The sequence below is a fragment of the Corvus moneduloides genome, chromosome 15 (assembly GCF_009650955.1).
Source record: "Corvus moneduloides isolate bCorMon1 chromosome 15, bCorMon1.pri, whole genome shotgun sequence".
Taxonomy (NCBI): domain Eukaryota; kingdom Metazoa; phylum Chordata; class Aves; order Passeriformes; family Corvidae; genus Corvus; species Corvus moneduloides.
The window spans coordinates 16,980,025-17,258,156 of record NC_045490.1 but is presented as its reverse complement, the minus strand read 5'-3'; the positions used below and the strand labels follow the sequence as shown (position 1 = coordinate 17,258,156).

Below are 278,132 nucleotides of genomic sequence, written 5' to 3'. Positions count from 1 at the left end.
CGCGCCCTGCCCTGGTGCCCTGCTGTGCCCTGCTCCCCTCCCTGTGCCGGCTCTGTGGCTCTGGGGTGGTCCCGTGGCTGGGGGATGCCTCGAGCTGTCCTGGATGGGTTCTGGGAAGGAGCAGTCCCCCTTGGGAACCCGGTACTGGGGCTCAGCAGAGGGAGCCAAGGGAATGGAGCCCCAAAGCTGGGAATGAGGTGACTGTGGAGGGAGAAGGGAGCAGTGGAGAAGGTTTTCTGCACCAAACTGCCCTGTCAGCAGCCGTCAGAATGCGGGTTGTGGGAGCTAGACCATGTCCTTGGTCACATCAAGCCTGCCAGGACGGTGACTTATCACCATGAGGATGGCCCAGGGACAACATTTCCCTCCCCTGCAGCCCATCCCTGCCCTCCTGGCAGCAGGGAGGAGCATTGCTCCCAGCAGCAAGTCCTGAGGGGTCTCAAAAGCACTGCCAGCAGGTCAGGAAGGGATCCTGCCCCTGTGCCCAGCCCTGGGGGCACCTCTGGGGTGCCGTGCCCAGCTCTGGCTCCTCAGCCCAGCAGGGCCAGGGAGCTCCTGGAGCGGGGCTGGCGGAGGCTGCGCAGCTGAGGAAGGGCCTGGAGCAGCTCCGTGCCCAGCACAGGCTGAGGGAGCCGGGGCTGCTCAGCCTCGAGAGGAGCCCCAGCTGAGAGGGGCCCTCAGCCCTGGGTGTCCCTGGCTGCAGGGAGGGCTCAGGGCAGGGCCCGGGCTCTGCTCCGGGGCCCGGCAGCGGCCCCAGAGCACCGGGCAGGGCCTGAGCGCAGCAATTCCCCCGCCCAGGAGGCAGAACTGCTGCCCTGGGCAGGGCCCGGCCCCGAGCAGATTGTGCAGAGAGGCTGCGCAGTGTCCCTCGCTGGGGATGTTCCAGAAGCCTCTGGACACAATCCTGTGCCCCATGCTCTGTCTGAGCAGGGAGTTTGGACCAGAGGAGCCACTGTGGATCCTTCCAGCCTGGCCCTGCCTGGGATTGTGTCTGTGGAGATGCTGCAGGGCGCTCGACTGCGCTTCGCTGTGCAACACCTGCAGCGCAGCAGGACGGAGGTGGTGACACATCATTTGTGCTCTGTCACCACAGACCTCAGCAGCCTTCCCAGGAAGAGCAGTGCCAAACAGCTTCCTCTAAGAGGCAGAGCGATGGCACGGTCTGCCCTGCAGGGCCACAGGGTCCCTGCACACCCTGAGGATCCCTGTGCACCCTGTCTCCACACCCCACCCACAAGGGGGTCCATGGGGCCACCCATGCTGTTCCCAGCCTGGGGGATGTGTCACTCCCCACTAGAGCAGCTGGTGGGGAAAGGGGAAGAAGGTAAAACCTTGCCAGACACGTGCTGAATTCTGCTTCTGCTTTGCAGGAGCAGCCTGTGGTGAGGAGAACCTGCCTTATCCCACTGAACCCCACACAGAGCTTTGTACAGGTTGGCCCCCCCACAGCACCCCCACGATGGCACTGTTGGGGTGGGGAAGGACCTGCCTGGGTTGGAGCAAGGGTGTCCTCAGCTCTGGGCAGGGAGAGGTTATCGGCCACAGCATCAGGAGCGAGATATCAGCCTTTGGCACCCTCGAGGTTGAGTAACAGCTGAGCCGGGCCAACCACCAGCCCTGCTGGGGCTCTTGCAAGAAGTGTTGCGCTAAAAGCAGCTGGGGCAGTCCGTGGGGAAAGCTCAGGCTCCTTGCAGGAGAGAATCCTTCTGGATGTCCCCTTTCCACCCCAGCCCCTGCTGTCATCCTGCCCCTCAGCTCCCTCCACATCCCGCTGCCCATGGGGCACCAGAATTGGGATGAAGCGCTGCATTCCCACATCCCCGCAGCACAAAGGTTTTGGTGTCCCCAAAATTTCACCCATCCGACCCCAGTGCCAGCCCTCCCAAGCCCCCTCAGCAGCATGAATATTTCAGCCTGTTTTCCCCAACTCAGCCCCTGCTCCTGCACCCCGACCAGTCCCGTGCCATGGTGGATACTGGGAATGTCTCCTTTTGCCTCCAGCCAGTGGAGACACCCACAGGAACCCTTCAAACATCTCCCTCAGCAGAAGATCCTCGGAGCGTGGGTCTCGGGGAAGCCTGGTCCCCAGCGGCAGTGAGGGTCCGAGCTCACGGTGGGGAGCTGGGAAGGCGGGAGAAGGAGGGTGAGGGGTGAGGGGGAGGAAGGCAGAGCCTGGCTGAGGGACAGGACACAGCACAGCCGGGACAGCGTCACGCCTGGGAAGGAACAGGACAGAGGGTGGGACAGGGATGGGGACCAGAGGGTTGGCCTGGAGGAGGGACCGGCAGTGGGAGGCGCAGGCTGGATGCTGCGGGGCCCGCAGCAGTTCCTGCACGGGACTGCCTTGGCATCACCCTGGAGCCCAGAGCGGGGTGGCCCCGGAGCCCACGCGGCGCTGCCACCGTGCTGCTCTGCCGGAGCCGGCCCCGGGGGGCTGCGGACCGCCAGAGGTGAGGGAACACCGCGAGGGTGGCACGGGATGGACGGGACAGGTTTGGGGACGGTGGGAAACGGGCAGGAGTGGGACAGTCCATGGTCACTGTGCCAGCTGGGCATGGGTTTGTAGGCACAGAGATGATGCCCGTGAAGTGCCACTGCCCATGGGCACGGCTGGACCGCCCCACGGTGCCACACCACAACACGGTGCTCGGCACGACCTCAGAGCCACCCGCCCAGGAATGGGGAGGTCTCAGGAGCCTTCTCCTCACTGGAGAAGCCCCAGGCGGGGCAGGCAGAGGGCGAAGCCGGCCGCAGATCCCTCAGGGTGACACAGGCGTGAGAAAGGGGGAAATTGCCCCATTTTGGCGCCAGCTGCTGGGCAGAAGTGGGCACAGCCCTTTAACCCTGGAGCCCGAACACCCAGCCCACAGTGCTGTGGGGCACCGCTGCCCTGCCCTGCCCTGCCCTGCCCTGCCCTGCCCTTTGAGTGGGTCCTACATCAGCCTGGCAGCCGCCCTGTCCCTCTGCCCTGCTCCCCATGTCCCAGCCCCTGCCGTGACTGTCCCTCCTCCTCGCTGACAGCGTCCCCCACGTGCTCGCGGGGACACCGCAGCCTCCCAGGGCACTCCCCACGGCACCCACGCACCCCTCGCCTGGGCAGGCGGGGCTGGGGAAACACGGACATGCCCGTGCTGGGCATGGGGACTCAGTCCCGCTGTCCCCGGCCGGGTTTGGGACGCGGCTCCTGCGGGAGGGGGCAGGGGATGCGTGGGAGCGTGCAGGCAGCAGGAAGGAAGCCTGCGCCGAACAATAGAGGGAAATGGAGGAACTGGAAAAAGAGCCGGTGGCAGCAGAGTCAGCACAGATGGTTTAGTGCGGAGCTGCGTGATTCATGGGAAAAAGGCCCTCAGCAGGCTCTGCCCCGCGGCTGCGCTGGCCTGAGGGTCCCTGGTGGCCCACGAGCCTGGCCGTGCCCCTGTGCCCATGTGCGGTGCTGGCAGTGGGGGGTCCGGCCCGGCCGGGGCTGGCTGGCTGGCTGGCTGGGTGGGAGGCTGTCCCCCCTCTGCCTGCCCGTGAGTCATGCTGACCTCTCCCATGCCCTCACCAGCAGTGAGAGAGAGAGATTATGGTCTGGCCCTTCCGGCCGCTGAGCCCTCCCCGAGCTGGCCGGCACGGGAGCTCATCCCCTGGGAGGGGCCCCGCTGCTCCCCCCGTTATCTGCCCGGGACACCCCCGCGGCTGCGCCGCCTCTGGCCCGCCCGGCCGGCCCCGCGGAGCCCGGCATGTCCCAGCGCTCGGCATCTGCCCGGCCGCCCGCTCCCCCGTGAGCCCCCGCACGCTCAGTTCCTGCCCGGGCTCGGCTCACGGCCCCGCCGACAAAGCCGGGCCAGGATCCGGCTGCGGCAGCCCCGGGGAGCAGCGGAGAGGCTGAGGCTGAGGAACAACAGGATGCCGGCTCCTGGAGCTGGGAGGTGAGCGGCTGTGGGGACAACAGCGAGACGAGGGCACCTCTGGGACATCCCGCGCTCCCACCCGCGGGATCCGTGCACTTCAGGGCAGCTGAACCCACCCCGTTTCCCTTCCTGCCGCCTCCTCAGCCCCTCTCTCCCCTCCTCGCACAGATGATGGGCTGAGCATCCGTCGCAGAGGCACCGCAGGGCCATGAGCTCCCCGTGCGGCCCTGACTCGGATATTGCAGACTGGCTGGCCACCATCCACCTGGAGAGGTACCGGGATGTCTTCAAGCAGCACGGCTACCACGTGGCCGGAGATGCCACCTCGCTGGACAGCCACCACCTGCAGCAGATCGGCATCACCGCCACCGGGCACCGCAAGAGGATCCTCAACCTGGCGCAGCAGACACGGATGCTGAGCCAATCCCGGGGGAGACCTGCAGCAGGAGACACCCATTCCCGACGCACGGAGGCCCTGGATGCCCCCCAGGAGGGCAAGGATGCCATGAGAGCAGAGCCGGGAGGGACTAGTGACGCCTTTGGGACGCAGCCGCGTGTCACCGTGCCCAGCCAGGCACCGCCTGGAGAGAAGGACCCCGCTCCTCCCGCCGTGAAGCCGGTTCCCAAGCCGAGGACGGTTTTCCCTCGCTCAAAGCCAGAGCAGGGATCAGTGCCCGTGCCCCCGGCACGCTCCACGGTGCCAGCACACTGCCCGGGCAGCGACAGGGCACCAGCAGCCTTTGTGGTACTAGAAGGGTTCGTGCCAGGGGAGAGCTCCACGGATTCGGAGAGCCCGGAGCCCGGAGCCCAGGCTAATCCAGGGGCAGCCGCGGCCATGGGTGCGATAGCGTCCCGGCTGAGAGGGCGGGACAGCGCTCGGGAGGAGACGCGGCCGTCCCCGAGTCGTGGACAAACCCTGGAGGCATCGGAGAAGTGCCCCCCGTCCGTCCCGTGTGTCCCCCCTCGGCACAGGCACAGGGGCCCGGCAGCTGAGCCCAGCCCTGGCAGTGCCCCGGAGGGTCCCGCTGCGCCCAGCCCTGCCCTGCCCGCCCCAGCCCGGAGAGGGCCCTCGCCGTGCCCCCGGGCAGCCGCGCAGCCGGGCTCGGGGCAGGCCCGCCTGGAGATGGTGTCCAACGTCATCTACGAAGGACTCGAGTGCCCGCCAGCCCCCGCGGAGGAGCCGGCAGGGGAGGATGGGCCCCGGGGCGAGGGTGTCCCCCAGCCCCCGGCTCTGTCCCCGCAGGAGCAGAGCCAGCCGCAGGACAAGCCTGAGTAAGCCGATGCTTTCCCTCACTCCTGGGAGCGAAGTGGGGGCAGAGCAGGCACAGATGAGGATCCAGAGAGCCCCCCCAGCCCCGGGACCTACCCCAGAGCCTGGCCCTGGCTGCCTCCAGGTGCTGACGAGCCCCTTTCACCGCCCTCCCCGTGCCTTCCCCGAGCTCTGGATACGGCAGCTGGGATCCCTCTGAGATGACGGGATGGCCCTGGGCCCCCCGGTGGCTCCTTCTGGATGCAGGGAGAGGCTGCTGCCCTTTCTGTGCCCCTCTGGCAGCAGGGCTGGGGGTCCCCAGCATGATTAGGGGTGGCTGAGTGAGGGTTCTGGGGCTGGCTCCTGCTGGGAACGAGGTGGGAGATGGCAGAGTGGAGGAAAAGCTGGGATGGGAAATGCTCCGCAGCCCCAAAAACACAGCCCGGCAGTCCCAGGGTTGGGAAGAGAAGAGAGCGAGGAGGCCGCTGGGAGCAGGGAGGGGATGCTGCACATTCCAGGGGACAAAGCCGGGCTCGGGAGCAGCGTCCAGCAGTCCCTGCCCAGCCAGCTGGGACACCACAGACCCCCAGTCCAGCCTCAGTAACCCCTCTCGTGTTTTCCCGCAGTCCCGGCTGGCCCGGCGGGGCCCTGCCCCCCATCCCGCAGAGACCCACCGGCAAGCCAGGTGAGAGCCCCCGGGGCACATCAGGGACCTCCAGTGTCCTCGAGGAAGGGGGAGAGGGGCTCACCCACACACCCTGCCTTTCCTCCGCTCCTGCCCCTGCTCCTGCCTCGCCCACGGACCGAGCTGGCCCCTTCCAGGCAGAGCCCAAGCCCACAGGTGTCACTGTGTCGGGTGCCCTGCGTGTTGGGGTGAACTGTGGTGGCCTCGGGGGGCCCTGGCCGCTCTCTCCCTCCCCGCAGGCACCACTGATGCCTTTCCCTCCCCCGTCTCTACTCACAGAGGTGAATGACCCGCCCGTCAGCCCCTACAGCGAGACCATCTTCAGCCATGTGGCCCCACCCCGGGAGCCAAAGGTGAGGGGACACTCTGGGGGTGGTGGCTGTCCCCTGCTGTCACTCTGCATCCCAGCGGCTGCAAAGCCGAGAGCTGCAGAGAGTGAGGTCACGGTGCCCAGCAGTGCCTGGGGAAGGCTCTTCCCCCAGAGGGTGCCGGGCACTGCCCAGGCTCCCCAGGGAATGGGCACGGCCCCGAGGCTGCCAGAGCTCCAGGAGCGTTTGGACAGCGCTGCCAGGGATGCCCAGGGGGGGATTGTTGGGGTGTCTGTGCAGGGCCTGGACTCGATGTGTCCCTTCCAGCTCAGGAGATTCTGTGATTCTGTGCTGGGTTGAGGGTCACAGGCTGCGCCCCTGCGCCATGGGCCAGGCAGGCTGAGGGGGTCTGGGATGGGACAGGGCCCAGGGGACAGGAGATGTGACCCTTCTCTCTTCCCAGGGTGTTGGCATCTCCTCCGAGCAGAGCTACGAGGCCGTGTCCGAGCTGGAGCTGGAGAGAGAAGGCTGCAGGTAGGGGTCAGCTCCTCTGGGTCACAGGGGCTGGGCTGGGCGTCAGGGGACAGGGGACACCCCTGGGGACAGCCTGAGAGGGGATGGGGTTTATTCCTCACTGCCGAGCTGATCAGGAGTGTCTGGGATGGGGTCAGCAGTCTCTAGAAGAGCTGGTGGGTTCAGAGATGAGACGGGGCTGTGCTGCTGGGTGGCCCTAGGGGGGACAGTGCTTGGCAAGAGATGTCCTGGGTGCACAGCTGGGGCAGCACCAGCGGCACTGGGCACCTGTACACCCAGAGGAGCCTGGATTTCGCCTCTGGGACCAGGGAAACACCAAGGGGGATGGGGATTACTCAGAAATTCGATGGCTCCAAGCTCCAGATGAGCGGTTGTGCAATCCCTGAAGGCTCCAGCGGCATCAGATCAGCATCTGCTGCTCAGTCCCTCTGTACTGGACAGTGAAATGGTGAGGAGCACCTTTAAAACGCTTTTGAAATGTACTTTCCATAACTCCTGATAGCATCTCAGAAAGAGGAAGGAAAGCTGCTCTTCCCATTTCGGATGGGGAGGGTTCCTTTTCCTGTGTTGCTTAGAGAGGAGGAGGTGAGCTGCAGCTCTGTGGCCTTCAGCTCTGGCCGTGGCCTTGCTGGCCAGTGCATGCCCAGCCTTTCTGGCCTCACCTTTCTGCCCCAGTGTGGGTCCAGTCCCCGTCCTGCTCCGGGTGTGTGGCACCTGATCCAGTGGCACAGGTCACAGCCACGGCTGGGGAGCTGCAGATCCCTGGGAACAGGAGTTCTGTAAACAGAAATGCTGCGATCTCCTGCGGAGCCTCCGAATCAGCTCAGAGAGGAGCTGGGCGCTGACCTGTGGGTCACAGCCTGCATCCAGAGGCTTCCAGGGAGCTGGAATCCTGAGCATCCCAAGGGAATTGGCCAGGCACTTGCAGCTGTGGGATTTTGCAGCCTGGCCTTGCTGAGAAGAGCAGGATGTGACCATCAGCAGTGCCAGGGGCAGCAGCTCCCTGGTTTTTCCTCCCAGCACAAGCACTAACGTGTTCAGGCTGTGGAGAGTGGAACAGGAGACAGAAAAGCCTTCAAAGACCTTTTGCACTGTGCTCACAGACTCCATGCAGCTGCTCCAGCGCTTTCCTCCCACACCCAGCCCCACTGGTCCCACCACGATTCCCTGGAGCAGAGCTGCGGGATCCTGCTCAGCTGCTGAGGGGCTGCAGGCCAGCCCTGGCCCCAGCCTTGCTCCCTCTGTGTGACCTCCTGATCCTCCCCTGCAGCGCTGATGTTTCTCCAGCTCAGCCAGTCCTCATCCTTGTGGCACTGGGAATGAGCAGGCGTCCTCTGCAGCCCACCAATTCCCAGTCCCAAACTTCAGAGAGGCCCTTCTGCCCCTTTTCCTACCTGTGGGAGCTCCTCTTGCCCTGCTCTGGGGGAGCTCTGTCTGCCCCACGCCGCTCCCTGGCTTGGGGTGTGGGCAGTGTCAGTGTGAGGGGTGGGCAGAGCCACCTCACCAGCAAGAAAATATCCTCACAAAGAGGAAGAGGAATGCAAAATTCCCTGAGAACTGGGAGCTGGGTCTCTGAGGGTGCAGCAGGAGCGTAGGGTGGGATTGACCTGCTCTGAGTCTGAGCACCTTCCTCCACGCTGGTGATGCTCAGCCCCCTGAAGCGCTGGTGCCCTGCTCCAGCCATGGGTCTCAGCAGGACAGGGAGGGGGCACAGCGGTGGCCGTGCCACCCACAGAGCTCAGGGGACTGGGTCAGACTCACCAGGCACTGTGGCCTTTGCTTGTCCCTGTCAGATGCTCCAGTTCTTTGTGCTTTCATTGACCATAAGTCACGGCTCAGGAAGGGGCTGTCATGGATTTTTTCCCGTTTTCCTCTTGCCCTGACCCATTCCGTGGGTCTGCCTCCCACTCAGCCGTGGCACTCAGGGCCGCTGTCTGCCTGTGACTCACAGAGTCCTCCAGCCACACCATTCCCTGTCCAGTCCCTCCTGAAGCATCTGGAGACCAGGCTGGGACTCCAGCCAGATGAGTCACCCTGCCAAGGCTCTGCTGTGTGAATTCAACAGCAATTTTCCTTGTGCTCTGAGCCTCGCAGCCACCCAAGGCCATTTCTGGTCTTTCCTGGAGCCAACCAGGTCTTTTCCCTCTCCATCCCCTCCTCAGCCCCATCCACCACCCCATTTCTCAGGAGCAGACCCCAAGCTGGGATGGCTCCAGCCCAGCATCTTCCCAGGCAGATTTAGGGCTTGCTCCTGTCCCACGGGGTCCCATGGGGACCACGGACATCTGATGTCCGATGGCCTCAGAAGGTGCCTGTCCAGGGCCTGTCCTAGGATGAGGCAGTGCCCAAAAACAGGTGTTGGGAGAATTTATCAGGGGAGGTGTTTGGGGTCCCCCTCCTGGTCCTGAAGCTTCTCATGGACTTGCACTGGGGGCAGTTCCTCACATTCTGTGGGTTTCTTCTCCAAAAATGTCTCCATCTCCAAGGAGGATCCCCGCAGCGCTGCCGCTCCTTTCCCACGTGGTTCTGCACCTTGCTCCTGCTGGCTTTGCCTGATGTCACCCAGCTCCTGCGGCTGCAGCAGGGGTGGCCAGGAGATTCCTCATGACCCTGCGCCCATCACTCACCCTGTGCCCTGGAGGTGCCTGGTTTGCTCAGGTGCTCCTCAGACAGAAGCTGGGGCAGGTCTTGGATCATCCCTGTCGCCTTTCTTGGAGCTTTCTCTTCCCCCTGGCACTGGATTCCGCTGTGGAATGTGGTGTGGAAGCTCTCCCGTGGGTGCTGGGTTGTCCCAGCTGCCACCACTGTCTTCCTGCCCATCACCGCTGCACCTGGGCAGGTCCCCTGTGAGCTCCTGGGCCTGTCAGACATTTTCCAGCACATTTCCTTTCCAGGGAAAAAAAAAACGCCTGGCTGAGAGGGCTGATGGGAAGGGGCAGGCAGTTTATTTTTATAATTTCCTTTTATTGTTGTGGGTGGAGAGCCTCAGCAGGCCCGGCTGGGGGTTTAGCATCACTTCCCAAGGAAAGGAGATGGATGCAGGAGCCCCGCCAGCCCCACATTTTGGCTGGACATGAGAGCAGGCACAAAGGTGTCGTGGTAGAAGGAGCTGCACGGTGCCGGGAATGCTGGAGGGGCAAAGGGAGAGGTCAGGCTGAGAGCCCTGATGAGGGGCAGATGCGTGGGTGTGGAGCAGGGAGCGGGACATGGGAGTGGGAAGCTGCCTGGCTTCCTTTTGCTGCCTGTGAAGAGGGGAAGGAGGTGATGCCAGGCATTTGGACACGTGTGGTGGTGACATTCCCTAAAGCAAGGAAGCCCCAGCATTTGGGCCATCACGTAGGACTGGCTGAGCCTTGGGCTGCTGGTGGCCAGGGGGCTCCTGAGCACTGAGCCCGCCCTGCTCACGGAGATGCAAACCCCCACATCCTTGGGTGCCCCAAGCAGGTCAGGATGGGACCAGGAGCTGTCCCCAGATGGGGTGGGATTGACCAGGACCCTGCTGCGCTGCCCAGCTCCCTCACAGCCCCTTTTGCCACAGGACGAGCAGCGAGTGCAGCAGCGAGGGCCGGAGCGAGGACGAGGAGAGCCGGAGCCGGCTGATCGAGCGCATCGCCCACAACGACACCGAGGGATATTCCACCGTGGAGGCCCCGCGCGCCGAGGGCGCCCCGTTCAGCCTGCCAGCCCACCTGTACCCCGACGAGGTCCTGGATGACCTCACCATCTCCCCGTACGCCAGCTTCACGTCGCTGTCCGAGCCCCGGCCCACCATGCTCAGCGGTTGGCTGGACAAGCTGTCCCCACAGGGGTACGTGGGGCAGGCGTGGAATCACAGCAGGCTGAGGGGTGGGAGGGACCTTAAAGTCATCTCATTCCACCCCTTTCCACTATCCCAGATTGCTCCAAGCCCCGTGCAGCTGGCCTGGAGCACTTCCAAGCATGGGGCAGCCCCCATAGGCAGAGCCCCCTTGGGCGAGGCTGGTGAGGTGGCTGCACTGGTCACTGTGCTCCCCTCGGAGGAGGAACGCCTTGGGTACCCCAGCTGTGCTGCAAGGCTCTCTGTGCAGCCATGCCTGGGCCGAGGAGGGATCTGTGAGGGGAAATCATCCCCTTCCCAACTGTTTTTCTGCCATCCCAACAGGAACTATGTCTTCCAGAGGCGCTACGTCCGTTTCGACGGGAAGAACCTGATGTACTTCAGCAGTGAGAAGGTACCAAGGGGCAGGGCGGGGCAGGGTGGGGAGGCTGCGCCTCGACACCACCTGGGGAGCTGCCACATCCCCTTTGCCTCCCCTTGGCCTTCTGGAAGGAGCCAGCAGTGCTGGAGTGGAGCAGCTGTGGCCCTGGAAGGCTCCCACCACAGCCTCAGCCATAGGGAGCCCAGGATAGCAAGGGTCCCTCTGCCAACAGGGAGCAGGAAAGGGGGGGTCCTGCTGGAAATGGGGTCCCAGCCATGGATCCACCCCTTCCTGAATCCCCAGCTCCCACCTGGCTGCCGGTGCCCGCAGGCTGTGCTGTGAGGCAGCACCCGGGGGATGTGGAGGATGGGCCAGGTTGTGGAGGTGCCCTGTGGGAAGGGCAAAGGGGGTAACCCTGCCTGGGGCTCGTTCCAGGAGCCCTATCCCAAGGGAGTGATCCCGCTGTCTGTGATCGAGATGGCTCGTTCCACCAAGGACAACAAGTTCCAGGTCATCACCAGCCATCGGATCTTTGTCTTCCGCGCCGAGAACGAGGGTGAGTGAAAACCTGGGCCAGGGCCCACCAGCCCCGAGGAACCCAGCCCTGCCTCCATTCTCCAGCCACAGACTGCGCTCACCCCAGCCCCAAAACATCCCCTGCCTGCCTTCTGGGTGCTCTGCTCCATGCCAGGGCTGTTGGGAAGGGCTCAGCCCCACTCCCTCCTGCCTGGTCCCCAGCCCAGAGGAATGAGTGGTGCTCCACGCTGCAGAAGAAGGTGATGGAGCAGCGCCTGGTGGGGTCCCGGCCCCGGCCTGCCAACACCGCCCACTGCCAGAAGTCAGGAACCCTGGAGCTGAAGGGCCAGAAGTCCAAGGTTTTCGCAGCCCTGAGCCTGCCTGAGATGTGGCTGTACAAGAGTGAGCAGGTTCGTGGCCAGAGCAGGGCCCGGATGGGATGAGAGGGATGGAGGGAGCTGAACCAGAGCTGGTGCCAAAGGGAGAGCAGGGAGGAAAAGGGTGGGCAGGAAAAAGGGAATGGCAGAGCAGGAAGCTGGAGATCCTTCCCAGGGCAGCAGTGATGGGTGCCAGGAGTGGACACCCCTCCCAATCTCTTCACTGTCACCAAATTATCACCGTGTCCACCAGGCATTTTGCTCTTGGTCACACCAAACATGCCAATCCATCCCAGGGCAGCTGGATCAATGGCCACGGAATCAGCAGCAAACACAGCCTGCTGTGAGGGGGACTCGCGGTGACAGCAGGGCACTGCCACCTCCCCCGCTGCTGCTGCTCCACTCCCTTCCTGCTGAATACTCTTAGCACCCCTGTTTTCATTTCCATCACCTCATTTCCAGGTTGCCTGCTGGGCACCACGCAGCATCAGCTCTGAGGTGTTGGCTCAGGTTGATATTTGTTTTCTGAGTGTCCCTGACTCAGATCCCCAAAAGAAAGGGACCTGGATAGCCACATTTCGGGAGTTGCGGGCAGAACTTACCTTTCATTTGAAGGCATAATTTAATTGCAGAGTGCTTTATGTCAGATGAGAGGTGGCTGAGAGAGTGGCAGGGGTGGGGTGCTGGGGGTGGCTGCAGCCCCACCACCACAGGCATGCGCGGGGTGCTGTGTTCAGAGCAGCAGAACCGACCCCGCTGTCACTCTGAACTGCAGTTCTTCAAAATGGGCATCGCCGTGTGCTTCATCGAGATGCGCGGCTCCACCATCCGCGAGGCCAAGAGCCGCAGCTTCGAGCTCATCACCCCCTCCAAAACGTTCAGGTACCCCGGCGCCCGGGGGGGATGAGGAGGGAGGAGCGGCCGGGACCTGGGCCTGGGGGCTGGTTGCTGCCGTCCTCTGAGGTGCGGCTGTGCTGGTGCTCCCAGCTTCGTGGCGGAGTCGGAGCGGGAGAAGCGGGAATGGATGGAAGCGCTGCAGGAGGCCGTCGCTGAGATGCTCTATGACTACGAGGTGGCAGAGAAGATCTGGTCCAACAAAGCCAACAAATACTGCGCCGACTGCTGGGCTCTGAGTCCCGACTGGGCATCCATCAACCTGTGCGTGGTCATCTGCAAGCAGTGTGCAGGTGGGACAACTCCCAGCAGGCACAAGGGTATCCTGGGGGGAGTGGGCTGGGCCGGCCTGGGCAGGCAGGGTGCTGGCTGGGGTGTGGGCACACCTTGGGTGCCAGTTCCCCAGCAGGATCGGGGGGTGCTGACTCTCCTGCTCCCTGCAGGGCAGCACCGCAGCCTGGGCTCCAACATTTCCAAGGTGCAAAGCCTGAAGCTGGACACCAGTGTTTGGTCCAATGAAATTGTGCAGGTGAGGCACTCGGGGGTGCAGTGAAATCATGCAGGTGAGGCACTCGGGGGCAGGCCATGGTGTGCTCGGGGGCCAGGCTGCTCCTCTACCAGGGCAGCAGCCCCACGGCCTCTCTTGGGATGCAGGAACACCGGGAATCCTGCTCCTCCCGCTGGCCCTGGGGCTCACCATGACCATGGGACTCTCCCACAGCTCTTCATCATGCTGGGAAATGACCGAGCCAACCGGTTCTGGGCCGCTCGGCTCCCCGCCACCGAGGCCATCACCCCAGACAGCAGCGCCGAGCAGAGACGGGACTTCATCGCCCGCAAGTACCGAGAGGGACGGTACCGCCTGCCCCACCCCCACTACGCCACTCAGGAGGAGGTGCTCCAGGTAGGGGACACCTCGAGGTGCTGGGAGCCACCCCAGAGCTCGTGGTCTGAGGTGCCAGCACCTCCTGCCTGGCTGTGTGTGCTCACTCCCTTGTGCCAGGCACATTTTGGGAGGTTGTGCCCTGGTTTGGCTGCCTCAGAGCAGCCCCAGGAGCAAGCTGGGGTCTCCACGAGCCAGGACGTGGTCCCTAAAGGCGCCTGTTGCACCCCAGACGCTGTGCACCGCGGTGGCAGGACCAGCTCTGCTCAAGACCATCCTGCAGTTCTTCTCGTCCTCGGAGGCTGCTCTGGCTGCTGATCCTGCTGCCAGCGAGGTGGCCCCAGGGGCCGACCTTTGGTGGGGACCAGAGAGCAAAAGGCCCAGGAACCTTTCAGGTAACAAGGACCCTTGAGCCCCACCTGGCTGTGGTGGAGGAACTTCCTCTTTGCCCTGCCCCTCCTAGCGTGCCCCAAGGCTGGCGACAGTCAGGGTCTCAGGTCTCATGGCTCCCTGGGGGACCCGCCCTGTTTTAGGAGGGGGCAAGGCATGGGGTTCCTCTGGAGTCCCTTTTCGGGGAACCCCGTGCCTGCACACCCCAGTGCCCACACCTGCATGGGTGGGATCTCCCTCTGGTACCCACAGTTTGGTGGGTGCCTGATCCCACCCCCTCTCAGTGCCGTGTCCCACAGGGAGCCCCCGCACGCGGGACCCGGGTCCAGAGGGCGTCTACAACGAGATCACGCAGCCAGTGACACACAGCGGGTACCTGTACCGGGCCACGGCCCCCACGAAGCTCCCAGGGGCCAGGAAGAGCAAAGAGGGTGAGTGTGGGCAGTGCAGGAGGGCAGCCAGTGGGTTGCCCACCCCAGTGCCACTGAGCCCCCATCCCCGCAGACTTCCAGCGCACGTGGTGCTCCCTGGAGAAAGCCCTGCTCTTCTTCGAGACCGAGAAATGCACTGAGCCCCTGGGCCACATTGACAGCGGGGATCTCATCTCCCTGGGGGTCAGCAGAGCCCACCAGGCGCTCACCAGCCCCGGCCCCACTGAAAGGTACCCCCAGCCGTGCCCGCAGCCATGCCCAGAGGGCCTGGGGCACACAGACAGCAGGGCCGGGCTCCCTGCTTGGTGCAGTGGCTGCTCTGGCTCTGGGGGCAGGGGCAGGGTCACCCTCACGGGCTGGTTCGTTCTCTGCAGGTTTCGCTTCACCCTCGAGCTCTTCCTCACTGGGGAAAAAGTGCAGCAGCTGGGAACGGATGGGCCCGAAACTCTGCAAGCCTGGGCCAGCGCCATCGGCAAGGTGAGCCAGCCCCAGCGCTGGACACATGGTGTGTCCCCAGGCTCTGTCCCTGTGTGATCCCTCCCAGCTCCCCGTGCTCTTCACCTTCCTCCCTTTCCAGGGGCTCCGATGCTTCCTGGTGACCTGCCCCCATCCTCGTGGGGGCCAGCCCTCGGGGGTGGAGCCCTGTCTTCACCCCGCTCGTCTCCTGTTCCATCCCACAGTGGTTCACCCCCGTGAGCTGCCACTGTCTGCTGGGCTACGAGTTCCAGCGCGCGGGCCAGCTGCGCTACAAGTGCATGCTGAACCCTGAACGCTGGCAGCAGGCCTTCTTCATCCTGCAGAAGGGCCACCTCTTCATCTGCCCTGCCGAGGAGGACGGGGCCGAGGACAGCATCAACCTGCGGCGGCTGCAGGAGCTCAGTGAGTGCCGTGTCACAGCCCGGGACAGGCACCGGGGGGTGGCCGTGCGTGCCTCTGACCCCTCAGCTTCTCGCCCCAATGCAGGTCTGGTTCCTGCCACGGACACCCCGGAGAAGAAGGAGCTGCTGGTCCTGGTGGAGATGGGGAGGTGAGTCCTGGCCATGGGGATGATGGGGAATGAGCCGAGCAACCTCGGCATGCTGCCCAGGGCAAAGGCGCATGTGGACGGGCCGATGCTGATCCCAAATCCATGGTGGGGATGTCACTGGGACAGCAGGGCTGTGACTGAGGGGCTTGCAGAGGTGTTTTGATGGGGCAGGGTGTCCCTCAGCTCAGCCTGGCTGGTCCTCGCCCCCTGTCACAGGCAGGAGGGGATAACCTGGACCTGTGACCACCCTCATTCCCTCTTTTCTGCCCTTGTTGTTCTCAGGACGTTTTACCTGCAGGGCTTGTCGCGGGCGGACTCGGCAGCATGGTACGGTGACATCCAGGCGTCGGCGGGGGGCCGGGGCAATGCTCTGAGGGACCAGCAGCTGAGCCGGGGGGACATCCCCATCATCGTGGACTCCTGCATCGCCTTCATCACCCAGTACGGTGAGCCCAGCACGCCCCAGCACTCTCCGACACCTCGGGATGGCCGATGGATCCCGGCAGGAGGCACCACTCCGGGGCCACCAGCTCCATGAGGGATTCTCTGAGCAGGACCGGGCCCCTGTGACCCCATGTCCCTGTCCCAGGGCTGCGGCACGAGGGGATTTACCGCAAGAACGGCGCCAAGTCCCGGATCAAGGTACTGATGGAGGAGTTCCGGCGGGATGCCCGCAACGTCAAGCTGCGCATCAGCGACAACTTCATCGAGGACGTCACTGATGTGCTGAAAAGGTTCTTCCGGGAGCTGGAAGATCCCATCTTCACCCTGGAGCTGCACCCGCAGTGGAAGGAGGCCGCAGGTACCTCCTTCACCCAGCCCTGCTCCACACTGGGTTCACTGGGGCCAGTGTCCCTCCGGATGGGATCCTGGTGCCAGCCTTGGTGCCGTGTCACCTCTGGATCTGCTGGGTTCAGGCAGATCTGGGATCTGGTTTTCCTCTCTCCAGAAATCCCCTCGAAGCCGCAGCGCTTGGAGCGGTACAAGGAGCTCATCCATCGCCTGCCTCGCCTCAACCACAAGACTCTGGCTGCGCTCATCGGGCACCTCTACCGGTCAGTGGGGACCTCCCCGCAGGGTCCCCTGGTCCAGCCAGCATTGTGGGGTCTCCCCGCTGCCCAGGGAATGCTGGCTCCTATCCCTAAGAGACAGGGAGGGCCCCATGCCTGTGCCCTCCTCCCCCAGCCCCACAGCTGGTGCTGGAACATGTCTGGGATGCCTTGAACATTCCCAAAGTCATCCTGCAGCAAGGGGGAGTGGCAGGAGGTTTGGGACTAGGGGACACCACCCTGTAGGATGTAAATGTCACCCAGTGCCCCAAAAAGACGGAAAACACTCGATTCCCATCCCTGAGTCGGAGTTTGAGGTAGCGCTGTTGTCTGGTTTGATGGCAGCGGGAAGTTCTCAAAACAGGAGCTGCCCAGTTTGAAGTTCTCACTGCTGGGGGGCTGGGGACCTCCGGGCTGTTTCTCAGGGGAGTTTGTATGAGGCAGAGGAGGGCAGCTGGGGCTGAAACCCCACCCTGAGGGGGACCAGCCCCTCACCTCTGTGCTCCTCGTGCCAGGGTGCAGAAATGCGCAGACCTCAACCAGATGAGCACCAAGAACCTGTCGCTGCTCTTCGCGCCCAGCCTCTTCCAGACCGACGGCAAAGGGGAGCACGAGGTCAAGGTGATGGAAGATCTCATCGACAACTACGTCAGCATCTTCAATGTGAGCAGGGGCCTGCAGCCCCCTCCACGCTGGGTCTGATCCAGACCCTCTTGGATGCCCCCACGCTGCCCCCCTCTGCCTCCCCCTGCATCCCTCCATCCCAGCCCTGTGTCCTCAAGCCGTATCCCGCTCCCCGCTGACCCTGTACACCCTTCCTCTGGCAGATTGATGAGGATCAGGTATCCCAGATGGATCTGGAGAACAGCCTGATCACCACCTGGAAGGACACCCAGGTACTGGGGCTGTGCTTGCTGGCCCCCACCACATCAGGGACCCCTGGGCTGGGGGGACTGGCTGGAGGATGAGGACACTCCCAGCTGCCCACCCCGAGTCCTCACTGTCCCATGTCCACATTTGGGAAAGGACCTTCCCCCTCTTATCTCCCCTGTGCCCATCACCTTGAGGCTCCTGCCCAGGGGAGAAGCAGCCCCAGCTTCCCGGGACACCACTTCCAGCCCCTGGGAAGATGGGATGTGCTCAGCACCCACACCAGCATCGCACCAACGCCACCCACTGTCCCCGCAGCTCTCCCAGGCAGGGGACCTCATCATCGAGGTTTACCTGGAGCAGAAGGTGCCCGACTGCTGCGTCACCCTGAAGGTGAGTCCCAAAGCAGGGCTGTGCCAGCAGGAGTGAGGAGGGACGCAGGCTGCCGGCGTCCCTGGGACCCATCCCGCACCACCCACCGCAGCTCCCCGTGTGTCCGGCCCCAGGTGTCCCCCTCGATGACAGCAGAGGAACTGACCAACCAGGTGCTGGAGATGCGCAACGTGGCCGCCAGCCTGGACATCTGGCTGACCTTCGAGGCGCTGGAGAATGGGGAGCTGGGTGAGCACGGCGGGATGGCCCGGGGGGATGCTCCTGGCACAGCCAGGCTGCTGAGGGGGAGGTGTGGGGTACGGGGGGGTGGCTTTCTGGTGGTGGCAGGGGGGACAGGAACTGGCACAGGGAAGGGGACACAGTGGTGAGTGTCCCTGTGTCCCCAGAGCGGCCCCTGCACCCCAAGGAGAAGGTGCTGGAGCAGGCTTTGCAGTGGTGCAAGCTCCCGGAGCCCAGCGCCGCATACCTGCTGGTGAGGAAGGTGCCCATTGGTGAGGGCAGCTGTCTCTTCACGGGTAAGGCGAGCACAAAGGGACCCAGCCCCTCGGGATGTCCCCAGAGGGGGACAGCTCTGCCTGAACTTCCCCTTGCCCTGTTCACCGCCCTGCGGCCATCAGGGGCACAGCCCCAGGACCCAGAGTGGGATCCCCCTGCGATCCCACCCTGCCAGCCCCGCTGACCCTCATCTCCCCACACTGGGCAGGTGCCAAGCGTGAGACCCCCAAGTGTGGGCTGCTGAAATGCCGCGAGGAGCCCCCCAAGCTGCTGGGGAACAAGTTCCAGGAGCGTTACTTCGTCATCCGGGACCAGAGGCTGCTGCTGCTCAAGGAGAAGAGGGTACCTGGGGGATGCTATGGGATGGACCCGAACCCTGAGGGTGGGAGGAGAGGCAGGGAGGAGGAGCCTGGGGACAGCAGTGGCACAGTCCTGGCTGTCCTCCTGGCAGGGAGGCTGGCACCAAGCCGGGCTGACCCGCTGGATCTCCTTTCCCAGAGTGCCAAGCCGGAGCGTGAGTGGCCCCTGGACGCAGCCAAGGTTTACATGGGAATTAGGAAGAAGCTGAAGCCACCAGCTCAGTAAGTGGGACCTTCCCAGCTGTGACACTGGGGCAGGAATCCCTCAGTCCCTGCTCCTGGCACCCAAACCCGGCTGCTGCAGCGCACCAGGCTCCACCTGGACCCAAAGCCTGTGCCCACGGGGCGAGCTCAGCCCCTGCCCCACTGCCCCACAGTCCCCAGGCTGTGTCTGAGCTTGGCAGCGCTGCCCCACAGCCTTGTGTTCCTTTCCAGGTGGGGTTTCACACTGACCCTGGACAAGCAGCAGCTGTGAGTACCTTCCCCCTGCTGTCCTGGGGCTGCGGGAGGTCGAGATCTGTCCCAAATCTCAGCGGGACTGGGACAGGGGCAGTGCTACAGGGCCCGGGGGTCAGGGCAGAGCTGGGACACTTGAGAGGCAGAGGGGTGGGGCCACACTGTCCCTGGCACAAGGTGGCAGCCGGGCTCCAGGGGCCACCCGTGTCCCTGGCACACAGCCTCCCTGCCTCCCTCCCCACCCACACCAGCCCCCCTGGGTGATACTGGGTGCCTAAAAAGCTCTCACCTTGCCCTAAAGCAGCAATTTGGGCATGCAGGGATTTCCAGAGGTGCAGCCCCATGGGGTGTAGATGAACCTGAGAGCCCCAGGCTCACAGGCAAGGTGACAAGGGGACATGGCCCCCACTGTCCCCACTCCCTGGCAGCTTCTCTGCTGTTTCCTCTGCAGGTACCTGGTGTGCTCGGGGCAGGCTGAGCTGTGGGACTGGACCACCAGCATCCTCAAGGCTCAGGTGGGTGCAGGCTGGTTGTGCCACCTAGCCGGGCAGGGCTGGGGCAAGGCTGGCAGGGCATGACCCCCGTCCCCACCCTGTCCCTGTGCACAGCACGACGACCTGCGCCCCGTGGTGCTGCGCCGACGCTCCTCCTCCGACCTCGCCAAGCAGAAATTCGGGACGATGCCGCTGGTGCCCCTGCACGGGGACAGCACTGATGCCACCATGCTCTCTGCCAACCAGACCCTGGTAAAGCCCCTGCCGCTCCCCCAGCCCACAGGTGCTCCTTGTACCCATCCCAAGACCCTGTGCCCACCCCAGGGCTGGAGAGGCTGGTGCATTGATGTGTGTGCTGTGTGTGCTGTGTGTGCTGTGTGCCATGCTCGTGCCCATGTCCGTGCCCATGTCCATGTCCAGCTCTCTGTGCCTGCTGGCTCCTGCACCCCCCTGCCTCTCCCCTGCCTGCCCAGGCCCCCATGGCCCTGCTCCACGCTCTCCGTGCTCACCCCTGTCCGTCTCCTCTGTTTCTAGCGCCGCCTGCACACGCGAAGGACTTTGTCCATGTTCTTTGTAAGTACCTGCACGCGTGGAGCATCCGCTGCTGGCTTTGCGCTGTGCCAGGGCTCACTGCGGCACCCCACGGGCACTCGGAGATGTGCCCACGTTGTGTGGCCGACGAGGGGGTGCCTGCGGCTCTGCGTGTTCTCTACCTGGGGATGTGGGTCCCTGCACGGTCCCAGTGTGGGCAAACAGGACCACACCAGTCCAGCCCAGTTCCCAGAGCCTCTCCCGCTGGGCACATGGTGCCCGTAGGGGATCAGTGGATGAAATGTGAGGGAACGGGTTCAAGTGTGCCTTGTCACCAGGTTATTTCCACAAAGTCCTGGCTGGACCTCATCTCACCTGGCTTTGTGTTCTGCATGGCACCCACCTGCCCGTGCCACCCCAGAACCCTCTGCCAGGGGGTGCTGGGCTGGTGGCATGGACCATGCCCAGGCAGGGACCAAAACACTCCCCCTTCCTCAGCAATGGGGAAGAAAGGTCAGCAGTGCCTGAGCCCAGGCACCTGGTGGAGGGTGGGTCCCCTGCAGGTATCGGCGCCACAGTGAGGGACAAGGACCCCCGGGCAGCACAGGGAGGGCTGGGTGAGGGGGGATGGAGGGGTATAGCTGAGCTGCGTGGACAGTATCCCTCACCCTGACCCCCTGCCCTCCCCAGCCCATGAAGATCCACCAGGATTCCCTGGAGGAGCAGCAGGAGAAGGAGGCAGACGCTGATCCTGTCTACGAGGAGGTGGGGAACTTCCCCGAGCTGGCGGCGCTGGACCTGGGGCAGGGGCTGCTGGCAGAGCTGGTCGCCGTGCCCCCCGTGGACAGGTCCAAGAAGCCATCCCCGTTCCCCGAGCAGCCCCCAGCCACCGCCCTGCGCTCCTCGCTGCCCGCCAGCCCGGCCCACAGGGTGACGGGTCCCTCTGTCACCAAAGCCATGTCCCTCGAAAGGGGCTTGAACCTGGAGAGCAACAAAGCTCCAAGCCCGGGGCTCAGACCCACCAAAACGTCCTCTCTGGAGAGGAACATGGAGCCTTCCCTGGTGCTGGGCAGGGACTGGGAGCAGGCAGCCACACCGGGGAGCAGTCCCACGGCAGAGACCTCCCTGGAGCTGCCCAGGAAGAGGAGCTTGCAGCCTCCCTCACCCATCAGTGACAAACTCATCCAGGAGCTCAGTAGCGTCATCCTCAGGAAGAGCGATGGCCAACCCCCGGGGCCAGGCGAGCCGGTGACGTGACCCGCTGTGCCAAAGGGGTGGCCACCGACCTGGGGGTCAAGTCGTGCCCGGTGGCAGTGATGATGGGTACCCCACACTCCCACATCATGGAACCCTCACCCTCCTCCTCCTCATCCCGGAGCCAGGCTGGGATTGGGAACCAAAGGGACAAGTGGGGACCAGGATGTTGGGCCGGGGTACCCCCTCGTGGGAGGGCTGGGGCTGTTGCCACATGTGCTCTTGCTCGTGGGTGGCACATCTGCCATCGAGCCCAGCACAGAGGGACGCAAGAAAAGCAAGAATGTGGTGCCTGCGTGCTTGGGCAGCATGGCGCCATGCCAGGCAGGGGGCATGGGGTGCCCACCAGCACGGGGGAACACAGCGTGTCCCCTCTCCAGCACCGGGCCCGCAGGGCAAGGACACCTGAGCCATCCCCCCTTCCCTTCTCGCATCCACCATGGCATATTTTGGGGGGAAAGGGGGAGCAGCAGGAGCAGGGCTGGCCGTGTGTGCCTGGAGCGTGGTCCTGGCGATGGAGGGCGGCCCCTCCTCGGTGAGGATGTTTGTACATACTCCTGCCACCAGCAGGGAGAAATAAAGGTTTATTTGTACCCTGGAGGGCTTGGCCACTGCAGGAGGGGTGGCGAGGGGTGCCAGGCTCTGGCAGGTGGGGGAATCAGGGTGCCAGGCAGCCAGCTGGGGGACACAAGGGATTGGAGCGCACTGGTGTCATCAGAGGAGCAAAACTGAGGCAAAATCCTCGTGAACCTCAGATCCAGGTGGGATTTTCTGCCCAAGTCTATTGCCAGCCCTTCATGGTGGGCACGCTTCAGGCTCTCCCCTCCCCGGGGGAGGGGGACACAGCCTGGCAGTCCTGGCTCTGCCCGCTGGACCTCAGGGGCAGGGCCGTCTTCTCCGTGGACCTCCCCGACGAGGCCTCAAGCCCCCGCAGGCAGCGGCCTCCAGCATCCTGGACCCAGCCCCGAAAATCCCGGGAGACATAGAAGTAGATGAAGGGATCGAAGCAGTTGTTGCAGGCGCTGAGCACCAGGGCCAGGGCGTAGGAGACGTAGGTGCCGTTGTTGCACCCTGTGGGCTCCAGCAGGTGGTGGATGAAGAGCAGCACATTGCTGGGCGTGAAGCAGAGGATGAAGACCAGGAGGACCAGGGCCAGGAGACGCACCACCTGCCCGTGGCTCCCTCCCTTGGCCAGCAGCCGCGCCAGGATGCAGCTGTAGGAGATGGCCATGAGCACGAAGGGCAGCCCAAAGCCCAGCCCCACCAGGGACAGGAAATAGTAGCCAAAGAACTTTTGGGTTTCCTTTCCCAGCACGTCATGGCACGTCGTGATGTTCAGGCTCGAGATATCGTGTGTGTGCGAGCGCAGAAGCAGAGGGCTCATGCCCAGCCCCACCAGCAGCCAGATGCCCACACAGATGCCCACCTTGCCGCTTGTCCAGCTGGAGCCCTTCCACAGGAACGGGTGTGCCACGGAGATGTAGCGCTCCAGGCCGATGCAGGTGAGGAAGAGGATGGAGCTGTACATGTTCCCGTAGAAGAAGGCCACCATGGTGCGGCACAGGTAGTCCCCAAAGAGCCAGTGGTTGCCCAGGAGGTGGTAGGAGATCTTGAAGGGCAGCAGGAGGACAAAGAGCAGGTCAGCCGCGGCCAGGTTGAGCAGGAAGAGGGCGCAGGAGCATCTCCTGAAGTTGGTGGCCAGGACCCAGCAGGCCAGAGCGTTGGCTGGCAGCCCCACGAGCAGGACCACGGAGTAGAGGGCAGGGAGCAGGCGGGTGCTGAGGGTGCCGTTGAGGAAATCTTCCTCGGAGGCCTCGGAGCACTGGTTCTTCTCCTGGGGCGTGAGGCGGAGCAGGGCTCGCCCTCGGACAGGCACTGCGGGGACACGAGGCACAGGGCTCAGCCCAGAGCCCGCTCCCGCTGACCCTGCCCACTCGGGACCGCTGAGCTGTCACCCCTCCCTGCAGAGCCACCAGCAAACACAGGAGGTGGCATCTCCCTGTCCCACGGCAGGGGAGCCCCTGACACCCTGCTGCCCTCGCCCTGCCGAGCCGTGCCACATCCTGTGCCAGCCACCACCGCAGCGGTGCCAGCCCAGCTGGGTGCCCTGCTCTGAGCCCAGACGGGCTCTGCTCCCGCATCCCTGGCGCTGCTGACGTTCCTTGTCCTACCCAGCCCAGCACAACGGGGTCAGGAGGGCAGCCGGGAAACCCGCAGCAGCACGGGGCTGGGATAGTCCCAGCTGTCCCCCCAGCTCAGCCAGGAGACATCTCCTCATCTTCCTGCGGTCGGGGACTTTCTGCTGCGTGTGAAGAACAAAAACGAAGAACAGGAAGGTCCCCGGACACCAGATAAACAACTCAGGATCAAATCCCTTTTCTGTCTTGCTCAAAAAAAAAAGCCAGACAGGCTCTACATGTCAGCCCCAGCTCCGGAATTTCTATTCCGATGGTCCCCAGAACACCCTACCCCGGGGTGCTTCGGTTACATCCCACAGGTTTCCCACAACCTCTGCCCCCTCTCCCCATGCAGAGGATGGAAAATTCAGGTTACACGAGCAGTAATCTGAATTTTGCTGCCAAAAGGGGAAATGCTGGCTGGGTTTCAGGTCTTCACTCGGATTCTCAATGTAGACACTGAGGGAAGGCAGCAGAGCAGGGCCCCGAACTCTCCCCGTGACACGCACCCATCGCCTCCAGGTGTCACGGGACGTGATATTGGGGTGTCCCAGCGAAGTGCCCCTGCCCTACCCCATCACCCCCAGACCCACCAAGGCACTTACCTGGGGAAGGTTGGGTGGCAGAGCCGAAGCAGGCACAGCCGAGCAGGAGGGTGACACAGGCAGCAGCAGAACCAGGTGACAGCAGCAGCCGGAACATCTCTGCGGAGTGGCCGCTGTGCCAGCCGGGTCTGCACAAACGGCACGGGGCTGGTGACACGCCGGGAGCGTCACCGGTGCCTTCCCTGCTGGCACCCTCCTTCTGTCTCCACCACGTCACACCAGCGTCCTGCCCACAGTCCTGCGGTGTCAGACTGGAGCACGAAGCGACCGCCAGTTGTCACCGCCGCCGAGCATCCTGGGCACACCATCGAGGCGGGGAGAGATTTCCAGCCGCAGCCACACCATGGGCAGGAGGAAGCAGGCAAGAGGCAGCTGGAGGCAGACGGGTGAGAAGCACGGCGGGAAGATGGAGCTGTTTGTGCCCCATATATGGGACAGGAAGGTGGCAGCTGGCTCCCAGCCCGGTGACACGTGGCCAGGACCAGGCGTCCCCAGGATCCATCGCCGGGGTCAGGCTGACAAGCCGGTGTCACACAGCTTGATGTAGATGGGGCCACCCTGCTCTGTCCCCTTCTTGTCACCAAAGTGGGTGCTGGGTGACCTCCGGTCCATTTTCCTGGCTAAGAGGAGGAATAACAGAGCCGGTGACACATCCCCAGCCCAGCCTTGTGCATCGTCACACACCACGGGGACCAGGACACGTGCAGCCAACCCCAGAAATGTCATGGGAAGAGAAAGAAGGGGACGAATGGAGCAGTGGGGAGAGCCACGAGCTCTGCAGGAACCACAGAGCAAAACCAGATCAGAACGAGAAGTGAGAGATGAAGGGGATGGGAGAGGGTTGGGAGGGGGACAAAGGGACAGGGGGACAGGCAGGGGCTGGTTGGGGACCCCTCACGATTCCAGGTGGCCCCGCTGAATGCCACTGCTCAGCTTTGTGCCCATGTCCCCGTGTCAGGGTCCTGCCAAGCCAGGGGCTCTGTGTCCTCCACGTGATGTGGTACCCCACATGTCCCTGTGCTGGGGGCTGTCCCCTCAGTGTCCCACATGTCCCCGCACCCCAGGACCAGTGCCCCAGCACCCCATGTGTCACCACATCCCGGGACAAGTACCCTGTGTGTCCTCATGCACAAGGACTCAGCCCCCAGTGATCCCAGTGCTGTGTGTCCCAGAACTCCCCATGTCCCCATGTCCCCATGTCCCCCTGCCCAAGGACAGTGCTCCCCATCACCCCATATTCCTGTGACCCTGTGTCCCCACATCCCCATCTCTCATTTCCCTCTGTCCCAGCATTACCCATGTCCCTGTCCCCCTGCCTCCTTGTGTCCACATGTCCCCGTGTCCCTGTGTCCCATATCCCTGCATCCTTATACTCCTGTCTTCCCCCATCCCCATTTCCCTGTCTCCTGTACTCCTGTGTCCTCATGTCCCTGTCTCCCTATCTCCTCATGTTCCCACGTCCCTGTTTCCCCATATCCCCATGTCCCTGTCCTCCTGCTTCTCCGTGTCCTCCTATCCCCACCTCCCCATGTCCCAATGTCCCTGTCTCCCATACCCTTGTGTCTCCATGCCCCCATGTCCCTGTCTCCCCATGTCCCTGTGTCCCCATGTCCCCACATCCCTGTCTTCCTGTCTCCCTCTGTCCCTGTGTCCCCATCTCCCCGTGTCCCCACATCCCTGTCTCCCTGTGTCCCCATGTCCCCGTGTCCCTGTCTCCCCGTGTTCCTGTCTCCCCATGTCCCTGTGTCCCCACGTCCCTGTCTCCCCACCTCCCTGTCTCCCAATGTCCCCGTGTCCCCATGTCCCCGTGCTCCTGTGCCCCATAACTCCGTGTCCCTGTCTCCCCATGTCCCTATGTCCCCGTGTCCCCATGTCCCCGTGTCCCCATGTCCCCGTGTCCCCGTGTCCCCATGTCCCTGTGTCCCCGTGCTCCTGTGTCCCATATCCCCATGTCCCTGTCCCCTCATGTCCCCGTATCCCCATATCCCCATGTCCCCGTTTCCCCATTTCCCCCTTTCCCCGTTTCCCCGTGTTCCCATGTCCCCCTGTCCCCGTGTCCCCGTATCCCTATGTCCCCGTGTCCCCATGTCCCTGTATCCCCATGTCCCCGTTTCCCCATTTCCCCCTTTCCCCGTTTCCCCGTGTTCCCATGTCCCCCTGTCCCCATGTCCCCGTGTCCCCATGTCCCCCTGTCCCCGTGTCCCCATGTCCCCGTGTCCCCATGTCTCCGTGTCCCCGTGTCCACGTGTCCCCGTGTCCCCGTGTCCCCATGTCCCCATGTCCCTGTGTCTCCGTGTCCTCATGTCCCTGTGTCCCCGTGTCCCCATGTCCCCGTGTCCCCATGTCCCCGTATCCCCGTGTCCCCATGTCCCCGTGTCCCCCTGTTTCCGTGCCCCCATGTCCCATGTCCCTGTGTCCCCGTGTCCCCGTGTCCCTGTGTCCCCCTGTTTCCGTGCCCCCATGTCCCAGTGTCCCCGTGTCCCCGTGTCCCCCTGTCTCCGTGTCCCCGTGTCCCCGTGTCCCCGTGTCCCCGTGTCCCCATATCTCCGTGTCCCCATGTCTCCGTGTCCCCGTATCCCCATGTCTCCGTGTCCCCCTGTCCCCATGTCTCTGTGTCCCCATGTCCCCATGTCCCCGTATCCCCGTGTCCCCATGTCCCCCTGTCCCCATGTCCCCGCGCCCCCGTCCACGCGTGCAGCACCGACCACCAGGCGGCGCTGGAGCCCCCGAGGGGCGGGGCTTGCTGGGCGCGGTTTCCCCGCCCTTGCGGGCAGAGGGGCGGGGCCGGGGGCGAGTCCATCGGGGGCCGGGCCGGGGGCGTGGCCGCTCTGGGGGCGCGTCCGAGTGGGGGTGATGGGCGGGGCCCGTCGGGGGCGGGGCCCGTCGGGGGCGGGGCGAGGCCGGCCCGGCAGTTCCGGGCTCCGCACACGCGGATCGGGACGGCGGCGAGCGGGGACCGGCCCCGGCATTGGGATCGGGACCGTGGCACCGGCACCGGGGCAGCGCAGCGATGCAGCCGCCGCCGCGCAAGGTGAGCGCCGGCTCGGGCCGGGCCACGGGCGGTCACCGGGGCCGGGTTCTCCCTCGCTGCCGTGTCCTGCAGCCGTGACCGAGACTCGCCCCCGGCGCAGCCTCACGGGGCTGGGGAAGCGAGGCCGCGTTTGGGAGGCACCCGGGGGGCGGTGGGGATCGGTGCGCGGGCGGGGGGGGCAGCGCATCCCCGCACCCCATCCCGGCCGGGGCCGCGGGGCTGAGCGGGGCCGTCCGGCAGGTGAAGCTCACCCAGGAGCTGCGGGTCCATCTCCTGGAGCAGCTGTCGGGCCTGCAGAGCAAGCAGCAGCGGGACGCCGAGCTGCTGGAGGACATCAGGTAGGGCCCACATATGTGTCACCCGGGTCGAGCCGAGACCGGGCAGCTCATCCCACATGTGTGTGTGTGTGTGTGTGTGTGTGTGTGTCTCCAGGCTGAGACCGGGCAGCTCATCCCACCAGTGTGTGTGTCCCCAGGCTGAGATCAGACAGCTCATCCCACTGGTGTGTGTGTGTCCCTGAGCTGAGACCGGGCAGCTCATTGCACGGGTGGGCCAGGGACCGGGCACGGCTCACCTTGAGCCTGTCACGTCGAGGTCATGGGCTCCGTCACCCACTGGGGTGGCCCGATGGGGACAGGATGGTGGCAGGGGGTGGTGGTACCGGGGTGGTGGCAGGGGGATGGTGGCGGGGAGGGATGGCCCATCCCTGCCCCTCTCTGTGTGTCCTCTCTGTGCCCCCTCTCCCCCCAGGTCCTACAGCAAGCAGAGGGCCACCATTGACAGGGAGTATGGGCAGGTAAGGAGATGCCACGGGACTCAGGATCAGCGCCCTGGGGAGGCCCAGGCCCCATCCTGCCTGTGGGGCAGGAGCTGGGCACGGCCCCACGCAGGCAATGGGCAGCCTCGGAAATTATCCGAGCGTGGCAGCTCCCGGAGGGTGGTGGCGGATGGTTCATCCTTCCAGGAGGACCCTGACCACGTTCAGCACCCGCTGGGGGCTCTGCTGAGCACGGCATGGCCCCAGCCTTGGGTGTTTTGGGAGCCAGGAGGGAAATCCTTGTGGGGGGAGGAAACTGCTGGGCTCTGCTGTCTGCTGGGTCATTGCAGGGCGCTGCTCTGAAATGTCAGAGCTTGGTTTTGCTGGGAGATGTCCCTGCAGCATCCCTTGGGGACACAGTGCAGCAGAATTGTGTCCCCCCTTCCTGCAGCTGGTCACCGTGCCACCCCCTCCCTCACAGCCCCCAGGCTGGGGCTGAGGGTTGGGGTCTTGCTGTGCTTGGCTTTGCTGGGAGCTCCTCTACTCTGTAGCCAGTGTCCCTCACTGGTGTCCCCTTGCAGGTGCTCTGTCCCAAAAGCCACACTGGGGGGGGGTCTTTTCGTTGTGGTGGCTGCTCCCCAAAAAGGTTTTCTCATGGGGAGCACGGTGGGATTGCTGCTGACACTGAGCCATGGGGATGTGTGTGTCTGTGTTCGGGGGGGACACGTGTGTGTCCTCAGGCCCATGGGGTGGACAGCCGGGGTGGGGAGCCCAGTTTGGGGCCCTGAGCAGGGTGGGGGGTGCTGGGGTGCTCGGCAGGGTCAGGGAATGCTGCTGATGCTGGGTCTGTCCGCAGGCACTGCAGAGGCTGGCGAGCCAGTTCGTAAAGAGAGACTGGCAGCGGGGCCGTGGCGAGGCCGGCGACTCCAGGTGGGCTGGGGACAGGGACAGGGCTGGGGACAACCAGCTGGGGCTGGCTGTGCCCATCCATGGCCCTCCCAGCTTGGAGATGCTTAATGCCAACCAGGATTTGGGTGTCACCGGGATGCAGCTGTGGGTGGGATGTCCCCAGCTCTAGGGCCCTGCTGGGACTGGGGGTGCTGGCGGTCCTGCTGGGCATCCCCTAAAGCTGGCAAGGGGCAGGGAGTACCCAGCCCTGCATTAACCCCATGCCCACAGGAGCGTGGCCGCTGTCTGGAAGGGCGTCATCGAGGGGACAGCACACGCCGGGCAGGTCCGTGTCACCGCCTCCGAGAGCTACCGCGCCCTGGCCGCCGAGGCCGCCCGCAGCGCCCGCCTGTCCAAGGAGAGGACCCTCAAGAAGGTACCAGGGCAAGGACATGTCCCCTGTGCCCGGGCGGTGGGGACAGCTGTCCCCTCCTGCTGACACTCCCTGCAGGGCATCGAGCGGCTGCAGAAGGCGCAGGCGGAGCTGCTGGAGACGGTGAAGGAGCTGGACAAGGCGAAGAAGCAGTTCAGCCACCTCCAGCGCAGCAGCGAGGTGGCCAAGGACAAGGCGGCCGATGTGGAGGCGCGGTGAGTAGGGGGCACGGGGCCGGGGGGCTGCTGTGGCTGCAGGGTGGCCTCACACCCCCCCTCCCATCCTCCCCAGCCTCCGGAAGAGCGACCGGCGGATATTTCACACCAAAGCCAGTCTGCAAAAGCTCAGTGCCAAGGTCAGTGGTGCAGGGGTTGGCAGGGTACCCAAGTGGGTGGATGCAGGGGGACACGGGGCACGACCACCAAGCCGTGCTGTCCCCATCCCCACAGTTCTCAGCGCGACTGGCCGAGCACTCGAGGCAGCTGGCAGGGGTGCAGAATGAGTACAGCTTCGCCCTGGTGTCTGCTGCTGCCCACCTGCAGCACTACCAGCGCGTGGAGCTGCCCGCAGCCATGCAGGTAGGAGCTGCCCGGACCCTCCGTGCCCCATCCCCAGGGTCCCGCAAGGAGCATCCCCCCAGTGCCACTGCGAGGGGGGCAGCAGGGAGGGTCCCGCTGGTGCAGGGTCAGGGCTGGCTGTCCTGAGGGCATCAGGGATGCTCCAGTGGGGGGATGTGGCAGTGCTGGGGGTGGTTCCCACCCGCTTTCCCCCAGGCACTGGATGGGGACCTCTACGAGCGGCTCCGGGAGCAGTTGTCGGCTGCCAGCCGGACGGAGGTGGAGACCTGCCGGGCCACTCGGGACTGGTTCCAGGGCGTTGTGGAGGCGTCTGCGCGGGTAACGGCACCGTCCCGCGAGCTGGGTGGGACAGGAGGGCACAGGGGAGTCCCCCGGCCCCACGCCGCTCTCTGCTGCAGGTGTGCCGGGAGCAGGATCTCCTCCTCTTCCTGCAGGACCACCCCGCCTTCTCCCTGGCACCCGAGCAGCGCTTCCAGCTCGCCGGGCTGGAGGAGGTGAGTGGAGGGGGAGCGTTAGAGCAAGGTGGGGTCTGCACAGCCCTTGTCACCCCCGTGTCCTTGCCCAGGTGTGCCTGCTGCCACCGGCAGACGACGGGGCCAGCCTGGAGAAGGAGGCGCGGCGCTGGGCCACGCGGGTGGCCCGGGACCACAAGAACAGGGCACACAGCGAGGAGGTGGGTGTTGTCCTGCCCCACGGAGCGCTGGGGGGCTCAGGGAGGGGTTTTTCCAGCCCCTCACCAGCTGCTACCACCCTCTGAGCCGCGGGTGCCCGCCCAGGTGCTGCAGCGGCTGGAGGCCAGGCGGCAGCAGGGGCCGGAGGCGGAAGCAGCGGCTGTGGAGCGGCAGATGGAAGAAGCCAGGGAGAACATCCGGAAGGCGGAGGTGGGTCCCCCCAGTCAGGGGGTCTGGGGTGGCCTCGAGGTCCGTCACTCCCAGGGTGGGGCATGCAGAGACAGGGACGAGTGGTGGCCGGGATGCTGCACTTGGGGTGTGGCGCTGGGGGTGCCACCACTTTGGGGGTGGGGTCTGTCGGGTTGGGATGCCCCTGGAGGTGTCCCGTGGACAGTGACAATGTGTGGTGTCCCCAGGTGAGCCGAGTGAAGGCCGAGGCACGGCTGGCACTGCTGCGGGCGGCAGGGCTGGATGTGGATGCCTGGCTGGCCGGGGCCATGGTGGGGACAGGCGAGGAGACCCCCACAGGGCTGGACCCGGCCGAGTTCGATGACTACGAGGACAGCGATGAGCCGGACGAGGACGATGAGCCGGGGCCTGCTGCTCGCACCTACCCCTACACCTGCCGGGTGATCTTTGGCTACCAGGTATGGACGGCCCTGCCTGCCTGGCCCTCACCCTGCCCGCCCAGGGATGGCACCTCAGCCTCTCTGCCACTTTGTCCCCGTCTCCTGCAGGGCTGCCAGGCAGATGAGCTGTCCATCAGCCAGGGCGAGGAGCTGGAGATCATCGAGGACGGTGACGCAGAGGAGTGGGTGAAGGTGGGAGCGGGCTGAACCCCCCTCCATGCTGGGGGACACCTTTTGGAGGTCCCCAGGCTGTGCCCACTGTGGAACCTGAGATGTTCACATGCTTTCTGCCTCCTCAGGCTCGGAACAAGGCAGGGCAGGTCGGCTACGTCCCCGAAAAGTACCTGCTGTCCCTGGGGTGTGACTCGGGGGCTGGGCTCGGCCCCCCGGGCCCCTCTGCCTTGCACCGCCAGCTCTCCAGCATCATGGCTGCAGAGCTGGTGCTGGAGCCTGGAGGTGGGTGCTGGGCATCACCCCCACCCCAGGGAGGGGGACGGGACCCAGAGGGTGCTGAGCCCCATTCCCACCCTCCCCCCAGCCTGGCTGGTGCGAGCCCTGTACGACTACGAGGGGCAGAGCCCCGAGGAGCTGAGTTTCCCCGAGGGGGCCATCATCCGCGTGCTGCCCCGCGCCGCCGGCGAGGTGGATGACGGCTTCTGGACCGGCGACTTCGACGGCCGCGTCGGCGTCTTCCCCTCCTTGGTGGTGGAGGAGCTCACCGGGGCCCGGGAGGCGGCCGGGCAGGTTGGTGGCAGGAGGGTCATTGTGTCACCTTGGCATGGGCACCCCCCCATCTTCCATGACTGCTGGGGTGAGCACCCCCTTCCCACCGTTCCCATCCCTGCTGGCTGTGTCTTCCCAGGAGCTGCCATCACCATCCCCTCCGCCCTTCTCCCCTCCTGGCCTCGCGCCCGGGGCCAGCCTGGTCCCCAGCCCTGCTCCTGAGACAGCGCTGGGAGGTGAGTGCTGGGCGGTGACTGGGGAGGGACTGGGGGAGCCTGGAAAGCCAGGCTGAGCTGCCAGGCCCTCCCAGGTTGCTGGCAGGATGGCACGGGCAGCGGGCAGAGCTCTCCGGACCTGGCAGCCAACCGCCTGCGGCCGGTAAGCCACATCACCGGGATGCTGGTACCCCAAAACCTGCCCCAGCCCTTCTGTAATGGAGCCACCCATTTGTTTTGGGGGGGTCTGAAGGGGGATGAGCGGCCTCAGCACGTTGGCACCACTTCTCTCCCTCTCCCCTTCCCTCTCCTCTCTCTCTCCGCAGCTCCGTGCGCCGCCCCCTCCGCCCAGCAGAGCCCCCGAGCCCGACCCCGAGCTTCACTTCAGCTGACCCTGTGGGTCCCCCCAGCTCCCTGTCCCCCAAAAAGCTTTGCCCAAGCAAACCCCCACGGGCTGCTGTCCCAGCAGCAGGGGCTGCTGCTGCCCCGTGCCCCGAGCTGGTCTCTCCAGGGGCTGCATCCTACCCAGTGCTGCTTGCAGAGTGGTCCTGCATCCCAGTACAGCACCCAGAACCCCTTTTTTGGGGTGCCCAGTGCCACAGCCAGGCCCCATTTCACCCTCCCTCTTGCCTCTGCCCTTCCCGCCTGGCATCGCCCGTGCACCCCCAGCACAGCCCCGGTTCCTGGGGGGCTCATCCCTGGACCCTGCCGGCCCCCACAGCACCTCCCCACAGGCAGGAGTGGCCTGGGGGGCTGTTCCAAATAAATCCAGCTGTCCCTGGCGAGGGGTTCAGCAGCTTTAATGGTTGTAGCTCGTCTATGTACAGGGCGTTACACACCGAAGCTCTCGCACGGCCCCGGGGCTGCCCGCTGGCCTGGCCGGGGCCATCCCTCCCCCAGGGCCCGGCTCCGGCCCCTCCTGTGCCGGGATGGGGCTGGAAGCTCCTCTCTCCGCCAGCATCTCCCAGGGACCTGCAGGGTCCCCCGCCGGTGCAGGATTTGTGCCTGTGCCCGCTCTGCGTGGCAGGGGTGCCCGGGGGGGGCTGTGCTCTGTGCTGAACGTGCCGGGTGGGCGCGGGGGTGCTCCCCACCGCCCCGGGGGGGTGGCTCGAGCCGCTGCCTCCATCCCTGCCCCTCGCCGCGACCCCCTCCGATCCCTGCCCCGGAGCTGGGGGGCCGCGGGGGCCGGGGGTGGGGGAGACAGCGGGCTCTGGGTGCTGTGCTGCCCCTGCCAGGCCCGAGGGTCCCCCGGGGGGGGGGGTCTCCGGGGCGGGTGCGGTGGGTGGGACTCGGGTACCTATTGCCGATGGGATGAAGGCTGGCGCCGAGCGCGGCTGTCGGTGGCGCCGGCGCGTCGCTCCGGCCATGCCAAGCGCGTAGCTGCCCACCCGGGGCCGGCTGGCCCGCGGCTGCCCCACGGCAGAGCCCCCAGCCCCGAGGGGTGCGGGGGCTGCGCGCCTCCCGTGCACGCTCCAGCCGGGAGCGGAGAGGAGCTGCGGGGAGAGCGGCGGGATAGGGCTCGTCCCCCACAGCCACGGCACCTCCCCGCCACCCGCGAATGGGATTTCCCGGCGTCACCGCCTGTGAAATCCCCGGTCACTTCCCGACCCCCTGGAGAAGGGGTTCGCCCTCTTTCCATCTCCAGGGCAGGGAAACTGCCGCGGCCCTCCCGCATCCCCCCCCGGCCCTTGTCCCAGGGACAGGGGACACTCACGTCACACGCGGTCCTGCTCCGAGGCGCTGGGCTCCTGTGGGATGGAGGAGGGATGTCAGTGCTCCCTTGGCCACAGCAGTGACCCGAGGGCCAGCGGGCAGAACCCCACTGAGTCTCCAGGGGCGACTACAGCCCAGGCCCCATCTCTGCCCATCCCCGATGAGAAGCAGCCAACAACCCTCGTGCTGGCTCTGACTGCGACTGAGGGGATGGGGGAGGGTTTAGGTGGCACCAGGGCTTGGTGACAAACATCCCAGGGAGGTCCCATCACCGTTCTCCTGGGACCCCGCGTCCTGGAGCACCCCAGCACCACGTGCAAGAGCCTGGCACTGCAGAGGGGACAGATGTCACTGGGCTTGGCCTGCACAAAACTGCTTCCCCAGGGATCAGAGGGATCGCCCAAGGTTCAGTGGGACATGGGAGGACCTGTCACCACCTCCCCAGGTCTCTGGGGAAGGGCTGCAGCCCATCAGCTCTGTCCTGCCTGGCTGCCACGGGCTGCCCTTCTCCGTGAAACAGCTCAAACCTCCCAGCCTGGTCACTGGAAAGCAAAGAGGGAAACAGTGGGATCCTGCTTTGTCCTTATCCAGCATCCAGCCAGGCACCTTTCCTGGGGTTCTCCCATGATGATCCTGTCCTGCCCCATCCCAGCCCCTGCCAAGGGCTGCTGGCATGTGCATGGGCCGTGTCCAGCCCGTGGAGCTCCAGCAGAACCAGCCCCAGGGGATCTCCCTGGCTTTGAAGCGTGCCAGGAATTTTACCCAGGCATTTCGCTTCCTTTTCCTTCCACGGGCTTTGCCCTGGTGCTGGTTTTGTGAGGCAAGTCAAGGCCAGCTCTTGGGGCTGCTGACATCACACAGGGGGTGTTTCCCAACCCCCTTCCATGAAAATCACCTTTCCCCAGCTGCAGAACCGTGAATGAGTGCGTGAGCCTGTGAGCGAAACGCTGGGTGTCTGAACCACCAGCAGCGGCCTCCTTTGCTCACTGGTAACAGCACAGAGGCAATTCCAGGGAGCAAATCCCCCAGAGCTCTCTAACCCCTCCAGCAGAGTGGTTGGGTGGGATATACCAGGGTGCTGGGAGCTCCGGGCAGGGTGGGCTGTCCTCCTCTCTGAGCACAGCTCCTCAGCAGCAGGGAAAAACAGCCAAGAAATGACCACTTGGCTTCACCATTTCCTGGCCTTCAAGGTGAGAAAGGCTCCTGGAGAAATCTGTCCCTGCCTGTTCCTTGCTGGCCACGTTGGGCCCCGTTGAGGCTACAGGGTTTTGGGGGCACCACGGGCACCAGTGGAGCTCTCCCAGGCCAGAATCCCAATGGATGTTCCCAAAGAGCTCAACCACAATGGAGAAGGAGTCCTTTGCCAAGGGGCACTGGCAGCAGGCCTGCAGCACCTCGCCCTGCCCCTGAAGGGGACTGGGACCTGTCACGGTCACTCCACCGCCTCAGACATTGGAAAATGGGTGGGAAAAAGCAATCCCCCTCCAGGCCAGGGGACCACCTGGAGACCAGGAAGAGGAGGAACATACCTGCTGCCTCCCGTCCTCCCCTCCGGGCTGTCTCCTGCTGCTGTCGTCTCTCCCCAGCTCCTCGGCCTGTTCCTGCAGACTCAGGCTCCCGTGGATATCTGACACTTCATCTGCCGACTCCAGTCCGATCTCCTCCAGGCAGATGCCGCCTCCTTCCCTTGCCAGCTCTCCTGGGATGCTGGGACTCGACCCTCCCAGCGCCGGCAGGCTCAGGAGCCTCTGCTGGCGGCTCGAGCTCCCGGGAGCAGCGCCAGCATCCTGCAGGGACCCCGCCGGGCCGGACCCCGCGCCCCCCCGCCGGCTGTCACGGCTGCCGGAGCTGGCTGGTGTGTTCGCGGCTGGGCTGGCGGAGAGGCTCTGCTCCGCGCCTTTGCCGCTCTGGGTGCCCGTCTGGATGGCTCCGTTCTGCAGGCCAGCCGTGGGGACAGTCCCGTTGGGAGCCCGCTCCCGCTGGAGCCGCTCGCTGCTGCGCTCCAGCTCCTCCGTGCTCGGCTGCCGGCTGCCGGCGCGCAGGGCACCGTCCTGCTGCTCCTGGACCGGGGGTTTCTTCCCGATGTGCGTGACACGGAACCTGGAATGGGGGTAGGACAGAGCTGAGTCTTTTCCCTGCTGTCCCACATCTGCCTGTACCTCCAGCCCCGCATCTCCTCTCTTCGCCGTCATCTCCAACCTTTCAGACCCGTTCACCCCCACGCAAGCCATGACCCCAAATTCATTTTTCCCTTCATTTTGTGCAAAACAAACAGAAAGAGAAGGAGGGAAAGCTCAATCCAGGTCTTGGCTGGGGCAGAGCTTGTCCTCCCAGCAGCAGGATGGGTCAGAGCTCTTGGAAATGCTCCGAGACACAACCTGGATGACAGCGTGCCCTAAGGGAGGGCAGGGACAGGGTTTTGGCAGTGATTTGGGTACAGGGATCAAAGGCTGAAGGAGTTGTTTGGCTAAAATCTGCCAGAGTACATTTTGCACCGTCCCCTGGAGGGACAGATGGTGCCTGAGTGGTTCTCCAAGGTCCCACCATGAACAGGTAACAGCTCAGAGCTCCTGGGTGGGCCGGAGAAAAGCTGCAGAAGGGTGGGTTAATAGCCAGAGGTGATGCAATATTGCACGTGGGGAGAAGAGAGGAGTTAGGGATCACGGACTCATGGAGTGGCTTGGGTTGGAAGGAGGTCCTAAAAGATCACCCAGTGCCACCCCCTGCCATGGGCAGGGACACCTTCCCCTCAACCAGGCTGCTCCAAGCCCCATCCAACCTGGCCTTGGACACTCCCAGGGATGGGGCAGGCACAGCTGCTCTGGGAAACCTGTGCCAGGGCCTCACCACCTATTTCTTCCCAGCATCCCATCCAGCCCTGCCCTCTGGCACTGGGGAAGCCATTCCCTGTGTCCTGTCACTCTGTGCCCTTGTCCCCAGCCCCTCTCCAGCTCTCCTGGAGCCCCTTTGGTGCATCAGCAAAGCCTGAAAGTCTGAATTGTGATGGTGCTGACTGTGACACACCGTGACTCCTCCTCAGCAGCACTGCCAGCCACTGCTGGACCAGCAGCCAGGAAATCTCTTCCCCAGTGAGCTGGTGTCCACCAGCCAGAGCACTCCGATCCCACCTCTGAGTCCTCGTGCAGCCCATGGCTCACCCACGCCCGCTCTGCCTGCACTCGGATCGCACATGGAAAAGCTGCCGATGGACCTGGCTCTGCTGAGGTTCAGCCCTGTCAGTGTCAGGGCAAAGCACAATTTCAGAAAGTTCGAGTACCGCTGGTGTGGAAAGAAGAGCAAGAGCCAAAGGCCAAGCACGTGGCAGCACTGCTGTTCCAAAGGAAGGAGCAGAGAGGTCCAAAAGATAAGAGCAGGCACCAGGTGAGTTGGCAGAGATGAAGGAGACCATTTCCAGGCTGGAACCCAGCCTGTGGGCAGCACCAACCCCTCAGCACCACGGTCAGAAAGCTGCTCAGGATTGGGAGGGTCGTGAGGAGAAACGCTCCAGCTCCAGAGGAGGCTCCCACTGCACTGCTCAGGGCAGGCCAAGCAGCAGCAAATGTGACCTTTCAGGTCTCTCCAGATATTTGGAGATAAGACACCAGTGCTGCGATTTGGGAAGACCACAGAATGTTCTGGTCCTGAAGAGGGACAGGGAGGTGACACGAGTGACAGGATCGTTTCTTGGTAATGCCGCTGAGCAAAGTCAGCCTGGAAGACTCGGGAGTGGATTCAGAGAGCAGGAAGGGTTCAGACTGGAGAGGGCACAACGTAGCCAACTTCTGGCTGGGGAGGGAAAGCAGCAGAGCCCTGGCGTTGGGTTCGGTGGGACGCTGTGGCTGCTGGGGCCGAGGACAGAGGGTCACACACGGGTGTTTTATGGACAAGCACTGCCACTGCCTTTGAGTGGCTTGAGGAAAACACTGAGTGGTAAATCATCCTATAACCCTGATTGCCACAGAAGTTTGGAACAATTGAGGTGCAAAAAGCCCTCAGGAGGTCTCCACCCCAGTCCCCTGCTCATGCCTGGGCCCCCTCCTACCCTCAAGCAATTTGCCCAGAGCCCTGTCCGGTCAGGTTTTGGAAATCTTCAAGGATGGAGATTCCTCCACTCTTCGGGGCCCTGTCGAACAGTTTTTCCTTGCATCTTTTCTGGATTTCTCTTGTTGTAACCTATGGCCATTGCCTCTTGCCCTTCCCAGTGCATCTGTGAGGAGAGTCTGGTTCCATCTTCGTTTAAACCCCATCCACCCTTTGGGAAGTGTTAGAGGATAATTAGATCATCCCTTTCTAATTCTCCAGGCTAAAAAAGCCTCCTCAGGTGCCCCCACACTCCAGCCCTGGATGATCTTGGTGGACCTCCACAGCTCCCATCCTTTCTGCTCCTCAGGGATGAGCCTGTGCCTGCTCATTCCGTGGAGGAGGGGGCTGGACTCTCAAGCACTGCGTCAAAGGCAAAAACAGTACCAAAAATAAAGGAGAACAAGACCTGAGGGTGTGTCCTTAACTCCAGAGGTGGGTGAAAGAAGCCCTGTTTTGTAGGGTCAGCGCTGAGTCAAAGTACTCCGAGATATTTGCCATAAATAAGACACGGGAAGGGCAGTCCTGGAAAAGGATCACCCAGGATCTGGAAGAGCAAAGGGGCCAGCTTGGAAATAAGAAGGAGAATCTGGAGGTGGGATGGTAGCTCAGGGGCACATAGGTTCCTGAGCAGTTGGACCTTGTACCAAAGAGATTCAGGATTGCAAATGAAGCCTTGGAGAATTGGGATGAGGGCCCTGCAGAGAAGGCTGCTGTGGCGGGGGATATTAACAGGGATAAAGAGAAAAAAACAGGATTTGAGGGAAGGTGCCTTTGGGAAAGGAGACCATCTTCTCCTGCACTCCGGGGTGAGTGAGAGGAGACCGGGAAGAGCACGGACAAAGGATACGGAGGAGTGGATGGAGCTGGGCACCAGCCAGGGAGTGAATTAGCGGTGAGTGCACAGCTGTGCAGAGCCCTGGCTTACCGGGCACCACCTCCAAGGACAGCAACGGGCACGGAGGGAACCAGGAGCTGGCAGTGCCCACAGGATGTGATCTGAACTCCCTGCTCCTCCAGCACCCCGTAAAGCCCCAGCTCACCTCCTTGCTGAGGCTCCTGCCCCTGACGGTGAAAAAATCCACATGACAGGACACAGGGAATGGCTTCCCAGTGCCAGAGGGCAGGGATGGATGGGATCTTGGGAAGGAATTGCTCCCTGGGAGGGTGGGCAGGCCCTGGCACAGGGTGCCCAGAGCAGCTGGGGCTGCCCCTGGATCCCTGGCAGTGCCCAAGGCCAGGCTGGACATTGGGGCTTGGAGCAACCTGGGACAGTGGGAGGTGTCCCTGCCCATGGCAGGGGGTAGAACAAGATGAACTTTGAGGTCCCTTCTGACCCAAACCATTCCATGATTCCATGCCCACTCTGGCTCAGCATTCCCATGAAAGGACTGTCTCTCTGGACCACAATGTGAAGCTTCACCAAGGCTCAGGCCCTGAATGAAGGCTCTGCAGGATTTGAGCATGACAGAGCTTCGTGACTCACCAGGGTGGCCATCCAGGGACCAGCAGTTGCTGTCACCCTGCCCCAGTCACCACAGCCAGAGGGAGCCAAGCCCTGGAAGACTTTCCTAACCCTTTCTGCTGCGGAATGGGGCAACCTGGGCAAGCCTCCAGACTGTTCTGCAGGTTAGTGACTACACAGAGACCACAGGAAGCTCAGGAAGTCCCTTGAGGTGAAACCAGGTGGGCGCTGGAGAGCATTTGTGGGAAGTATCAGGAACACTCCCCTATTCTTACACTGCTGCCGTGTCATCTAATTGCAGACATCGCTGGAGGCAGCCACCTGGAGCAGCACGGCCACGCTGGCATTCTGAGGAGGTGGTGACTTGCACCTGGGACATGCTGTCCCCTCTGCCCCCCCTAAGGAGGTCCCTAAAGCCCCCAGTTGGGCAGCAAGGGCCCTGCTTGCACCGAGCTGGGACAGCGGGCCCTGAAAGGACACGGCCCTGGGGCTGTGCCTAGCACTGACTCAGCCGGAAAACCCAGCTTGAGTCACCTTCCCGGAGAAGGAGGGAAGCCACCGGTGCATCACAGCCTGCCACACACCACAGGCATTTCCAGCTGCGGGAGCCACCTGGGCCCTCGGGAGCTCCAGCTGCAGATGCTGAGGCATCTCCACGGGGAACAGCAAGAGGGAGCCTGGCCTGGGGCGAGCGGGGGAGGAACAGGAGGACTGGGGAAGAGCCCGTGGTGCTCGTTGCAGCAGGGAAACGTCTGGCAAAGCTCATTTGCGTACCTGCCCACTGAGAAGACGGTGGTCTCTCCAGGATGCATCCGGCTTTTGCCCTCCTTGGACCGCCCCTGGCGCTGCAGCGGGTGCCTCTTCCTCTTGCTGCAGTGGATGCAGGGGGCCTGCGTGGAGCCCAGGTGCACCGTGTGGTGATGTGGGGGCCCCCCGTCCTGGCTGCTGCTGTGGGGACAAAGGCTGCAACGGAAGGACATGACAGGTTCTGTCACCTGGGAGAGACGTCCCAACCCCGGTGCAGCCCCACTGCAGCAAGCCCTGGGAGCAGCAGCTCTGGGGGGGATGCTCTGCTGAGGACAGCAATGAGGAAGAGCTGTTCTGCTTGGCAGGGGGGGGAAGCACTCCTCAAAACCCTCGGGAGAGCAGGACTCCTCGTTGGGAAGATGCTTGGTAACAGCTGGAAAGGGGCTGCTCGTCCCTCACTCTGCAGCAGCCACAAGCTGCTCTGCCCTTCCCTCACCTGGGCACTGGCACTGCCACGTCCCCTTCAGTTTCCCCCAGCATCTCCTTGAGGGCCTCCACGTTTGCTGAAGAGAGAGGGGAAAAACAGGAATGAGTCAGCCAAAGTGGTCAGCACGGCTCCGGGCTGGCCCGTGGACGTGCTCACCTTGGTTTTGGATGATGCATTTCACGATCTTCTCCACGGTGTCATCGTTCTTCTCTTCATCTGAAAAGAGACAACGTGGCACTGAGGGCGGGGATTCGGGGACTCTGCTCGCTCATCCCTTCCCAGGAGCAGCTGCATCAGCAGAGACGCTGGAGAAGCCTCGTGTCCCCTGTCACACTGGGAAGCCACTGGGGAACACCGGATCCCTCATCCTGGAAAAGAAATGGCTGAGCCAGCAGCTGCGTGTGCAGGGAAAGGGGCTTGTGTTGCTCCTTCAGAACTGGGGAGCATCTGGGGGAACAAGCGGGAAGCAGGTTCCAAAAAGCCAAAAGAGGAGGGTCCTTGTCCAGCCCTGGAGCCCCTGGCTGCAGGATGCTGCAAGGGTAAACAGAAAATAAACCCACTGGGACCCATTAAACACAGAAACGGGGAAGACACAATGATGGAGAGAGCCCCAGAGCTGCACGCTGTTCAAAGCCTAAAAGACTGTTCTGAGGAATCCTGGCTGGTGCCTGTGGAATTCATCCACGGCGTTCCTCTCCACCTGCTTCACACCACTGTTGGAGGCAGGAGGCCTGGATGGATGGACCTCCAGCCCCGTCAGCAGTGTGAGAGGTTCCTGTAAGCAGGTTGGAGCTGCGGCCTGGCAGGCAGCTGCCTCCAAGGCTCCAGGGCTGCTACCGTGCTCTTGGAAACCCATGGAGATGTTTGCCTGGGCTGGGGTATCTCCAGAAGGCAAAGCCAGTCCTGGAAGGTTCAGACACTGTCTCCATGTCATGTACAGCCAGGGCATTAAAGCCACATCCATGGGCACCTGGAAGCTCTGGCTGCATCCGTGGGTGAGCCGGAGGAGCCGCGTTCCCCTCCTGTGCACAGGCAATGGCAGCAGGAGGTGCCGATCCTCCCAAGCGCTGCCGATGGCACGCGGGAGCTGGAGGAGTTCTGTAGCACCATGTGGCTGTTCTTAGCCTGGGAGGCAGCCGGGGGAATGTGTGCTCCCCACTTCAGCAGAGACTCAGGAAACCACCAAACGACAGAGCTTGCTCGGGCCAGGCACCCACGCTCGATGCGGCAGTGACTTCCCAATCCAACCACCCCAGAGCGACTGACAGTGGCCTGAAGCGATGGAAAAAATTCCCTAAAGGTGCCCTTCTAGCATGGGGATCACGGAAACACCCCCATTTCTCTGGTCTGCACGAACACAGCAGGGACTAGAGGAAGACGTGCCCGGTAGCAAACACCAGCTGGGCTCCGTGCCAGACATCCTAATGCCAGAGGGGCAGAGGGACAGCTTGTGCTCCAGCTGGGAGAGGTTTTCCTTGAGGGAACAGGGATTGGGATCGAGACGGTGAGGATTCAGCAAGTGCTGGATGTTCATCAGAATTACCTTTGGGTGATAATGCTCCTTTGGGAAGCGCCAGGCACTGGTTCCCACCTCCCTGTCACCACCAGCCTTTGTCAGCTCGTGGATCAGAGGGATCCCTGGCCCTCACACTCCCTATCCCCAGGGAACACCGCGCTGCTCTCACCGCCCCAGCCTTTTTTCCCAAAGCCAGCCACACGTGACGGGCAACCCTCGCAGCCCCATCCCACATCCCAGGTGTCAGAGGAGCACCAGCCACAGCAGGCGAAAGGCCGAGCCCCCGCCGAGCCCCATCACCCCAGCACTCACCATCCTCGAGCTCCTCCACCCCTTCTTTGTCATCTGGGTCAAGCTCGTCCCGGAACGTCCGGCACCGGTAACCCTTCTTCTTCAGGACATGGCAGATCAGGAAACCCACCAGCCCCATGATGAAGAAGACAAGGACAAGGAGGAAGACCACAATGATGCTGTGCTGGGGATCCGACTCCCCATGGCTGGGGTGGTGATGGTCTGACATGCGGATCTAGGAGAAGGGGGAAGGCCGGTCAGAGCCGCGGCGCTCACCCCCACCCTGTGCCCATCCTCCCCCTCCTCTTGCGAGGCAAGAGGCAGCTCCCGGCTGCGGGTGGGCTGCCCAGGGCTCAGCCCTCGCCGTGCGGGGCCGCACGGAGGACAGGACCGGCCGGAGGTGGCTCCTCGCGGTCTCCCAAGGACACTGCTGCCCCGCACGGCCCCGGCAAGAGGCGTCCCAAGGGCAGCGGTGGCGGCAGCGTTCCCGCAGGCCCGCCGGCCCCGGGCTGCGGCGCTCCCCCGTCCCTTGCAGGCGGCTTCCCAAGGGCACCGGTGCCCCGGCCTGCCCGGGGCTCTGCGGCGGGCGGCATCACCCGGCTCGCCCTTGCCGGAGGATGGCTGAGCATCCTCCCGCGCCGCGCCGCTCCCCCGCAGCCCTCGCTACTCACGGCCGAGGGCCTCCGCCGGCAGCGGTACCGGCAGCGGTACCGGCAGGGAGCCGCGGCAGCCGGGCTGGCGGAAGGGCCGAGCCGCCGGCTGCTCCCGCATCGTCCTCCCGCAGAACCGAGCCGGCTCCCTCCGGCCCGGCTCCCCTGGGCGCTCCCGGCTCCCTTCCCAAGGGCTCAGCGCTCGCATTCCCGCTCGCCGGCTCCTCTTCCCGGCACGGAAAGGGTCCCCCCAGCCTGTCCCCCGGCCCCGCTGCGGCGGTACCTGGGCCTGCGGTCCTCCGCAGCGCTCTCCTCTTCACCTTCACCTTCACCTGCCTCCTAGCAACCCCGCATCCCCGCGGCTGGGCACGGCGGCGAGCATCCTCCGGCCCCCGGCCGCCGGCTGCCTGCCCGCCTTCCCCGGGAAGGAGCCAGCTGCTTCTGCCTGCCGCTCTCTGCCGCTCTCTGCCACAAGAGCACCCGCCTGTCCCGATCCCAGAAAAAAAAAAAAAAACCTCTCCGGAGCTGTTTCGGCGGAGGAAGGTGCAGAGAGGAGCTCGGGGAGATGCCGGAGGCTGCAGCAGGACACGCAGGAGCGCTGCTCAGGGAAGCTGCCGGGCTGCTGCCCGCCCCGGGGTGAATAACCTCACCCGCACACGTGCCAGCTCCGAGCTCCCCTGGCACCCTCCTTTCCCTGATTTTTTAGGGCAGTGAGCCCTGGCGATGGGAGGGAGAAGGGTGGAAGTGGGGCTCAGCGAGACCAGGACTGATCACACACCAGTGGGGGAGGGGAGAGGGGTGCAGACACCCAGACTGGGATCCCAGCACCGAGGAGAGGGTGGAAAACGAGCCCCGGGAGACTCCCGTGTCTCCCTCCCTCCTACAAAAGGAGTGGCTAAGCCATTTGAAATCTCAACCTGCGGTGGTCCCACGACCTCCTTCTCCATGTCCACCACATCATCCTCACTCTGGGAGGCTTCACCCACCACTCCTTCGCTACTGGAGGTAAGACCTGCTCCTCTCCATCCTTCTCCCACCTGCCAGTTCTCACCCAAACCTTGAGGAACGCAACCCCTGAAATCCCTCCCACCCCATCTCTGCTGAACCGAGCACCGATCCGTACACACATTATCCCACCACACTCTGTCTTGCTGTGAGAGAACCCGGGACTCCCCCAGGCTGTCAGCCGTGCCCTGCTGAGGGCTCCTGTCCCTCTGCACAGGTGACCAAGTCAGCTCTCAGGAGCCTCCATCACCAGCGTGACTTCAGGAGGTCACCACATCATAGGTGGCACCCATCTATGTGCTGTCCTGGCAGGGAGACAGGCCCCATCATGGAACATCTGTGGCAAGAACAAGACTTTTCCTCTTGCCATGGATTGCTGGGCCACGGGAGAGGAGAGATCTCCAAACCCAGGAGCAACAAGCTGCTCCATCATGCAAGTCTCTGCTGGTGAAGAACCTCACGAAGCGAACCCCAAAGGCAGTTTGCTCCTTGCCCTTGTTTCTGTGGAGAGGGGGAACCGGCAGGTCTGGGTTTCTGCGGAGCCCTGAGGGGGTGCAGTCATGGGGAGCGCATTCCCCTTCTCCTCGTGCCCACACACGCTGTCCTGCACAATACATCGCTCTTTCTCCTCCTGGGCGTTCCCGCCCACCCAGCGACCTGCTGCGCCCTACCCCCTTCCAGCTCCCCACCCCCTTCCAGCATCCCAGCCCTTTCCCGACTCCAGCCATGCCTGGCTGATCAGAACTCCCCACTTCGAGCGGAGATTCCCATTTTCCCGCAGCCTCTGGTGTCAAGGCGTTTCCTCGAGCTGGGGGACACAGGGTGGCACAGCAGCCTGGCCCTGCCTGAGGACAAATCCTGGCCTTTGTGGGGTGAACCAGGGTGAGGAGGGGCCTCTGTTGCTGCCAAGCTGCTCCCTCCTGGCTCTGCAGCTGGGTTATCCCAGATAATGCTGTTTCTCTTCCTAATTCCCCCAACCAGGGATCGCCTGCTCCCGGTCTCCATCCTGCTTCCACCACCTCAGCCTCAGCGTCCCTCCAGGTGCTCAGTCCTTGTCCCACTGCAGGAGCCTGTTGGCACTTTAATGGCCAGGCCATGAGCCCTGTCCCACACAGCACCTCGCAGGTGACCCAGAAGCGACACCCTGGCTCCTCTCTGCCCCAAAAGCAGCCAGCATTTGAGGCATGAACCCACACGACGGAGCTCCCCCTTCCGAGCAGGCTGGCCGTGTCCATCCTGGCCTGTGGGGACAGCACCCACACGGGCTAAAGCCCCACGCCAAGACGTGGCTGCGGGCTGGATGCTCGTGGCATGTCCACAGTCTGGGCTCTGCATCCTCTGTCCCCCTTGACCCCATCCCGGCTCCTGTCCCTGCCGGTGTGACCCCACCAGCCAAGGCAGTGGGGTCTGAGACCCAGGACAGTCCTGCTGGAGCTCTGGGATAGGCAGCGGCTGCTTCCTGCCTGCTCCCTGCCTGCCTGCCGCATCCAGCACCACCATTCCCTGCCCTTCCTTCCCGGGCCACCCCCTTGGAGCACCCCTGAATCCTGGAAGTGCCTGGAAACCCTGACATTTTAAGCTTCCACGTCAAAAGGTGGCTTGGGAGGGAGGGGACTGAGTGACCGAGGAGAGGCTGGTGGGGCAGTACTGTCACTTGTCACCCTGTCCCTCGGCTGGCTCCGGTCCCAGCAAAATTCCACGTTACCTCTTGTCCGCTCTTTTCCCGCACCTCTTCTGCAGCCAGCGGAGCAAACGTCACCCCACAAACAATGTGAACACGTCCTTTTGGGGGATCAGCCACCCCGGCCCCGCTGTTTGCCCACGTGGCAGCTAAACGGGCTGGACTGCCCCGGTCCAGGCTCCTCTTGGGATCTTCGCTTCGATGCTCAGCCCAGAAACTGCCGTCATGTCTGCAGAGCTGCTCCATCCCATCGTGCCAAACGTGAATGCTGAGCCCTATTTCAGCTCTTCAAACATGCCCAGCAGCTAATGGCCTTAAACCACAGCCTGGTTTTGCTCTCTGAGCACAAAGAGCATCTAAAAATATCCCTCTCCGATGCTTCCCTTGCTCTGCTCCAAGACCCGTGAAGATGCCCGGAGCACCGACCGGCTTCCAGAAAGACAGCTCAGCCAGCAAAGTGATCCCAGCTGGAAGCAGGGATGTGTTTCTCCTCTCCTCACCCCGTTCCCCCAGCTGGGAACGTGCTCCCTGGGCAGCTCCATGTCCCCAGCCGGGCGTTATCTGGTGGCAGCAGCTGGTGGAGCAGGGACTGAACAATCGTCACGGGGAAGCACCCACGCCGAGACGTCAGCGCTCCGTGAGTTCCCGGTACAGCCGTGCCGCTCAGCACGTGGAAACCTCGGTTATCTCCCGTGGTGGGCGCTGGGCTCGGTGCCAGGTGACCTCTCTGAGTGTCCCCAGCCACAGCTGTGCCCTGCAGGGTCACGGCGAGAAGGTCCCGGGTCTCCTCTGAAGGTGTCCCTGCCCCTGGCCAGGGGTTGGAATGAAACGATCTCTTCCAACCTAAACCACCCCACGATCCCTGCTCCATTCCCTAAAGGGAAACCCACACAAGGAGCGGTGTGGAGGGAGCGGTGTCCCCACAGGAGGGGACAGAGACAGCCAGGAGTATCATTTAATAACCCCACCATTTAATCACACCTTGACATGTTGTCTCTTGCACCTGCAGCCGGCGCAGCCCCCACAATTCCCTGCCATCCCTCCGTGCCCCATCCCATACAGGCGGGAAGCCCCCCTTGCTGCTTCCAAGGGGTTTCCATCCCACACCTTTATTGCCTGGCGTCCGCTGGGAAGCCGAGGAACATCCCAGTGCCCGTCTGCCCTGGCCCCCATCCTCAGCCGGCTCTTGGGGGTCCTGCCCCTCTCCGAGCCCCCGGTAGGTTGAGCAGCCTGTGTCCCGCACAGCTTCCTCCACCCCAAGCTCCTGTCTGCAGGAAGCCATCAAGCAGGAGACTGGCAGGACCGAGCATCGATTTTGGCTTCGTTTTCCGAGCCTTTGGGCAAGTTTCCCTGCTCTGTCCGTCCTTCCTTCTTTCCAGCCCAGGGGGAGCAGATCTTTGCTGCCGTTCCCAGTCAGCACTGCTCATGGCATGGTCCCATCCCCGTCACTCCCCAGCTCCAGCCGAGGTCCAGGTTTTCCCCCACTCCGCTGCCTCCTCACACCCGAAAATTTTCCACCCGGCTTTTGTCCTCCCCCTGCCTGGTGGTACCTCCAATGGGTTCTTTCCAAAGGTCTGGAGGACCTGCACCCTCCCAGGGTGGTCCTGGACAGGTGGCAGCTGGTGGTGGCAGATCCCCATCCCTCAGGGACTGGAGGCGGCTCCCCAGAATGGGATGAGTCCCATCAAGGTGTGGGTGTCCCATGGAAACCCCACTGCCCCTGTGCAGCTGGGGGTAACGGGGGGAGGCTGGGAGTGACTGGGAGACAAGTGGGAGTAACTGGTGAGTAACTGGGGGTGACTGGGAGCCAGCTGTGGGCCTAGAGAAGAGAATCCAGTGGCCAGCTGGGGTCAGCTGGGAGTAACTGGAGCAGCTGGGAGTGACTGGGAGCAGGAGAGGAGGAGTGAGGGGTGACTGATGGCAGCTGAGGGAGCGGATGTAGAATTATGGGAGAGAATCCAGCAGGCATCTGGAAGTAACTGGGAATGACTGGGAGGCAGCTGTAGGCCCACAGAAGAGAATCCAGTGGACAACTGGGAGCACCTGACAGTAACTGGGGGCAGCTGGGGGGTAACTGGGAGTAGGTGAGGGACAGCGAGGGGTAACGGGGGGAGCTGAGGATGACTGAGGAGAAGACATAGGGTTACGGGAAAGAGTCCAGCCGGCAACTGGGAAGAAGTGGGTGCAGCTGGGAGCAGGTACAGGGCAAGCAGGTGAGACCGTGGTGGTGCAACTCGATGCGAGTGCAGGTAACTGTGGGCAGCTGGGGGCCGGTGTGTGGGCACCAGGGAGCAGCTGGGCGAGCCTGGGGGCAGCTGTGGAGCGCTGGTGGCAACTGGGACCAGCCTGGAGGAACTGGGGGGTGTCGGGGGGGGGCACTGGGAGCGCGGGGCGATGGCCACGCCCCCTGTCCGAAGCCACGCCCCCTGCCCGAAGCCACGCCCCTTTATGGCCACGCCCCCTGCCCGGCCGCAGGCGGGTGTCGCGGAGTGATGACGTAAGCGGGAGCGCGGCGCGCGGCGCGGCCTGTCCGCCATGGCGAAGACCGTGGCCTATTTCTACGACCCGGACGTGGGGAACTTCCACTACGGTGCGAGCTGGGCCGGGCATGGTCGGGGCGGCACCGGGGCTGCGCGGCGGAGCGGCCGCGATGGGGCTGGGGGCGGCTCGGCGCGGGGGTGTGGCTCAGCCCGTCCTCCCGTGTCCCCGTCCCAGCCATTCTCCCCCTTCCCCTCTCCCTCCCTGTTCCCCCGTCTCGTCCTCTCCCCGTCCCTCCTCGCCCCCGGCCTCGGTCAGACCTGCTCGGGAGCGCGGTGCCGGGCGGCGGCAGCGGCCGTTGTTCCCGGCCGCAGCCCCGTTAATCCCCGCGCGGTTGCGGTTCCGTTCCAGGCGCGGGGCACCCCATGAAGCCGCATCGCCTGGCGCTCACACACAGCCTGGTGCTGCACTACGGCCTCTACAAGAAGATGATCGTAAGCCACGCGTGTGCGGGGGCCGCAGCCCCACGCGGGCCGGGGGCGGGGGACAGGAGGGCTCCGCAGTGAGCTGAGGGCTCAGCCAGTGGGACCCGATGCAGAGCTGAGCCCCGCGGACCGGGCGGGGCTGCTTGGAAGGGCTCCCTTGTTGGTTGATGGTGTCCTGGTCACATCTGTGGGGCTGTGACAGTGCCCGTGGGGCATCTCTGTGTCTGCAGCACCTGCTGGGAGGGACCGGGGGCCTCTGCGAATGGGGGTGCTCAGCTGGAGAGGAGAAGGCTCCAGGGAGAGCTCAGAGCCCCTTGCAGGGCCTAAAGGGGCTCCAGAAGAGCTGGAGAGGGACTGGGGACAAGGCATGGAGGGACAGGACACAGGGAATGGCTTCCCAGTGCCAGAGGGCAGGGCTGGATGGGAGATTGGGCAGGAATTCCTCCCTGGGAGGGTGGGCAGGCCCTGGCACAGGGTGCCCAGAGCAGCTGTGGCTGCCCCTGGATCCCTGGCAGTGCCCAAGGCCAGGCTGGACATTGGGGCTTGGAGCAGCCTGGGACAGTGGGAGGTGTCCCTGCCCATGGCAGGGGTGGCACTGGATGGGATTTAAGATCCTTTCCATCCCAAACCATTCCATGAGTCTGTGATTCCTTGTCCCTCTGCACACCAGGCACTTCTTCTGTTGCCCCTGAGCCCAAAGGGGCTCACACTGGGAGTTGCACTGGGCTGTGGGCTCTGGGAGTGGCTGTCGGGCTCAGCCCTGGGCTGCTGCTGCAGCTGTGGCGGCTTCCAGGGAACTGGTGAGCTCAGGGCTCTTTAGAGGCCGTAGAGATGCAGTTTATGAAAAGAATTTTAGATGTTTAGACTTGAGAAAAGTTGTCCTAATTAATAAAATTCCCGAATAAAATCACATCCCGGGCAGTGACTGTGGGGAGATGCAGCACTGGGGGGTCTTTGCAGAATTTCTCTTCCAGATTTTTTCTGCCACAAACAGCTTCCCTGGAGTTGGGCTTTTCCTTGCAGGGACAACCAAACCACCGTGTTCTGACCTCACACTTTCAAAGGGCCAATCCCTGCCTGAAGGAGGCAGTGGGCAGAGCTCCACATCTTCAGGCTCGAAATCCTTTTCCTGGGGTTTGCATTTTCCACAAGATGCCACTGGGAAGCTGAGAACCTCAGAGAGAACTTCATGCCAAGCAGGCAGGGACTGGCAAAGTTAGGAGCAAATCAAAGCAGGGATTCGGGGCAGTTGGGACTATAACAAGTCCTGCTGCCTTTGTGCTGTGGTTGTGTTGTTTCTGCCTCCTTGAAATGAAAGGCTGTGATCCTGTCAGGCTGGGCTTGCCTCTTCCCACCTTTCCCAGCTCAGGAATGTGGCTGGGATTGCTGGCAAAGGTGGAAGGAGCCAGGTTTCTCCTGCCAGCAGCCAAGTGAAGATTTCAGTCTTCTTTTTCCCTGCCTTTCTGTTTGATTCCCACATCCCTGTTTTGAGAGCCTCTGGCTGTCCAGTGAGAGCCATTTCTTGTCTCTTTGCCATCAGCTTTGGTCTGGTTTGGTTTAGGGGACCATTGGGATTCCTGGGGGATCCAGAGCCCTCCTGGGAGCAGCTCCTGCTTCCCCCTCAGCAGCTGCTCTAAGGAGTTGCCTCCTTCCCCTCTTTGAGTTGTCAGAAACCCCACATTCCACAAATCCATGTGGGAAACACCAGGAGAGGAAGAGATGGGCTTGTGTGGGGATCTTGTGGCTCTGAAAATGAGCGGGTTTCCTGCTCAGCCCAGAAAACAGGAACGTGGTGCAGCTGTCCTGAGGAATTTCCCTTTGGAGAACGGCTTTGTGCATCTTCCTGTTAATGTTCATGTTCCACTTTTTTTTTTATAAAGGGGTTGCTTTAAATGAGAGAAATTGGGAATCACAACAACAACAAAAAATCTCTTCTCAGTTGAATTTCCTCTCCCAGGTGCGTGGTGTTAATTTTTAACTCCCCCTCTACTGAGGTATGTGCCCTAAGAGCCAAACTGGCAAACCTGGGTGTCACAAGATCCTGAATTGGAGTCCATCCACCTCCCTGGCCATTTCCCCCCATTTTCCTTTCCAAAGGAAACAAAACTTGCACAACTCTTCCATCTGCCTGGCAGCTTTCTCCAAGCAGTTTCGGCAAATCTGACAGAGGGACCAGAACCACCCCTAGATCAAGGTCTTAAAATTGTGGCAAGCTGGTGACTGAGGAGGGAATGATCCCCCCGGTGAAGGAAAAGCTGTGGTTTGGATTTGGCTGGCTTTTTTGCTGCCCAAGGAGTGGGGGAGGAAGGCTTGGGAGACCTTGTGGCAAGAGCTGCAGTCAGGAGACGCAGGAGATGGGTTTATGAAGGGGAAAAATGAAAGGAGAGCAGGTTTTGTGGGGCAGCTGTTGAATTGAAATGAACTCGAATGCCGCTGTTTGCACGTTTTTGGTGTACCTCGTGCAGGTCGCTTGTCAGTGAGCTCAATGAGCTTTCTTACAGCCCAAGGGAGTGGAGTTGGGCTGGGGAATAACTCCTGCTTTTGTCCCTGCAAGGTGTTCAAGCCGTACCAGGCGTCCCAGCACGACATGTGCCGGTTCCACTCCGAGGATTACATCGACTTCCTGCAGAGGGTGAGCCCCAACAACATGCAGGGCTTCACCAAGAGCCTCAACGCCTTCAACGTGGGCGACGACTGGTGAGTGCCCCCCTGCCCTCAGGAGCTGCTCCTGTGCCAGCTGCTCTTTTGGAACATCCCGTTCCTCCCTTGTTTCTGACCACAGTGAGGAGCGTGTCCCTCCTCAGGGTGTGGAGCCTCCGTGATTCCTTTCTCTTCTCTGTAGATGTTGCTCCTCTCTAGAGCTCAGTTTGGCCTTGTTGGGTTGCACACTCTGGCTCTGCTGGTTGTGGAAGAGGTTCCAGTTCTTTTGGAATGTGCCAGCTGTCTTTGTTAAGAATTTGAGTGTTGCATCCAGCTCTGGGGGCCAAAGAACATCAACCTGGTGGAGCAAGTCCAGAGGAGGCTCCAGGATGAGCAGAGGGATGGAGCAGCTCTGCTGGGAGGGAAGGCTGGGAGAGCTGGCATTGTTCAGCTGGAGGGGAGAAGGGGTGACCTAATTGTGGCCTTCCAGTTTCTGAATGAACTGACAGAGCTGGAGAGGGACTGGGGACAAGGCATGGAGGGACAGGACACAGGGAATGGCTTCCCAGTGCCAGAGGGCAGGGCTGGGTGGGATCTTGGGAAGGAATTGCTCCCTGGGAGGGTGGGCAGGCCCTGGCACAGGGTGCCCAGAGCAGCTGGGGCTGCCCCTGGATCCCTGGCAGTGCCCAAGGCCAGGCTGGGATAGGGGAAGGTGTCCCTGCCCATGGCAGGGAGTGGAACAGGATGAACTTTTAAGTTCCTTTCTAATCCGAACCCTTCTGGATTCCATGATCCTCCAGCCAGAGGGGAACTGTCACAGTCCTCCCCTCTCCCAAGGCAGTGTCTCATCCACTGTGGGCTGGACAGACTCCCATGTGCTTTGAGAACAGTGAAACCTTTTCAAGACTGGTTTGGAAGCTTTGGGAATCATTATCAAATTCCCTGTGTTTCCCACTGTGTTTGCAGCCAGCTCATTCCCCTGCCAGGCCTCAGTGAGTTCCAAGGGTCAGAGTGATCCTGATCCCAAATTAACCCTTTCACAGAGAACTGAGTTTTCTTCTTGCTGGGCAGTTTGTTTCCTGGCTGTGCTCTGGAGAAAAGGGGAGGAACGACACGTTTTGGGTTTGAACAAGATGTTCTGGGTTTCAGTGTGGTTTCTTTTCCAGCCCAGTGTTTCCAGGCCTCTTTGAATTCTGCTCTCGTTACACTGGGGCCTCCCTGCAGGGAGCAACACAGCTGAACAACAAGGTAAGGGGGTGAGGGGCTGATCTTGTGGAGCACAGCCAGAGCTTTGGAGGAGGAGGAAAAGCCAGAAAGGTGTTTGTGGACCCCAGGCTGGGCAGGTGGAAGCAGGGAGGAGGGTACAGAGTTGTTGTCACCATATTGTCACCTTAAACTCACTTCTCTTTCCTCTCTTAGATCTGTGACATTGCCATAAACTGGGCAGGGGGCCTCCATCATGCCAAAAAGTTTGAGGTAATGAGGCAGATCTGTGTATTCCCGTGTCTTTGGGGCCTGGGCTCTGTGTTGATCCCATCCTAAAGCTGTTGGGGTTTCTCTCTCTTCCAGGCTTCAGGCTTTTGTTATGTCAATGACATCGTTATCGGCATCCTGGAGCTGCTCAAGTAAGGACAGGGGCAGGGGCTGAACTCTCCTGGCTGCTTTGTGCTTTCCCTCTGCTTTCTCTCTGTTTCCCTGCCTCATTTGCCTTTCTGGAATCCAGGAAGCCCGAAAACTTCATTTTTGTCCTGGTCTCATCTTTAAGACCCAAGAAAGGGTTTGAGCACTGCAATGTCTGACTGCAGTTTTGGTGCATGGAGCTTGAGGGGTACAGAAGAGTTCTTCAATCCCATTCCTCATCCATCTGTAAAACATTCATGTCAGGGGCTCCTGAGTCTCAGCCTTTTTGCCACAGGGAGCCTTTTGTTTTGGGTCACTGGAGACACAAAAATGACTCAAATCTTTCTGGAGTTGCTTGAGTGGCTTCAGAACAGGGCTTGGGCTGCACGTGGATGATCAAAGGACGCTTGGTCTCGGCAGAAAAGAGTCATTTCATTTTCTAAAATGAAAAAGAAGTTCAGAATGAGAGGAAAAGTTACAGAAATACCTTCAGTTTCTTGAATTGATCTGAGATTTTGGTTTTTGGTAAATTTTTTTTTGTACTTCAAAGTGCCCTCCTTGTCACTGAACCTCAGATGAGTCATCACAGAAGTAGAAAGGATTTGGAGTTGATTGAACAATAGTTACATGACTGCTGGCAAGTTCTCTTGCTCTCAAAGTCAGATTTCTGGGATGTACTGGGATTTCTTGTTCCTCTTCCCTCTCTTTGTGGAGCCTCAGGATTTCCCTGGCTACCCCTGCACTCCCATTTTCTAATCCCATCCACCAGAGGCCTCCAATACAGCTCAGTCATCCCTCCTGGGATATTATTTATGTCCCTGTTCTTTTGGTCTCTGTTTCCCAGGAGCCATTTCTGCAGCAGGTGACTGCATTCAGAGTTTGTTTCTGTCTCTGACTGCTTCTCAGTCAATTTAGGAATTTTTGGTGCTCCCCAGCTGGGACACAGCGCGCCAGCACCGTGGCATGTGGAGGGAATGAGTGTTCCCACCTCCTGCATGGCAGCTTGCCTTTCATTTCCTGATGTGATTAAAATCACTGGAGCTCTTAAAGATTAACTAGGAGCACGTTGGAAACCAGAGTCTGCACCTTTTGAACACCCAGCTGGTTAAACAAGTCCTTTTGCAAGACATTTCTGGCCCCATCTAAAACCCTTTTTGTTCTAATATCCATTTCCCACCAGCTCAGAAGAAAATGTTTTAAATGCCGGTTTCCAAGCCTGTCAGAAGAGATGTTTTAAAGTGTTTGAGTGTGTACAAATGCCTGGTACCCAAACTCTGATATTCCACAGGTATCACCCCCGTGTGCTGTACATCGACATCGATATCCATCACGGGGATGGGGTGCAGGAGGCTTTCTACCTGACAGACCGTGTCATGACAGTGTCATTCCACAAATATGGCAACTATTTCTTTCCTGGCACAGGTAGGTGTTGGACTTCCTAGCAGGAACCTGCTTCAGAACCCTTTGGGAGCTCTGCTGGAGTAGAAAAGTGTAAAATTTCCCAAAATTCGAGCTGTAGGGGGAAACGCTGGGAGAAAGCGATTAGAGAGGAATAGAACTGTGGGTGCTTGTAAGAAAGGAGTCCTGAGCAGGTGGAAAGACTCAGCCCAGGCTGGATCTTGCCTTCCCAGAGCTCTGAAGTCTCAGGGCTGTTGTGACCGTGCTGTTTTGCAGGTGACATGTACGAGGTTGGCGCGGAGAGCGGCCGGTACTATTGTCTCAACGTGCCACTACGAGATGGCATCGACGACCAAAGTAGGTGTTCCCCACCCTTTCCCCTGGCCCCAGGGCTTTCCTGGTGCTTCTGCTCCAGAGCTGTGACAAATCCACCTCTCTCTCTCCAAAGGTTATAAGCACCTCTTCCAGCCAGTCATTAACCAGGTGGTAGATTACTATCAGCCCACCTGCATAGTGCTGCAGGTAAGGAAGCAAAGCTGGGCACACATCCACGCCTTTCAGAGGCTGCAGAGGGCTGTCCCTGTGTTACCTTCAGTCCCTGGGGCAGGGGGCTTGGTGTGGGTCTGGAAAGCAATGCTGAAATTCCCTTGTTTTTCTGTTCCCCAGTGCGGTGCTGATTCTCTGGGTTGCGACCGGTTGGGATGTTTTAACCTCAGTATAAGAGGCCATGGGTAAGTACAGCAGGGCTGGGCACAGGAAAACCTCCTGAGGGGCTCTGAGGAGTCTCTGCTGCGAGGTTGGAGCTTTGGCTTTGGCCTGCCAGCAGTTTTTGGGGGTTTTTTAACATTTCTGTGGCCGGAGGGGGTCTGAGAATGAAGCTTTGGACAAGGTGGGTGGTGGAGGAGGAGGCCATGGAGATGTTTCAAGGGCTAGAGCCAGGCTGGGAGAGCTGGGGGGGTTCACCTGGATGAGAGAAGGCTCCAGGGAGACCTCAGAGCCTAGAGGGGCTCCAGGAGAGCTGGAGAGGGACTTGGGACAAGGGATGGAGGGACAGGACACAGGGAATGGCTTCCCACTGCCAGAGGACAGGGCTGGATGGGATCTTGGGAAGGAATTGTTCCCTGGGAGGGTGAGCAGGCCCTGAGAAGCTGTGGCTGCCCCTGGATCCCTGGCAGTGCCCAAGGCCAGGCTGGACATTGGGGCTTGGAGCAGCCTGGGATAGGGAAAGGTGTCCCTGCCATGGCAGGGGTGGGATGGGATGAGCTTTAAGGTCCTTTCCATCCCAAGCCCTGTGCTGGGGATTCAGTGGTTCAAGCTCCCTAGCTGGAAGCTCCAGGTGTATCCCACCAGCCACGGTGGGGTTGGAGTTCAGGGGGGCATTTCTGACCAGTGAACCTGTGCTGCAGCTTGCAGCTCTGGCATTTTCCTGTTTGGGGTTTGTAGGGAATGTGTGGAGTACGTGAAGAGCTTCAACATCCCCTTGCTGGTGCTGGGAGGAGGAGGTTACACAGTCCGGAACGTGGCGCGGTGCTGGTGAGTCCCCTCCGCCTGCTGAGGGGCACTGCTGGGGCAGTGGCTGTGGGATTTATCCCTGCATTTCCCACATCCCTTTCAATGCACTGAGCTCCTCTTTTTCCATGTTTCCAGGACCTATGAAACGTCCTTGCTCGTAGATGAACCAATTAGTGACGAGCTCCCATACAGTGGTGAGTTGCAGTTGCCTTTTTTCCTTATTCGGTGCAATTCTTGTGATCTTCTCTTCTGCATTGACCAGGGCCAAAGCGTCAGCACTTCCTGACCTTGGAGATGGCGTTAGTCATGTCTGGAAGTGTCCAAGGCCAGATTGGATAGGGCTTGGTTTAGTGGGAGGTGTCCCTACCCGTGGCAGGGGTTGGAATGGAATGAGATTTAAGGTCCCTTCCAACCCAAACCATTCTGTGATCTCCCACCACCCACTTCTCTGGGCAGACACAGCCTTTTGTGTCAGTATGATTTCATTTGGGCCGTTTCCTGCTGTTCTTCCTGTTGTTTTAGCTAATCCCTTGCACTCAGAGTGGAATATCGCTGTGCTTTTTAAGTTCTGCTCGCTCCCAGGCAGGTGGGAGGCTGAGCTCTGCTCTCTGCACAGCTCCTGGCCCTCTGTGCTCTAACTCTGCCCCCTTCCACCTCAGAGTACTTCGAATACTTCGCTCCAGACTTCACCCTTCACCCTGATGTCAGCACGAGGATTGAGAATCAGAACTCCAGGCAGGTGAGTGCTTGCAGCCACGCTGCCATGTCAGCTTTGAATTTCCAAAACCCTGTGGCTGATGCTCTGTCCTGTGAAACCAGGTGGAGCCCAGGGCAAAAAAACCCAATGAAAAACAACAACTGGGTTGTCTCAGTGTCTCCTGTGTGCTTGAGTGTCAATGACTGAATTCACTCTGCTGCCCTCTCTGCTCTCATAAATGGCTTTTTGCCCCAATTTGTTGCTCTTGGCTAGCACACAGGTGATGGTGACAGAGCTGTGGCTCAGTGCAGACACATCCCACTGTGGTGATCCCTGTGTTTTGTCCCTGCAGTACTTGGATCAGATCAGGCAGACGATATTCGAGAACCTGAAGATGCTGAACCACGCTCCCAGCGTGCAGATCCACGATGTCCCCTCGGACCTGCTCAGCTACGACCGCACGGATGAGCCCGATCCAGAGGAGAGGGGCTCTGAGGAAAACTACAGCAGGTACCAGAGCTTGTTCCGGAGCAATGGGCTTCCCTTTCTGTCCCTGGCAGGGGATACAGGGGGATCCATCTGTGTCCTAGAACAGATACAAGTCAGAGAATCCCAGATTTTGGGGTTGGAAGGGACTTTAAAGCCCGTCTCATTCTCGTGGGCAGGGAAGTCACTTCTGAGCCTCTGGTTTTACCCAAGGAGCGTGTGTTCTCCTAATACGACATTCCCTCAGGCCCCCAGGTCTGTCTCTCTCTCCTCCCTGACAAGGATTTCTCTTCCCCCAGACCTGAAGCTGCCAACGAGTTCTACGACGGTGACCACGACAACGACAAAGAGAGCGACGTGGAGATCTGAGCCTGCGCTCGGGACTGCGGGGCCTCCCGCCTTGGACACGGATGCTTGGAGCACATAACTGGGCCCTGTAGGAGCTGGTTTGGCCCTCCCTTCATCTTAGATTGCGTGTGGTGGCAGCAGAGACAGCCCCACTGCAGGCTCCTGCCGCCTGGAGAGGCACAGAGGTGGCGTGTGTTCCTTCCTTGTCACCACGTCACCGCTCTGGGAATGGAACCCGTGCCGAGTGCTGGCTGGCAGCTGTGTGACTGCCCTCAGAGCCTGAGCCACACTCCAGGACTCCCATGCAGGCTCCTGCCAGCCAGGTGGGAGCTGGAGCAGCTGTGCCTACGATCTCTGCCTCTCTCCAGCAGCTCCGGATCCATCCTGCTGTCCCTGAGCTCCACTCAGGTACCACCCCGCTGTCCCCTGCAGCTTGCACTGAGAGCTGCTTCTGATGTCCCTTCCAACCAGCTGATGCTCCGCAGCTCCAGGAACTACTGGAGAAGACCACGCCAGTTGTGGGGTAGGGGTCAGGATGTCCCTGGAGCAGGGAGCAGCTCGATGGAGCAGGATGTGTGCAGAGCGTGGGCTCGTTCCTTCCCCCCCACACCCAGATCTGCATTCACAAACGAGTTCTGCAGCGCTTTGCTGAGATGGACACAACCTCCCTGTTGTGTTTATTCCTTCAGAGGCTTAAATCCCCATGGAACAGAGATTTGGCTGCCCAGGTCAGTACTTGGTGTGTCCTGCACCTTTAGTGTAGCTTCCAGCTGTCTTTGGTCCTCCTGTGTGTCAGCGAGAGATCTGGTGGATCTGCTCCCAGTGGAAACCATTCCTTTGGCTCTACCAGCAGCTGTGGCTCTGCTGCTGGGTGAGGGAAGCTGCCTCCTCCAGGTGCTCTGTTCTTGCCCTCATGCAGCAGAGCTTTCTCTTGGCCATCCCTCCAATCCCAGACTCGGCTGCTCCTTCTCCCGAGCCCTCAGCTGGTACCTGTGGTGGTTTGGAACGTGCTGGTTGGGGAGGTGGGGGGGGTTCAGCCTCTGTCTGTACGGTTCTGTTTGTTTACTGATGTCTTTAAACATTAAAGAAGAGGCAGTATTTTTCTTACCTGACCTGTTGTTCGTCTCTTTAATCCCCACACCTTTTTGGCTCCTGTTCTCCCAAGGGTCCAGCACATCCCTGGCAGGGTAGTGTCATCCAGTGTCCGAAGGAATGGAGGGAATTCTTCTCCTCAGAGTAGATGTGGGTGAGTTTTTGGCATCACTGCACATGAGGAGAGCACCCTGAACTCCCTTTCAGGAGGCCAGGTGGGGTGGACACTCCTGTTATGCTGCTCAGTCCAGCAAAAGCTTTGCAGGAAGCTGCAGAGCTGATGCAGGAAATCTTTCCTGCAGTTATTTTAAATGCCATGATTTCTCTGAGTCGCAGTGTCCACAACAGCCCCTGCACTTCGTACTCTCACTGTCCCACAGCCCTTTTGGGGACTGTTCTGTAGTTCTTGTCACTAAAACATGAAGCAGGCAGTAAGTCAGGATTGCTCCCAGTGAGTGCCCAGAGAAATCCCACAGAAATAAACTCTGATAGAATCAGGCTGGGTGTGGAGAAGGAGGATCAAAGGTCTAACACAGCTCCTGTGTGAGGAAGGATTTGGTGAATCAGGATCCTTCAGCTGAGGAGGGAGAACTGAGCTGGGAAAGGCATCATAATGTCACAACCATGAGTGTCAGAGAGGGTTTCTCCAAGTACCAGATATTAGAGGAGCAGGGACTACAAAAGCTGGGATTTCACCAGGGCCTGGGGTGCCAGGACACAGGGAATGGCTTCCCAGTGCCAGAGGGCAGGGCTGGATGGGAGATTGGGCAGGAATTGTTCCCTGGGAGGGTGGGCAGGCCCTGGCACAGGGTGCCCAGAGCAGCTGGGGCTGCCCCTGGATCCCTGGCAGTGCCCAAGGCCAGGCTGGGATAGGGGAAGGTGTCCCTGCCCATGGCAGGGGTGGAACAGGATGGGGTTTAAGGTTGTTCAACCCAAACCATTCAGTGATTTTACCAAATGAAACTACTGAGCACCAGCTCAAAGATGGCTTTGAACGCACAGAGTTGAGCCACACCTCAAAGGTTTTGTCACCTGGGACTGGGAATTTGGTTTCAAAAAGGGTCTGGGGGGAAAGAAGAATTGATGTTAATGCAGGGACACTTCTGGGTACAAACTGTGGGTGAGTTCTCTGGAGAGAAGCCTGGGCTTGTGCTGTTCCTGCATTTATTTGGCCACGGGGCTCCGTGGACCTTGCTGTGCCCCCTGTTTGATCAGCTGTGTTTGTTCCTGGTGTTCTGCAGCTGGGAGAATGTTCTTGCCAAATCAGGAGTCACAAAATGCTGCTCCAGTGACTGGCCAGACTCTGGGGGGATAAAAGGAATCCTGGTGTCCCAACAGATAATTAATTGGTTTGTGCCAGGTTGCCCCCTCACCTGCTGTCACTGAGCATTCCCTCTGCTGCTGGCACACGCCTGTAGCAAAACTGATTTACAGAAGAAATCCAGGCTTTGGAATAAAAAAGGAATTCCCCCTTGGGATTCTCTCTTACCTGAGAAGGTGAGAATGGACTTTACCCTGCAAACACCCAGCCAACTCTTCCCCCAGCACTGCCCAGGCTTTCTCTTTCCAGAGTGCCGCTGTCTCCTGCGTTTTGAGACAGGGCTGGGATTTTTGGAATATCCTCTCACCTGCGTTTCCAGAGCTGGATTTGTTTTCCTCGCTCTGAGAAATGGCTGGGGTACAAGTTTGGTCTGCAGAGGTATCACCGAGCTGCTGGAGCCACATTTATCCCTGGCATCACCCTGGCGTGGACTCCTGGTGCCAGGGTAATTCCGGGGTGAGCCTCACAGCTGCACGTTCCTGGATATCCCAGGTAAGGTGGCACAGCTGCACCTCTGCATCCCTGGCACCAAGCAGCTACTTGGCTGCTCCCTGGAGCACAGGCTGGGCTGGCAGCGACATGAGGACAGATTTAATCAGCTGTAGGGAGCACTGAGGGCACAACTTGCAGAGCTCAGCACAGCAAGGGTGGTTCCTGAGCCCAGGGCTGTGCAGAGCTGCAGGGAGGGCTGGGCCCTCCTGGCTGCCAGGGCGCTGCTGACTTATTTCCAATTTGCCCTCACCCAGGGCCCCCAGGTCCCTTCCTGCAGCTGCTCTCCAGCCTCCCATTCCCAGCCTGTGCATCCAGGGTTGTCCCATGCAGAGGGAGAATCCAGCACTTTGTTAAACTTCACAGCTCAGCTGGAAGCTGTCCTGTCAGATCCTGGTTCCCCCAGCCCTGCACTCACCTCCCAGAGCTTCTGGCTTTTCCTCTCTCCAGGTATTTCCCTTGAGCTGTGCAGTCTTCTGGTGCGTTTCCAGCATTTGGGATGGGAATTGAGACCATTCCTCACGCCTTCCCTTGGGACAGGCCTGCTGTTGCTTGGGGCACAGCAATTCCATCCTTAGGAAATCCCGAACGCTGCTGGAATTCAGAGGTTCGTACTGGCAGCAGCATAAATAAATAAGAATAAACCAGCAGAATAAACCATTTAGGTTGGAAACAACCATCAAGATCACATCCAGCTATTATCCTGTGGTGCCCTCCCTGAGAGAAGGGAACGTCGGGCTCCTTGCAGAGGTTCTGCAGGGATTGTGGGGTTTGTCCAGCAAGGGCAGAGCACAGCCCTGAGTGGTTGGTCTGGGACATTGTGAGGCTTGTGGGATGAATTGGAGAAGGAAAAGGTGTTTTATATGGTATTTCCCTTTTCTCTTTAGATAACTCAGTCGGTACGAGCAAGGTGGAGACAACAACAGAGCGGTGGAACTGGAGACAAAGGTGTTGTGGGGATGTGCTGGGTAACAGAGGGCTCAGCAGGGATCAGACTAAAGCCTGGCCTACCTGATCCTGGACTACAAGTGCTCCTCTCAGTGCTGCTTAATTGATTGCTCCTGTACCTGGAGCACGGGCTCACATCTTAATTTAAATTAAAACATCCCAGGTTGCAGCAGCCACAGTGAGGGAAAACTGCAGTGAATCCCTCCCAACAAGAAAGGTGCTGCTGGCTGTGTTCCAGTGGGAATCTGCACCTTGGGAAACCTGGGGCTGACGCTGCTGCACTGGGCATGGATGTTAGGAGGGGTTTTGCCTTTTGGGTCAGGCAGAGGGGTGGATCCTCACCTCTGACTGTGATTGGGGTGCTGCAGGAAGGGTGGGTGCTCGGGATTTTTGGGGAAAACAAGCCCACTCATCCCTCTGTGTTCTCATTCTCCCTGCTCAGCCCTGTTCCCTCTGCAGCTGGATTTGGAGCTGACCCCGTGGAAGAGCTGCAGGTTGAAGTGAAGAGGATGGAAAGGAACTTGGAGGAGAAATTACCCGATGCACGTGGTGGGAAGGAGATGCTGGATGTGGAGAAGGAGCAGATGATGGTGGAGAAGCAGGAGCTGGCAGGCTCAGATGGGAGAGGGTGAGGGGGATCCATCCTGGGTTGGGGAAGGGGTCCAGCAGGTCTGAGACTGTTCCCTGCCCCTCTCTGGGGAGAGGTGACACTGGAGGGAGCAGAAACAAGAATGAGAAGCTGCACTGGTCAGAGATTTAGGGAATGCCCTCAGGAGGAAGAGAGAGGCTGAATGACCCTGCTGCTGCTTCTGGCTGCTCCCTGCTTGCTTTTTCTCTTGGCGGTGTCCCTAACTCTGGAACCAGCAGGGTCAGCCCACAGATGATTTTAATTCCTCCTTAGCCCAAAATTAATCCCTGGGTCAGCTTTCCATGAGCTGGTTCTCACCCTGCTCCTGTCCACAGGCAGCTTTGCTGGTGTGGGCTCTCAGGAGGTTTGAGGCACAGATTTAACACAGTGATCTGCCTGTTCTTTGTCCAGTGTTCCCCTGTCAGATTCTTGCAGCTCAGCATCCCCCAAAGGTGCCCTGCAGAGCCCTGGATTGAGAGGGGCTGACACTGGAGGGCCTTGGCTTTTCCCTGGACACAGAAACACACAGTGCACCTCGAGCCCCCTGTCCAGCCTTCATGGACAGAGGTCACTGGGACACTGAAATATTCCCCAGCCTCCCAACCCTTGAGATGGATCTGATAACCCACCACAGGTCTCTGAGGCTGGTTTCAACCACTGAGTTTTGGGGTTGGGAGCAGATTCCGCTTCACTGGGCTGTAGTTTGCTCCCCAGACCCCATCCCTCTGTCACCTCACAGGAGCAGGACCTGGTACAGGTGAGGAGGAGGGTGAGGGTTTGGGATAGGCCTGAGCCTCTGGGATGTGCTCCAGGGTGGCTCCTGTTTGCTGTGGGCAGTGAGCACGAGCTGACCGCTGCATGTTCCTGTTTCTGCTGCACAGGGAGAGAGAGGCTGGAGGAAAATCTGGCAGGAACCGAGAGAGAAAAGGCTTCAGGTCCCTGATTGTGGCTTCACTTCTATCCACCACCAGCAGCTGCTTCTGGAGGCTTCCCAGCAGCTCCTGCACGCCTCAGTTGTTCCAGAATGAGGAGTGCTCTCCGTGAGGACGTTCCCCCTCCTGCCTTTGGCTTCGGATTTCAGGAGCCTGTGCCCCTCCTCTGCCCTCCTCCTCCACTCCGCAGGAGATTCTCAGCCAGTGCAACTGAAGGTAGGACCCACCTTTTGAAGGCCACCTCACCCCTTGTTCTGTCAGCCCAGCAAGCTCCTGTCTCATGGCACACCTGAGGGCTGGCAAGGCCCTGCTTTCTGTAGGAAAATAACCAAGTTCTGTCGAAGGAGGTGATTCCCTCTTTGCCTCAGGGCGCAGAGAGGACAGGGCAGAGCACCCAGGGGCCTGGAGCCCTCCAGGATCCACGAGGGAGGCCCAGGTTGCTGCAGGGGGAGTTTGCCACCTTTGAAGGCTCTGTGGGATGGTTCAGGCTGAGGAATTTGGGGCCGTTCGGCCTGGAGAAGAGAATTTTAGGTGGAGCCCTCACAGAAGCCTTGCCCTATCTGGAAGGGGCTGCAAGGAAGGCAGAGAGGGGCTCTGCATCAGGAACTGGAGTGCCAGGACAAGGGGGGAACGGTTCACAGGGATAGATGGGATATTGGGAAGGAATTCTTGGCTCCGAGGGTGGGGATGCCCTGGCACAGGGTGCCCGGAGAAGTTGAGGCTGCCCCAAGCCCGGCAACATCCCTGATGGGGATTATTCCCACCTGAACCAGGCGGAATTCCCTGTCCTGGTGCACGGAGGGTCGCTGGGCAGAGCTGTGCTCGACACCAGGGGTGGCTCCTGGATCGCCGGAGGCTCCGTGGCGCTGCTGCAGCCCCTGTGTGCAGAGCTGCCAGGGCAAACTGCACCCCTGGGGCAGGAGCAGGGTCCTGGCTGTGCTCTCAGGGAGGTCTGGGCGTTCTGGGGCACTGTCAGAGGCCTGGCTGTCCCCGGGTTCGCTCCTGCTGCCCACGCGTGGATTCCCTGTGTGAGCTTCCACACCGGCCCAGCAAATCCCCCCTGGCACCAGGAGTGTGGCTGGGCTGGCACTGCCCTTTCTCCCCAGAATCTCCCAGAGGTTCCCTCCTGGGGAGCAGTGAATTTTCTGTCTTCATTGCTCATAAAGAATCACATAAAATACAATTTTTTTCCCTGCTTTCCCTGGCTCTGTCCTGGTGGCATTGGCCCAGGTTGCTCAGCCTCAGGTGGCTGCTCCAAACACCTCCCTCAGGAGCCTGACAGCGTTGTCTGTGCGGGGTTGTTTTCCACGTGGAGCAGCCTGTGGAAAAGGTCCTTCTGCACTGATCACTTCCATTTTCTGGCAGGTATAAATCTGGAGAGGCAGCAGGGAGAGGCAGTGAGTGATTATGGAATGGGTTGGGTTAGAAGGGACCTTCAAAGATCACCCACACCACAAGGGCAGGGACACCTCCCACTGTCCCAGGCTGCTCCAAGCCCCAATGTCCAACCTGGCCTTGGGCACTGCCAGGGATCCAGGGGCAGCCCCAGCTGCTCTGGGCACCCTGTGCCAGGGCCTGCCCACCCTCCCAGGGAACAATTCCTTCCCAATCTCCCATCCAGCCCTGCCCTCTGGCACTGGGAAGCCATTCCCTGGCCCCTTGTCCTGTTGCCTTCCCTATAATCCCTGCCTTAGCCCCATCCCTGGCTTCCCTCACTGCTGGGGCCTCTTTCATTTCATAAAACCTCCCTTCATTTCCCAGCTCAGCTTTAATTAACTGGGCTGAGCCTGCCCACCCAGAGCCAGCTGGGGAGGGCACAGGAAGGTGGTGGGGTGGCCTTGTGCCCCCTCTGGGAGCTGTGCCAGGCCCTGGGCCCCTTCTCAGCCCCAAAACACAGCAACCCCAAGTCAATGAACTCACTGCAACACCTCCTGGAGCTCAGGCTGTTCCACAAGTGTGAGGTGAGCTGAGAGGTTTGTGCATCCCTGTGCCAGGGTAGGAAACTGGGATAAGAAAATCCTTGGTTTGGGTGCTCTCCAGGCTCTGGTTTTCCTGTGGAAAGACACCCAGCACAGGCTGGCACTGACAGCAGCTGATTTTGGGACGTGCTGCCCAGCCAGGTCTGGCTTTCAGCCCCTTAAACCCTGTTCCTCACCTCCCTCATCCCAGGAGGCCCAAGGAATCAGGAGGATTCCCTGCTGCCCCTCCAGGCGCTGCCACAGCCCAGGATGGGTGTCCCATTCCCGGGATAAGGCGCAGCTCAGCCATGGGGGTGTCGTCTCCTTCCCTTCCCTGATCTTTTAGGGACCGAGAGTTTGGGGACAGAGAAGTAATTCAAAGTCATCTCCCTCCCTCTGTGCTGAGCAAAGGGGGAACCTGGCAGGTACTGACCCACCTGAGTGTCCTGATGATCTTCTGTTACCAAATTTCATCGCCTGAGATGTCCGTGGGACTTGGGAGGGTGGACTTGGCTCCTCCTGGGGCAGAATTAACCTGGGTGGAGGAAAACCCAGAGGTGTTTCCTGCAGCTCTGTGCTGCTGAGCTGGGCCCTGGCTCTGTGGGACACTCAGTGACTCTCAGGGTCCTGCAGCAGAGCAGGGAGGGCTTGGCTGGGGGTGCCAGGGCACTGCCGAGCCCGGCAGGGGCAGCTTTGTGGCTTGGCTGGGGGTGCCAGGGCACTGCAGAGCCCGGCACGGGCAGCTTTGTGGCCTGGCTGTCGGCAGGAGCAGAGTTTGCTCCTGCTGCACATCTGTGGCTTCCCTGTGTGAACTTCTGGCCCAACGAATCCTCTGCCACCCCTCCCCACTGCTCCCATTCCAGCTGAAATCCCTCACTCCTTGTCCTGTCACCACAGGCCCTGCTCCAAAGCCTCTCTCCACCTTCCCTCTAAGCTCTGCCTCAGCCCCATCCCTGCTCCATCAGCCTTCATTCGTTAATTAATCTCAGCATTACCCCACCACACTCACTGTGCATTTCTTCTGTCCAGTCTAAACCTTCCTTTTGAAGTTTCAAGCTCTTGTTCCTCCTCCTGTCGTGGCAGGCCTCGATAAAAAGTCTCCCCACCTCTTTTATCAGCCCCAGATAAGGTGTCCCCACACAGTGCCACCAGTCTGCTGTCACTGGGGAAGGCATTGAACACTGAAGGTCCCAGTATGGACCCACACGTTACTGGTTCCCATTTGGGCCTCGGGATATCATCTGTCACTCCTGGGATGCAGCCCCACTCCAGGCCATTCCTTACCCATAATCCAGAGCATTTCTGGAAGTCACTGACCCCTGAGGTCCCCAAGGCCAGATCCACAAAGGATTTAGCTCCTGACACGTGGATCTGGGGACGCCCTGAAGGGACAGTGGGGTTTTATTCACCCTCTCGGCGCCCTGAGCACCTCGTGTGCCCCCAAATCAAAGTTTCTCTTGAGAGCAAAGCTTTGGGGTTCCCTGGCAGCGCTGCCCAGTGCTGGGGACCAGTCACCAAATCCCTATTCCTGATCCTCTGCACATCTTCCCAGCATCCCTGTGAGCTCTTCCCGTGCCCTCAGATTCCCAGGATGTTCTGGCATCGTTTCCTCTTGCTCACAGATGTCTGCAGGCATCAGAATCTTCTCTGAACCTCCCTCCCCTTCCTTGTGCATCCCAGTGTCCCCAGCTCTGTCCCCTCTCTCTGGTGACGCAGAGGCCTTTGGGATTCTGCAGCCGTGGCTCCTCTCTTCCTCCACCTGTTCCTGGTGTGCCAACCTCGGGTGAGATGTGGCAGCAAAGAGGCACAGAAACTTTTCTCTTCCTCTGGAATATTCTCAGGAAAAATGGAGAAATCTGTCCCCAAACCAGGAGCTGGTAAATCCGAAAGTTTCTGCTGAGGAGAACGAACAGGGGGAGCTCACCAGGGTCCTTCCAGCATCACAGGGTGATTCAGGTTCAAAGGGTCCTCTGGAGGTCTCGGGCCTGTTCCTCCTGCTCCAAGTAAGGCCAGCCCGAACGTCAGGGATTGTTTTGCAGTCAAGTTGGAGTCTCTTCAAGGCCAGACATTGCTCCAGCTCCTCTCTCAGCATAACTGAGCTCCCTTCTCTGGTGTTCAACCACCCTTGTGAAAATATTCTCCTTACATAAGTCAGGATTTCCCTGACTGGAGCTGGTGGCTCTCATCCCTTCACCTTCTCCCTGCTCTTGCTTCCTCATTTCTCCTGGAGTGGTGTTGGGGAACTCACACTGACAGCATCAGGGTGCTCTGGCAGGGCTCTGGGTGAGCAGCACTGGTGGGAAAGTGAATGTTCCTTTGCTTTCTGGAGGAGTCTGGAGAACTTTCTCCCCGGACTCTGCAAGTGAGAATTATTCCTGCAGGACGTGTGGGGTACCCCGTGAGCTCTAGGAGAGGGGCTTGAGGCTGTTCCCTGGAATTGCTGGGAACTGAAATCATTCCTAATCTCCCACACGCAGTCTGTAAGCACAGGTAGGGTGTTGGCTGCTCTGAGAGGTGTTTGTACACTCCCTGATTCCCACCTGGGTATATCAGAGCCTGGGGAGAGCCTCCCACCTCACAGACTCTCTGTAGCACAGCTGAGAGTTTCGGCAGATGTTTTACACCTCACAACAGGCCCTGGTGTTGCCTGCGTGGCTTGGACTGCCCTTTCCCGCTGTTTTGGGGCAAGCAGCTCCTTTCCTGCCATTTCAGCACCATCCCTGGGGCACCTGGCCTGCTCCAGCTGCCGCAGCTGTGCTGGCCCAGGTGTGTCCCTGGGTGCAAGTGGTGCTTTTAGCAGAGGCCACGTGGAAAAGCCGAGTGGGAGCGAGGTCAGGCTGTGTCTCAGGGCAGAATCTTTGGGAGTGAGGAGCTGCCGCTGTCCCCATCCCTGCTGCCACTGCAGTGGCTTCACCTGGTGCCAGTCCCCTGCCACCCCTCGCTTTTGGGGGAGCTGCAGGTGGCACCTGCACCCAGCCCTGGGGTGCAGCTCCTGCCTGTCCCAGGGTGCAAGGAGCACTCGGGCTGTTACTGGTGGGCTGCGTGCTGGTGCCTGGGGCTTACTGGGAGTCACTGGGAGCCACTGGGAGCCAGGCTGTGCCTGTAGCACCCACCACACTCCCCCATGGCGTTTGCACTGGGGCAGCCGTGATTTTTATGGGCAAATCGAGCTTGGAGAAGCCCCTGCCTGAACCCCGAGTTAGGCCAAGGGGTTCTCTCGAGGATTCTGGCTTTCCGCGGGTGTCGGGAGCGCTCTGTCCGTGGAACGGGAGGGGTTTCCCCGCGCCCCCCTCTCGCGTGGCCCTGGCGCTGCAGTACCGATTTCATCCGCCAGGTGCGCGCAGTTGAGCCGCGCTGGCGCCGTTCCCGGGATGAGCTCAGCGCGCCGGGATTGGGAGCCGGGATCAGCTGCTGCCCTGACGTGGCGCTGACGCGGCCCCGCATCCTCCCCTGCATCCCCCCCGCATCCCCCCCGCACCCCCCGGCTCCCCCCGTGACCTCCTTTCGCAGACAAAGAAGGGAAGTGCTGCCTGCGTGCGCATCCCGCCCCTCCATCCCCCCCTCCTCCTGCTCCCCCCCTCCCTCCGGCCCGGCTCTGAACCTGGAAAAAACAGCTCAGCTCCTATTTCAAGGAGCTTTTGTCCTCCCAAATAGCTTTCTTTGGGACATTTGTCTTCCTTTCTTCTGCCTGGGACGGGAACATAATTGGGAGTGGGTCTCCATCTGCTGCCGGGGGAAAGGGGGGGGTCCCGGGGAGCAATCCCGTGGCCTGGCACACAAAGGCAGCATCCCCAGCCTTTAGGGTGCTTCGTCATGGGGCATTTGGGGAGCAGGAGCAGGGATTTGTGGTGTTTTGTGGCATTAAATGAATCGGGGATCTCTGGGGCATCGCACGATCCCTCTGCTGGGCGGCTCCCCCATCTCTCCAGTGCCCCCCACACCGCGGGCTCTGGGGCCCAGCAGTGCCAGGCTATCCCAAATCCCGGCTTCCCACACATCCTGCCCAGGCTGGGAGCACCCTGATATGTCACTCGTGCTTTCCCAGCACTGCCAGGCTGAGTCACTGGGCTGTGCTGGGAATACACCCGGCTTTAGGAGCCCCGGAGCCAGGTTTTGCAATTTTTGCAGTGCCCCGTTGCCCTGGCACCTCCTCTCTCGATGCCCCTTTTTATGCAGCAACGCTGCCAAAAATTCCCTCTCCTCAAATCCCACTTCCCTGCCCAGCTCCCGGTGTCCCAGTGCCACCCTCGCTTGTCCCCTGCCATGCAGGGGGACGTGCCCCTACTATTTTTATATCAATATAAAATCAAACCTCCCTGGCTGTCCCATGCTGGGTGTCCCCGCTCCATCCACTCCCAGGGATCACCTCAGAGCTCCACCTGATCCCACAAAAATTGGGCTGCTCTCTCCAGGAGAGGCCCCTGGAGGTATTTTTGTGGTTATATAATTTGTAGAAGTTATATAAGCCCTTTTCCTGTGCACTTTGGGGGGGCAGTGAGAGCTGGTACCCCACACCCAGCCCTGCCAGGCTCTGTCCTCACAGCCCGTGTGGGGTCACGGGGCTCAGGTGGGTGCTGGGCATCCCATTCCTGGCTGAATTCCATCCCATTTTACCTCCCATCACCTCCAGCAGTGCTTTATCTGGCTCTTCAATATTTTAAAGCTCCTTGCTTTTCTTCCTCATCCCCTCAGCATTTAAATTCTCACCCAAAAAAAAACCCAACCAAATTGGGACCCTGGATTTTTTCACGTTTTTCACCTCCTTCCTGAGTGATGCCTTCTGGCCCTTTTTGAACTGAACTTGGGAACATTTTTTTTGCAAGATTTCCTTGGAAATTTCAGCCTCAGATCCAGCAGGATTTGGCCCTACCCTGACACGCTCCTGCCTTGAAATATCCAGGGAGCAGCTTGAAGGGTTTTTCTTGTACCTTTTCATCCCTAAACCTTTCCTAGGGACCACACCTGCTCACCCCATTCCAGATGGGTGCTGGTTCTCCCCTCACATCCATCTGCAACCCTTTTTCCCATCCCACGAGAGAAAACACCAAGTTTTGGGTGCTCATCCTGACGTGGAACTTCAAATAAATGAAATTTCATGGGTTTTTTTCAAAGCTGGGAAATTCTCTAATTGTGTGGGGCACTGGCATTAATTTGTGGGAGCTGTGGGTGTGGAATGTGTTGATTTTAATACAAATTTCTGTCCTTTTCCTGAGAATTTGGAATGTTAACACAGCCAGGAAAACAGAAATGTTAAAAAGGGAGGGAGAGGCAACCAGGAGAGCTCAGGGGGTAACAAGGCTGCTGAAACCTTTCAAGTTTCTAATTTTAAAGTTGATTTTCTAACTTTAAGGTAAAGTCAATTTTTCTGAGTTAATTTGCTAATTTTAAATAGAATTTTAGCCTCAGGTCCAGCTGGATTTGGCCCTAAATGGGGTCACCCCATTCCTTTATATCCATCTTCAAATCTTTTTCCCATCCCACACGAGAAAACACCAAGTTTCGGGTGTTTGGGTGCTCATCCTGATGCAGAACTTAAAACAAAAGAAATTTAAAGGTTTTTTTCAAAGCTTGAAAATTCTATAATTGTGTGGGGCACTGGCATTAATTTTTAGGAGCTGTGGGTGTGAAATGTGTTGGATTTAATACAAAATATTCTCCTTTTCCTGAGGATTTTGGTTGTTAACACAGCAAGAAAAATATGAATATAAAGGAGGAAGGAGAGGCAACCAGGGGAGCTCAGGGGCTGAAAAGGCTGCTGAAACTTTTTAAGAAAATAGAATTTGGGCAGGATTTGGCCCTCCACTGACACAGCCCTGGCTTAAAAGCTGAATACTCAGGGAGCAGCTTGAAGGGTTTTTCTTGTACCTTTTCATCCCTAAACCTTTCCTAGGGACCACACCTGCTCACCCCATTCCAGATGGGTGCTGGTTCTCCCCTCACATCCATCTGCAACCCTTTTTCCCATCCCACGAGAGAAAACACCAAGTTTTGGGTGCTCATCCTGACGTGGAACTTCAAATAAATGAAATTTCATGGGTTTTTTTCAAAGCTGGGAAATTCTCTAATTGTGTGGGGCACTGGCATTAATTTGTGGGAGCTGTGGGTGTGAAATATTTGGGGTTTAATCCAAAATATTGTTCTTTTTTCGAGAATTTTGAACGTAACACAGCCAGGAAAAATAGAAGTGTAAAAGAAGTGGCAGGGAGAGGCCACGAGAACAACTCGGGGGCTCACAGAGCTGCCGGAGCTTTTTTAATCAAATATTTTGGCTATCACAAGAATTTTAATCACCCACTTAGGACAATTTTGGGGGGTTTTTTGTTGCCTGGAGCCTGTGGGGCTGGAGCAGGACTGGCGAGCTCCTTGCCCCCCCCAGGCTCGTCCAGCAGCAGAGGGTGCTCATGCACTGCTGTGCAAATCCTCCCTCTCCCTCAGCCATCTTAGGGAAATGTTTCCCTTCCCTGCAGTCTCCATTTTATGTTCCTGACGCAGAAAATAAAAAGGTCAGCGCGGGGGGGAGGGAGGATGGGCTGCGGGGGTGCGGGGGGTGCGAGGGCACAGCTTGGCTGGGGTTTTCTGGGGGGCCAGGGTAGGATGTGGGGCTGGAGAGGGGAGGCAGTGAGGGGCTGGTACCCAGGGGGATGCAGGGAGAGGGGCTGCAGGGCAGGATTGGGGAGGGGGGAGCTGAATTCCAGGGGAATTCCAGCTGAAATGCTGCTTGGAGCCTCCCCTGGCAGCCCCCAGGGCTGGGTGGTGCCCCCCTGCACCCTCCCTGCCACAGGATGCTCCAGCTGCAGTGTTGCTTTTTTTAACCCCTGTCTCCACAGGAGGCTGAGCACATCCCCCAGACTGCCTGGAAGCAGGATGGGAGCTCAGGGTGGGAATTCGGGATCCAGATCAGGATGGGAGCACAGGATGGGAGCTCAGGGTGGGAATTCGGGATCGAGATCAGGACGGGAGCACAGGATGGGAACTTGGGATCGAGATCAGGATGGGAGCTCGGGATGGGAGCACAGGATGAAGCTGGGGATAGAGCTCAGGATGGAGCACAGGATGGAGCTGGGGATAGAGCTCAGGATGGGAGCTCAGGATGGGAGCTCAGGATGGAGCTCAGGATGGAGCTGGGGATAGAGCTCAGGATGTGGGAGCTCAGGATGGGAGCTCAGGATGGGAGCTCAGGAGGGAGCTCAGGATGGAGCTGGGGATAGAGCTCAGGATGGGAGCTCAGGATGGGAGCTCAGGATGGGAGCTCAGGATGGAGCTGGGGATAGAGCTCAGGATGGGAGCTCAGGATGGGAGCTCAGGATGGAGCTCAGCTTCCAGCCCCTTGCCAGGCTCCCCAGCCCAGAGGGATTTTCCTGTTTCCATTGTTCAGGACACCGAGATCTGTCCTTGTTCTTTCTTTCCTTCCTGCCTGTGCACGTTCAGGAGGAGGGAGGGGGTTGCCCCAGGTCCATGACCAACAAATGCTGGCAGCAGCACCTTTCCCAGCTGCGTGGAGAGTCCCAGGAGAGCTGCCAGCATTGAGCAACTGTTGTCATCATCCCTGTTTGTGGGAGCCTTTTTTGGGTTACTCATCCCTGATCCTTTGTGCTGTGCAGTGCTGGCGGGTGAGCAGGCACTTCCCAATCCGGGATATGAAACAATCCAGGGATCCAAACTGCTCCAGCTTCACTGATCCAACCAGCCAAGGATGCTCAGAGATGGACTCAGGTGTCTGTGGTCCCCTCCTGGTCCCTGCCTCTCTGTGCCCTGGGATGAGCACAGCACATCTCTCCCTTCCGTGAGGGGTCTGTGAACTTCCAAAGGCTTCCTGGGGTTGTCTGTGTGGTTTTCCAGGCTAAGGAGTGCAGGTTTGGGGTTTGGGGAGGGGTTTTTTGGTGGCATCTCATAGCTGAGAACCGAAGTGCTGGGCCCTCACCGTTGCAGGGATGTGCACAGAGATAATCGGTGGTGTCAGTGCATCCAACAAACTTCCAACCAGCTGGAGCTGCCAGCTCCAAAACCTGCCCGAGGTGTGGGTTAAATACTTCCAAACTGGGGCCAAGTCCGTCAGCAAATTTGAACCAAAAGTCCCTGGGAGAGCTGGTTTTCTCCGGTCTGTGCCGCTCATCCATCAGAGCCAGGGAGGGGGGAGATCCCTGTGGGACCCTTCCCACTAATCTGTTCCTTCCACAGAGCGAGTCCTGGTCGCCCTTGTGCCCATCCTACATCCAGTTTTATTCCCAAACTCTTTTATTCCATTCTTAAAACCCCGATTTTGCAGCTCAGTGCAGCTTTTTGGTCAGTTTTCACCCAGCCGCTCCATCCCCTACCCGCAGCCGCGCACGAGGATGCTCACACAAACATCACGAGAGCCGCTGCGGTTTCTGGGGACACTCACATCACTCACAGCCACTTTTCCTTTAAATATCCCGAGCTCAATCTCCCTTTGTCTGCGATCTTGCGCCTGCCTGGATGAAAATAGGTCAGTGATTCCGTGCCGGAGCAGCCGGGCTGGCGGAGCGAGCGCTGGCCCCAGGCGCCAGCCCGGCTGCAAGGGAGGCACGGAGAGGCAGCGCAGCCATAGGCCGGCTCCGAGGGAGCGCTGCTCGTCCTTTCCTGCCTTGTTACCGGGCAGCAGCCGGCTCCGAGGCTGGGGAGGGGCAGCAGCAGCCCCGTTGGGGTTTCCGGGACGCTTTTCCCCCTTCCCGTGGTCAGGGTGTGAGGGTCTTGGCGTTCGTGGGCATCCGGGATAGGCACAGCCCCGACTCCGGCTGGCTCCAGCCCGGGGTGAGGCACCAAGCCGGGGATGCCCCGCTCAGCCCTCCTGTGGTGTGGAGCTGAGGGAGACGCAGGGAGGGTGGGAATCCTTTCCATGTGAGGGTGCCGGGAATGCTGGTGGGACCGTCCTTGCTCGCAGGGAAGGGGTGTCTGTGCCAGCCTGACTCCTCTGTGACACAGAGGAGGGGCACTAACCAGGGCTGGGGACGTTTAGGGGCTGGGGTGATGTTGGGCATCTCTCGGCCGCTCTTCCAGCAGCAAACCTGCAAACGCTTTCCTGCAGCACTTCCCCCCGTGCCATCCCGTAAATCCCTTGGTTTTCAGTGCCTCACGCCGAGCTTGGGTGCGCGGGTGGATTTGGTGGCTGTGTCAGGGTGGGTGTTGTGGGTGTCACCGGTGCATTGATTTCTGGCAGCGGGTCTCTTTAATGAGCTTCTCTCGCTAAAGACATCCATGGATGGAGCCCCTCTCCTATGAGGGAAGGCTCAGAGATTTGGGATTGTTCAGCCTGGGAAAGAGAAGACTCCAGGGAGACCTCAGAGCCCTTCCAGTGCCTAAAGAGGCTCCAGGAGAGCTGGAGAGGGCCTGCAGTGACAGGACAAGGGCTCACGGTTTTAAAAGAGGGGACATTCAGAGCAGATATTGGGAAGAAATCCTTCCCTGTGAGGGTGGGGAGGCCCTGAGCTTGCTCAGAGCAGCTCTGGCTGCCTCTGGATCCCTGGCAGTGCCCAAGGCCAGGCTGGACACTGGGGCTTGGAGCAGCCTGGGACAGTGGGAGGTGTCCCTGCCATGGCATTGGAATGGGATGATCCTTTAAGGCCCTTTCCATCCCAAACCATTGTGGGATTCTGTGACTTTTCCTCTGCATTTCCCTTGTCTAGAGTGACACAAAAGGTGACCAGCCTGGCTCACACACCTCAGAGTCTAGTGCTTGTGCTAAACATCAACTACAGCAGGAAAAGTTCCTTTTTTGGGGTGTGGGGAAGGGGATAAATCGGGGAAAAGAGAAAAAAGGCTAAGGGAAAACTCCCCAGTGGCCACCTGGCAGGAGTCTCCATCGATAATCCCTTTCTCCAGAGCAGCAAGGACTCCCCCAGGTACTTCTCCTACTCTTTGAACTTCCCCATTGTCAATCCCTGGAAGTGTTGATTGGAGCAGGCTCTGATGAGGAGCAGATGCTGCGGCGCTAATTACCCGCTAAGCTCCACGCTGCTCAGCCCCGGGTGATGTTTAGTGCTTGTTTTAATGACCCTCGTCCCTCATTGTTGTCGTCCGAGGGTCCTGGTGCGAGGTCAGAGCACAAAGAAAGGGCAGGAAAAGGGAGAGGAGCGCTGCCAGCAGTTGTAATTAACTCCTCTAATCGCTTCCCACCGCCACGCACAGCACGAGAGCGCTGGGCTGATTTGAGATAAGGTTTAGAGACCTCCAGGTTAGGGCACTGCGAGGGCTCAGGGTTAGTCTTAGGCCTGGATTTGTCAGCTCTCACCAGGAAAAAGATACTGGAAAATCTCTTCTGCCTGGTCTGCCTGCCCCACACCCTGTCTGGCAGCAGGGCCTTGATTTCCACCGTCTCCTTTTCTTCCTCATCCCGGGAATGGATTTTAGTTCTCACCAGCCAGGGATGGATTTAAAGTCTGTCCAAAAAAAAGGAAAGAAAAAAGAAATTAAGAAAAAAGAAGGCTACCAGTGTCTTTCCATTTCCCCTTGGGCGGCTGAACTCCAGCTTTGTTCCCTAAATTTCCAGATAAACGGATTCTACTCCTGTCGGGAAGGCAGCTTTATCATCACACTTTGATGTGGGGAGCATCTAGATGAGGGAATTTTGGACTTGATGGATTTTGAAGAGCCAAGCAATATTTGTCTTTATATAGATCTCTGTGTTCTAGAAAATCTCCGTTCCCTGCCCTTGTTCCCATTCAGAAGTGTGGTTGCTTGGCTTCACACCTCCATCCTGCTTTTTTTAAAGGCAGGAAAAAAGAAGAGCTAAGAGCTCCCTCTTTGTCTTCCCAAAATATCCTGAGAGGGTCTCAGTTGTCCTGGCTTTTTAACAGAAATCCTGGCTTGTCCACATTGGAGAAATCTGATGTTTGAAATGCTTTTGGGAAAAAATCCAGTGGAAAAAGTCATTTTCTCCGGACACATTTAATTCAAAATAAAAAAATAAAATGTTGGCTGTGCAAAGCCAGTAGGAAAATCTCCTCGTGATTTTTCCTTCCCCTTCTGCAGTGCAAGAAGTCAAATATAATTTGTCCGGTCTAAAAAGTCTCCTGCAGGAGAATTTAAGTTCTCCTGGTCCTGTTTAGCCTTGCTGGGGGATGATGAGGGAGAAGGGGGTGAGGTGGGAATGGGGAGAGCTGAGTCCTGACCCAGGGAATGGGCTCCCTCAAACCAAGACCTCACAGGAGAACCAGGGGAGTGAAAAATAAATCCAGTGTTGTTGCTAACACTGGGACAAGCCTTGAGAAGCACAGCCAGGATGGAATACCTTGGAAATGGCTGTTCCTGCAATTTTCTTTCCTTTAATTGATCCGAGCACTATTTTTACACGGCTCAGATGCACTCAGGGCTTAGAGGCTGCTCTCTGGAAGGAAGGATGATAATTGTGTCCTTGCTGATTCATTCGGCCCCGGCTGAGGATCTTTCTGGAAGCATCTCCTGTGCCCAGGTGAGTGAAACCTGTCCAGAGCTCGCAGCCTGAGATTCTCCTTCCCCCTCCTCAACTCCTGCATATGCTTAGAAATCCATTTCTGGCCCTGATAATGTACACTGAGGCCGAGGTCTTCTAAAGAGGGCAGGGTTAGGTTAGATTTTAGGAAGGAATTGTTCCCTGGGAGGGTGGGCAGGCCCTGGCACAGGGTGCCCAGAGCAGCTGGGGCTGCCCCTGGATCCCTGGCAGTGCCCAAGCTGGACATTGGGGCTTGGAGCAGCCTGGGATGGTGGGAGGTGTCCCTGCCATGGCAGGGGGTAGAATGGGATGGGTTTTGAGGTCCTTTTCAACCCAAGCCATTCCATGATTCTGTGATTCTCCTTCCTAAAACCGGGCCCAAGGATGGGGTGTGAGTGTAAAACTGCTCTGAAGACAGAACGTGCCCATTCAGAACATGCTCCTGTGGCTGTAACGAGCTGGGAAGCAGCACAAGAGCAGCTGTTTCTCACTAAGTGCCTGCTCCAGTCCCTTGGCACTCCAGAAAGCAGAAGGTCTCTCTCAGCAAGCTGCTGCAGGACCTGAGGCACAGCCGTGCTCCGTGAGGCTCAGCTCGGGAAGCGTCTCTTGATCTCTGCTCCGACACGTCCTCGTCCTCCTGCTGATTTCTGTGCTTGTCACCGTGCTGGGCTCTGCCTCAGGTCAGCAGGAGACAAATGGCTGATAGGTCTGGAGCCTGCGGGGCTGCAGGAGTCGTTTAATGCTTTCTGCATCTGATCCTACGGGCGGGAGCTGAGGATGGCAAGGAGAAGATCGGTGCCTGCCAGTGCTGGGGCCTGCACAGCCCCTGCGCCTGCCACAGAGGGGCACAGAGGGTTTGGGCTGGAAGGGACCTTTAAAGGCCTCTAGTCCCACCCCTGTCATGGGCAGGGACACCTTCCCCTATCCCAGCCTGGCCTTGGGCACTGCCAGGGATCCAGGGGCAGCCAGAGCTGCTCTGGGCACCCTGTGCCAGGGCCTGCCCACCCTCCCAGGGAACAATTCCTTCCCAATATCCCATCTAACCCTGCCTCTGGCAGTGGGAAGCCATTCCCTGTGTCCTGTCCCTCCATGCCTTGTCCCCAGTCCCTCTCCAGCTCTCCTGGAGCCCCTTTAGGCCCTGGAAGGGACTCTGAGCTCTCCCTGGATCCTTCCCTTCTCCAGGTGAGCACCCGCAGCTCTCCCAGCCTGGCTCCAGAGCAGAGGGGCTCCAGCCCTTGGAGCATCCCCATGGCCTCCTCCGGGCTTTTTCCAGTAGCTCCAGGTCCTTCCTGCGCTGGGAGCCCCAGGGCTGGATGCAGGACTCCAGGTGGGGTCGCAGGAAGAACACCCAGAGGATTTCCAGCACCTGCTGGCGAGGCTCCCAATACCTCCTGCACGCTCCTGTTTTCCTGGTCCCATTTTTTTCCTGACCAGATTTCCTCGTGTCCATCTCCAAAAAGCACAGTCCTGGGATCAGAGGTGATCCCGGGAAAGGCGAGGTGTTGGCTGTGGATGGGGAGCAGGGAGCTGGGTCTGGCCAGCTCCAAGCAAGGATGATTTTAGCTCCTTGCTGAGTCTGCAAAGCCCGAGGCTGCATCCCAAAGATGCTTTGCTTGAGTGGCTGCAGTGGAAGCTTTTTCCTGTTAAAGCTGTGGCTGTGCTGGACTGCACAGGGAGCGAATTACTGATGGGATAAGCGGATGCGATGCCTGGGAGGAAGGATACCTATTGTTCTGTCCCGGGATAAAAGGCTGCTGCTGCTGCTGAGTCAGTGGCCAGGGAGGAAGGAAGGCAGGAGGGAGGATGTGGAATGCAGATGCATCCGTCCCTGAGGGGGTGAAATCCCTGCTGGACCCCTGACTGGGCTCCCAGTGCTCTGCTCTGCCTCACCTGCTCTAATACTGACATTCAGCTCGAAATCTCCTCCCAACACGTGGTAACCCCCCAGTAAATCCCAGTCCCCTCCCCTCTCCCAGGCTGGGCATTCACTTCTCAGAGTGTTTTCCCTGTTCAAGCTCTCAGTCTTGAAACACCTTTAAGCAAATCCAAAGAAATCCCCTTTTTTGCTCACTTTGGAGACTGTTAAAGCATTCAGATCTTCCCTGGTGTGCGCATCCCAGACCACAACACTGCAAAAAAAAAAGCGTGGGGAGAGCCTTGGTGCTGCCTTGGTGCTGCCTTGGTGCTGCCTTGGTGTGTATTCATGCTGCAGAGAGCCCAAATCTGCCTGGGAAGCGCACAGGAGCATCAGTGTGATGAGCTTTGCCCGTGCTCTGAGCACACATACCCCACCCAGGGGCAGGAAGGACCACATTTCCCGGGAGATCTGCGATCTGCTGCTGAGGAATTACCTGGAACAGTTCATTATTTTGGGGGGGGGTTGTTTGCCCGGATCTAAAGAGGGGGGATGAGCCACACTCCTGGCAGGGAGGTCAGAGGGGTTCTCAGAGGGTACATCTGGAGTGCTGGTGACTCCAGGGTAGAAGCTGCTCCTGCTTAGAGCAAATATTTTAGGAATGTCCTTCTTCTATTTTTATGTCGTTTTGTTTTTCTTTCAGTGTCTGCTGAGAACTTGAAGAAAAGCTTAACCAGGACAAGAGGATGGATTTTGAATGTGCAGTGGAATAGTCTGAACTTCCCGGATGACAGAGATAAGGTAAGAGTGACAAATTCGTGGGGGAAAATTGACAATATCCTTTTGCTTTTAAGGGGAAAAATGTTTCAAAGTGGATGTGAGCTGTGACAAAGGGAGGCCATTTCCCCTTGCCCACCCTTCACACAGGAGGTGCAAGTGTCACCCCAGCACTGAGCAGATGAGGCTGGGCTCACCTTTGAGTCCCCTTGAGCTTCTCAGGGCCTCACCACCCTCCCAGGGAAGAGTTTCTTCCCAATATCCACTTCCAACTGCCCTGCCATGAGCAAGGACATCTTGAACTAGAGCAGATTTCTCAGGGCCCCACTGCTCAGCTCTGCCATGCTCCTCCCTCCCCCTTCCTAAGGGGATTTAACCCCTTTTGTGTGGTTTTCCCCCTCCCACCCATCACAGCAGCTGCTTCTCCTGTCCTGCAGAAGCCACCATGGACAGTCAGGGAACACGATCTGCCCTGCAAAGCTGGTGAGGGAGGAGGCAGAGGAGAAGCACCGGCAGTGAGAGCAGCAGGGAGCAGCTGGTGGACATGGATGGGATGCAACTGGGAGTTTGGGGCAGCAGGAGCTCTGGGCTGGATGCAGAGAGAGCTACAGATCGAGAGAGAGATGCTCTGGAGCTGGATTCCCAGGGATGGAGCCTTAGGCCAGCACGAGGGGCATTATGTTGCTCTTTACTGGGAGAAAAAGCAGCAATTACTGTTGAAAGCAGCAATTTCAGGTTTGCCTGCAGAGCTCCACCTTTCTCTGAGGGACCCCTCGCAGTAACCCGGGGATGTGCAAACCCTACTGAGCTACAGAGAAACCTCTCAAACCCCAGAGCCTCTCAAACCCTACTGAGCTACAGAGAAACCTCTCAAACCCCAGAGCCTCTCAAACCCTACTGAGCTACAGAGAAACCTCTCAAACCCCAGAGCCTCTCAAACCCTACTGAGCTACAGAGAAGCCTCTCAAACCCCAGAGCCTCTCAAACCCTACTGAGCTACAGAGAAACCTCTCAAACCCCAGAGCCTCTCAAACCCTACTGAGCTACAGAGAAACCTCTCAAACCGCAGAGCCTCTCAAACCCTACTGAGCTACAGAGAAACCTCTCAAATCCCAGAGCCTCTCAAACCCTACTGAGCTACAGAGAAACCTCTCAAACCCCAGAGCCTCTCAAACCCTACTGAGCTACAGAGAAGCCTCTCAAACCCCAGAGCCTCTCAAACCCTACTGAGCTACAGAGAAGCCTCTCAAACCCCAGAAGCCTCTCAAGCCCGCAGCGATTTGCATCCCACCCCAAAGCCTGTGCACCCCTTCAGTGCTGCATTCCTGCCCTCCATCTCCTCCTGGATTTCCCGGGAAGCTCGGTGGCTGTCGGCAGCAGAGCTCTCCTCTCCCTTCCCAGGCCGTGATGCTGTGCCAGAATCCTCTGTTCCAACCACACACGTTCCACATCGATCTCAAATGTGCTTTAGAAGGGAGGAGGGGGAGAGGCCATCAATATTCTTAGGAGCTTTCCCAGTGCTGTTGCCTGAGCCTGGGAATGCCTGAAGGAGTGGAATGGCCTTGTGGGGTTGGCCTTGTGGGATAATCCTGTGATGAGTGTGCAACCCCAGGCGGCTCTTTCATCACCCCAACTGTGCCTTTACCTGTGGGTGAGTAAATCCTCCCCTGGCACGTACTCCTGCCCCGAAGCTTTTGGGGAGCAGAGAGGCCCTGGCCTCCCTCCTGGCACATTTCCACTTTCCTCCCTGGCTCCAGGCACGCTCAGGGGCACGGATGTAGGAGGAACCCTGTCGCTTTGTAACGGAGCAGCCATTTCCATCCCCTTTTTGCAGCATTACCCATGAGGTCAGGATGTTACTGAGCGTAGTTTGGAAGCCTCCTGAGCCTGCAGCCACCGCAGGCACAGACCTGCACCGCTGACCCCTCCCAGCAGTTGTGGTTGGTCTGAATTCAGCCTTCTGCTCGGCCCAGGGGGTTAATGTGACTCTGCACGTCCCCTGCTGTCCCCACAGCGTGGGCCTTCTCCCTCTGCCTGCTCCCTGCTACCAGATGCATTCTTTGCTTCCAACATATGGCCTCAATTACTGTCCCTCTCCCTTGATTTCCTGCCTCTCTGGGTTTCCTGAAACTCATCCCCTCCTCCTGGCAGCTTCAACTCCTGCAGTGAGATGCTTTGCAAGCTCTCACATTCCTCCCACCCTCCCTCCTGCTGCTTTGCTGCCTCTAACGAGGGGGTCCTGACCCAGAGCGGGCACTGATGAGGCTCAGACCCCCCCGGTGCTGTCACCGAGCCCAGGAGCCCCAAGGGCCTGGCTCGCCACAGCAAAACTGCCCAGCCCAGGGTCCAGCGGGGCTTTGTCCCAGCTCCTCTGGACAGAGGTCCCCACCCTCCCTCAGCATCCATCCCACATCACCCTGTCGTTTTCAGCCGACTGCTTCATTTGCAAGGCTCAGGCTTCTTTTTATTCCCACCCCCTCCTGAGGCTGGGGGCTTTCCAAGCCTCTGCCCTTTGAAAGGGGCATCAAACAGCTCTGGCTTTCCCCTGGGTGCTGTTTGGCCTCTTTCCCGGGCATTTACCCCTGCAGCAAAGCCGTGTACCCAAGGCTCCTGCCTCTCCAAGCTTCGGAGGAGGGGAAAGGGCCCCTTCCCACTGCTGGGGGGAGCCCCAGGCCCTGCAGCATCGGGGTGCTGGAAATCCTAAGGAATCTGAGCTTATTCAGGGCGCAGGGGGAGGTGGAAACGGTTAAATCCCACAAACGAAGCAGTTAATGATTCCCAGCCCCTCGATGGCATGTTCCAGGTTTTGGAAGGGGGTCTGGCCAGCAGCTGTGCCAGCAGTTGTAGCTCCAAAAGAGCATTTTCTTTCTGTGTCAGCTTTCATCCCCGGCCCCTCTGCATTCCCCTGGTGCCTGCTGATGCCAGAGTTTCCAGGGCTCCCGCTGCTACAATTCCTGCTCCTTTTCCCTCCCATCCCAGCCCTGGAGTTGTGTGATGGGGAGAGGGGTGAGGGAGGCGCTGCTCGCTCCGTGTTCGTTTCCTGTCCCATCCATCCCGAAGCACAGGAGAGGCTTTTTCCCAGGACAAAAATGGCTCGGCAGCGTTTGGGAACGGCAGGAAAAGCTGAGGAGCTGCCCCTCTGAAAGCAGGAGTGCAGCGGAGCAATTTGGGATGCAACTGGGGATAACAACATCTACAGCTGAGCAGTACCACAGCCACGTTCAGCTGCAGCAGCCCTACCGTACAGTAGGGTTTATATATTGTGTATATATGACTTTTATAGATATTAAATATTAAATATTGTGCAAAAAGCTGTGTTCTAATAAGGCTGGGCACTGATTTCTGATTTTCCTACCCACAGCAGGGACACACTGGTCGAGCGATGCCATCAGGAGCATCCCTGGTGGAGTCACCATCCCTGGAAGTGTTCAAAAAGTGTGGATGTGGCACCTGAGGACGTGGTTTAGAGGTGAACACAGTGGGGCTGTGAATTTGATGATATTTAAGGTCTTTTCCAGCCTTAACGGTTCTGTGATCCCCTGAAACGTGTGGCACCTCCCTAAATTCCTCCTCACCTTCTCCCGATGCCTCTTCCTGTTGCAGGCAGCGGTGGAAGCACAGAGAAGGAAAACCCCAAATTTCTGAAATCAAGTGTAAAGGGTGATTAGAAATCCTTGAGTGCACGAAAGCTGGAGGGGAGTGGGTGAAGCACAGAGGTGAGGATGCAGGCCACAACATCCTTCCTCACCCTTCCACACTCCTTGAGTGGTTTGGGAAGAGCTCGTTCCGAAGTTTCCATAGGGCCACTCCCCTCTCTCATCCTCAGGGACCCTTCAGAGTCCCCCAGACACCCCAAGCAGCTGGATCAGTGTAAGACCTTCAAAAGCCCTAAGAGGTGCCAGTCTCTCCAACGTGCCCTCAGAACTCTGAGCCCCGGCCCCAGGGCTGAATTCGGACTGGTTTGCTCCGAGAGGAGCGTCCCTGCCAGCCCAAACCCCAGCACCGGGTGCTGCGTCCCTCCCAGGACACCCCAAGGCTCCGGGGGCTCGGGGGTGCAAACCGGCACCCTCAGCCCTTCCAGCCCCCCTTCGCTAGCCCCAAAGCCGGCTCTGGTAGCCAGGCTCGTGTCCCCATGCCGGTGCTGCCCTGCGCTGTGTTTTTGGGGTGCCGGCTCGGGGCCGTGGGGCCGGGCCGGGGGTGCCGGCAGGTGGCAGCCTGGGCAGGCGGCACGGGCAGCCTCTCGCAGATGTTTAATGGGATTTCAGAGCTCTGGGATTCATCGGGAGCTGTTGTCACGGAAACGGAGATCTGCGAGAGCCCGGGCGCTCGGCGTTAACCCCCTCGGTGCCGGGGAGGATGTGCCGGGAGGGAGCGATCCGTGCCTGGAGCTGCCAGCCTCCACCTGCTTTGCAGGGTCAGCTGTTTTATTTAGGATTGGGGTTCTCATTGCCTCTTAACATCCGCCTCTGTGCTGCTGCAGCACAAGGCTGAGCCCCGGTGCTCCAGGACGGGTGTCCTGACTGCTGCCTGGGCGTCCTGGTCCTCTCCTTTTCAAGTTTGGGAGGTTCCCACACAAAAGAGCTGGACCAGCAGGTGAGGTTTGCGGGGGGAAGTATCCTACTAATGCCTGCTCCCAGCACATCCCCCCCACTCGGCACCTCCTCTGAGGCTGGGGCTGGACAGGAGAGGGCACCAGAGCTGCGCTGCCACTGGGGTGGTGGCCGTGCATGTGTCACCCCCGCACGTGGCTCCCCCCGGGGTGACACCCCTGGCCCTGGGGAGGACGAGCAGCTGCGGCCGGGGCTAATCTCCTTAGGGCCTGAGCGGCAGCACGGCAGTGAAAGGGAGATTAGGGGGCAGGGGGGGCTTTGGCAGCCCGGGATGCTCGTTGGAGAAGCAAAAGGAGACAACTGGGCCAAGCAGAGACCCTGGGGGGGATGAGAGGAGCAGCCGGAGAGGCCTCAGTGGGCAGCAAATAACCCAACAGAGCTGGGGGCTCGGAGGAAGGGAAGGGCTTTAGGAACATGCCCAAAACTCCTTGTGGAGCATCCCCCACCTCCTTCTCCCCAGGAGGAAGGTGTTGCCAGCCAGTCTGGGCCCTGATCCTTTCCCTCCCATCCAGAGGGGGGAGTTGGATGCCTTCCCCTCCCCCCCATCTTACCCAAGGGCATGAAAACATTCCTGGAAGCATATCCAGAATGGAAACCCACTGAACTTTACCCCATGCCTGACACATGGAGGAGCAGGACGCGGAATATTTGCTGGACAAATGATATGAATGATATCAATGGAATATTTGCTGTCCTTTCCCATGGTTCGATAGGGAAAAGATGCCGTTTCCTGGAGCAGAGCAGGGCGTGAGGCTGCTGCTCACAAAGGCTCCGTGAGGGAGTCCAGAGCCTGGGCTCCATTCCTTCCTCCTACCCCGCTGGTGTCGCTGCTCCTGTGTTTTCCTCACCCGTGGCTAACGGGGCTGGAGCAATGGATTTTTGGCAGGAAGTTTTGCGGTCCTGCCAGGGCAGGGGAGGGTGGCAGGGTAGGAGGTGCTCACTGAGCTGTGCCTCCGCTCTCCTTCTTCCCACCTGGGAGCTCCAGGGCTGGAAGGGATGGAAAAACGCGGTACCTGCTCCTACTACTTGGTGTTTGTTCCTTCCTCTCAGCTGTCAAGGAAACCATGGCATGGGCCACATAGCCGGCTGGGATTGCTGCGGTTGCTGACGTGTTCTGTCCTTTTAATCCGGATCCAAAATAGCTTCTCCACCCCTCCATTTGTGCTGGCTTACAGAGCACCTTCCCCGGTGCCATCGTCTGTTCTCCCGCCTGGGAATGAGGCCCAGAATGCCGAAGTTTTTCTTAGAATCATAGAATCATGGAATAGTTTGGATTGAAAGGGACATTTAAAGGTCGTCTGGTTCCAGCCCTTGCCATGGGCAGGGACACCTTCCGCTAGACCAGGATAGAAGAGTGGGGGAGGAAGATCTCTCAACCAGGCATTTGGAAAGAGAAATCCAGAGCAGAGATGTAGAAATGGTGAAGCTACAACTTTTCTCTCTCAAATGTGGGAGGAGGAGGAAGGTCAGGAGAAGCATGGAGAGAAGTCTCCAAAGTTTCCACAGCCTGTGCTGGCAGTGGGATTTTCACTCATCTTTTACATGCAGAAAAGAGCAGGGATTTAAAGGAACATTGAGGGGCTGGAGTGTGTCCAGGGAAGGGAACGGAGCTGGGAAGGGGCTGGAGCCCCAGGAGCGGCTGAGGGAGCTGGGAAAGGGGCTCAGGCTGGAGCAAAGGAGGCTCAGGGGGGACCTTGTGGCTCTGCACAAGTCCCTGACAGGAGGGGGCAGCCGGGGGGGTCGGGCTCTGCTGGCAGGGAACAGGGACAGGAGAGAGGGAACGGCCTCAGGCTGGGCCAGGGGAGGCTCAGGGTGGATATTGGGAAAATTTCTTCACTGGAAGGGTGGCCAAGCCCTGGAACAGACTGCCCAGGGCAGGGGTGAAGTCACCATCCCTGGCAGCGTCCAAAAGCCGCGTGGATGTGGCACTGGGCACACAGTGCAGTGGTGAACACAGCAGGGCCGGGGCAATGGTTGGACTCCATGATCTCAGAGGCTTTTCCAACCTAAACAATTCCATGATTGTAACAGGCTGGTCTGCGTTTCGGCCTCAGTGGGTTGCAAGGTTAATCTGTGGTTGGCACAGCCTCGCTGACCCATCAGACCCTCAGGAGTCCCTGTGTGGCCGATGTGTCCTGGTGCTGTGACATGTGGGGTGTCCATGTCCCTCCTCTCTACGGGATCAGCAGCAGCCCGAGAGCTGTAGGTTCATATGGCCCCAGCACCACGTGTGTGCCCAAATGCCACCTCCTCAGCTGGTGGTGACAGCGTTCCCTGTGTCCCACTGACCTCTCCCTGAGTGGTTTCACACTCCAGCTCTTTCCCAGAGGATCACTGTGCGCTGGGATCACAGGAGATCAAAACTCCGAGGGGACACTGATGGCTGTCACAGCCGCTCCAGACCCGACTTCCCTTGGAGGGGGAGGATTTCCCCTTCCACAGCTGCAACAACAAGGGGCCCTGACTCACTGTCTGCAGGGTGCAGGGGACACGAGGGCTCCACTTACTCCTCACAGGGTGTAGGAGCCAGGGCAGGGAGTCCCAGACCCACGAGTCTGAGCTCTGCCTGTCCCCACGGGATTTTCTTCTCCTGACCCTTGGGTTTTCCCTTTTCCTGCTCTTTTCAGAGGGTGATTTCAGGGCAGGGTGGCATCTGTGTGGTCTTGTCGTGGCTGAACCCCGGTGAGCAGCTAAACACCACCAGCTGCTCAGTGCCCAAACACCTGCCAAGGGGAAGTGAGGAATGAATTCCTTATTTCGCTTTGTTTGCAGGCTCAGCTCCTGTTACCTATTAAACCACCTTTATCTCAGCCCTCACCCTTCCAGTTCTGCCCCCATCCTGCTGTGTGGGCCCACCAGGGTTAACCCACCCCAGCTCCCAGGCCTGTGCTGGTTCTGGCCTTGCTCTGAGTGTTTGCAGAGGATCCTGCTGGAGCCAGTGCTTCCCTGAGGCCTCCTCCCTGTGGACCTCCTGTCTGATGCTTTGTGGAGCTCTCCCGGTGGGATTCTCCTGCAGTTGTCAGGACATTTCTCCATCCCCTGTCACGGCTGCCAAGGCAGGCAGGAGGGGCTCAGCGGGTGAGCCTTGTCAGCTCTGATCTCAGATTCCCTTCCTGCCCAGGCAGCTGAGCCCATTCAGCCACCAGCAGCTCCATCCCCAGACCGGGAAGGAACGGGAAAAGCCTCAGGGCTGCTGCTTGAAGGAGCCGTTGTGGGGGAGTGAGGTCAGGGAGGGGGGAAAGCTGCAGCACCATGGAGGGAGGAGCACGGCAGGGCACTCACACAAGGGCTCAGTGTCCTCAGTGCTTGTCCTCCCCCCAGAGCTGCACCGGATGATTCGGGACTGGGTTGTGGTTGAAGTGACTCAGCCGGTGTCCTTTGCTGTCACCTCGACGTCACAGCTCTGCCATCTGCTCCCCAGCACACGGGGAAGTGAAGGCAGAAAATTGATCCCAAATCCATCAGTACCGGTCCAGGCAGTGCAGGGAGAGAGAAGGGGCTGAGCCGGGCTGGATGTGGGGGGACTCTGCTTTCTCGAACCAGAAACGGGTGCAGAGATCAGACAGGTTCCCCCTCATCCCGATGCCCAAGCCCTTCCCTGCTTCGTGGAACAGGAGATGGTGATGTTCATCTCTAACCTCAAACGGAGCCAGGAGAGCAGGGCAGGTTGGAGCTTTGCCAGTCACAAAATCATGCTGGGACAAAAACCTGTGTGTTGTAGGTAGAGGCAGCAATTTCTGAGTCTTCCTGAAATGTTTTGTCGGTCCTGTCCAAAGCCACTGTGATCTTAGAGCAGATCTGCTGGGGATGAGAAAAAATAGGTTCTTTGGGCAGGGGGTTCCAGCCCATAATGGTCTAGCCATAAATACTCTTTGCCTAAAATAAATATTCAGCTCTTCAGCGTCTCCGGTGTTTTCCTGTCCCGCTGATCTCCCCCCTGGGAGACCCTCCAAAGGGGTCTCTTGCAGTCTCCTAAAGAAGCTGACTTCCCGTGGGAAGAGAGGGGAGGTTCCTGCATGGCTTCAAGCTGCTGTTTAACCAGATAAAAGGCCGGAAACAAAGGACATCAGGCAGGCTGTGAGGAGTAGGAATATTTCTGACAATATTTCAGTAGGGAAAAAACAAAAGATTGGCCATGAAGGGATGCAGAGGGACCTCACCTGGCTGCCTGGGGGCTTAGAGGGCCACAACGATGCTCCAAGGGCTGGGAGTGCTGAGGAAGAGAAGGGTCCGGGGAGACTTTAGAGCCCCTTCCAGGGACTAAAGGGGCTCCAGGAGAGCTGGAGAGGGATTGGGGACAAGGCATGGAGGGACAGGACACAGGGAATGGCTTCCCAGTGCCAGAGGACAGGGCTGGATGGGATACTGGGAAGGAATTCCTCCCTGGGAGGGTGGGCAGGCCCTGGCACAGGGTGCCCAGAGCAGCTGGGGCTGCCCCTGGATCCCTGGCAGTGCCCAAAGCCAGGCTGGATGGGGCTTGGAGCAGCCTGGGATAGTGGGAGGTGTCCCTGCCCATGGCAGGGGGTGGAACGAGATGATTTTTAAGGTCCCTTTCACCATTCTGTCATTTTATGATCTCAAGAGGATTTTCCTGCCCTGGATGCTTTTCCCTTTTAACTCCACGGACAGAGGGATGCTCCAAGCTGACAATTTCCAGCTGGAGCAAAACATGGGTGTGGGGAGTGTCCGGGTCATGTCTGCAGTAGTTAAAACCTCAAAGCCCCCTCTGAGATCTAGAAACCCCTGGGAAAATAGAGAAGAGGAAGGAAAAGCAAGCACAGCAGCGGCTTTTTTTCCTTTGTTTTAATTGAGCTGTGCTGCCTGCAGCTCTGGCTCTGCTGCCTGAGGAGGGACCCCATGAGCCGGATCAGGTGCAGAGGGAGGCAGTGAAGGGAATGGGGTAGCCCCGGAGCTGCTTAATTCGGGAAAGGGACTCGGAGGAGGCGTCGGAAATGATAAACTGGAGGTGTTTGTGTCCCCGTTGTAAGTAAGAGCTTGAATGAAGCTGGGAGAGGCAGGTTTAAATGCCGAGCTGCCACTCCACAACCCTCCCCTGCACAGGATGTTGCGGATCCTCACGGTTTGTCAGGGTTAAAAAAAGCAGTGGAATACATTTCTGGAATAAAAAGGTGGGCGGATGTGAGAAAATTCACCGCTTGAGAAAGATGAGAGCGTCGGTGGGGGCGTGAGGGAGTAATTGGGAGCTGCAGGGAGCGGAGGGAGGAGGGAGGCGGGCAGGAGCAGTCTGCCGGGTTCGGGCTGTGGTGGGCAGGGGGTTAGCTGGGGGCAGAGACGGGCTGCGGGAGGAGGATGGCTCTGCCCGGGGGAGCAAGAAGCTGCTGCTGAAATTTCGGCCTCAGGAGAGGGATTGGGAGCGTGGGAGAGTGAGGCCCGGGGGGAGAAGCGGCTGCTGGCTCAAAGGAGGGTTTGCAGAGGCAGCAGGACAAGCGGTGCATTGAGTGCCGGCTCCTGCTTTCTTTCAGGCCCGTCCAGCTCTGCCCCAGCCCAGCTGGCAGCTGGGGGGACCCCTTCACCCCCCTCCTTCCTGCAGCCCGAGGGGCTCAGCGCACAAAGCCTGGCAACTCTGAATGCTCCCTGTGTTGTCTGCGCTCACCAAATGCTCCATCTCCTCCGCTGCTGCCAGACCCCCAGGGGCTGGGACCCATCAGCAGCACCCACACAGAGCCCACGAGCCAGGGCCCAGCGCCAAAAAACACCCACCGCGAGCAGGGGACGTCTGGGAAGGGGGAGGGAGCCGGGGATGGCCGGGTTTGGGGGCCGGCGGTCCCCTCCCAGCCCGGCCCGCTGCGTGACCCGCGTGTGTTACACGGGGCACAGCTCCTGTCTGAGCCATCTGCTGTGCACACCCCACGCTTCTGTGGCTTTGCCGGGTTTTGGGGCTGAGGACCGGCCCAGAAGTGACATCTCCTGCCCGCTGTGCCACGGTTCCCCGCTGGGAGCGGGGCAGGGGAGGCAAAGGCATCAAGGAGGAGCGAGGGGGATTTTCAGGGATGCTCCAGGGCATGGAGATGGTGAGAGAGAGGTGCTCGGTTTGTGGTTGTTATTTAGCAGTCTCCAAAAGGCTTTTAAATCCTACAGCTTCTCCCTGCATGGTTCCACGCGCCGGCTTTCGGAGGAGGGGATGCCTCAGGAGCTGGGGAGGACAGCACGGGAAGGTTTTCAGCCCTGAAAGAGTTAAATCCTCACGCCCGCAGCGCCTGGGCAATAACTCTGCAGCTTCACATCCCTGAGCAGGTCCCCTCCCTTCTGCCGCCTCCTCCCAGTCGTAAAAATGCATCTTGCGAGGCAGCGCCGGCCCCGTGGCCCGGGCAGTGCCACACTCACCCCGTGCCCTCGGCCACCCGGTGCCCCGGGCCGGCTGGCGCTCGGCAGATGCTCTAATTCGGGGTTCCTGCCTCGGGAGTGGCGTCATGAGCTGGATGAGCTCAGGCTTTAAGCTACAAAGGCTTCTTAAGGGGAGCCCCTGTCTGGGTCTGGTTATTGGGACACCAGCGCCGGGAGGCGATGCTGGGCTTAACGGGATAAGGGCAAAGTGTGGAGCGTGGGGGGGTTGGGGGGGCTGTAATCCTCTGCCAGCACAGCCCTGTGGGAGCCTGGGGGCAGCATCCTCCATCACAGCCGCTGTCCTCTCCCATGGAATGTGCAGGGAATGCACGGGATGTGTTCCTCAGAAGGAAGTTGTGTCTGGAGCTCTGGAGCCCCATTTGGGTCACCGTGCTGCCCGTTGAGAGCTCCGGGGCTCTCTGGGGTTGGGCTGAAAACAGGGAGAAGCCTGAACCCTGAAGGTGGTGCACTTTGCAGCCCTGACCCCGTGGTGGGAGTGTCTGGACTCCCCGGTGACCCCGGTGTCCCCAGGCCCGGTGGCTCCTCCAGCCCAGCCGGCCCCTGAGGGAAGTCTGAGCTGGATGAGCTTCTCCGCTTCTCCCCCTGTTTTTACCATCCCCTTGTTTTCAGAACCAGCAAAGCCAGCGAGGTGACAAGAGATGGAGCATCCCTGAGGAGACAACAGAGACCATCAGCTGCTCCAGCTGGACACTGATCCTGGAAGAAGGCAGAAAGCTGCTGGACCAGCAAGAGCTTTCCGTAAGTAAAATAAAGCTTCACTCCGGGACCTGTGCATGGTTGTGAAGGGTAATTTATTTTCCTTCTGGCTCTTGGGGCCGTTTCTGGCTGGTTTTGTGCTGGTTTAGCTCTCCTGTCCCATCTTGGGTCTGTCCCTGCTGACAGCTGAAGGGTCAAAGGCTTCAGCCAAGGGGAGGAACATCATCTGTGGTTCTGGTGGTGGAGCAGACTGGGCAGAAAGGCAGGGACAGAGTAAAGCCACAGCCCTCCCTACAGAGAACTCAGTGCTGGGGTGACAGCCAGGGACCCCAGGTCTGGTCTTGCAGAGTTCTGGCTCCTGATGGAGTTAGCAGTGGGAATGGCTCTGTCCCAGCCTCTGCCTTACATGTTTGGAGTTCTTTTCTTGTTCTAATTGAACATATTTATAACACCGAGGTAATGGAGTGATCCATAACAGCCCAGCATGACCTGGGACTGGCACAGAGCCTGGCTGCTGTCACACCCCTGCAGAGGAGGCAGGCTGATCCCAGCCCGGGTAAGAGCTGGGGTGTTGGGAAGGTGGAGAAGGAAATGGGGTGACAGGAATGCTCTTGGAGAGAAGGCATTGGCACCCTCTGGTCTGGGAGAGCACCCCAGGCAGACTGAGCCAGCAAGGGTGTGGCAGCAGGATGTGGGGACCTGGCTGTGGCCACCCCTTCCTGCAGGAACCTCTGCACACCGGAGCTCTGCTGGGAGCACTGGTCCCTCCTGGGGTCACACCGAGCCTCTGAAGCTTTTTGTTTTAATGCACTTTTCATAGAATCACAGAAAAGTTTGGAGGAGGGACCTTAAATCTCATCTTGTCCCAACCCCCTCCATGGGCAGGGACACCTCCCACTAGAGCAGATTGCTCCGAGCTTTTATGTCCAATAACAGAAAGAGCTCGATAGCAAAAATAATCCCACTTTTCGTAGCATTTGGGGCATTCCTGGGGCTCGTTATCGCACCACGCGTTGCGAGCACTAACAAAAAGCTGAGCGAGCCGAGGACAGCGTGTCCCCTGCTCCAGGTCAGCCCCTCCCGGCAGCGGCTGCTCTTTGTGCGGGGCCCGGTGCCCGCTCCGAGCGCGCTCCCTCTGCCGTCCCCGGTGCTGCGGATCCAGCGGAGCGTGAACCACGCGGAACAGCGAGCGAGGATGGAGGAGGTGGCGGCGTTCCTGCACACGGGAGCTCTGTGCTGGAAAAAAGGGAGAGAAACGCTGATTTTTAGAGGGGAGAAGTTGCTCCGGTTTGGCCTCTGGCCACAGCCCAGGGGCTCTCCACACTCAAAGCTGGGTGAAGCGCGGCTCCCCCGTTGCTGAGGGGTGTGGGATGGAGCACTGGACACACGGCTTGACCCCTTCCCATCCCATCAGGATGCCCAAGAAGGGCAGGTAGGACAATTAAGGCTTGGTCCCACTGCCTTCCCAGCACTCCGGGTGTGAGAGGGCTCCTTGTAGGGCCGAGAGCTGTGCCACCCTCATGTCAGGGTGCCAGTGCTGGTCAGGAGCTGCCAAATGCTCTGGAAAGCTTCAAAATGAGAGAGAAATTGGGATATGTACGCTGGATCCGGGCCAGCCTGGAGCCCTGCCTGGGAGTTTGTATTTCCTTGTACCAGCTCCCCTTTTTCCATGGCTTTGCAGCTGTGGGAAAGGGATGCTCTGGGAGCACGGTGTGATCTTGAGAGTTTTATCTACAAAAGAAGCAGAAATAAACATGATTTTTGGTACAAAAAAAACGTGATTTTTTTCTCCATATCCTAGCTTTGCTGGTGCAGAGCTGAACCTGGAGCCTTGTGGCACTGAGCTGCAGGGAGCTCATCCAGGCTGGAAGGGGCAGCTGAGGAGCTGGGGCAGCATCGCAGCTGTGGTGGGCTGGGCACTGCCACCACATCCCTGGAGAAGGCTGGAAATCCTGTTTCCTGCTCCAAAAATCCACCGTGGCACACCAGGTGTGGTGTCTCAGAGCCCAGACACAGGCTCTGGGGCATGGAGGTGTCCCCGCTGCCCAGATGTCACCAGGGCTGAAGGCCAGGTGGGTGGGAAGTGGGGAGGACAGGACCCTTGGCACGATGAATATTCCCCAGGCACACACCAGCAAGCAGAGCCCTGGTCACACTGGTCAAGCCTTTTTGTCCCCGAGGGTGTGCACACCTGTGTGACAGCTCTGTGACAGCAGTGTCCCTCCTGGTGACCCCCAGAGGCTGCCCCTGCCCTCGCAGTCACACGAGGAGCCCCAGCCCAGCCCCCGGCTGAGTTTAGAGGTCAAAGCAGCCAGAACTGGGCCAGGCTGCCGCTCCCTGCTGCTCTGCTGGGATGAAGGACACCTTCTCCCAGATGGCCACTTTGGCGGGACAAGTGTTCGTCCACGTGGCCCTGGCTTGGTGGCACAGGAGGGGTTTGTCCTTGGGACAGGTTCTGCCCAGCGGCTGGAGCCGAGGGCACAGGGACATCCCAGCCCGGGCTGTGCTCCTGCTGCTGGGGCCGAGTGCTCCTTGCAGCAGCTCTTCTGCTGCCCAGGTCCTGCTGGCACCTCATGGTGGGTGCTCCAAGGGGTGTCCAAACCCTGCTGTGGCCAACCCCGAGCCCTCCTGCCCGCCCGTGCTGCCTTTACCCCCTGCCCGTGGTGGGGAGCAGCCCTGTCCCCCCTCCCTGCCACCAGCACAGCCACCAGCCAGGTCCATGTCCCAAAATGTCCCTGCCTCTTCCCCAGCCCCCTTTCCTCTCCGAGGTGTCCCCGTTGCTGCAGAGGTGTGGGATGGAGCCAGCTGGACAGCACTGGCTCCACGAGGCTTTCAGGAGCAGATCCCCACAGGCAGGGACACACAGGGACAGCTGGGATAATTTAAAAACCGGGGCAGGGACCTGATTATTGCCCTAGTTTGCATCAAATCTCAGTTTGGGTTTTTTTAGCAGCCTTTTGATGAGCTCGTCAATGACAAGTTGCTAATTGAGGAGTGGGAAGCCCACAGTGTCCTGTGAAAACAGGGGAGAAAAAAAGCCAGGATAAAATAATTGTTTAAACCTGGCACTGGGCCTGACTGTGGGGACCAGGGGGATGGAGGGAAGCCAGGCTGGGGTGGCCTTGGAGAGGCCACGGGGGTGATGCTCAGTGAGAGGGTGGGGACACCCCAAATCCCTGCAGGGCCTGGGAGAGACCCTGTGAGCTTCAGCAGGGAATGCCCCATCACCCTGGGGTGCTGCAGCAGGGCAGGAGGACGCTTTTGGTCTCTAACAACATCAGGCACCCACCAGCACCGTGCAGAGCTCCAGGCTCCACGGTTTTTTATTCCACACCCCCCTCGATATAGTCACTGATTTATAAATTCCCTACGCGTACTGCTGGGCTAACAAGTGCACTTTAAAGCACAAGCTAAAACACGAGGTAAAAAAGGATGGGGGAGAGATGAAAAAAACACTGTTTTAAAATAGTTTTGAAGTTATTAATGGCACAAAACACGTTTTCTTCCTGCACCCCAGTGGATTATCTCTTGCACCGCACTGTGGGGACTGTGGGGTTGAAGGGAGCCAACCCGACCCCATCCCCTGGCCCCCGTGAACCCCTTCCCCATTTCCCCTCTTCCCCTGCAGCAGACACTGCCCTGCACAAAGCAGCTTTGTCTCCCTCTTCCTGTCCCTCTGCTCCCATCTGGCCGCTGTCCCTCCCTGGCGCCCGTCCCATCTCGCTCTGCAGCACAAGGACCTTCCTCCTCCATTTATCTGGGGGAGTCCCAGCCCCTCCTTGCAGCTCACGGGGCCCCCCCAGTCTGGAGGTGATGGGGAGCACGGCAGGGTCCCCACCGCCCAGCCCTGGGGAGCAGCGGTGCAGGTGCCACTGGAGCGAGGGGCGGGCACGGCTCCCCCAAGCCCTCTGGAGCTGGGGTGTCTTGGGGGGCTCTTGTCCTCCTGCACCACTTGGCTGCTCTGGCCGCTCTCCCTTCCCTGTGCCAGCCAGGCTGTGTCACTGGGCTTCATGCAAGAGGGCTCCCCTCAAATCCCAAATCCAATCCCACATGTCGTGAGCCCTGTGGGAGAGGAGGGGAGGTTCCCAGGACGTGTCTCTGCTCCCCCAGCCCAAAACTGGCAGCAGCTTCTGAACCGTGGCCAGCAGGATGTGCTGGGCTCCGTGTCACCTACATCCCTGTCCCCCGTGAGAGGAACACACCCCAACACGGATCCATTCCCTGTCCTGCTCCCAGTGGCCCCAGCAAAGCCCAGGGTGCTGCCCATTCACGTGGAGAGGGGGCCAAAAACCCCGTGCCCAAACCGGGCATGGCCACTTCTGGGGTGCAAGGGAGGAGGGTCGGGCAGGCAGCACTGGGCATGGGCAGCCCCTGCGCATTGCCAGAGGACCATTTTGGCTTTATATTTTTTTGGCTGGGGGTTTTGCAGAGCTCTACCTTTGCCCCCTGTGGCTAATAGGGGCTGCAGGCATCCATGAGGGAAACAGCCCTGCCTGGCTCTGTGCTTCCAGGGACCCCCCAGGGATGGTTTTGGGGGGCCAGCACTGAGTTCTTGGGGAGCAGAGGGGTGTTCCTGCCTTCAGAGGCAGCTTCAGACCCTGGTGCCAGGCACATGAGCTGCACCAGGTGACAGTGACCCTGCAAGTTCCAGCAGAGTGTGGGGGCTCGGGGTGAGGGACACACACAGGGCTGTCCCCTCGGAGCTGAGCCCTTCCAGCCACTCTGTATCCTAACAGCAGCGCCCAGATTCTCTGTCTGGTTTGCCCTCACCCCTCCTGGCATCGCTCTCCTTCCCTGCCTCTCCTCCCTGCCCTCCCCTTTCCCAGCCCCATGACCTCAGGTTCTGGCTGGTTCCCTGGACCATCTCCTCGGGCACCCAGCCACAGCACGGCTGGGACAAGGGCTCTGTCCCACGGGGAGGACAGACAGACAGACAGAGTTCTCCCAGCAGCTCATGCCACCCCACGGCAGAGGCCACCGCAGGGTCACACAGGCTGTGAAAGGACAAAATCCCACCACATCCTATTTCGTGCAGAGAGTGGCTGAGGGCTGGTCCTGCTCCTCCACGTGATGGATGAGCCTTTGGCAGCCCCCGAGTCCCAGCGGGGCCGGCCAAGGGCCAGCAGTGCCCTCCCTCCGCCCTCTCCTTCCCCGTGGTCACAAGGTTCCAGTCAGCAAAAGGCGAATTTTATTCCGTCTACGCACGCTTTATTATTGTTATAAATAATAATAAATCACAGCGGCGGGAAGCGGATTTATGGAGCAGGAAGGGACGTGGAGGATGGTGAAACACCTCTCGCTTCCCCCTGGGGGTGTGTGAGAGGAACCAGCTGTGTCAGGGGGAGATAAAATCCCAGGGGATGTGATGGGGGGGGCTGGAGGGGTGCAGGGCAGGGGGGCTGCAGGGAGGGCTCTCCCACCACATCCCCTGCTATGGACACCCCCTCTCCTCACCTGGCCTTTTGCCCCCACTGCCCCCAGTGGATCCCTTTTGGACATTTTGTATCCCAAGTACTGCGAATTCCAAGTGCTTTTGGATGGCATTGGCTGCCCTCCCTTCTGAGGCGTTTAGGGGAGGAGAAGCCCCCACTGCCACCAGCTCCCAGGGGTGTCTTCTGCTCCGGGCAGGCTCCAGCCCCCAGTGTCTGTGTCAGACCCAGGGGGACCTCCCCAGTGCTTTTGGGGACCCCGAAGGAAACGGTGAGAGAGAGCTGCATGGAAACTCGGCTTTTTCGGTGATTTCCACCCCGCTCTGCTTTGCTGGGTGAAGTCATGGCTGGAGGAGCTGCTGATGGGACTCAGCCCATGACCACAGCCTGATGGAGATTCCAGCTCCCCACCCAGCCCTCCCTGGGGCCAAGTGACAGGTCAGCTCAGCTCACAGATCCAGTGGAAAACTGGCTTGGCTCCACTCCTTTTGGTTTTTTGGGGTTTTTTCTGGTGTGTTTGGTTTGATTTTCAAGGTCAATTGGGAAAAACACCAACAAAACCTGCTGCGAACAAGGGCTCCACAAGCTGGTGACATGGGACCAGCACCACCTGCGGCATCTGGATGCTCCAGCTCTGCCAGGAGCAGGAAGTGAATTGGGGACAATCCTCAGAGGGGGGACAAGGGGGTCCCCACCACCACGTGAGCTGCTCCTGCACCACCGAGAGCTTCCAGCTCTGCTGCCTGTGGAGTCGGAAGATTCCCCGGTCCCATGCCATGGTTGAGTGGCAGGGAGGGGAGGAAAAGGTGCTGAGCTGATCCCCGTGGTGGGGAAAGGAGATGGAGAAGGGGGAGAAGCAGCAGCAGGAGGGCACCAAGGTGGAGGAAGATCTGAGCCCCTTCTGGCTGCTGAAGGATGTTCAGAGCACCCCAGCACGGATACCCTGGCCCGGGCACAGGGTCCCCATCTGGCACTGGCTGGGCACCTCACAGTTTGCTGGTGAATCCACATCCCCACCCTCACCTGGTTTGGGGGGGACACAGCCACCGGTCCCCCACAGCCCCCTGCAGGCAGAGTCCCTCAGTCCCCCCAATGGCTGCAGTGAAAGACCTCCCATACCTCTCAGTCTCTCCCATCCCACCTGCAGGGCCTCCTTTCCAAGGCCACCCTTCCCGGGAGCAATGCCACGAACCCCGCGATGTCACTCGTCCCGAGCGCCTGCCAGAGGCTCTGTCTTGTCCCCGTCTTTGTGTCCCTTTCGTCAGGGCTGTGACTCTGGCTCTGCTCCTGTTGGCCTCCGCCGTGTCCCCGCCTCAGCTCGGGAATTCCCCAGCTCACCACGCTGCACCGAACACGTTCCCGCTCCCGCCTGTCCCCGGTAATTAGCGCGGCTGACCGGGTTTCCTTCATCAGAGCTAATTGGCCAGGTCTGTGTTTGTGACTTCCCGGCTCTCGCCGTGCCCTGGGGTAGTTTTAGTGCAAGAGAGAAGAGAAATGAAATGGAGCTCGATGTGCCCCCTCTCACTGCGCACATCCCGACACCGACACCCGCAGCGGGGACACCGCGGGGCTCAAGGCACCGGGGAGGTGGTGGCTCCTCAACCCAAACCCACCCCTAGAGCTCTGCAAAGCCTCTTTGCTCCCCGCCAGTGGTGACTGTCACCCATCTGAGGACCCACTGGCTTGACCATCCCCGGTTCCTTCACCCACAGCCCTCAGCACCCAGCTCAAGGCACCCGGGGGCATCACCAGCCAAGCGGGCAGTGATGCCCGGTGCCCTGGGCTGAAGCCACCCCGGCCACGACAGGTGCTGGGGTCAGCCCTGCTCCCCGCTAGCCGCGGGTCGATGGGATTGATCCCCACCATCCCCCTGGAGCTGTCCCAAGGCACTCCAGGTGTTCCAGCACGGGAGGCACCGCAGCTCCGGGGCTGGGGCAGAGGGCGCGGTGTCACAGGGGTCCCGGAGCAGCAAATCCCTGCCCTGTCACTGCCCTGACCCTCGTGGTCTCCCCTGTGGCCTGGGACCGCCTGTCCCGAAGGAGGATGCTCTGGTTAGAACCCCTCGTGTGTGTGTGACCAGGGCTGGCCCCACGTGCACAGGGGAGGAAGGAGAGCTGGATCTGTGGGATGAAAAGGGAGTTTGGGGAGAGGGATGTTCCTCTGAGAGGTGCATGGGGATTTCCAGGCACCTCCGTGCAGCGGGATGGGGGTTTGGTGTCTCCGTGGGGCGCTGGGGGATTAGGGAAGTGTCTGTCAGTCTGCAAGGGGGGCTCAGGGGGTGCTCTCTGTGTGTGAGGACAGACTCGGGGGGGTTTTTGGGGGCAGAGGGTGGAGGCCACAGAGCTGCACCTGGACAGAGACACTGGGTGGGGACGGATGGGAATACAGTAATGGGGGCAGTGCCCCGCACACCTGGAGCCTCCTGTGCTCTGCTAAGAGGGGGGACCAGCCCCAAACCCCAACCCCAGGCTCTGTCTGTCTGTCTGTCTGCTGGGGCTGCTCTGCCCCCGCCTCCTCCACCCTCTCCCTCACATCTGGCCAGCAGCAGCTTATTTTTTCCTCCAAGGTTGCGACACCCTGAGCCACGGGATGTTTTTCCTCAGCCTGTGTTGGACCCCCCACAGGGAGAGGGTGGGAGGATTGTCTTGGCCAGGGAGCTCCGCTCACAATGCCTGAACCACTGTCCCCAAGGGCAAAGAGGGGAGATCATGAAAAGCAAATCAGACCAGGGCTGGAGGAGGGAGAGTGGATTCCACCACCAGGTCTGGTTCTCCAGACCCTCCAGGACTGGGGAAGAGTGACCAGATCCTGCCAGTGATGGAGACGGGCAGCTGGATCCTCTTAGGGCTGTAGCTACCGACCCCATCATGTCCTCAGTCATGATCCACAGCCACGTCACCCTCCACTCAAAGGCCTGGGGGGCCAGAGGACGGGGCTGCCCCCACAGCAGGCCTGGGGGACACAAGATTGGGAGTGCCCCAAGAGCATCCCCACTGCTGGAACCAGTGCTGAACCACCCCTGTCAGAAGCCTCAGCACAGCAGCACCACCGGGATGTGTGCCTCCCTTTTCCCGTCAGAATAAATACCATTGGTTCAGAAGAAACCATTTTATTATTTTTTTTTTCCCAAAGAAAAAAAGCAATATAAATATTAGAGTATAAAACTTGCGTGTAACACATCGACGTTGGTCTATATGGGTATAAGAAGGATATAAGCATATATATAATATATAAGTATAATTCAATATTAGACACATTGAAAGGGCAAACGTGTTTCATTTCACGTACACTCGGAGCACAGACCACATGGAAAGAAGATACAGAGGAAATTGAAAATACTGATGTCCACAAGTTAGTTTACCGCGATTAAAAATAACACGCCACTAAATACACGACACTCACTACGCTACCTCAGATTGCAGATTAAAAAGAAAATATAAAGACTACGATTCAGCTACAGCATTTCTAGAGGGGGCGAGGGCAGGTGGCAGCTGCAGGGGACAGGGTGGGAACCGCTCCCAGTGCAGCCAGCGCCGGAGGTGGCTGGATCCGGATGAAACACGGTGGATGCTCCTGCTGCCCTGGGTTTGGGGAGGGGGCAGGGGTGGGGAGAGCCTGGCTGAAAGGGCTGGATCTGCTCGGGTGAGTTACGTGTTAGTGATTAAAAAAGGAAAAAAAAAACCACACACCCCCTGGGAAAGTCGGTGCGGCCCCTTCCTGGCCACCCCACAGCTCCTCTCCTGGCTCTGGCTACACAAAGCCCCCATCTGCCTTCCCAGGGGCTCAGAGCTGCTTTGCAATGGGAAGCTGGCCTGGTGCTTCGGTGATGGGCACATGGAGAAACTCTAATCCTCATCCTTCAATTCTCTCCACAGGGTACAAACGCCAAAGCCAGCGGGAGCATCACCTCCTCCGGCCTGGCCCTGCATGGTCCCGTGTGACACTCCCCTAATTATTGCCCCCCATTTTGCAGCTTCACCTCCTGCTCTTGGGTCCCTTGTCTGGATCTGGTCCCCAAACACCACCAGAACAACCATCACTTACTCAGCCACCAACTCTGCACCAAAGCCATGCACCGGCAGCTCCGCAGATCCCACCCCTTTGGGCGAGACCCCAAAAAACCGCCTGTAGAACCGCCTGAGCACCCCAAACAACCTTTGGGGCCCGAACAAGAAGCAATGAGTTTCCCCACCCCACCTGAGCCATCCCACCCCCTCCCACCCCTTCCCCAGGGCAGCCCCGGCGCGAGGCTCGGGCGCTGGCGGCGCGGTCACACCACGTGGGCATGCGAGGACTTCTCCGGGTCCGTGGAGCTACTGCGCTAGTGCAGGTGTGAGGTGAGGGACGTGCATGCAGACACCGTGTGCAGACAGTGAAGCGTCGTCCCCGGGTCCCCTGCGTGGGGACCAGGCCAGGCTTGGCCGCCGGGGGAGCGAGGCTCTCTTAGCCTTAATTCCATAAGAACATTGACTGTACATTATAAATATTTACTGCAAAGAAGGTTTGAGATGTGTCTGCTCTTCGGAGACCCCTAGAACCGCCGGGGCAGCTGCCGCACACCTCGGCGTGCTCCTCATGGAACTCCCTGCCTCTCACACAGCAGGAGGGCTTTTTCCTTATCATATTTCAGGCCATTAGTGGTTACGCTTTAGGAAAAAAAAAAAAAAAAGCCAAAAACAAAACTAAAAATGTTTCGGATGCAGCTTTGCCATATTCCCTTTGACTCATGCAATATAAACACTTTTTTTTTTTCCAGGTAAGCAGGAACTGAAGCACTCCCTACCAACTTCCAAATTCCAAAATCCATCGCCATCATTGACTGGGGGTGAATTTTACGAATGGAAAATTTAAGAGCGAAGAACTGGAGCATGGGCTCTAAGCTAGGAACTTCCTTTTCCTTTCCAAAAACTAGCTGAAGGGCTATAAATTAAAAGATCCACATTAAAATTATTTACACTGGGCAAAGCCAAGCACAAGTCTTGTGCCTTTCTCGGACTACCTGGGAGCAAATCAGATCCAAAGACATGGCAAAAGGCCTTCCGCCCTTGCATATTCTAACACCCGAGGGATTGTATAAAACATTATTCACAGGGCACTTGTTTGCGTTCGGTTTAGGTTCCGGATTGGTTTTCATCATGAGACCTGAGAGCAGCGAGCCCCTGCTCTCAGCTCTGATGATGACGAGATACATTCGCAGCATTTCCTACTTTTGCATCACAAAAAAATTCACATTCGTCCTCCGGCCTGGGCTGTGGTTTTGGGGGAGTGCTGGAGCCGGCTGCCCTGTAGCTCTAAGGTCTCCTTCTTCTTCTTCTTCACTACTTCTTCTCCTTCTTCCCGGATTTCTTCTTGTTGCCTCCGGCGGGGGCGGCGTTCTTGGCATCGCGCTTGCCGGCGGCGTTGGTGAGGGTGGCATTGCTGCCCGGGATGTAGACGTTCTGCCGGTAGTCGGGGACGTGCTGCAGGGTGAACTGGGGGCCGTAGCGGGCGCTCAGCCCCATCGTGCCATTGCCGCCGCCCAGGGTCGAGTTACCGTCAGCAGCTTCTGTGGGGAGCGCCGGGTAAGGGGGGAAAGAGAAAGGCAGGAGGTTAAAGCCAGCTGGAGACCCCACCTCAAGCCCCAGCAGCCCCACAGGGTGTCAAACGCAAACCAACATCACCCTTCAGCTTCCCACAGGGCTGTGCTGGGGAGCCTGGCACGGAGCCCCCCCCCCGAAACTGCCCATTACAAACATATTGTGCAGTCAGACCATTAGTGATGCATTAAAGGAAATCCAATATTTATTTATTTTTCCGCCGCATTTAAAACCCCGCCCGCGGTATTTTTCTCCAGCCAGGTTTATTCAGGGAGCGCGACACGGGAGATGAGAAAGAAAACCCCTCCCCTGCAATACCACAAAATGGCTCTAGGAAGCCGAGCACGAAGGAAATCGATGCCAGAGCGTGTCTGATGGTCCAGATCTGGGAGCAGGGGGAGGGGAAGGCAAATTCATTCCTGTCGCTATGCAAAGCTCCAGCACGGAGCGAGCAAGCACGGGAGTGGGGAGGGGCACGGGGCCCCCCCGGGATGCCGGGGCTCTGCTGGATGGTGGAGGCCAGATGGAGATGCGGGGATGTGTGGAGGCAGGGAGAGGAATGAGCACGGGGGGATGGCAGGGCTCAAGGGATGCTGTTGCCATGAGCTGCTGCAGGATCTGCTCCAGTGCAGCTGCCCGTGCACGGCTCAGGGTGGGATCCTTGCACAGCCCTGCTCAGAAATGGTTTGCTGAAGCTCAGCCTTTGTGTGAGATCCCGTGGCTCCCATCTGAGCCTTTAACTGCCTCACGCTGGGGCCAGGCTCTCCTGGAGGCCGGAGACACCCAGCAAGGGCACCCAAAGCGCCCGAGGCAGCGCCCAGGGGTGCTGCTCCCTCCCTTCGCAGGCAGCGAGATTGTGGGAACAAAGAAAACCAATGAGCAGAGATGGTGGGCTGGGTCCCCTCATCTTTCTCCTCACTCCAAACCGGCTCTGTGCACACCTCCGTGTTGCCTTTGCTTTTCCCTATGCAGATGGAGGTGGCTAAGCCAGCCAGAAAGCTGGACAAAGAGCTGGACCACATCCCACCATCCCGCTGAAATATGGCTGTGTACACGTTCCCTTTGCAGGGGTCGGAAGGATGAAGCAACTGCAGTTTGAAAAGTTGCAGCTGCTCTGTTGGGGCAGGCGAAGAGGAAAACACAGCGAGGCTGAAAACAGGCACGATACTGTGCAGCGGGGCGGGGGCCGTGGCGAGCAAACACAGCGACCCAGCGTGGGGAAATGCCTTTCACTTCCCGCTCTGGAAGCATTCACCGCAGGAGAATTCTTCCAGAGTCCCCATGAAATGGGTTCCAGACCTAGCAGGGCTTGGAGGTCCTCGGGCTGGGGAGATGTGTGTCTGTAATTAGTGACATTTATTGCTAATCCTCGCTCACCTCAGCAGCAGCTTATTTCATTGGCAACCAACTCAAGCCCACACCATGGAGGTGTCACAAATGGTCCCTGTGGGATGGGATGGGATGACTGGAGATGTGCAGGGACCATCCCACAGGTGAACGACAGCCTCCAGCCATGGGGAGGATTGTTTTATCTGCACTTTCCCAGCTGGGGTCAGCCCAGTGAGAGGCTGGGTGGACTTTCCAAGTCCACCTTCTCCTCCCTGGCTATTGCTGCCCTGTGTCCCTCTGGGGCCGTCCCAGACACACCAGGGCTCTGGGGCTGCCAGCACCACCCAAGTCCCCATGAATTAATTTGCAGTCTCAGCACAGCTTTCACCAGGGAGAAAAAGGCACTGGTGAAGTTCCCAGCCTGCCAGTCGGTGCCGGGTGAGGGTGACCGGCTGTTTCTAGGTAACACTGACATTAAGGCTGAAAAGAAGAGGGAACAGGAACAATAGAGGGTTATAAATGGGCACCGAGGTGCTCTTGCCAAGCAAAGCACTTCAGCTCTTGTTGCTGCAAAGGTCATGCTCAGCCTCTACCAGCAGCCTGTCATCATCCCAAACGGTCCTGAGGAGGAAAACAAGAATTTGGGCTTCGGCAAAAATAACCAGCGAGTGGCTCCATCGCCCCCGTGGGCAGAGGCGAGGCCGGGGGCAGCCCCAGAGCAGGTGCTGCTGCAGCTGCTGGTGGGGCTTTCAGGAGACCCAATATAGGGTGTCTGCCCCTGCCTGGGGGGACAAGGACCTCCCTGGGCTGCCTTTCTGTCTGCTCTCCCGCCATCCCATGGCACCTCTATAAATTCTCGCTGGCAGCCAGAGTATTTTAAGGACAGGATGTCTGCCCTTGAGTGTCTGCTGTCCTGGAGCATCTGCGCCCCTTGGGCCGTCCTCGCAGCTGCCTCTGCCCATTCAGATGGCTCAAGACACTGGCTTTTCATATTGTTCCCAGTTGCAAGGGAGGAAGACCCTGTGGAAGGATGGCTGGGAAGGAAGACAGAAGCTCTACAGCAAGGTTACAGCCCTGGGGGAAAAATCAGGTCCCCAGGTAGTCTTGAGTTGTGGTGGTGATTTAACCCATTGGGAAAGGGATTTAATCCTCCAAAGACTGGATCGTGCAGGCTTGGCCTGGCAAGGCCAGCGCTGCCTCTTGCTGAAGCCAAGGATAACCCCTGGCCCAGGGTTGAGATGCATCCAGGGCATCACCTGTGTCACTGTGTCCCACCTGTCACCCCGAAGCTCAAACAGAGCTCAGTGGGCGATGGTAAAAGATAAGGATTCTTTAAATGACCAGGAAATCACACCCAGGGATGGGTAGCACAAAGCTTAATGGGCAATTAGCGCTGCCCCTAATCAAAGCCTGCTGCAATCAACACTATTGGATAAAGAGAGAGCAGAAAGGGGGGACAGAGAACAGAGGTGACACAAAAACACTGTGCTGGAGGAAAAAACGTGTGCTGTGTCCCCATGCACACATCCAGCACAGAACGGGGCCTGATAAGAATGGATAAGGGAAAGCCATTACCTGGAGGAGGGATTTGATTTCCATTGACCCCCCTGGGCAGACTGGAGCCCTGGGAGAGGTGAGGACTGTGTGGGACTCGTGGACTGGGGGAGGTTTGCTGCACTAGGGCCCGGGGCTCCGTGGAAGTCGGTGCTTAACCTGGAAGGGACCCGCTTAGCTCTGATCCCGGGGATGGCTGGAGCAGCAGCCAGAAAAACAGCTTTATTTACCAGCAAGGAAACTGGATCTGGAGACACTGGGTGATGATAACCACGTGCAACCCCAAGGGCTATTTTTCCACGGTCGTTTTTCAGAGCAAAGACACATTTTCACGTTGTTTCTTTCTCTTGAGTGTAAACAACTCCCTTGCCCCAGACCTTCGTCCCCGTCCCCAGCCACGGCAGCTGTCTCCAGGCTGCCTGGTGTCTGCGGAGCAGCGAAGTTCAGCTGCAGCAGCTTTCCAAGAAAGCAGCACCAAAGCCATTCCTCCTCCCTCGGATTCCTTCCCTCCCGACAGCTCAAAGGAAACATCCTAAGCATTTTGCGCAGGGTTTTATGGCTGTGCTTCTATTTTTAAATCAAGGGGGGAAAGACTTGGAGGTATTTATAAATAAAGGCTGTATGAAAACCAGGCTCTTTATCCACAGCGCTGCACAGAGTGGTGATTGTCCTTGTTTCATGCAAAGCCACGGAGGCTGGGGGTGCGTGGGAGCATCTCTCCCTGCCCAAGGCTTCTGCACAGCCACAAACCAGAACAAACCACCCCAAAATGACCCCAAACCACCCCCCTGTGAATACAACTGCAAGGAGGCAGCAGCAACCAGTGGGGGAAACCTTGGGGAGCCCGTGGCTCAGCAGAGGGACTCGGAGAGCTCCTCTGCACACAAGGTTTGTTGGGAATACTGAGCTGGGCATTCGCTGTTTCCCTGCTCCAGCCTCTAGCCACACACAAACCTCCTCACCTTGCAGCAAGTTTAAGTTACCGTGACTCTGGAATCAAGCAGTTTATGAAACATCATCTCAAGGCTGGCTCTGTCATGTACCACAACCACAGCACAGCCAGATGATGTTTCAGTACAAAGGAAACAGAGTTTGGGTGGAAGAGGTGTCCCTGTCTACAGGAACCAAGTATCTCCTCTGCCTGGAGCCTCCCTGCAGGGACATCAGTGCTTTCCCACCAGCTGTGGCATCTGTTGAAGAACTTTTGAAAGCAGCCCAGCTAACCCAGATAAATCAGTCCCACAGCATCTTATCTATCAGCATGAACCCGAGGTGGCCCCGCCAGAGCAAGAGTCAGGGGTTTCCCACAAGTGATGGAGACCAACCGTTGGCTGAAGCCAGGATCATGGCTTGGAGCATCTCCGTGTCAAACTGGTTGTTCGGCCAGGCTCCAGCTTCCTCTCCATTCTGGGAGCTGTGGGAAAAGAAAACAAACGGCAAGTTACTACAGTTCAGTCAGGAGTGGGCTGGTGCAGTGCATGCTTTAAATCCTTCTATTAAACAGCACCCAGGAGCCCAGACCCTTCCAGAAGTGTCCACCCCTCACCAGGCTCTTGAAGAATAACCACCAAAAGCACTTGGGGACTCAGTGGTGCTTCCAGCAACACCTTCCCGACTCCTGCTGCCTTCAGAGGCTACAGCCGGCACCTCATCACCTCATAACCCCACCAGTACGGAATCAGAGAATCACAGAATGCTCTGGGTCAGAAGAGAACTTGAAAATCTTCCATTCCAACCCCCTGCCATGGGATATAATGCAATCCCTTCCCAAAATTATAATGTAATGTCATAAAAACTGCTGTCCTAATGATGCCATGAAGATTTTTGCCTTTTCTTTTATACCCCTGTTATACCTTTTTACAACTCCTGTATTCTCAGCGCTTTTTGCCTGCATTCTTGCAGTTGTTTGTCAAGCTGAGAGACTCAACATTTTAGAAGCTTCGTAGCCGGGGATCAGTGTGCCCCAGACCCCAAGGTCCTCTCCAGAACACATTCTGTAAACCGAGATAGAGCCATCCAGGGGAAGGCTCCTTGGGGAGGGGGGGCTCACTTGAGCCTCTCATTGGGGAATCTTTGATAGATCTGCTAATTAGTAACACCTCTAATGTGATACCCGATGTTGGGGGAACACACTCATACTCAGCGGGGTGCATCTCGATGCACATGACCTGGACGCGTGCACCTAAGGATCCTTAAAATAAATCCCAAGGTAAAATCCCTTTTCCCCTTCTAACCGTGTACAACTCTTGATTTTAAGACCAGGAAAAGTTATCACTAAAGCCGCAGAGGCGCATCTGCACCCTTCTATGAGCAGCTCCTCTGTCCTCTTGCAGGCTGTGAGTAGATGCACCTTTCAAGCTATTTCAGGCCACAACTCCATTCTGCAGCTTCGTTCATGTGATGGAGGGTGAGAAAACCCCACGGTGTGCTGGGATTTAGGATCATCACGGAGCAGCTGCCCGGCACCCCAGAACTGGCTCTGAACAGAGCCCCAGCTCAGTCCTGGGGAGGCTGGAGCACCAAGGCGAGGAGAGCAGGGAGCATCTGGGCATCTGCCTTGGTTTCCCTTGGCTGTTGGGGGTGCTGAGCACCACAGATCCGCCTGGGAGAACTCGGGGGATGCAGACAGACTTTGGCTGAGGAGGTTTTGTGGCCGAGGCTACAATCAGCACTCTGTGCAGGCTAACAAGCCCTGCTTTCATGTCTGCCAGGTGTCAGCTGTGCTCAGCCACCGCTCACTGCTCAGGGCTGTGCTCCCAGAGCCCCTCCAGAGCCTCTCCACTTCCTAAACATCTCACCAGCTTCCTGGGGTCCCCTCTGCTCTGTCCCTAAATGACCGCACCACTCAGATCACCGCTCTCTCCTCTCCCAGCTCAGTGCTCTGACCACCCACAGCCCTTTCCATCCACTGGGATGCCGGGATTCACCCCTTGGCTGTGCGCTGGCTCCCTTGGGATGAGGGCTGCCCTGCTCTTGCAGCTGGGAGCTCTCCTGAAGTGAGATAGGGGAGGATGGGGGGGTTGGAAAGCCCTTCCCGTGAAGAGACCGTACCCCATTTCCCAGGAAAGTGTTCAAAGCGCCAGGCTGCAAGGCAGGAGGCGGCCTCCTCCACCACTGTGCTCCCAGCCCTTATTCCCAGGAGCTTCCAGACCCTGCTCAGACCCCGAATTCCTGCTCAGACCTCGACACCCTGCTCAGCCCCCGATGCCCTGCTCAAACCCTGAATTCCTGTTCAGATCCCAATGCCCTGCTCAGACCCCGAAGCTGTGCTGAGATCCCAGCACCCTGTTCAGACACCAGATTCCTGCTCAGCCCCTGAATTCCCGCTCAGCCGCGCTCAAGCAGCCGACACCCCCAGCTCCGGGGTGTCCCGCTGGCAGCTCCGTGCCTGAGCCCTCAGCACCCCGCACGCTGCAAATGCCAGCGCAGGCACGGCCGGTGCCAGCTCAGTGCCACGTGCCGGGCAGCAGATGGGCTCCTCACACCCTGCCGAGCATCCCCCTGCCCAGGTGCCCCCTCCACCTGCACCCTCACACACAGAACAGGACATTTCAGAACTGGGATGGAGCCACAGAAGGGTTCTTCAAGATCGGATCTGCCACAGTGACCTCGTAGCTGGGAAGGTCCTGCCCCAGCTGCACCAAAGCTCTGCAAGGAGAGAAGCCTTGAATGCACAGGAGCTTTCACCATCCCTGTGAAAATCCTTCCTGGGAGGCCCTGGCACAGGGTGCCCAGAGCAGCTGGGGCTGCCCCTGGATCCCTGGCAGTGCCCAAGGCCAGGCTGGATGGGGCTGGGAGCAGCCTGGGATAGTGGAAGATGTCCCTGCCCAGGGCAGGGGATGGAATGGGATGGTTTGTGAGGTCCTTCCCAATCCAAACCATTCTGGAATTCTGAATGTATGTTCAAACCCCCTTTGAAACACGACACCTGACCCTGAGGATGCTGTAGGGACACTCCCAGGTGCTCTGCAGAAAATCTGGTCTTAAACAACTTGTCCAAAGATGTGCAGGACCTGTGCCAGGACCACAGGACCGTCCTCCCCTTCTGTATCCCATGCCTGATCCATCCCCAGCCGGGCACAGGGCGCTGCTCTCACACCAGTTAATCTTTAGAGGATGCAAATAACCACTAATGGAGCAGAAGCTGCCCCGGCACGACCCTGCATCCTGAAATACCTGCTGTCTGCCGCACCCCAGGGCATCCTGGCCACTATTTATAGCCCTCCTGCGCGCCGTGGGTGGCGGCACAGTTTCAAAAAGGCCAGAAGTGAGGAGTGCTCGCCTCCCAAACTGATTCCTGCGTGATGGCTGTGCCGAGACTCCTCGGCCGCGGGTCCCCAGCCCCGCGCTCGGTGCCGTGCGGGCAGAGAGGACAAGGTGGGGACAGCCCTGGGGCTGCAATGACCTGTTAATGTCACAAACAGGGCTGGGAATAGAGCCCCGGGCTAGATCCAATAAAGGACTTAGGAACCTAAACTCCATGGCAAACCACAGCCCGTTCAGCCACCCGTTAACCCCAGCAGCTCCTGCCCACCCCCCCAGTTGGAAGATGAGATGTCCAGGTTTTTCAGGGCTTCAGGAAAGCCGCTCAGAAACATCCCTGAGCCTCCCAGCCGCTGATCCTGGCCCTGGGAGCTGCCCTAACGTGGTGGTACCCAGAGATGGGGGAAGGGAAAGTACAAAAAATACCTTAGGGGTGGATTTTTAAACTGTAATATCCCGGTGGTTTGAACTCTGTTTTAAACCAGAGGCTCAGGTTCAAGTCCCTCTTTGGTGTGGCATCACATTTTCCGGCTCCCAAAAGACTCTTCCCTCCTCTCCCACCCCTCCTTCAGCCATCCCTGGACAGAAGCTCCTCCTGCATCCGGCCAAAGCCTCCGTGCCCTACCACAGTGGGAATGCACAAAGGAAAGGCTCACCCTGTGCTCAGGAAATTCACCTGCACCAGGACTCCTGACCCCACCAAGCTCCCTCCCCAGGTGGTCCTCGCCCCCCCATCCCAACAGCCCTTGGCTCCAAGGCTGCATGAAGGCACAGACAGGAGAGCTGGCACCACTGGGCACCAGACTTGGCCGGGAATGGGTTGGGAAGGGAGGGATGAAGGGTCTGGGTAGTCCCAGCAGCCTGGGAAGGGTCTGAGCGGCAGAGCCCAACCCTCCCAGTGCACGGCAGAGAAACGTGGGTCTTGCTCAGGTTGCTTTGAGCTGTTGGTTTAGAGCTGTGTGTCCCAGGGAAAGGGGGACTGTGCACCACCAGCCAGCTCAGGATGGGCAGCACTTCAGACCCCTTTCCTTCCTTGTGGTCTTACTGAGGGCATGAACACACAAACTGCTGTGCTGAGCCTCACCAGCCCCTGCATTACGGCTGTGCCCCACTGTCTGCAGGACACCCAAAGCCCAACATCCCCTAAATGCTCTGTGGGATCACAAAATCAGACTGGAGAGGGGCCTGACTCGTAGAATCCTACAATGGCTTGGGATGGAAGGGTCCTTAAGGCTCATCCAGTGCTCCTTGGTCTCACACTTCCACACCAAAGGAGCTCTCTCAGCCTCTCCCACCCTGCCTTGGGCTCCAGCGCTTGGATCATTTTGGCGGCTCCCATGTGGCCCTGCTTCTGTTGCAGAGAGGAGCCCAAAATCGGGCACAGTGCTCCAGCTGTGGATCTGCCACAGGGGAATTGAGGGCAACCCCTTGTCCAGCTGGCTACAACCTTACCAGTAAAACCAGTCAGCCTCCATCACAGCAAGGGTGCACCAGTGATCCACGTTCAACCTGACACCCCCCACGTCCTTTTCTGTAACCTTATTGCGCCCAGTGCTCCCGAATTTTGCACAAAGAGCCCCAAAGCTGTGTGCCTGCTCCTCACGATGCCACAGAGAAAAGCTATTTTAGAAATGCCTTAGCACTGCAAAAAAAAAAAAAAAAAAAGGTATTGAACTCACTTCTCTAAGCAGGAAATTTGAGTGTCTCAATTACTTGCAGCGCAATCATCCAGAATTCAGAGGCACAGAAAAAAACCCAAGGGCTGTAATCTAAAAACATCCAAAAATAACTTCTCCCAGTGGAGAAGGCACACAGCTGATGGCCAGACCTGGCTGCTTTCCACGGCTATAGGATGGGGCTGTGAGTCACAGCTGTGAATCACTGACTCAACAATGAGCAGCCTTCCCTGCCCTGCTCCCCCTGCCCGGGGTGGGCACACCCAGAACCCCCCCTTGCCACTGCTCCCCACTCGTGCACAGCCTTGGAGGCTGCTGCAGGGAGCCTGCCCGGAATGGGAGGGCTGATTCCTATGGAAATACTCCAAGGACTTGCTGGTTTTAATACAAATGCTGTTGATTCAATAGGGTGTTTTTCTAAAAACCCATCCCCCATAGGACAGATTTTTTTTTTCCTCTCTCTGATCAGTTCTACTCTACACTTCAAAGCTCAGAAAAGAGCTGGCTTTCATTTTCAGGAACGCTTCCAGCGTAGCTAGAACTGGAGAGAAAGGAATCAAAGCCACATTTGAGACAACCCTAGGGGTGCAGCGCCTTAAGGGGCTCAGGGCGTGGTGGACACGGAGCACAGGACAGGGGCTGGGGCAGGACAGGCAAGTACAGCCCCCGCACGACCTGGAGATGCCTTCAGTAAACCTGGCTACATGGAATTCATGGAACAACCAGACAAAAGGCTTTCCTGGCAGCCCTGCACTGCATCCATCTGCATCCCAACACCGCCCCATTACCGAGAGCTCCCACAGGCACCCACACCAGGGGGGCACTCGGGTGCTTTGCTCATCAGCTATTTTGCAGCACCCTCAGCCATCAGGTCCCTTTTTATCTTCCACTTCCAGCACGAAATTATTCCACTTCGAGCACAGAATTATTCATTTCCTTGCGGGGTTGCCATGGAGCTCGTCACTATGGCAGCCAAAGGCCTCGCAAACATTTATTTGCACAACCGCCCGATGGATTCCTGAAAAATTGTTTTCCTTGCTCTGCAGCTGGAAACACGAGTCACAGCAGCGCCACAACAAACTGGGAAAGTTTATTCGTGCCAGAGCAGTGCTGTCAGAGCCCCGGGGGATGGAGAGGGCAGCTCAGTGCCCCGAGGACGAGACCTCGGCACTCTGAGGCACCGGGCAGGGCTGTGGGCAGTGCTTGGGCTGGGGATTTTCCCGGGATATCCTCAGCATCCTCTCTCCTCTCTTATTTGGGGTTTTCTGGCTCCTATGGCAGTGCCCTCTCCCAGCCCGTGGTCCCCGCTGCTCCCAGGCTCTCCCACTCCGGGCCAGGGGATGTGACTGGGATTTCCTTCTCCTCCCGGCCTCTTCCCCTTTCACTCCCATTTACACCCCAGCCCCGGATGCTGCTCCCACTTTCCCTGGGGCAGCATCCTGCTCTCCCCTCCCCACCCAGCTCCCAGAGCCAGGGGTATCTCCAAGCTCATTCCTCCAGCCCCCTTCCCGAGCAGTCCCTGCTCGCCGCAGGCTGCCGCCCTGCCTAAGCCCCGCTGCGCTGCTCTTCCCTCCCTCCCAGCTTCCTCCCCATCCCCCCCGCTGCCTCCCACACACGGCTCCAGCCGGAGGCAGCAGCAGCAGTAAAATCTCAGCCTGAACATTCCCAGGCTGGCAAAGTGACAAGTGAGAGGGAGCAGATCCGTGCCCGCCGGTGCTGAGCCTCCGCTGTGCTCGAGGCGTGCGGGGACACGGCCCCGCGCCTGGGGACACAGCCCGGGGCGAGCATCCCTCTGTCCCACTTCCCACGACCACGTCCCACAGCCCACCGCCCTCCCCCCAGCCTCCGAAAAAGTGGGATCAGCTCCAAAATTGCCACAATTTCCTGTCCTTCTGCCTTCCCTGACAGAGGATGCTGCCAGCCCTTCCCCCACATTCCCTCGGCTCCGCACATTCCCGGCCACTTCTGTAACGCAATTACAAGGCCTGGAGGGAACCTGGATGAAGCCCAGCTTTAAGATCATGACTTTGCAAAGATGGAATTGGAAGTGTGAGTGGGGGGAAGATTTCCAGCCTCCCAAAGCACCGGAGAGCTTTTACTTCCATCCCGTGGAGCTGCTGGGATGCTGCTCTGCTGGATGAAGGCAGAACAAAAGCCCACAAAGTCTCTAAAAGTGGGGCCAGGGCAGTGTCCCCTCTCCCTGGAACTCTTCTAACCCTCCTGAAGGAGACAGAGCCGAGAGCAGGAATTATTTCCCCCGGGCCATCCTGCCACCACCTGTGTCCCAGACATGCCAGGAAGGATATTTTGAGAAATTCTTTGGAAAGGTTGCTGTGCCTATTTTTCAGATCCATCTCCGCAGCCGGCCATGGCGCGTGCTCAGCTGCGCAGGAAGCAGATGGAGAGAGAAAAATTAAACTAATACACGTAGCACCTGTTAAATTACCTAAAATAGCATTTCCATACATAAAACTGGTGATGAAACTCCTGATATTCATTCTGGGGGCTGTCCACAATGAGAAACACATCCCATCGCTGGGGTATTTCCTTTTCTCCACAAAAGACTTTTTGGCTTTTGTCCCACTTGGCAGGATCTGGAGGGTTCAGACTTCAAGGGCCATGACAAATGCAGATAAAGGGATTATTGGCCCAGAATGGTCCGTAAGGGAAGGAAATACTCAGTTTAAAAGGCCTACGTGATGTAGAAAGAAGCCCAAATACTGAATCTGCTGAGATTTGGGGTGTTAATAGACAAAAGGGTGGAGCCTGCCAGCAGGAGTGCTCCAGGTGGCACAGGGGACCAGCTCTGTGGTCTCCTGACTACGGAAGGAGAGGTGGGCTGGGACCAGGACACATCTCTATTAAACCTTCAGCTTCCAATCCCAAGATCAGATCAGCTCTGCAAGAGGAGGGGAAGGGAGAGCAGTTATCCAGGGACAAGTCCTGCTCCCAGCATCCAAACAGCTCCTGCCTGTCCCAGCACCTCAAGTCCACTCCAAAACTGCACCACAAGGCTGCAGCCCATGCTCAGAGCAAAGCCAGACTCTGGGCAGCCTCACAGTCCTTTTAAAGCAATGTTTTCTCTGCAGGCTTTGATTGGAAATCCCAGTAATAAAATCACAGAATTGTTTGATTGGAGAAGTCCTTTGAGATCATTGAATCCAACCATTAACCCAGCACTGACAATTCCAGCACTAACCCAAGCCCCACGTGCCACATTTGCACAACTTTTAAATCCCTTCGGGGATAGAGACTCCATCACTGCCCTGGCAGTCTGATCCAACCCCTGGCCACCCTTTCTCTGAAGAAATTTCCCCTAATATCCAATCTAAACCTCCCCTGGCACAACTTGAAGCCTTTTCCTCTTTCTGTCCCTGTTCCCTGCAGAGCCCGACCCCCCTGGCTGCCCCCTCCTGTCAGGGACTTGTGCAGAGCCACAAGGTCCCCCCTGAGCCTCCTTTGCTCCAGCCTGAGCCCCTTTCCCAGCTCCCTCAGCCGCTCCTGGGGCTCCAGCCCCTTCCCAGCTCCGTTCCCTTCCCTGGACACGCTCCAGCCCCTCCAAGCCATGAGGCTCTGAGTTGTCTTCAATCTTTTCAGTTTCACAACCCACTGGGTCAAACCTGACAGATAAAACAGTCTGGCCTTTCCTGGGCTTCTGTGGTTCCCTCCAAGGTGTTTGCTGAGCAAAAGCCACACAAACAGGCTGAGGACTGGCGTGGGCTTCATCACTGTTCATGAACAACCATCCCAAATACTCAACAAAAAGGCAACTTCTCTCCCAGGCTAGCCAGGACCTGGCAGAAGTTGGTGATTTGAGCTCTACAGCCCCAGAGGATTTGGCAGCGGGAAAACCCCTTCAGAGCAGAGCTGCTTCTGCACTCAGATTCACAGCCCACCTTAAAGCACAGCAGCTCTCCGTCTTAGGAGAACACCGTCACTTAGATTATGGCTGCTCCTTCAAAGCCATGACCTCAAATAGATTTCCAGAGGCTGCCGTGGTTTTTTCAGGCTGCAGGGCTCCACTCACACCTTCCCCAGGCCTTGGGGTGGCAGCTGAGAGCAGCTCCACACTCCACATGCTGCAGGAGTTGTGGAGGAACCACTACCTACTCAGTACTGAACAGGCAAACAAACACAACCCAGCCAGAAGAAGCAGGAATTTTAGCCCAGAGACTGTTACAACTTTATAATTCACCTGCAAAACGTGTGCAACCACACCTGGCACAGCAAATGCCACCGCTGCCTTAACCCTGGGGTGCACTTGGGAGGGAAACATGAGGATTGTAATGATTTCCTAAACTTCCCACAGCGGCACTTCCCTCTGCTGCTCCTTTTGCTCCTGTCAGTGGGCAGCCTGTCCGGCAGCCCGGCCTGGCACGTGCCCATTCCCACGTTTGCCATGAATGAGCAGAAGGCAAATCCATCAGCGTTTATCTGCACAGCCCCACCGGTGCCCTGCGCGTGTGCTTTGGAGCGCTTGCTCCTGGATCCACTACAACACCACACGAACTCACAGCGTAAATTCCTGGGCCTTTCCAATGCCCACAGACACCCCTGTGGCCCCCGAGGATGCAAATGTTTATTTTTAGGAAGGATGTGGGCAAAGCCCGCAGCTGTGGCCAGTTGTCCTTCTGCTGGGCATCCGCCCCCACGCTGTGTAAGCCCAGGAATGTCCGTGTTTCCCTCTCTCCACTCCTCTGGCCCCAGCTGCTCTGGGTTGTTCCCCCCAGACACACATATGGGGTCAGTGTCCTGGTACACTGTCGTGCACCCCAAAAACACACCACAACCCCCCCTTGGCTGTACCTGCAAGCTTTGAGCCACGAGAACATCCCTGAGAGCTCAAAGGACTACTCTTTATTCCTGTCCCCAGCCCCCAGCACGCACAGGCAGCCTGTTGACAGCCCTGCAAGCCCAACTCTTGGAGTTCTTGAGTGAAAACAAAACAAAGAATGAAAAAAAAACCCAACCCTCTTTTCCTTCCTGGCTCTCTCCTGCTGCAGCATCTCCGCTGCCAGCCCCAAGCCCCTCATGCTGTGGGTGGGGGGATGATGGCTGGGGTCAGACAGGGCAGCTGGGGTGCTGTTTGATAAACAAGTGCAGGGAAGTGAACATCACTATTGGCTGTGCTCAGCCTGGGAGGGGAAGCCTGGCTAGCAACAGCTTTGGGAAGCATTAACAAAGGGGGATTCAGGATTGGAGAAAACCAATGGAAGGGGGGTGTGAAATGGCAACTCTGCATCTTCTCTACACGCTTTGCTCCTCCCTCCCCTGGAGTTGCTATGGATTCTCACACTGCTTCCCACCTCCTTGAGTGTCCCCTGCTGCTGTCTCTGGGGTGTCTCCTGCCTGGGATCTCCTCCCAGCCTGTCCACACAGCCCAAAATTGTCCTCACTCCTGCCACGAGATGCCCAGGACACACTGGCTCTTCCCAGCCTGGCCTGTCTCACCCTCCCACACCCACCTGTGAGCAGCACAGAGCCCTCCCCATCCTCCAGGAAGGAAATCCTGACTTCAGCCCGGTGTTTTCCTGAACAAGTCATCACACAGACACCAAAACAAAGAGCAGCCAGGGTCAGGCAGCACCATGAACATGCAGGGGACAACAATGAAAACCAACCAAAACAACAAGATGGGTCCTTTGCAGCAGCCGCAGTCCCTGCATTCTCCTCCCTTACACCACCAGCCTCCTCCCACAGGGAAACCCCCCACTGATGATCCCACAGGGATGTCCTGCAATGCTGCTGGACCATTCATTTACTCCACTTTGGGCAATTCATCACTGTAATCTCTGCTAGAGCCACTGATCTGATTTGTCTGGGAATGGCATCTGCTGCTGGGAATCACTCTGGATTCATTTACATTTGCCCAGCGACAGCATGGGTGTTCATTTTTTTAAGAAAAACAAAACACAAACATCATTAAATTAATCATCCTATCCTCCTATTTCTCCCAAACAAGATTAATTCTGAATTGTTTTGCTCAGGTCTGCCTCGCTACCACATTTTCAGAGCATATTGTCTGAGCTCTTATCTCCTGAGCATGTGCACCAGAGCTCTCCCGTGTTTCAGAACAAAGAGCAGATTCCCTTTGTTGTCCCGGAGCAGCAGCGATGTACGAGATCAAGAGCTTGTCCCTGCCTCACTGAGCTTCCCCTGTTCTGCCTGGTCCCAGGTGCCCAGAGACATGTGGGATTTGTTGTGATGGGCAGGGCTATGCAGAGAAAAGACAGGATTGTTTCTTCCCCAGCTCCCATGGAGACAGCAAGGGAGAAACCCCAACATGGGTTTGAGCTTGTTTCTGGCTTAGGGTCAGTGCCAGGCTCCATCCAAACCCCTGGCCTAAGCTGCCACGTCTTCATTATTATTAAATTTGGGTCAAATCGAGTTAAGAGCACATCCTGTTTTTTGATTCTCAGCTCCAAGGTGGCTGTGCTCCCCAAGCACCAAGCAGAGCCCTGCAGTTCAGAGAGCTCGTGCTGCTACAGAGCTTCACCTGTCAGCACGAGCCACATCTGTACAGGGTTTTGCATCGCAGGGAGAACAGCGAGCCAGGCTCAGGCAGCTGCACTTGCCCCCTCTTTAATACCTGTACTACCAAGCAGGGCCTGGGAATTCACACACCAGGCATCAAAACGCCGGGAATAGCACGGGAACAGCACAATGGGGAGTGGGCTGCTTTCCAGGATCTGCCTGCTTGATCACCAGGGAGATGTCAGGGCTGGGCACTGAACACATGAGAGCACTTTCTATTTCCATCCTTTAATACTGTCACACAGGTCTGGAATAAGAACATCCCCCTTCATTTAACTTTAAACAGCATGAAAGAAACAGAGGGGGAAAAAAATCTTCAAGAGCCGTTTTGTTGCAAATGTGGACACAGGCAAGTGGGGAAAACCAGCAGGAATTAAAATCCACTGAGCTTTTCCAGTTATTTCAGCAGGAGCCTGTGCTTGGGCAAAGTCTCTTTCCAAAGCCAGGGTTCAGCCCATGCTGTGGGACCCCTGTCACAACAGGCACTGACATGGGGCTCTGAGCGACCTGATCCAGGGGAAGGTGACCCTGCCCATGGCAGGGGGTGGAAAAAGCCGAGCTTTAAGGTCCCTTCCAACCCAAACCATTCTGTGATTCAAGAGCAGCTGCTCCAGGGACTGTCCTGGGCACGCAGGTCACAGCTCCTCAGCAGTGACACCGCGGCTCATGCCCCAGAACTATCACGTCACACCACTTCAGCTCCCCACAAACAGCCTGAGGCTGCCTTTCCTCTTGCCCTCTCTCTTCCCACGCCACGAGTTGCTGCTGTCTCCTAGGCACTGGGAAGGGGATGGAGCTTGTGAAGAGACCCAGGCAGAGGCTGGGAGCTGGGCTGAGTGTCACTGTCCCATGACCTGAGAAAAGTCCCTGTCACTGAGCTAAGGGGGCCTGGACTGCATCAGCTCTGTGCCTTGAAGAGCCCCAGCATGATGCTACAAGAGACAGCAGCAGAGCTTGCTCTGATGGGGCTCATTTACTGCCTTCTCACAGCAAAACAATTACAGCAGCTGTGGTGCACTTCTGCATCAACAGGGCCTTGTTAATTGTCATTGGAACTAGAGCGGAAATGCTTAGGAAGATGTTCCTTGATTAAAATGTTGTCAGTGATGGGGAATTCAACAAACCTCTGAGAAAACTAATCCAGCTAAAGCTTTGTTTTAAAGTCCAAGGGCAGTTTCTACTATGAACACTTTTATCTAATTACATCAAACCCTCACTCCATTTTAGCTTTATCAGCTGGAAGAGCCTCATAGCAAAGTTTAATCACTTCAACAAGTTGGCTATAGCAATCTCTTAATTTTCTGATAAGATGAATTACAGAGCCAGACCCAGGGAAAGAGTCAGGCACAAGCAGCTGCTGCAGATGTTTAACTGCAAGCTCTGACACCAAATCCAGCACCCAGTACTGCCATGTCACCATTTTAACCTCCATAGTGGGCACCAGGAATAACAGAGCACAGAGCCTGACCCAGCCAGACGAGGAAGCACATCACCCAAATTTACTCCTGATTGCTCCAAGAGTGTAATCCTCAGGTATTCCCCAAAAGCTACAATCTTTTCACATATAAATATCCTGGAGCCAGTCTCGGCACACACAATAACCTCTGGTTGGGGTATTCACAGAGAAAGGTGAAATTCAGTTCTTTCTTTCAAGGGAGTTCACCTTCTGAAGGGGATCCCTGTCCCTGCTCATGAGCCACGAGGGAAGATGTGAGAGGCAAAGAACAACATTTTGTTGTCAGTGGTCTCTCAGTGTGGACCAAGACAAGCAAACTTTGGTGGGCCAGAGGCAAGAGAGCGCCAGTCAAGAGCAGGGTACTCGCTTGGGAGGTCTCTGCTCTGCTGCTGGGGCTTCTTCTCTGACCTCACACACACCTCACAGAGAGGTGGTGGAACCTCCCTCACTGGGGATATTCCAGGACTGTCTGGACACAATCCTGTGCTGTGTGCTCTGGGATGACCCTGCTGAGTAGGGAGGTGGAACCAGGTGAAGCTCTGTGGTGCCCTCCCTCCTGAGCCATTCTGTGGTTCTGTGAACACACCTCAGCAGCACAGAGCTCAAGGCTTCACCACTGGCAAAGGGAGTGATTTCCAGTGGCCTCCACGAAGGGAGCAAAATTTAGATTTTTGACTCAGGAAGGAATTTACTCAAATGCCCAAAATCTGCTTCAGCAAAGAAGCCTTTCTCTGTGAAACCCATTGTCCAGTCCTTTGACCATCTCACACCTTCACCTGGAGTTCCTTCCAGTTCCTGAGGTGCAGACACCAAAGCCAGACACACCAGTGCCAAGAGCAGCTGTCACACCCCCACCAAACACAGCTGCCACAGGAGCAGCCCTATTTCTGACTCCATCAACGACAGCAACACCCGTCCTCAGAGCTGCCACTCATGGACTTCCCAGCACTGAAAGTGGCACACAAAGAAAAGAAACCTTCATCCCACAGATAAATGAAGAAAGAGCCACTTACCCACTTGTTCCAGGTCTCTGGGTCTGAGAGAAGCGCCAATCTGTGTTAGGCTGAGCTTGCTGCAAAGAAAAAGAAGAGTTTTAATACCTCCGTTCTTGCCTTTGGAAATGAAAGCGAACTGATCCTGGATTATTTCAGTCTGGAGTATCAGCATGTTCTGTCCAAGTGAAGCAAATCAATTAGAACAAAGAGAAAGCTCCCCCTCCCCCTTTCTGGAGTATTTCTGAAGCAGCATGAATACCAAAAAGCATGACAAAAACTGTTCAGAGAAAATCTTCCAAAGCAGCTCAGGAAACCAGGCTGTGAAAGAAATGAAGCATGAAATAAACTGATAAGGGCATGAATCCAGCAGGAGCAGTGGTACCACAATAATGAGCTTGGAGGAGGAAGGGGGGTGTGAGGGGGTGGCAGAGTTAATTGATACTGAGAAAGATGCTTTTAATACTCTAAGGTAAAATGGTAACAGACCTTCCTAATCTCTCCTTCTGCTGCCCTTAAGAAGGCCTGCCTGAGGTCTTGTTTGCAGGCATTGTGTTTGAATGACTTTTCCTAGATGCTGTGGCCTTGCAGCACTACAATATTTCTGTCCACAGACAGAAGAATAAACTTCCGACAGCAAGAGGAAAAAGCATTATTTGTTTAGGAGACACAATAACCTTCAGACACAGCAGCACACTTTGTAACCTCATTAAGAAGCCCCCGTATCACTCTCTGCCCGTGTTATTTTACCACCAGACAATGAACATTTTGTAAATAAGGAAGGACATGGAGCAAGCTTGTATTTTCCTGTTTGAATCACGCCTTTGTGGGAAGCACTAAATAGCACAAACTGTTTCTGTCGGGAAAATGCACTCTTCCGAAAATCATAATCATCTTAATTAACTGCAGGGTGATGACATACTACCTGGAAAGGACAACACTTCCCTCAGCTATTTTAGGAATGAGCAACTCACAGTCCATACATAGTGGAACACCAGTTTTATAGGATTATTCTGCTTGTACATGCAAGTACTAAGGAAAAGTGAAGACGAGTAGAGCTGACCTAGATTCTTATTTAGTAGATGTGCTCTCACTAATTTCTCTGCAGCTTTGATGATACTCATGAAAGAAGATATTAGAATAAATTACTCCCCTAAAATAGATGCCCCACTGGTCCCCATGCTGCATGCAAATGAAGCTGTTTAAAGACTTGTCCTCCAGATTTCAGATACGCATTTTTGCACACGCTGACACACAATACTGCACTAGATAAGCCCTTCCCAATATTTTGAATAGCCCTTCCATATTCTGAATTCCTGTTGTAATTACCATTTTCAAATTTAGGGCAGGCATTTGTGACACTAAATTGCTTTACTTTTTATAGCCCAAAGTTATAAAAGCTCCAGCTAAACACAGTCACCTACATCTATACTTAGGCAGCTGAGTACAAACAGCTCAAGTTTTCAAAGCTTGCCACTCCTCAGCCTCTGCAAGCCCAAGGGCACATAAGGTCACCAGGATCTTTGTGAATAATGTCACTGCTGACATTTCAGTATTTTAGTGCTCAATACTGAATTCAGCTCCTCACTCAAGCTGGAAAATGATCCCTTGCCGAGGCACAGTCAGTAATTAATAACACCTGGAGCTTAAGAAATGAGAAATTTCTACAGTGCACCTCTAAAACTGAGCAAAAGAAACACAGGCAGACTTTCCTTCCAGATAACCTCCCCCGCACTACAGTTCATATGCCATGGAGGAAAAAGGGGTTAAACAGAACCAAGAAGTTAAACCCCCAATCAATCTGTTCCCAACCACGCTAAGAATCACTTTAAAAAGAAACAAGTACGAGCGGGGCCAAGGGGAAACTCTCCACTGCTACAAACACAGAGTCTTTGATCCTATAGTGCTACTCAGCCCCTTCCTCCACCTCCACCAAGCCGAGCCAAAACTTTCACCTGCCAGGAGGTGACAGTGACACATGTTCCCTGAGGCCACCGTCTTAGAAGGAAGGACAGACAGGGAACAGCCAACTGGCCCGGATATGACAAACTGTTGCACTCAGCAGAGAGGACAGTGAGAAACAGCCATCTCTTACCCCATCGCAGGGACTCGCTAAGGTGCTGGTCACCTGCTCATAGGCAGCCACGGTCTCCGCAGTGCTAGAATGGCTGAAGGGCTTTACAAAGAGGAAATCGCTCTGGTCAGACATGGGCGAGAAACAAGAGGTGTAATTCTGTGCCTGGGAGGTCAAGCCCGCTCCCCCCACATCCAGGTACTTGATGAAGCCATCTGGCTTCATCTGCCCTCGGAAATGGGAGGCAGGCTTGCGGCCAGTCCCTCGGCAGCAACCCGCGAAGGTCCAGCTGGCACTGCCAGCTTTGAGACACCGGGCAGCCACCAGCCCAAACATCACGCAGGACACGAGGGAGATGGACACCAAGGAGATGATGAGGTAAAGAGTTAGGTTGGTATCCTCGGGAGAAGACTGGGGGAGGTCCAAGGACTTGGAGAAGTCCTGCACGCTGTTTTCCTCTGGAGAAATGACTATTACCACACAGGCCGAGAGGGACGGGGTGCCATTGTCCCTCACTTCGACCACCAGCCTGTGGGAATCTTCTGACTCCCTGAGAGCCTGTGCAACCCTTATCTCTCCAGAGCGGCGTTCCACTTGGAAAGGCAAAGCCTCAGCAGACTCCTGCAGCTGGTAGGACAGCCAGGCATTATGGCCACTGTCAGCATCAACTGCTACAATTTTGGTAACCAGATAGCCAGGCTCTGCCAAGGCCGGGATGGCTTGGTGGAAGGCAGAGCCCTTGGGGACAGACGGGTAGACAATGTTGGGAGCATTGTCATTCTCGTCCAGGACAAACACATGGACCACAGCAGTGCTACTCAGAGCAGGAGACCCAGCATCCTTCACCTCCACGGGCACCTGGAACACCTTGTCCTGCTCGTAATCCAGAGCTCGCACGGTGTAGATGGTGCCATTGTCCTGGTCTATTCGGAAGTAGGTTGAGATGGGTACATCCTGCATCCCGTTGTCCAGGATAGAGTAAGACAGCTTGGCATTGCTACCCTCATCAGGATCTGATGCTGACACTGAAAAGACAGAAGTTCCAGGAAGGGAGTTTTCCTGAACGTGAGCTGTATCAAAAGGGCTGGAGAAATTCGGTGCGTTATCATTCACGTCAGCAATGCGGAGATAAAAGGTTTTTTGTGTGGCCCTCTGGGGGGACCCTGAATCCATAGCCCTCACCGTGATGTTGTATCCACTGGCCTTCTCCCGATCAAGGGGACCACTGGTGACCAGAGAGAAATGCTCTTTGAAAGACGACACTAGTTTAAATGGGAGCTCTTTTGCTATCTGTAGACGGACCTGCCCATTGTCACCAGAATCGCTGTCCTTCACGCCAATGAGGGCGATCACAGTGCCTGGGGCTGCATCCTCCTGCACTGGGCTGGAGACAGAGGTCAGCACAATCTCTGGGCTATTATCATTGATATCAATTAATTCCACTCGCAGGTGACAGTGGCCTTCCATGGCTGGAGATCCCTTGTCCCTGGCTCGAACCGCAATCTCGTAAGCACTGGATTCCTCATAATCCAGCGGGGCTTTGGTTCTGATCTCCCCTGTCCGAGCATCTAAGGAGAACAGCTTGGTGAATTTACCAGGTGCATTATTGCTAGTTTTGAAAGAATATTCCACATCCCCGTTGGGACCTTCATCCAAGTCGGTGACATTAAGCTTGGTGACCAGAGTGCCCACTGGCACATTCTCCTCCAGAAGTACCTTGGATATGGGTGGGTCACAGACAGGAGGGTTGTCATTTGCATCCAGGACATGGATGGTAACCTTGGCAGTGCCAGATTTCACAGGATTCCCTCCATCCAGGGCTGTCAGTGTTAGATGATGAACAGGCACTTTCTCTCTATCCAGTGCTTTTTCAAGCACGATCTCGGGCATTTTAACACCATCTCCTCTCACGTTGATGCTCAGGGCAAAATGCTTGCTGGGGCTGAGCTCGTAGGTGGAGATGGAGTTGGAGCCCATATCCGGGTCTTCTGCTACCTCCAAGGGCAGCCGAGTCCCAGGGTTGGCTACCTCAGTGATCTCCAGCACCACCTCCGGCTTGGGGAACTGGGGCGCGTTGTCGTTCACGTCGAGGACGTCCACCTCAACACGGTGGAGCTGGAGGGGATTCTCCATGACGAGCTGGAGGTGCAGAGAGCACGTGGGGCTCTGTCCACACAGTGCCTCCCGGTCCAGCCTGCTGTCCAGGAGCAGCACACCTGCCGCCAGGTCCACCTGGAAGTGCCGCTGCCCACCCTCGCTCACCAGGCGCAGGTTGCGAGCAGCCAGGCTCCGCACCTCCATCCCTAAGTCCTTGGCCAGGTCGCCCACAGAGAAGCCCGGCTCGCGATCCTCGGGCACGGAGTAGTGGAGCTGGGCGCAGCTGGGAGCCGGCAGGCAGGAGAGGGCTGCGAGCAGCAGCGGGAGCTGCCATGGCAAACTCTGTCCCGCGAGCATCCCGTGCCGGGTGTGCGAACGGAGCAGCGCGGAGAGGAGCGGCGGCGGCTCCGCGCAGCCTCCCCCGCCTCCCCGCCCCCGCAGCCGGAACCCCCGCGCCCCAGGGGGGTCCGAGCGGGTTGTGCAGGGAGGAAGCCGCCGCCGGAGCCGGACAGGGAGGGATGGAGGAGGCGGGGGAGGGGACGAGCGCAGCCCGGCCGGCTGAACCGCTTCTCGATACGCAAAGACACACAAAGTCAACGAGCGGAGGGGATGGACCGAGTGACAGTTTTACGTCTCTCCACAGCCCCCTCCTCCTCCTCCTCCTCCTCCTCCTTTTTCTCTCCCTCCTCCTCCCCTTCTCCATCTCACCGCCTTCCCCAAAATACGCACGGCGTAGCCCCCCCTCCCTTCCCCCGCTGCCGCCACTCCGCCCCCGCAGCGCCGGGAGGGCGCCGGGGACTCCCGGCAGCGGGAACCCCGCTCCGCCCCGCCCGGCTGCTGGCACCGGGCACCGGCGGACACCCCGTCCCCAAAGCCGGTCAGATCGGTGCCGAGCCCCGCGAACACCGGGGCTGTGTTCAGGCTGGAGACCACACTCCCGAGCTCACCTCGCTGCACAGGGTGGGATCCGCGGAGGGTTTCACAAACATGAACTCGCTGATATCCGACACTGGCGAAAAGCAGGAGCGGTAACGAGGGGCGGGGGGTGCCGTTGCTGTCACCTGCACGCCCATCACAGTGTCCCCTTGCTTAGGCTCATAGTGCAAGTGCCCAAAGATGTGGCTGGGAGGAGGCTGAAGCGTGTTCACGCTCTCCACGCAGCAGCCCTGGCTGGCAGGTGCAGAGCCCCGCCGGAGGCACCGAATGCCCAGCGCTGCCAGTCCCACCAGCGAGACGGCGGAGATGAGCACTAGGGACACAATCAGGTAAAGCGTAATAGTGGGCAAGCCCCCACCATCAGCAGCCCGAGCCTCGGAGCCCTGCAGGGCCTCCGGACCCTTCTCCTCCACCAGCACCACCAGTGTGACGGCTGTGGAGAGTGGGGGCTCCCCGGCATCCCGGACCACCACCAGCAGTTCGTGCGCAGAGGCGTCCGTCTCCTGCAGAGCCCGCATGATCCGGACCTCCCCAGAACGCAGGGACACGCTGAAAAGCCCCAGGTCTGTGGCTTCCACGAGGTGGTAGGATAGCCAAGCATTGCGCCCCGAGTCCGCATCTATTGCCACCACCTTGGTGATGAGGGCAGGAGGGACAATGGAAGGGGAAATTCGGAACTGAGTAGCAGAGTCCTCCCCAGCCCTGGGGAAATGCACCCGTGGGGCATTGTCGTTCTGGTCCACTACAAAAACATGAACCAGTGTTCTGTTCCTCAGGGCCGGGGAGCCACCATCAGAGACCTCCACATGGAACTGGAGATAGGTGGTTTGCTCATAGTCAAAAGGGAATTTGGCAGTGACCTGCCCATTCGTGGGATGTATCGAGAGGTAGCGAGTAGGATCCAGGCCTGGATCTGTCCCACCAGCTCGCAGGATGGAGTAGGACAGGCGGGAATTCTGCTCCGAGTCAGGGTCGGCAGCAGAGACTGTAACCAGCACACTGCCCACTGGGTTGTTTTCTGCCACCAGCACTTCATAGGACTCTTGCTCAAACTGGGGAGCGTTGTCATTGACATCTATCAGGGTGATTGGCAAGATGGTGTGGCGGGAGAGTGGGGGATGGCCCAGGTCCGAGGCAGAGACGGTGACATTGTAGTAGGCAATATGCTCCCGGTCCAAACGGGTGCTGGTGAGCAGCGAGTACTGGTGCTCGTAGTCCTTACGCAGCTGGAAGGGAAGATCTGGAGACACGTGACACAGGACCTTGCCCTGCTCACCAGAGTCCCTGTCTCTGACGTGTATCACGGCCACCACTGTGCCCGGCAGCGCGTCCTCGCTCAGGGTGCTTGAGAAGGAGGTAAGAATGACCTCGGGGGCGTTGTCATTGACATCAGTGATTTCCACCACCACACTGCAGTGCTCCTCCATCGTGGGTGACCCCATGTCCTTGGCCTCCACTTCGATCTCATACACTGTCGCCTCCTCAAAGTCCAGGTTGCCCTGGACACGAATCTCCCCAGTTTGCTCATCGATGGCAAAGATCTGGCGTAAGGCAGCTGAGTTGTGGCTACTGAGGGAGTAGCGGATGTCTCCGTTGGGTCCTTCGTCCACATCGGTGGCATTTAACTTCACCACGAGGGTGCCCAGCGGCGAGTTCTCCACCAAGCGTGCTCCATATGATGGTCTGTCAAAGACCGGGTGGTTGTCATTGGCATCCAGAACCTGAATAGTGATGCGGATCTTGCTGGACTGTGGGGGAGAGCCCCCATCTTCAGCAGTCAGGACCAGGTAGTGGAAAGCTCTGAATTCCCGGTCCAGGGCCCGCTCCAGCACCAGCTCAGGGAACTTCCCACCATCAGTGCGGGCCTTCACGTTGAGGTTGAAGTTGTCATTGGCACTCAGGTGATAGGTCTGCAAGGTGTTGGTGCCCACGTCAGGGTCCTGGGCTGGCTGGATGGGGAAGCGGGCACCCAGAGACGCCAGCTCGTAGATGCGCAAGGAAACCTCATCACTGGGGAACTCCGGGGGGTTGTCATTGATATCCAAGATCTCCACCTCAATACGGTAAAACTCCACTGGGTTCTCGATGGCAAGTTTCAAGTGGAGGAAGCAGCGTGGGTTCTGCCCGCAGAGCTGCTCCCGGTCTATCCTCTCGCTGACCATAATAACACCAGTGTTCACATTGACGGAGAAATACTGGGAATCCGAATCGGACAGTACCTGCAGATTAGCTGCCGCCAGTTTTGCCACATCGGTGCCCAGGTCCTTCGCAATATTGCCCACAAAAGCACCCCGTGTGAGCTCCTCCGGGATGCTGTACCGGATCTGAGCAGACGAGCTGTGCAAGAACAAACAGAAGGAGAAGACACGCGGCAGCCCCAGGGACCGGCGCGCCTGCCCTGCCCTCGGCATCCTTGCCGGGTGGCCGGCCGGGGAGCGATGCCCTGGGCGCCGGGGGCCGCGCTCAGCGCTCGCCGCTCCCATTCATTGTTTGGGGCGGACGCGGCTCGACGGGGCGGGGGGAGCGCGCCGCGCAGCCGCCGCTCCATTGGGCCCCGCCGCTCCAATCGCCGCGCGCCTTCCCCAGGACAGCAACACCGGCGCCAATCACGGCCCGCGCGCCGCCGCCGCGAACCGGCGCGGCCGCTCCGCGCCCCCCGAACGCCCGGCACCGCCGGACCCCGCCCCGGGCCGCTCACCTGGCCGCGGTCCCGCAGCGTGCCGGCGGCGGACAGGAAAGCGCCGCTTTCCCTCGGCAGGGTGGCGGGGGTTGGGCAGGGCCGCAGGAAGGTGAAGTCGGTGCGCTCGGAGCCCGGGGAGAAGCAGGTGCTGTAGTGCTGGGATGGGGAGTCGGTGGGTCGCAGCGTGACCTCCATGTATTTAAGGGTGCCGTCGGAGCTGAGCTGGAGCTTGGGGCTGGAGTGCTTGCAGAAGTCCCGGGAGGGCGACTCGCTGAGCCAGCAGCAGCAGTAGGGTGAGACGGCAGCCCGGCCCTTGCGCCGGAGGCACCGGGCGGCCAGGAGGGTGACAGTGGCCAGTGCCACCGTGCTAACGGCTGCCAGCGCGATGATCAGGTAGAAGGTCAGGTCCGGCTTCTCCTTGGCACCAGCCAGGAAATCCTGAGGCTTAAAGCTCTCCTCCAGGGCTGCCTCCTCCAGGGCCACAGTGATGGTGGCAGTGGTGGAGAGCGGAGGGTCACCGTTGTCCATCACCTGGACAACGAGCTGCTGCACTGCCATATCGCTGTCCTGGAAGGCACGCGCCGTCCGCACCTCCCCGGTGTACAGCGACACGTGGAACAAGGAGGGGTCTGTGGACTGCGGCAAGAGTCGGTACGAGAGCCAGGCATTGTGCCCAGCATCCGCATCCACTGCTGTCACCTTGGCCACCAGGTAGCCCGGTGGGGCAGACAGCGGGACCCTCTGGGGTTCCGGCACATCGCTGTCACTGGCAGGGTGCAGGATGGTGGGGGGATGGTCATTCTGGTCCAGCACAAAGATGTAGACGGTGACATTGGCATAGAGGGGGGGGGGACCCCGAGTCCCTCACGACCACAGACACCGGCAGGACCTGCAGCACCTCAAAGTCAAAGGTGCGCTGAGCGTAGAGATTGCCATTGTCAGGGTTGATGTGGACGAAGGAAGAGATGGGGGCATCCTGCACTTGGCCACTCTCTATGGAGTAAACAAGCCGGGAATTAACCCCGTCGTCAGGATCTGAGGCAGAGACGGTGCACAGCAGGGAGCCAGGCGGGTTGTTCTCCTGGAGAAAGGCATCGTAGGAGGGCTGCAAGAAGCGTGGGGGGTTGTCATTCACATCAGATATATTGAGGAGCAGCGTGAGTGTGGTGGTGAGGGCAGGAGAACCACCATCCTGAGCGATCAGCTCCACTGCGTACTGTGAGGTAGACTCTCGGTCCAGGCTCTTCTGGGTGACCAGGGAGAAGTGGTTCTGAAGGGACCTGATGGCAAAAGGCACATCGGGGGAGATGTCCAGGCTCACATCCCCATTGGCCCCTGAGTCTCGGTCTCGTACATTGAAGAGCCCCACGACAGTCTCCGGTGGGGTGTCTTCTGGCACCGGATTCAACAGGGAGGTGAGCAGCACCTCCGGGGGGTTGTCATTGGCATCCTCCACTTGCACCTGCAGCACACAATTGCCCTCCATCTCTGGGACCCCTCCGTCGTGGGCTCGCACATAGATCTCATAGAAACGCGATTCCTCAAAGTCCAGGGCCCCATTCACCCGGACCTCGCCAGTGCGGGGATCCAGGGCAAAGAGCCTCCGCACGGAGTCGGAGGTGTGAACCCCGAAGGAGTACTGTGTCTCCCCATTGGGGCCCTCATCGGGGTCAGATGCGTTGACCCGGAGGAGCACAGCCCCCACAGGTGTGTTTTCCGGGACTTTCACCTTGTATGTGGTGTGGTCAAAGGTGGGTGCGTTGTCATTGACATCTAGGACCTGGACCGTTATCTGCGCCGTGCCCGAGCGAGCTGGGCTTCCCCCATCCACGGCCGTCAGCACCAGCTGCACTTCTGGCTGCTCTTCCCGGTCCAGGGCACGCTCCAGCACCAGCTCCGGGAAGAGTTTGCCATCCGGCTGCTGCTTGACATCCAGGGAGAAGTGGGAGTTCGGGCTCAGCCGGTAGGAGCTCACAGCATTAGTGCCCACGTCGGGGTCCTGCGCGCTCTCCAGGGGGAAGCGCGCAGCCACCGTGGCAGACTCGGCGATGCGCAGGGTGCGGTGAGCAGTGGGGAAGCTCGGGGAGTTGTCGTTCAGGTCCAGGATCTCCACTTCCAGGCGGAAGAGCTGCAGGGGGTTCTCTGTCACCACCTGCACCGACAGCACGCAGCTGGCAGCTGCTCCGCACAGACGCTCGCGGTCCAGCCGCTGGCTCACCACCAGCGTGCCGCTGTCCAGGCGCACGGCGAAGTAGCGCAAGCTCTCCTCTGAGCCCAGGCGCAGCCTGCGACCTGGCAGCTCCTCCACCTTCAAGCCCAGGTCCCGGGCCACGTTCCCCACCACGGTTCCCAACTCTGACTCCTCAACCACCGAGTAGTGGATCTGCCCGGAGACCCAGCCCCAGCCGCAGAGCAAAAACAAACTCAGTACTTGCCATTTCCAGGCGGGTCGCTGGAGGCTGACACTCTCCATGTCCGTGCGCATCCGGCCCAGGACACAGCAGGCACTGAGGAACTGCGAATAAATCCCTGGGTCTCTCTTCCACGGCTTAGAAAACAGCTCCGGGGCTCCGGCAGGCTGCGGCTCCAACTGTCAGCCTCCAAGCAGAGGGGGTGGGCTGGGGGAGGGGAACTGAATCACAGCCCCAGCGCGGAGGTGGGAGGGGGGGGGGAGAAGCAGACTTCCCCCCCCTCGCTTCAGATCAGCGCCCAATTGGCCGAGAGCTGCATCCCCTCTCGGCCAGCAGTGACTCCGGAGGTGCGGGAAGCAGGGGCCCGAGCCGGCAACAGCGGGGCTGCCACCCCCGGCCTCCCCTCTGCCAGCCTGACTCACTTGCTCCGACAGCTCGCTTTGCATTCACAGGGAAACTGCACGTCCTGGCAGCCTGGAAGCAAGGTACAAGCCCTCCCTGTGTGCTCCCCCTCCACAATGGTGGCTTCACATCATGCCCACAGACAAAGGGCAGCTGTCATGAACGCAGGCCAAAGGACTTTTCATGCCTGATGAAAAGGTGCTTGTTAGAGCCCCGAGGTGCCAGGGGCTCTTCTCTCACCCCTCTGCTCCCCCTCAGCTACTGCTTTGGCTGCTGCCTGCACCCCATGATTGCCTCTCTGAGTGAGGCATCGCTGCCACCAGTACCACCACCAGCCAGGAGACCTTGCACTAAGACAGAGATGCCCACTCCTCCCAGCCCACCCGTGGCAGTGGGAGGCTGAAGGTGAAAAAGCAAAGGCAGTGAGCCATGCAAAGCCAAAATACAATTGCTCCCAATGCACACCCGACTGGAAGCCACTTCCTCGCCCTGGGGCAAGGAAGGGGTCAGTCTTCACAGTACCCAAATCACTGCAAACACACAGAGCCGGACAGTAAGGCCACTAGATCACCACAGGATCACAACACCAGGTCAGGATGTCAGACTGGGAAGGAAGCCCAAGCCTCCCACCTGGCAGACACACACACTGATATTCTGTGGCAGATACAGCTTTGCAGTCCTGAGGGCAAAAGCAGGGGTCTCAGCTTCCCCAGGGGGGAGCTAACAGTAATTTCCTGCTCTCCCTGTCCCAGACCATGCTGGCAAGCTGCAGGCTTTTAGTTCAATTCACATCCCTGCAGAAGCCTTGTGCATTCATAGAGTCACAGAATGGCCTGGGTTGGAAAGGACCTTATAGATCATCTCGTTCTGACCTCCTGCTGTGGCCAGGGACACCTTCCACTAGACCAGGTTGCTCAGAGCTCAATCCAGCCCGGCCTTGAATAGTTCCAGGGATGGGGCAGCCACAGCTTCTCTGGGCAACCTGTGCCAGTGCCACACCATGCTCACAGGGAAGAATTTTTATACCTATTATGTAATCTAAACCTTCTCTCTGTCGGTTTGAAACCATTCCCTCTCGACCTGTCACTACATGCTCTTGTAAAAAGACCCTCTCTGTCTTCTGTCCTTGATGCCCTGAAGGCCACCCTGACTCTCCCCTGGGTGCACACAGCTCCTGGGGGTGGGAGTCTGCAGTGGTGTGGCAGACAGGGGACCCAGCTCCTGCCTGGGATCCTGCCCGTCTCCACCCCTTGGGCACCAGAGGGACCTGGGGAATAGGTGAGGGAGGCTCAGGGCACCCATGCCCGGCACGGTGGGCGGTGACAGGGACAGCATCCCTCTGGCGAGAGCAGAGACGGTGAAGGTGCTGCAGTCGAGGGTCCTCCCTCCGGTCTGCAGCACCTCTCTGCCTATTCTAAGAGCCGTGAGGCGGGACCACCCTGCTGCCAGTCAGGGAGAGACACCGGGAAGAACCTTATGAATGGTGAGAAGACCGCCCGGGTCCCACCTACTCCCGGCTCCGGAGGAGGGGAGAAGGCGTTCTTAAAGAGACAATGCAGGAAAACAGTGGACAAGGGATTTCCCAGCAGAGAGCGACCAATTCCTGCTTGCACATACTCATTCCCCCAGGGCTCCTGATGGTGCCACCAGCAGGAAGCTGTCACAGTAACCTTGCCTCTGGAATGTGCTCTGTCCCCATCCCAGTCCAGGCCCCAGACAGTACAGCTGGGTGACAAACCTTTCCACTGGCAATCCAGGGTGCTGCACCCCTAGGAATGGGTTTGCTGCTGCTGCAGTGCCTCAGCAGAACCCCCCTGCAAAGCCCACATAGCCTGGGAGAATCCACTCAGTGTCCCGAGGTGGCTCAGTGTCCCAAGGACCTGGAGCAAGGGCTTTACACAGGGGGTCCTGCTGCTGCTTGGGTCTGTCAAAGCCTGGTATGGGGACAGTGTGACAAGGCAGGAAGGGTATGGGGTGTCTAGGATGGAGAAGGAGATGCTCCTTATTCCACAGGGTCAGAGCTCACTCTGTGGAAAAGCACCAAGCCACACAACTCAGGCGTCACTGGAGATCCTGCAGGGTAGGATCCCTCATGGCCACGCCACCTGCTACAGACAGGGCCAACACCCTCCCCACAGCATCACTTTTGTGAGCTGGCTGTGTCCTGCAGAGCAAAGAGGTGTAAAGCCTTTGCAGGCTTGACACAGTCCGTTGTCACCACAAAGACTGAAAATGCAGGGCCCAGAGCCAGCCCAGCTGATTTCTCACTGCCAGTGCCTTTGCAGTGCCATACTGGGGAGTAGGAGGGAGTCATGGCTAGGGTTCAGGCTCACTGCCCCTCCTTCACCCCACTCTCAAATCACTTATTGCCCTCACCACCAGAGAGAGGCATCTTGTGAGGACCTAGTGGAGGAGACATCCTTGTCTCCAGCCATAGCACAGCCCTCAGCTGCAGAGGAACACAATGCAGAGGAACACTTGCTCCTGCAGCTGCTGCAGCCATTCTCACCTGCCACAAATCAGAAGTGCTGAGTCTGAGTAGTGACGCAAGCAGGGGGGAAAAAAAAAGGCATGAAATATTGTTCTGAGAGGTTTCTGCCTCCATCTGTGATTTGGCCACACTGAGCAGGCGGCACACGCAGCCTCACACCCATGAACAGCTTCCGCTGCACCTCACTTCCTTCTGCTCTGAGGAACCGATCAGTCCTACCCACTGCCTCCCAGGAAGGAAAAATTACCAGCACCAACGACCTTGGAAATTCACCAGATCCATACCCCCCTCCACTGGATCCACTACCTGGCCTCACCTCTGAAGACTGAAGCTTTCCTGTAATTGAGAGCTTTCAAATTAAGCAGCACAATTCCCATCGGGGGAGAAGCACAGAAGCTGCTGCCATGCGCAAACGCCTTCCAGCCTGCAGTTTGTTCCGTCAGGACATCAGACATCACCCAGAGACAGCAGATTACAAATCATGCAGAGCTTCTAATAGGGTTTTTGTACAACATCTGAGTGAAGGACTCACCACCCTGCTCAGAGCCAAAGTCCAGCTCAGCGGAGCCCTGCAAGCAACTGGGGCAGTCTGCAATCCCACCCCCTCCCCCAAAGCGAACATCATCACAGAACTTCCATGGAAAGAAAACCGGAGCCATTCAGGAGTCAAACATGAGGAGTGGCACAGATGGGAGGGACTGCTCTGTGACCACGGTCTGTCAAACAGAGGAACCAGCATCATCCTTCAGCTTTGGGTGCTGCACTGTGAGAGGCGACACGCCGATGCCCAGCTCCCAGCCCCATCTGCACCACCACCTCTCCAGCCCCCACCAAGTCACGACGCGCAGAGATTACGTTCCCCCGCAGTGCAAGTGCTCCCCTTGGCTCTCCTTTTGCAAAGGGAAGGAAATACCATTAACAACAAACTTTGTGCCAAGGATTAACAAGTGGTTTCAAGCTGACCTCAGCCTCCACTGGTTACTCATGCAAGGCGTACCCAGAACTGCATCCAAAAGATGTATGTTTGCCAACGTGAACAGACTGACTCACTTGATCCTGCTCACCACAGTGCAGAAGTCATCAACCCTCAGGATGGCTCATTTGACTCCAAACAACACCTGTTCAGCTGTAGCTGAACTCTTTAGAGGCATGGCACGACTGGATGTCCCTCCCAACCCCAAAATGCAACCACACGCATACGGCACAAATGAACCGTGGCTCTGCCCAGCGCTGGGACATGCCAAGGAAGGCGCTACATTACCTCGGCAGGTGTGGGGAGCCGGCTGGCGGTGCCCACAATCTGGTGGTACAGCCCTGGCTCACCATTCCTTATGGTGCCCTGGCGGCTCCCTAAGGGGCTGGAAGTGAAGGGCTTTTTACACAGGAGATCACTCTGGCGAGAGTCCGTGGTGAGATAGACCTGATGGTAGAAGCTGGGTGGCGTGAAGCCACCCCGCACGGCATCAATGTGGTGGAAAGGCCCTGGTGTCCTGTACGTGGTACTCCTGGAGCTGTTGTACAGCTCCTTTGACTGCCTCCACTTGTAGCACTTGAAGATGCCCACGGACAACATGGTGATGAAGAAGGCTGCTGACACCAAAATCACAGCCAGGATGAGATAGAAAGTCACATGTCTCCTGGGATCATTGGCAGGCGCCACATCAGTGAGGTCATTGAGCACCTCCTTGACCATCTCGGCCACAGAGATGGAGATAGTGGCACTGGTGGACAGCACAGGCTCCCCATGGTCTTTCAGCAGGATGACTAAGGTGTGCTCGGGAGCTTCATCCTCGCGGAGCTGGCGGGCCGTGAAGATCTCCCCACTGTGCAGCCCAACCGAGAAGAGGCTGGGGTCAGTGGCCTGCAACAGGGTATAGGAGATCCAGGCATTGTACCCTGCATCTGCATCCACTGCCACCACCTTGGTGACCATGTGCCCAGCAGGAGTGCCTGGTGCCACCACATCAGTGTAGGGGGCGGTGGTGTTGGGATGAGGGTACAGCACCGTTGGGGCATTGTCATTGAGGTCAGTGACAAACACACTGACTGAGACATTAGTGGCCAGAGGCGGAAAGCCGCCGTCCTGGACCTGCACCATCATGCTGAACTCCACCTGGTCCTCATGGTCCAGGGAGGTGAGCAGGTAGAGGGTGCCATTCTCCCGGTTGATGGAGAAGAGGTGGCCAAAAGTGGGGTCACCCTGCAAAAGGGAATAGGAGAGGTGGGCATTGCGCCCGAGGTCCGGATCTGTGGCGCTCACATTAAGGATGGGGATGCCGGGCACGTTGTTCTCCAGAACATAGACATCATAGGAGTCCTGGGACAACTTGGGCGCGTTGTCATTGACATCTGACACCTGCACCAGGATGTGTTTTACTGCAGACAAGGGTGGTGAGCCCGAGTCCTTGGCTGTGATAGTGATGTTATACTCTGCTGCCTTTTCCCGGTCCAGAGCTCCTTCTGTTTTCAATGTGTAGTAATTTTTGAGGGAGGAGCTGAGCATGAAGGGGATCCCAGGGGAAATAAAACAGTTCACCAGGCCGTTGTCATGGGAGTCCAAGTCTGTTACACTCAGCAGAGCTACGACCGTCCCTGGGGCTGCATCTTCAGGCACAAGGCTGTACACAGAAGTCACTGTCACCTCTGGAGCATTGTCATTCACATCCACGACTTCTACCAGCACTTTGCAATGAGCCACACCAGGAACGGCTCCCTTGTCTTTAGCTTGTAAGTAAATCTCATACAGCTTCGTTTCCTCATAGTCCAGCTGTCCCTTGACCCTCAACTCCCCTGTGGCTGAGTCCAGAGCAAAGAGTTCTCGTACCTTGGCGGGGGTGTGGCTACTGAAGGAGTAGACGATGTCTCCATTGGGCCCATCATCCAGATCGTACGCACTGATCCTGGCGACCAGGGTACCGCTGGGCGTGTTCTCCCTCACACTCGTCTTATAGGTGGACTGGTTGAAGACCGGGGCATTATCGTTGGCATCTACAACGTCAATGTGGATCTGCACATGGGCCGACCGTGGCGGGCTGCCTCCATCCAGCGCAGTCAAGACCAAATTCAGCTCCCTTTGCTCCTCCCTGTCCAGCTCCTTCTCTAGCACCAGTTCCGCGTACTTGCTGCCATCCACCCTCGTTTGCACGTCGAGCGCAAAGTTCGGGTTGGCGCTGAGCTGGTAGGTCTGCAAAGAGTTAATTCCCACATCGGGGTCTTGCGCGCTCTCTAGCGGGAAGCGCGCTCCGGCAGCCACCGACTCACTGATTTCCAGCCTCGCCTGGCTGCTGGGAAAAACCGGGTCGTTGTCATTGATGTCCTGGATCTCTACGGTGCCGCTGTACAGCTCGAGCGGGTTTTCCACCACGATCTCAAAGCTGAGGGAGCAGGGAGAGAGCGCGCCGCAGAGCTCCTCCCGGTCTATCCTCTCGTTCACCAGCAGCGCCCCGCTCGTCAGATCCACCCCGAAGTACTTCTTATTGCCGCCGGACACCACCCGCAATCGGCGTCCCGGCAGCCGCCCGAGGTCCAGCGCCAGGTCGGCTACCACATTCCCCACCGCGGAGCCTCTCCGCGCCTCCTCGGGGATCGCATAGCGAATCGCGGCGGAAACCCAGTCGGAAACGCCGAACAAAAGCAAGAGGCTCAATACCTGCCCCGTCGTCACCCCGCGGCTCCTTACAGCAACGCCGTTCATCGCACAGGACGGCCGCGCTCTCCGCTTCGCCCCCCCGCCCCGGCTAGAAACTCTCAGCTCGCCCCGTCATGCCGCTGCCCAGCGGCCCCGGGAAGCGGCGGCGGCGGCGGGGAGCCGGGCATTGCTCGGCGGGCTCGGCGGTGACTCACTCCCAGAGTCTCTCTGAGACCGTCTGCGCCTCATCCCGGCTCCGAGCGGGGCCGGGCCGCCAGTTCCCCCCCGCTCCATCATTGGCCGACAGCGGCACACAGAGTCCCGTCCAATAACTGCACGGAGCGCAGGGCGCCGGAGCCCCGCCGCCGCCGAGCCCCGCCGGAGGGAGCGCGGCGACCTCGGCCCGAGGACAGCGGGGCTCGAGCGGGCAGAACCTGACGGGAGAGCGCAGCCCTGCGAGAAACCTCGCTGTGAGAGCAGCCGGGCGGGGGGAGCCGTGGCAGAGGCACGGCAGATCGGGCACAGGGACTGCGTGTGCAGGCAGGAAGGTGGAAAGGATGGCAGAAATAGTGACGCCAAAAGGGGCGATACGGAGACGTGGGGTGTTTGGGGTGTGTGTCCCGGGAACACCTCGTTGGAATGAGGCAGCGGGAGTAAGAAGGGGAGGTGGAGAGGGCGGGAGGATGAGTGCGGAGGGTCATCAGGGGTACCCAGGGTTGCAGGGAGAGCCGGCACCACCGCGCCAGCTCCCAGTGTCGCTCAGGACCTTCAGGATGCCGGTCCTCCCACCCAAATGCTTGGCCAGCCCCTTCCTGGGAGGAAGCCCCTTTTAAGGCGTCGCGACGTCGCCGCTCAGTGTGCCACCAAAGCAGCGTAGCCGGCAAAGCGACACTGATTTGGGGCTGCCGAGTTATGAGCAGCTCCTCCGGCCGCAACACAGAGTCTCGCCGCGGGGCGGCTCCCGCCGCAGCATTTCCAGGAGCACCGCCCCTCCTGCGGGATCCCCACTGCCACCACTATCCCAGCAGGCATCTTCCTCTACAAACCGCATAAATCTCGGTTTAATACGCCCTCCTACTCTCGTCATCTCCCAGCGTGCTCCCCGGTACTTTTTTCCATCAGCCAGACTCAGGGAAATCACGCTCTGCGACCTGCGGTGCAGGTTCACCGGGGTGGGAACGGATCCCGTTGCCGCGCAGCAACCGCCTGGCAGGTCACAGCACCGGCAGTGCCTGGTCGAAAATCAGCCATTTCCTGCCTTTGGGTTGTTGGTGCTGTCACCAACGACTCGTGTTACATCGGGTTTTCTCACTTTTCACGCACGCATAAGGATTAAATGACCGAAATTTCGGCGTTCATCGTCTGTCACCCCCACAACTGCTCGGCTGTCACGGGATAATGGAAAGGGGATGAGGAAGCTTGATAAGGGAGCGCCAGGAACCCTGTGAAAACCGGGCTGTGACACAGCGCCCAGGTGTCATCCCACAGCCGAGACTGGTAAAGAAGGGATGGCGAAGTCTGGGAAAAAAACAGACTGTAAACCAGCGCCCACGCGTTCATTCACTTATGGAGGTCCTCAAAGCCTTGCAGAACTGGCTCGGAAACTTGCGGCAGGTTATTTGTTGCCCCGCTAATTGTGGTGGCTGAGCTCGTTGTGTAGGGGCTGCAAACCACCCGCACCACTGCTGGACAACGATGTTCGCTAGAGCGAGCGGAATCTCGACTCTGTCTGCGTGTCCTCGCCCCACACAATCCTAAAAGCAGCCGTGAGCACATGGGATCCACCCAGAGACGCAGCATCTCTGCGCTTACATGAAGACTCAGCAACATCAAAAGAGTCGGCGCAATCTGTCCTATCTACATGTTCAGCTATTTATTTTTCTCCTGATTGTTGCCAAAAGATAACTGTTATCAGTGCTATTTATCGTTCTTATCGTCTGTCCAGAGAATGTGATAAAAGGGTTCACTCTGATAAAAAACAATGTTAGTCATCTAATGTTCCCAAAGCACCTCTTTTTCTCACAGACAACCAAATCCCAATTATCTTTCTTCCTCACATATAATCTAAAACCAATAATATCCACAGCTCTCTTCCACACAAATCTTGAAATAATCTTCATACTTACTTTCTTTGAAATAAATCCTAAATCCTTTTTCCAACTACTGTAAGTTCTGAATCCTTTTCTTCCATCACTGCCCATTTCGTGTTTTTTCTAAACGCAGTATACGGAACAATTCCTCTAACGTGGGTACCGCAGTTCTCAAGTCATTTCCCTTCCTATGAGTGCACACACCACCCGTACCAGCGTACCTTATCCCTTTAATGCCAGCAGTAGCGGGATGGCCAAGCAACGGAGAGATGAGTAGAAAAGAGACCTCAGGAAAAGCAGGAAAGACAGAACATTTCCATCTACCATATTCCGATTAATCTGGAGACATTATGTCTCCTCCACCTTGACGACAAGCCTGAATATTGCAGACGATGCTTCAGAGCGCCTGAAAGTGCCGTTTGGAGGGAGAAGAGTGGAAAAGTACAACAGCTGAGGGGAAGACGCCTTCCCCTGCACCACGATTTTCTTCGGGGACGGGTTCAAGCCAAATCCCAGCCCGAGCCGCTCACTTCGGCATTTTTCCCGACTCTGCTGAGGATCCAGACAAGCCGGCGTCAGCAGGGAACAAAAAGCTCCTTCAGCTGGACTCCAGGCTTGGAGCTACACTGAAGCACTAGATCCGGCTCTACAAACGAAGGGGGAAAGTTAAATTACGGGTGTACACAACACTTTATGTTAAAGGGGTTCAGAGCACGCAAGAACTGAGCTTGCCAAAAAGGGAGAGAGCTACAGTGTGGCTGTCCCCACTGAGTAAACACGCCAGGACTGATCACACATCGTTATCACATGAAAGCTCCCAAATGTGGCTGAGAAAATTAGAGGTCACTAGCCCAAGGCGAAAGGGTTGTCTCAGCTTCCAACTCCACCACACTTTTTTTCCCGCTCCACCCCGAGTCCACCTCATCACTCCGGTTCGGTAAAACTCGCACCTGTCTGTCCTTCTCCAGGACAGACAGAAGTACTGACAATATTGCGTCGCGCCTCGGGGGAAATCAGCAATTTGCGGATAAGAGTTGGCAGGTCAAAAGGATGAGCCAAGATCTCACATACACACTCAGTCACACCCCCACACCCCTGAGCTATTGAGCAGTGCGCCGGGGCGTTGCCGGTTGCCCGCTGATCACCGACAGCAGAACAGAGGAAAAAAAGATTCACAAAAACCCACAGAGAGGGACCGTAGGACAGAAGCTCACCTGTGCCGAGCTCCCGGGGCTAGGAGGGTCCTTCCCGGAATGAGTGCCTGAGCCTGGGTCACCGGACAGGAGACGGGCAGACAAGGCTGCCGTCCCTGGTCTCAGGAACGTGAAGTCTTTCTGCCCCGACTCGGAGGCTAAACACACCTCGTAAGAATAGGGCAAGGGCAGCGTGCTGCTGCAGTAGTTGTACGGTGCTTTTGAGCCCAGGGTGGAATAGAGTTCCTTATCAGAAGTTATAAAAATGGGAGGGCTCTTGGACCGTCGCCATTTAAAGAAAAAAACAAAAATGACCGTGGAAACGAATAAAAAGGACACGACGGAGAGCGACACAACAAGAATGAGGTTCAGATCAGACGTCAGCTCGGACACAACGTCTCTGTCGCTGACCTCCGGCAGCGCCTCCTGCAAGCTCTCGGCCAGCACCACGTGCAGCGTGGCCGTGGCCGACAGCGCCGGCTGCCCGTGGTCCTTCACCACGGCCACCACACGCTGCTTGGCCGCGTCCCTCTCGGACACGGCGCGCGCCGTGCGCACCTCGCCGCTGTGCAGCCCCACGCGGAACAGCGCCGGCTCCGACGCCTGCACCAGCTCGTACGACAGCCACGCGTTGCGCCCCGCGTCCGCGTCCACCGCCACCACCTTGGCCACCAGGTAGCCGGCCTCGGCCGAGCGCGGCACCACCTCGAACGGCGCCGCCGCCGGGGCCACGCCTCCCGCCGCCGCGCCACCCGCCCCCGCCGCCGGCCACAGCACCCGCGGCGCGTTGTCGTTGCGGTCCAGCACGAACACGCGCACCGTGGCCGTGGAGCTGCGCGCCGGCGAGCCGCCGTCCTGCGCCCGCACCGCCACCGCCAACTCGCGGCACTGCTCGTAGTCCAAGGAGCGCTGCGCGTACAGCGCGCCGCTCCGCGCCTCCACCGACACCAGCGCCGCCGCGCCCGCGCTGCCGCCCGCCAGCCAGTAGCTCACGCGCCCGTTGGCGCCCGCGTCCGCGTCCCGCGCCTGCACGCGCACCACCAGCGCGCCCGCCGCGTTGTTCTCCGCCACGTACGCGCTGTACGCCGCCTCCTCGAACACCGGCGCGTTGTCGTTCACGTCCGACACCTCCAGCACCAGCTCCCTGCTGCTCCACAGCGCCGGCCTGCCCCGGTCCCGGGCCACCACCGTCACGCGGTGCTCGGACGCCTCCTCGCGGTCCAGCGCGCTCGCCGTCACCACCTTGTACGAGCCGCCCGACGATGCCACGATGGACAGCGGTGCCTCGCCTGACAGCTCGCACGACACCTGACCGTTCTCGCCGGAGTCCGGGTCGTTCACGTTCAAGAGGGCGACCACGGTGCCAGCTGGCGAGTCTTCAGGCACAGGGCTCGAGAGGGACAGAATGGTGATCTCGGGCGCGTTGTCGTTCACGTCCACCACCTCCACCTCCACTTTGCAGTGCGTAACCAGACCACCACCGTCCTTCGCCTCCACCAGCAACACGTAGCCTCGCGTGTCCTCGAAGTCCAAAGCCTCTTTCAGCGTGATCATTCCGCTCTCCGCATCTACCACGAACTTCTGAAGCACCTTCGCCGGCATTTTCCCGAAGCCGTAGGTGATGTGGGCGTTGGTGCCGGCGTCTGCATCGGAGGCTGTCACGTTCAGCACTGTTGAGCCCGGAGGCGCGTCCTCACGCAGGCTGGCGCGGTACCGGTCCTGAGCAAACACGGGTGGGTTGTCATTGGCGTCGGTGACGTTGATCCAGAGCTGGGCGGTGCCAGTCCGGGGCGGGTCTCCGCCATCCAGCGCAGTCAGCATCAGACGCAGACGCGGCTCTTTCTCCCGATCCAGAGCACGGCGCAGCACCAACTCTGCGAACTTGCTGCCATCCGTGCTCTCCTTCACCTCCACCGCGAAATAGCTGTTGGCCTCCAACTCGTAGCCTTTCAGTGAGTTGCTGCCTACGTCCGCGTCCTCGGCCACACCCACGGCAAATCGGGCGCCGGGAGAAGTGAACTCGTTGATCTCCAGCTGGAAATTTTCTTGCAGAAAGCGCGGCGCATTGTCATTCACGTCCTCAATGGACACCTCGACGCGGAAAACGTTCAGCGGGTTGTGCACCAGCGCCTCGAAGCTGACAGAGCAGGACGCCGACTCGCCGCACATCTCCTCCCGGTCCAGCCTCTCATTCACGTACAGGTTCCCGTTTTCCTCATTCACCGTGAAGTATTTCAGCTGCTTTTTGCCGGCAGACGCCACCTGCAGCTTGCGCGCCGGCAGCTCGTCCGCGCTGAGCCCCAGGTCCCGCGCCAGCGGCCCCACGAGCGAGCCTCTGCCCAGCTCCTCGGCGATGGAGTAGCGGACCCGCTCCGCCGCCGCCCGGCACCACACGCACAGCAGCAGCGCGGCCACCAGCGCTCGCCCACAGCCCGCAGCGCGCCTCTGCCGCCGCCTCACCGCCATTCTCTCTCGCCAGCGCTCGCCGCGCTCCTGCCTCCTGCCGCCGCCCTGCCTCCCTTCCAGCCGCTCTCGCCACACAGCGCAGGGGCCGCCGCAGCGCAGCGAGCCCGCTCTGCCCGCCTCGGACGCCGCCGCTCCCCGCCCAGCGCCGTCTCTCGCCGCCGCCGCCGCCGCTGCTGCCCGTGCCGCTGCCGCTCTGGCCGGCGCCGGGCGAGCGAGCAGCCTGCGGGGGCAGGACGCGGCGGCGGCGGCGGCTCCAGCACCGCTCCTTGGCGGCCAACAGCGGCACCCGGAGGCGCCGCGACGCCGCTGCAGCCGCCGGATGGCCGCGCTCAAGGGGTTCTCGCCGCGGGCCGCACCGTTTGTGGTTCACCTCCGTCAGCTACCGAAAGGCCGAGTCAGCGTTCAATTTGGCGAGTTTCCTCATACCCACGAAACGGGGAATCTAGGAGCTCTGTTCAGAAGCGAAAATGCAGAGTCTGGCTGGGGAACGTGTTACTGAGTAGTGGAGGATCACGCAGACTTCATACGAGGGAGCCCAGGTGAGTACGGGTAAGTGTAAGCAGGTACACTGCGCAGCAAATGCCTTGCAGATAGCAATCCCTTCTATTGTTGCTGTGCGCTCTCTTTATCCAGCTCTTTTATTTCATTTCTACCATCTCTGTGAAGCAACGTCTACAGAATACTTGGGACTACCATTTTCTTTCTGGAAATTCTTTTTTATATTCCTTTTATTTTATATCCCTCTCAGAAAGGCTGAGACTGGGTGGAAATGGCAAGTCTTATTCTCTAGAACAGCACTGTCCTTCCATGCTCCCAGTTTTACAAATCCAGGAGATTACCACAACTTCTTGACCTAGAACTGGGAAGAATGGCCCGTTAAAGCATTTCTTCAAAAAGCTTTTTCAGTGAACGACATTAAGTAAGTAGATCTAAGATGTGGACGGGAGAAAAAAGGTATCCATGCTCCCAGGATACTTCAGTTACCAATGTGCTACTCAGAGAATCATAAAGAAGAGGCTTATTACTCCTCTGTGGTGACACCCGAGGCATACATGACCTGTTGCTACCTTTCCCAGGACAGAGAATTCGAGAAAAAAAGACGACAAAAAAGTCACAAAAAGAAATTTTAGAAGGGCAAAACTAGAGAAGGTAGTTTATCCAAGGCACAAACGTGACGTGTCCTTTGACGCTCCCGGCGTGGGATGGTCTGAAAACGGCAATGATAAAACACTCTTGAGAGCAACGCCTATGAAAAAACACTTGATCCACCTCAGGGCCTGTTGGTACTGACACCACCTCTCTGCAACAGCCAAAGGAAATCACGGAATACAAAACTCTCTGCAAGCCAACAGTTCTTGTTTCGTGACTGTGTAGCGAGCAGGGCACGTTATGATCAGCTGAATCATTTCAGGCGCTACACAAACCAGGATTTGGGAAACTATGGGTACAGCAGGTTTTCCTAACAGTTCTACTGCTCAAGAAATAACTCCATGGATTACTACTGTGCTCATTCACAGGGTCCTGGGGATAACTCAGTTCCCGGTTATGCCACTCTTGCCACTGCCTCAAAAGAAAGAAAGATATAAACTACAAGACTCAGGTTTTATCTCACAAGTTTTTTCTGCTGTAGCAGTTATTAGAAAACGATTGCTCAGCCGCAACATTGCTGTGAGAACGGGCTCTTCCTCCGCAACAAGAAGCGGCCACAGTCTGCTTCAGCTGGGGGAAGGACGGGGAAGGACACCTGCCCATAGTGAGAAAGTATTTAGGCAGAATCACGCCCTTCCTCACCCTTTGTTGTATTACATTAATACACAGCTTCCAAGCTTTCAAATAATAAACGTTAATTGAAAACTCTGTGTTGCAAGAAAACTGTAATAAATACAAAAACGGATGATTGACTTTTGAAAAAACCTTCAACCAATAAATTGTTCACGATGAAAATACCTGTGTATGTCTAATAGTCCAAACCTGTGAGCAACGCTGTTATCAAGAAATTAACATCGGCTTTAGGCACATTAGGACCTACTGTCGCTACACCCTCGGCAACAGCACCACCTGTGTTTACACCTCTCTGAAAAAGGCAAAAGGACGAGGAGTAAAGTAGACGAAGATTGCCCATAGAACAGTAACAATCCCTCGGAAATCCACTTTTGTTTGGCAGAAGAGGCTTCTCGTGGACAACAAGGTCATTGTCACTAAATCACTCCAGGTGCAGTAACTCTGGATTGTGCTCACCGGCTGCCAAGGAGCACAGGAGGCAAAAACAACCTTTCTAACCAGTAACGCATTAATATGTATGCTACTCTCTTGCTCATGCACCGCGTCGATTTTAAACACTTGGCATGGAAAGATCAAGCGCTGCTACACGAGAGAGAACGATACAAAACAAGACTTAAGGCGATGTAAAAAGCACAAACGAACAACCCCTCCCACCAGTGTATCTCAACAGTCCTTGCAATGCCGTGCCGTCTGTAACGCACCTCAGCAGAAACATCGACAACACCCTCTAATTTCTAGATATTCACCCATAGTTTGAAGATATAAAAAGGGGCACATTGTCTCTGGTCTGAACATTCCTTCTGGGAATATCCAGTTCTTCTATTCCATCTTCACAGGAGCACAACGATGACTCACCACCAAGGTGACAAACCACTGCTAACACATCTATTTTAGATTTAACAACATCAGCAACAAACAATTTTGCTCCTCTTTCACCATCCCTACTCACTCCCGAATGTGAAGCTCATTTTTACTCAACCAAAGAAATTCCCACCAGCAAACTCGAAGAATGCCTAGGAATGGTCTCCTGGAAAACACACAGTGCTGCACAAAGATGACACTGCTGCAACTCCTGGATGAGGAGCAGGTTCTATGAGGCACTTCCACACGTAAGGAATGTAACAGACCCAACACCAAGCAGGCAAACACTGGTCCACGTTCAATTCCCAGCAGTGGCTTACATTTATTCTAAATACTCTTAAAAAAAAAGGAAAGGAATACAGGGAGTGATTATTAAGTATACCAAAGACAGATTTGAGAAAGGTGCCGCTGTTAAAAATCCATACTACAGTGTAGTTCATGCTCTGTTTTAAACGACAAAAAAAAAAAATTTAAAATATAAGATCAAGTGGTACTATACCCTAGAGCAAATAATGATGGGGGGGGGGGGGGGGGGGAAGCCCTGTAATATGTAATATTGCATCCAAAATAAAAATATTATCGCTAACTTGAGATTTCTAGATGGGAACACAAATGTTCTCTCTGTCATCCTATTCAAGCACATGTGCTGTGGAGAACAGAGCTGACACTGCTAAGAATGCAAACTTCCACTTCTTTACAATGCAATACAGCAGATCAGCAGAGCTAAGACTGGCAAGATAACCGGAAGTAAAAAACCTGGATTCATAAAAAAAAATATCTAAAACAAAAATTCCAGCAGGGAAGAGCCTCAATTGTCCTGAAACGCCCACAAACCATAAGACGGAGATCTGACTCTAAGTCCACCTCCCCGCAGCAAGAGGCACCAGCGCATCGCTCACCGAGGGTTTGCCTTACATGTACGAATATTTCCCTACTCAGGAGAGAGACCACAGGGGAAAGGGACAGGGAAGCAGCAGAAGAAAGCGTCGATGCCAGAGTCCGACCAGAGGAACTCACCGAGGGAGCGGCGGAATCCGCGGGGCGGGAGCCGGCAATATCCTCCTCCCCGAGCAGCGGTGCGGGCTCGTCGGGCGGCGGCCGGGCCGGCAGGGTGTCGCAGCAGCTGCCGCCCGAGAAGCGCAGCTGGCTCTTGCGCGAGTCGGCCGTGAGCGACACCTCGTGCGAGTAGGACTGCAGGAAGGCGCGCACGCCGTCGATGCCCACGAAGTGCGAGACCGGCACGCCGCGCAAGACGCCGCTGTCGGCCGCCAGCAGCTGCTCGCGGCGCCAGCGGCGCAGGCGCAGCGCCAGCAGCAGCAGCAGGAAGGCGACGAACAGGCAGGACACGGCGGCCACGGCCAGCACGAGCCAGCGCGTCAGGCTGCCGGCCGGCTCGCCCGGCGCCGCCGCCTCGGCCGCGCTGCCCAGCTCGGCCAGCAGCACGGCCACGCTCTCGGCCAGCAGCACGCTCAGCGTGGCCGTGGCCGACAGCGCCGGCCGCCCGTGGTCCTTCACCACCACCACCAGGCTCTGGCGCGCCGCGTCGCGGGCCAGCGGGAAGCGCGCCGTGCGCACCTCGCCGCTGTGCAGCCCCACGCGGAACAGCCCCGGCTCCGTCGCCTTGGCCAGCTCGTACGACAGCCACGCGTTCTGCCCCGCGTCCGCGTCCACCGCCACCACCTTGGCCACCAGCGCGCCGGGCTCCGACGAGCGCGGCGCCAGCTCCACGCCCGACCAGCCCCCCTTGCCCGATGCCGCAGGCGGAGCCGCGGGCGGGTAGAGCACCTGCGGCGCGTTGTCGTTCTCGTCCACGATCAGCAGCCGCACCGACACGTTGCTGCTCAGCGCCGGCGCGCCGCCGTCCTCCGCACGCACCCACAGCTCCAGCTCGCGCACCTCCTCGTAGTCGAAGGAGCGCAGCGCGTACAGCGCGCCCGTCTCCGCCTGCACCGACACGTACGACGACAGCGGCGCGCCCCGCACCCGCCCCTCCCACAGCCGGTACCGCACGCGCGCGTTCTGCCCCCAGTCCGCGTCCGTCGCGCGCACCGTCAGCACCAGCGCGCCCGCCGCGTTGTTCTCCGCCAGCCGCGCGCTGTAGCGCTCCTGCGCGAACACCGGCGCGTTGTCGTTCACGTCCAGCACCCGCAGCGCCAGCACCGCGCTGCTCTGCAGCGCCGGCGACCCGCCGTCGGCCGCCCGCACCGTCACGTTGTACTCTGACACCTGCTCCCGGTCCAGCTCTCTCGCTGTCACCAAACGGTAATAGTCCTCAAAGGACTTTTCCAGCCGGAACGGGACATCCCCATCGAGCGAGCAGCGCACCTCGCCGTTCGACCCCGAGTCCCGATCATGGACGTGCAGCAGGGCAACCACTGTCCCCGACGGGGCATCCTCAGAAATCTCACTCAGCGCTGACCGCACCGAAATCTCGGGTGCATTATCGTTGACGTCTGTGACGGTGATCGTGACTTTTGTTGTGTCAAATAGCTCTCCGCCGTCCCGTGCCTGCACCTCCAGTTCAAGTGAGGAAATTTCCTCGAAGTCCAGGCTTCGCAATAGTGTGATCTCTCCAGTCTCAGAGTCCAGAAGGAAAATATCTGATGCTATGTCTGACACTTTTTTCAACGAGTATTTCACCTGCCCGTACAGCCCCTCGTCGGCGTCTGTGGCCGTGACAGTGATGAGGACGGAGCCCACGGGCACATCCTCGGGCACACGCACCGTGTACTCCGCCTGGCTGAACACGGGCGCGTTGTCGTTCGCGTCCAGCACCACCACACGGATCCGAGCCGTGCCCGTCCGTGCCGGGTCGCCGCCGTCAATCGCCCTCAGCACCAGCTCGTGAAACGCCGCCTCCTCCCGGTCCAGCGCCTTCGCCAGCACCAGCTCGGGACGCTGATCGCCGCCGGGGCCCGCCTGCACGGCCAGCGAGAAGTGCTCGTCGCCGCTCAGCTCGTAGCTCTGCAGGGAATTCCTGCCCGAGTCCGGATCGTGAGCCTCGGCCAGGGGAAACCGCGACCCCGGGGCTGTTGTCTCACTCATTCTCTCTTCCAGATCAATTTCCTTGAAGCTGGGGGCGTTGTCATTAATGTCCGTGATTTCCACCTGGATTCCGTAAACCTGCATTTCCCCCTCCACTATCAGCTCACAGCGCAGCACGCATTTCTCTACCAGCCGGCACAGCTGCTCTCTGTCGATCCTCTCCGCCGTCACTAAATGTCCCGTCTTCCCGTGCAAAGCGAAATACTGCGTCCTACCTTCAGACACAATGCGGACGCTGCGGTCTCGGAGCGCCGGCAGCTGCAGCCCCAGGTCCTTGGCCACGTCGCCCACGAACGAGCCCTTGGGCATCTCCTCGGGCACCGAGTAGCGCAGCTGCCCCCACGCCGCCTCCCACGCTGCCAGCAGGACGGCCCAGAGCAGAGCTCGCTGCCGCCGGCCCCAGCGCCTCCCCGCCGCGCACATCTCCGCCGCGGCACCTCCTGCAGCTCCTCGCCGCCAACCCAGACAGCTCCGGCTCCGACTCTCTTCTCAGCTTCTGCACAGAATCTCAGCTGCCGGCCCCTCCCTCTTCCTCCAGAACGGCTCCGCACCGCGGACACGATCTCAGACCGCCCGGCCACCCAGCCGACACCGAGCAAGAGAGTGATCGAGCCGGTCCGCAGCGGGCGGGGCTGCCGGTAGCTTTCCGAGCTTCCTCTCGCTCCTCTCGGTCAACAGCGGCGCCCGCAGCCTCCTGCCGGCACTGCAGGCACCGAGCGCTGCCGAGCAATGCCGCCCTGCCTTGCCCACGGGCTGCTCGCCCGGAGGGGACATAATCGCTAAGAAGACGTCGCTTTTCGTCCAGCGCGGAGCTCCTGCTTCAGCTTTTGTCCAGCTGGTCTCTGATTTCATCTCTGATTTCATCCTCCAGCTGATGACCACCGGACAGAAGTAACAGTTCTGCTGTGATTATGCTATTTCTACCGCACGAGAAAACGTTTTTATCATGGTCATATAACACGGATGTAACCCTCTCTTACTACGATGTCTGGTGTATCACGGGTTTTGCTATATACGTCCAAAAGCACAAACTCCTCCACTAATTGCAGTTTTTTACGAGTCGTACTTAAAGAACAGCCTTTCAGCAGATCAAAATAGTGTTATATAACAGGGAAACTACTCATGAATTGTCCCAACGGTCATCGAATCCAGCACTACAGGGGCGCTCGTTCCTATTTTGCACCTCCACATCAGACACTACTGTGAATAAAGCCTGCATTTCTCCCCGTTCCCCAGCCACGACTTCTCAACTTTTCATTACAACATTACTCAATATAGGCATGACAGTGCGCACTCTGATGACTTAGTACTCCCACACAGAGATTTTTTGAAATCCACAATTAACCCGGCTCAGTAGTGCAAAGCATTTCTGCAGCACCCTTCCCTCAAAAGAAGGGGTTTGGTCCACGTATCAGAAGGTCCACATACATAGCTTTGAAAAAACAACTATCGGGAAGGATAAATCTCCACACCAAGCCCGTCGTGTACATCTCATTGTACACAATAAAGATCCACCTTCTTCATTTATAACAAACAACAATTATGAAAACATAATTTATCCAGAGAAAACCTTTCAGCTGAAATACAATGTGTCATGAATCAAATGTGATTCAAAACTCCTGAACGGTAAGAACCTCCCACTGAGCCTACCAATCTTACAGCAGATGAGGCAGCAATTGCCCGTTCGCAATGCTTGATGCAAAAAACAAAGACATAAGAAGGGATTATTTCACGCCCTCATGGAAAACACAGAGAAGCACAAACAGACTCGAGGAAGAAAAAAACCCAAGAGCTCGCTGCCATCAGGACACCGCAGAAGAAAGAAATCTGCTTTACAGACCTGCGGTGTATCCGAGTCGGCGGGCGGCTCTCCCACGACGGCGCTGCTGCTGCTCGGGCTCGGCTTCTCGCAGGAATCCCCGCCCAGAAGCTCCTCCGCAGACAGGATGGGCACCGGCGGCGGCGGCCAAGCGGCCTCGGGCACGGCGCGCGCCGGCGCCGCCACGCACAGGTTGTAGGAGTAGGGCAAGGTGCCCTCGCAGAAGTCGGCCGGGAAGGCGGCGCCGGCCACCGAGAAGCGCTGCGCGCCCAGGCAGCGCAGCACGGCGGGCGGCCCGGCCCGCCGCAGCCGCGCCAGCACGGCCAGCGCCACGCTCAGCACCAAAAGCGCCGACAGCAGCGCCAGCGCCAGCACCAGGTAGAACTGCAGCTCGCCCGCCGCCGCCTCGGCGCCCGCCGCCCGCTCGCTCAGCTCCGGCAGCGCCTCCTGCAAGCTCTCGGCCAGCACCACGTGCAGCGTGGCCGTGGCCGACAGCGCCGGCTGCCCGTGGTCCTTCACCACGGCCACCACACGCTGCTTGGCCGCGTCCCTCTCGGACACGGCGCGCGCCGTGCGCACCTCGCCGCTGTGCAGCCCCACGCGGAACAGCGCCGGCTCCGACGCCTGCACCAGCTCGTACGACAGCCACGCGTTGCGCCCCGCGTCCGCGTCCACCGCCACCACCTTGGCCACCAGGTAGCCGGCCTCGGCCGAGCGCGGCACCACCTCGAACGGCGCCGCCGCCGGGGCCACGCCTCCCGCCGCCGCGCCACCCGCCCCCGCCGCCGGCCACAGCACCCGCGGCGCGTTGTCGTTGCGGTCCAGCACGAACACGCGCACCGTGGCCGTGGAGCTGCGCGCCGGCGAGCCGCCGTCCTGCGCCCGCACCGCCACCGCCAACTCGCGGCACTGCTCGTAGTCCAAGGAGCGCTGCGCGTACAGCGCGCCGCTCCGCGCCTCCACCGACACCAGCGCCGCCGCGCCCGCGCTGCCGCCCGCCAGCCAGTAGCTCACGCGCCCGTTGGCGCCCGCGTCCGCGTCCCGCGCCTGCACGCGCACCACCAGCGCGCCCGCCGCGTTGTTCTCCGCCACGTACGCGCTGTACGCCGCCTCCTCGAACACCGGCGCGTTGTCGTTCACGTCCGACACCTCCAGCACCAGCTCCCTGCTGCTCCACAGCGCCGGCCTGCCCCGGTCCCGGGCCACCACCGTCACGCGGTGCTCGGACACCTCCTCGCGGTCCAGCGCGCTCGCCGTCACCACCTTGTACGAGCCGCCCGACGACGCCACGATGGACAGCGGCGCCTCGCCTGACAGCTCGCACGACACCTGACCGTTCTCACCGGAGTCCGGGTCGTTTACATTCAGCAGGGCCACCACGGTGCCGACCGGCGCGTCCTCGGGCACAGGACTTGAGAGGGACAGAATCGTGATCTCGGGGGCGTTGTCATTCTCATCGGTGATGTCTATTTGCACTTTGCAGTGTGACACCAAACCCCCACCGTCCCTCGCCTCCAGGCTGAAGATGTATTTATTCTTCTCCTCGTAATCGAGAGGACCGTCCGTCCTGATCTCCCCGCTCTCGCTGTCAACATCAAACAACGCGCTGATGACGCCTGGAACGTTGCTGAAGGAGTAGGTGACTCGCCCGTTGGAGCCCGCATCTGCATCTGTTGCCTTTACCCGCAGCACCAGCGACCCCGCTGGCAGATTCTCTGCCACTCGCGCCTCGTAGACTCTTTTGCTGAATACGGGTGGGTTGTCGTTTAAGTCTGTCACATTGATCCGAACCTGGACAGTCCCGGACCTCGCCAGGTCCCCACCATCCACTGCCGTCAGCACCAGCTCAAAGGAGCTCTGCTTCTCCCGGTCCAACGCTGTCTCAAGCACTAATTCCGGCTGCTTGATTCCATCAGGGCTCTCCATTAAGGCTAGAGAGAAAGACGGGTTGCTGGTGAGCTGGTAAGTCAGCAACGAGTTCCTTCCCACGTCAGCATCTCGGGCCGTCTCCAGGGGAAAACGAGCACCAGGAAGCGTCCATTCACCGATCTCGAGCTCCAGAACAGGTTTGCTGAAAGCCGGGGAGTTGTCGTTCACATCCTCAATGGACACCTCGACGCGGAAAACGTTCAGCGGGTTGTGCACCAGCGCCTCGAAGCTGACAGAGCAGGACGCCGACTCGCCGCACATCTCCTCCCGGTCCAGCCTCTCATTCACGTACAGGTTCCCGTTTTCCTCATTCACCGTGAAGTATTTCAGCTGCTTTTTGCCGGCAGACGCCACCTGCAGCTTGCGCGCCGGCAGCTCGTCCGCGCTGAGCCCCAGGTCCCGCGCCAGCGGCCCCACGAGCGAGCCTCTGCCCAGCTCCTCGGCGATGGAGTAGCGGACCCGCTCCGCCGCCGCCCGGCACCACACGCACAGCAGCAGCGCGGCCACCAGCGCTCGCCCACAGCCCGCAGCGCGCCTCTGCCGCCGCCTCACCGCCATTCTCTCTCGCCAGCGCTCGCCGCGCTCCTGCCTCCTGCCGCCGCCCTGCCTCCCTTCCAGCCGCTCTCGCCACACAGCGCAGGGGCCGCCGCAGCGCAGCGAGCCCGCTCTGCCCGCCTCGGACGCCGCCGCTCCCCGCCCAGCGCCGTCTCTCGCCGCCGCCGCCGCCGCGGCTGCCCGTGCCGCTGCCGCTCTGGCCGGCGCCGGCCGAGCGAGCAGCCTGCGGGGGCAGGACGCGGCGGCGGCGGCGGCTCCAGCACCGCTCCTTGGCGGCCAACAGCGGCACCCGGAGGCGCCGCGACGCCGCTGCAGCCGCCGGATGGCCGCGCTCAAGGGGGCCCGCCTTTGGGCGGGGCTCGGGGGCTGCGCCGCCTCTGGGCTCTCTCCTCGATTGCAAACAGCGAGCGCAGCAGCACTGGCTCTCTGGGATTCCAAAGTCCTTTTTAACGGAGATACGCTCTTGGCTGCTTTGAAGTCGTCTCCTTGAGTCATACTATATAGTCACACGCAAGAATTCGTGGCAGAGCAGTACGGAAAAGAACTCAGCTGATCAGCTGATCTTGATAAAATCATGGTGTAAAAGTAAGAAACTATATTATAAAAAGGGATGATTTTTGGAGCCTTTCAGCTCCCCATCAGGTATCTTGAATTCTGCTTCCCTTACATGGGACAAATTAACCTGAGAAAGACATCACCCTAAAGCAATGTTTAGGACTCTACGCTAAGATAGAATAACACTTATTATTGTTTTCTGATTCATGGAAATTCTTTCTTTTGCGTTCCATACTTGAGAATCTGACAGTGAGAAAGTGCAAAGTCATTTTTGAGTCTTTCATAGAACCAAATAAAAGATGTTTCCTATTGGAAATATAAACCGTCCTATCCGAGCATCATGGTTCATTATTGCTGCATGAATGTCATTTACTTCCAGCGAAAGGATCACAGGGAAAAAATGGCACAGGCCTGGACACCAGACATGAAATCTAACTACTTTCCGAACAATACCCCTTTGGCACACCTATTTCCTGGATCGAAGCCAGGCTCTCAGCCTACTTGCAATGCATTCTAAGTGTGCAGACACACCCAACTTGGGCTGGGTATTTAGACAACACTCCACTTCTGAAACCACCAGAATGTATAAAGTCCCATTTCCGATTCTGTCAGTTGTAGCAGGTACACAACAAAGGAAACTGTCTTGTACCAAGTACACATGAGCGTTGCACAGGACCTCGAAACACACACCCCAGCCACAGTCAGATCGCTGGACCACGAAAAAAGGAGAATCCTTGCAACCACAGGTGAGGGCCTCATCTAACTACTAGGAAAAATGGACATTTATACATTTCCTTCATCCCTTTCAAACCATACCACAGTAAACTCCTGCACTGGCCCTGTCTCTGGGTAGACTTCTCTCCATCATCACACAGCATCATCAAAAGAAAAGCTGCACTCACAATTTCTCAGATCCCAAGGATCACAACACAAATGCATGCACAGCGAGTTTTCTGCTCATTGCAATAATTTCAACAATACTGAATTGTTGTTAAAGCAAAAGACATTGGCAGCTCAATTCACGATCCAGTCATCAAAGTATCCCTCAAAGGTAACACCATCTTTATCCAGCACATGCGTTCTTTGTAGGGTGTATCCTTCTCCTACTCTGAACGCAAGGTCTCCATCTGTGCCCAAGAATTCCCATTCACAGAAAACATCATGAAACAGAAAACCTAAATGGTGAACACACAACCTGTACTTGGAGTCCAAATGACGCAATATCATCAAAAATGAAGACACTTTTAGACAATTTTCAGAAGGTCATGAATAAACACTGGGAATCAACAAGACACATGCCTTGTCTCCAACATGAATTACTCACTAACAAGTCTCGCCTCAATCCCTTCACAGCTCACAGAATTATCAGAGTTGTTAAACATTTCCAGAGAGGGTCCACCAAAAGAAAATCTCCTCAGACAGCTTCCCATTGCCATGAAAAATATCTGACTTCTCAACCTGAGACAAGCATAAGAATTTCTTCCAGTAACAATTTAAGAAAACACTTCCATTAAAACGAGCAAGGCAAGAAGTTTACACCTGCAGAAAGGAGGGGGTCAGCATATACTCTTGATGATGATGGCACGAAGGTTAGGCACCGAGTTCAGGTACTTGAGAGGTGATGAACAGAGAGTTGTCTAAACCCAGAGTTCCCTTTATGGCACCTGCCATAAGTACCTAATTAAACCATTTGTTTAAAAAAACATAACAACCTCCAAACACACAGGAGGAAGCTCCCACGGCTCTCCACACAGCTGGAGTAAGATCTGTTAGGACAAATTTACCAGGGAAGAAGAAAATCACACTGCACAATGGTATGGCTGAACATTGAACATGGAAAAGAGCAAACCGTGTCCCTCCTCTTTCAACAGACCTCAGCTCACAGGACTCTTGTCTCCAGCCCTGCACAATGTACATGGTGTTCTCTGACCCTCATAATTTGCAAGAACATGTAATCAAAACCCCAGCTGACATCCAAAACATCTTTAACGTCCACCGCCGTCAGCCCATGTACATTTACCAGGAAGGGGAGTTGCATTTCTCTGCAAGGTTCAATAGCCTGACATTTCATATTATCCCAGGTGTAGTAGGTACACGAGAAGGGTATTTAGGGGGTAGAAAGCCCACACAATTCTCACGCAGCAGCTCACAGAAAAGTCCATGGCCACAGTTCCTCAATGTAATTTTTTTTGTGGATTAAAAAAGGGAATAGGCAAACAACCACGACTGTGAGTCTCATATAAGAACTACAACAAACTGAGTTTCTACACCATCTTTACACCTTTTGGACTTTTCAAATTAAAGCGCAGCAAACTTTTAATCTTCACTGCCCCTGCACAGAGAGAGTTTTCACCCTGCCCAGACATTATTCAACAGGAAAGCTACCTTTGCAGTCAGACACCTCTGAAAGAAAAGCGGCGCACACAACCTCTCCTTGTCTGAGAACAATCACAGCACTGACGCCCAAAAGAAATGTGTGCTACTAATTAAATAAAACACTCTCAAGTGCATAAGCGATATCCAGCTCTGATAAGGACCCAGTCATCACAGTAAGTGCTCCAGGAAACCATCATCCTCCTTCAGAACACGTAACTTGGAAGGTACATGATTCTCAAACTTTAAAATTTAAAGTGATGTTACACACGGGGCCATTAAGTGCGGTTTCAAAAGAACTTTAACCTGCTCGTGCATAGGTGCTGTCTGGGAAACACCTGACCTTGCAAACAGAGTAAATTCCACTTGCATTTAATGCAACACATCCATTGAGAATACGTAATGCTGAGAGGAATTATGCTTGTCAGGAGAAAAAAAACCGAGAAACGAAATGCAACATCTTAAAAACAAAGAACAAAGCTCCAGCCAAGAGCAACCTCCCTTCTCCTACCTCACCTAACATCTTCAAGGTTGACCACTAACCGCATGCCCACCTCCCCGCAGAAAGAAGCACCAGAACACAGCGTGCCCATGAACTTCCTTCTCTGCAAATCGTCCCTACTCAAGACACAGAACAGGGCAAGAAAGAACAGAGGAGCAGCAGACGGAAGCATCTCACACAGAATTCGGCCCCACAAACTCACCGAGGGAGGGGCGGGATCCGCGGGGCGGGAGCCGGCAGGGTCCTCCTCCCCGAGCAGCGGTGCGGGCTCGTCGGGCGGCGGCCGGGCCGGCAGGGTGTCGCAGCAGCTGCCGCCCGAGAAGCGCAGCTGGCTCTTGCGCGAGTCGGCCGTGAGCGACACCTCGTGCGAGTAGGACTGCAGGAAGGCGCGCACGCCGTCGATGCCCACGAAGTGCGAGACCGGCACGCCGCGCAAGACGCCGCTGTCGGCCGCCAGCAGCTGCTCGCGGCGCCAGCGGCGCAGGCGCAGCGCCAGCAGCAGCAGCAGGAAGGCGACGAACAGGCAGGACACGGCGGCCACGGCCAGCACGAGCCAGCGCGTCAGGCTGCCGGCCGGCTCGCCCGGCGCCGCCGCCTCGGCCGCGCTGCCCAGCTCGGCCAGCAGCTCGGCCACGCTCTCGGCCAGCACCACGCTCAGCGTGGCCGTGGCCGACAGCGCCGGCCGCCCGTGGTCCTTCACCACCACCACCAGGCTCTGGCGCGCCGCGTCGCGGGCCAGCGGGAAGCGCGCCGTGCGCACCTCGCCGCTGTGCAGCCCCACGCGGAACAGCCCCGGCTCCGTCGCCTTGGCCAGCTCGTACGACAGCCACGCGTTCTGCCCCGCGTCCGCGTCCACCGCCACCACCTTGGCCACCAGCGCGCCGGGCTCCGACGAGCGCGGCGCCAGCTCCACGCCCGACCAGCCCCCCTTGCCCGATGCCGCAGGCGGAGCCGCGGGCGGGTAGAGCACCTGCGGCGCGTTGTCGTTCTCGTCCACGATCAGCAGCCGCACCGACACGTTGCTGCTCAGCGCCGGCGCGCCGCCGTCCTCCGCACGCACCCACAGCTCCAGCTCGCGCACCTCCTCGTAGTCGAAGGAGCGCAGCGCGTACAGCGCGCCCGTCTCCGCCTGCACCGACACGTACGACGACAGCGGCGCGCCCCGCACCCGCCCCTCCCACAGCCGGTACCGCACGCGCGCGTTCTGCCCCCAGTCCGCGTCCGTCGCGCGCACCGTCAGCACCAGCGCGCCCGCCGCGTTGTTCTCCGCCAGCCGCGCGCTGTAGCGCTCCTGCGCGAACACCGGCGCGTTGTCGTTCACGTCCAGCACCCGCAGCGCCAGCACCGCGCTGCTCTGCAGCGCCGGCGACCCGCCGTCGGCCGCCCGCACCGTCACGTTGTACTCTGACACCTGCTCCCGGTCCAGCTCTCTCGCTGTCACCACGCTGTAGTAGCTGCCGTGGGAGCTCTGCAGCCGGAACGGGACGTCCCCGTCGATTGAACAGCGCACCTCGCCGTTCGCCCCGGAGTCACGGTCCTGAACGTGCAGCAGGGCAATCACTGTCCCCGACCGAGCATCCTCCGAGATTTCACTAATCGCCGACCTCACCGATATCTCTGGCATGTTGTCGTTGACGTCTGTGACGGAGATCGTAATTTTGGTTGTATCAAAAAGTCCTCCACTATCATGTGACTGCACCTCGAGTTCATAGTAGTCACCTTCCTCAAAGTCCAGGCTTCGCAATAGCGTGATCTCTCCAGTCTCATAATCCAGACGGAAAATATTCGATGCCATGTCCGACACTTTTTTCAACGAGTACTTCACGTGTCCATTGAGCCCCTCGTCGGCGTCCGTGGCCGTGACAGTAACGAGGGTGGAGCCCACGGGCACATCCTCGGGCACACGCACCGTGTACTCCGCCTGGCTGAACACGGGCGCGTTGTCATTCGCATCCACCACTGTCACTCTGATCCGAGCTGTGCCCGTCCGTGCCGGATCGCCGCCGTCAATCGCCCTCAGCACCAGCTCGTGAAACGCCGCCTCCTCCCGGTCCAGCGCCTTCGCCAGCACCAGCTCGGGACGCTGATCGCCGCCGGGGCCCGCCTGCACGGCCAGCGAGAAGTGCTCGTCGCCGCTCAGCTCGTAGCTCTGCAGGGAATTCTGGCCCCAGTCCGGGTCATGAGCCTCGGCAAGGGGAAACCGCGACCCCGGGGCTGTCATCTCACTCATTCTAAGTTCTATTTCTGCCTCTCGGAAGCTCGGGGTGTTGTCGTTAATGTCCGTGATTTCCACTTCTATTTCATAAAACTTCATTTCCCCCTCCACTATCAGCTCACAGCGCAGCACGCATTTCTCTACCAGCCGGCAAAGCTGCTCTCTGTCGATCCTCTCTGCCGTCACTAAATGTCCCGTCTTCCCATGCAGAGCGAAATACTGTGTCCTACCTTCAGACACAATGCGGACGCTGCGGTCTCGGAGCGCCGGCAGCTGCAGCCCCAGGTCCTTGGCCACATCGCCCACGAACGAGCCCTTGGGCATCTCCTCGGGCACCGAGTAGCGCAGCTGCCCCCACGCCGCCTCCCACGCTGCCAGCAGGACGCCCCAGAGCAGAGCTCGCTGCCGCCGGCCCCAGCGCCTCCCCGCCGCGCACATCTCCGCCGCGGCACCGAGGGTACCGCAACACCGCGAGCAGCTCCCACCTAGCGATCCGAGCTCCTGCACCGAGCTGCTTCCGCCGTCCCCTCCGCCTCGCGCAGCCCGGTTCCGCAGAGAGAGGACGACCGCAGACCGCCCGCCGCCGAGCCTGTCGCTCGGGAGCGAGCAACCGATCGAGCCAGTCCGCAGCGGGCGGGGCTGCAGCGCTCCGATTTTCCTCTCGCTCTTCTCGGTCAACAGCGGCGCCCGCAGCCTCCTCCCCGCACTGCAGGCACCGAGCGCTGCTCGTCCTGTCTTGCCCGCGGGCAGCTGGGCGGGATGGCTCAGTAGCCAGAGACACATTGATTTTCTCTTGCTGATCTCTGTTTGATCCTCCAGATGATGACGACCAGGCAGAAGCAACACGCCTCCCGTAGTTATGTTATTTCCACCACAAGGAAATATTTTTTTATTGTGGCAATATAACAGGATTATAAATCTCCCTTAATGTTATGTGTGGAATACCACGAGGTTTATTGCATAAGTCAGGAAGCACAAACTCTCCCACAAAGTTTTTATAGTACTTGTGTTTGAAGAACTCTTTTCTTAGCCTTTCAACAGATGAAAACAGTGTTACGGTCTAGGGAAACTACTGGTGAACAGTTGCTCTGATCGCCGAATCTGACACTGCAGGGATGGTCCTTATACCCGCACATCAGACTACCCTGAAAAAGTCTGCATTGCTCTCGTTTCTCTGGCTACGATTTCAAAATTTTTCGTTGCAACCTTACTTAGCACAGAACCTACAGTGTTTACTCTGAGGACTTAGTCATAGAGGATTTTTGAGATCCTAATTTCACCCGAGTCAGGAGAGTAAGCATTTCTACAGCAGCCATCACTCAAAAAATGGGAAGAAACACACAGAACTGGAACTTCCATATTCACGGAACTACATGAAACTTTCCTTTGGGATCCAAATACCGAAACAACATTAAGAGGTTTTGTCCACCAATTTGAAGTTGAAAAACACAGCTAAGAGAAAAAACTACCGGGAAGGAAAACTCTGCAAGCCAAGCTCATCATCTACATCTCATTCTACGGAATAAGGATCCGCCTCTGTCTTAGCATCACAAAGCAATTAAAAACATGTATTTTACCAAGGGAAAATCATTAATCTGAGCCAGAATATGAAATGAAAGAAAAGAGCTTCAGAGCTCTACATACATTTTATGCACCGGAAGTAGAACTGTAAGAACTTCCAGATGAGCATACATGTCTTAAAGCTGATGAGGCTCTAACTGCCATTTCTGAAGGCTAGAAGGAGAAACAAAGCGTAGGTATGGAACTATTTAATGCGTTTATGGAAAGCACAGATGGGCACTTAAAGATCCAGAAAGTAAAAAAAAAAAAACCCTCATGAGCCTACTGCCTCCAGCACGCCGTTCAGTAAAGGTTCACAGAGAAAGAGGCCGCGGACTTACACACCTGCGGTGTGTCCGGGTCGGCGGGCGGCTCTCCCACGACGGCGCTGCTGCTGCTACTCGGGCTCGGCTTCTCGCAGGAATCCCCGCCCAGAAGCTCCTCCGCAGACAGGATGGGCACCGGCGGCGGCGGCGGCCAAGCGGCCTCGGGCACGGCGCGCGCCGGCGCCGCCACGCACAGGTTGTAGGAGTAGGGCAAGGTGCCCTCGCAGAAGTCGGCCGGGAAGGCGGCGCCGGCCAACCGAGAAGCGCTGCGCGCCCAGGCAGCGCAGCACGGCGGGCGGCCCGGCCCGCCGCAGCCGCGCCAGCACGGCCAGCGCCACGCTCAGCACCAAAAGCGCCGACAGCAGCGCCAGCGCCAGCACCAGGTAGAACTGCAGCTCGCCCGCCGCCGCCTCGGCGCCCGCCGCCCGCTCGCTCAGCTCCGGCAGCGCCTCCTGCAAGCTCTCGGCCAGCACCACGTGCAGCGTGGCCGTGGCCGACAGCGCCGGCTGCCCGTGGTCCTTCACCACGGCCACCACACGCTGCTTGGCCGCGTCCCTCTCGGACACGGCGCGCGCCGTGCGCACCTCGCCGCTGTGCAGCCCCACGCGGAACAGCGCCGGCTCCGACGCCTGCAACCAGCTCGTACGACAGCCACGCGTTGCGCCCCGCGTCCGCGTCCACCGCCACCACCTTGGCCACCAGGTAGCCGGCCTCGGCCGAGCGCGGCACCACCTCGAACGGCGCCGCCGCCGGGCCACGCCTCCCGCCGCCGCGCCACCCGCCCCCGCCGCCGGCCACAGCACCCGCGGCGCGTTGTCGTTGCGGTCCAGCACGAACACGCGCACCGTGGCCGTGGAGCTGCGCGCCGGCGAGCCGCCGTCCTGCGCCCGCACCGCCACCGCCAACTCGCGGCACTGCTCGTAGTCCAAGGAGCGCTGCGCGTACAGCGCGCCGCTCCGCGCCTCCACCGACACCAGCGCCGCCGCGCCCGCGCTGCCGCCCGCCAGCCAGTAGCTCACGCGCCCGTTGGCGCCCGCGTCCGCGTCCCGCGCCTGCACGCGCACCACCAGCGCGCCCGCCGCGTTGTTCTCCGCCACGTACGCGCTGTACGCCGCCTCCTCGAACACCGGCGCGTTGTCGTTCACGTCCGACACCTCCAGCACCAGCTCCCTGCTGCTCCACAGCGCCGGCCTGCCCCGGTCCCGGGCCACCACCGTCACGCGGTGCTCGGACGCCTCCTCGCGGTCCAGCGCGCTCGCCGTCACCACCTTGTACGAGCCGCCCGACAATGCCACGATGGACAGCGGCGCCTCGCCCGACAGCTCGCAGGACACCTGACCGTTCTCACCGGAGTCCGGGTCGTTTACATTCAGCAGGGCCACCACGGTGCCGACCGGCGCGTCCTCGGGCACAGGACTTGAGAGGGACAGAATGGTGATCTCAGGGGCATTGTCGTTCTCGTCCGTGATGTCTATTTGCACCTCGCAGTGATCGGTCAGCCCACCCCCATCTGTCGCCTTTAGGCCAAAAACATATTTATTTTTCTCCTCGAAATCGAGAGGACCCACTGTCCTGACCTCACCGCTCTCGCTGTCGATAACAAACAATGAGTGAACGTCTTCCGGGACATTGCCGAAGGAGTAGGAGACCTTCCCGTTGGAGCCCACATCTGCATCTGTCGCCCGCACCTGCAGCACCAGCGACCCCACCGGGAGATTCTCCGCCACTTGCGCCTCATATAGGCTTTTGCTAAACACGGGCGGGTTGTCATTTAAATCCGTCACGTTAATGCGAACCTGGACTGTCCCAGACCTCGCCGGTTCCCCACCATCCACTGCCGTCAGCACCAGATCAATGGAACTCTGCTTCTCTCGGTCCAACGCTCTCTCTAGGACTAATTCCGGCTGCTTCTTGCCACCCGGCTTTTCTTTCATTGACAATGAGAAGGAAGGGTTGCTGGTGAGCTGGTAAGTCAGCAACGAGTTTCTTCCCACGTCAGCGTCTCGGGCCATCTCTAAAGGAAAACGAGTCCCGGGAAGCGTCCATTCACCGATCTCAAGCTCCAGAGCAGCACTGCTGAAAGCCGGGGAGTTGTCGTTCACGTCTTCGATGGACACTTCAATGTGGAAAATGTTCAGCGGGTTGTGCACCAGCGCCTCGAAGCTGACAGAGCAGGACGCCGACTTGCCGCACATCTCCTCCCGGTCCAGCCTCTCATTCACGTACAGGTTCCCGTTTTCCTCATTCACCGTGAAGTATTTCAGCTGCTTTCTGCCGGCAGACGCCACCTGCAGCTTGCGCGCCGGCAGCTCGTCCGCGCTGAGCCCCAGGTCCCGCGCCAGCGGCCCCACGAGCGAGCCTCTGCCCAGCTCCTCGGCGATGGAGTAGCGGACCCGCTCCGCCGCCGCCCGGCACCACACGCACAGCAGCAGCGCGGCCACCAGCGCTCGCCCACAGCCCGCAGCGCGCCTCTGCCGCCGCCTCACCGCCATTCTCTCTCGCCAGCGCTCGCCGCGCTCCTGCCTCCTGCCGCCGCCCTGCCTCCCTTCCAGCCGCTCTCGCCACACAGCGCAGGGGCCGCCGCAGCGCAGCGAGCCCGCTCTGCCCGCCTCGGACGCCGCCGCTCCCCGCCCAGCGCCGTCTCTCGCCGCCGCCGCCGCCGCCGCTGCTGCCCGTGCCGCTGCCGCTCTGGCCGGCGCCGGCCGAGCGAGCAGCCTGCGGGGGCAGGACGCGGCGGCGGCGGCGGCTCCAGCACCGCTCCTTGGCGGCCAACAGCGGCACCCGGAGGCGCCGCGACGCCGCTGCAGCCGCCGGATGGCCGCGCTCAAGGGGGCCCGGCTTTGGGCGGGGCTCGGGGGCTGCGCCGCCTCTGGGCTCTCTCCTCGATTGCAAACAGCGAGCGCAGCAGCACTTGCTTGGTGTGACTCTAGGTCGTTTTTACTGAGGTGCTCTGTCAGGCGCCTTTAGGTCATCTCCTTAATCACACTGTCTCCTCACACACAAGAATTCGTGGCAGAGCAATAAGGAAAGGAACTCATCTGCTCTTAATAAAATCATGATACAACTATAGGAGCAATAAACTATTATGACAGAAACGGACGACTTTGGGAGCTTTATACTACTCCGTCAGGTATCTTATAACATTTAATCTGAGAAAGATATCAGCCAAAAGGAAATGTTATATAGCTCCATGCTAAAATAGCTGAATAACACTTATTATTTTGTTTCTGATTCACGTAATTTCATTCTTCGGCATCTCCATATTTGTGGGGCTGACAATGGGTAAATGCAAAGCCACTTTGAGTCTTTCATTGAACCAAATAAAACATGTTTTGCACAGGAATTATAAAGCATTCTACACACCCAACATGCTGCATTAGTGATGGATGGCTGTCATTATCTTTCAGAAAAGGGAAACCAGGATTACAGGGGGGAAATGGCACAGGCCTGAACAGTAGACTTGAAATCTAACCACTGACCCAACAAAACCACTTTGCCGTACCTACTTTCCTGGTTCAAATGCCATCTCTCAGCCTATTCACTCTGCATTCTAAGTATGAACTTTTACACCACCTTTACGTCTTTCGGACTTTTCAAATTAAACCACAGCAAACTTTTTCATCTCCTATGCCTCTGCACAGAGAGATTTTTTCGCTCTACACAAACATTACTCAACAAGAAGCTTTTTTATGCAGCGAAGCTATGATGCAGTCACCATCACTGAAACATGGTGGGATGACTCACGTAGCTGGAGCACTGCATTGGGTGGTTACAAGCTCTTCAGAAGAGAGAGGAAAGGGAGAAGAGGAGGAGGGGTGGCCCTTTATATTAAGGAGGCTTTTGATGCCATAGGTATTGAAACTAATGAAGTTGAATGCCTATGGGTAAGAATTAAGGGGAAAGCCAACAAGGCTGACATCCTACTGGGAGTCTGTTATTGTCCACCCAACCAGGAAGAACTTATTTTATAAGCAACTAGATAATGTTTCAGGATCATCAGCCCTTGTTCTTGTAGGTGACTTCAACCTGCCAGACATCTGCTGGGAACTTAATACAGCAGATAAGAAGCAGTCCAGGAAACGTTTAGAATGTATTGACAACTTTTTGTCGCAACTGGTGGGTGAGCCTAGCAGGGGAGGGACTATGTCAGACTTGTTGTTCGCAAATAGAGAAGGGCTGGTGGGAGATGTGGTGGTTGGAGGCCGCTTGGGGCAGAGTGATCATGAAATAATAGAGTTCTCGATAATTGGTGACATCAACAGGAGCATCAATAAGACTCTTACACTGAACTTCCGGAGCGCAGACTTTGGCCTATTTAGGAGACTTATTCAGAGAGTTCCTTGGGAAGCAGCCCTTAAAAACATAGGAGTTCAGGAAGGGTGGACATGCTTCAAAACAGGGATCTTGAGGGCACAGGAACAGACTGTCCCTGTGTGCCGAAAGATGAGTCAACGAGGTAAACATCCAGCCTTGGATGGGCAAGGAGGTTTTGGAGGAACTTAGGAATAAAAAAAGGATGTATCGTCTTTGGAAGGAGGGCCAGGTCTCTCAGAAGTATTTAAGAGGGCTGCTAGAGCATGTAGGAAAATAATTAGGGAGGCCAAAGGTCAGCTTGAACTTAAGATGGCGACTTCTGTAAAGGATAATAAAAAATGTTTTTACAAATATATTAATGGTAAAAGGAAGGGTAAGACCAACCTCTGTTCTTTATTGGATGAGGGAGGGAACTTAGTATCTGCAGATGAGGAGAAGGCAGAAGTCCTTAACGCTTTCTTTGCCTCAGTCTTTAGCGGAAAGATGGCTTTTCCTCAGGACTGTCCTCTTGGGTTGGTTGATGGTGTCAGTGGACAGAATGGTCCCCCTGTTATCCAGGAGGAGGCAGTCAGAGAACTGCTGGGATGCTTGGATATTCATAAATCTATGGGACCGGATGAGATCCATGCCAGGGTGATGAGGGAGCTGGCAGATGAGCTTGCAAAGCCACTCTGCATCATTTACCAACAGTCCTGGCTCACTGGTGAGGTTCCAGCTGACTGGAAGCTGGCCAGTGTGATGCCCATTTACAAAAAGGGTAGGAAGGAGGAACCTGGTAACTACAGGCCAGTCAGCCTGACCTCAGTACCGGGTAAGGTAATGGAACAGCTTGTACTGAGTGTCATCACACAGAATTTACAGGACGGCCAGGGTGTCAGACCCAGCCTGCGTGGGTTTAGGAGGGGTAGGTCGTGTTTGACCAACCTGATCTCTGTTTAAGACCAGGTGACCTGCCTGGTGGATGCGGGAAGGGCTGTGGATGTTGTCTGTTTGGACTTCAGCAAGGCCTTTGACACTGTCTCCCACAGTAAACTCCTGGAAAAGCTGGCAGCCCACAGCTTAGACAGGTGCACTCTTTGCTGGGTTAGGAAATGGCTGGATGGCCGGGCCCAGAGAGTGCTGGTGAACAGAGCTGCATCCAGCTGGTGACCAGTCACCAGTGGTGTCCCTCAGGGGTCTGTGCTGGGGCCAGTTCTGTTCAATATTTTTATTGACGACACGGATGAGGGAATTGAGTCCTTCATTAGTAAATTTGCAGACGACACTAAGCTGGGAGCGTGTGTCCATCTGATGGAAGGTAGGAGGGCTCTGCAGAGAGACTTGGAACGGTTGGATAGATGGGCAGAGTCCAACAGGATGAAGTTTAATAAGTCCAAGTGCCGGGTACTGCATTTTGGCCACAAAAATCCCCTGCAGCGTTAGAGGCTGGGGACAGTGTGGCTGGACAGTGTCCAGGCAGAAAGGGACCTGGGGGTGCTGGTCGACAGCCGGCTGAACATGAGCCAGCAGTGTGCCCTGGTGGCCAAGAAGGCCAACGGCACCTGGCCTGTATCAGGGATAGTGTGGCCAGCAGAAGCAGGGAGGTCATTCTTCCCTTGTACTGGGCACTGGTGAGGCCTCACGTCGAGTGCTGTGTCCAGTTCTGGGCCCCTCAGTTCAGGAAGGACATTGAGGCACTTGAGCATGTTCAGAGAGGGGCAACGAGGCTGGTGAAGGGCCTGGAACACAAGCCCTGTGAGGAACGACTGAGGGAGCTGGGGTTGTTTAGCCTGGAGAAAAGGAGACTCAGAGGTGACCTCATTACTCTCTACAACTTCCTAAAGGGTGGCTGTAGGCAGGTGGGGGTTGACCTCTTTCACCAGGCGGCAACTGACAGAACGAGAGGGCACAGTCTCAAGCTGTGTCAAGGGAAATATAAGCTGGATAGTAGGAAAAAGGTTTTTACAGAGAGGGTGATAAAGTGCTGGAATGGACTGCCTGGGGAGATGGTGGAATAACCATCCCTGGATGTGTTTAAAAAAAGACTGGATATGGCACTTGATGCCATGATCTAGTTGAGGTGCTAGGGCATGGGTTGCACTCGATGATCTTGAAGGTCTCTTCCAACCCAGACATTCTGTGAATTCTGTGAAAGAAAATTACCTTTTCAGTCAGACACCACTGAAAGAAAAGCAGCACACACAACTTCTCTTTATGTGAGAATGATCACAACACCAATGCCCGTTAGAAATGTACATTGCTAAGAAAAACAAAATACTCTCAAGCACATAAACGATGAAAATAACCCAGTCATCACAGTACCAGCTCAAAGAAACCATCATCCTACTTCAGCACATGGCTAACTTGGCAGACACATGATTCTCAAACTTTGAAGTTTACATGAATGCTCAATAACTGCCATTCATAGGAAATATCTTGCAATAGGAAAGTAGACTGGTGAACCCACAGCTTGCTCAGTCGGATTCTGAGAAGTGTGATGTCAAAATGAAGACATCTTTAGACTCATTCTCAGAAGGTTATCAGTAAACGCTGGGAAACAACAAAACACACGCCTTGTCTCCACCAGAACTTCTCACATATATGAACTCCACAATTCTCCTCAAAGCCTTCACACTTCACATAATTCTCATTCCGGTCCTCACCATTTGTAGATGGACTACACCTATAGAAAATTTGCATAGACAACTTCTCTTTAGGGGGGCTAATATTTGATTTCACACCACGTGCATGTGACATGTAAGAGCATTTCTGCGGGTGACATCTTAAGGAAACACACCTCCGAAAGTCTTTATAGCTGCGACAAATAAAAGCATGTGCGGCACAGTCAGATAAATGTAATATATCTAATCTTCCACACATTATCTGATACAAAGGCCAGACTTCAGATCATAACAATGAGGGAAGCACGAACTTAACATCTGCAGAAAAGTAGGGATCACAACTTACTCTTCTAGATAATGTCACTCGTGATAAGTACATAATTCCTGTCTGAAGGAAGGAATGAATACACAGTTTCCTCTTCCCAAAGGACATATGGTGACATTAGCCGTAAGTCCCTAATTAAGTGATTGGTTAAATCATCACGGCAACCTGCAAATACACATGAAGAACCTCCCCGTGCTCTGAAATCAGATTGCTTAACACATCCTCTAGCCAAAAATCTTTGAGGAAAGACTAAAATCACGTTGTTACAATTTCTCTTCAACATGCACCACCATTAAACCAAGACCTTCAGCTACCTCTGCCATTTCTTCCAGCATCCCTTTACATGCAGTAACTAAAGACTTGCCAAAACAGCCACAACATTCACGGTTTTTCTTTCACATTCATAGCAAGCAGACGCACATCACCAAGGAAATACGTTTCCCAGCTTATTCCTTCATCAGAACCACAAAGATCAAGGAGAGGACAAATTATAAAACATTTCTATGATCTCTGCATTCTCATGGAGACACAGAAAGGCTGAGAAGAACAGGATCAATGTCCAGGGGTGTTACACACGGGGACACTAAGTGCAGTTTCAAAAGAATCTCAACCTGATCCTGCACATGTGCTGTCCAAAAAACACCTGACTCTGCAAACAATATTAATTCCATTTGCATATAATGCAACACATCTGTTGAGAATGTGTAACGCTGACAGGAATTATATCTACTCAGAGGACAAAAGGAGAAACGAAATGATGATGGATAAAAACAAGGAACGGACCTCCAGCCAAGATCAGCCTCCCTTCTCCTGCCTCACCCGTCAACTTTTAAGGCTAAGCAGAGACCCCACGTCTTCCTCATGGCAGCCAAGAAGGAACAGCCCACAGCAAGTCGCTGTAAGGGGCCTTGTCTTCTTCAGCACTGGACGAACGCAAAGGAATTCCTGGCACGGATGAATGCAAAGGTGTTTCCTACTGACCCCCATCGTGTATCATGGTGACAAATAAATGATGAGAAGAGTACAAGCGATGAGCAGGAAAGCTACACACACAGCTGTCGAGATGACAATATACAGAATCTCACCTCAATCAAGCACTTCTGAGGCTGGGAAGACACCTGAACCAGCAAAGAACGAAATCTACACTTTGCTAAAAACGTAACACATCCGTTCAGAGAAACTAATACTGAAAGAAACACGGGTATTACACCTGTCAGGGCACAGAAACCAGTTCGTGCTGAATCACAAAGCCACACACGAACTTCGAGCCATCATCGGCCTCACTACACCTGCCTCCCCAAGCAACTGGAAGGCTGAACATGGACCCCTCCTCCACCAACCCGCAGCAAGAGGCACCAGAACACAGCACGTAAAAGAACGAAGCTCTACTATCCTTCTCAGCAAACCTGCCTAGACAGGACACAGAACAGGGGGAGAAAGAATAGAACAGCAGAAGAGGGAAGAGTCGCGGAGGCAGTCTGGATTGAGGAACTCACCGGGAGTGAGGAGGCGAGTTCCGCGGGGCGGGAGCCGGCAATATCCTCCTCCCCGAGCAGCGGTGCGGGCTCGTCGGGCGGCGGCCGGGCCGGCAGGGTGTCGCAGCAGCTGCCGCCCGAGAAGCGCAGCTGGCTCTTGCGCGAGTCGGCCGTGAGCGACACCTCGTGCGAGTAGGACTGCAGGAAGGCGCGCACGCCGTCGATGCCCACGAAGTGCGAGACCGGCACGCCGCGCAAGACGCCGCTGTCGGCCGCCAGCAGCTGCTCGCGGCGCCAGCGGCGCAGGCGCAGCGCCAGCAGCAGCAGCAGGAAGGCGACGAACAGGCAGGACACGGCGGCCACGGCCAGCACGAGCCAGCGCGTCAGGCTGCCGGCCGGCTCGCCCGGCGCCGCCGCCTCGGCCGCGCTGCCCAGCTCGGCCAGCAGCTCGGCCACGCTCTCGGCCAGCAGCACGCTCAGCGTGGCCGTGGCCGACAGCGCCGGCCGCCCGTGGTCCTTCACCACCACCACCAGGCTCTGGCGCGCCGCGTCGCGGGCCAGCGGGAAGCGCGCCGTGCGCACCTCGCCGCTGTGCAGCCCCACGCGGAACAGCCCCGGCTCCGTCGCCTTGGCCAGCTCGTACGACAGCCACGCGTTCTGCCCCGCGTCCGCGTCCACCGCCACCACCTTGGCCACCAGCGCGCCGGGCTCCGACGAGCGCGGCGCCAGCTCCACGCCCGACCAGCCCCCCTTGCCCGATGCCGCAGGCGGAGCCGCGGGCGGGTAGAGCACCTGCGGCGCGTTGTCGTTCTCGTCCACGATCAGCAGCCGCACCGACACGTTGCTGCTCAGCGCCGGCGCGCCGCCGTCCTCCGCACGCACCCACAGCTCCAGCTCGCGCACCTCCTCGTAGTCGAAGGAGCGCAGCGCGTACAGCGCGCCCGTCTCCGCCTGCACCGACACGTACGACGACAGCGGCGCGCCCCGCACCCGCCCCTCCCACAGCCGGTACCGCACGCGCGCGTTCTGCCCCCAGTCCGCGTCCGTCGCGCGCACCGTCAGCACCAGCGCGCCCGCCGCGTTGTTCTCCGCCAGCCGCGCGCTGTAGCGCTCCTGCGCGAACACCGGCGCGTTGTCGTTCACGTCCAGCACCCGCAGCGCCAGCACCGCGCTGCTCTGCAGCGCCGGCGACCCGCCGTCGGCCGCCCGCACCGTCACGTTGTACTCTGACACCTGCTCCCGGTCCAGCTCTCTCGCTGTCACCACGCGGTAGTAGTTCTCAAAAGACTTCTCCAGCCGGAACGGGACGCTCCCGGTCAGTGAGCAGCGCACCTCGCCGTTCGACCCCGAGTCCCGATCATGGACGTGCAGCAGGGCAACCACTGTCCCCGACGGGGCATCCTCAGAAATCTCACTCAGCGCTGACCGCAACGAAATTTCGGGTGCATTGTCGTTTATGTCTGTCACGGCGATCACGACTTTGGCAGTGTCGAAAAGGCCGCCGCCATCTCGTCCCTGTACCTCCAGCTCATACAAGTCTCCTTCCTCGAAGTCCAGGCCCTGTATTAGCGTGATCTCTCCAGTCTCAGAGTCCAAATGGAGCATTTTCGATCCTTTCTCTGTTATTTTCTTTAACGAATATTTCACATGCCCGTACAGCCCCTCGTCGGCGTCAGTGGCCGTGACGATAACGAGGACGGAGCCCACGGGCACATCCTCGGGCACACGCACCGTGTACTCCGCCTGGCTGAACACGGGCGCGTTGTCGTTCGCGTCCAGCACCACCACACGGATCCGAGCTGTGCCCGTCCGTGCCGGATCGCCGCCGTCAATCGCCCTCAGCACCAGCTCGTGAAACGTCGCCTCCTCCCGGTCCAGCGCCTTCGCCAGCACCAGCTCGGGACGCTGATCGCCGCCGGGGCCCGCCTGCACGGCCAGCGAGAAGTGCTCGTCGCCGCTCAGCTCGTAGCTCTGCAGGGAATTCCTGCCCGAGTCCGGATCATGAGCCTCGGCCAGGGGAAACCGCGACCCCGGGGCTGTCGTCTCGCTCATTCTCTCTTCCAACTCAATTTCCTGGAAGCTCGGGGTGTTGTCGTTAATGTCCGTGATTTCCACTTCTATTCGGTAAACTCTCATTTCCCCCTCCACTATCAGCTCACAGCGCAGCACGCATTGCTGCACACTCTCACACAGCTGCTCTCTGTCGATCCTCTCCGCCGTCACTAAATGTCCCGTCTTCCCATGCAGAGCAAAATACTGCGTCCTACCTTCAGAGACAATGCGGACGCCGCGATCGCTGAGCGCCGGCAGCTGCAGCCCCAGGTCCTTGGCCACGTCGCCCACGAACGAGCCCTTGGGCATCTCCTCGGGCACCGAGTAGCGCAGCTGCCCCCACGCCGCCTCCCACGCTGCCAGCAGGACGGCCCAGAGCAGAGCTCGCTGCCGCCGGCCCCAGCGCCTCCCCGCCGCGCACATCTCCGCCGCAGCACCGCAACACCGCCGTCTTTTCCCCGCCTCCGACTACCGGTCGGTCTCCCTGTTTAACTCAGATCCCGGCTCAGAGCTGCCCGCTGCTTCCGCCGGTCCTTCCGTTTGTTTGTAGCACTGCTCCGCACCGCGGGGACGCTCGCAGACCGCCCGCCGCCGAGCCTGACAGGAAACAACCGATCGAGCCGGTCCGCAGCGGGCGGGGCTGCCGGTAGCTTTCCGAGCTTCCTCTCGCTCCTCTCGGTCAACAGCGGCGCCCGCAGCCTCCTGCCGGCACTGCAGGCACCGAGCGCTGCCGAGCGCAGCCCATCCCGCCTTGCCCACGGGCAACTTCCGCAGTCGGCAAAGTCCTTACGGTGATGCAGTGTCCAGTCCAGCTGGACTAAAGCTGTCATTTCTGCAGCCGCCTTCCAGCAAAGCATGGGATCGCACACAGCTGAACTTTCTTTAGGGAAGCACTCGTATGTTCCTTCTGAGGTACAGTAGACAACCGCCATTAATAAATGGTTTATTACTCAGCATCCACCCAAGCCCCAGTACTTCGCTTCGGGAAAGATGCATCAGGAAGGAGAAATATTCACTCCGTTTTCCTGAGACCATCATGTAAAATTAGTATATCTTATTTTATGGAGTAAGGATATGCTTGACACTTAAGCAATTCCTAACATTTCAGATAACCCAAGCTTTGTAGACGAAATTTTACCACTGAACCTGAACGTACGTTATGCCCCCAAAAAAAGACCTAAAAACACGTGAATAATTTTGGACAGCACAACTGAAGGGAAAACCCTCCCCTACACGTCTGACAAATAATGAGGCAGGCAGTGACACGGACTTATTCCAGGCTTATTTAATTTGTTCACTGAAACCTCCAATTTACACAGCTACTTCCCTCAAAAGAAAGGGGGCACACGGGAAAGGGGAGAAGAATTCATTATGAAGGAATTATCTGTCACTTCTTTATTCAGTGACCCACATGTATGTTTCATTTTGCACTGCAACACCAAAAGAGCAGTAAATAAACCCGGTTTTTTCTAGAGCTGTTACCCCGGCGCGAATCGAGAAAGTGAAGTCAGGAAACAAGAATCTGAAACTTCGAGCATCTCGACCTACACACCGAAAATCTGCCTTCATCGGTAGAAACCGTCACCATTTCAGACTAGTTTAGAAGACAAAGTTCTTCAGCTAAACCTCAACATGTCATGAGGAAGAAGCTGCCATCTAAATCTACCTGCTCTGTGTGGAAAACGAAGGACAGGAAAATGTAACTCAGAGCATCACCACTCCTCTAAGATTTTATGCACCAGAAGCTGAAAGAAAAGAGGCATTCCACGGAGCCTACAGGTGTGACAGCTGCTGAGACCAGAAGTGCCCGTTCGCACCGCCGTCTGTTAAGATACACGGCACAGGATTCATTCAGGGCTTCGTTGAAACACAGACCTGTACAAGCCGTCCCAAAAGGGAGCAGAAATCCAGGGACAGAGTGCATCACGCGCCTAGCAAAGGCTCAGGAAAAAAAAGTAGGCGAGCATTACAGACCTGCGGTGCGTCGGGATCGGCGGGCGGCTCTTCCTCCACGACGCAGCTGCTCGGGCTCGGCTTCTCGCAGGAATCCCCGCCCAGAAGCTCCTCCGCAGACAGGATGGGCACCGGCGGCGGCGGCCAAGCGGCCTCGGGCACGGCGCGCGCCGGCGCCGCCACGCACAGGTTGTAGGAGTAGGGCAAGGTGCCCTCGCAGAAGTCGGCCGGGAAGGCGGCGCCGGCCACCGAGAAGCGCTGCGCGCCCAGGCAGCGCAGCACGGCGGGCGGCCCGGCCCGCCGCAGCCGCGCCAGCACGGCCAGCGCCACGCTCAGCACCAAAAGCGCCGACAGCAGCGCCAGCGCCAGCACCAGGTAGAACTGCAGCTCGCCCGCCGCCGCCTCGGCGCCCGCCGCCCGCTCGCTCAGCTCCGGCAGCGCCTCCTGCAAGCTCTCGGCCAGCACCACGTGCAGCGTGGCCGTGGCCGACAGCGCCGGCTGCCCGTGGTCCTTCACCACGGCCACCACACGCTGCTTGGCCGCGTCCCTCTCGGACACGGCGCGCGCCGTGCGCACCTCGCCGCTGTGCAGCCCCACGCGGAACAGCGCCGGCTCCGACGCCTGCACCAGCTCGTACGACAGCCACGCGTTGCGCCCCGCGTCCGCGTCCACCGCCACCACCTTGGCCACCAGGTAGCCGGCCTCGGCCGAGCGCGGCACCACCTCGAACGGCGCCGCCGCCGGGGCCACGCCTCCCGCCGCCGCGCCACCCGCCCCCGCCGCCGGCCACAGCACCCGCGGCGCGTTGTCGTTGCGGTCCAGCACGAACACGCGCACCGTGGCCGTGGAGCTGCGCGCCGGCGAGCCGCCGTCCTGCGCCCGCACCGCCACCGCCAACTCGCGGCACTGCTCGTAGTCCAAGGAGCGCTGCGCGTACAGCGCGCCGCTCCGCGCCTCCACCGACACCAGCGCCGCCGCGCCCGCGCTGCCGCCCGCCAGCCAGTAGCTCACGCGCCCGTTGGCGCCCGCGTCCGCGTCCCGCGCCTGCACGCGCACCACCAGCGCGCCCGCCGCGTTGTTCTCCGCCACGTACGCGCTGTACGGCCGCCTCCTCGAACACCGGCGCGTTGTCGTTCACGTCCGACACCTCCAGCACCAGCTCCCTGCTGCTCCACAGCGCCGGCCTGCCCCGGTCCCGGGCCACCACCGTCACGCGGTGCTCGGACGCCTCCTCGCGGTCCAGCGCGCTCGCCGTCACCACCTTGTACGAGCCGCCCGACGATGCCACGATCGACAGCGGCGCCTCGCCCGACAGCTCGCAGGACACCTGACCGTTCTCACCGGAGTCCGGGTCGTTTACATTCAGCAGGGCCACTACGGTGCCGACCGGCGCATCCTCGGGCACAGGGCTCGAGAGGGACAGAATGGTGATCTCGGGTGCGTTGTCATTCTCGTCCGTGATGTCTATCTGCACTTCACAGTGATCAGTCAGCCCGCCGCCATCCATTGCCTCCAAGCCGAAAATGTATATAGGCTTCTCTTCGAAATCGAGGGGACCCGCCGTCCTGATCTCACCGCTCTCGCTGTCGACAGTGAACAACCCCCTGACAGCCTCTGGGACGTTGCCGAAGGAGTAGGAGACCCGCCCGTTGGAGCCCGCGTCCGCATCTGTCGCCCGCACCTGCAGCACCAGCAACCCCGCCGGCGGATTCTCCGCCACTCGCGCCTCGTAGACAACTTTGCTGAACACGGGTGGGTTGTCATTTGCATCCGTCACGTTTACCCGAACCTGGACAGTCCCAGATCTCGAGGGGTCTCCGCTGTCCACTGCCGTCAGCACCAGCTCGAAAGAACTCTGCTTCTCCCGGTCCAGCTCTTTCTTCAGCACTAATTCCGGCTGTTTCTTTCCACCTGGCCTCTCTTTCATGGCCAGAGAGAAGGACGGGTTGCTGGTGAGCTGGTAAGTCAGCAACGAGTTTCTGCCCACGTCAGCGTCTCGGGCCATCTCCAGGGGAAAACGAGCACCGGGAAGCGTCCATTCACCGATCTCGAGGTCCAGAGCATCTTTGCTGAAAGCCGGGGAGTTGTCGTTCACATCCTCAATGGACACCTCAACGTGGAAAATGTTCAGTGGGTTGTGCACCAGCGCCTCGAAGCTGACAGAGCAGGACTCCGACTCGCCACACATCTCCTCCCGATCCAGTCTCTCATTCACGTACAGGTTCCCGTTTTCCTCGTTCACCGTGAAGTATTTCAGCTGCTTTCTGCCGGCAGACGCCACCTGCAGCTTGCGCGCCGGCAGCTCGTCCGCGCTGAGCCCCAGGTCCCGCGCCAGCGGCCCCACGAGCGAGCCTCTGCCCAGCTCCTCGGCGATGGAGTAGCGGACCCGCTCCGCCGCCGCCCGGCACCACACGCACAGCAGCAGCGCGGCCACCAGCGCTCGCCCACAGCCCGCAGCGCGCCTCTGCCGCCGCCTCACCGCCATTCTCTCTCGCCAGCGCTCGCCGCGCTCCTGCCTCCTGCCGCCGCCCTGCCTCCCTTCCAGCCGCTCTCGCCACACAGCGCAGGGGCCGCCGCAGCGCAGCGAGCCCGCTCTGCCCGCCTCGGACGCCGCCGCTCCCCGCCCAGCGCCGTCTCTCGCCGCCGCCGCCGCCGCTGCTGCCCGTGCCGCTGCCGCTCTGGCCGGCGCCGGCCGAGCGAGCAGCCTGCGGGGGCAGGACGCGGCGGCGGCGGCGGCTCCAGCACCGCTCCTTGGCGGCCAACAGCGGCACCCGGAGGCGCCGCGACGCCGCTGCAGCCGCCGGATGGCCGCGCTCAAGGGGGCCCGCCTTTGGGCGGGGCTCGGGGGCTGCGCCGCCTCTGGGCTCTCTCCTCGATTGCAAACAGCGAGCGCAGCAGCACTTGCTTGGTGTTCATTTACCTGTCTCTATTTAATCCGACAAGTAAGTCAAACTAAAGCAAAGGTTTATTGGTGTATGCTAAGATAGGAGAATAAGATTTGCTCTTTTATCAGCCACAAAATTTCCTTCTTTTGCATGTCTGTACCATAAGGGCTGAAATCGGAAATTGCAAAGCCAGTTCGAGATCTCTTAGAACCAAAAAGAGGCCTGAGTTTTAATAGACGTTCACAAATCAATGAGTCCTACACTGTGCCATGAACAGCACTTTGTGGACTACCTTAGGAGGTGGTCTTGCAGTTTTACTCTAGACGTTTGGCTTGGTGAGCACACATAGACCTAGGCAAACCTTCCTCTTTACAGCTCCGAATATCTCAGGTGTTTATGGGAACTGCACCTGCACTCGGACAATTGTTACAGATGTGATGTTCCGCAAAAGATCAGACAATACACGGTAGCTTTTGACAACTAGCAATGCCTGAGTTAGAAACTTACAGAAATGTACGGGTCAGGTGCAATGGCATTTCATAGCTAAATCTTTTTAACCAGAAGCTGCTCAAATTGCATTGTACTCCAACAGAAGTAAAATGCTGGGGTCCTCTGACCTTATCACCAACCATATCGACCTGGCAGATTCCCTTCTGACGTTCTCATCATTTGGAAAAACATATCATGGAGGGTATTGCACTACGATCACACCAATAACAGAAGAACATTTGTCTGCAGAACACTCTGAAAAGAAGCAGAATTCTCACATCTCCTGTCTCTCATAACTGCTGTAGCATGAACAAGTGATGCTAACACACAACAGAGTGATAAACAAACATTTGCAGATTATGACTGTCATGACTTTCTCTTAATTGGCAACACGTGTCATGAGAGGATAATGCAGTATTGATGTCTTTGGAAAATCATACCAGGAAGATACATGGAAGCTGATTTGTAGGCCTGTTTTAATAACTAGGACAAATTAAACTTTTTCTCATTTTTTAAGCCATTTCAAATGATACTACAGTGACCTCTTCCACTCACCCTGTCTCTGGACAGACAGAACTCTTCTCCCTGTCCAAATATCACACAAGAGGAAAACTCTGCAGACAGACACCATTAAAAGAAGAGTTGCACACCAGTCTTTTCAGATCCAAGGACCCATGCAGAGGTTACCCTGCACATCCCATTTCTTTGAACAAATGTAAAATGTTGTAAAGGGCATAAGCGATCAGCAGATCAATCAAAGACCCAGTCTTCAAAGTATCAACTCAAAGGCAACATCACCTTTCTTCAGCACATGAGCTTTTTTGAAGGTACATGACTCTGCCACTTCTAATGCAAAAAGTGCTGTACCTACCCCTTGGCCATTTGAATCGAAACCATGTGATGTCAAAAAATAAAACACTTTTATTTAGAGAAGGCCAGCAACAAACCCTGCACATGCCTCATCACCAGTACTCCTCACACACAGCACCCCCAAGCTCCTCCACATACACGTCACAGCTCCCGTGGCTATCATGAATCTTCCAACTTGGCAGAGAGACTCTACCAAAAGAGGAAGTCCACAGACAACCTCTCTTTACCATGGATAATATTTGACTTCTTGCCATGTGTACATGACAAGCAAGAGGATTTTTTCCATTAATATCTATGCAAGTTTTTCCTATGAGAACAAGTGAGGGAAGAAGTTACCACCTGCAGAAAGGAGGAATCATAACTTACTCTTCCAGATGATTAGGCAGACTAAGCACATATTTCAGGTATTTAGTCGGTAATAAGTACACAATTAGCACCTCCCAAATTTCCAGGTGCAGCATTTGCCATGGGACCATAACTAAGCTATTAGTTAAAAAGAACAGAATAATGTACAAAAACACAATTAAGAAAAAAATTAACATGGTGTGATATTGCAGAAAGGCACCAAGCAACGAAAGGACCAAATTACATCTCTTGTGCCCTTCCACTGGCCTTCACACATAGCTCCCAGGACTCTCCTCCCTGACCCTTCACAACTTCCATTGAGTTTTTTAACCCCATAATTGGCAAGTACATGGAATCAAAATGCCAGCTGCCTAGAGAAAATATCTCTAACAGGCACCATGATCAGGCCATGTAGAAAGGAGAGGTGCATTTCTCTGCAAGGTTCAAACCCCTGACATTTCAGATGATGTGAACTGTAGCAGGTACACAAGAAGGGCATCTCATTAGTGAAAGGTCCACAGGACACTTACACAGGAGCTCACACCAAGGACCATAGCTACTGTGCAATCTACTTGGATGCAGAACCATGATTGTTTCCCTCAAATAACAAATAAGAAAACCTGAAATTTTCCATCATCTTTGCATATTTTAGACATTCCACATTATACCAGACCAAATTTTACACTTACCCTGTTTTTCACCCTGCCCAAACATCACACAAACAGAAAGCTGTCTTTGCAGAAAGACACCTTTGAAAGAAATCTCATGCACGCACAAGTTCTCTTACAGAGAAGAAAGATCAAAACATGGATGAATGCAAAGAGATTTCTCTCCTTATCAGAAATATAGATTGTTCTCAAGTGCACGATATGTAGCTCTGATACAAGCCCAGTTGTCAAAGTATCTGCTCAAAGACACAATCATCCTATTACAGCACAGAGCCAAGCTGGAAGAGATGATTCTCAAACCTTGATGTAAAGAGTATATCTGTGTTCAGTAATAGCCATTCACAGGAATCACCATGCATCAGGAAACCCATCTAGATAATAACCTTCAGGATTTTCTTTCCTCTTAATGGCAAACAGATAGACATTGTCAAGGGCCAGTTGCTGCCTGGACCATTCCTCTACATGGGACTCAAAGATGACAGCACAGACAAATGCAAAGGAATTTCCTTGCTGACGTGCATTATCATAGAGAAACATAAAGGCTGAGAACAGAACGAAAGAAGAAAAGTGAATTTAAAACACCTAAGAACCTCACGCAAGTAAACTCGTGCTTCTGGGAAGAAACTGATCCTACCAATAACTTAACGTTCATTTCCTAATAACTTATTAACTTAATCCATCCATTCAGAAGAAACTAACAGGAGAACCAATATCACGTCAGGAAAAACAATGACAAACGACCTGGCACCTGATAAAAAGAGAAAGAACTAGGCTAAAAACTTCCATCCAGGAGCACCCTCCCTTCATCTACTGCACCCAGACGTTTAAGGCTCTGCACGCACCCCACGTCCACCTCCCCGCGGCAAGAAGCCTCAGAACACGGCGCATCCCTAAGCGAAAGTTCACCTATTTTAGAAAACCTACCAATACAAGCAACAGAATATGACGGAGAAAGGGCAGAAAAGCATCAGGGGAAAGCATCAAGGAGACAATCGTGCCAGACAAACTCACCGAGGGAGCGGCGGGATCCGCGGGGCGGGAGCCGGCAATATCCTCCTCCCCGAGCAGCGGTGCGGGCTCGTCGGGCGGCGGCCGGGCCGGCAGGGTGTCGCAGCAGCTGCCGCCCGAGAAGCGCAGCTGGCTCTTGCGCGAGTCGGCCGTGAGCGACACCTCGTGCGAGTAGGACTGCAGGAAGGCGCGCACGCCGTCGATGCCCACGAAGTGCGAGACCGGCACGCCGCGCAAGACGCCGCTGTCGGCCGCCAGCAGCTGCTCGCGGCGCCAGCGGCGCAGGCGCAGCGCCAGCAGCAGCAGCAGGAAGGCGACGAACAGGCAGGACACGGCGGCCACGGCCAGCACGAGCCAGCGCGTCAGGCTGCCGGCCGGCTCGCCCGGCGCCGCCGCCTCGGCCGCGCTGCCCAGCTCGGCCAGCAGCTCGGCCACGCTCTCGGCCAGCACCACGCTCAGCGTGGCCGTGGCCGACAGCGCCGGCCGCCCGTGGTCCTTCACCACCACCACCAGGCTCTGGCGCGCCGCGTCGCGGGCCAGCGGGAAGCGCGCCGTGCGCACCTCGCCGCTGTGCAGCCCCACGCGGAACAGCCCCGGCTCCGTCGCCTTGGCCAGCTCGTACGACAGCCACGCGTTCTGCCCCGCGTCCGCGTCCACCGCCACCACCTTGGCCACCAGCGCGCCGGGCTCCGACGAGCGCGGCGCCAGCTCCACGCCCGACCAGCCCCCCTTGCCCGATGCCGCAGGCGGAGCCGCGGGCGGGTAGAGCACCTGCGGCGCGTTGTCGTTCTCGTCCACGATCAGCAGCCGCACCGACACGTTGCTGCTCAGCGCCGGCGCGCCGCCGTCCTCCGCACGCACCCACAGCTCCAGCTCGCGCACCTCCTCGTAGTCGAAGGAGCGCAGCGCGTACAGCGCGCCCGTCTCCGCCTGCACCGACACGTACGACGACAGCGGCGCGCCCCGCACCCGCCCCTCCCACAGCCGGTACCGCACGCGCGCGTTCTGCCCCCAGTCCGCGTCCGTCGCGCGCACCGTCAGCACCAGCGCGCCCGCCGCGTTGTTCTCCGCCAGCCGCGCGCTGTAGCGCTCCTGCGCGAACACCGGCGCGTTGTCGTTCACGTCCAGCACCCGCAGCGCCAGCACCGCGCTGCTCTGCAGCGCCGGCGACCCGCCGTCGGCCGCCCGCACCGTCACGTTGTACTCTGACACCTGCTCCCGGTCCAGCTCTCTCGCTGTCACCACGCTGTAGTAGCTGCCGTGGGAGCTCTGCAGCCGGAACGGGACGTCCCCATCGATTGAGCAGCGCACCTCGCCATTCGCCGCCGAGTCCCGATCATGGACGTGCAACAGGGCCACCGCCGTCCCCGACGGGGCATCCTCAGAAATCTCACTCAGTGCCGACGATACTGTCAGTTCAGGGGCATTGTCGTTGACGTCTGTCACGGAGATCCTGACTTTGGCCACATCAAATAGCTCTCCGCCGTCCTGTGCTTGCACCTCCAGTTCAAGTGAGGAAATTTTCTCGAAGTCTAAGGACTCCTTAAGGGTTATTTCTCCTGTCTTTGATTCAAGGTCAAAAAGTTCGGATGCCCTTTCTGAAATTCTATGGAAACTATATTTCACGTGTCCATTCAGACCCTCATCAGCGTCCGTGGCCGTGACAGTAACGAGGGTGGAGCCCACGGGCACATCCTCGGGCACACGCACTGTGTACTCCGCCTGGCTGAACACGGGCGCGTTGTCATTTGCGTCCAGCACTGTCACTCTGATCCGAGCCGTGCCCGTCCGTGCCGGATCGCCGCCGTCAATCGCCCTCAGCACCAGCTCGTGAAACGCCGCCTCCTCCCGGTCCAGCGCCTTCGCCAGCACCAGCTCGGGACGCTGATCGCCGCCGGGGCCCGCCTGCACGGCCAGCGAGAAGTGCTCGTCGCCGCTCAGCTCGTAGCTCTGCAGGGAATTCCGGCCCCAGTCAGGGTCGTGAGCGTCTGGCAGGGGAAACCGTGACCCTGGGGCTGTTGCCTCGCTCATCCTCCGTTCCAGGTCTATTTCCTTGAAATTCGGTGCATTGTCGTTAACGTCCATGATCTCTACTTCAATTTCATGAAACTTCATTTCCTCCCCCACTATCAGCTCACAGCGCAGCACGCATTGCTGCACACTCTCACACAGCTGCTCTCTGTCGATCCTGTCCGCCGTCACTAAATGTCCCGTCTTCCCGTGCAGAGCGAAATACTGCGTCCTACCTCTTTCAATAATGCGAACGCCACGATCGCTGAGCGCCGGCAGCTGCAACCCCAGGTCCTTGGCCACGTCGCCCACGAACGAGCCCTTGGGCATCTCCTCGGGCACCGAGTAGCGCAGCTGCCCCCACGCCGCCTCCCACGCTGCCAGCAAGAAACCCCAGAGCAGAGCTCGCTGCCGCCGGCCCCAGCGCCTCCCCGCCGCGCACATCTCAGGCGCCGGCAGCTCTCCTCCGCAGACCACCGATGAGCCTCTCGCTTCCAGCCGCTGCCGCCGGCAGTCCCTCCGCCTTGCTGCAGAACTGATCCACACCGATGCAGTGATCGCAAGACCGCCCGCCGCCGAACCAGGAATCCAGCGATCCCGTGACAGAGCCGGTCCGCAGCGGGCGGGGCTGCCGGTAGCTTTCCGAGCTTCCTCTCGCTCCTCTTGGTCAACAGCGGCGCCCGCAGCCTCCTGCCGGCACTGCAGGCACCGAGCGCTGCCGAGCAATGCCCGCCCTCTCTTGCCCACGGGAAGCTCGCGGGAATGGGACAGTGGTCTCGGAGACGTGCGTTCCCACCCATCGGGAACCTCCCGCCTCGGCTTTTCTACAGCCGATCTCTTCTTTGATCACCCAGCTGATCACTAGACACAATTATTACGCCTTCTGAGGTTGTGGTATTCCTACAGCAAAGGAAAACTTTTCCTAAAACTGATAAAATATAATGTTCTTCGAATATGGCATGCAAAGTATTACTAATATTATTTCATCAGACCCCGAAGCACAATCTCCTTCCTGCAACTGCACAGCTTTTTAGACCTTCTTCAAGGACTTTTTCCTCAGCCATTCCGTGGTTAAAACAGCGCCATATATGATCTGAAATACTTACGAATAGTCGAAATGCTCTCTTCCTGCATTCCCCAGTACAGGGACCACCCTAAAATTTTGGACCTTCTTCTATTGAAGCTGCACATCTGAGGTTGCTCTGACCACCCTGACTTCTCCCCATTCTCCAGGCACCACTTCAGACGTGTTCCTTAGAGCTTTACACCCTAGGGGCGGCACTTACACCTAATTCTCCTATGTAGAGTAACTCAAAAGCAGAGAGCAATGAGCCATAAAACAATAGAATCATTAATGCCAGAAAAGACCTCCTACGTGATCAAGTCCATGCATTCTCGCTTGGGGGGGGTAATTTCAGAACACTAAAAAACCCAAAAGAAAACAAAATACCAAAACATAACTTAAGAAAAGTCGTCGGGTTATATGATAAGGAAAGAGAAATAAAATAGTAAAAAGATGCTTTGAAATACACAACACAACGGTTTGGAGTCGTTTTGTGTAAGGTTTTTTTGGTTGTTGTTTGATTCTTTGTTACTCTGTTTTCTTTGTTTATGGTTGATTTTTTGTTTTTTCTTTGCTCATTTGTTTTATTTCTGAAATGCTAAATTATCCTGTCCCGGTGGTGTAAACGTTTCTATGGCATCTTTTCCTCAAAAAATGTGAGCCATAAGGCAGAAGTATAAATTCTCCATTCAGGGAGCTACACGCAAATTTCCTTTGGTACTACAATATTTAAACAACATATAGCAACGGCTCTTTTTTCTAATTATCTGTCAGGTTTGATTACTCTGCGCGGAAAAACAACAGTCAACAAGGCCAACTAGCATAATTTTCAAAATTCCAAAATACTGAAGGCGAAATCAGATTGCTAGGCTTATTTTCTCACAGGAATCTAATAAAACCTTCAGATGAAAAGAAATAAGACCTTCACCAAAACTGAAGAGGCAGGAAGTGCCATATCGCATGTGCTGCAGCCAAAGTAAACAGGGAAAATAGTTAACGAACGAAACCAAAGAGCCTTCTTCCGCCACCACGCTCATAGGAAAGGCTCAGAGAAAATCAGCGTGCGAAATTACAGACCTGCGGTGGGTCAGATTCGGTGGGCTGCTCTCCCACGACGGCGCTGCTGCTGCCCGGGCTCGGCTTCTCGCAGGAATCCCCGCCCAGAAGCTCCTCCGCAGACAGGATGGGCACCGGCGGCGGCGGCCAAGCGGCCTCGGGCACGGCGCGCGCCGGCGCCGCCACGCACAGGTTGTAGGAGTAGGGCAAGGTGCCCTCGCAGAAGTCGGCCGGGAAGGCGGCGCCGGCCACCGAGAAGCGCTGCGCGCCCAGGCAGCGCAGCACGGCGGGCGGCCCGGCCCGCCGCAGCCGCGCCAGCACGGCCAGCGCCACGCTCAGCACCAAAAGCGCCGACAGCAGCGCCAGCGCCAGCACCAGGTAGAACTGCAGCTCGCCCGCCGCCGCCTCGGCGCCCGCCGCCCGCTCGCTCAGCTCCGGCAGCGCCTCCTGCAAGCTCTCGGCCAGCACCACGTGCAGCGTGGCCGTGGCCGACAGCGCCGGCTGCCCGTGGTCCTTCACCACGGCCACCACACGCTGCTTGGCCGCGTCCCTCTCGGACACGGCGCGCGCCGTGCGCACCTCGCCGCTGTGCAGCCCCACGCGGAACAGCGCCGGCTCCGACGCCTGCACCAGCTCGTACGACAGCCACGCGTTGCGCCCCGCGTCCGCGTCCACCGCCACCACCTTGGCCACCAGGTAGCCGGCCTCGGCCGAGCGCGGCACCACCTCGAACGGCGCCGCCGCCGGGGCCACGCCTCCCGCCGCCGCGCCACCCGCCCCCGCCGCCGGCCACAGCACCCGCGGCGCGTTGTCGTTGCGGTCCAGCACGAACACGCGCACCGTGGCCGTGGAGCTGCGCGCCGGCGAGCCGCCGTCCTGCGCCCGCACCGCCACCGCCAACTCGCGGCACTGCTCGTAGTCCAAGGAGCGCTGCGCGTACAGCGCGCCGCTCCGCGCCTCCACCGACACCAGCGCCGCCGCGCCCGCGCTGCCGCCCGCCAGCCAGTAGCTCACGCGCCCGTTGGCGCCCGCGTCCGCGTCCCGCGCCTGCACGCGCACCACCAGCGCGCCCGCCGCGTTGTTCTCCGCCACGTACGCGCTGTACGCCGCCTCCTCGAACACCGGCGCGTTGTCGTTCACGTCCGACACCTCCAGCACCAGCTCCCTGCTGCTCCACAGCGCCGGCCTGCCCCGGTCCCGGGCCACCACCGTCACGCGGTGCTCGGACGCCTCCTCGCGGTCCAGCGCGCTCGCCGTCACCACCTTGTACGAGCCGCCCGACGACGGCACAATCGACAGAGGCGCCTCGCCCGACAGCTCGCAGGACACCTGACCGTTCTCGCCGGAGTCTCTATCCCGAACTTTCAGCAGGGCTACCACGGTGCCGGTCGGTGCATCCTCGGGCACAGGGCTCGAGAGGGACAGAATGGTGACCTCTGGTGGGTTGTCGTTCTCGTCTGTGATGTCTATCTGCACTTCGCAGTGATCAGTGAGCCCACCGCCGTCCCTCGCCTCGAGACCGAAGATGTATTTACTCTGTCCCTCGTAATCGAGGGGACCCGCTGTCCTGACCTCTCCGCTCTCGGCGTCGAATGCAAATAACGCGCGGACGTCTTCCGGGACATTACCGAAGGAGTAGGAGACCCGCCCATTGGTGCCCGCGTCCGCATCTGTCGCCTGTACCCGCAGCACCAGCGACCCTACCGGCAAATTCTCTGCCACACGAGCCTCATAGATCCTTTTGCTGAACACGGGCGGGTTGTCATTTGCGTCCGTCACATTGACCCGAACCTGGACAGTCCCAGACCTCGCAGGGTCCCCTCCATCCACTGCCGTCAGCACCAGCTCGAAAGAACTCTGCTTCTCCCGGTCCAACGCTCTCTCTAGAACTAATTCCGGCTGCTTTTTTCCACCCGGCATCTCCTTCATGGCCAGAGAGAAGGACGGGTTGCTGGTGAGATGGTAAGTCAGCAGCGAGTTGCTTCCTGCGTCCGCATCTCGGGCCATCTCTAGCGGAAAACGAGCACCGGGAAGCGTCCATTCACCGATCTCGAGATCCAGAACACCCTTGCTGAAAGCCGGGGAGTTGTCATTCACGTCTTCAATGGCCACATCAATGTGGAAAACGTTCAGCGGGTTGTGCACGAACGCCTCAAAGCTGACAGAGCAGGACGCCGACTCGCCGCACATCTCCTCCCGGTCCAGCCTCTCATTCACGTACAGGTTCCCGTTTTCCTCGCTCACCGTGAAGTATTGCTTCTCCTCGCTCAGCCGCAGCCTGCGCGCCGGCAGCTCGTCCGCGCTGAGCCCCAGGTCCCGCGCCAGCGGCCCCACGAGCGAGCCTCTGCCCAGCTCCTCGGCGATGGAGTAGCGGACCCGCTCCGCCGCCGCCCGGCACCACACGCACAGCAGCAGCGCGGCCACCAGCGCTCGCCCACAGCCCGCAGCGCGCCTCTGCCGCCGCCTCACCGCCATTCTCTCTCGCCAGCGCTCGCCGCGCTCCTGCCTCCTGCCGCCGCCCTGCCTCCCTTCCAGCCGCTCTCGCCACACAGCGCAGGGGCCGCCGCAGCGCAGCGAGCCCGCTCTGCCCGCCTCGGACGCCGCCGCTCCCCGCCCAGCGCCGTCTCTCGCCGCCGCCGCCGCCGCTGCTGCCCGTGCCGCTGCCGCTCTGGCCGGCGCCGGCCGAGCGAGCAGCCTGCGGGGGCAGGACGCGGCGGCGGCGGCGGCTCCAGCACCGCTCCTTGGCGGCCAACAGCGGCACCCGGAGGCGCCGCGACGCCGCTGCAGCCGCCGGATGGCCGCGCTCAAGGGGGCCCGCCTTTGGGCGGGGCTCGGGGGCTGCGCCGCCTCTGGGCTCTCTCCTCGATTGCAAACAGCAAGCGCAGTAGTTCTTGCTTAATTCGACACCAAGCCATTTGTATCTCAGATGCGCTGTCTGCTGCTTTTAGGGCAGCGTTTTGAGTCGCATTGAACAGTAAGAAGCAAATATTCATGACAGGGCAGTAAAGAACAAAATTCAGGTGCTCTTAATTAAATCACAGCGCATCTATAGCAGCAATAAATGAATATATAGATAAGACTATAAGAGCTTTTTCGCACTTCGTCACATATTCTAAATTCTTCTTTCACTACCTAGGATGAATTAAACCTAAAGGAATGTAAGCATTCTCTATGCCAAGATAACCGATTAACGTTTACTCTTTTGTTTCTGATTCATGAAAGTTCTTTCATCGGCATCTCCATTTCTGAGGGCCTCACAGTGCGAAAGTGCAAAGCAATGTTGAGTTCGTCATAGATTCAAACGATATTTTCAGTTGGAAGTGTTCTTTAAAGGTCACTGAATCCACACCTCTGCCATCAGCAGGAACATTTTCTGCTAGACTTGAACAATGGAGGCGTATCCATAACTTCTCTGGGCAATATGTTCCATTTTCTCACAACCCACACTGTAAACCTTTCTCCTAATCAAAGCCTCACCTTTTTCACTTTAAAACACTTGTCCACTGTCCTATGACCACCAGCCCTGGTAAAAAGAGCTCTCTCCATCTTTCCTATGAGCTTATTTTTAAATTCAAACAGCAAAAATAATTTGAAAAGTATACACAGAGTCATCTTTTCTCTATGCTTGAAGACCTAAACTCCTTCAGTCCTCCCGCATAGCAGAGATGTTTCACCCTCAGATCATTTTCATGATGTGTCTGGGGACTCTACCATGTGCATTTCAGATATTGGCCCAAGATCTGCATGCAGTCTATGGTCTCACAAAAGGAGTTGAGTTGGGGGAAGGACCTCTCTCGACCTGCTGGTCAGAGTACTTGCTGTGCAGTGCAGGATACAATTTGAGCAGCAGGTGCCCATTGCCAGCCCATGTCCCATCTCATCACCCACCAATAACCCAAAGCACTTCTCTGCAAAGCTGTTCCCTTTCTCCTACTCCCTGCTGTAACTGGGGATTGCCCTAACCCAGCTGCAGGACTTCGCTCTTGGCCTTGTTCAACTTGCTGATATTTGCAGGAGGCCACTTCTCCAGCCTATCCCTCCTTGGCATCTCTGCCCTCTCGTGAATCATCTCAAATCGGTGTCAGCTGCACATCTGCTGAATGCGCACTCAATCCCATTGTCTGTGAAGGTACTGAGTAGTCTGGTCCCAGTAAGGACTCTTGAGGGACCACACAGGTTACTGCTTTCCACCTGGACATTGAGCCACTGTCTACAACACTTTGGAGGTGACCATCCAGCCTGTTCCTCAGCCATTTAACAGCCTCCAGGTGCATGCCCAGCACGTTCCTTTGGGCGATGACCTGGGGGACACTGCACACGTTCTCTCGCTGGTCCCTGGTCTGTTCATGGAAACCTTGGCTGGGCTGGGTGGCCACTCTGTACTTTGAGGACTGCAGCAGAGATGCTTCTGCATTATTACACTACAGACAAAATATTCCTGCATGAACACGCACGTGTTTATGAAACCCTTCCCCTTTACAGCTGTAAACATCACAGGTGTGTGTGGGCACTCCACCTGCACTCGGACAATTGGCACAGATGTGACCTTCCACATAAGGTCAGACACTCTGAGGCTGAGCTCATGACAACAAGCAATGCAAGAGCTAGAAACACATAGAAATGAACAGATGCAATAACCTTTCGTGGGTCTCACTTGCTCTACAGAAGCAAGTCAAATCACACTGTACTCCATCAGGCGCAGGTTTGTGTTATCTATGACGTATGACAAGCAAGGCAATGACCGAGTTCTTCTACAGCCTCACACACAGAGCTCCCCTGTCTTCTTTTCCTTCTATGCCATGCAACTGGAAGGTTTTGCTTGTGGCCATATCCTTACTGGTCAAATTTATCATGAGATGATAATGCACTACAATCACACCAGAAGGGAGGTACCCTTATCTGCTCACCACCATTCTGAGAAGGAAATGAAGGATTCTAAAGCACACAAATGATAAACAACCAAACGAAAAGATTAGCAGTCATCCAACAGAGAATGGCTCATCAAACCATTGGCTGAGAGGGAATCTCCTCCCCGTCTTTATCACATGTACTTTTCCAAAGAGATGCAACGTCTACTAAAGTCATATTTACATCTATTTCTCCCAACAATAACAGAACACAAAGTCACTCTCATATCTCCTGCCTTCCACGCCCACTGGAGCAATGATACATTGCTAAGATAAGATAAGTTGTGGATAATAGTAAGTAAACGCACAGACACAGTAAATCGAGGAAAAACAAAACAAGAAACCAAAACAAAACACCCCAAAAATAAATCAGATAAGGCAAGGAAGCATTAGAAGAGAAAAAATACTCAGAGGTGCTCATGGTGAAGTCTTCTCAGCCTTAATTATAGGCATTGAAATTCATCCCTGAGGGCACCTGGAAGTCACTGAGGTCTTAAGCTCTAAGGGTGACCCTAAAGACTTACATTGGACTACAGGATAGGGGGTACATGGGAAGAATTAATCCTCTCCTCAGCAAGCTTTTTCTACCGTGTGGCCTGCTCACCTTGCACGATCATCAATCCATCATTTTAAACAACTTCTCATTGGCCTCTTTCTCAAGGTAAATCTTCTGACAAATGACAACAGATCCTCTTACTGCTTCTGCTTCCTATTCCCCCGCCAAACACAATTCTTTCCTCAGTGGCTGAAGCAAGGATATGCTGAAAGAAACCAGTCCCTGTTTCAAATTTAAAAATGCTGACCAGAATTGCCAAAATGAACTGCAACCTTCCAGGAAACAAAGGCCTGAAAGAAAATATAATTCCAACTGTGAAGAAACTCTGCATCACAATGTTATATAGAGATACAGATGGATAATATAGGTTTCACGCATGATTAATAAGCTGTTTTGCCCATGAATCATGGTTCTACATGAACACTTACTGTGCAAAACTTTATTGTTGGAGGACTGTCATTGTCTTTCATGACAGGGAAACCAGGATCAGAACAGAACAGAAATGGCACTGGCTGTGGCACCAAGCATAAAATCAAACCATTTCTCAGTCAGACCCACACTGATCCACCGATTTTCCTGGCACAAAACTGAGCTCTCAGCCTCCTCACTCTGCATTCACAGCCTTTACTTTCAACATCAACATCTACCAAAGTTTTGGCTGTATATCAGCCACAGAAAAAATAGTGTCTCAGGGAAACATGTATTTATGAAGTTGTATTTCTTCAATGAAATGTTCAAGGTCAGGCTGGGTGGGGCTCAGAGCAACTTGGTCTGGTGGAAGGTGTCCCTGCCCACGGCAGAGGAGTTGGAACGAGATGATCTTTAAGGTCCTTTCCAACACAAACCAATCTATGATTCTGTGTTTCTATGATTCTATGTACAGCTTCAAGGAATGGATGGGAAATACTGTTCCTGCTGGACAATTGTAAGACATGTTTTGAAGTTTGCAGAATTGCCAGGCACAATGAGGAACAACTTTACTCCCTGACAAAATAATACACAAACAAACAAACAATCCAACCCAAACCATAGAAATCATCCCAAAAACTTAATCAACCAAGCCAAGAATGGGAAAACACCAGAAGAGTAGCAATCACGGCCTCACATTTCAGATTGTGTCAGCTGTAGTGTGTACAAAGTACACTAGACTGTAACCAGTACACAGGAGGCTCACACAGGAGCTCACAACAGACCCCAGACAGTCATTTCCTTGGATAGTAAGATAAGGAAAAAGCTTGGGACCACAGCTGTGGGCCTCATCTAACTACTAGGACAAATTGAACTTTACACAATTCAGTCATCCATTTCAAACTATACCACAAGGAACTCCAGCACCAGCCCTGTGTCTGGATAGACAGACTTCTTCTCTCTGTCCAAACACAACAGGAAAGCAAATTTTGCACACAGACATAATTAGCAGAAAAGTTGTGTGCACAGCTTCTCTGATCCCAAGCATCACAACTAAGATTAGTCTGTTCCTCCCACTTATTTGAACAAATGTAAAATGTTATATAGGCCATAAATCATTACCAGCTCTGTCAAAGACACAGTCATCCAAGATTCAGCTCAAAGACAATATCACCATTCTTCAGCACATGGACTCCTCACAACACGTGGGACTACCACTGTCTTTGCAAAAGAATGTGGAGCCCAAACTAGGCCATTTGAATCCAAACCACGCAACATAAAACCATAAGACTCCTCCTGACTCATTTTCATAAGGTCAGCAATAACTCTGGGAATCAACAAAACACATGCCATGTCTCCACCAGTACCTCCTCACACACCACACTCCCAACACTCCCCTCTAACCCTTCACAGCTCACGTGGTTATCGTAGATCTTCAGAAGTCAGAGAGACTCCACCAAAAGAAAAGGTGGAGACAACATCTCAGACAACATCCCATTACCACGGATAACATTTAACTTCTCACCCTGTCCATGTGACAAGAAAAAGCATTTATTACAGGGACATTCCAAAGAAGCGTGTCTATGAAAGTCTTTCCACCTGTAAACATGAAAGAACTATCTTCAGATCATCAGAAGAGTAAGACAGGAAGTTAACACCTGCAGAATCAAAGAGTTCACAACACTTCTGGATTATGTAACTAAGAACAGGTGGTTAATTCCATTGTTTACTATGCACTGAATACACAACTTGCTCTTCCCAAAGCTCCCATATGGCATCTTTCATAAGTACAAAATACTTAGTGAAAACCTCCCAGGGTTCTCCATGCAGCTGGATTACATATCTTCTACCTAAATATTTTTGGAAGGAAAAACTCACATTGCTTGATGCTTGAGAGGGGAACTGGACAGGGAACAGAGGAAAACATTCCTTTGAGTCTTTCAGCAGACATTCATGCACAGCTGACAGGACTCCAACCCTTCACATCATCCATGCTGTTCTTTCACCCATATATCTTAAAAACACATGACACTGAAGACCCCATTCCCCAGACCTTTATTCTTCACACAGCTGTCTTTACATCTCTGTCCTATGGAAGATACATTTGACTGCTCTCTCAAGTTCTCCGAAGAGAATTAATAGATGTGAAAGGAAAAGCCGAGCAGAGAGACCCTCCTTCCTCCAAGAGAGACTGAGTCAGTGAATATCTGCACAAGGGGAACTATGTCCACCTGATATCTCCTGCTGCACCTTGAATCTTTCCCTTCCCATTCAGGCAATTCTCTTGCCATACTAAATATTTTACAGCCAAGGTTCATCCAGCTCCCTCTGACATAGCTCTACCTTAAAAACCAAGAGATCACCAAAGCTGTCCTGATATTTGCTCCTGTATTTCTTCCTCCATATACAGCCACGCCCAGGCTTTTTCAAGAGTCACAACTTTCAAGAGGATCCCTCATCGTCATAACGGGCAGAAAGGCATTATCAAGGACCACTTTTTGCCCCGCCCAATTCTTTACTGGGGGTAAAGATCAAAGCATGGATGATACAAAGTCATTTCCTGCTGACTTTCGCTATGCATCCTGGAGAATATTAAAGGCTGAGAACAACGAGCAGACGAAGTTCCACACGAAGCTGACAGGGCTTTCTCCAAGACATACCCAACCTCTCCAAATACATGTGCTATTAGGAAGACACCTGAGCCTGATAGTAACAAAAACTAGCGTTTCTTAATAACGTGATACTTCCGTTCAAAAAATCTAATATTAACAAGAACATAGATTATAAACGGCACAAGTGACAGACGGAGAAAATAACTGAAACCTGATAAATACCCAAGCCTCCGACCTAACGAACAGTCTGCCAGCAGCAGCCTTCCCTCACCTGCCTCCTTCACTAACAGGAAGGCTGAGGACTGACCCCACGTTCTACTAACGGCAGCAAGGGACACAAGCCTTCAGAACGAAACTGAAGAAAGCTTTAATTTCCTTTTCTGCAAAACCTCATTTGCAAGCCACAGAACAGAGTGGGGAAAGGGAAGGGGAGCATCAGGGGAAAGCGTCGCGGAGGAAATCTGGGCAGAGAAACTCACCGAGGGAGCGGCGGGATCCGAGGGGAAGGTGCCGGCAATATCCTCCTCCCCGAGCAGCGGCGCGGGCTCGTCGGGCGGCGGCCGGGCCGGCAGGGTGTCGCAGCAGCTGCCGCCCGAGAAGCGCAGCTGGCTCTTGCGCGAGTCGGCCGTGAGCGACACCTCGTGCGAGTAGGACTGCAGGAAGGCGCGCACGCCGTCGATGCCCACGAAGTGCGAGACCGGCACGCCGCGCAAGACGCCGCTGTCGGCCGCCAGCAGCTGCTCGCGGCGCCAGCGGCGCAGGCGCAGCGCCAGCAGCAGCAGCAGGAAGGCGACGAACAGGCAGGACACGGCGGCCACGGCCAGCACGAGCCAGCGCGTCAGGCTGCCGGCCGGCTCGCCCGGCGCCGCCGCCTCGGCCGCGCTGCCCAGCTCGGCCAGCAGCTCGGCCACGCTCTCGGCCAGCAGCACGCTCAGCGTGGCCGTGGCCGACAGCGCCGGCCGCCCGTGGTCCTTCACCACCACCACCAGGCTCTGGCGCGCCGCGTCGCGGGCCAGCGGGAAGCGCGCCGTGCGCACCTCGCCGCTGTGCAGCCCCACGCGGAACAGCCCCGGCTCCGTCGCCTTGGCCAGCTCGTACGACAGCCACGCGTTCTGCCCCGCGTCCGCGTCCACCGCCACCACCTTGGCCACCAGCGCGCCGGGCTCCGACGAGCGCGGCGCCAGCTCCACGCCCGACCAGCCCCCCTTGCCCGATGCCGCAGGCGGAGCCGCGGGCGGGTAGAGCACCTGCGGCGCGTTGTCGTTCTCGTCCACGATCAGCAGCCGCACCGACACGTTGCTGCTCAGCGCCGGCGCGCCGCCGTCCTCCGCACGCACCCACAGCTCCAGCTCGCGCACCTCCTCGTAGTCGAAGGAGCGCAGCGCGTACAGCGCGCCCGTCTCCGCCTGCACCGACACGTACGACGACAGCGGCGCGCCCCGCACCCGCCCCTCCCACAGCCGGTACCGCACGCGCGCGTTCTGCCCCCAGTCCGCGTCCGTCGCGCGCACCGTCAGCACCAGCGCGCCCGCCGCGTTGTTCTCCGCCAGCCGCGCGCTGTAGCGCTCCTGCGCGAACACCGGCGCGTTGTCGTTCACGTCCAGCACCCGCAGCGCCAGCACCGCGCTGCTCTGCAGCGCCGGCGACCCGCCGTCGGCCGCCCGCACCGTCACGTTGTACTCCGACACCTGCTCCCGGTCCAGCTCTCTCGCTGTCACCACACGGTAATAGTCCTCATAGGATTTCTCCAGCCGGAACGGGAAGCCCTCATCGAGCGAGCAGCGCACCTCGCCGTTGGCCCCCGAGTCACGATCCTGCACGTGCAACAGGGCTACAACAGTCCCTGACGGGGCGTCCTCAGAGATCTCATTTAGCGTCGACGACACTGTCAGTTTGGGCGCGTTGTCGTTCACATCTGTTATGGTAACCACAACCTTCGCTGTGTCAAAAAGACCTCCCCCATCATGTGCTTGCACCTCCAGTTCATAGTGATCGTCTTCCTCGAAGTCCAGGCTCTGCAACAGGCTTATCGCACCCGTCTCAGAGTCCAGCTGGAAAATCTGTGAGGCTTTCTCTGTGATTTTCTTAATCGAGTATTCCACGTGTCCGTACAGCCCCTCGTCGGCATCCGTAGCAACGACGGTAACGAGGACAGAGCCCACGGGCACGTCCTCGGGCACACGCACCGTGTACTCCGCCTGGCTGAACACGGGCGCGTTGTCGTTTACGTCCACAACCTTCACTCTGATCCGAGCTGTGCCCGTCCGTGCCGGATCGCCGCCGTCAATCGCCCTCAGCACCAGCTCGTGAAACGCCGCCTCCTCCCGGTCCAGCGCCTTCGCCAGCACCAGCTCGGGACGCTGATCGCCGCCGGGGCCCGCCTGCACGGCCAGCGAGAAGTGCTCGTCGCCGCTCAGCTCGTAGCTCTGCAGGGAATTCCTGCCCGAGTCCGGATCGTGAGCCTCGGCCAGGGGAAACCGCGACCCCGGGGCTGTTGCCTCGCTCATTTTCAGCTCCGTTTCTGTCTCTCGGAAGCTCGGGGCATTGTCGTTAATGTCCGTGATTTCCACTACGATTCCGTAAACCTTCATTTCCCCCTCCACTATCAGCTCACAGCGCAGCACGCATTGCTGCACACTCCCACACAGCTGCTCTCTGTCGATCCTCTCCGCCGTCACTAAATGTCCCGTCTTGCCGTGCAGAGCGAAATACTGCGTCCTACCTTTGTCTAAGATGTGGACGCCGCGGTCTCGGAGCGCCGGCAGCTGCAGCCCCAGGTCCTTGGCCACATCGCCCACGAACGAGCCCTTGGGCATCTCCTCGGGCACCGAGTAGCGCAGCTGCCCCCACGCCGCCTCCCACGCTGCCAGCAGGACGCCCCAGAGCAGAGCTCGCTGCCGCCGGCCCCAGCGCCTCCCCGCCGCGCACATCTCCGCCGCGGCACCGCCGATCCAAGTGCCGCTCCCGCTCAGTGCTCTCAGCTTCTGCACCGAGCCGCAGTCGCTGGTCAGTCCGCTCGGCTGCAGAATGGATCAGCACCGCGGGGACGATCGGGGGCTGTAGGACCGGACAGGGAGCGAGCAACCGACCGAGCGATCCGGTCCGCAGCGGGCGGGGCTCCAGCGCTCCGAGCTTCCTCTCGCTCCTCTCGGTCAACAGCGGCGCCCGCAGCCTCCTGCCGGCACTGCAGGCACCGAGCGCTGCCGAGCAATGCCGCCCTGCCTTGCTCCGTTCAGGGAACAGTCGCCACGGAGACTTCGCTTTTCGTCCAGCGCGGATCTCCTGCCTCGGCTTTTCTGCAGCCGATCTCTGCTTTATTCCTCCAGGGTATCACGATAGGGAGGAAGGCTGAGTCATCCCGTGGGCATGACTCTTCTACCGCACGGGAAACTAATCATTTACTCATGTCGATACACGTAAATTAAACCCATTTTTCTTATTTTACCCTCTAGTTTATTGTTAGTCTTATGCTTTTTGTTCAAAAGCATCTTCAACAACAGGCTCTCAGAGAGAAAACGGGAAGATACCGCCTGTCAAAAAACCCGAGCTATCAGGTTCGTTAACACAAGCAGGACGATAGCAATTGCATGCTTCTTGAAGTCTGGGGACTAATTATTACAGAATTCAATTTTAGGCACAAATAAAGATGCAACTAAAACTCTCAAAAGAAAGTTTCAGGACTTGGAATATTTGATATCCCTTCCTAAGGTAAACCTAGTGTTTCCCTAGTTTATACACATTTACATTTAATCAAGTCATTCTAGGTTTCCTTTTCTCTGAAATCAATGTGTAAAGCACTGAAGGTCGTTGGTAAACTATTCATCCAAGTACTTCTTAATGACGTTGATATGCTACGTTTTCAAGAAAAGAATTATAGAACCATAGAACAAAAGTACAGCTGGGCTCTCGAAACTGCTGACCACAGAGCACAGTTAATGACACTTATATTATTATAATAATATAATTGTGCAAATGTGCTTGATTCAAGTGCCGAAACCGTCGTTTGGCCAATCTGCTTGATACTTGATCCCTTCATATCTCAGATGTCTATCCTAGTAAACAGAATTGCAAAAATTTGCTGTTCTCGATATACCCGAGCTCTCCTAAAACCCTCAAACTCACTGTGTAAAGAGGATAGAAAAGGAAAAATCTCTGAAACAGAAATCATTCAACACTCTCACCACTGTATGAAATAAAGATCATGAAGAGCAAAACAGAGGGAACTGCCAGCCAGGATGCAAAAAGGAAACCAGCTAGGACCACTACTGCATTTCCCAAAAACGAGCGACAATCTCTTTTTTCACTCAGGATGGAGAACGGAACTTTCCACATTATTTCTTTTCTGAATCTATTAGGGACAATAGAAATTTTAACGAACGGGTTTGTGTAAATCTATACACCAGTTCCAAGCACACCCTTTCTGAACAAATCAATCAGGAAAGAAAACACTCCAAGACAAAGTGCTTTTCTCTTTTTCCCGGACTCCCTCATGCAGAACGCGTCATTCTCCTTCCACAGAATACGGATCTACTTTCAATACTGCTAACACGTTCTAATTTATAGAGCTCAAGAGCTGAAGACAAAACGTCTCCACTGAAGTTGAACCTGTGAAGAATGAAAAAAAAAGTGCTTCCTGCTCCCCACAGACGGGGGGTTGGTTTTTCCTCAATTCAGTGCTTCACGGAGAGAGAAATGTGCAACTCACGAAAACATGACCCCGGGAAACAAGGACGAGCACAGCTACTAGCTCAAGAGGGAGCAATAGTCAAATCATTTCAGCTAAAAATGAAGCTGTTACCAAAGAATATCAAACATTTCCGCCGCTACACGGACAAAGATGAGGGTCCCCCACAGATACCACCCAGGAAAAAACAGGGGAACGGGGACGACGTTCCGGAAAGCCTCAAAAACAGAAAGAGCATGGGGCTTTACAGACCTGCGGTGCATCGGCAACGGCGGGAGGCTGTCCCGCGACGGCGCTGCTGCTGTTCGGGCTCGGCTTCTCGCAGGAATCCCCGCCCAGAAGCTCCTCCGCAGACAGGATGGGCACCGGCGGCGGCGGCCAAGCGGCCTCGGGCACGGCGCGCGCCGGCGCCGCCACGCACAGGTTGTAGGAGTAGGGCAAGGTGCCCTCGCAGAAGTCGGCCGGGAAGGCGGCGCCGGCCACCGAGAAGCGCTGCGCGCCCAGGCAGCGCAGCACGGCGGGCGGCCCGGCCCGCCGCAGCCGCGCCAGCACGGCCAGCGCCACGCTCAGCACCAAAAGCGCCGACAGCAGCGCCAGCGCCAGCACCAGGTAGAACTGCAGCTCGCCCGCCGCCGCCTCGGCGCCCGCCGCCCGCTCGCTCAGCTCCGGCAGCGCCTCCTGCAAGCTCTCGGCCAGCACCACGTGCAGCGTGGCCGTGGCCGACAGCGCCGGCTGCCCGTGGTCCTTCACCACGGCCACCACACGCTGCTTGGCCGCGTCCCTCTCGGACACGGCGCGCGCCGTGCGCACCTCGCCGCTGTGCAGCCCCACGCGGAACAGCGCCGGCTCCGACGCCTGCACCAGCTCGTACGACAGCCACGCGTTGCGCCCCGCGTCCGCGTCCACCGCCACCACCTTGGCCACCAGGTAGCCGGCCTCGGCCGAGCGCGGCACCACCTCGAACGGCGCCGCCGCCGGGGCCACGCCTCCCGCCGCCGCGCCACCCGCCCCCGCCGCCGGCCACAGCACCCGCGGCGCGTTGTCGTTGCGGTCCAGCACGAACACGCGCACCGTGGCCGTGGAGCTGCGCGCCGGCGAGCCGCCGTCCTGCGCCCGCACCGCCACCGCCAACTCGCGGCACTGCTCGTAGTCCAAGGAGCGCTGCGCGTACAGCGCGCCGCTCCGCGCCTCCACCGACACCAGCGCCGCCGCGCCCGCGCTGCCGCCCGCCAGCCAGTAGCTCACGCGCCCGTTGGCGCCCGCGTCCGCGTCCCGCGCCTGCACGCGCACCACCAGCGCGCCCGCCGCGTTGTTCTCCGCCACGTACGCGCTGTACGCCGCCTCCTCGAACACCGGCGCGTTGTCGTTCACGTCCGACACCTCCAGCACCAGCTCCCTGCTGCTCCACAGCGCCGGCCTGCCCCGGTCCCGGGCCACCACCGTCACGCGGTGCTCGGACGCCTCCTCACGGTCCAGCGCGCTCGCCGTCACCACCTTGTACGAGCCGCCCGACGACGCCACGATTGACAGAGGGGCCTCGCCCAACAGCTCGCAGGACACCTGACCGTTCTCACCGGAGTCTCTGTCTCGCACTTTCAGCACGGCCACTACGGTGCCTGCCGGTGCGTCCTCGGGCACAGGGCTCGAGAGGGACAGAATTGTGATCTCGGGGGCATTGTCGTTCTCGTCTGTGATGTCTATCTGCACTTCGCAGTGATCAGTGAGCCCACCCCCGTCCGTTGCCTCCAAGCCGAAGATGTATTTATTCTTCTCCTCGAAATCGAGGGAACCCACTGTCTTGACTTCCCCGCTCTCGCTGTCGATAGCAAACAACACCCTGACAGCGTCCGGGACGCTGCCAAAAGAGTAGGAGACCCGCCCGTTGGAGCCAGCGTCTGCATCCGTCGCCCTCGCCTGCAGCACCAGTGACCCCACCGGCAGATTTTCCACCACACGAGCCTCATAGATGCTTTTGCTGAACACGGGTGGGTTGTCATTGGCGTCAGTGACGTTGACTCGAACCTGGACAGTCCCGGACCTGGCAGGGTCCCCTCCATCCACTGCCGTCAGCACGAGATCAATGGAACTCTGCTTCTCTCGGTCCAACGCTTTCTCCAACACTAATTCCGGCTGCTTTTTTCCACCCGGTTTTTCCTTCATGGCCAGAGAGAAGGACGGGTTGCTGGTGAGCTGGTAAGTCAGCAGCGAGTTGCTTCCTGCGTCCGCATCTCGGGCCATCTCTAGCGGAAAACGAGCACCAGGAAGCGTCCATTCACCGATCTCGAGATCCAGAACACCCTTGCTGAAAGCCGGGGAGTTGTCATTCACGTCTTCAATGGCCACCTCGATGTGGAAAACATTCAGCGGGTTGTGCACCAGCGCCTCGAAGCTGACAGAGCAGGACGCCGACTCGCCGCACATCTCCTCCCGGTCCAGCCTCTCATTCACGTACAGGTTCCCGTTTTCCTCGTTCACCGTGAAGTATTGCTTCTCCTCGCTCAGCCGCAGCTTGCGCGCCGGCAGCTCGTCCGCGCTGAGCCCCAGGTCCCGCGCCAGCGGCCCCACGAGCGAGCCTCTGCCCAGCTCCTCGGCGATGGAGTAGCGGACCCGCTCCGCCGCCGCCCGGCACCACACGCACAGCAGCAGCGCGGCCACCAGCGCTCGCCCACAGCCCGCAGCGCGCCTCTGCCGCCGCCTCACCGCCATTCTCTCTCGCCAGCGCTCGCCGCGCTCCTGCCTCCTGCCGCCGCCCTGCCTCCCTTCCAGCCGCTCTCGCCACACAGCGCAGGGGCCGCCGCAGCGCAGCGAGCCCGCTCTGCCCGCCTCGGACGCCGCCGCTCCCCGCCCAGCGCCGTCTCTCGCCGCCGCCGCCGCCGCCGCTGCTGCCCGTGCCGCTGCCGCTCTGGCCGGCGCCGGCCGAGCGAGCAGCCTGCGGGGGCAGGACGCGGCGGCGGCGGCGGCTCCAGCACCGCTCCTTGGCGGCCAACAGCGGCACCCGGAGGCGCCGCGACGCCGCTGCAGCCGCCGGATGGCCGCGCTCAAGGGGGCCCGCCTTTGGGCGGGGCTCGGGGGCTTAACGTGATTTCACATGCGTTTAAACCTGAGGTGAGCTCTTTAGTTTTTTTAAGTCATCTTTTTGAGCGTCCATGACTGTTCAGAAGCAAATATTCATGACAATAAAATAAAGAAGGGGACTCGTCTTAATATCAAGGCACAACTAAGGGAATGGGAAGCTCTATTACAGCTAGAGAAATCTCTAAGCACTCTGTCATGTATCTTCTATTCTGCTTTCCTGTACTGGGTCGAGTTAAGCTGATGTACAGTTCAGCCTAAAGCAATGTTTTTTATCTTTATGCTAAGAATAACATTTGCTCTTTTGTTTCTGATTCACAGAACTTCTTTTGCATGTTTGCATTTGAGGGCCTGATTATGGGTATAGAAAGCCACCATGAGTCTTTTATAGACCCAAAGAATGCTCTGGGTTGAACGGATCCTTTAAAATAAGTGAATCCGCTCATCAGGCATGGGCAGGCATATTCTTCACCAGACCAGGTTTTTTAAAGGTCTGTCCAGTCTCCCTTGAAACTTTCCAATGGTGGCACATCCGTAATATTTCTGGGCAACTCAGTCCAGTGCCTCACCACTCTCATTATAAAACATTTTGTCTAATCTAAACCTAAAAAATATCTGATTCAATCTTTCTTATAAGCATTCTTTGTAAATTGAAAAGACATGATAAATTCTACTTAAAGCTTTCTTTTCTCAGGCTAAAGGACTTCAGTTTTGTCAGAGCTTCTTCATGGCAGAGAAGTTCCAGTTCTTTGACAATCTATGTTGTCAAAGAAGTGTAGAGGGAGAGGACCACCTCTTCCTGCTGGTCACGCTGCTTGTTATGCAACCCTAGACGCAATCTGGGCAGCAGGTGGATATTGGCAGCTCGTGTCCCAGCTGTCATCCAGCAGTAACCCAAAGCACTTCTCTGCAAGGCTGCTCTCACTCCCCCAATCTCTGTTGAAACCAAGGATTGCCCTGACCCATGTGCATGACCTTTCACTTGGCCTTCTTGAACTTCATGAAGCTCACATGGGTCCACTTCTCCAGCTTGTCCATATCTCTCGAAATATCATCCATGCCCTCTCACCAATCAACTCAGCCTGGTGTCAGCTGAAAATTTGCTGCAGGTGTGCTTGACCCCATTGTCTATGAAGGTACTAAATAGCATTGATCCCAGTACAGACACCACACATTACTGATTTCCCCTGGACATCAAGCCATTGTTTAACTTTTTGGAAGTGACTATCCAGCCTGTTCCTCAGCCATTTAACAGCCTCCAGATGAGTGTCCAGCATGTTCTGGGCGATTGTGTGGGAGACACTGTCTACATTCTCCCACTGGTCCCTGGTCTGTTCCTGGAAACCTTGGCTGGGCTGGGTGGCCACTCTGTACTTTGAGGACTGCAGCAGAGATGCTTCTGCATTATTACACTACAGACAAAGTGTTCCTGAGTGAGCACACACGTGCTCATGAAACCTTTCCTCTTTACAGCTGTAAACATCACAGGTGTGTGTGGGAACTGCACCTGCACTCAGGCAATTGGCACAGATGTGACCTTCCACATAAGGTCAGACACTCTGGGGTTGAGCTCATGACCATAAACAAGACAAGAGTTAGAAACATATGGACATGTACAGATGAGGTGCAACAACATTTTGTAGGCCAGGAGCAAAAGGAATTCCAATTCCATGGCCCTCCATCAGGCACAAGCATGTGTCAAGTGTGACACATAACAAGCAAGGAAATTACCATCTGCTCTTCTATAGCCTCACACACAGAGCTTCCCTGTCTTCTCTCCAATGCGGCACAGATGGTGTTTTGCTACTGCCCCTTAACATCACTGGCAAAATTTATCATGAGAGAATAATGCACCATGATCACATCAAGAAGGGAGGTACATTTATCTTCTCACCACCGTTCTGAGAAGAAATGGAAGGATTCTAAAGCACATGAATGATAACAAAACTAAAAGATTAGCAATCATCCAACAGAGAATGGCTTTTCTAACAAATGGCTCAGAGGAAATCTCCTGCCCTCTTTTATCACACACGCTGTTCCACAGAGATACTGCTCAGGTCATGTTTACCTCCATTCCCCCCAACAGTAACAGAACTCAAAGATACCTTCACATCTCCTGCCTTTCACACCTGCTGTAGCAGAACAAGAGGTGCTAATACAGGATGCATTGCTGAATGAAGCAAGGCTGATAATTACAAGGAAGCTTTCACACAAAGAAAGCTAAGAATCCAAAAAAAAAAAAAACCCACCCATAAATCAGAAAAGCAAGGCAAGGAAGCATTAGAAGAAAGGGGCAGTTAGAGAAATTCACCAGGAAATCTTGGTCTTCACTGCAGGCATTGGAATTCATCTCTGTGAACACCTGGAAGTCACTGAGGCCTCAAGGTGCAAGTGCAGCCCTAAAGTCTTACACTGGACTATGTAGTAGTGGGGTTCATTACAACAAATAGTAATCAGCTCTCAGCAATTCTATTATGTGACCTCCCAAAGATAGGAAACATCTGAGGCCTTTTCCACAACCTCACCCTTCTAAATAATTCCAACAGATTCACTTTTTCCTTTTTCTTCATATTCCTCATACAAAATTCTGTCCCAGATGGTTGAATTACGTACTTGCTGCCAAACCACAGCCATAGTTTCAAAAGAAGAAGCACTGACCAGAAATGGGTAAAAAAGACCACAACCTTACAGGAAACAAAGATCTGAAAGTCTAATTGCAACTATGAAGAAACTCTGCCTCACTGTGTTCCTGGGAGTTACAAATGAATAATGAAATTTCAACACAGGAATTATAAGCCATTCTACACAAGCATCCTGGCTCTACCTGTACAGTTTTTCAAGAAATACTTTATTGCTGGAGGACTGGCCTTTCCTTTCAGGACAGGGATACCAGGATCAAAGAAAACAGCACAGACCTCAGCAATGACCTTGGCATGAGGCCTGAAATCAAACCATTGTCCAGCCAAAGCCACACTGACCCATCGATTTTCTGCATTCAGCTCCAGTTTCTTGGTCTCCTGGCTCTGCATTCACTTTTTCTGAGTCATGGACAACACTCAACTTCTAACTATGTCAGCCACAGGGAAAAGAGCATTTCATTCAGTCCCATTTGAGGGAAATAGAAATTTAGCTGATGTCCACATTCAAGGTATGGATGAGAACTGCTCTCCCACCTTGATAATTATAAGACATCTTTTGGTGTTTCACACAATCACAGAATCATCAAAGTTGGAAGAGATGTTCAAAGTCATCTAGTCCAGACCGGCACCACCATAATCACCCTTAAACAGGATCTCCAAGTGCCACATCCAGATGCCTCTCAAACACTTCCAGAGACCGTGACTCCACCACATCTCTGGACAAGTTATTCCAATGCCTGACCACTCTTTCAGAGAAAAATGTTCAAATATCTGATCTAAACCTCCCCTGGCAAAAATGAAGGCCATTTCCTCTTGGCCTTTCACTTGAGACATGGCAGAAGAGACCAACCCCAACCTCACTACAACCTCATTCCAAGTAGTTATAGAGAGCAACGAGGTCCCCCCTGAGCCTCCTCTTTTTCAAGACTAAACAACTCCTGTTCTTCTCATAAGCTTCACCAGCTTTTATTTGTTTGCAGGATTGCCAGGCACAATGAAGTCCAGCTTTACTCCTTCACAAGAAACGAACAAACAAAACATTAAAAGATTGCGAAACTGTCAAAAGTGCATGAACCATGGATTCACATTTCAGATCGTGTCAGCTGTAGTAGGTACACAACAAAGGAAACTGGTTTGTAAGAAGTACGCAGGATGCTCACACAGGAGCTCACACCACACACCCCAGACACAGTCATATCTCCTGGACCTTGAAAGCAAAAACGCTTAGAACCACAGCTGTGGGCCTCATCTAAAAACCAGCAGAAATGGACTTTTACACCTTTCTTTTAACCACTTCACTCTCCTGCACAGGCCCTGTCTCTGGACAGATGAAACTCTTTTCCCACTCCAAACACCACACAAAAGGAAAGTTATATCTGCAGACAAATTCTGTTGAAAGAAAAGCTGCACACACAACTTCTCAGATCCCAAGCACCACAACAAAGATTATTCTGTTCCTCCCAAGAATTTGAAGAAACATAAAATGCTATAAAGACCATAAGTTATTACCAGCTCTATTAAAGACCCAGAGATCAGAGTATCAGCCCAAAGGCAACATCACACATGAGCTCTCTGAATGCTGTGTGACTCTATCACTCTTAACGCAAAAGGATGCTAAACCCAAAACTCAGCCATTTGAGTCCAAACCACTCAATATTAAAAAACAAACTAACTAACTAACTAACTAAAAACCAACTTCTCCTTCAGAGTTATTTTCAGAAATCCAGGTTTAAATCCTAGGAATCAACAGAACACATGGCATGTTTCCACCAGTACCTCCTCATAGAGAGCACTCACAACAATCCCCTCAAACTCTTCAGGACTCCCATGGTTACCACAGATCTTCAAAACTGGCAGAGAGACTCCACCAAAAGAAAAGTTGCTCAGATGTCTCCTTACCATGGATAATATTTGACTTTTCACTGTGCGCAGGCACAAACAAGACCATGTATTACAGAGACACGTTAAAGAAAAATGTCTATGAAAGTATTTATCTTTCCAGCTGTAAACATGAAAGGCATGGACAGCAGAGCCAGGCAAATGCGACAGATTTGATTTTCCACACACTTGCAGAGAGAAAGAACCATCTCCAGATCGTCAAAGAGCAAGGAAGGGAATAAACAGCTACAGAAAGGAAGAGATCACAACACACCCTTCTCAATCATGTAACTAAGAGTAGGTAATTAATACAGGTATTTACTAAGTAGTGAATGCACCGGCTGCTCTTCCCAAAGCTCCCACCTTGATCATGAGTACAAAATTAAGCTGTAAAGTTACACAATTATGACCACCTGCAAACACATACAAAGAATTTCCCAGCGCTTTCCATACAGCCAGAATTGAACATCTTCTTGCCAAACATTTTGGAAGGAGGACACCATATGGAATGATACTACAGGTGGGTAATGAAAAGATAAAAGAGAAAAACATTGCCTTCTGTCCTCAGAACAGACCTTCAGACACAGCTCCCAGGACTCAATTCTCCAATCCTTCACAATGTTCAGGGTCTTTGGGTCTTTGACCCATCTTCTTTACCAAGACATGATATAAAATGCCCAGTTTCCCAGACCGCTTCACATCACCAACTTCACACAGTTAATTTCACATCTCTGTGTAAAAGAAGGAGCATTTCTCTGCTCACTTCTCCTCTGTGAAGAAACCTCGGACTCCTACAAGGAAAAGAGGAGCACTGCTTCCGGAGAGACAAGGTCAGTGAATGCCTGTATAGGGGCAATCATCCTCTCCCTATGTCAAACTCTGCACCTTGAATCCCTCCCCTCTCATCCACGCCAAGGCTCTTGCCATGACATCTATTTCAGAGCCAAGGCACATCCAGCTCAGTTTGACATAGCTAAACCTTAAAAGACGGGAAATCAACAAAGCATTTCTTCCCATATTTCCTTCTTCACATAAAGCCCCCCACTGGTGGGTGGCTTTCAAGAGGATCCTTCATCTTAATAACAAGCACACAGACATTATCAAGGGAGCAGTTGTATCCGATCCATTTACCTGCAGGGTTAGATGAATGCAAAGGAATCTCCTACTGACCTCCATTTACACAGAAAGGCTGAGAAGACTACAAACGTTGAGCAGTGAAGTTACACACAGAACTATCAAGATTACAATATAGAGAATCTCACCCTAATCAAGCACATCTATGGTTGGGAAGACATCTGAACCAGCAAACAAGGACAACTATAAGCTACTACTTATGCAACCCATCCATGAAGGAGAGCTAATACTAAAAAGAACACGGGTATCACAACTGTCAGAAGCGACTTGGCGCCTCATGAAACCACAAAGCCTCACTCCAACTTCAAGCCAGCATCGGCCTCACTACACCTGCCTCCCAAAAACATGGAATACAGAACATGAGCACGGACCCGTCCTCCACCAACCCGCAGCAAGAGGCACCAGAACACAGTGCTTCAATGAAAGAAGTTCTGCTGTCGCTGTCAGCAAACTCCCCTAAAAAGGACAAGGAACACGGCGAGGAAAGGGAAGAACAGTAGAACAGGGAAGCTTCGCAGAGGTACCCTGGACCGAGGAACTCACCGGGAAAGCAGAAGGGTCCGTGGGGCAAGCGCCGGCAGGGTTCTCCTCCCCGAGCAGCGGCGCGGGCTCGTCGGGCGGCGGCCGGGCCGGCAGGGTGTCGCAGCAGCTGCCGCCCGAGAAGCGCAGCTGGCTCTTGCGCGAGTCGGCCGTGAGCGACACCTCGTGCGAGTAGGACTGCAGGAAGGCGCGCACGCCGTCGATGCCCACGAAGTGCGAGACCGGCACGCCGCGCAAGACGCCGCTGTCGGCCGCCAGCAGCTGCTCGCGGCGCCAGCGGCGCAGGCGCAGCGCCAGCAGCAGCAGCAGGAAGGCGACGAACAGGCAGGACACGGCGGCCACGGCCAGCACGAGCCAGCGCGTCAGGCTGCCGGCCGGCTCGCCCGGCGCCGCCGCCTCGGCCGCGCTGCCCAGCTCGGCCAGCAGCTCGGCCACGCTCTCGGCCAGCACCACGCTCAGCGTGGCCGTGGCCGACAGCGCCGGCCGCCCGTGGTCCTTCACCACCACCACCAGGCTCTGGCGCGCCGCGTCGCGGGCCAGCGGGAAGCGCGCCGTGCGCACCTCGCCGCTGTGCAGCCCCACGCGGAACAGCCCCGGCTCCGTCGCCTTGGCCAGCTCGTACGACAGCCACGCGTTCTGCCCCGCGTCCGCGTCCACCGCCACCACCTTGGCCACCAGCGCGCCGGGCTCCGACGAGCGCGGCGCCAGCTCCACGCCCGACCAGCCCCCCTTGCCCGATGCCGCAGGCGGAGCCGCGGGCGGGTAGAGCACCTGCGGCGCGTTGTCGTTCTCGTCCACGATCAGCAGCCGCACCGACACGTTGCTGCTCAGCGCCGGCGCGCCGCCGTCCTCCGCACGCACCCACAGCTCCAGCTCGCGCACCTCCTCGTAGTCGAAGGAGCGCAGCGCGTACAGCGCGCCCGTCTCCGCCTGCACCGACACGTACGACGACAGCGGCGCGCCCCGCACCCGCCCCTCCCACAGCCGGTACCGCACGCGCGCGTTCTGCCCCCAGTCCGCGTCCGTCGCGCGCACCGTCAGCACCAGCGCGCCCGCCGCGTTGTTCTCCGCCAGCCGCGCGCTGTAGCGCTCCTGCGCGAACACCGGCGCGTTGTCGTTCACGTCCAGCACCCGCAGCGCCAGCACCGCGCTGCTCTGCAGCGCCGGCGACCCGCCGTCGGCCGCCCGCACCGTCACGTTGTACTCCGACACCTGCTCCCGGTCCAGCTCTCTCGCTGTCACCACGCTGTAGTAGCTGCCGTGGGAGCTCTGCAGCCGGAATGGGATGCCTCCGTCAAGCGAGCAGCGCACCTCGCCATTCGCCCCGGAGTCACGGTCCTGCACATGCAGCAGGGCTACTACTGTCCCCGATGGAGCGTCCTCAGAGATCTCACTCAATGCCGACCTCACCGAAATCTCGGGTACATTGTCATTCACATCTGTCACGGTGATTGCGACTTTCGTCGTGTCGAAAAGGCTCACGCCATCGCGTGCCCGCACCTCTAGTTCGTAAAAATCTCCTTCCTCGTAATCAAGGCTTCGCAGTAGCGTGATCTCTCCAGTCTCAGAGTCCAGATGGAAAATATCCGATGCCATGTCTGTCGCTTTATTCATAGAATATTTCACCTGCCCGTAGAGACCCTCGTCGGCGTCAGTGGCAATAACGGTGACGAGGACAGAGCCCACGGGCACATCCTCGGGCACACGCACCGTGTACTCCGCCTGGCTGAACACGGGCGCGTTGTCATTTGCGTCCAGCACCACCACACGGATCCGAGCCGTGCCCGTCCGTGCCGGATCGCCGCCGTCAATCGCTCTCAGCACCAGCTCGTGAAACGCCGCCTCCTCCCGGTCCAGCGCCTTCGCCAGCACCAGCTCGGGACGCTGATCGCCGCCGGGGCCCGCCTGCACGGCCAGCGAGAAGTGCTCGTCGCCGCTCAGCTCGTAGCTCTGCAGGGAATTCCTGCCCGAGTCCGGATCATGAGCCTTGGCCAGGGGAAAGTGGGACCCCGGGGCTGTTGCCTCGCTTATCTTCTCCTCCAGTTCAATTTCTTTAAAGCTCGGGGCATTGTCGTTAATGTCGGTGATTTCCACTTCTATTTCATAAAACTTCATTTCCCCCTCCACTATCAGCTCACAGCGCAGCACGCATTTCTCCACCAGCCGGCAAAGCTGCTCTCTGTCGATCCTCTCCGCCGTCACTAAATGTCCCGTCTTCCCATGCAGAGTGAAATACTGCGTCCTACCTTCAGACACAATGCGGACGCTGCGGTCTCGGAGCGCCGGCAGCTGCAGCCCCAGGTCCTTGGCCACGTCGCCCACGAACGAGCCCTTGGGCATCTCCTCGGGCACCGAGTAGCGCAGCTGCCCCCACGCCGCCTCCCACGCTGCCAGCAGGACGGCCCAGAGCAGAGCTCGCTGCCGCCGGCCCCAGCGCCTCCCCGCCGCGCACATCTCCGCCGCGGCACCGTCGGCACCGCAGCTCTGCAGACAGCTTCCCACAGCCGACCGCCGATCTGCCTCCCGCTCCGGCTCCGACTTACTACTGTTCGCCGCTGTCTCTGGCACTCCTTCGCCCTCGCTGCAGAGCGGATAAGCCCCGCCGGAACGATCGGACACAGACCGTTTGCGTGCTGGGAATCCAGCGACCTACTGAGCGAGCCGGTCCGCAGCGGGCGGGGCTCCAGCGCTCCGAGCTTCCTCTCGCTCCTCTCGGTCAACAGCGGCGCCCGCAGCCTCCTGCCGGCACTGCAGGCACCGAGCGCTGCCGAGATCAGCCCGTCCTGCCTTGCCCACGGGAAGCTCGGTCTCGTTACAGTCCCATCAGAGACCTGAGATCCCACCTCCTTTGTCAACCTTTCTCCAGCACATCTCTTCTTTGATCTTCCGGGTGATTGCGACCAGACAGAAATAGCAAGCCTCTCGGCGTTATGTTATTTCTACAGCGTGGCAAAATATGTATATAAAAGTCCCTTAACATGACATGCAAGATATTACGAATCCTATTCCATAGCAGGAAAGCGCAATGTCTTCCCTGCACAGGTTTTCGTATCAGTAGTTTTTGAATGAGTTCCTTCTCACTGGGTGTCATACTTGACTGCCTACAGACACAGGAGATTCCCAGACCCCGAGAAACTGCACACAGCAGCAAGGAAGATCCCTCCTCCCTTTTCTGCTTTGTTACTTTTCACCTGAGCATCCGAGGCTGCTCTGAATCAGCCTACAGTGCTCCCCTTCTCCAACCACTATTTTCGAATTTTCCATCGCGGCCTTACACATTGCTACAATCACATGTCATTCTAGATCACAGCCTTAGCGATAAACCCTATCAACCAAGGAAAGTCTAAATTTCGAGTGGAAAAGACAGGCGAGGAACACACGTTAAAACAAACAAACAAGCAAACAAACAACAAACAAAACCAACCAAAAACCCCGAAGCCAACAAACAAAAGAAAAATCAGGCGCATTCCTTTCCTAGATCTCAATCCATGTATCTGTTAAAAAGCCAGTTGAAAACACTAAACAAGAACGGAACATCAAATTATAAAAAAACAAAGAAAGAGAAGAATAAAGCTCTGGTAAAATAAGCTGATCTCAGTATTGCCTGTTGTCTCTGCAACCCTCTAAAAACAAAAGATGTGAGGACACAGGAGGGAGAGGTGGAACATTCGTTAGGGAAGAAGAATCTATAAATTCCTCTTTGATCTACACACAGCGAAATAAAAAGAAAAAAACTTTCTCAGCTGGCACCCCGGACCCAGTGCATCGATTTGGTTAACAAAGATCAAGAAGGAAAAACCTCATCCTCCAGCGCCAACCACATATTCACAACTCCGACAGGAGAATCAGGGAATCTCATTCTAAAAGGAAACATCCGTGATCACCGTTATTAAAACATAATATTTCAGATAACACAGGCTTCGTAAGCAACACCAAAAGCCAGCATGTGACGAAGGAAAGAGTGACTTTGAATGCTGCCTGCTCTGAGAGGAAAATGTAAAAAGCCAAAAAGGTACACCAGATCTTTACCGCTGTTCTATTATTTTATGCAGAAGTTAAACGGCAACCGTCTCCCCACTGAATCTACACTTATCATAGATAGTTAATAAGGCGGGAGGCGCCACATGAAAGCGCCAGCTGCCAACAAAGACACGACACTGCAATATTAACTCACTGACAGAAATACTCATCGTTCCTTGCCATCCCGGTAGAGAAAACAAACCCATAAGCCCGCTGACACCAGCACGATATTAGAAAAAGGCCAGAGAAAGAACATGGGCGGCTTACAGACCTGCGGTGTGTCCGAGTCGGTGGGCGGCTCTCCCACGACCAGGTTGCCGCTCGGGCTCGGCTTCTCGCAGGAATCCCCGCCCAGAAGCTCCTCCGCAGACAGGATGGGCACCGGCGGCGGCGGCCAAGCGGCCTCGGGCACGGCGCGCGCCGGCGCCGCCACGCACAGGTTGTAGGAGTAGGGCAAGGTGCCCTCGCAGAAGTCGGCCGGGAAGGCGGCGCCGGCCACCGAGAAGCGCTGCGCGCCCAGGCAGCGCAGCACGGCGGGCGGCCCGGCCCGCCGCAGCCGCGCCAGCACGGCCAGCGCCACGCTCAGCACCAAAAGCGCCGACAGCAGCGCCAGCGCCAGCACCAGGTAGAACTGCAGCTCGCCCGCCGCCGCCTCGGCGCCCGCCGCCCGCTCGCTCAGCTCCGGCAGCGCCTCCTGCAAGCTCTCGGCCAGCACCACGTGCAGCGTGGCCGTGGCCGACAGCGCCGGCTGCCCGTGGTCCTTCACCACGGCCACCACACGCTGCTTGGCCGCGTCCCTCTCGGACACGGCGCGCGCCGTGCGCACCTCGCCGCTGTGCAGCCCCACGCGGAACAGCGCCGGCTCCGACGCCTGCACCAGCTCGTACGACAGCCACGCGTTGCGCCCCGCGTCCGCGTCCACCGCCACCACCTTGGCCACCAGGTAGCCGGCCTCGGCCGAGCGCGGCACCACCTCGAACGGCGCCGCCGCCGGGGCCACGCCTCCCGCCGCCGCGCCACCCGCCCCCGCCGCCGGCCACAGCACCCGCGGCGCGTTGTCGTTGCGGTCCAGCACGAACACGCGCACCGTGGCCGTGGAGCTGCGCGCCGGCGAGCCGCCGTCCTGCGCCCGCACCGCCACCGCCAACTCGCGGCACTGCTCGTAGTCCAAGGAGCGCTGCGCGTACAGCGCGCCGCTCCGCGCCTCCACCGACACCAGCGCCGCCGCGCCCGCGCTGCCGCCCGCCAGCCAGTAGCTCACGCGCCCGTTGGCGCCCGCGTCCGCGTCCCGCGCCTGCACGCGCACCACCAGCGCGCCCGCCGCGTTGTTCTCCGCCACGTACGCGCTGTACGCCGCCTCCTCGAACACCGGCGCGTTGTCGTTCACGTCCGACACCTCCAGCACCAGCTCCCTGCTGCTCCACAGCGCCGGCCTGCCCCGGTCCCGGGCCACCACCGTCACGCAGTGCTCGGACGCCTCCTCGCGGTCCAGCGCGCTCGCCGTCACCACCTTGTACGAGCCGCCCGACGACGGCACAATCGACAGAGGCGCCTCGCCCGACAGCTCGCAGGACACCTGACCGTTCTCACCAGAGTCTCTGTCCCGCACTTTCAGCAGGGCCACCACGGTGCCGGTCGGTGCGTCCTCGGGCACAGGGCTCGAGAGCGACAGAATGGTGATCTCGGGCGCGTTGTCATTCTCGTCCGTGATGTCTATTTGAGCCTTGCAGTGAGCTGTGAATCCGCCCCCGTCCCTCGCCTCCAGACTGACGATGTATTTATTCTTCTCCTCGAAATCGAGAGGACCCACTGTCCTGACCTCGCCACTGTCACTGTCGACAATGAACAAAGCGTGGACCTCCTCCGGAACATTGCCAAAGGAGTAGGAGACCCGTCCGTTGGAGCCGGCATCCGCATCCGTTGCCTGCACCCTCAGCACCAGCGAACCTGCCGGCAGATTCTCTGCAATTCGCGCCTCGTAGACGCTTTTGCTGAACACGGGTGGGTTGTCATTTGCGTCCGTCACATTGATGTGAATCTGGACAGTCCCGGACCTGGCTGGGTCTCCGCCATCGCTTGCCGTCAGCACCAGCTCAAAGGAGCTCTGCTTCTCTCGGTCTAACGCCCTCTCTAGCACTAACTCCGGCTGCTTGCTTCCGTCCGTGCTCTCCTTCATGGCCAAAGTGAAGGACGGGTTACTGGTGAGCTGGTAAGTCAGCAGCGAGTTGCTTCCCGCGTCTGCGTCTCGGGCCATCTCTAAAGGAAAATGAGTACCAGGAGGGATCCATTCACCGATCTCGAGGTCCAAAACACCCTTGCTGAAAGCTGGGTCGTTGTCATTCACGTCTTCAATGGCCACCTCGACATGGAAAACGTTCAGAGGGTTGTGCACCAGCGCCTCGAAGCTGACAGAGCAGGACGCCGACTCGCCGCACATCTCCTCCCGGTCCAGCCTCTCATTCACGTACAGGTTCCCGTTTTCCTCGCTCACCGTGAAGTATTGCTTCTCCTCGCTCAGCCGCAGCTTGCGCGCCGGCAGCTCGTCCGCGCTGAGCCCCAGGTCCCGCGCCAGCGGCCCCACGAGCGAGCCTCTGCCCAGCTCCTCGGCGATGGAGTAGCGGACCCGCTCCGCCGCCGCCCGGCACCACACGCACAGCAGCAGCGCGGCCACCAGCGCTCGCCCACAGCCCGCAGCGCGCCTCTGCCGCCGCCTCACCGCCATTCTCTCTCGCCAGCGCTCGCCGCGCTCCTGCCTCCTGCCGCCGCCCTGCCTCCCTTCCAGCCGCTCTCGCCACACAGCGCAGGGGCCGCCGCAGCGCAGCGAGCCCGCTCTGCCCGCCTCGGACGCCGCCGCTCCCCGCCCAGCGCCGTCTCTCGCCGCCGCCGCCGCCGCTGCTGCCCGTGCCGCTGCCGCTCTGGCCGGCGCCGGCCGAGCGAGCAGCCTGCGGGGGCAGGACGCGGCGGCGGCGGCGGCTCCAGCACCGCTCCTTGGCGGCCAACAGCGGCACCCGGAGGCGCCGCGACGCCGCTGCAGCCGCCGGATGGCCGCGCTCAAGGGGGCCCGCCTTTGGGCGGGGCTCGGGGGCTGCGCCGCCTCTGGGGTTTCTCTTAGACTGCGATCAGCAGACAAAGAAGTTCTTGCTTGGTTTTACTCTATAGTGACGTGCGGTTAGGTAATTTCCTTGAGTCGCAGTGAATACTTAGAAGCAAATATTCATATCATCGTTAAGGACAGGACACCAGCTTCTCTTAAAAGAAATCACTGCACAAGTATATGCGGAGGAAATTATAATACAGTTGTGGAAGATCTTCATGCTAAGAATAACATTTGCTGCCTTCTTTCTTACTCACAAAAGTACCTTCTTTTTAATTTCCATATATGAGAGGCTGGCACTGAGGAATTGTAAACACACATCCTGTCTTTCATAGAACTAAATAGTGATTGGCTGGGACATTTAAAGATAATTGAATTCACCACTCTGTCATTCACAGGGACATTCTACAGTAGACTAAGTCACTCCAAGGCCCATCCAACTTGTCCTTGTGCCCTTCCAATGGTGGCACACCCATAACGTCTGTAGGCAATCTGTTCCAGTGTCTCACTACCCTCATTATAAACCATTTTGTCTAATCAAAACCTACCCTCTTTCAGTTTAAATCCATCATCTCTTGTGTTGCCACTGCAGACTTTGCAAAAATGTCTCTAAATCTTTCTTATAAGCACTTTATGGATTGAAGAAGTGAAATAACTCCTATTCAAACCCAGTTTTCTCAGCTTACAGGACCTGAAATTTGTCAGACTTTCTTCATGGCTGAGATCATCCAGTCCTCTGACAATTTTGTGGTCAATTAGAGGAAGAGAACAATCCACCTCATCCTGCTGGCCACACTAGTTGTTTTGGAGCCCAGGAGACTCACTTTCCAGGCAGCAAGTGCATATTGCCAGCTCATGTCCCATTTGTCATCCACCAGTACCCCAAGTCCTTCAAGGTAAGGCTCTTCCCAATACCTCACTCTCTATTTAAACTGGGATTTACCCTGACCCAGGTGCAGGACCTTGCACTTAAGCCCTCACGATGTTTGTCCGGGCCGACTTCTCCAGCCTTCCCTCTAGTTGCCCTCCCTGTCAACTCAGGCCTGTGTCATCTGCAATTTTGCCAAGGGTGTGCTAAATCCCATTGTTTATGAAGATACCTAAATACCATTGGTCCCAGTACGGACCCTTGAAGGACTGGTTTCCAGTTGGACATTGAACCACTGACTGTAACACTTTGCATGCAGCCATCCAGCCAGTTCCTCATCCATTTAACAACCTGCAGTTGATTGGCCAGCATGGTCTGGGGGACACTCTGCACACATTCTCCCACTGGTCCCTGTTCTGTTTGTGGAAACATGGGTGGCCACTCTGCACTTTGAAGACTGCAGCAGAGATGCTTTTGCATTATTACACTACAGACAACTGTGCCTGGGTGAGCACACGTGCTTATGAAACCCTTCCTCTTTACAGCTGTAAATATCACAGGAACTGGAACCACACACAGAGAACTAGAATAGATGCGACCTTCCACATAAGATCAGACGCCCTGAAGTTGAGCTCTTGACAACAAGCAATGCAAGAGTTAGAAAGATATAGAAATGAGCAGATGAAGTGAAATAATATTTTGAAGGTCTCGTTCTACAGAAGCAACTCAAATTGCATGGCACTCCATCAGGCACAAGCTTGTGTTATCTATGACATGGCAAACAAGGAAATAACCAAGCTCTTCTCTAACCTCACACACAAAGCTCCTGTCTTCTCTGCAATGCTGTGCAACTGGCAGGTTTACTTCTGATCATTTCATCATTAGTAAAATTTCTCATGAGATGATGATGCACTGCAATCGTACCCAGAAGGGAGGTACATTTGTCTGCTCGCCACCATTTTGAGAAGGAACTGAAAGATTCTATAGCACATGAATGAAAAGAAGCCAAAATAAAGGACTAGCAATCATCCAACAAAGAATGACTCATCAAACTAAAGGTTATGGGGAAATGTCCCCTCTTTTACCACACACACTGATCCACAGAGATGCAACTTCTACTAAGGTCATATTTAGATCTATTTCTCCCAACAATACCAGAACAAAAAGTCACTCTCACATCTTCAGGCTTTCACTCCTCCTTTAGCAAGACCCACTAATGCACGCTAGATTTGTAAAGGAGGCTGTGCTGATAAGTAAACCCACACATACAGTAAATCAGTATACAGTAAAGAAACCCCAACAACACATAAATCAGACAAGCAACGTGAGGAAGCATTAGAAGACAGAGGTTGTCAGAGATGCTCACCAGGAAGTCTTCTCGGTCTCTACTACAGCATTGTAATTCTTTCCTGAGAGCACTTTGAAGTCCTTGAGGTCTCAAGCTGCAAGTGTGGCCCTAAAGACTTACTCTGGATTACAGAACAGGGAGGGGGGTAATTTTAAGAATTAGTCATCATCTCTCAGCCAGTTTTTTCTACTGTGTCCTGCTCACTTTGCACGATTATGAAACCATCATTTTAAACAGCTTCTCATGTGTCTATTTCTCAAGCTCAGTGTTCTGAAAAACTACAGCGGATTTTCTTTTAGCTTTTCATTATTTTTCGTCACACACAAAATTCTGTCCCAGGTGGCTGAAGTAAGGATTTGGTGAAAAACAACACTCATGGTGTCAAATTCAAAAGTAATGACCAGAATTGCTAAAATTAGCCACGCCCTCCCAGTAAACCGAGACCTCAAAGAAAGCACACTCACAACTCCTAAGAAACCTTCAATATATGCCAAAATTTTGGCTGTGTGTTGGCCACAGGGAAAAGGCCATCTTAAGGAAACATATTTATCATACTTTCAAGGTATGCATGAAAACTGTTCTCACTTCTGTCTAATTATAAGATGTATTTTGGTGTGTGCAGGAATGCCGGGCACAATGAGGATCAGCTTTACTCCGTGACAAGACAAAAACACTAAAACACAATCGAGACCAAAATACAAACATAAAGAAGCAACCATTCAAACAAGACAATAATGGGAAACCACCAGGAGTGTGTAAATCATAGTTTCATCTTTCAGATTGTTATTGTAGTAGGAAACTAAGGAAACAGGTTTGTAACAAGTACAGCTGTTGTCCTGTAAAGACTCAGACAAACTGAACTTCTCCACTTTCCCTTTAGACCTTTCAAACTGTACCACAGCGACCTCTTCCACTGGCCCTGTCTCTGGACAGATGGAGCTCTTATCCCTCTCCAAACATTACACATCAGGAAAGTTAAATCTGCAGGCAGACACCATTAAAAGAAAACTTGCACACATACCTTCTCAGATCCCAAGAATCACAACCAGGATTATATTGCTCATCCCAATAATTTGAGAAATGTAAAATATTATGAAAGACAATCAGCAACTCAATTAAAGAACCAGTCATCCAAATATAATCCCAAAAGTAACATCATGCTTTTTCAGCACATGAGCTGTTTGGATGGTGTGTGATTCTACTATTAATACAAAGAATGCTGAACTCACAACGTGGCCATTTGAGTCAGAATAAAGCAGTATCAAAAAATAAGAAAACTTTGGACTTGGTTTCAGAAATTTGAACTGTAGACTTGAAAGGCACATATGGAACAGTGCAGCAAGTGTAATAGATCTGATTTTCCACAGCCTGTCAGAGATAAAGGCTCATCTTCAGATCATCAAAAGAGCAAGACAAGACATAAACAGCTGCAGAAAGGAAGAGACCACAACACACTTTCCTAGATCATGTAACTTAGACTGGGCAATTAATTCAGGATTAATTCAGTAAGCAGTGAATACACAGACTGCTCTTCCCACAGGTCCCATGTGACCTATGTCATGTGCTTATAATTGAGCTATTAAGTTACACAATTATGATGACATGCAAACCCATCAGAAGAGCCTCCACGAACTTTCCATACAGCTGAAATACATGTCTTCTGGTTAAACAATTTGGGAAGAAAAACCTCACACTGCATGATACTAAGATGGACACTGAAAAGCAAAGAAAGAAAGCATTCCCTTGTGTATATCAACAGACCCTCGAGCTCCCAGGACTGAAATCTCCAATCCTTCCCAATATCCAGGGCACTCTTTGACCCATCTAATTTACAAACACACGACATATAATGCCCAGTTTCCCAGCCCACATCACCAACTTCACACAGATACGTTCACACCTCTGTATGAAGGAAGGTGCATTTGTTTGCTTGTGGGTCTTCTGTGAAGAAACCTCAGACTTCTAAAACTAAAAGAGGAGCAGAGCTCCAGGAGAGACAGGGTCAGTGAAGGTCTGTATAGGGGCAATCACCCTCTCCTTGTGTCTCCCTCTGCACCTTGAATCCTTCTCCTCCCACCCATGCCAAGGCTCTTGCCAAGGCTCTTGCCATCTATTTTATAGCCAAGGCACATCCAGCTCCATTTGACAAAGCTCAACATGAAAAGACAGGATACCAACAAAACATCTCTGCCATTTCCTTCTGTATTTCCTCCTTCACATGCAGCCACACAAAGGCTTTTCAAACAGTCACAACTTCCAAGAGGATCCTTCATCTTCTTAGCTGGCAGACAGACAAGATCAAGGGACCAGTTGTTGGCCGGCCCATTTATCTGCAGGGTTAGATGAATGCAAAGGAATCTCCTACTGACCTCCATTTACACAGAAAGGCTGAGAAGACTACAAACATTGAGCAGCGAAGTTACACATAGAACTGTCGAGATTACAATATAGAGAATCTCCCCCCCATCAAGCACATCTGCCGTTGAGAAGATACCTGACTGAGAAAAGAGCAAAAACTGTAACTTGTTATTTATGCAATCCATCCGTTCAGGAGAGCTAATACTAAAAAGAACACGGGCATCACAACTGTCAGAAGCGACTTGGCGCCTCATGAAACCACAAAGCCTCACTCCAACTTCAAGCCAATATCAGCCTCACTACACCTGCCTCCCAAAAACATGGAATACAGAACATGAGCACGGACCCGTCCTCCACCAACCCGCAGCAAGAGGCACCAGAACACAACGCGTCAATGAACGAAGCTCTGCTGTCGCTGTCAGCAAAACTCCCTACACAGGACACAGAACACAGGGGAAAAGAGTAGGAGAGCAGAAGAGGGAAGAGTCGCAGAGGCAGTCTGGATTGAGGAACTCACCAGGAGTGAGGCGGGGTCCCCGGGCTGGGAGCCGGCAGAGCCCTCCTCCCCGAGCAGCGGCGCGGGCTCGTCGGGCGGCGGCCGGGCCGGCAGGGTGTCGCAGCAGCTGCCGCCCGAGAAGCGCAGCTGGCTCTTGCGCGAGTCGGCCGTGAGCGACACCTCGTGCGAGTAGGACTGCAGGAAGGCGCGCACGCCGTCGATGCCCACGAAGTGCGAGACCGGCACGCCGCGCAAGACGCCGCTGTCGGCCGCCAGCAGCTGCTCGCGGCGCCAGCGGCGCAGGCGCAGCGCCAGCAGCAGCAGCAGGAAGGCGACGAACAGGCAGGACACGGCGGCCACGGCCAGCACGAGCCAGCGCGTCAGGCTGCCGGCCGGCTCGCCCGGCGCCGCCGCCTCGGCCGCGCTGCCCAGCTCGGCCAGCAGCTCGGCCACGCTCTCGGCCAGCAGCACGCTCAGCGTGGCCGTGGCCGACAGCGCCGGCCGCCCGTGGTCCTTCACCACCACCACCAGGCTCTGGCGCGCCGCGTCGCGGGCCAGCGGGAAGCGCGCCGTGCGCACCTCGCCGCTGTGCAGCCCCACGCGGAACAGCCCCGGCTCCGTCGCCTTGGCCAGCTCGTACGACAGCCACGCGTTCTGCCCCGCGTCCGCGTCCACCGCCACCACCTTGGCCACCAGCGCGCCGGGCTCCGACGAGCGCGGCGCCAGCTCCACGCCCGACCAGCCCCCCTTGCCCGATGCCGCAGGCGGAGCCGCGGGCGGGTAGAGCACCTGCGGCGCGTTGTCGTTCTCGTCCACGATCAGCAGCCGCACCGACACGTTGCTGCTCAGCGCCGGCGCGCCGCCGTCCTCCGCACGCACCCACAGCTCCAGCTCGCGCACCTCCTCGTAGTCGAAGGAGCGCAGCGCGTACAGCGCGCCCGTCTCCGCCTGCACCGACACGTACGACGACAGCGGCGCGCCCCGCACCCGCCCCTCCCACAGCCGGTACCGCACGCGCGCGTTCTGCCCCCAGTCCGCGTCCGTCGCGCGCACCGTCAGCACCAGCGCGCCCGCCGCGTTGTTCTCCGCCAGCCGCGCGCTGTAGCGCTCCTGCGCGAACACCGGCGCGTTGTCGTTCACGTCCAGCACCCGCAGCGCCAGCACCGCGCTGCTCTGCAGCGCCGGCGACCCGCCGTCGGCCGCCCGCACCGTCACGTTGTACTCCGACACCTGCTCCCGGTCCAGCTCTCTCGCTGTCACCACACGGTAATAGTCCTCATAGGATTTCTCCAGGCGGAACGGGACGCCCCCGTCCAGCGAGCAGCGCACCTCGCCATTCACCCCGGAGTCACGGTCCCTCACGTGCAGCAGGGCTACCACCGTCCCCAACGTGGCGTCTTCCGAGATCTCGTTCAGTGCCGATCGCACTGAAATCTCAGGCACATTGTCATTGACGTCTGTCACAGTGACCACGACTTTCGTCATGTCGAAAAGGCCTCCCCCATCATTTGCCTGCATCTCTAGTTCATAAGAGTTGCCTTCCTCGAAATCCAGGCTCTGCAACAGGCTGATAGCTCCCGTGACACTGTCCAGCTGGAAAATCTGTGAGGCTTTCTCTGTTATTTTCTTAAACGAGTACTTAATTTCCCCGTTCAGAGCCTCGTCGGCGTCCATGGCCGTGGCGGTGACGAGGGTGGAGCCCACGGGCACGTCCTCGGGCACACGCACCGTGTACTCCGCCTGGCTGAACACGGGCGCGTTGTCGTTCGCATCCACCACTGTCACTCTGATCCGAGCTGTGCCCGTCCGTGCCGGATCGCCGCCGTCAATCGCCCTCAGCACCAGCTCGTGAAACGCCGCCTCCTCTCGGTCCAGCCCCTTCGCCAGCACCAGCTCGGGACGCTGATCGCCGCCGGGGCCCGCCTGCACGGCCAGCGAGAAGTGCTCGTCGCCGCTCAGCTCGTAGCTCTGCAGGGAATTCCGGCCCGAGTCCGGATCATGAGCGTCTGGCAGGGGAAACGGCGCCCCCGGGGCTGTCGTTTCTGTCATTTTCAACTCTGTTTCTGCCTCTCGGAAGCTCGGCGCGTTGTCGTTAATGTCCCTGATTTCCACTTGGACTCCGTATACCTGCATTTCCCCCTCCACTATCAGCTCACAGCGCAGCACGCATTGCTGCACACTCTCGCACAGCTGCTCTCTGTCGATCCTCTCCGCCGTCACTAAATGTCCCGTCTTGCCGTGCAGAGTGAAATACTGCGTCCTACCTTCAGACACAATGCGGACGCTGCGATCGCTGAGCGCCCGTAGCTGCAGCCCCAGGTCCTTGGCCACATCGCCCACGAACGAGCCCTTGGGCATCTCCTCGGGCACCGAGTAGCGCAGCTGCCCCCACGCCGCCTCCCACGCCGCCAGCAGGACGGCCCAGAGCAGAGCTCGCTGCCGCCGGCCCCAGCGCCTCCCCGCCGCGCACATCTCCGCCGCGGCACCGCCGGCACCGCAACACCGCAGCTCCTCTCCGCCGATTTGGAGCCGGCTCGCCGCTCCCCGCTGCTGCCGGCAGTCTCTCTGCCTCGCTGCAGAGCAGTTCCGTACCGCGGGAACGCTGGCAGACCGCCCCTCCGCCGAGCAACCGAGTGATCCGGTCCGCAGCGGGCGGGGCTGCCGGTAGCTTTCCGAGCTTCCTCTCGCTCCTCTTGGTCAACAGCGGCGCCCGCAGCCTCCTGCCGGCACTGCAGGCACCGAGCGCTGCCTCTCCCACGAGCGGCTCGCGGTTGTGACACAATCGTCACTGAGTCGTGGGGTTCCGTGCAGCGATGATCGCTTGTCTTGGCTTTTTTCCAGTAGATCTCTTCTTTGATCCTTTAGCTGATCGCGACCGTACATAAATTAGAGAACTCCTGTGATTCTAGTATATTTACTGCGTCGGAATATATTTTTGAAGTGCTGGTTTATGAAAAAGTTATTTTAATATGACTCTAAGAATATTCCTACTCTTACGCCATTCTTTTAAAACCACAATTTCTGAAATGAATGGCACAGCTTTTTCGGCTCTCATGCATCATTTACTTTTTCTTTCCCTTTGTACAAAGCAAAACTGTATCACACTGGAACATCAACAATCACATCCGTTTACCAAACCGCAGAAATACCAGAATGCAGTGATGATGATCCCCACTTAAAATGAATCTTTCTAAGGGACTGACCTTCCTCACAGACTTTGTAAGTTTTCACCTGCACATCATCGGATGCTCTGAATCAAACTGCATTGCTTAGCCTTCTCCAGCTACCACTTTCAAATTCTTCATTATCATCTGAAATGTTAGAGCACATGACTACACACATTACACGATTACACGATGCTTTCTTAGAGAACAGCAGCACCTTGCACAGGAACTCGGTGACTCATTCCAAAATAAAACCAAAACCCTGCATAACGCAAATGCCTCTTTGGGACAAGAGACATACAAATAGAAAACAAGCTCTGAAGCACAAAGCAGAGCTTTTTGCTTTTGGAGATCCAATTCTATGGCTTAGCTCCAGCTACATAATGACTGGAAAAAAGGAATCCGTCCCATAGTGTAACCATTTTCTCAACGCCTCAAAAGATGGAACAAGCTGTAAATTCCTCTTCATGGATACCCACGCACTTCCTTTGGGAGTCCAACATCTCAAGAGCATTAACCAACGAGGATTTGTCCACCTATAAACCAGGTCCAAATATATAGCTTCTGGACAGATCAGGAAGCATTGCTTTTATGTAAAGCAACTCGTAAAAATGCAGACAGCGTTCATAGACAGATATTCTCAGCTGAATCTTAATGTGAGACGAACCAAAAGAGAAGCTTCAAAGCACTTCTAACATTTTATTCAGCAGAAGCTGAGCAGCAAGAATCTCCTCACTGAGCCTACACTTGTGAATTTAACGTGTTTTCTTTTGATATCCCACTCTGCACCTTCACTGCTTCCTTCAATACAAGGAACTACCACCAAGGATGGCAAGGAGAAAAAACAACCAACGAATTAAATAAACAGAAAACCAGAAGAAAAAAACCTGCACAGAAAAACAATGCCTGAAATCCTGGAATAAGTAACCCATCCCGCTAAGGCTCCCAGTTCTGCAGAAACCTAACCCCAAAACATGACAGACACTCTTCTACACCATCATGAAGGAACAACCTTTCATGGCCAAACACGTATATATCAGGGGAAAAAAATATCCTACTCCAAATGTCGATTCCGTTACCACAACTCGACCATGAAACAGCAGTGTTCTATAAAAGGAACTGACAATCCCATTCTACAAAGTAAGAAAAAAAGTTTACAAAGATCGTGAAAAACCATGCCTAGATATGATTTATCTGCCCCACTAATACCACCATTTCTGTAGTTGCCTTCTGCAAAAGACAGAAGGACACACAGCAGAAGTTGGGAATATTCACTAGGGAGGAACAATCCACAACATTAACTTGTGACACAGCGGTGCCAACGGTTTGGCATCAGAGAAATAATTCCTCGGAAATAATAGTCAGCCTCAGTAAATCTACCATTTCTACAGCAGCATAACTGCAAAACACGGCAGGATAAAGAGAAGAGGGCTAGGAACAATATGTAACTTCGTGATTCACGGAGTCACAGGAATGCTTGAGTCCTACACCAAAACAGTATTAACAACCCTGGTGACAAAGAGATCAACTACACCAATATGGGGAAACAGGGATCGAAGGAAAAATCTCCAACACCATTAATTTAACACGTTCACAGCCAGAAATACAAAGGGCAGAGATAGTTAAAGTCACTAAATTGAACCAGAAATTGTAACCGCTGAAGAGTGGGAGTGCGCGGGGATTCCAGAACGACACAGCTCAGGGAAACAGAGGGGAAGGAGTACGAGGGTTCAGAAATGCTCAATGCGAACAGCGTAAGCGAGCGGCATTACAGACCTGAGCTGCATCGGTGTCGGTGGGCTGCTCTCCCGCGACGGCGCTGCTGCTGCTGTTCGGGCTCGGCTTCTCGCAGGAATCCCCGCCCAGAAGCTCCTCCGCAGACAGGATGGGCACCGGCGGCGGCGGCCAAGCGGCCTCGGGCACGGCGCGCGCCGGCGCCGCCACGCACAGGTTGTAGGAGTAGGGCAAGGTGCCCTCGCAGAAGTCGGCCGGGAAGGCGGCGCCGGCCACCGAGAAGCGCTGCGCGCCCAGGCAGCGCAGCACGGCGGGCGGCCCGGCCCGCCGCAGCCGCGCCAGCACGGCCAGCGCCACGCTCAGCACCAAAAGCGCCGACAGCAGCGCCAGCGCCAGCACCAGGTAGAACTGCAGCTCGCCCGCCGCCGCCTCGGCGCCCGCCGCCCGCTCGCTCAGCTCCGGCAGCGCCTCCTGCAAGCTCTCGGCCAGCACCACGTGCAGCGTGGCCGTGGCCGACAGCGCCGGCTGCCCGTGGTCCTTCACCACGGCCACCACACGCTGCTTGGCCGCGTCCCTCTCGGACACGGCGCGCGCCGTGCGCACCTCGCCGCTGTGCAGCCCCACGCGGAACAGCGCCGGCTCCGACGCCTGCACCAGCTCGTACGACAGCCACGCGTTGCGCCCCGCGTCCGCGTCCACCGCCACCACCTTGGCCACCAGGTAGCCGGCCTCGGCCGAGCGCGGCACCACCTCGAACGCCGCCGCCGCCGGGGCCACGCCTCCCGCCGCCGCGCCACCCGCCCCCCGCCGCCGGCCACAGCACCCGCGGCGCGTTGTCGTTGCGGTCCAGCACGAACACGCGCACCGTGGCCGTGGAGCTGCGCGCCGGCGAGCCGCCGTCCTGCGCCCGCACCGCCACCGCCAACTCGCGGCACTGCTCGTAGTCCAAGGAGCGCTGCGCGTACAGCGCGCCGCTCCGCGCCTCCACCGACACCAGCGCCGCCGCGCCCGCGCTGCCGCCCGCCAGCCAGTAGCTCACGCGCCCGTTGGCGCCCGCGTCCGCGTCCCGCGCCTGCACGCGCACCACCAGCGCGCCCGCCGCGTTGTTCTCCGCCACGTACGCGCTGTACGCCGCCTCCTCGAACACCGGCGCGTTGTCGTTCACGTCCGACACCTCCAGCACCAGCTCCCTGCTGCTCCACAGCGCCGGCCTGCCCCGGTCCCGGGCCACCACCGTCACGCGGTGCTCGGACACCTCCTCGCGGTCCAGCGCGCTCGCCGTCACCACCTTGTACGAGCCGCCTGAAGATGCCACGATGGAAAGCGGTGCCTCGCCCGACAGCTCGCACGACACCTGACCGTTCTCACCGGAGTCCGGGTCGTTTACGTTCAGGAGAGCCACTACGGTGCCGGTCGGTGCATCCTCGGGCACGGGGCTCGAGAGCGACAGAATGGTGATCTCAGGTGGGTTGTCGTTCACGTCCAGCACCTCCACCTCCACCTTGCAGTGCGACACCAGACCACCACCGTCCCTTGCCTCTATCAACAGCGTGTAACTTCGCGTGTCCTCGAAATCCAGTGGCTCCTTCAGGGTGATCTTCCCACTCTCCGCTTCCACAATGAATTTCTGAAGCACCTCGGACGGCGTTTCCCCGAAGCCGTAGGTGATGCGGGCATTGGTGCCGGCGTCTGCATCGGAGGCGGAGACGTTCAATACCGTCGATCCCGGAGGCGCGTCCTCACGCAGGCTGGCGCGGTACCGGTCCTGAGCAAACACGGGTGGGTTGTCATTGGCGTCGGTGACGTTGATCCAGAGCTGGGCGGTGCCAGTCCGGGGCGGGTCTCCGCCATCCAAAGCCGTCAGCACCAAGCGCAGGCTCTGCTCGTTCTCCCGGTCGAGTGAGTGGCGCAACACCAGCTCCGCGAACTTGCTGCCGTCCGTGCTCTCCTTCACCTCCACCGCGAAATACTCGTTAGCCTCCAGCTCGTAGCCCTGCAGCGAGTTACTGCCCACGTCCGCGTCGTCAGCCATGCCCACGGCAAAACGGGCACCGGGAGAAGTCAACTCGTTGATCTCCAGATGAAATTTGTCTCGCCGAAAACGTGGTGCATTGTCATTCACGTCCTGGATGTCTACCTGGACGTGGAAAATGTTCAGAGGGTTGTGCACCAGCGCCTCGAAGCTGACAGAGCAGGACGCCGACTTGCCGCACATCTCCTCCCGGTCCAGCCTCTCATTCACGTACAGGTTCCCGTTTTCCTCATTCACCGTGAAGTATTTCAGCTGCTTTTTGCCGGCAGACGCCACCTGCAGCTTGCGCGCCGGCAGCTCGTCCGCGCTGAGCCCCAGGTCCCGCGCCAGCGGCCCCACGAGCGAGCCTCTGCCCAGCTCCTCGGCGATGGAGTAGCGGACCCGCTCCGCCGCCGCCCGGCACCACACGCACAGCAGCAGCGCGGCCACCAGCGCTCGCCCACAGCCCGCAGCGCGCCTCTGCCGCCGCCTCACCGCCATTCTCTCTCGCCAGCGCTCGCCGCGCTCCTGCCTCCTGCCGCCGCCCTGCCTCCCTTCCAGCCGCTCTCGCCACACAGCGCAGGGGCCGCCGCAGCGCAGCGAGCCCGCTCTGCCCGCCTCGGACGCCGCCGCTCCCCGCCCAGCGCCGTCTCTCGCCGCCGCCGCTGCTGCCCGTGCCGCTGCCGCTCTGGCCGGCGCCGGGCGAGCGAGCAGCCTGCGGGGGCAGGACGCGGCGGCGGCGGCGGCTCCAGCACCGCTCCTTGGCGGCCAACAGCGGCACCCGGAGGCGCCGCGACGCCGCTGCAGCCGCCGGATGGCCGCGCTCAAGGGGGCCCGCCTTTGGGCGGGGCTCGGGGGCTGCGCCGCCTCTGGGGTCTCTCTTAGACTGCGATCAGCAAGCGCACAGGTACTTCACGTGCTTAATTGGACTCCAAAGGCGTTTCATTCTGAGAAAGCGGGTTTTGGTGCTTTTAGGTCACCACCTTGTTTTGCAGTGAACAAGCAGAAGCAAGTATTTATGGCAGAGCAATAAAGTCAGTTGCTCTTGATGAAATGATGGTACAAGTACCAGAAGAAGAAGCCACGGTATATCTGTGAAAGACTTTAAAAGCTCTTTAGCCCTCTCGTGTGTTTTGTATTTTTATATTAACTGTAAAAAAATGCAGAAGGTAATATTTGTGTTGGAGTAGTCTATAATACTTTGAAACACATTGAAGGAGAAGTCATTGCAATCCTGTCATGGTTTGGATGTGGAGGAACATTTAAAGGTCGTGTAGTCCACACCTCACTAGGTCAGGTTTCTCAAAGCCCCATCCATCCAGACATTGAACTCTTTCAAACACAGCACATCAATATCTTCTCTGGGCAACCTCTTCCTATGTCTCACCATCCTCACTGAAAAGCATGTCTTCCTTATGACCACTCTAAACCTACTTTCAGTTTGAAACCATTCACCTTTTCCTATCAAGATGCACCCTATTAGAAATCTCTCTCTTTATTTCTTTTATCCCATTTTATATAGTAAAAATTTCAATCAGATCTTCTCAGCACCTTTTCTTCTTCAGGCTGAAGGGCTTGTCTCTGCCCATCTACATAGCAGAGATGTTCTGTCCCTTTAAAAACATTTGTTATCCTTCTCTGAACATACTCTAACAGGTCTCACAAAAGGGCAGTGGAGACTGAAAACCTCCTCCCTTGTCCTGCTGGCCACACTATTTGTTATGCAGCCCTGAATATCACTGCCTTCCTGGCCTGCAAGAACTCACTGCCAGTTCATACCCCATTTTTCACCCACCAGAACCCCAAGTCCTTCTCCACAATGCAGCTCTCAATCCTCCAGGTTTGTATTGAAAGGGGATTGCCCTGACCCAGGTGCATGGCTTTGCACTTGATCTTGTTGAACTTCAAGAGACTGACATGGGTCCACTCCTCCAGACTGTCAAGGTCCCTGTGGATGACATCCCATCCCTCTACTGAATCAATGGCACCACTCAGCTTGGTGTTTTCTGCAATCCTGTAGAGGGTACTCTCAATCCAATTAGTTGTGTCACTGATAAAGATACTGAATATATCAGTCCAAGTACAGGCCCTTGAAGTCACCACACATTAGTAGTTTCCAGCTGGGCATTGAGATATTGTCTACAACTCTTTGAACTCCACCTGTACTCGGCCAATAGGAACAGATGTGACCTTACACGTAAGATCAGACACCCTGAGGTCACACTCAAAACAAAAAGCAAGGCAAGAGTTATTTACTGAGCAGAACCAAAACAAATTGCATGGTACACATCTAATTTTATTTTATGAAATCGTCATCAGTTCTCATGTGATTTGTTTTCTACTATGCGGCCTGTTAACCTGCCTACAAATAAAATTCTCTAAATGTAAACACTTTATAATGGGCCTTTTGTCTATTCTACGAGAAAATATAAAAGACTCCTTTTTAGTTTATTCTTCACACCTGAAATCCTGGTTTAGGTGATTACAATGGGTTTTGCTGCAAAACAACACTCGCATCTTCTAATGCAAAATGCCTTTTCTCTCCAGAAATGGGGAAAATGAACCATGGCCCTCCAAGAAACAAAGGCCTGAAAGGAAGTGGAATTACAACTGTGAGGAAATTGTGTATCATAATGTTCCAGGGAGACAGAGGTGAGTAAAGGATGATTCACACAAGAATCACAAGCCATTCTACTCAGACATCGTTGTTCTAGGTACACACGTTCTAACACCTTATTGTCACATGACTACCATTGCCTTTCTATACAGGGATGTTGGGATCATAACATAAATGGCACAGGCCTTGGCATGAAATCAAACCATTGCTCATCCAAAACCACATTGACCCACCTCTTTTCCTGGTTCCAAACTAGTTCCTCAATTTCTTTACTCTGCATTCACAACTTTTAGTTGCACTACAGGCAGTACCCATTGTTTGGCTGTATGTCAGCCACAAGCAAAAGAGCCTGTAACCAGTGACAATCTAGGGAAACATAAATGTATCAAAGTCTTTCTGTTGGCAGCTGAACACCTTCATGGATGAACATGGATGAGAACACCTCTCACTGCTTGATAATCTGAACAGATCTCTACTGTCAGGGACTATCAGCCAAACCAAGGCCTACTTGTAGAACACAAGAAACAAGGAAGGAATAGGAAAGCCACAGAAGATAAGAATCATACCTTAACATTTCAGACTATGTCAACTGTAGTAGGTACACAAGAAGCATAATCTACCTTGCAAAAAGTACACAGGAGGATCTCATGGGACTTTACACCATAGACCACAAGCATGGTTCTCTAACTAATTTCTTTGGAAAACAAGAAAAGTGCACAGGACCATAACTATGGGAATAAAAATAGGGAAATTGAATGTTTATACCAACCTTTTAGGCAGTTCAAACTACACCACAGCAAACTCTTTTACCTGCCCTGTCTCTGTGCAGACAGAAAGCTTCAGTGTGCTCAGACATCACCCAACAGGGACCACTTTGCTGACAGACACCATCAAAAGACGTGTTTCCCACACAACTTCTCCTTATGCAGAATACGGGTAGCAGCACAGACCCACACGTATGAACTTCTCTGCTCATCACTCATTTCAAGGGATGTGAAATTGTCAAACCTCCAAATCAGAATCTCCTAACAAAACTACTACCCCATGCCCTGCATTCTCCACAAACAGCCAGTTTCAATACCAACAAAATATCAGTAGCTACTTCATATGAGCAAGATCCATTAATAACATCTGAAGGTTGGTCAAGGCTGGGGAAAGCTTAGCACGCCCACGACAAGATTTTACATCACAGTATTACAAGGACATGTAGCTGGAAAAGGGAGAGTTCTTAGACACAGAACCTCTGAAGAATGTTTGCACTTTCATGGGTATGTCTGCAGAAAAATTCACCTAAGGCTGTATCTTTTTGGGACACAGGAAAAGAGGGAATGGTATAAGCCACACGGGCCTTGGCACTAGGAACGCTATGAAAGCACACCAAGGCAGGTGGAGCGTACAATCCTCTCCTTTTCTGCTTTGAGGCCAGTGTCTCACTGATCTTCCACTGACTTCTCACCACGAGTATTTAACAAGAAAGAGTATTTCTTCGAGTGATGTTTTGCGGAAGGACATCTATGAAAGTCTTTTTCTTCATATCTGAAAACATGAAAGGCATGCACAGGGCAGTCAGACAACTGTAACAGATGCGATCTTCCACACACTCTCAGAGAAAAAGGCCCACCTTTAGCTCATTAGATCAAGCAAGACAACAAGCTAACACATGCACAATGGAAGGGATCATGTCATACAGTTCTAGATTTGGCACTTAGAGTAGCTACATAATTCCAGTATTTAGTAGGTAGTAAATAAAATATTTGATCTTACCACATCTTCCATTATGGTATTTGTTACAAGTAAATACTTTACCTGTTAGTTAAGAATTGATAAAAAGATGCAAACACATAGGAAGAACCTCCCAAGGCTCCCTGCACAGGTGGAGTAAGATGTCATCTAGCTAAACATTTTGGGATGATGAAACTCGCAGTGCATGATACTAAAACTGGGCACTGGTCAGGGAAAAGGGCAAACCGTATTTCTCGTGTCTTTCCAGAGACCTTCACACACAGCTCCCAGGACTCTTATCTCCAGCCCTTCTTAACTTACATAGTGTTCTCTGACTCTCATAAGTTGCAAGAACATTTAATAAAACTTCCAGATGCACAGAAAAAAACCCCTGTAATGTGCACCATGATTAGGCCATGTACACTCACCAGGAAGAGGAGGTGCCTCCCTCAGCAAGCTTAAATACCTTAACATTTCGGTAGTAGGTACTCAAGAAGGGTATCTAGTTTGTAAAAAGTCAACAGAACATTCACACTGGAGCTCACACCAAAGACTACAGCCATTGTTCCCCAGTGTAATTTCTGTGGAAAATAAAAAAGGGAAAATGCACAAAACCACTACTGTGGGCCTCATATAACAACTAAGATAAACTGAACTTGTACATCATCTCTACATACTTCAGTCATTTTCAATTATACCAGAGCACGGTTTTTACTTGCTCTGTCTGCATGAGCCACCGTGAGAGAAATGTTGCACACACAGATGCTCCTTACTGAGAACAAGGATCACAACACGGATGTGTGCAAAGAGATTTCTCTGCTCGTCATGATGCTTCAAAGAAATGTAAAATGTCCTGAATTGATTAAGCAATATGCAGCTCTGATAAGATCCCAGTTGTAAAAGCAGCAGCTCGAAGACACCATTATCACACCCTTCAGCATGTCATGCAACTCAGAAGATGAGTTATTTTTAAACCTTGACACACACTGTACGATGCTACATAGCTACCATTCACAGGAAATATACTACAAGAAAGCAGATGGATGAACCCACAACTTGACCAGTCAGATTCTGAGCAGTGTGATATCAAAAATAAGACATCTTTAGTCTCATTTTACCTTTACCTCATAACAACAAACAAAGCAACTCCTTATCACATGCAGAAAATAAGAGATCAGAACAAACTCTTCTAGATTATGGCGCTTGGAGTAGAACCATAACTTCCTTCTGAAGGGAATGAATACAGAGTATCCTTTTCCCAATGCTCCCATCATGGCACTTGTCATAATTGCACAATTAAGCTATTAGTTAGAAACATCACAACCACCTGCAAACACACAGGAAGGACCACCCAGGCCTCCCAATAAAGCTGGAATAATGTCTTCTAGTCAAGCCTCTTTGAGAAGACGGAAGTCAACTTCTGGCTTAGACCGCTCTCTTCAACATGAACCATCCCACCACGGACTTCACACAGTTATCTTTACATCTCTGTAATGAATGTGGAGGATACATTTGTTTGGTCATTAGAGAACTTAAAACATCTGAAAGGTAAAAAGGAGCAGTCCTCTAGGAGAGACTAAGATGGTGAAAATCTGCACAGGGGCATTCTCCCCCTCCTCACCTACCTGCCTGTAACCTGAATCTGTCCCCTTCTTCCCTAGTACAGCTCTTGCCATAACAGGAATTTTCAAGTTAAGGCATATCCAGTTCTTAAAAAAACTTAAAAGACAAAGGATCAGCAAAACTTCTCTGCTATTTCCTCCAGTGGCCCTTCATACACAGGCACATACATTCTTCCAGACAATGCAGAAAGATCAGAATGTAGATGAATGCAAAGACCGTTCTTGCTCACTGGCTTATCATGAGGAAAACTAAAGGTTGAGAGGAATAGAAACGATATCAGTATCTCATTCAAGAGGATTTCACTCCACTCTAACACATGTGCTGTCGGGAAGACACCTGATTTGGCTAATCATGCGACATTCCCTCACCTAACAACGCAATACATCCATTCAGAAGAGGTAAGACTGAGAGGAAAACAGTATTATATGGGTAAGAGGAGAAAACGAGAAAGAACCTGGTGGCAGATAAAAAAATCTAAGACCCGAAGAAACGATGCACCCAGGAGAAGCATCACTTCTATCTCCTCCAACAACTGATTATACATCCACCACCAACCCGCAGCAAGACGAACAAAACCATTCCTGAACGAAATTTTGCCTTTCGGCATGAGTAACTCACCAGGAGTGAGGCGGGGTCCCCGGGCTGGGAGCCGGCAGGGTCCTCCTCCCCGAGCAGCGGCGCGGGCTCGTCGGGCGGCGGCCGGGCCGGCAGGGTGTCGCAGCAGCTGCCGCCCGAGAAGCGCAGCTGGCTCTTGCGCGAGTCGGCCGTGAGCGACACCTCGTGCGAGTAGGACTGCAGGAAGGCGCGCACGCCGTCGATGCCCACGAAGTGCGAGACCGGCACGCCGCGCAAGACGCCGCTGTCGGCCGCCAGCAGCTGCTCGCGGCGCCAGCGGCGCAGGCGCAGCGCCAGCAGCAGCAGCAGGAAGGCGACGAACAGGCAGGACACGGCGGCCACGGCCAGCACGAGCCAGCGCGTCAGGCTGCCGGCCGGCTCGCCCGGCGCCGCCGCCTCGGCCGCGCTGCCCAGCTCGGCCAGCAGCTCGGCCACGCTCTCGGCCAGCAGCACGCTCAGCGTGGCCGTGGCCGACAGCGCCGGCCGCCCGTGGTCCTTCACCACCACCACCAGGCTCTGGCGCGCCGCGTCGCGGGCCAGCGGGAAGCGCGCCGTGCGCACCTCGCCGCTGTGCAGCCCCACGCGGAACAGCCCCGGCTCCGTCGCCTTGGCCAGCTCGTACGACAGCCACGCGTTCTGCCCCGCGTCCGCGTCCACCGCCACCACCTTGGCCACCAGCGCGCCGGGCTCCGACGAGCGCGGCGCCAGCTCCACGCCCGACCAGCCCCCCTTGCCCGATGCCGCAGGCGGAGCCGCGGGCGGGTAGAGCACCTGCGGCGCGTTGTCGTTCTCGTCCACGATCAGCAGCCGCACCGACACGTTGCTGCTCAGCGCCGGCGCGCCGCCGTCCTCCGCACGCACCCACAGCTCCAGCTCGCGCACCTCCTCGTAGTCGAAGGAGCGCAGCGCGTACAGCGCGCCCGTCTCCGCCTGCACCGACACGTACGACGACAGCGGCGCGCCCCGCACCCGCCCCTCCCACAGCCGGTACCGCACGCGCGCGTTCTGCCCCCAGTCCGCGTCCGTCGCGCGCACCGTCAGCACCAGCGCGCCCGCCGCGTTGTTCTCCGCCAGCCGCGCGCTGTAGCGCTCCTGCGCGAACACCGGCGCGTTGTCGTTCACGTCCAGCACCCGCAGCGCCAGCACCGCGCTGCTCTGCAGCGCCGGCGACCCGCCGTCGGCCGCCCGCACCGTCACGTTGTACTCTGACACCTGCTCCCGGTCCAGCTCTCTCGCTGTCACCACGCTGTAGTAGTTGCCCTGCGAGCTCTGCAGCCGGAACGGGACGTCCCCGTCAAGAGAGCAGCGCACCTCGCCATTCGCCCCCGAGTCGCGGTCCTCCACGTGTAGCAGGGCTACCACTGTCCCCGGAGGAGAGTCCTCTGATATCGCTCTCAGCTGAGAAGTCACTGTCAGATCGGGTGCGTTGTCGTTGATGTCTGTCACAGTGATCTCAACTTTGGCAGTGTCGAAAAGGCCGCCCCCGTCCCGTGCCTGCACCTCCAGTACGCAGGCATCGCCTTCCTCGAAGTCCAGGCTTTGCATGAGGGTGATCACTCCGGACTCTGAATCCAGATCGAAAATACCAAATGCATTGTTAGTCTGTTTCTTCAACGAGTATTTCACGTGTCCATTCAGACCCTCGTCAGCGTCAGTGGCTGTAAGTCTGAAGAGGGTGGAGCCCACTGGGACGTCCTCGGGCACACGCACTGTGTACTCCGCCTGGCTGAACACGGGCGCGTTGTCGTTTGCGTCCAGCACCACCACACGGATCCGAGCTGTGCCCGTCCGTGCCGGATCGCCGCCGTCACTCGCCCTCAGCACCAGCTCGTGAAACGTCGCCTCCTCCCGGTCCAGCGCCTTCGCCAGCACCAGCTCGGGACGCTGATCGCCGCCGGGGCCCGCCTGCACGGCCAGCGAGAAGTGCTCGTCGCCGCTCAGCTCGTAGCTCTGCAGAGAATTCCTGCCCGAGTCCGGGTCGTGAGCATCTGGCAGGGGAAACCGCGACCCCGGGGCTGTCGTCTCGCTTATCTTCTCTTCCAGTTCAATGTCTTTGAAGCTGGGGGCGTTGTCGTTAATATCTTTTATTTCCACTTCAATTTCGTAAACCTTCATTTCCCCCTCCACTATCAGCTCACAGCGCAGCACGCATTTCTCCACCAGCCGGCACAGCTGCTCTCTGTCGATCCTCTCTGCCGTCACTAAATGTCCCGTCTTCCCATGCAGAGTGAAATACTGCGTCCTACCTCTGTCTATAATGTGGACGCCGCGATCGCTGATCTCCGGCAGCTGAAGACCCAGGTCCTTGGCCACATCGCCCACGAACGAGCCCTTGGGCATCTCCTCGGGCACCGAGTAGCGCAGCTGCCCCCACGCCGCCTCCCACGCTGCCAGCAGGACGGCCCAGAGCAGAGCTCGCTGCCGCCGGCCCCAGCGCCTCCCCGCCGCGCACATCCTGAGCTGCAGCACCGCGGGTACCACAACACCACGAGCAGCCGCACCGCCGACCGCTGCCTCACGCTTCTGCTAGGGCTTGCCGCTCCCCGCTGCTGCCGGCAGTCTCTCTGCCTCGCTGCAGAGCAGTTCCGCACCGCGGGGACGATCGCAGACCATCCGCCGGCACAGGCAGGAATCCAGCGATCTAGCGACAGAGCCGATCCGCAGCGGGCGGGGCTGCAGCGCTCCGACCGGCGTGATTCTCTCGGTCAACAGCGGCGCCCGCAGCCTCCTGCCGGCACTGCAGGCACCGAGCTCTACTGAGCGGTTCCCGCTCTGCCGTGCTCACGGGCAGCTCGCGGGAACGGGACAGTCATCACGGAGACATAGGTTCCCGTGCAGCGGTGACCTCCTGCATTGGCTTTTCGCAGCCCACCTCTGCTTTGATCCTCCAGGGGATCACGATCGGGAGGAAAACAGAGGCACGCTGTGGGCGTGGTGCTTCTACCGCAAGAGATACTAATCATTTACTAATTGCAATATGTGTAAATGAAAGCATATTTTTTTCATTTCAGCCTCTGGATTACCGTTAGTCTTATCCTATTTGTTCAAAAGCATCTTCAACAACAATGAGATTGAAAACATTAGATACATATACACACACAAATACACGGATAACCTGAGATATCAGGCTCATTAGCATAAGCGGGAGGAGACCAATTGCATGCTTCTTGAATTCAGGGAGCTAATTATTATATGATTATTATAGATAGAAATAAAGATGCAGCTAATACTTTCAAAGGAAAACTGGAAGGAATTCGAATGTTTGAATCTCGCTATCCTCAGTTAAATTTAGTGTTTCCTTACTTTGTATGCACTTAGACTTAATCAAGTAATTCTGTAACCACAAGGAAGAGATTTTTTCAGAAATCAACGTGTAAAGGATTGAAATGTGTTAAGAAAGTATTACAGGAATACTTTCTTAATCACGTTGGTAAAAGGTTTTCAAGAGAAGAATTGTAGAACCAGTAGAAGAAAAGTAGAGTTGCCCACTCGAAACTCTGCTGACCCGTGATAAATGTGCAAATGGGTTTGATTCAGGTGCCTGAACTTGGCCAATCTCCTTGGTACTTGATACTCTGATATATTCCTATCTCAGACTTCTATTCTTATAAAGAGCCACAAATAAAAAAACCTGCTGTTCTCCATAAGGCTGATATCTCCATAAACCTCAAACCCTTATGGTAAAGAGGAAAGGAAAAAAGGAAAATCTCTGAAAGAAACCTTCCTGCACCTTCACCTGAGTATGAAATTAACGTCATGAAGAGTAAAACAAGAAACTGCCAGCCAGGATGGAAAAAAAGAAGCCAGTCCACTAATGAATTGCTCCCCTCCCCCGCCCCCCCCCCCCCGAAACGGGCGACACTCTTTTCTTTCACTCAGGATGCAGAACGTATATCGCCACCCACGTTCCGCTTCTGAGTCCAATAGGGGAAAAAAATAGTAACGAAGGAATTTCTGTAAAGCTATAAACCAGTTTCAATTACACCCTTTCTGGAAAAATCAGTCGGCAAGAAAAAAGCTCCAACACCAAGTTGCAGTGCTTTTCTTCCCCCGACTCCGTCACGCAGAATAAGTGGTTCCCTTACAGAGAAGGCATCCACGTTCAATGCTGCAAACGCATTTTAATTTATAGAGCACAAATGTTGAAGACAAAACGTCTCCCCTAAACTGGACTCGGTGGTCAGCAAAGAACCAAGTGCCACGGCTGGCTTCCTGCTCTCCATGGAAGGGGGATAGCCCTTTCCTTAATTCAGTCCTTCACGGAGACAGGAATGTTGAACCCACAAAAATACAACCCCGGAAACTGTTGCAAGTTCAAAAGAGTTATAGTCAAAGTATCTTAGCCGAAACTGAAGCTGTTAACAAGAATAAAATCAAAGATTTCCGGCGCTACACGGAGACACAAGAGGACTACCCATTCACACAACCCAGAGAAAACGGGGAGGGGAAAGCACGACGTCTCGGAAAGGCTCAATAAAAGAACGAGCGCTCTGCCTTACAGACCTGTGGTGCATCGGGATCGGCGGGCGGCTCTCCCACGACGGCGCTGCTGCTGCCCGGGCTCGGCTTCTCGCAGGAATCCCCGCCCAGAAGCTCCTCCGCAGACAGGATGGGCACCGGCGGCGGCGGCCAAGCGGCCTCGGACACGGCGCGCGCCGGCGCCGCCACGCACAGGTTGTAGGAGTAGGGCAAGGTGCCCTCGCAGAAGTCGGCCGGGAAGGCGGCGCCGGCCACCGAGAAGCGCTGCGCGCCCAGGCAGCGCAGCACGGCGGGCGGCCCGGCCCGCCGCAGCCGCGCCAGCACGGCCAGCGCCACGCTCAGCACCAAAAGCGCCGACAGCAGCGCCAGCGCCAGCACCAGGTAGAACTGCAGCTCGCCCGCCGCCGCCTCGGCGCCCGCCGCCCGCTCGCTCAGCTCCGGCAGCGCCTCCTGCAAGCTCTCGGCCAGCACCACGTGCAGCGTGGCCGTGGCCGACAGCGCCGGCTGCCCGTGGTCCTTCACCACGGCCACCACACGCTGCTTGGCCGCGTCCCTCTCGGACACGGCGCGCGCCGTGCGCACCTCGCCGCTGTGCAGCCCCACGCGGAACAGCGCCGGCTCCGACGCCTGCACCAGCTCGTACGACAGCCACGCGTTGCGCCCCGCGTCCGCGTCCACCGCCACCACCTTGGCCACCAGGTAGCCGGCCTCGGCCGAGCGCGGCACCACCTCGAACGGCGCCGCCGCCGGGGCCACGCCTCCCGCCGCCGCGCCACCCGCCCCCGCCGCCGGCCACAGCACCCGCGGCGCGTTGTCGTTGCGGTCCAGCACGAACACGCGCACCGTGGCCGTGGAGCTGCGCGCCGGCGAGCCGCCGTCCTGCGCCCGCACCGCCACCGCCAACTCGCGGCACTGCTCGTAGTCCAAGGAGCGCTGCGCGTACAGCGCGCCGCTCCGCGCCTCCACCGACACCAGCGCCGCCGCGCCCGCGCTGCCGCCCGCCAGCCAGTAGCTCACGCGCCCGTTGGCGCCCGCGTCCGCGTCCCGCGCCTGCACGCGCACCACCAGCGCGCCCGCCGCGTTGTTCTCCGCCACGTACGCGCTGTACGCCGCCTCCTCGAACACCGGCGCGTTGTCGTTCACGTCCGACACCTCCAGCACCAGCTCCCTGCTGCTCCACAGCGCCGGCCTGCCCCGGTCCCGGGCCACCACCGTCACGCGGTGCTCGGACGCCTGCTCGCGGTCCAGCGCGCTCGCCGTCACCACCTTGTACGAGCCTCCCGATGACGGCACAATCGACAGCGGCGCCTCGCCTGACAGCTCGCAGGACACCTGACCGTTCTCACCAGAGTCTCTGTCCCGCACTTTCAGCAGGGCCACCACGGTGCCGGTCGGTGCGTCCTCGGGCACAGGGCTCGAGAGGGACAGAATGGTGATCTCTGGGGCGTTGTCATTCTCATCGGTAATGTCTATCTGCACTTCACAGTGACCCGTGAGCCCGCCGCCATCCCTTGCCTCCAGGCGGAAGCTGTATTTACTCTTCTCCTCGAAATCGAGGGGACCCGCCGTCCTGACCTCGCCGCTCTCACTTTCGACAGCGAAAAGGGCGCGAACTCCATCCGGGACGTTGCCAAAGGAGTAGGAGACCCGCCCATTGGTGCCCGCGTCCGCATCTGTGGCCACCACTCGCAGCACCAGTGACCCCGCCGGCAGATTCTCAGCCACTCGCGCATCGTATACTCTTTTACTGAATACGGGCGAGTTATCGTTTAAGTCCATCACATTAATGCGAACCTGTACAGTCCCAGACCTCGCGGGGTCCCCACCATCCACCGCCGTCAACACCAACTCAAAGGAGCTCTGCTTCTCCCGGTCCAACGCTCTCTCCAGCACTAATTCTGGCTGTCTTTTCCCACCTGGGTTTTCATTCAAGGCCAGAGAGAAGGACGGGTTGCTGGTGAGCTGGTAAGTCAGCAGCGAGTTGCTGCCCGCATCCTCATCTCGGGCCATCTCCAGGGGAAAGCGAGCACCGGGAAGCGTCCATTCACCGATCTCGATGTCGAGAGCAGCACTGCTGAAGGCTGGGGAGTTGTCGTTCACGTCTTCAATGGCCACCTCGATGTGGAAAATGTTCAGAGGGTTGTGCACCAGCGCCTCGAAGCTGACAGAGCAGGACTCCGACTCGCCGCACATCTCCTCCCGGTCCAGCCTCTCGTTCACGTACAGGTTCCCGTTTTCCTCATTCACCGTGAAGTATTTCAGCTGCTTTTTGCCGGCAGACGCCACCTGCAGCTTGCGCGCCGGCAGCTCGTCCGCGCTGAGCCCCAGGTCCCGCGCCAGCGGCCCCACGAGCGAGCCTCTGCCCAGCTCCTCGGCGATGGAGTAGCGGACCCGCTCCGCCGCCGCCCGGCACCACACGCACAGCAGCAGCGCGGCCACCAGCGCTCGCCCACAGCCCGCAGCGCGCCTCTGCCGCCGCCTCACCGCCATTCTCTCTCGCCAGCGCTCGCCGCGCTCCTGCCTCCTGCCGCCGCCCTGCCTCCCTTCCAGCCGCTCTCGCCACACAGCGCAGGGGCCGCCGCAGCGCAGCGAGCCCGCTCTGCCCGCCTCGGACGCCGCCGCTCCCCGCCCAGCGCCGTCTCTCGCCGCCGCCGCCGCCGCCGCTGCTGCCCGGGCCGCTGCCGCGCTGGCCGGCGCCGGGCGAGCGAGCAGCCTGCGGGGGCAGGACGCGGCGGCGGCGGCGGCGGCTCCAGCACCGCTCCTTGGCGGCCAACAGCGGCACCCGGAGGCGCCGCGACGCCGCTGCAGCCGCCGGATGGCCGCGCTCAAGGGGGCCCGCCTTTGGGCGGGGCTCGGGGGCTGCACCGCCTCTGGGCTCTCTCCTCGATTGCAAACAGCGAGCGCAGAAGTAGTTGCTTAATGCGACTCGAAAGAGAAGGATAGAATTTTATAGCTGCAGAAGTCTTTTCACTTCTTTCCATACTTAAGATGTAGAGTAAAAAAGAAAATATTCCGGCTGGAGTAAACTGTAAGCAATCAGAACCTGCAAAACAGTTTCATGTTCTCTGCATTTCTAAATTTTGTTCATAGGAGTGTCTGACATTTGCCCTCTCTTTTTGTGAGAAATAATTATCCCCAAAAGCAATAAGTATTGTGTGTTAAAATAAAAACTTTTAGTATTTCGACAAAACAAACCCCCAGCATTTACCATTCTTCTTCTGCTTCATAACTGTAAAGTGTCTATGTCACCGATGAAGATACATTATTTCAAATAGTAACTATTACTGATAGCAAAACAAACAGCTGAGGGACACCGCATGTTATTGGTCTCCAACATTGAGCCATTGACTATAACTTTTTAGAGGTGATCATCCAGCCAGTTTCTCATCCATCTAACAGTCCACCTGTCAAGCCTTATCTCTCAAATTCAGCAGCCACCATTTTAGAGGGGGACTGTGTGTGAGACATTTGTACACATTCTCCCACTGGCCTCTAGACTGCTCATGGATACCTTGGGTGGGCTGGCTGTCCTCTCCGCACTTCGACGACTGCACGAAGAGATGGTTTTGCAGTACTGTGCTACAGACAAAGTGTGGTGTGTCTGGGTGAACACACCTAGACTGTGAAAGCTTTCCTCTACAGAGGAAACATCACAGGTGTATATGGAAACTGCACCTGCACTGGATAATTGAAACAGATGTGACCTTCCACACAAGATCAGGCACCATGAAGTTTTTAGCTCACAAGAAGCAACGCAAGAGTAAGATATAATTGAGTTAGAAATTAAGAGATCAGGTGCAAAAACATGTCATAGACCGCACTTATTGAGCAGAAGCAACTCAAATTGCTTGGTATTCCATCAGGCTCACACTTCTGTTAACTATGACATGTGACAACATCAGATCTGTTCTTCTAGAGACCCGCCCCCCAAAGCTCCCATGTCTTCTCTCCATTGCTACACAGCTGTCAGGTTCCTTTCTGATTTGTTCATAACTGGCAAAACTTATCATGAGGGGATAATGCACTATGATTAGGCCCAGAGGAGAGGTACCTTTGCTCACCAGCATTCTCATCAGAAACTGAAGGATTCTAAAGCACACAAAGGATAAAAGGCTAAAAGAAAAGAGGAGTGGTCATCCAAAAGAGATCGGCTCATCAAATAAATGGCTTTGGGCAAATCTCCTCCTCTCTTTTATCATACACATTGTTCCACAGAGACGTGACTCTACTAAGGTCATGTTTACATCTATTCCTCCCCACAACAGCAGACCAGGAAGATACCTTCACTGCCTTTCACACCTGCTGTGGCAACAGCAAGAGGCACTAACACATGACACGTTCCTAAAGGAAGCAATGCTGGTAATTACAGGGAAACCTACATATACAAGAAACCAAGAAAATTAAAACCAAACTGCAAATCAAACAAGCAAGGCAAGGAAGCTTTAGAAGACAAAGGGATATTGGAGAAACTCACTGGAAATTCTTTCTGGTCTTCTCTGCAAGCTCTGAAACTCATCCCTGAGAGCACCTGGAAGATATTCCTATCTTCAAATGAGACCCTCAAGTCTTTCTCTGGACTACATAGTAGGGTTTTCATTCTCCGAGATATTTATCACATCTCAGCAAATCTTTTTTCTTTTTTTTACAGTATGTCCTGCTAACTTTCCACAAATATGAAGCTGAAAGTGTAAACATATTATTATAGGCCTCCTCAAGCTCAGTCTTCTGAGAAGCTACAATGTAAGAGATTTACTTTTTCCTTCTGCTTTCCTCACATGAGAAATTTATCTTAGGTGCTAGAAGTATTTGTTACAAAACAATACTCACAGTTTTAAAGACAAAAGAAGTGTTCAGAAACGGGGGAAATTACCTTCTAGGAACCAAGGCCTGAAAGAAGGTGTAATTGCAACTATGAAGAAGCTCCGCATTGCACTATTACAGGGAGATGTGGATGGATAATGCATATTTCAAGCAGGAATAAGATGTTCATACTTCATCATTTGACATTAAAAGGTGCAAACTCAGGGACAAAAGGAGAATCACCCTGCATAGTATTAGAAGTGTGCATCAAACAATGAAAGGAGTAAACTCTATGTCCTGTGTCCTTTGCCTCATGAACAGGACCAGAACTCTCTTCTCCAACCATTCACAATTTGCAGTATCCTCTAGTCCTCGTAACTTGCAAGAACATGTAATCAAAATGCCAGTTGTGCATCAAAACATCTGTAATGTGTACCACGATAAGGCCATGTACGTTTACGAGGAAGGGGAGTTGTATTTCTCTGCAAGGTTCAATAAGCTGACATTTCAGATTATCTGAGCAATAGTAGGTAGGCAGGAAGGGTGTCTAGTTGGTGAAATGTCCACAAGACATTCACACAGGAGGTCACTCCAAGGACCATAGCAACAGTTCCTCAGTGTACTTTCTTTGGACAACATAGAAGGGAAAATGCATGGAACCACAACTGTTGGCCTCATATAACAACTAAGAAAAACTGAACCTTTACACCATCTCTACATCTTTTAGGCTTTTCAAGTGAGCAGTAACCGTTTCCAACTGTCCTGTCGCTGCCCAGACAGAGTTTTTCACCCTGCCAAAACGTCAAACAACAGTGAAACTCCCTTTGCAAACAGACAACATGGAAGGAAAGTTGCACACACTTGTTGTTTTCTGAGAAGAAGCATCACAACACGGATGCATGCAAAGAGATTTCCCTGCCCACCACAATACTTGGAGGAAATGTAAAAGGTTCTCACGTGCATAGGCAATAACAAAAGCTCCAACAAAAACCCAGTTGTCCGGCTATCAGCCCAAAGACACCATCAGTCTAATTTAGCACGTGGCCACATTGGAACATACATGACTCACAAATCTAAACTCTAAGTGTACATCCATGCTCAATAGCTGCCATTCAAAGAAAACATCATGCAACAAGAAACCAAACTGATGAGCCTGCAACTTGGGCATTTGGGTTATGAGCAGTATGATATATTAAAAAAAAACCCGAACAAAACCCCCAAAACCCACCACCTTCACAATGATATATGTAGTCCAGCAAAGAAGTCTGGGAACTAACAAGACACATATCTTGTTTCTAACAAGTACCTCCTCACACACAGCACCCCCAAGTCTCTCCTCAAAACCTTCACAGCTCACATCATTCTCTTGATCATCATTTGCACACAGACTGTGTCAAGGATAAAAGATGCACAGAAGCGTCTCCTTACCATGGATAATATTCAACTTCTCACCGCCTGTCTGTGACAAGGAAGAGCATTTCTGTGGATACAAATATTGCCGCTAGCAAGAATTTTTCTTGCTTCTTTCCAGTCCCGTGAGATACTTTTCTCTCTCACGGAAGATATTAGCAGAGTTCTATAAACTATGAACGCCTGCAACCTTGCAAAGCTTTGTGTATGGTACAGTAGAAAAATATTTTGACAATGGATGTTTTAGGATTTTAGCCAACCACCCCAAGGGATGGCTGATCCTTTGACCAATTAGATTGTGAAGAAAAAAGTCTATAAACGAGTTGTAAAATAATTAAATAAATCAATCTTGCTGCACAATTCCTGCCTGTTGGATCTCTCTTCTCCTCCCTACCACTGCGGGACACTGTGATATATTTCTGCCAGTTATATTTCTATTTGTAATCTTTCTCTTTAGAGCTGTTAACATGAAAAGCATGTATGGGACACAAAGTCCCACAGTTAGATCACCACAAAGTGCAAGGCAAGAAGTTAAAACCTGCAGAAAGAAAGAGATCATGATGTGCTCTTCTAGATTATGGCACGTCATCAAGGTCTTTAGCAGGTAGTAAATACACGGTTTACTCTTCCCAAAGCTCCCGTTATGGCACATGTCATAAGTATATAATTAAGCTGTGAGTCAAGTATTAATGGCGACTTCTAAACACAAAGGAAGAACTTTCCAGGGTTCCCCATACCGTTAGAATAATATGTCTTTTGACCAAAATTCTTTGGGAACACAAAACTCACATTGCACGGTGACAGAGATGGATCAAAACATCTCTTGTACCGTGCAACAGCCCCTCATGCACAGCTCCCATGACTCACAACACCAACCCTTCATATATTGCACGGTGCTTTTGACCCACATAATTTGCAAGCACAAGGCATCAAAGGGCCGGTTCCCAGACCACTTCTCTTCAACGTGCACCACACACGGACTTCACATTGATATCTACACATTTCTGTAGGAAGATGGAAGATACATTTTTCTGCTCACTAATATTATGTGAACAAACCTAGAAGTTCTCAAAGGGCAAAAAAACAGCTGTCCTCCAGGAGAGACTGAGTCAGTGAACATCTGCACAGGAGCAACCGCTCCCCTCTTATGTCACCTTCTGCACCTTGAATCTCTTCCCTCTCTCCTTTGTATGGCTCCTCCCACGATATGTATTTTTAAGCCAGGGCATATTCAGAACGTTTTACAATGAGGTAACATTAAAGAAGGGGAATTAGCACAACACATCTCCTGTTTCCTGCCCTTCACAAGCAGCAACGCACAGTCTTTCTAAAACAGTAACAATCTCCCATCTTCAAAACAGGCAGACAGGTTTCATCTAAGGACCAGTTGTTGGCCAGCCCATTTCTCCACCAAGGACACAAGGATCAGAGGATAGACAAATGCAAAGGCATTTTCTTGTTCACTGCTTTATCATGGAGACATGAAAAAGGATGAGCAGAACAGAAATGATGACCAGCCAAGTTACACAAAGGGCCACTAACGTTCTGTTTCAAGAAAATCTCACCCTGCTCTAGAACATGTGCTTTTGGGAAAACACGTCACTCTGCAAATAAAGCAAACTTTCATGTGCTATCATAGCAACACGCCTGTTGCAATAAAATAAGCAGACATAATATAAGACAAAATATAAAAAATAATCTAATATAGAAAAGAAGAGCTAAACACGACAGGAACACTGATACTAGAAATTTCAGGGGACAAACTGAGAAATTATCTGCTGGGGGAAAATAAAGCAAGTCTCAAATATAATGATGTTCCAGGCACCAGAAACCTCATTTCTCCTGCCTCCTCCACCAAATTTAAGGTTGTGAAGGGACTCCATATGCACCACCCCGCAGAATGAGGCACTAGTATTTCGAGCGTCCCTAAATAAAGCCTTGCCTTCTTGCCTGAAAACATTCCTATGCAGATGACAGAACACAAGGGGAAAAAGGCAGGAAAGAAGCAGAGGAAAACGTCTCGGTAAGATTCCGGTACGAATAACTCACCGGTGCAGCGGCGAGTTCCGCGGGGCGGGAGCCGGCAAGATCCTCCTCCCCGAGCAGCGGCGCGGGCTCGTCGGGCGGCGGCCGGGCCGGCAGGGTGTCGCAGCAGCTGCCGCCCGAGAAGCGCAGCTGGCTCTTGCGCGAGTCGGCCGTGAGCGACACCTCGTGCGAGTAGGACTGCAGGAAGGCGCGCACGCCGTCGATGCCCACGAAGTGCGAGACCGGCACGCCGCGCAAGACGCCGCTGTCGGCCGCCAGCAGCTGCTCGCGGCGCCAGCGGCGCAGGCGCAGCGCCAGCAGCAGCAGCAGGAAGGCGACGAACAGGCAGGACACGGCGGCCACGGCCAGCACGAGCCAGCGCGTCAGGCTGCCGGCCGGCTCGCCCGGCGCCGCCGCCTCGGCCGCGCTGCCCAGCTCGGCCAGCAGCTCGGCCACGCTCTCGGCCAGCAGCACGCTCAGCGTGGCCGTGGCCGACAGCGCCGGCCGCCCGTGGTCCTTCACCACCACCACCAGGCTCTGGCGCGCCGCGTCGCGGGCCAGCGGGAAGCGCGCCGTGCGCACCTCGCCGCTGTGCAGCCCCACGCGGAACAGCCCCGGCTCCGTCGCCTTGGCCAGCTCGTACGACAGCCACGCGTTCTGCCCCGCGTCCGCGTCCACCGCCACCACCTTGGCCACCAGCGCGCCGGGCTCCGACGAGCGCGGCGCCAGCTCCACGCCCGACCAGCCCCCCTTGCCCGATGCCGCAGGCGGAGCCGCGGGCGGGTAGAGCACCTGCGGCGCGTTGTCGTTCTCGTCCACGATCAGCAGCCGCACCGACACGTTGCTGCTCAGCGCCGGCGCGCCGCCGTCCTCCGCACGCACCCACAGCTCCAGCTCGCGCACCTCCTCGTAGTCGAAGGAGCGCAGCGCGTACAGCGCGCCCGTCTCCGCCTGCACCGACACGTACGACGACAGCGGCGCGCCCCGCACCCGCCCCTCCCACAGCCGGTACCGCACGCGCGCGTTCTGCCCCCAGTCCGCGTCCGTCGCGCGCACCGTCAGCACCAGCGCGCCCGCCGCGTTGTTCTCCGCCAGCCGCGCGCTGTAGCGCTCCTGCGCGAACACCGGCGCGTTGTCGTTCACGTCCAGCACCCGCAGCGCCAGCACCGCGCTGCTCTGCAGCGCCGGCGACCCGCCGTCGGCCGCCCGCACCGTCACGTTGTACTCTGACACCTGCTCCCGGTCCAGCTCTCTCGCTGTCACCACGCTGTAGTAGCTGCCGTGGGAGCTCTGCAGCCGGAACGGGACGTCCCTGTCGAGAGAGCAGCGCACCTCGCCATTCGCCGCCGAGTCACGATCCTCCACATGCAGCAGGGCGATCACTGTCCCCGGAGGAGCGTCCTCCGGGATCGAGCTCAATGCCGATCGTACAGAAATTTCGGGCGCGTTGTCGTTGACGTCTGTCACGGTGATTACGACTTTCGCTATGTCGAAAAGGTCTGCTCCGTCATGTCCCTGCACCTCCAGTTCATAGGACGTACCTTCCTCGAAGTCTAAATTGAGCATCAACGTGATAGCTCCTGTTTCTGCGTCCAGCTGGAATAGCTTCGAGGCTTTCACCGAGACTGTTTGATATGAATATTTCACGTGTCCGTTCAGACCCTCGTCGGCGTCCGTGGCCGTGACGGTGACGAGGGTGGAGCCCACGGGCACGTCCTCGGGCACACGCACCGTGTACTCCGCCTGGCTGAACACGGGCGCGTTGTCATTCGCATCCACCACTGTCACTCTGATCCGAGCTGTGCCCGTCCGTGCCGGATCGCCGCCGTCAATCGCCCTCAGCACCAGCTCGTGAAACGCCGCCTCCTCCCGGTCCAGCCCCTTTGCCAGCACCAGCTCGGGACGCTGATCGCCACCGGGGCCCGCCTGCACGGCCAGCGAGAAGTGCTCGTCTCCGCTCAGCTCGTAGCTCTGCAGGGAATTCTGACCCTTATCAGGATCGTGAGCCCTGGCAAGTGGAAACCGCGACCCCGGGGCTGTCATCTCACTCATTCTCAGTTCAATTTCTGCCTCTCGGAAGCTCGGGGCGTTGTCGTTAATGTCCCTGATTTCCACTTCTATTTCATAAACCTTCATTTCCCCCTCCACTACCAGCTCACAGCGCAGCACGCATTGCTGCACACTCTCACACAGCTGCTCTCTGTCAATTCTCTCGGCCATCACTAAATGTCCCGTCTTCCCGTGCAGAGAGAAGTATTGAGTCCTACCTCTTTCTACAATGTGGACGCTGCGATCGCTGAGCGCCGGCAGCTGAAGACCCAGGCCCTTGGCCACGTCGCCCACGAACGAGCCCTTGGGCATCTCCTCGGGCACCGAGTAGCGCAGCTGCCCCCACGCCGCCTCCCACGCCGCCAGCAGGACGGCCCAGAGCAGAGCTCGCTGCCGCCGGCCCCAGCGCCTCCCCGCCGCGCACATCTCAGGCGCCGGCAGCTCTCCTCCGCAGACCACCGATGAGCCTCTCGCTTCCAGCCGCTGCCGCCGGCAGTCCTTCCGCCTTGCTGCAGAACGATCCACACCGATGCAGAGATCGCAAGACCGCCCGCCGCCGAACCAGGAATCCAGCGATCCCGTGACAGAGCCGGTCCGCAGCGGGCGGGGCTGCCGGTAGCTTTCCGAGCTTCCTCTCGCTCCTCTCGGTCAACAGCGGCGCCCGCAGCCTCCTGCCCGCACTGCAGGCACCGAGCGCTGCCGAGCGCTGTCGCCCTGCCTTGTTCACGGGCAGCTCGCGGGGACGGTACATTCGCCACGGAGACATCATCCCTGCTTCGGCTTTTCTCCAGCCGATCTCCGACCCTTAATTGATCATTACCGGGAGAAATGTAGAGTCCTCCTGTGGCTGTTCCATTTCTATCGCTCGGGAAATATCACTTACTAATGTGGATATAGCTTACTAAAAAAGGTTCTCGTAATATGACGCGCATAGTGTTATGAATCTTATCTTACTATTCTAAAAGTAGAATCTCCATCACGAATTTTTATAACAATCATTATTGAATACAGCAAAATAAATGGGCTCTGAAGTAGGAAACGTGATATTCAGACCCTCCCCCGGGGAACTGCAGCTCTCAGGCTCATTAACATATGTTTGCCTTAAGCACTTAACACGTATTGCTTTAAGTACCTCGTTTCTATCCCGCTCTCCTGGTTTCAGGCCTTAGGTTACTTGGTCGCTTCCCGCATGTTTACTGTAAGCAGCTGCAGTGCACCTGGCCAGAATCATCTCTTCGTCTCCCATCAAACTGTAGGGGAAAGTACTTGAGAGTACAGCAAGAAGTACAGGTACATCTGCCTCGGCTCCGCTGCTTGTTCTACGGACTTCAACAGCAAACTGGCTGATTGCAGTTCTACGGCAGCTTCAGTTCGCTCTAATTTTTTTTCTATACATGTGTTTTCCCGAAAGCAGTTTATTCTCCTCAGTACTTTTAAAATTCGGTTTTAGAAACTGGATTGCATTAAAATATTGGAATATCACCGACACAGCTAATACAGACAAAGTAAATTTGAAGGGGTGATTTCCCCTCCTAGTAGGCCACATAAATTTATGCTTTGTATAATTCATACACATTTAAAAGTACACAATTATTTCTAAGGCTTGAAAGATGCGAGAAGTGGCTTTTGTTTATTCAGAAATCATGGTATGAAAGATTGATATTTATTAGTATTCATCTAATCTTTGAATCTTCAGGTTAGTGGGACAACTTTTCAGCAAAATATTGTAGGAGAGCAGAAGTACAGGTGCATATACCAAAGGATGCAGACAATTGTGGAGGTGCAAATGGAGTTTATTAAAGTGTCTAATCGCTGTAACTTTGCGTATGTACCTGGAGTTCCAGAAATCTTTTCAGAATGGGAAGAGCTGCTTCTTTGAAACAGGGAGACATGACAACTATTGCGAAAAGTGTTTGAGAGACCGATGTACCAAGTCAAAGAACCTCTCTTTGGGAGGAGGAATTGAATTAAAGACAGGCTATGAAATACCAAAGTCGGTGTTTTTGTAAGTTTGTGGAGGTTTGGAGGGGGTTTTTTGAGAGTTTTTTGGGGGGGCGGGGGGGTTGGTTTTTTGTGGGGTTTTTTGCTGGTTGGATGTTGGGGTTGGGTTTTTTCCGTTGGTTGGGGTTTTTTAGGTCACATGCTACACCTTCACTAGCAAATAAAAGGCAGATAATGAACAGCAAAAAAGAAGGACGTTCTGCCCAAGATGGGAGGAAAACAAACAAACAAACAACCCCATCAAACAACTGCAGATTAAAAAGAATTTCTGGAATAACTAACCGATCTTCTCTGGGCTACAATTCTTGTGGACACCTTATCTTAAAACCTGGCCTACATTCTCCTCCTTCAACAGGGAGGAAAAATGAGTAACTTTTCCATTGTGAAGAAAACACGTACATTTCATGAAGGAAAAAAAATAAATCCAGCACCAAGCATCAATTCCATTTTCCCTACTCTGTCATTCCCAGTCATCGTATCTGATTCTACAAAATAAGAATTCGTGTTCAATATCAAAATGAGAAACTGTATGAAGTACTTCGAAAATTCCTGCCTGGATAAAATCTATCCATCCCATTAATGCTGTCATCTGTGTAGCAGCATTGTGCAAAAGATCAGAAGACACATGGCGGAACAGAGAGGAGCAATCTGTCATATTCCTTTGGGAAACAGCAATACCAACGATTTTATGTTAGAGAAATAATGCCTGGAAGAAAACAGCCTCACTACTGCTACCATTTCTGCATCAGCCTTCCAGCAAAACCTGGGAGGACACACCGTAGAGCTTTGATAGGAATATGCAACTTCCAAGAGCACAAAAGTATTACTCAACATTTGTTCAGGTGTCAAACAGGTCCAAGTACACGAGTTCGGGGAAAAGGGGATTGGAAGAAAAAATTTCAAACACCAAGCATCCGCCTTAGTTTTCATACTGGAAGATCCCTAATTTACCGCGTCCACGAGCCAAAAGGAGACCTCTGGTCAATACCTCTCAGGTACTACCACCAAAGAACCAAATGCCGCGGCTGACTGCTTGCTGAGAGTGGAAGGAGGATACACTCCATCATTCCTTTATGGACTAATAAGTAACCCCAAAAACGCGAGGCGGGAAAAACGAAGGTAAGAGGCACCATGTCTCAGAAAGGCAAAAGGAGAACAACGGGAGTACTCAGGTTTACAGACCTGTGGTGCGTCGGGGTCGGCGGGCGGCTCTCCCACGACGGCGCTGCTGCTGCCCGGGCTCGGCTTCTCGCAGGAATCCCCGCCCAGAAGCTCCTCCGCAGACAGGATGGGCACCGGCGGCGGCGGCCAAGCGGCCTCGGGCACGGCGCGCGCCGGCGCCGCCACGCACAGGTTGTAGGAGTAGGGCAAGGTGCCCTCGCAGAAGTCGGCCGGGAAGGCGGCGCCGGCCACCGAGAAGCGCTGCGCGCCCAGGCAGCGCAGCACGGCGGGCGGCCCGGCCCGCCGCAGCCGCGCCAGCACGGCCAGCGCCACGCTCAGCACCAAAAGCGCCGACAGCAGCGCCAGCGCCAGCACCAGGTAGAACTGCAGCTCGCCCGCCGCCGCCTCGGCGCCCGCCGCCCGCTCGCTCAGCTCCGGCAGCGCCTCCTGCAAGCTCTCGGCCAGCACCACGTGCAGCGTGGCCGTGGCCGACAGCGCCGGCTGCCCGTGGTCCTTCACCACGGCCACCACACGCTGCTTGGCCGCGTCCCTCTCGGACACGGCGCGCGCCGTGCGCACCTCGCCGCTGTGCAGCCCCACGCGGAACAGCGCCGGCTCCGACGCCTGCACCAGCTCGTACGACAGCCACGCGTTGCGCCCCGCGTCCGCGTCCACCGCCACCACCTTGGCCACCAGGTAGCCGGCCTCGGCCGAGCGCGGCACCACCTCGAACGCCGCCGCCGCCGGGGCCACGCCTCCCGCCGCCGCGCCACCCGCCCCCGCCGCCGGCCACAGCACCCGCGGCGCGTTGTCGTTGCGGTCCAGCACGAACACGCGCACCGTGGCCGTGGAGCTGCGCGCCGGCGAGCCGCCGTCCTGCGCCCGCACCGCCACCGCCAACTCGCGGCACTGCTCGTAGTCCAAGGAGCGCTGCGCGTACAGCGCGCCGCTCCGCGCCTCCACCGACACCAGCGCCGCCGCGCCCGCGCTGCCGCCCGCCAGCCAGTAGCTCACGCGCCCGTTGGCGCCCGCGTCCGCGTCCCGCGCCTGCACGCGCACCACCAGCGCGCCCGCCGCGTTGTTCTCCGCCACGTACGCGCTGTACGCCGCCTCCTCGAACACCGGCGCGTTGTCGTTCACGTCCGACACCTCCAGCACCAGCTCCCTGCTGCTCCACAGCGCCGGCCTGCCCCGGTCCCGGGCCACCACCGTCACGCGGTGCTCGGACGCCTCCTCGCGGTCCAGCGCGCTCGCCGTCACCACCTTGTACGAGCCGCCCGAAGATGCCACGATCGACAGAGGCACCTCGCCCGACAGCTCACACGACACCTGACCGTTCTCACCAGAGTCTCTGTCCCGAACTTTCAGCAGGGCCACCACAGTGCCGATCGCAGCATCCTCGGGCACAGGGCTCGACAGCGACAAAATGGTGATCTCTGGGACGTTGTCATTCTCGTCGGTGATGTCTATCTGCACTTCGCAGTGACCGATGAGCCCGCCCCCATCTCTCGCCTCCATACCGAAGCTGTATTTATTCTTCTCCTCAAAATCCAGAAGACCCGCAATCCTGATCTCACCGCTCTCGCTGTCAACAACGAAAAACAAAGGTACGTCGTCCGGGACGTTGCCAAAGGAGTAGGAGACCCGCCCGTTGGACCCCATGTCCGCATCTGTCGCCCATACCCGCAGCACCAGCGACCCCACTGGCAGATTCTCTGCCACTCGTGCCTCGTAGACACTTTTGCTGAATACGGGCTGATTATCATTTAAGTCCGTCACATTGATGCGAATCTGGACAGTCCCGGACCTCGTGGGGTCCCCACCATCCACGGCCATCAGCACCAACTCAAAGGAGCTCTGCTTCTCCCGGTCCAACGCTCTCTCCAGCACTAATTCCGGCTGTCTTTTCCCACCTGGGTTTTCATTCAAGGCCAGAGAGAAGGACGGGTTACTGGTGAGCTGGTAAGTGAGCAGCGAGTTCCTTCCTGCGTCCGCATCTCGGGCCGTCTCCAGCGGAAAGCGAGCACCGGGAAGCGTCCATTCACCGATCTCGAGCTCCAGAACACCCTTCCTGAAAGCCGGCGCATTGTCATTCACGTCCTCAATGGCCACCTCAATGTGGAAAACGTTCAGAGGGTTGTGCACCAGCGCCTCGAAGCTGACAGAGCAGGACGCCGACTCGCCGCACATCTCCTCCCGGTCCAGCCTCTCATTCACGTACAGATTCCCGTTTTCCTCGCTCACCGTGAAGTATTGCTTCTCCTCGCTCAGCCGCAGCTTGCGCGCCGGCAGCTCGTCCGCGCTGAGCCCCAGGTCCCGCGCCAGCGGCCCCACGAGCGAGCCTCTGCCCAGCTCCTCGGCGATGGAGTAGCGGACCCGCTCCGCCGCCGCCCGGCACCACACGCACAGCAGCAGCGCGGCCACCAGCGCTCGCCCACAGCCCGCAGCGCGCCTCTGCCGCCGCCTCACCGCCATTCTCTCTCGCCAGCGCTCGCCGCGCTCCTGCCTCCTGCCGCCGCCCTGCCTCCCTTCCAGCCGCTCTCGCCACACAGCGCAGGGGCCGCCGCAGCGCAGCGAGCCCGCTCTGCCCGCCTCGGACGCCGCCGCTCCCCGCCCAGCGCCGTCTCTCGCCGCCGCCGCCGCCGCCGCTGCTGCCCGTGCCGCTGCCGCTCTGGCCGGCGCCGGGCGAGCGAGCAGCCTGCGGGGGCAGGACGCGGCGGCGGCGGCGGCTCCAGCACCGCTCCTTGGCGGCCAACAGCGGCACCCGGAGGCGCCGCGACGCCGCTGCAGCCGCCGGATGGCCGCGCTCAAGGGGGCCCGCCTTTGGGCGGGGCTCGGGGGCTGCGCCGCCTCTGGGCTCTCTCCTCGATTGCAAACAGCAAGTGAAGAGCCTCTTGTTTTATGTTTAGCGGAAAACCTAATGGTTACAGCACCAACAGTCGTGTCATACCTAAAAGGGCTTTTTTTGTAGCTGTAGGGGACATTTAAGGTAGGATTATGTATTGCCACAGACCTTTACATCATGAGGTTGGAGGTTGCATGAAAACGGAGAAGGAAACAAATACGTGTGGCAGAACAATAAAGAAGCTCCCTCTTGCACAGTCAAAGATTCGAAATCCTGAGTCTAGTGTGCATCTAGGACCCAGAGCTGCACAAGAAAATCCTGTCATTTCCAACCACTGCTTTCACCTTTTCCAACCTCACTCTATCAGTTTATGCCAAAATTGCAAATGTTTCATCTTCCTTTCCATGTCTCTGGAGCCCATTCAAAAGTGTAAATTTGATGTTACTTTAAAAAGTCAAGGTTTAGTTCTTATTTAGAACAGTGATTAAAATTGACGAGGAAATGTGAAGCCCATAGTCAGTGGACCTGAACTCAGAGCAGTATCACTGCCCATACCTTGCAGAAAAAAAGAAACTGCAAATCATTACACTCACTCTTATCCAGGAGAAAATCAAATTCAGTGCTGATGGTTGAAACCCCAGATTCTAAGGCCTGCCATAAGAATTGATTTCACTTTTGTATTGGTTTAATTTTGGGAGCTGCTACACAATAGTCCTATCAACTGGCCAGCCCAGATGCCTAAGGATAGCACGAACAGCAGTAAGCTTCTAATATTTTCTAATAATTAATATAAAAACCCCAAACCTCGATCCTCGATCTGAGGAAGGTACATCAGTTTTGTGGTCTTCAGGTGCTTTGCCACAATTCTGCCTTAGAATGATCATCCCCACAGATGGTGAAAGGTCACTAAAATCTCCAGATGTAAGCTAGGTAAGATGCACTGGTTTGAAAGGGCTACTACGCCTCTCATGACTGGGCCTAATGACTTTAGTAAACCGCAGACAATGCCTTTATTCAGAACAACAAAAATGCTTGGCAGTAAAACCAAAGACACCAAATCAAACACTTGCAAGTGGTCTCCCCACGGTCCTTCTTGCAAAGCAAGAACCTCACATCTCTCACTCATTTCTGGTTATTAATAAACAAAACCAAAAGCTGTTATTGGCCCCTGTGAGGTAAATACCAGACTCCTCTAAAGTACAGTCAGTTTTACACATCTCTGCTTAAGAAAATAAACTCCCAGAACACCCAAAAGACAGTAAAGTCTGAACCTGCAACCAAGGCCCATAAGCCTTACTTTGGACTACATTGTAGGGGGGTTCATATCTGGAAATTCATCAGTTCTTGCAAAATTTCCTACTTCGTGGCTCATTAATTTCCTAGAAATATCAAGCCACAAGTCTAAATGCAGTATCAAAGGCCTTTATGAGATCAGGACTTACGGGAACCTCAGTTTTGGCTTCTATAAAATTTTCCTCACATATAACATTCTGCCTTCGTTTGGTTTTAAAGGGAAGTCAGTATGTCATGCAACACAACACAAGTTGCAGACACAAAAGAACAGCCTGCAGGTAGAAAACATGAACCATAACATTCCAGGAAACAAAGCCCGAATCCCACCAATCCATGGTGGGAAATTGTAATTACTGCTTTCATGAAACTCTCAGTCAAAAAGCCACAGAGAGCTATAAAGAGAGAAAGGAAGTTCCACACAGAAATTATAAGGTGTTCTACCCATACATCAACAATCTCACGTCTCCAACTCTACAGAACTTGCAGTTCTGCTTCTGAGGCCCGTAATTGGGAAAAATAATTCATGAGATGATAATGCATCATGATCATACCAAGAAAGAAGGCACATTTGCGTGCTTAGTGGTATTCTCAGAAGAATGACATGCAGTCATCCAACAGAGAATGGATCATCTCACTATTTGCTTAGAGGGAATCTCTTCTCCCCTCTTATCACATGCACAGTTCCACAGAGATGCAACTTCTTCTAAGGTGTGTCAGTCTATTAATCCATAACAATACTGAAACAGAAATGTACCTCCCTCTCCTGCTTTCCACACCAGCATTAATGTGACCAGAAAATACATTCCTAAATGAAGGTATGTCATTACTTAAACTAAAGCTATGTACACAGAAGATCAGAAAAGACGGCGAGGGGGCGGGGAGGGGGGGGGACCGAAAAAACCCCCAAAGATAAAAGAAAAAGAGATGATCAATATAAATTGATAAATAAAGAAGTGTTTTCAGAGAAACTGACAAGGAGGACATTCTAGTCTTCACTGTTGGCATGGAAATTCATGCCCAAGAGCACCTGGAACTCACTGAGTTCTCAAGCTGAGAGTGTGATGTTGAAGTCTTGCTCTGAACTACACTGTAAATGGTTACATTTTTTTAAGCAGTCATCATCTCTCATTGATTTTTCTACTATGTGGTCTGCTCCTCTTACACAAATAAGTAGCCCTAAGTTTAAAGGCCTTATTATAGGTCTCATTCTCAAACTACATCTTCCGAGGATCTGCAGTAGATTCTTTTACCTCCCGTTAATTTTTCCTAGCATATGAAATTTTGTCTTAGTTCATTGAGATATTTGCTGCAAAGGAACACTCACGCCTTCTGATGCATTACAGTCCAGAAAAGGAAAAAAAGGAACCACAGCATTCCAGGAGAGAAAGGCCTGAAAGGAAGCGTAATTACAACTGTGAAGAAGCTTTCCATCACGACATTCCAGAGATATAAGCTTGCATCAAGGCAGAGATAATTTTACCAACAACAGATCTTTGGATGAATTCAATTATTGATCTCCCCCTGAAGTACATCTGGACTGCAATGTCAGGTGACTCTCCCCTTGAGCAGGGACAACTCTCAAGGCTTGCCACTCCCTAAAAAATACCTTGTATACTTCACCCATATAGCAAGTAACAGAGTGAACCTTCCCATCAAACTTTACTAAGATGCACTGCAATGAAATCATACTGAAAACAGTTTTAATAACAGCTCTGATACTGATTCTTTAAGCAATCTAAATTGTTCATTTGCAACATCTACACATGCATCATCCTTCTAAATGCAGATTTATTGTACAAATGCTCTATTATAAGAAGACTAGCATTGCCTTTCAGTCCAGGGAAACCAGGATCATAGAAAAAGAAAAATGGCAGAGGCATTGGGACCAGGCATGACATCAAACCATTATTCAGCCAAAACAACATTGACACACCTGTGTATCAATGTCTTTGTCTCAGCAACTGCACAGCATCAAGGTACGGATGGAAACTGCTCTGCCAGCTTTATAATTTGAACAGCTACATATTTTTAAGGACTGTCAGCCAAATAAATAACCAGTTTTAGATCATAGTAACCAAGGAAGCCATAGGAAAGCCACAAAAGTGAAGGATTCATAGCTTGACATTTCCTGCTACGCCTAATGTAGCAGGTAGACAAGAAGAGTGCCTAGTATCGAGAGGCACAGATCTCCAAGTAACATCTTTGGAGAACAAGAAGAGGAAAATGCACAGAAGCACAACAAAGGGATTCATATACCAGCTAGGGGAAAACGAACATTTACACCAACACTTCAAACTACACAACAGCAAAGTCTTCCAGCTGCTCTCCCTCTGTGCAGACAGAATACTTCAGCATCCTCAAACACTATGAAAAAAAGGAAGCTACTTTGAAAACAGATACCATTGAAAGACGTTTCCCACACAATCTTTCCTTACGGAGAACAAGGATCACAAAATAGATCCATGCACAGGACCTTCTCTGCTTAACACACCCACTTCAAGTAACATGAAATGTTCTAACCGGTATAAGCAATATGTAGCTCAGATAAAGACTCAGTCATTAGAATCAATTCCAAGACACCATCATTCTTCCTTAGCACATGGGTATTTTGGAAGATAACTCATTTTGCAATCATTAATACAATGTTTTCACCTATGTCAAAGGAAGAGCTGTACAGGATATAACAGTGGATAAAGTTATGAGCACTGATGATGAAAAGCAGCAAAACATTCTCTTGCATAGTGCAAGAGACCCGCAGGGAAAAGCTCCAAGGATTGACATCTATAAGCCCTGACAAACTCAAAGGGTTTTTATGACATTTGTAACATGCAAGCAATTTTGCCATCTACGCTTGGAAGAACTATCAAGTCACTAAAGCTAAAATATGAGCTGTTTTCCTGGAGGTACTGGATAAATGGGCAGCATGAAAGATAACCACGCCATTAATTAATCAATTAATTAATGGCCTCACGCACTTCCCGGCACAAGCAACATTATTTCTCCAGGCTCCTCCACCAGTGGCGAGAACACTGATTGTACAGGCATCTCCTGCCTAGGTCAGCAAAACTCCCTTTGCACGACACAGACCAGAGGGGAGTAGCAAGGGGAAGTGTTGCGGAGGCAGCCTGGACCGAGGAACTCACCGGGACTGAGGTGGAATCCACGGGACGAGCGCCGGCAGGGTCCTCCTCCCCGAGCAGCGGCGCGGGCTCGTCGGGCGGCGGCCGGGCCGGCAGGGTGTCGCAGCAGCTGCCGCCCGAGAAGCGCAGCTGGCTCTTGCGCGAGTCGGCCGTGAGCGACACCTCGTGCGAGTAGGACTGCAGGAAGGCGCGCACGCCGTCGATGCCCACGAAGTGCGAGACCGGCACGCCGCGCAAGACGCCGCTGTCGGCCGCCAGCAGCTGCTCGCGGCGCCAGCGGCGCAGGCGCAGCGCCAGCAGCAGCAGCAGGAAGGCGACGAACAGGCAGGACACGGCGGCCACGGCCAGCACGAGCCAGCGCGTCAGGCTGCCGGCCGGCTCGCCCGGCGCCGCCGCCTCGGCCGCGCTGCCCAGCTCGGCCAGCAGCTCGGCCACGCTCTCGGCCAGCAGCACGCTCAGCGTGGCCGTGGCCGACAGCGCCGGCCGCCCGTGGTCCTTCACCACCACCACCAGGCTCTGGCGCGCCGCGTCGCGGGCCAGCGGGAAGCGCGCCGTGCGCACCTCGCCGCTGTGCAGCCCCACGCGGAACAGCCCCGGCTCCGTCGCCTTGGCCAGCTCGTACGACAGCCACGCGTTCTGCCCCGCGTCCGCGTCCACCGCCACCACCTTGGCCACCAGCGCGCCGGGCTCCGACGAGCGCGGCGCCAGCTCCACGCCCGACCAGCCCCCCTTGCCCGATGCCGCAGGCGGAGCCGCGGGCGGGTAGAGCACCTGCGGCGCGTTGTCGTTCTCGTCCACGATCAGCAGCCGCACCGACACGTTGCTGCTCAGCGCCGGCGCGCCGCCGTCCTCCGCACGCACCCACAGCTCCAGCTCGCGCACCTCCTCGTAGTCGAAGGAGCGCAGCGCGTACAGCGCGCCCGTCTCCGCCTGCACCGACACGTACGACGACAGCGGCGCGCCCCGCACCCGCCCCTCCCACAGCCGGTACCGCACGCGCGCGTTCTGCCCCCAGTCCGCGTCCGTCGCGCGCACCGTCAGCACCAGCGCGCCCGCCGCGTTGTTCTCCGCCAGCCGCGCGCTGTAGCGCTCCTGCGCGAACACCGGCGCGTTGTCGTTCACGTCCAGCACCCGCAGCGCCAGCACCGCGCTGCTCTGCAGCGCCGGCGACCCGCCGTCGGCCGCCCGCACCGTCACGTTGTACTCCGACACCTGCTCCCGGTCCAGCTCTCTCGCTGTCACCACGCTGTAGTAGCTGCCGTGGGAGCTCTGCAGCCGGAACGGGACGTCCCCGTCGAGCGAGCAGTGCACGGCGCCGTTGGCCCCCGAATCGCGGTCCTGCACATGTAGCAGGGCCACCACGGTCCCTGACGGGGAGTCCTCAGAGATGGTGCTTACTGCCGATCTCACCGAAATCTCTGGGACATTGTCATTGACGTCTGTCACAGTAATCACCACTTTTGCCGTATCATAAAGAGCACCACCATCATATGCCTCCAGGTCCAGCAGGTAGGTTTTACCTTCCTCGAAATCCAGGTTCTGCCCCAGGGTGATTGCTCCCGTCTCAGAGTCCAGGCTGAATACCTGCGATGAAGCCGCCTTCTTTTTTTTAAAGGAGTATTTCACTTGTCCATTCAGCCCCTCATCTGCATCGGTGGCCGTGACAGTAACGAGGGTGGAGCCCACGGGCACGTCCTCGGGCACACGCACCGTGTACTCCGCCTGGCTGAACACGGGCGCGTTGTCGTTCGCATCCACCACTGTCACTCTGATCCGAGCTGTGCCCGTCCGTGCCGGATCGCCGCCGTCAATCGCCCTCAGCACCAGCTCGTGAAACGCCGCCTCCTCCCGGTCCAGCGCCTTCGCCAGCACCAGCTCGGGACGCTGATCGCCGCCGGGGCCCGCCTGCACGGCCAGCGAGAAGTGCTCGTCGCCACTCAGCTCGTAACTCTGCAGGGAATTCCGGCCCGAGTCCGGATCATGAGCCTCTGTCAGTGGAAATCGCGACCCCGGGGCCGTCATCTCGCTCAGTCTCATATCAGTATCTGCCTCTTGAAAGCTGGGGGCGTTGTCGTTGATATCCGCAATCTCCACTTCGATTTCATAAAACTTCATTTCTTCCTCCACTATCAGCTCACAGCGCAGCACGCATTGCTGCACACTCTCGCACAGCTGCTCTCTGTCGATCCTCTCCGCCGTCACTAAATGTCCCGTCTTGCCGTGCAGAGCGAAATACTGCGTCCTACCTTCAGAGACAATGCGGACGCCGTGTTCGCTGAGCGCCGGCAGCTGCAGCCCCAGGTCCTTGGCCACGTCGCCCACGAACGAGCCCTTGGGCATCTCCTCGGGCACCGAGTAGCGCAGCTGCCCCCACGCCGCCTCCCACGCTGCCAGCAGGACGGCCCAGAGCAGAGCTCGCTGCCGCCGGCCCCAGCGCCTCCCCGCCGCGCACATCTCCGCCGCGGCACCGCACCACCGAAACACCGCGAGCAGCTCCCTACCGCCGATCGCCGATGTGTCTCACGCTCCTTCTCGGGCTCGCCGCTCCCGGCCGCTGCCTCTGGCAGTCCTCCGGCCTCGGTTCAGCACGGTTCCGCAGCGCGGGGACGATCGCAGACCGTCCGACCGCTGAACCAGGAATCCAGCGATCCCGTGACAGAGCCGGTCCGCAGCGGGCGGGGCTGCAGCGCTCCGAGCTTCCTCTCGCTTCTCTCGGTCAACAGCGGCGCCCGCAGCCTCCTGCCCGCACTGCAGGCACCGAGCGCTGCCGAGCCCAGCCCGCCCTGCCTCTCCCACGGCAGCTCGCGGGGACAGGTATTTGCCACAGAGACATCGGTTCCCGTGCAGCGGTGACCTCCTGCATTGGCTTTTCTCCAGCCGGTCTCTGCTTTGATCCTCCAGATCACGATCGAGAGGAAAACAGAGGCATGCTGTGGGCGTGGTGCTTCTACCGCAGGAGATACTAATAATTTACTAATGTCAATATATGTAAATTAAAGCATATTTTTCTGATTTCAACCTGTACATTACCGTTAGTCTTACCCTGTTTGTTCAAAAGCATCTTCAACAACAGGGTCTGAGATTGAAAACATTAGATATACATATACACACACACACGGCTAACCTGAGGTATCAGGCTCATCACCATAAGCAGGACGAGACCAATTGCATGCTTCTTGAATTCAGGGAGCTAATTGTTACCTGATTATTATAGGTAGAAATAAAGATGCAGCTAATACTCTCAAAGGAAAACTGGAAGGAATTCGAATGTCTGAATCTCACTCTCCTCAGTTAAATATAGTGTTCCTTACTTTTCACACAGGAAGCCAGCCTACTGCTGCATTGCCCTCCAAAACAGGTGGCACTCTTTTCTTTCACTCGGGATGGAGAACGTAACTATCCACACACGTTACCTTTGTGGTTCAAATAGGGAAAAAATAAAAACTAACGAACGGGTCTGTGTACAACTATAAACCAGTTTCAACTACACCCTTTCTGGACAAAGCAACCAGGAAGGAAAAAGCGGCAACATCACTTGTCAGTGGTTTTTTTTCTCCTACTCTGTCACGCAGAACGAGCAGTTCTCCTACAGAGTAAGCATCCAAGTTCAATGCTGCAAACACATTTTAATAATTTATAGAGCACAAGCGTTGAAGACAAAAAGTCTCCACTGAACTTGACTCTGTTATCAAACTTGACTTCGTTATCAAGGAAGAAACAAGTGCCACCGCTGGCTTCCTGCTCTCCATGGAAGGGGGATAGCCCTTTCCTTAAATCAATCATTCATGGAGACAGGAATGTGAACCCCCACAACAATACAACCCCGGGAAACACAGGGAAACACTGCTGCAAGTTCAAAAGAGAGTTGTAGTCAAAGCATTTCAGCTGAAACTAAAGCTGTTATCAAGGAAAAACCAAAAAATTCCGTGACTACAGGGAGACACAGATGAGGAATTCGCATTGACAACACACCGAGAAAATGAGGGCGGAAAGGACGAAGTTAGGAAAGCCTCAATAACAGAAGGAGCGTGCGGCTTTACAGACCTGCGGTGCGTCGGGATCGGCGAGCACCTCTCCCACGACGGCGCTGCTGCTGTTCGGGCTCGGCTTCTCGCAGGAATCCCCGCCCAGAAGCTCCTCCGCAGACAGGATGGGCACCGGCGGCGGCGGCCAAGCGGCCTCGGGCACGGCGCGCGCCGGCGCCGCCACGCACAGGTTGTAGGAGTAGGGCAAGGTGCCCTCGCAGAAGTCGGCCGGGAAGGCGGCGCCGGCCACCGAGAAGCGCTGCGCGCCCAGGCAGCGCAGCACGGCGGGCGGCCCGGCCCGCCGCAGCCGCGCCAGCACGGCCAGCGCCACGCTCAGCACCAAAAGCGCCGACAGCAGCGCCAGCGCCAGCACCAGGTAGAACTGCAGCTCGCCCGCCGCCGCCTCGGCGCCCGCCGCCCGCTCGCTCAGCTCCGGCAGCGCCTCCTGCAAGCTCTCGGCCAGCACCACGTGCAGCGTGGCCGTGGCCGACAGCGCCGGCTGCCCGTGGTCCTTCACCACGGCCACCACACGCTGCTTGGCCGCGTCCCTCTCGGCCACGGCGCGCGCCGTGCGCACCTCGCCGCTGTGCAGCCCCACGCGGAACAGCGCCGGCTCCGACGCCTGCACCAGCTCGTACGACAGCCACGCGTTGCGCCCCGCGTCCGCGTCCACCGCCACCACCTTGGCCACCAGGTAGCCGGCCTCGGCCGAGCGCGGCACCACCTCGAACGGCGCCGCCGCCGGGGCCACGCCTCCCGCCGCCGCGCCACCCGCCCCCGCCGCCGGCCACAGCACCCGCGGCGCGTTGTCGTTGCGGTCCAGCACGAACACGCGCACCGTGGCCGTGGAGCTGCGCGCCGGCGAGCCGCCGTCCTGCGCCCGCACCGCCACCGCCAACTCGCGGCACTGCTCGTAGTCCAAGGAGCGCTGCGCGTACAGCGCGCCGCTCCGCGCCTCCACCGACACCAGCGCCGCCGCGCCCGCGCTGCCGCCCGCCAGCCAGTAGCTCACGCGCCCGTTGGCGCCCGCGTCCGCGTCCCGCGCCTGCACGCGCACCACCAGCGCGCCCGCCGCGTTGTTCTCCGCCACGTACGCGCTGTACGCCGCCTCCTCGAACACCGGCGCGTTGTCGTTCACGTCCGACACCTCCAGCACCAGCTCCCTGCTGCTCCACAGCGCCGGCCTGCCCCGGTCCCGGGCCACCACCGTCACGCGGTGCTCGGACGCCTCCTCGCGGTCCAGCGCGCTCGCCGTCACCACCTTGTACGAGCCACCCGACGACGGCACAATCGACAGCGGTGCCTCGCCTGACAGCTCGCAGGACACCTGACCGTTCTCACCGGAGTCTCTGTCCCGCACTTTCAGCAGGGCCACCACGGTGCCGGTCGGTGCGTCCTCGGGCACAGGGCTCGAGAGGGACAGAATGGTGATCTCGGGAGCGTTGTCATTTTCGTCCGTGATGTCTATTTGCACCTTGCAACGAGCGTTCAACCCACCACCGTCCTTCGCCTCCAGGTTCAAGATGTATTTATTCTTCTCCTCGAAATCGAGGGGACCCGCCGTCCTGACCTCGCCGCTCTCACTTTCGACAGCGAAAAGGGCGCGAACTCCATCCGGGACGTTGCCAAAGGAGTAGGAGACCCGCCCATTGGTGCCCGCGTCCGCATCTGTGGCCACCACCCGCAGCACCAGCGACCCCGCCGGCAGATTCTCTGCAATTCGCGCCTCGTAGACGCTTTTGCTGAACACGGGCGGGTTGTCGTTGGCGTCTGTCACATTGACCCGAACCTGGACAGTCCCGGATCTCGCGGGGTCCCCGCCATCCAGTGCAGTTAGCACCAGCTCAAAGGAGCTCTGCTTCTCCCGGTCTAATGCTCTCTCTAGCACTAATTCCGGCTGCTTGCTTCCGTCCTGGCTCTCCTTTAAGGCCAGAGAGAAGGACGGGTTGCTGGTGAGCTGGTAAGTCAGCAGCGAGTTGCTGCCGACGTCTGCGTCTTGAGCCGTCTCCAGGGGAAAACGAGCACCGGGAAGCGTCCATTCACCGATCTCGAGGTCGAGAGCAGCCTTGCTGAAAGCCGGGGAGTTGTCATTCACGTCCTCAATGGCCACCTCAATGTGGAAAACGTTCAGAGGGTTGTGCACCAGCGCCTCGAAGCTGACAGAGCAGGACTCCGACTCGCCGCACATCTCCTCCCGATCCAGCCTCTCGTTCACGTACAGGTTCCCGTTTTCCTCATTCACCGTGAAGTATTGCTTCTCCTCGCTCAGCCGCAGCTTGCGCGCCGGCAGCTCGCCCGCGCTGAGCCCCAGGTCCCGCGCCAGCGGCCCCACGAGCGAGCCTCTGCCCAGCTCCTCGGTGATGGAGTAGCGGACCCGCTCCGCCGCCGCCCGGCACCACACGCACAGCAGCAGCGCGGCCACCAGCGCTCGCCCACAGCCCGCAGCGCGCCTCTGCCGCCGCCTCACCGCCATTCTCTCTCGCCAGCGCTCGCCGCGCTCCTGCCTCCTGCCGCCGCCCTGCCTCCCTTCCAGCCGCTCTCGCCACACAGCGCAGGGGCCGCCGCAGCGCAGCGAGCCCGCTCTGCCCGCCTCGGACGCCGCCGCTCCCCGCCCAGCGCCGTCTCTCGCCGCCGCCGCCGCCGCTGCTGCCCGTGCCGCTGCCGCTCTGGCCGGCGCCGGGCGAGCGAGCAGCCTGCGGGGGCAGGACGCGGCGGCGGCGGCGGCTCCAGCACCGCTCCTTGGCGGCCAACAGCGGCACCCGGAGGCGCCGCGACGCCGCTGCAGCCGCCTTGTGAAAGTTCATTTCCAAAGTGTGTTAAGGCTACTCACTATGGGTACAGCCCCGTGTCTAGTTGCAACAACAAGAGATATGCAAACTGTAAACCTACACAACCCAGTTGCAACTCTTTTCCAAACCCTCTCTATCACTTCATGCCAAACTTGCAAATCTTTTCAACCTTTCCTGATATTTCACCTTGCTCCCCACAGTTGTCACTGAGGCCCATGCAAGAGTTGACATTACTCTGAAACGCTCAGGTCTGGGTCTGATTTTGAACAATAATGAACACTGAGGGAGAGATGTGAAGTTCAAAGGCAGTAGACCTGCACTCAGACCCGTGTCACTGTACACACCTGTCAAAGGAAAATAAAGCACAAGGCTCTGCTGGCTCTGCACTGTGCACATCCCGGCACTCATTACTCTTTAATGTGGAGAAACTCTCAGTGCTCTTGGTGGACACTTGAAACTTCAGGGCCTGTCATAATAATTGTCATGATATTTCCCCTGCTTTTATTTGGGGAGCTTCTAGGAATAAGTCCTATCATCAGGTAAGGCCATCTAACAACAGCATGATCAACTGAAAATTTTACGGTGATTTCTGATGATGTATACACAAATCCAAAACTCCATATGACCTTATTGAGGAAGGTGCCTTGGGTCTATGATTTTCAGTTGCTTTGCCAGAACTCTCCCTTAAAAACTTGTGCCCAGAGCACCTAGAAATTCACTGAAGCCTAGAGGTATAAGGTAAGAAAACTGCACTGATTTTAAAGGGTCACTACGTCTCTTTTAATTGTACTGGGTGACTTTCCTAAGCTTCAGATATTGCTTTTTTCATCACAACAATGCTTCCTGGCACTTAATAACCCAAAGAAGCCAAACCAAAAACCTCCCACTGCCCCACATGGGGCTGATTATTCCTTACTGTGACAAATCCAGGCCTGCACAGTGTAGGAAATCACAAAGAGGGGAATGTAGTCCTGTAGTCCCCAAAAGATAAGAACGATCTCCAGGCTGGTGGAACTGGCCATCTGTTCTCTACAATCTGTACTGTGCTCTGCATCTTGGCAGAAGGGGTCCAGAGGTGACTGCTCCTATGCAATAGTGCTCCTTGAGCTTGTCTATGCCTGTTACCCACGTGGAGTCAGCAACGGGTGGGGCTGCGCTCCAGTGCTCTTCACGAGGTCTTTTTCGCAAAGCAGAATCTCAAATCCCTCACTCATTTCTGACTGTCAAGAAACAAATCCAAAATCTGTGACAGGCCTCCCTGAGGGAAATACTGGATTCCTGGAATATACAGGTGTGTTGTCATATATCTGCCTTAAAAGAAATGTTTCACGAGGCACCTGGAAGTCACCAGTGTCTGAATGAGCAAGTGAGGCTGTTAACTCTTAGTTTGGACTATATAGTAGTCGGTTTTGGTTTTGGAAATGCAGCAGTGCTTCCACAGGAAGTATAAACTATTTTACCCATTCATTAAATATTCTACCCATGTGTCATCATTCTCATCTGTCTAAAATCCTATTCAACTTTCAGGTTTGTTTATGTCTTCATCATTAACAAAAATACCTCGTGAGAAGATAATGCATAATTATCCTGCACATAAAGGAGATACAGTTGTCTGATCACCCCCATTCCAAGAAGATCTGTAATTATTCAAAAGCACGGGAATGATAAATGGACAAACCAAAAGAGGAGTGGTCAACCAGCAGTGATGTGGTCATTGAACTATTCACTTAGGGGAATCTCTTCCCCTCTTTTATTGCACACACTGTTCCACAAAAGCGTGACTTACTCTAAGGCCATGTTTGCATCTCTTCACTCAGAACTAGAACTCAAGGGTCTGCCACTCACATCTCCCGCCTTCCTCACCAGCTATAAGATGACTAAACAAGATACTAAAGGACAAGGCCTTGTTAGATGAAGTTTTGCCACTACTTATAATTAAACCTACATATGGAGAGGAGAAAGAATAAACAATTATATGAGCTATGCAATGATGCATAAAGAATGTTTTCAGAGAAACTGATCAGGAGCATAGCTCAGTTTTCACTTCGACCACAGAAATTCATTTCTGAGAGCACCTGGAAGGCATCAAAGTCTCCAGCTGCAAGTCCCTGAGGTCTTACTCTGGACCACACACGGTAAGAAACCCTGACTTTAAAGGCTTTATCATGGGCCTCTTTCTCAAGCTAAGTCTTGTGAGAAAGTTGAACAGGCTTTCTTTTGCACTCTGTTTCTTCATTCTTACACATAGAATTTTGTCTTAGGTAACTGAAGTAAGTATTTCCTGAAAAAAACTCCGCTCACAGCTTCTAGTGCAAAAGCACTGTCCAAAAACAGGGAGATGGAAGCACAACCTTCCAGGAAAAAAATGCCTGAAAGAAAGTTATTACAACTTCAAACAAACTCTCCATTGCCACATTCCAGGGAGATATAGTTTAGATAAAGAGGTTTCACACAGGAATTAGAAACTTGCCAAAGCTGGGCCAAGAACTCTTCTAGAAAAACCTCCAAGGAGCAGAGTGATGTGCAAGTGTCTTTTCCCAGACTCCTTTATCAAACAAAGAAAGTTGTGGGCACAAGGAGTCTCATGCAGACCTTTCCTGGTTTTTGCAATTGACTCTGAGCCAAACAATTTCTCACATAAAGTCAATGTGAGCTGTCATATTTATTTTCTGAAATCTCCCTGCTAGGCAGCTTGGCTGCATGGCGATGACCTCACATTTTATGGGACATCTCTCAAGCTTGGTCCTCGAGGCAGGGAGATCTTTTACCATGAAGAGATGGGTCCAATTTGAGGCTTCCCTGCAGTGCAGCTGGACTGCACACCAGGTAACTTTCCCCTAGAACAGTAACACCCCTCAAGACTTGACATTCCTTACCTAAGATGAAGAGATCTTTCATTGCCCAAGGCGGCCAGACCCCTCAGCCACAGCAGAACCTCAGTAAGTGACTGATAAGTTAATACTAATGAAATCCATGTAGATAATTCCATTAGAGATAAGCCACAGGTGATATCTGAGGCTATGCTTGGACCTGGTTGCATGTAAGTTCCATCAGGAGTTTAGAAAGCCAGGAGTTTAATTTGATAAGAGTCCTTTAAATGTTTCATCCATGTAGTAATAGAGTGAACCTTGACATCAAACTTTGTTAAAGACACACTTCCACAACATCATATTAAGCCACTTTTGATAATACCTCTGACAGAGATTCTTTAGACAATCGAAATAATTCATTAATGACATCAAACCAGGTGTTATCCTTCTAAATGTGGAGCTATTGGACAAATGCTCTCTTATCAGAGGCCTACCACTGCCTTTCAAAACAGAAACCAGGATCACAGACAAAAATGGCACACCATGAAATCAAACAAGCGCTCAGTCAAAACTGCAATAATCCACCTAATTTCCTAATATGAATTCAACCTCTTGTTCTGTATTCACAGTATTTAGTTGCACGATGGATAAATCCAACTACTGGTCCTATGTCAACTGCAAGTGAAAAAGAACTGGACACTGAAGTTCAGCAGTATTTTACAGAACCCGAAGTATATCAAAGTCTTTGTCTTGGCAGCTAAACACCTTCAGGGTGTGAGCAGAAACTGCTCTCCCAGTCCGTTAATTTCAACAGATCCCTTCTTCAAGGTCTATCAGCCAAACTCAGACCCAGTTTTAGAACATGAGAAGCAACAAGGAAGGAATGACAAACCCACAGAAGTGAAGAAATTATAACTTAACATTTCAGTCTGTGTCAAATGTAGCAGGTACACAGGAGGAAGTATTTAATATCATGAGGCACGGATCTCCAAGTAATTTCTTTCAAGAAGATGAAATAGAAAATGCACAGGATTGCAACAATGGGATTCATATAACAAAAAATGGAAACTGAATGTTTCCACCACCCTTTTAGGCATTTCGAACCACAGCCAAGCAAACCTGTCCTGTCTCTGTGCAGACAGAATGCTTCCGTGCGCTCAAGTATCATGCAAGAGAGGAGCTACCTTTGAAGACAGACATCAGGGAAAGCCATATTTCCCACACAACTTCTGCTTATGGAGAAGAGGTATCATAATACAAACACATGCATCAGAATATAAAATGTTCTAGAGGGCATAAGCTACACGTGGTTCAGTTAAAGTCTCAGTCTTCAGAATCAACTCAAAGACAACATCGTTCTTCTTCAGCACATGGGCATTTCAGAAGACATGTGACTCTGCAAAAATTAATGCAAACTTTATGTCTACATCCAAGAACCAGCATTCTCAGGAAGAGTTCTATTTGACGTAAGAGAGGATAAAATGAGTAAGTTTCTTGCAAATACTTCAAATGTCAAGTAAATTTCTAGCAGAAGTACCCTCTCATCCTTTACATTCCCCGTGTTCTAAAAAATCATATTAAAACCACGTTTGAGATCTCTGATGGCGATTCTCTAGGCAATGTAAACCACTCATTCACAGCATCTACCCACACATCATCTCTCTAAATGCAGAGTTATTGGACAAATGCTCTATTATCAGAGAACTACCACTGTCTTTAAAAACAGAGAAAGCAGGATCACAGAAAAGATGGCACAAGCCTTGGTACTGGGCACAGTATCAAATAATTGTTCAGCTAAAACTGCATTGATTCACCTTTTCCCTGGTATGACGCCATCCTCTGTCCTCCTTGTTCTGCATTCACAGCCTTTACTCACACATTACATGACATAACACCAACAGTTACTTCATAAAAACAAGAGCCACTTATAACATCTGAAGGTTGGTCAAGGCTGAGAAAAGCATAATTCAACCATGATTAAATTCTACATCCAGACACAGTAGAACATATAGCAAGAAAAATGATGCTTCATGTGGCAGTTCTTACACACAGAATCTCTGAAGCAACTTTGCACTTCCCTGGGTATTGCTTGCAGACAAATTCATCAGGGGATTGGCCTCCCCTTTATGGATGCAGGAAAAGGGCACCTGCTGTAAGTGTCACAGGCCTTGGCAACTGCCACAATATGAAGAGACACCCAGCCAGGTGACGGTACAATCCTCTCTTTTCCTGCTTTAGGCCACTCTCTGGCTGACTTTGCACTGACTGCTCACCATGAGTATGTGACAAGCAAGAGCATTGATGCTGCTAAGATGTTCAGACACATTATCAGACACACGCAGGCCCACCTTTACCTCACTGAAACGAGCAAGGCAGAATTCAATTGCCAGTCGCTGGAAACAGCATGCAGTAGGAAAGCAAACTGATGAACTCAATACTTGTCCATTTTTTTGCCCTGCCCCAAACACTGCAGAACATCAAAGCTGCCTCTGAAAAAAAGTTGTGTGCACATCTTCTCCTTATATAAGAACAAAGGTCAAAACATTAACGCATGAAAGAATTTTTTCTGCTCTTCACATTACTCAGAGAAACTTAAAATATTCTCAAGTTCATAAGAGATATACAGATCTGATAAAACCCCAGTCACTAAAGTATCAGCTCAAAGACACCTTCAGCACGAGGGCAATTCAGCAACGAGGTCAACAGATCTGATCAGATACTATCAAATATAAAGGTCCACAATAGGATCCTCTGAAGAAACAAGCCAGAAAGTTAACAGCTGCAGAAATCTAGTAATCACCACATACCCTTCAAGGTTATGGCACAGCATAAAACACAGTGCTCACGTAAGAAACACCATATAAAACGTCCAGTCAGCAACACACCCACTGCTCCTGCCCCATGCCACCTGCCACATGTAAGCCTGGGCAGTGAAAAAATGTTCGCCTCCTCCCTATTTAGGGCACAGACAATGGGGTGAAACAGCAAGGAAGCAGGAAAGGTAAGCGTCGCTGAAAGAGTATGGTTCAAAGGAACTCACCGGTGCAGCGGCTGGGTCCATGAGGGGAGTGCCGACAGGTTCTTCTTCCCCGAGCAGCGGTGCGGGCTCGTCGGGCGGCGGCCGGGCCGGCAGGGTGTCGCAGCAGCTGCCGCCCGAGAAGCGCAGCTGGCTCTTGCGCGAGTCGGCCGTGAGCGACACCTCGTGCGAGTAGGACTGCAGGAAGGCGCGCACGCCGTCGATGCCCACGAAGTGCGAGACCGGCACGCCGCGCAAGACGCCGCTGTCGGCCGCCAGCAGCTGCTCGCGGCGCCAGCGGCGCAGGCGCAGCGCCAGCAGCAGCAGCAGGAAGGCGACGAACAGGCAGGACACGGCGGCCACGGCCAGCACGAGCCAGCGCGTCAGGCTGCCGGCCGGCTCGCCCGGCGCCGCCGCCTCGGCCGCGCTGCCCAGCTCGGCCAGCAGCTCGGCCACGCTCTCGGCCAGCAGCACGCTCAGCGTGGCCGTGGCCGACAGCGCCGGCCGCCCGTGGTCCTTCACCACCACCACCAGGCTCTGGCGCGCCGCGTCGCGGGCCAGCGGGAAGCGCGCCGTGCGCACCTCGCCGCTGTGCAGCCCCACGCGGAACAGCCCCGGCTCCGTCGCCTTGGCCAGCTCGTACGACAGCCACGCGTTCTGCCCCGCGTCCGCGTCCACCGCCACCACCTTGGCCACCAGCGCGCCGGGCTCCGACGAGCGCGGCGCCAGCTCCACGCCCGACCAGCCCCCCTTGCCCGATGCCGCAGGCGGAGCCGCGGGCGGGTAGAGCACCTGCGGCGCGTTGTCGTTCTCGTCCACGATCAGCAGCCGCACCGACACGTTGCTGCTCAGCGCCGGCGCGCCGCCGTCCTCCGCACGCACCCACAGCTCCAGCTCGCGCACCTCCTCGTAGTCGAAGGAGCGCAGCGCGTACAGCGCGCCCGTCTCCGCCTGCACCGACACGTACGACGACAGCGGCGCGCCCCGCACCCGCCCCTCCCACAGCCGGTACCGCACGCGCGCGTTCTGCCCCCAGTCCGCGTCCGTCGCGCGCACCGTCAGCACCAGCGCGCCCGCCGCGTTGTTCTCCGCCAGCCGCGCGCTGTAGCGCTCCTGCGCGAACACCGGCGCGTTGTCGTTCACGTCCAGCACCCGCAGCGCCAGCACCGCGCTGCTCTGCAGCGCCGGCGACCCGCCGTCGGCCGCCCGCACCGTCACGTTGTACTCCGACACCTGCTCCCGGTCCAGCTCTCTCGCTGTCACGACGCGGTAATAGTCGTCAAAAGACTTCTCCAGCCGGAACGGGACGTCCCCGTCGATTGAGCAGTGCACGGCGCCGTTGGCCCCCGAGTCACGGTCCTGCACATGCAACAGGGCCACAACACTCCCCGGAGGGGCGTCCTCCGAGATCTCGTTCAACTTTGACGATACTGTCAGTTCAGGCGCATTGTCGTTGACATCTGTCACAGTGATCACGACTTTTGTCGTGTCGAAAAGAGCTCCACTATCATGTGCCTGCACCTCCAATTCGTACGAATTGCCTTCCTCGAAATCCAGGATCCTCAACAGCTCGATCGCTCCAGTCTCAGAATCCAGATGGAAAATATCCAATGCTGTGTCGGTCTCTTTCTTCATGGAGTATTTCACCTGCCCGTTTAGACCCTCGTCGGCGTCAGTGGCCGTGACAGTGACGAGGACAGAGCCCACGGGCACGTCCTCGGGCACAAGCACCGTGTACTCCGCCTGGCTGAACACGGGCGCGTTGTCGTTCGCGTCCAGCACTATCACGCGAATCCGAGCCGTGCCCGTCCGTGCCGGATCGCCGCCGTCAATCGCCCTCAGCACCAGCTCGTGAAACGCCGCCTCCTCCCGGTCCAGCCCTTTCGCCAGCACCAGCTCGGGACGCTGATCGCCGCCGGGGCCCGCCTGCACGGCCAGCGAGAAGTGCTCGTCGCCGCTCAGCTCGTAGCTCTGCAGGGAATTCCTTCCTGTATCGGGGTCATGAGCCCTGGGAAGTGAAAACCGCGAGCCCGGGGCTGTCATCTCACTCATTCTCAGTTCAATTTCTGCCTCTCGAAATGTCGGCATGTTGTCGTTAATGTCCTTGATTTCTACCTCTATTCCGTAAACCTGCATCTGTCCCTCCACTATCAGCTCACAGCGCAGCACGCATTTCTCCACCAGCCGGCACAGCTGCTCTCTGTCGATTCTTTCCGCCGTTACTAAATGTCCCGACTTCCCGTGCAGAGAGAAGTACTGCGTCCTACCTCTTTCTACAATGTGGACGCTGCGATCGCTGATCTCCGGCAACTGCAGCCCCAGGTCCTTGGCCACGTCGCCCACGAACGAGCCCTTGGGCATCTCCTCGGGCACCGAGTAGCGCAGCTGCCCCCACGCCGCCTCCCACGCTGCCAGCAGGACGGCCCAGAGCAGAGCTCGCTGCCGCCGGCCCCAGCGCCTCCCCGCCGCGCACATCTCCGCCGCGGCACCGCCGGCACCGAAACACCGCTCCCCGCCGGTCACTCCGCCGATCCCGCTACTTCTCCGCTCACCTCTTCCGGCACCGCCGCCTCTCCGCAGCCCGGTTCTCCACCGTGGGAACGATCGCAGACCGCTCGCTCGCTGAGCCCAACAGGGAGCGGGCGATCGAGCAGGTCCGCAGCGGGCGGGGCTGCAGCGCTCCGAGCTTCCTCTCGCTTCTCTCGGTCAACAGCGGCGCCCGCAGCCTCCTGCCCGCACTGCAGGCACCGAGCGCTGCCGAGCGCTGCTTTGCCCACGAGCAGCTGAGGGGGAAGGAGATATTTGCCGCAGACACCTCCTTCTTTTCTCCAGCCGATCTCTTATTTTATGCTCGAACACATCACGACCGGGAGGAAAGCAGAGGTGTCTCGTGAGCGGGGTGTTTCTAACTCACAGAAAAATACAATTTGCTACCGGCGATATAGGTAAAGTAAAATATCTTGTCTGATTTTATTGTGTAGAACTCCTATCCTATTAGTCTAAAAACACGAGGTGAAGCCGTGCTGCTTGAATGACTGGACGACGATAGCAAAACAAAAGAGGCTCACAGATTCACAACGCCATAATCAAACACACAATTCTGTCCACAGGAGTAGTGGAGATATCTGGCTCATTAACCCAAGCAGCAGGAACTTCGTTTGAAATTCCTCAGTTCATACAGAAGACGGTATAATTTAACTACTGCACTATGACTAAGAAGAGCCATTTAAAGGCAGAAGAAGGTGGGGTCTAACACAGCCCCTTACAACTGACAGGAGGTGGGCTGCTCTGCCAGCTGCCCGGTGCTCTGCTATCGCTCAATAGAAGACCTTCCTTTTGGCACCGTACAGGAGGAATCTCCCCTACTGCTCGAAAATCATTCTTCCCCACCCCGCAGTTTCCGGCTGTAAGTCATTTGATCGTTCCTCACTGATTGTACTGTGACTGACCATGAGGCAGGAAGCACCTGCAGTGAGCCTGGCCAGAACCCTCTGCTTGTCTCCCCGCAAACTGCAGGACAAATGGTAAGGAAAAAAACCAGGTATATCTGCCTTGGCTCCTGTCCCTGTTCTGCTGCCCACCGTAGCAAAATCGATGGTGATTGCACACAGATAACGGTTGTCTTTCATGTGTGATTTCCCTTCTTAAGAAGCCACATAGATTTATGGTCTGTATCGTTTATACACATTTAAACTTAATTAATTCGATAGTTTTAACGACCTGGAAAAAGCTTTCCTTTTGTCAGAAATCATGATGCAAATGCTTGATGTTTTTAGAAAAGTATTCGCCTAATTACTCAATCTTCTTTCTGGCTGGACAACTTTTAAACTAAATAAAAGTGCAAAAAGACTTTATTTGAGTGTTCAGTTTCTGTCATTTTGCATACTCCCTTGTCATTTTTGGTATGTATAGAAGACTGCCCTGGTAAACAGGCAGATAAAAAAATGACTGTAAAAAGCGGCTGAGAGACCTAATTTCTCGGTTTAGTATTCCACAATCCACGTGATCTACCAGGTCCAAGCACCTCTCTTTGAGAGGAAGGGATCGGATAAAAGAGAGGCTCTGAAATAAAACTAGACCTGGGGTTTGGTTTTGGTTTGCTTTGGTTTTGAGGTCCCATTCTCCGCCTTCACCTGAAAAAGGGAGGTAAAAAAAAAGACAGAAAGGACTGCAGAGAGAAAGAATGACTGGAAGAAGTAACCAACCCCGCCTATCATTTCTGAAGGAACTTATCCCAAAATACACTCGACAATTTTCCATCAGGGAGGAACAACCTGTAATTTTTCCTTTCATGTCGAAAATGCACACATCTCAGGAAAAAAACTCAAATAACAAGCAAGCCCCCCCCCCCCCGCAACAAACTCTAAGTGCCCAACAAACTCTAAGTGCCAATTCCGTTTTTGAAATTCTGTTATGCAAAATCAGCGGATCTCTTTCTGCAGAGCAAGAATCCGTGTTCTCCCTTGAACTGATAAATAATTGTGAAAAAGAACTTTGAAAAATCACGACTGGATAATATATATTGGTCCCATTAATGCTGCCTTTTCTGCAGCAGCATTTCCTCAAAACATGGGAACCTACACGGCAATTTTGGAAACAGGATCAAAAACCGGGTTTGCATCAGACAAATAATATTCGGGGAAAAAATAGTCATTCTCACTAGACCTACAATATGTGGAGCAGCCTTCTCTCAAAACATGGGAGGGCAAACAGAAGAGGGTTAGAACAATAAGTAACTTCTCAATCAACAGAGCCAGGTGTATGTTCTCTTTCAGAGTCAATACCGAAGTAGTATTAACCAACAGATAATGTTCAGATCTCGAAGAGGTGCAAGTATATAAATCTGTGGGAAAGGTGATCAGATGGAGAAATCGCGTACAACAAGCATCCAGCCCATCTTTGCGTTATGCACAATCACTAATGTACCGCGTTCACAGCTAATAACTCAAACGAGAGTTTTATCAAAAGCTTTAAAGAGAATCTGAAGCTGGGGGCCCCGAAAAAACAAATGCCGCGGATGGCAGCCTGCTGAGAGTGGAAAACGGATACCTGCTTTTCTACGTCGTTCCTTCACGGACCAGCACCCCCAAACCACATACTTCATGGGGGATAGGAAAGCAGTAGTGAAAGCCTGTTAAGAAAGGCTCACGGAGAACAGAAGGAGCTCACGGCTTTACAGACCTGTGGTGCGTCGGGGTCGGCGGGCGGCTCTCCCACGACGGCGCTGCTGCTGCCCGGGCTCGGCTTCTCGCAGGAATCCCCGCCCAGAAGCTCCTCCGCAGACAGGATGGGCACCGGCGGCGGCGGCCAAGCGGCCTCGGGCACGGCGCGCGCCGGCGCCGCCACGCACAGGTTGTAGGAGTAGGGCAAGGTGCCCTCGCAGAAGTCGGCCGGGAAGGCGGCGCCGGCCACCGAGAAGCGCTGCGCGCCCAGGCAGCGCAGCACGGCGGGCGGCCCGGCCCGCCGCAGCCGCGCCAGCACGGCCAGCGCCACGCTCAGCACCAAAAGCGCCGACAGCAGCGCCAGCGCCAGCACCAGGTAGAACTGCAGCTCGCCCGCCGCCGCCCTCGGCGCCCGCCGCCCGCTCGCTCAGCTCCGGCAGCGCCTCCTGCAAGCTCTCGGCCAGCACCACGTGCAGCGTGGCCGTGGCCGACAGCGCCGGCTGCCCGTGGTCCTTCACCACGGCCACCACACGCTGCTTGGCCGCGTCCCTCTCGGACACGGCGCGCGCCGTGCGCACCTCGCCGCTGTGCAGCCCCACGCGGAACAGCGCCGGCTCCGACGCCTGCACCAGCTCGTACGACAGCCACGCGTTGCGCCCCGCGTCCGCGTCCACCGCCACCACCTTGGCCACCAGGTAGCCGGCCTCGGCCGAGCGCGGCACCACCTCGAACGGCGCCGCCGCCGGGGCCACGCCTCCCGCCGCCCGCGCCACCCGCCCCCGCCGCCGGCCACAGCACCCGCGGCGCGTTGTCGTTGCGGTCCAGCACGAACACGCGCACCGTGGCCGTGGAGCTGCGCGCCGGCGAGCCGCCGTCCTGCGCCCGCACCGCCACCGCCAACTCGCGGCACTGCTCGTAGTCCAAGGAGCGCTGCGCGTACAGCGCGCCGCTCCGCGCCTCCACCGACACCAGCGCCGCCGCGCCCGCGCTGCCGCCCGCCAGCCAGTAGCTCACGCGCCCGGTTGGCGCCCGCGTCCGCGTCCCGCGCCTGCACGCGCACCACCAGCGCGCCCGCCGCGTTGTTCTCCGCCACGTACGCCGCTGTACGCCGCCTCCTCGAACACCGGCGCGTTGTCGTTCACGTCCGACACCTCCAGCACCAGCTCCCTGCTGCTCCACAGCGCCGGCCTGCCCCGGTCCCCGGGCACCACCGTCACGCGGTGCTCGGACGCCTCCTCGCGGGTCCAGCGCGCTCGCCGTCACCACCTTGTACGAGCCACCCGACGACGGCACAATCGAGAGCGGTGCCTCGCCTGACAGCTCGCAGGACACCTGACCGTTCTCTCCTGAGTCTCTGTCCCGCACTTTCAGCAGGGCCACCACGGTGCCTGCCGGTGCGTCCTCGGGCACAGGACTCGAAATCGACGTCAGAGTAATCTCGGGTGGGTTGTCGTTCACGTCCAGCACCTCCACCTCCACCTTGCAGTGTGCCACCAGACCACCACCGTCCCTTGCTTCCACTGCCAGGTCGAAAGCCCGTGTATCCTCGAAGTCCAGCGCCTCCTTCAGCGTGATCGTTCCTCTCTCGGCATCCACCAAAAACTTCTGAAGCACCTTGGACGGCCATTTTCCAGAAGCCGTAGGTGATGTGGGCGTTGGTGCCGGCATCTGCATCTGAAGCTGTCACGTTCAGCACGACTGATCCCGGAGGCGCGTCCTCACGCAGGCTGGCGCGGTACCGGTCCTGAGCAAACACGGGTGGGTTGTCATTGGCGTCAGTGACGTTGATCCAGAGCTGAGCGGTGCCAGTCCGGGGCGGGTCTCCGCCGTCCAGAGCCGTCAGCATCAGGCGCAGGCTCTGCTCGTTCTCCCGGTCCAGTGCACGGCGCAGTACAAGCTCCGCGGATTTGCTGCCGTCTTGGTTCTCTTTCACCTCCACCGTGAAGTACTCGTTAGCCTCCAGCTCGTAGCCCTGCAGCGAGTTACTGCCCACGTCCGCATCCTCTGCCATGCCCAAGTAAAACCGGGCGCCGGGAGAAGTGAACTCGTTGATCTCCAGATGAAATTTGTTTTGTAGAAAGCGGGGTGCGTTGTCGTTCACATCCTGAATGTCCACTTCGACATGGAAAACGTTCAGAGGGTTCTGCACCAGCGCCTCGAAGCTGACAGAGCAGGACGCCGACTCGCCGCACATCTCCTCCCGGTCCAGCCTCTCGTTCACGTACAGGTTCCCGTTTTCCTCGCTCACCGTGAAGTATTGCTTCTCCTCGCTCAGCCGCAGCTTGCGCGCCGGCAGCTCGTCCGCGCTGAGCCCCAGGTCCCGCGCCAGCGGCCCCACGAGCGAGCCTCTGCCCAGCTCCTCGGCGATGGAGTAGCGGACCCGCTCCGCCGCCGCCCGGCACCACACGCACAGCAGCAGCGCGGCCACCAGCGCTCGCCCACAGCCCGCCAGCGCGCCTCTGCCGCCGCCTCACCGCCATTCTCTCTCGCCAGCGCTCGCCGCGCTCCTGCCTCCTGCCGCCGCCCTGCCTCCCTTCCAGCCGCTCTCGCCACACAGCGCAGGGGCCGCCGCAGCGCAGCGAGCCCGCTCTGCCCGCCTCGGACGCCGCCGCTCCCCGCCCAGCGCCGTCTCTCGCCGCCGCCGCCGCCGCCGCTGCTGCCCGTGCCGCTGCCGCTCTGGCCGGCGCCGGCCGAGCGAGCAGCCTGCGGGGGGCAGGACGCGGCGGCGGCGGCGGCTCCAGCACCGCTCCTTGGCGGCCAACAGCGGCACCCGGAGGCGCCGCGACGCCGCTGCCGCAGCCGCGGATGGCCGCGCTCAAGGGGGCCCGGCTTTGGGGCTGTTTGGTTTCTTTCAGACTGGAATCAGCAAGCGCAGATGCACTTGCTTAATACGGCTCCAAAGGAGTTGGAGCAGAGTCTCTGTCGGGTGCTTTAATTCATCTCTTTGAGCCGCAATGAATAGTCAGAATATTCATGTCAGTGTGATAAATGATGTAATCAAGGTGTAGCTGTAAGATGGAGAAACAAGATTGTAGCTCTAGAAGTCTCTTAAGAGCTTTTTAGTACTCTGCTAGTTATCTTTAAGTCGTGTTTCCTTATCTGGGGCGAATTACTCTGATAAATAGATCAGCCTAAAGCAACGTTTATAGCACTATAACATAAGTATAACATATATTGTTTTCTTTCTGATCCAGAAATGTTCCCTCTTTTTCATCTCCTTTCTCCAGAGGCTGTCAACGGAGAAATACAAAGCCACATCAAGTCTTTCGTAGAACTTCATCAGGCTATCAACATCGCTCTAGTTGGCATTTCTGCCCTCTCATGCATCAATTCAGCTTGTTTCAGCTGCAAATGTGAGGGTGCACTCAATCCCATTGTGTATGAAAATACGAAATAGTGCCAGTCCCAGTACAGGCCACAAGTACACCACACCTTACTGGTTTCCTCTTGGACATTAAGCCATTGACTATAATTCCATCAAGGTGACCATGCAACCACTAGTCTCCAGTTGAGTGGCCACCAGGTTCTGGGCAACCGTGTGGGAAACACCCTGCACATATTCTCCCACTGGCCCGTACTCTATTTATGAAAACATGGCTGGTGGCCACTCTACCCAGTGAGGACTGCAGCAGAGGTCATGTTGTATTCTTTTGTTATGGACAAGCGTGCCTGGGTGACCACACATATGATTATGAAACCTTTCCTTTTATAGCTGTAAATATCATAGGTGTGTATGTGCACTGCACCTGCAGCTGCACTGGGACAGTTGGAGCAGATGTCACCTTCCACATAAAACCAGACACCCTGAAGCTGATCTCATGACAACAAGCAATGCAAATTTAGAAACACAGAGAAATTAGCAGATCAGGTGCAACACTTCTTAGGCTCCACTCATTGAGCAGAAGCAGCCCAACCTTCATGGTACTCCATCAGGCACACACTTCTGTTAACTATGATATACAAGAAGAAAGGAAATTGTCATCTGTTCTTCTATACCTTCCCTGTGTTCTCTCCAAACCTACATAGCTGTTGAGTTCACTTCTGGCAAAATTGTTTTCTGGCAAAATCACTTGTCATGATGGGATAAAGCAATATGATTAAACAAAAAGGGAGGTTCATTTGTCTGCCCTCCAGCATTCTCACAAGAAACTGAAGGATTCTAAAGGACATAAAAGATAAACGGCCAAAATAAAAGAGGAATGGTCATCCAATATAAATTGACTCATCAAACTCATGGCTTAGAGGAATTCTCCTCCCTCTTCTATCGCACACACAATTCCACAGAGATGCACAGGTCATGTCTACATCTATTCATCCAGACATTAAGAGAATTCAGACACCTTCACATCTCCTGTCTTTCACACCTGCTGTAGCAAGAGCAAGAAGCACTAGTACAATGCATTCCTAAAATACTGTAAACCTACATACACAGCAAACACAGGAAGTCTTCTTGCTCTTCACTGCATTGCTGAAATTCATCCCTGAGAGAACATGGAAGGGATTCATATCTCAGCATACAAGTGTGTCCCTCAAGCCTTACTCTGGACTACATAGTAGAGGGTTGATTTTAAGTACTCATCACCTTTCAGAAAGTATTTTTTTCTGTGTAGCTTGCTCACCTCCCACACATATGAAGCCTTTTCATAGGCCTCCTTCTCAAGTTCAGTCTTTTGAGAAATTACAACAGGTTCTATTTTAACTTCTGCTTCATATTCCACACACACAAAATTCTGTTCTAGGTGG

The 278,132-nt window shown here is 57.0% G+C and overlaps 10 protein-coding genes across 18 annotated transcripts; 5 read left to right on the top strand and 5 right to left on the bottom strand.

The window, feature by feature from the left end:
* The first annotated feature begins 2,292 nt into the window (after positions 1–2,292).
* On the top strand, positions 2,293–21,864 carry ARAP3 (ArfGAP with RhoGAP domain, ankyrin repeat and PH domain 3). Of its 4 annotated transcripts, none has more exons than XM_032125114.1 (34): positions 2,294–2,450; positions 4,062–5,165; positions 5,769–5,827; positions 6,107–6,180; positions 6,599–6,669; positions 10,208–10,477; positions 10,811–10,880; positions 11,283–11,403; positions 11,586–11,773; positions 12,516–12,622; positions 12,728–12,927; positions 13,078–13,163; positions 13,356–13,538; positions 13,750–13,912; positions 14,207–14,338; positions 14,412–14,568; positions 14,713–14,815; positions 15,019–15,217; positions 15,302–15,365; positions 15,648–15,811; positions 15,955–16,167; positions 16,315–16,420; positions 16,930–17,077; positions 17,242–17,310; positions 17,603–17,677; positions 17,791–17,905; positions 18,064–18,192; positions 18,381–18,514; positions 18,671–18,753; positions 18,967–19,002; positions 19,439–19,502; positions 19,596–19,733; positions 20,016–20,054; positions 20,703–21,864. In XM_032125114.1, exons 2-34 carry the CDS (start codon positions 4,102–4,104, stop codon positions 21,267–21,269), a joined length of 5,391 nt encoding a protein of 1,796 aa, XP_031981005.1. In that variant the 5' UTR covers positions 2,294–2,450; positions 4,062–4,101; the 3' UTR covers positions 21,270–21,864. The 4 variants fall into 4 exon arrangements, 3 of the variants coding, with proteins under 3 accessions (XP_031981005.1, XP_031981007.1, XP_031981006.1); XM_032125115.1 differs by lacking the exon at positions 2,294–2,450 and adding an exon at positions 3,686–3,911; XM_032125116.1 differs by lacking the exon at positions 20,016–20,054.
* On the bottom strand, positions 21,838–24,675 carry LOC116451534 (proteinase-activated receptor 3-like). The gene is made up of 2 exons (XM_032125118.1): positions 24,049–24,675; positions 21,838–23,141 (listed from the first exon to the last, which is right to left on the bottom strand). Exons 1-2 carry the CDS (start codon positions 24,143–24,145, stop codon positions 22,078–22,080), a joined length of 1,161 nt encoding a protein of 386 aa, XP_031981009.1. The 5' UTR covers positions 24,146–24,675; the 3' UTR covers positions 21,838–22,077.
* A 70-nt stretch (positions 24,676–24,745) lies between these two features.
* On the top strand, positions 24,746–26,902 carry LOC116451706 (cornifin-A-like). The gene is made up of 4 exons (XM_032125374.1): positions 24,746–25,657; positions 25,901–25,984; positions 26,541–26,630; positions 26,747–26,902. Exons 1-4 carry the CDS (start codon positions 25,379–25,381, stop codon positions 26,900–26,902), a joined length of 609 nt encoding a protein of 202 aa, XP_031981265.1. The 5' UTR covers positions 24,746–25,378.
* Positions 26,903–26,942: 40 nt separating this feature from the next.
* FCHSD1 (FCH and double SH3 domains 1) lies at positions 26,943–32,776 on the top strand. 2 transcript variants are annotated; one of them, XM_032124941.1, is made up of 19 exons: positions 26,943–27,079; positions 27,320–27,417; positions 27,830–27,875; positions 28,693–28,766; positions 29,016–29,160; positions 29,236–29,372; positions 29,449–29,512; positions 29,607–29,735; positions 29,931–30,053; positions 30,134–30,229; positions 30,301–30,408; positions 30,512–30,616; positions 30,823–31,053; positions 31,144–31,227; positions 31,335–31,491; positions 31,574–31,779; positions 31,898–31,994; positions 32,069–32,136; positions 32,300–32,465. In XM_032124941.1, the coding sequence occupies exons 1-19, from the start codon at positions 27,059–27,061 to the stop codon at positions 32,363–32,365; spliced, it is 2,055 nt and encodes a 684-aa protein (XP_031980832.1). In that variant the 5' UTR covers positions 26,943–27,058; the 3' UTR covers positions 32,366–32,465. The 2 variants fall into 2 exon arrangements, with proteins under 2 accessions (XP_031980832.1, XP_031980831.1); XM_032124940.1 differs by having other exon boundaries at positions 32,069–32,776.
* RELL2 (RELT like 2) lies at positions 32,757–48,538 on the bottom strand. Of its 4 annotated transcripts, none has more exons than XM_032124943.1 (8): positions 48,407–48,538; positions 42,294–42,507; positions 40,622–40,681; positions 40,475–40,541; positions 40,006–40,194; positions 35,216–35,786; positions 33,688–33,721; positions 32,757–33,466 (listed from the first exon to the last, which is right to left on the bottom strand). In XM_032124943.1, exons 1-7 carry the CDS (start codon positions 48,521–48,523, stop codon positions 33,689–33,691), a joined length of 1,251 nt encoding a protein of 416 aa, XP_031980834.1. In that variant the 5' UTR covers positions 48,524–48,538; the 3' UTR covers positions 32,757–33,466; position 33,688. The 4 variants fall into 4 exon arrangements, with proteins under 4 accessions (XP_031980834.1, XP_031980833.1, XP_031980835.1 ...); XM_032124942.1 differs by lacking the exon at positions 48,407–48,538 and adding an exon at positions 45,633–46,183; XM_032124944.1 differs by lacking the exon at positions 48,407–48,538 and adding an exon at positions 43,206–43,679.
* Positions 48,090–58,379, top strand: HDAC3 (histone deacetylase 3). The gene is made up of 15 exons (XM_032124946.1): positions 48,090–48,198; positions 48,498–48,580; positions 51,126–51,268; positions 52,378–52,459; positions 52,631–52,687; positions 52,781–52,836; positions 54,120–54,253; positions 54,506–54,586; positions 54,678–54,751; positions 54,896–54,960; positions 55,673–55,762; positions 55,877–55,935; positions 56,401–56,480; positions 56,791–56,948; positions 57,224–58,379. The coding sequence occupies exons 1-15, from the start codon at positions 48,144–48,146 to the stop codon at positions 57,291–57,293; spliced, it is 1,287 nt and encodes a 428-aa protein (XP_031980837.1). The 5' UTR covers positions 48,090–48,143; the 3' UTR covers positions 57,294–58,379.
* A 12,655-nt stretch (positions 58,380–71,034) lies between these two features.
* Positions 71,035–79,801, top strand: LOC116451582. 2 transcript variants are annotated; one of them, XM_032125205.1, is made up of 4 exons: positions 71,035–71,143; positions 72,242–72,353; positions 78,627–78,724; positions 79,138–79,800. In XM_032125205.1, the coding sequence occupies exons 1-4, from the start codon at positions 71,042–71,044 to the stop codon at positions 79,480–79,482; spliced, it is 657 nt and encodes a 218-aa protein (XP_031981096.1). In that variant the 5' UTR covers positions 71,035–71,041; the 3' UTR covers positions 79,483–79,800. The 2 variants fall into 2 exon arrangements, 1 of the variants encoding a protein (XP_031981096.1); XR_004243236.1 differs by lacking the exon at positions 71,035–71,143 and having other exon boundaries at positions 71,274–73,107; positions 79,115–79,801.
* Positions 79,802–98,894: 19,093 nt separating this feature from the next.
* On the bottom strand, positions 98,895–262,259 carry LOC116451705 (protocadherin gamma-A10-like). Its single transcript, XM_032125373.1, has 6 exons — positions 259,632–262,259; positions 258,214–258,335; positions 255,591–258,084; positions 119,203–119,261; positions 105,586–105,674; positions 98,895–101,346 (listed from the first exon to the last, which is right to left on the bottom strand). The coding sequence occupies exons 1-6, from the start codon at positions 262,083–262,085 to the stop codon at positions 101,120–101,122; spliced, it is 5,445 nt and encodes a 1,814-aa protein (XP_031981264.1). The 5' UTR covers positions 262,086–262,259; the 3' UTR covers positions 98,895–101,119.
* A 5,186-nt stretch (positions 262,260–267,445) lies between these two features.
* Positions 267,446–270,702, bottom strand: LOC116451704 (protocadherin gamma-A10-like). The gene is made up of 2 exons (XM_032125372.1): positions 268,252–270,702; positions 267,446–267,604 (listed from the first exon to the last, which is right to left on the bottom strand). The coding sequence occupies exons 1-2, from the start codon at positions 270,700–270,702 to the stop codon at positions 267,446–267,448; spliced, it is 2,610 nt and encodes an 869-aa protein (XP_031981263.1).
* A 333-nt stretch (positions 270,703–271,035) lies between these two features.
* LOC116451470 (protocadherin gamma-B5-like) lies at positions 271,036–276,034 on the bottom strand. Its single transcript, XM_032124979.1, is given in 8 exon segments — positions 271,036–273,793; positions 273,795–274,156; positions 274,158–274,409; positions 274,411–274,488; positions 274,490–274,630; positions 274,632–275,012; positions 275,014–275,838; positions 275,840–276,034. Coding segments are annotated over 8 exon segments (2,490 nt in total). The 5' UTR covers positions 275,870–276,034; the 3' UTR covers positions 271,036–273,372.
* Positions 276,035–278,132: the final 2,098 nt, after the last annotated feature.

Coding starts and splice junctions, on each gene's coding strand:
- RELL2 (XM_032124942.1), bottom strand. CDS start 45,854: ATGGAGCAGCTCTGCAGACATGACGGCAGTTTCTGGGCTGAGCATCGA. Junction 35,787..40,005: donor ACCGTCTTCTCAGTGGGCAG/GTACGCAAATGA, acceptor CCCCCATTCCAG/GTTCCGTGTCACGCACATCG. Junction 33,722..35,215: donor GGGAGGACGGGAGGCAGCAG/GTATGTTCCTCC, acceptor TCCATCCCACAG/GAGCCCAGCGCCTCGGAGCA.
- LOC116451705 (XM_032125373.1), bottom strand. CDS start 262,085: ATGGCGGTGAGGCGGCGGCAGAGGCGCGCTGCGGGCTGTGGGCGAGCG. Junction 119,262..255,590: donor TGGATTCCACCTCAGTCCCG/GTGAGTTCCTCG, acceptor TTTTCTTTGCAG/CAAGCTCAGCCTAACACAGA. Junction 105,675..119,202: donor CAGAGACCTGGAACAAGTGG/GTAAGTGGCTCT, acceptor CTTTTCCCACAG/CTCCCAGAATGGAGAGGAAG.
- LOC116451704 (XM_032125372.1), bottom strand. CDS start 270,702: ATGTGCGCGGCGGGGAGGCGCTGGGGCCGGCGGCAGCGAGCTCTGCTC. Junction 267,605..268,251: donor TGGACCCAGCCGCTGCACCG/GTGAGTTCCTTT, acceptor TGCTGTTTCCAG/CGACTGGCAATTGAATTCTG.
- LOC116451706 (XM_032125374.1), top strand. CDS start 25,379: ATGTCCCCGTGTCCCTGTGTCCCATATCCCTGCATCCTTATACTCCTG. Junction 25,658..25,900: donor CCATGTCCCTGTGTCCCCAT/GTCCCCACATCC, acceptor CTCCCCATGTCC/CTATGTCCCCGTGTCCCCAT. Junction 25,985..26,540: donor CTGTGTCCCCGTGCTCCTGT/GTCCCATATCCC, acceptor CCCCGTGTCCCC/CTGTCTCCGTGTCCCCGTGT.
- LOC116451582 (XM_032125205.1), top strand. CDS start 71,042: ATGCACTGCTGTGCAAATCCTCCCTCTCCCTCAGCCATCTTAGGGAAA. Junction 71,144..72,241: donor CTGACGCAGAAAATAAAAAG/GTCAGCGCGGGG, acceptor TGTGCTGTGCAG/TGCTGGCGGGTGAGCAGGCA. Junction 78,725..79,137: donor TCCCGGATGACAGAGATAAG/GTAAGAGTGACA, acceptor CCTGTCCTGCAG/AAGCCACCATGGACAGTCAG.
- FCHSD1 (XM_032124940.1), top strand. CDS start 27,059: ATGCAGCCGCCGCCGCGCAAG. Junction 30,617..30,822: donor AGAACATCCGGAAGGCGGAG/GTGGGTCCCCCC, acceptor TGGTGTCCCCAG/GTGAGCCGAGTGAAGGCCGA. Junction 31,780..31,897: donor CCCGGGAGGCGGCCGGGCAG/GTTGGTGGCAGG, acceptor GTGTCTTCCCAG/GAGCTGCCATCACCATCCCC.
- HDAC3 (XM_032124946.1), top strand. CDS start 48,144: ATGGCGAAGACCGTGGCCTATTTCTACGACCCGGACGTGGGGAACTTC. Junction 48,199..48,497: donor CGTGGGGAACTTCCACTACG/GTGCGAGCTGGG, acceptor GTTCCGTTCCAG/GCGCGGGGCACCCCATGAAG. Junction 52,460..52,630: donor CAACACAGCTGAACAACAAG/GTAAGGGGGTGA, acceptor TTCCTCTCTTAG/ATCTGTGACATTGCCATAAA.
- LOC116451534 (XM_032125118.1), bottom strand. CDS start 24,145: ATGTTCCGGCTGCTGCTGTCACCTGGTTCTGCTGCTGCCTGTGTCACC. Junction 23,142..24,048: donor TGCCACCCAACCTTCCCCAG/GTAAGTGCCTTG, acceptor GTGTCCCCGCAG/TGCCTGTCCGAGGGCGAGCC.
- ARAP3 (XM_032125114.1), top strand. CDS start 4,102: ATGAGCTCCCCGTGCGGCCCTGACTCGGATATTGCAGACTGGCTGGCC. Junction 6,670..10,207: donor CTGGAGAGAGAAGGCTGCAG/GTAGGGGTCAGC, acceptor CTTTTGCCACAG/GACGAGCAGCGAGTGCAGCA. Junction 17,311..17,602: donor CCACCTGGAAGGACACCCAG/GTACTGGGGCTG, acceptor CTGTCCCCGCAG/CTCTCCCAGGCAGGGGACCT.